Genomic DNA, 288,358 nt, shown 5'->3' with positions numbered 1-288,358 from the left:
CAGCAAGGGAACGCGAAATTTAAGGTTTGGGTTCGTGTGATAGGTAAAAAAGAACTTTGTAAACAAATCGAGGTAACCAGCGTACAAAAGTCAACTTTAACAGAATTTTGGTCATACCCGGCTATAGCTGAGCCTGAAAGCGCCTTTTCCAAAATTTGAGGAAATGCTTGGGAAAATGAGGCTAGAGGTTTTGACTATAAGGAGCGAACTGAAGCTGCTATGGAAAAGTATCGACTGGCTGTCGAATCTGGAAATTTTTGGGAAGCCCATTGCTTATATCTTTATGACGATAATTTCCGATTGCAATTGGCCTAAGAGAAGTTAGTATTTTCGCAGTTATAGCCGTGGCTATAGGCAAAAAATTCCAGCCAAGTGTTTTTTGTAGAACTTAGGAATACATATTGCGAGAAATGTTCCTATAGGGCTATAAGTGGACCTTGGAAACAGTAAAGCACAATTGCTCCAAAAACGGGGTTAGTTCGTCATGGGTGATGTGAGCCAATATCTCCGTTAAAGGTATCAATTCCGGTATGGAAATGCATAAATTGCAGTATCGAAACTTCCTCGGGTATGTGATCAGTGGCGGATTAACCAATGGCGTAGTAGGTCGGGGAAGTAGAAGGAAAGTAAGGTCGACGCTCCGATCCTAGGATCGAGGATCGAGGATTTTAGGGGTGAAATGGGGGTAAAATCGCTGAAAAGTCAATGTATTTAGGGTATTTCTCGCGACTATTTGTTTTTTCTCATATCAACATATGTTTTTCAGGACCGGCTTGTTTTACGTTATCTTTATCTCCGCTTATCTCGAGTGTTTTAAAGAGTGATGTCACGAGACGCTTATATGGTACTTGAACCTAAGTAAAGCGTATAAGTTCAGGTTCGGCTTGTTTCTCTTTATCTCGCGTTTTAAATATCACACGGAATAAGTTGAAAATGTATTGAAATAGTGTAAGTTGTAAAGATTGATATGCTTCTGATGTTGGATCAAGCGCCACTTTGGTATATAGACACTTAATGATATTTACCCCTAAAATCCCGGAGCCTCAATCCTAGGATCGGAGCGTCGACCTTACTTTCCTTCTACTCGGGGACCCAGAGACAAAGCTAAAACAAGGTCATGGGTGCCCCTAATAACGCTCAAGGTAGTTGATCCACCATTGATATAGATTCGTCGGTCATTTCAGAATTAAAAAACGAAGTGGCTGTCTATGGGGAAAAATTCAAAGGTAAAATCGTAAGAAATTATGCAAAGCACTTGTATAATTTGAAAGGAGAAAAAGATAAAAACAAATATTACTATGCTTAACGATAGAACTAAACTTACCACGCGTTGAAAAGCGGCGTACTAAACGCCCAAAAAAATTTGGGAATCACCTAATTGGCAACGATATTACGCTTTTAATCCCAATAGCCAAAGCGCAAGTAAATGGAACTCATTACCAGTTGAAATTAGAAAGGGGCTAGATTTAACGCCAATAAAGTAGCCGATGAAGCGCTTAAGCTAATTTCCCGGCAAACTAGTAATTAAGCTAAAAGTAAAAGTCCATCGTCGCCAATCATATTAGCATTAATGTATTCATTTCAGCCATGAATATCGAGCTAAATCATTACCCTTTGTACCGTCTGGGGCTAAGATGGGCGGTGCCTGTCTGCGTTTTAGGAGACAGGCGTTTGTCGTTGACTCGATCCACAAAACCTTTCCAGGATTGCGCGATTTAATCGGCGAAGAAAATTATTCGTGATTCGTAGAAAAATACCTGTATACTCTAACAAAATTAATTGATTATCATAAATAAAGGAATTTATTATTAATATTCTTATCTATTTTCGTTCAATCAAAGATATGTATTAACATTTTAGAAATTAAATTTAACCCTAAGCTTGGCACTGAAAGCTTGTCAAGTTTCAAAACGTTGCCTTTCAATACTATTTTTAAGCGGCAGCTCGTGACCAACGTCATAATAACTAAGCCCCTCCCATCCTAGCGACTGAAGCCAACTACATGTACCAAATGCAGTTCGATATTCATGGTTGAAATGAATACATTCATGATTTTAGGGATAAGCAAATAGATCATACTAATGGTTTGCCGTATGGTCGCCGGGTTTTCAGAGCGGTAATAAATAAAAAAAACGCAAACACCAAACCGTAACCAGGTAAAACCAAAACTCAAAAAACTAGCCAGAAACTCAAGTTACGGAGAAAAACGGCTAAGTGTTCAAATAGCACCTATTTCGAACGTCACAAAGCTTTTCTACCGAAAAAGAGTGCAACTCGTCAAAACGATGGAGAAGCTCATTACCCTGGTAACAGTAATTTACAATTTGCTCAGGTAAATTACGAAAATGGTAATTACCCTGGTAATTTACTGTGGTAAATTACCATGGTAATTTACCATCGTATTCGTGTTTCACTGTTTCTCAATTTTCTTTGATCTTTCGGGCTAAAATGTACCTAAAATACGTCGCACAAGATTACAAAACTCAAAACCTAACGTTATTCGCGTTTTAGTGTATTTTTGCATCGTTTAATAATGTAATTTCACTCCAGCAAACACTAGGTCATAGGCGTAACGCACTAACTCGAAGAGCTAGGCACCGCTGCGCCACCTAGATTCGTTTTGGTTGCGAATTTCCAAGAAATCGAAGGCCGTGTTAGAATAGTTTGATACGTTTAATAGGAAGAATACTTATGTCTAGCCCTGTTTAAGAAAAATCACATTCATGATTCATCTGTCGTCTGCTAAAATGTTAGTTTTATTCTCACGGCCAACTTTGATCTCTCGCGCTACAGCAGCCATCTCATTCGTTGACGTTTCTGTGTTAACCTATGAGCAAAAGATGTGTACGACGTGAACGCCCCTAGCGGATTATTATTTTTAGAATAGTTTTTACATTGAAGTCAATATAAAAACCGAGCGTGGCGCTGAACTCCTACACATTAAAGTACAGTTTATAGGGGGAAAATCCTTGCTCGCGGAATTTAGACGAATGTGTGGGCCGCTGTAGCGCGAACACCGCATGATCAAAGTTGGCCGTGGTTATTCTGAGCATCTGCGTTGGTTTAGCGTTACTTCGAAGTAGTCTAGCGAAAGAATATAGTATTCTTTCTATAATTTCATATCATTTAAATAAGTAAATAAAGTTTTATTTGGTAAAATTGTAAAAAAAAAGAAAATAGACCTAGTTTTTCAGAAATATTTTGAGCAACAAACGGTTTCTTCTTTGTATTCCTTGTTTTAATTGTAAAAAAAACCTTTTTAAAAAAAAGAAAATTAAGGTAATTTACCGTACCGCAACACGGTAAATTACGCGGTAAGTAACCGCGTAATTTACTGATTTATTAAATTACCGTAATTTAAGAACTCTATGGCTAACACAAGAAACATAAGTATGACACTTCCTTTTTACACAATTAAATTTTTTTAAATGATAGTCTGTTTCGCCAATGACATCGTAAATTTTATCGATTTTCAAAACCTAAACGCGTGTACGGTCGTATTTCTCGCCATCAAACTAACCAACTATTTTGCCATCGGAAAGAGTAGGAAGGGACGGGTTTCCTGTTCGGAAACTTCCTCCACGACAGACTATCATTAATCGAATTCGTTTTGTGCCATACTTATGCTACTTATGTTAAAATGAGATGAAACCCGACGTAACTTAAGAGACAATGCTAACTTGATCGATGTTCACAATAAGCTTCGTGCGTAGTTTAAACTTTGGTCAGAAGTATTGCCGCCTACCGACTGAGTTTCAAATCGAATGTGTGAAAGCCGTCTGCTCATTCAAAATTCTCTCGATATAAAAGCTGAACGTTTCCGTTAAAGAACATTCATATTCAAAGGTCGTCTGCTATTTCTTCACAAATTTGTTTGACATGTATTAAAGTAGATGGCGCTATCTTTTCTAAACTCGATAGACGGTTAAATATATTCCAACGGCTTTACACACAATCCAAAGGATTTGTGTGTATTAGTCTCACATACAGTGTTGCCGTTACCGATGCCGATGGCGCCGTGTCGCACACATCTCTTCAACGGTTAGGGCTAGAAGAGTCAATTCTATTTCCGTCGAAAGTACATGCATCGCCATTGATAGCCTTTCATAAAGTTTTCAAATCGGAGCCCTAGAAGTTGGGCATTGGCCCAATTTACTATTTTCGGTGGTTTCCCTTTATGTGGTAGATATTTTATTTAAAATTAAGTTCGATAACGTTAAAAAAATATTATTGGATAGGTTAGGATTCAGCGGACCTACAACTTCGGTTATGTCAGTAAATATTACATTTAAGTATAGTTTTCAGGGTAATTTATGGGACCCCAATTTTCGTGGTTTTATTTTTTCGCCTAAAAATCTACATACAGTTCCTTAATTTAAGTCCGATTTTCATGAAAGTTATATTTTTGAATAGCTGTGGTTTACATATAACCTATAGTTGTATACACTAATTGCGCCATATAAAAAGTACTCATCACTATTCTTGATTATCGTTGGTCTCGAGACTTAAAAATAAATGAATAATGTAGATGCGAGGAGAGAGTTCGTACAGTTGAAGAGACGAATTGAAGGCTTGAGACGTTGGATATACGATGAGGCTACTACTATCGTCTACGAGGTGTCGTGGTGGTGATGGGCAGAGGAAAACCATGGTCCGGCGATAACTGCTCAATTGGCTGGAAACATTCATAGATTGCGACCGGCGCGAAAACTATGTTCCTTTTATAAGGTCATCCGGAGCGGTGTGTTTAAGGTCATCCGGAGCGGTGTGTTTAAGATCATCCTTTACTTTCGGTCCGGAGATACGGTTCCTCTTCTCTCCTTTTTTACTTCTTGTCTCCCAGTTTTGTTGTATAAGCCACGTGACTTTTTGGGTACATCCTGGTTTTTTCGTTACCCAATCGAATTACTATGACGGGCTGTCACGTGGAGGGACACTATGATTTGACCAATCACCAAATTTCAACGTAGGGCTTTATTTCATGCGCCCATGTGTTTCACATGTGTTTCAATTTCTTGAGATCACAAGACGCACACACATTCGGTGACAATTACACCAAACAATAATATCGAGGCGCACTACTATAATTGTAAGCATTGGTCGAGAAAATCTGGCAAAGGTTCGAGTTCAATAATAAATACACGTGGCATGCACACTATACGCTATTCACCATCGATTCTAAAGTCGATCGTAAAACTATAAATCAGTGCCTGGGTTGACAGGAGGGCAATTTCGGGCATCTATAGAGATTCCTTTTAGCAGAGTAGTAACAATGGAAACACGTTGGATCCGTCTTTTGGCCTTTCGCTAATTACTTGATTAGCTAATGCGGCTTCTTCGTTGATTTGAAATTGAGAATTTTAAGGGCGTCTGCCCCCTTGATATACCTGCCGTTGTTGAAGAAAACAACAACAAGCGGACTTTAAAAGTAATATTTTATTTGAAAGAAATGAATATGGCTACGAAGCTAGTTATAGCTTGCGTGTAGCCTTACAGGAAACATTCTGTGACCAAAGGGTACTATAATCATGGACAGTAAATTAAGAGGACAGGTTTTCGATACCCTTCCACAGTGCAATTTATTTCTCCCCACGTATCAATCTGCTCGAGAGACTCCGAGGGAGTCTTGCAAGGTCGTTTGTACCACGTGATCTTAAAATTTCAAAATGGCAATCTAATGCGGTTGATATTGTTACGTAATTTTTTGCGCTTTATATTTTAGTAATTTTTAATTTTGGTTTTTTAATTCAGTAAAAACTATCAACTGATATTTAGTATATCATATTTAATCTATAAAAACGTGAAAAAATACCTTTTGGCGTAAAAATGTACTTCGTGTTTATCTTTTTTCTTTTTTCGAACAGTATCGTCCACTCTTAGCGATACTTGTTTTTTTTTTTCCAAATAACCTTGGACAACTCCCTTAGTGTGATTGGTTTACGGCGGCTAAAAACCAGGCTTTTTACCGATCCTCTAAAATCTACTATCCATGCTATAATGACATAACATACAAAATAATATATACATACAAAGAGTTAACCCGAAAGTAGTGACACTAAAATGGAGATAACAATGAAAAACAATAAAAACAATTTAAAATAAAAGGAGAAATTGAGAGATGGAGCTGAAATACAAGACGGTTAAATGAACACAAGTTAAGAATAAAGTTAACGTTGGTGGCGGAGGTAGTCCCGGACGTGCTTTTGGAAGCTAGAGCGCGTTACACAGTCAAGGGCAGTTGGGGGCAGCGAGTCCCACTTTTCGACAGCACGAAACGCAAGGTGCCAACGGCGTACATTAGTCTTGACACGTGGCTTGAAAATCTTAGCGCGATGGCTCCATGTCTTACGGAGAGTAGAGAACTGGAAGAGAGTAGAGGCGGTTAGCGCAGATTCACCAGACCACATGCTCCAGATATGCACAATGTCATTAGTTGCGTGGCCAAGTAGCGGGGCATCAAGGCCAAGGCGCTTATCCCGTTCGTCTGGCGGGAGAGTTTCAAATCCTTTAGTCAATTTGGTGAAACGGTTATGAGCCTTCGTTAATCGGGTTTGGTCGCCTAGCAGCGGTGGGCTCCAGACCTCGGAAGCACCAACGAGTGCGGATAAGTTTTGGGGAGCCGGTGATGTTATCATGAAAACGTAACGAGAAGATAGCTTGTTTTTTTTTGCAAAATACACCAAAAAAGAAATTCACATTTAAAATACTTATATTAATATATTTATTTATATTTAATTTAATTTATTCATGCCTTTCATTGTTAATACAGTTTTTTAATAATACATTACCCCTGTCCACATTAGCAAAAGCTTTATCGTGGTACGGGTTACATTCATGTTACATTTTTACCAATGAAGGCGAGGGTGTTATCATACAATTAATAGTTAATGTACAAAATAAATAATTAAAACCCAAAAATTCGTACAATTTGATATACCCATACGATATAAGTCATTTACAAATTGTATTCTTCAACCTATTTATATTTATACATTTTTTAATTTGAAATTCTAAAATATTATAAAGTTTTGGTCCTAAATGTAAGGCGTGTTTTTGGCCTATAGATTTGGTCGCTCTTTCCACAATTTCCTTCCAAGATAAAGACGATTAATTCCGGCAATTCACAAAATGAACAAGGACCAATACAATGCATCGTAGGTTAAGCCTTTAAGACACGTAGAATCATAAGAAGAAGAAAAGGATCAATTATTTCCAGCCTCAATTAAAATGTCACATTGGTTTCGGCAAACTGTAGCATTACACATTAGAAATGAGACCAGGACTATCAACCAGTTCCATCAGAAAACACGGGTCTTTTAGATAACACAGACCAGGACAATTACAATGCAACGTGGCTTTAATCTCTTAGACGCGAAAAATCATCAACAAAAAGGCAAGAAATAATTTTATCCACCGCCGCACCAAAGCATATGGTTCCGCCAGACCTAGGAATATGAATGACCCTTTTTCATCCTCCTAGGCCCGACAATAGGGAGATCCATCAGATAATGTACCAGAACCAATATCACGCATCACAGTACATGTAGTTTGTTCGTATATTTATAACATACCCTGAATCCTCCGCTTAATTGAACGAACAGATTTATATTCAAAATCACACCCACGGCATAATTATTTTTAAATTCATTCTCTTAAAACCACTAACTATTTACTATTGTTGCATTTAATAACTTTCACGATTAATATTTTTAAATTTTAATATAAATTTTCGATTATATAATTAGCTATCTAAATTGCGATCAATAAATGGACTATATTTTGGGCATCGGGCAAGTGGTGTTTCTCCAAGTATTTACCGCATCTAGCGGATAAAATCGGTACGAAGCATTTGCAGGGTTTAAATCTAAAAAATTCAATAAATTGCCTTTATAGCCAATTATTAGTTTATGATTTTATCCTTCATGATTTAAAATATCAGAAACACTACCATAATTACGTTGGGATCAGAATTTCCAAGTTCAGAAAAAAAATCAAAAACGTTCAGACAGCCTTTAAACGCACTCTCGAGTCTCGCAAGCTCAAAATTTGTGTTAGCGTCGAGTTCGGGACTACTTATTTTCTTTCAATTTTTTTTTCCATTAGATAGTAGCGGCAATGAGAGTAGCGGAGGTTTCTCTAACTATGCTGTTCAGCCAAAGGTAGCGGAGAGAGGATTTTCAGCCCCCTGGAGTGACTGATTTCTAACTCTTTGGGGCATATAGTTCATTCCTTGCCACATATACTTTTACTCTAAGGTTTGAATTTTACAATAAAGATTGAAGTGAGATTGGAATAGCTCGTAGCACGCGTCGCGATAGACTCCAACGCCATCTCTTTTTAATAAAACAACTAAAAGCTACCTATGTGAGATAATTCAGCTGGCGAGAGTGCGTTTAAAATAATTTAGAAAACTTCAGTAATATCGAGTTGAAATAAATTGTTCCGGAGCGCAATAGGCCTTTCTATAAAGTCATTACGCTTGCCGAACTTGTTTTAATGTATCACTTTCGTCACGGGAAACGTAGGAGTTCAGTTCAGTTTTAAACGTTAGATCTTTATAAAAAGGGTGACTCGTCGAATTTTCATAGTGAAACGTCACTTCTACGTCACGAGTGACGCGCCCGATACATCTAAACAAGAAGGCCAATGTTACTTTATAGAAAGGCCTATTGTCACTCACCGCATTCGCAAAGAGAGTAGATAATTCCCTGGCTATAGAGGCGTTGTCTTCCCCAGGGTAATTGTCTGTCTTGGTTCCTTTCTTGTTCTGTTGACTTGTCGCGTGCCATAAGATTTTTCGATCGGGCGCGTTGGACTTGGAATCTTTCCATACTTTCGTCGCGTGGGAGACGTTTCATTTTACGATGGAGATACCTTTTCCCACTAGGGAGTGGTTTTCGATTTATTCTTTAATTCTTCCTTTTTAGTTCCACATCGAGATATATATATCGAAGTGGGACTATTGCTATGGACGGAATGTCGTTAAGTGTTGTTTGTTGTTTGTTGTAGTTTGTTGTTTGTTGTTTGTTGTGTGTTGTTTGTTGTTTGTTTGGTGTGGAAACCAACAACACGGCAGATGGAGCTGCGAAAAAGAATTTATTAATATAATTTAAATTACCGCCGGCGCCGGGACTCGAACGCAGATAGCTGCTGCCCGCGTAATCTCCAAAAGCCGAAGATTTTACCCACTATGCTACGCCGTCCTATGCGTGAGAATAGCTTAAACTTTTACTATAGAACACTTTTTGTTTCGTTCCCGCCCAATAGGGGGGCGCATTACTTCCATGGGGGGGGGGGAGCGGAACGAAATTTTGCGTTTACTCAATAGCGGTACAAGTAGATTGTTAACTAGTAGTGCCCGTAAAGGCGGGAGAGATAGATCCGTTAGACATTGCAGCAGAGAGCATATAATATTATATGATCTCTGATTGCAGAGAGGTCTACCTCGTAGCTGTCGCAAAGGTCAGAAGTAAAAAATAAGTGTGCACTTTCTTATCGAAACCGTGTATGGCCAGAAGTAATAAATAAGTGTGGCACTTTCTTATCGAAACCGTGTATGGCCAGAAATAATAAATAAGTGGGGCACTTTCTTATCGAAACCGTATATGGTCAGAAGTAATTAATAAGTGTGGCACTTTCTTATTAAAGGGAGAATGACCGAAAAAAAACAGTGGGTCTCATTCGATAGAACTCTTTGACGCGCACGCAGTGCCGTTAATTTCCGCCCCCTCTGACCAACCCCCGTAAAGGGAGAGTTACCGAAAAAAAAAGTTGATTTCATGAGGGTGGGCGGTGGCCACTCTTTAACAATGGATGGTGAATTTTATATCAAACAATAGGAAATCAAATGGGCTCAACAGCTTTTTTATTAGTTTGCCCACCCGGGTCAGCTGATGGTGGGCGGCATCCACTCTTTAACTTAGGGTGGCAATTTATTTATCAAACGATAATAAGCGTTTGTATTAGTTTGCCTACCTATGTCTACTAAGGGTGTATAGGTTTGTCCACTCTAATACACTGATGTGGAACTAATATTACGGCCTGGGCCGACTTGTTTCTTTTAGGAATGGCATCGTTTCCCTTTTTAGTTCCACATCGAGATATATATATCGAAGTGGGACTATTGCTATGGACGGATTGTCGTTAAGTGTTGTTGTTTGTGTGTGTGTTTGTGTGTTTGTTGTGGAAAAGCGACGACACGGTAGATGGAGCTGCGAAAAATAATTTATTAATATAATTTATATTGCTGGCCTGGTCGGGGCTCGAACTCAGACAGCCGCTCGCCGCGTAATCTCTAAACAATCCCACGGCCTACCAACCTAGCCACGCCGTCTTCAATATACATTTGCTTGAAATTTTACCCTTGAACAGTTTTTTTCTTCCATTGGGGGCGGGACAAAATTTTGCGTTTACTCAAAAGCGGGGCAAGTAGATTGTGAACTAGTAGTGCCCGTAAAGGCAGGAGAGCGCTGACGGTGCAGTCTGCGGATCGGACTGAGGATTTGCGGACAGCCATATTCCGTTCTCTTTTCGAATCACATAGCCTTTTTCGCCCGTCAATTTTCTCCCTCGCCCCTGAATCGCGAAGCCCCGCTGACGGTGCGGTCTGCGGGTCGGACTGGGGATTTGCGGACAACCATATTCCGTTCTCTTTTCGTATCACATAGGCTTTTTCGCCCGTCAATTTTCTCCCTCGCCCCTAAATCGCGAGGCCCCGCTGACGGTGCGGTCTGCGGGTCGGACTGGGGATAATAAGTGTGGCACTTTCTTATCGAAACCGTGTTTGGTCAAAAGTAAGAAGTGTGGCACTTTCTTATCGAAACCGTGTATGGTCAGAAGTAATAAATAAGTGTGGCACTTTCTTATGGAAACCGTGTATGGTCAGAAGTAATAAATAAGTGTGGCTCTTTCTTATCGAAACCGTGTATGGTCAGAAGAAATAAATAAGTGTGGCACTTTCTTATCGAAACCGTGTATGGTCAGAAGTAATAAATAAGTGTGGCACTTTCTTATCGAAACCGTGTATGGTCAGAAGAAATAAATAAGTGTGGCACTTTCTTATCGAAACCGTGTATGGTCAGAAGTAATAAATAAGTGTGGCACTTTCTTATCGAAACCGTGTATGGTCAGAAGTAATAAATAAGTGTGGCACTTTCTTATCGAAACCGTGTATGGTCAGAAGTAATAAATAAGTGTGGCACTTTCTTATTAAAGGGAGAGTGACCGAAAAAAACCAGTTGGTCTCATTCGATAGAACTCTTTAACGCGCACGCAGTGCCGTTAATTTCCGCCGCCTCCGACCAACCCCCTTAAAGGGAGAGATACCGGAAAAAAAAGTTGATTTCATGAGGGTGGGCGGTGACCACTCTTTAACATAGGATGGTGAATTTTATTTCAAACAATAGGAAATCACATGGGCCCAACAGATTTTTTATTAGTTTGCCCACCCGGGTCAGCTGATGGTGGGCGGCATCCACTCTTTAACTTAGGGTGGCAATTTATTTATAAACAAGCCTATAGTTTTGACTGTACTAAAGTGATTACGTGATCGATTACAGATTTAGCACTAGCAAAGGCTGTAATCGGTGTACAGAATTTGAAGAAGTGGTTAGCCCCTAACCTCTATCTAGTAGGAGTAGTAGTAAACTAAAACTTAGCGCTTTTATTTCCAAGATGGCCGCCAAGATGGCCACCAAAACAACCCCACCACCCCCCCAAAATATTTTCCAAAAATTTTTGTCCTTGGAAAAATCGAAAAACATATTTTTGTTTTCAAATTTCACCTTGAAGATAATCTTTGACCTCGACGCCTGACACCTGTCAACAACCACTAAGCCTCGGTCTATCAAATCAACAAGTTTGGTCACGATCGGACAAGGTCGAACCGAGATATCGGCGGTAATATGTAACCCCACCAAATACTTACACTTATTTATTTTTGATATCGTTTTTCGTTTTTTTCGTTTTTTCGCCGTTTAAAATGCTAATTAGTTATTTGCGAGATGGGGAAACCTTCGCTTTATACCCTTGGCAACTTTTGGCCACAGCCAATCACGTGATATCCAACTTACCCCTGTTGAAAATTAAACTTTATTTACTTTTTGGAAATAAATAAATAAACAATCAATACATAGTTTGCATCCCTACGTCATCAATGACGCAGTTCCAAGTATAGATATAAGAACCAAGAATAAATATTTAATTTGAGCTAGAATGAACTATGCCTCCATTTTGCCGGTGTAGATTTCTTAGTAAAACGGGAGGGTTAACAGTTTCAATCGTCTGTTTGCGGATTTTAATTATTTTCAAATGATTAAGAAATTAGTTTCACGTTAAAAATGGTTATCTGCCTGGTTAAAAATTGTTCGAGTAGTTCAATTACCAAGGGAGAGCGAAAATTGTTTATTTTATTCGATAGCGAAGGTAATTGTAAAAAGGATGACCGCAAAGGCCTAACTTTGATAAGCTTTGTCAACTTCTTTTCGTAGATATTTCTGTCGTAATTTGATATTTTATTTAAATAACCCGGCCTTAGAATCTTATCTGACTTTGTTTAGGGCCCATTTAAAATTTTAAAGCATAAATCTAATTAGTTTTGTCGCTTTGACGAGATTACCAACAAAATGGCTACCTATTTAGTAGCTACGCGCGAAATGGTTTGAATTTTTGATCGCCCTCCCAGTTTCCTTGGAGACCATAGGCCCCTCCCTTCGGTGCAAACTATGTATACACATTTTAAAACAAATTACAATGGAGCTGGTCAATATCCGCCCGAGATATAGCCCCTTATGTATAACCCCGGTCGAAATAAAATACAATTTAGCTTACCCCTGTCGAAATAAAATACAATTTAGCTTACCCCTGTCGAAATAAAATACATATTTTAAAACACAACAAATAGGTCTGATTGGTCAATATCCGCCCAATAACTTATGTTTTACCCCTGTTGAAATGAAACTTTATTTACTTTTGGAGATAAATAAATAATACAATAACGACATAATAAACAATCAATACATATTTTAAAAACACAACAAATTACAATGAATAAAAGCGGTATTTATTTAAGTAATTGTTTGTTTTTATTTAAATAATAGGCTTATTCACTTTCAATTATTTAAACATTTTGCAATTTTTATTAAACTATTAGTTATTTAAATAAATATTGAAATATAGCCGAGCTTATTTTATTCATGGATTAATCTACTGCCGAGCACTAACTTTTGCAACTCGAAAGACTATAATTTTACACAAATGGATGGCTGGTTAATTTTTAATAGTAAAATAATATATTCTAAAGTTGGAAAAACATTTTTAAGTTACATAATCAATAAAAATTCCAAAAACCATTTATTGAAAATAAATAAAAAATAATAATAATTAAATTAAAAATAGCAACATTGTAAATAGAATTTTCTCTGACTATACACAGTGAACGAACGGGTGTTTAACGGTGGCTAAATTAAAACAACATTAAGTTTAATAATTTTAATTATTTTCAAAATTAAACATTACTTACTTTGATTTATAAGTTTATTTTTCTGATGAACAAAGTTACCAGAAACACGCAAAGCCATCGTACAAGACACGGTATATGAAATTCTGCCGGATTGCGAGCTATAACTGGTTCAACATTCTAAAACTGATTTTATAACCACACCCTAATTATCGTCATGCGTAGAATTTATCAACTCATTACAACCTTGTAAAACTAGTTTGGATTTTTCAACAATTTTCTAACAAACGATAAAATTATAAACGCAGATCACGTTTCACAAGGAAACATTCAACAGAGCCAGTGAGAAGAAAAAACTGGTTTTTACAAACAACCGCTAGATATTAATAAAATATCAATTAATAAATCCTCTAATTTGAAAAAAATTGTAAATAAAAATGAATGGTTTTAGAAACAAAGCTTATTGACAATTTACTTTTTGAAGATAATTGTTTATATTACTTAACAACTATTAATAATAATAGTAATAATAATAATAATACTTCTTTCGCAAAAGACTAAATGTATTGGCTACCAGGATATTGCAATAAATAAGATAAAAAAATTTACACCAATAAAATTATTTTTTAAACAATTGCAAATTAAATTATAAAATTAATAAGCATTTTAAAAATAAGACAATCTCAAAATATGTACAAACTAGCCTATTTAATTAAGAGATAATTAGTAATATGAAAAAAATTAAAGGTTGTAAAAATAGAACATTAAAAAAATTATAAATATTATTAGGATACAATTAAATATATTTATATTTACCTTAATCCGTAGAAGATATTTCTTTACTACGAAATTAGGTATCAGGTTTGAAATTCGGGCTAAAACTTGTAATTGTTAATTAGTATAATTAAATAAATATAATGATAAATATTAACTAACAAATTATTTGATATTATGATGTTGTAATGTGTTTACGTTGTTAAAAGAGCGGTTTTTATGCTGAATTTCCCTACACATTTGAACAACAGCATCATTGCTAATAATGGAATGGATTTGGTTTTGAATATAAAAATGTTTTTAAATTTAATTGTTTTCTTAATTTTACATTAACTGTGGAATTCAAAATAGAAATATTAATTGCAGAAGCATGTTCCTTAAAAAAGAGGATATTTAAATCTATTTTTTTAATTTTAAACCTTAATTAACGTGTCATTATTAATTCTGTTTAATTCACAATGCGCTTCTGATTTGATCTGTCTGTTTTAAAATTTAAATATTCAGTTTTTCATGTTTGCAGATTGAATTTCGTCAAATAAAATTAAAAAAATACTGGTAGAGATAAAAATATTAAATTAAAATTGATAAAAAGTAAATTAAATCTTATAAAGAATCTGGAGACTTTAGTTGATTGAAGAGTAGGTTGGTTTCTTCGTAGTACACCTCTGACAGGTGGCTCAAAAGTTCTTCCTCTTCTAGCAAAACGTATTCAATTAATATTTCACACATGTTTTCAATATTAATATAAAATTACTCTTTCGTGTTTATAATTTCAATTCTTAAATTACACAACTTAACAATAAAGAACCGATATCATATTAGTGTTCTTTTCGGAAATGTGGTACTGTAGAACTCAGGATTAAACTTTTTAAAGGCTTAGACTACACTACAGTAAAACCCAAAATTTATTAATAGGGCGTGAATCACCAGATATTATCTATCACACAGATAACACTTCTATTTTTTCGAGTTAAAAGTATAAGAAATAAAAGGTAATTGCCATGGTACATACATACGTCTTATTTTATTTATTATTTATTTATTTATGGTTATTTACTGTTTATTGCTTTGAAAAGCAAGTTTTCTAAAACCACCTCAATTTGTCAACCATTGGATAAAATATTTATTTGAACCGTGTTGTATTTAATAACATTTTTACATAATTTCACCGCTAGGTTTAATTATGGATTCATATTGTACCCGATTAATGTTTTTATTGCATTTATCAGAATTACGTTAACATAACATGAAATATTTGACTTGATTTCATATTGTCTCGGATATATTTTAGAATAAAATGTTTTAATTTTTATTAATTTTGTGTAAAACATTATGGATTCATATTTTACCCGATTAATGTTTTATTGCATTTATAACATGAAATATTTGACTTTATTCCATATTGTCTTCACGCGTACGGATATTTTTTTAGTATAACAAATTTGTATTTGTATTATTTTTGTTTAAAACATTTGCAGTTAAGGATATAAAAACAGATATAATTGGATTGAAAATATTGCAAGATAGTTGGAAGAGAGCAGAAAACTAGAAAGCGTGTTTACAAAAGGTTCTTTTAAACGTAACTTAGTACATTAATTAAGTATTTTTAAATATTTAAATATCGGAATTGTATTTTGTTGCATTAAAAGTAGAGTTTAGATGTTTTTCTAGTATTTTTCTATGTATTTGGATATCTGAAATATATTTTAACCGATTTAAAGTAGAGTTAAGACATTTTTGTAATATTTTCTATGTATTTGCGTATTGGAAAAGTATTTTAACGTATTAAACGCCAAATTTAGGTGTTTTTGTACTATTGTTCCACCTATAATTGAAATATATTCTAACGTGATGAACGTAGAGCATTTTCCGACCTTTATTTACACATTGGAAAGTTAATTTATCGTATTAAAGTTGATTAAAGAGTTTTTATAGTATCTTTCTGACTATATTTGTGTGTAAAAATTTAATTTTACCGTATTTAAAATATAGATAAGTGGTTTTTGTCTTATTTTTATAACTATATTTACATATTAAACATTTTTTTAATTTTAATTTTCCTATTTACAACACTATCTTTAATATATAAGTTTATTCCTAAATTTATAAGCTTGTTACAATTGACATATCATTTTCGACGAATCTTACAAAAATTCTTTAAGAAATAATATTTGTAATAGGAAAATCGTGGATGTTAAATTACTTGAAATACCGTAAGCCTATGTAGTATTTTTCTACCTATATTGGCATTTCGGAAATATATTTTAACGTATTGAATGTAGAGTATAGAGATTGTTGCAGTATTTTTCTTCCTACGTGACTACACCAGAAACGTCAATGTTATTCTCCTTATTAATCAAGCCGACACTGAACATATGTTTTACACTTTGTTCTACGACGTTTTAACATAAACCATTTCAATACATTCTTAACTTATTCCATACGCTATTTAAAACACATGAGATAAAGATAACGAGGAAACAAGTTGACTCTGAACAAATATGTTTTACTCTACGGGAAGGATGTTGTAAGATTAAATTCATAATGGTTAATGTGAAGTATTTTTCTACCTTTTTTGGTATTTCTTTATCTATATATGTGTATCGGAAATGTGTTTTAAAGAATCGAACGTAGAGTAAAGAGTTTTTTTTAGTATTTTCTGTCTATATTTGCGTATCGGAGTTGTGTTATGTAGAAGAAGAAGGAATTTTTATATTATTATTCTACCTATTAACATATCGGAAATTTATTTTATCAAATTTAAAAAGGGATTTATATTTTCATATTTGAAATGTATTTTAAAGTATTAAAAGCAGAATAAAGTTCCATAAGAATTAATCTTTCTCACAAGTCTTACCCATCATACATACATCATCTAATGTGGAATTTATGTTTAACAAATGGATAAATTCGTGTTTACAAAAGGTTCTTTTAAACGTAACTTAGTGCATTAATTAAGTATTTTTTTAAATTTGAATATCAGAGTTTTTTTTAGAAGGATGTAAGACAATTTTTCCGAAAAAATAATAACAATTTTGCAAGTATATTTAATTTCAGCTTCCGAGTTGAAAATTATCTTATAACTGTATTATTCATTTTGAATTTTTGTTTAAAAACAAAATTTGGAAAAAAGTTATGTTATCAATTTTATTCAAATAAGCAACACTCGTTAGTTGTAAACTAGATTAAGTGTTAAAAACTAAAACCCAAAATTTGTTAGTAAACCATGATTTCCAAAAATTTACATATCAACCTCACAGAATGCTAAGCTTATCAGACAGTAAAGTGAGTCATTAAATCGATTGATTTAAAATATATTAAAAATCAGACAAAATAAAGGTGTTTCGGGTAATTGATTTCTTACTATTTTGTATATTCGCTTAAATGTATCGACTGCATTTTTAAATTTCAATTAATTTAGTTTTGTATTGTATTTAAAAATTAAATATACAATTTTCATGATATTTATTATAAAGAAAAAATATCCAAAATAATACAATAAAACCTTTAAATTAAACCAAATTTAAAAAAATATATAAAATATTAAGAAATGAAACATCTACATTTTAAGCAAAAAAATAAAATATTGTATCTATCTTCGGGGCAAACGTTTCTAATATTACGCAAACATTTAAAAAATTTCTTGTGCTTTCGGGCTACTATTTTTTGCATTGTAACACATTTTTCGTATACAGTACCTGTTTATTTATTTGATCTGCTTTAAAATACTAATTGTCTGATTATTATAGGACAAGAAAATTAACACTTATACGAAAATATTAGTATATTTTCTACTAAATCATGTTTAGATGGATTATGAATTAACCGTTTGAATAATACGTATAAGAATTAATCGTTATCGAGATGATTAGGGTTATTTCAAAAACTTTAAATGCTTTAATTCGTAAAATATTTTAAACGTAACAAGGAAAGACTAAGTAACATTTACCCCGGAGAAAACAAAGCGCATTCTAGCCAAGGGCTGTACTATTAAGGAAACGTAATTGACTTATTGTCGTTTTTACCTGAGAGTAAGAGTGAAGGAAATGGAGCCAATCAAGCCTATGGTAATACTGTGAGGTTAGTGGGTGGCCGATTCTGTCCACCTTGGTATTAGGCGATTATTAATGTATTATTTTTATGGTCCGTTATTTAGCGTTAACATTTCACTCCTATACGCTTAAATAGGATTTATTGACCGTCGTCTTGATTGTTGGCTACTGTTATAATTACTACAATGATTACAAGAACTTTAATTTATTTATTCCGAGAGATTGATTTGACATACACTTTACAACGATAAGTTATTAATGCTTTAAATTTTATTAAAAATGGTGTCCTAGGTAAAATATTTCTAATTCAAAAACACCCTTAGATAAATGGTCAAAGTTTAAATATTTTATTTAATTTAAAAATATAAACAGATTTGACATATTATATATTACATAGAGTTGAAATCTTTGAAAGATGATATAATTATTTTTAGTGTTTTTTAATGAAAATTATAATAAAATATCGCATTAAGAAACATTTTCATAGAGTGAGTTTTTAATGGAATATGCAATTATCAATATAAAACTATCAATTTGATATTATAGGTTATGTTGTTGCAAATGTGATTATTAAATTTTATTCCACGTGAAATAATTTTTTAGTTATTACAACTACTTTAACACTAACACAACTTTGATTATTTTAAATAATGTTTGGAATATAGACTATTTTCTAAATCTTCCAGGTTTTACTTGTTTAATTAAAAATCTATTGCTTTTAGTCCCAGTTTAATAATATTTTTGTAAATAATATTTTTTCACATACAACGAGACAACCCGAGGTGGTTCTCACTGATTTTGTTCAAAGTTGGGGAATAAAGTACGAAATGTAACACGAAAACAATAAAGGGAAAATTACGCTAGGCTTCCGTTTTGTTATGGAAACCAAAAAAAATGCTTCTGACAACTTAAAAGAAAAGTTCAACGTAAAATAACATGGGAAAATAACAATGTTTAATTATCTGACCGATTAAAAAAATCCTATTTATTTGGAAAGAAATCTTGTTTCGTTTTGCAAATAAGCGCATATTAATGTATCTCTTTGTGTGATAAATTCGATATTAGCATTGTTATTAAAAATTATGTCAAATTCATATTAAACGAGTAAATTTGAATACATTTGGGCAAATTAAAATAATATTGAGTAACTTCTTATATTATTGAATTAACTTAAATATTTTTTACTTGAATTCGTATTAAATTGGGAAATTTTGAATACATTTAGGTAAATTCTTGTATCTTGGCTAAATATAAAAATATTTTGTATATTTGATTAATATTGAATAAATTCAAATAATACTTGGTCAATTCAAATATTCTAGTTAACATTTAAACAGTTTTGAGTAAATTCCAATAGTATTGTGTCAATTGATATAAAGATAAGTAAATAAATCGTTGATTATATTTATATTTTTATTAGATTCCAATTATATTTGGGTTATTTTAATTTTTATTTGTATATTCGAATAATATTGTGTGAATTCCAATAATATTAGAACAATTCAAATATTGTTTTTTATATTTTGATTAAAATCCCATAAAATTGTGTTAATCGATATAATGATAGGAAGCGTCTCCGATAAGACGTCATTTTCTAAAACTATAAACGTTCTTCAAACTACTGCCAAGGTTGAAATGTTTAGGATCACACAATTTCGGGCCATTAAAAAAAGTTGAAGACCTAAAAAGCAATTAAACGTTCTAAATTACCGCCTCACGAACAATTTGAACTAATTTTATCCTTAAACGTAACGATTCGGCTCGATTCGTGAGTTTTCTAATGCCCTTCTTTTGTTTCTGAAATTATCCTCGCTTGATAGAGTAAACAATTTAAACTACAAAATATCATTAGGTTTTGAAAGACGTACAATTATATGCCGTATTCATTTAAGTAAAATATAGACACTCGGTGCAGTTCCTGTACACAATTTGATAATTTACTGTATAAAACCCGGTTGCGAAGGTTTTGTCTTAAGCCCATTTTGGGTTTTAGAGCTGTTCACACGTTGGTCAAAATATAATATATATAAATATAATCAACGATTTATTTACTTATCTTTATATCAATTGACACAATACTATTGGAATTTACTCAAAACTGTTTAAATGTTAACTAGAATATTTGAATTGACCAAGTATTATTTGAATTTATTCAATATTAATCAAATATACAAAATATTTTTATATTTAGCCAAGATACAAGAATTTACCTAAATGTATTCAAAATTTCCCAATTTAATACGAATTCAAGTAAAAAATATTTAAGTTAATTCAATAATATAAGAAGTTACTCAATATTATTTTAATTTGCCCAAATGTATTCAAATTTACTCGTTTAATATGAATTTGACATAATTTTTAATAACAATGCTAATATCGAATTTATCACACAAAGAGATACATTAATATGCGCTTATTTGCAAAACGAAACAAGATTTCTTTCCAAATAAATAGGATTTTTTTAATCGGTCAGATAATTAAACATTGTTATTTTCCCATGTTATTTTACGTTGAACTTTTCTTTTAAGTTGTCAGAAGCATTTTTTTTGGTTTCCATAACAAAACGGAAGCCTAGCGTAATTTTCCCTTTATTGTTTTCGTGTTACATTTCGTACTTTATTCCCCAACTTTGAACAAAATCAGTGAGAACCACCTCGGGTTGTCTCGTTGTATGTGAAAAAATATTATTTACAAAAATATTATTAAACTGGGACTAAAAGCAATAGATTTTTAATTAAACAAGTAAAACCTGGAAGATTTAGAAAATAGTCTATATTCCAAACATTATTTAAAATAATCAAAGTTGTGTTAGTGTTAAAGTAGTTGTAATAACTAAAAAATTATTTCACGTGGAATAAAATTTAATAATCACATTTGCAACAACATAACCTATAATATCAAATTGATAGTTTTATATTGATAATTGCATATTCCATTAAAAACTCACTCTATGAAAATGTTTCTTAATGCGATATTTTATTATAATTTTCATTAAAAAACACTAAAAATAATTATATCATCTTTCAAAGATTTCAACTCTATGTAATATATAATATGTCAAATCTGTTTATATTTTTAAATTAAATAAAATATTTAAACTTTGACCATTTATCTAAGGGTGTTTTTGAATTAGAAATATTTTACCTAGGACACCATTTTTAATAAAATTTAAAGCATTAATAACTTATCGTTGTAAAGTGTATGTCAAATCAATCTCTCGGAATAAATAAATTAAAGTTCTTGTAATCATTGTAGTAATTATAACAGTAGCCAACAATCAAGACGACGGTCAATAAATCCTATTTAAGCGTATAGGAGTGAAATGTTAACGCTGAATAACGGACCATAAAAATAATACATTAATAATCGCCTAATACCAAGGTGGACAGAATCGGCCACCCACTAACCTCACAGTATTACCATAGGCTTGATTGGCTCCATTTCCTTCACTCTTACTCTCAGGTAAAAACGACAATAAGTCAATTACGTTTCCTTAATAGTACAGCCCTTGGCTAGAATGCGCTTTGTTTTCTCCGGGGTAAATGTTACTTAGTCTTTCCTTGTTACGTTTAAAATATTTTACGAATTAAAGCATTTAAAGTTTTTGAAATAACCCTAATCATCTCGATAACGATTAATTCTTATACGTATTATTCAAACGGTTAATTCATAATCCATCTAAACATGATTTAGTAGAAAATATACTAATATTTTCGTATAAGTGTTAATTTTCTTGTCCTATAATAATCAGACAATTAGTATTTTAAAGCAGATCAAATAAATAAACAGGTACTGTATACGAAAAATGTGTTACAATGCAAAAAATAGTAGCCCGAAAGCACAAGAAATTTTTTAAATGTTTGCGTAATATTAGAAACGTTTGCCCCGAAGATAGATACAATATTTTATTTTTTTGCTTAAAATGTAGATGTTTCATTTCTTAATATTTTATATATTTTTTTAAATTTGGTTTAATTTAAAGGTTTTATTGTATTATTTTGGATATTTTTTCTTTATAATAAATATCATGAAAATTGTATATTTAATTTTTAAATACAATACAAAACTAAATTAATTGAAATTTAAAAATGCAGTCGATACATTTAAGCGAATATACAAAATAGTAAGAAATCAATTACCCGAAACACCTTTATTTTGTCTGATTTTTAATATATTTTAAATCAATCGATTTTATGACTCACTTTACTGTCTGATAAGCTTAGCATTCTGTGAGGTTGATATGTAAATTTTTGGAAATCATGGTTTACTAACAAATTTTGGGTTTTAGTTTTTAACACTTAATCTAGTTTACAACTAACGAGTGTTGCTTATTTGAATAAAATTGATAACATAACTTTTTTCCAAATTTTGTTTTTAAACAAAAATTCAAAATGAATAATACAGTTATAAGATAATTTTCAACTCGGAAGCTGAAATTAAATATACTTGTAAAATTGTTATTATTTTTTCGGAAAAATTGTCTTACATCCTTCTAGGTATTACACTTTAAAATAAAAAAAACTCTGATATTCAAATTTAAAAAAATACTTAATTAATGCACTAAGTTACGTTTAAAAGAACCTTTTGTAAACACGAATTTATCCATTTGTTAAACATAAATTCCACATTAGATGTATGTATGATGGGTAAGACTTGTGAGAAAGATTAATTCTTATGGAACTTTATTCTGCTTTTAATACTTTAAAATACATTTCAAATATTAAAATATAAATAGAAAAATACTACTAAAATCCCTTTTTAAATTTGATAAAATAAATTTCCGATATGTTAATAGGTAGAATAATAATATAAAAATTCCTTCTTCTTCTACATAACACAACTCCGATACGCAAATATAGACAGAAAATACTAAAAAAAACTCTTTACTCTACGTTCGATTCTTTAAAACACATTTCCGATACACATATATAGATAAAGAAATACCAAAAAAGGTAGAAAAATACTTCACATTAACCATTATGAATTTAATCTTACAACATCCTTCCCGTAGAGTAAAACATATTTGTTCAGAGTCAACTTGTTTCCTCGTTATCTTTATCTCATGTGTTTTAAATAGCGTATGGAATAAGTTAAGAATGTATTGAAATGGTTTATGTTAAAACGTCGTAGAACAAAGTGTAAAACATATGTTCAGTGTCGGCTTGATTAATAAGGAGAATAACATTGACGTTTCTGGTGTAGTCACGTAGGAAGAAAAATACTGCAACAATCTCTATACTCTACATTCAATACGTTAAAATATATTTCCGAAATGCCAATATAGGTAGAAAAATACTACATAGGCTTACGGTATTTCAAGTAATTTAACATCCACGATTTTCCTATTACAAATATTATTTCTTAAAGAATTTTTGTAAGATTAGTCGAAAATGATATGTCAATTGTAACAAGCTTATAAATTTAGGAATAAACTTATATATTAAAGATAGTGTTGTAAATAGGAAAATTAAAATTAAAAAAATGTTTAATATGTAAATATAGTTATAAAAATAAGACAAAAACCACTTATCTATATTTTAAATACGGTAAAATTAAATTTTTACACACAAATATAGTCAGAAAGATACTATAAAAACTCTTTAATCAACTTTAATACGATAATTTAACTTTCCAATGTGTAAATAAAGGTCGGAAAATGCTCTACGTTCATCACGTTAGAATATATTTCAATGCGCAAATATAGGTGGAACAATAGTACAAAAACACCTAAATTTGGCGTTTAATACGTTAAAATACTTTTCCAATACGCAAATACATAGAAAATATTACAAAAATGTCTTAACTCTACTTTAAATCGGTTAAAATATATTTCAGATATCCAAATACATAGAAAAATACTAGAAAAACATCTAAACTCTACTTTTAATGCAACAAAATACAATTCCGATATTCAAATATTTAAAAATACTTAATTAATGTACTAAGTTACGTTTAAAAGAACCTTTTGTAAACACGCTTTCTAGTTTTCTGCTCTCTTCCAACTATCTTGCAATATTTTCAATCCAATTATATCTGTTTTTATATCCTTAACTGCAAATGTTTTAAACAAAAATAATACAAATACAAATTTGTTATACTAAAAAAATATCCGTACCCGTGAAGACAATATGGAATAAAGTCAAATATTTCATGTTATAAATGCAATAAAACATTAATCGGGTAAAATATGAATCCATAATGTTTTACACAAAATTAATAAAAATTAAAACATTTTATTCTAAAATATATCCGAGACAATATGAAATCAAGTCAAATATTTCATGTTATGTTAACGTAATTCTGATAAATGCAATAAAAACATTAATCGGGTACAATATGAATCCATAATTAAACCTAGCGGTGAAATTATGTAAAAATGTTATTAAATACAACACGGTTCAAATAAATATTTTATCCAATGGTTGACAAATTGAGGTGGTTTTAGAAAACTTGCTTTTCAAAGCAATAAACAGTAAATAACCATAAATAAATAAATAATAAATAAAATAAGACGTATGTATGTACCATGGCAATTACCTTTTATTTCTTATACTTTTAACTCGAAAAAATAGAAGTGTTATCTGTGTGATAGATAATATCTGGTGATTCACGCCCTATTAATAAATTTTGGGTTTTACTGTAGTGTAGTCTAAGCCTTTAAAAAGTTTAATCCTGAGTTCTACAGTACCACATTTCCGAAAAGAACACTAATATGATATCGGTTCTTTATTGTTAAGTTGTGTAATTTAAGAATTGAAATTATAAACACGAAAGAGTAATTTTATATTAATATTGAAAACATGTGTGAAATATTAATTGAATACGTTTTGCTAGAAGAGGAAGAACTTTTGAGCCACCTGTCAGAGGTGTACTACGAAGAAACCAACCTACTCTTCAATCAACTAAAGTCTCCAGATTCTTTATAAGATTTAATTTACTTTTTATCAATTTTAATTTAATATTTTTATCTCTACCAGTATTTTTTTAATTTTATTTGACGAAATTCAATCTGCAAACATGAAAAACTGAATATTTTAATTTTAAAACAGACAGATCAAATCAGAAGCGCATTGTGAATTAAACAGAATTAATAATGACACGTTAATTAAGGTTTAAAATTAAAAAAATTGATTTAAATATCCTCTTTTTTAAGGAACATGCTTCTGCAATTAATATTTCTATTTTGAATTCCACAGTTAATGTAAAATTAAGAAAACAATTAAATTTAAAAACATTTTTATATTCAAAACCAAATCCATTCCATTATTAGCAATGATGCTGTTGTTCAAATGTGTAGGGAAATTCAGCATAAAAACCGCTCTTTTAACAACGTAAACACATTACAACATCATAATATCAAATAATTTGTTAGTTAATATTTATCATTATATTTATTTAATTATACTAATTAACAATTACAAGTTTTAGCCCGAATTTCAAACCTGATACCTAATTTCGTAGTAAAGAAATATCTTCTACGGATTAAGGTAAATATAAATATATTTAATTGTATCCTTATAATATTTATAATTTTTTTAATGTTCTATTTTTACAACCTTTAATTTTTTTCATATTACTAATTATCTCTTAATTAAATAGGCTAGTTTGTACATATTTTGAGATTGTCTTATTTTTAAAATGCTTATTAATTTTATAATTTAATTTGCAATTGTTTAAAAAATAATTTTATTGGTGTAAATTTTTTTATCTTATTTATTGCAATATCCTGGTAGCCAATACATTTAGTCTTTTGCGAAAGAAGTATTATTATTATTATTACTATTATTATTAATAGTTGTTAAGTAATATAAACAATTATCTTCAAAAAGTAAATTGTCAATAAGCTTTGTTTCTAAAACCATTCATTTTTATTTACAATTTTTTTCAAATTAGAGGATTTATTAATTGATATTTTATTAATATCTAGCGGTTGTTTGTAAAAACCAGTTTTTTCTTCTCACTGGCTCTGTTGAATGTTTCCTTGTGAAACGTGATCTGCGTTTATAATTTTATCGTTTGTTAGAAAATTGTTGAAAAATCCAAACTAGTTTTACAAGGTTGTAATGAGTTGATAAATTCTACGCATGACGATAATTAGGGTGTGGTTATAAAATCAGTTTTAGAATGTTGAACCAGTTATAGCTCGCAATCCGGCAGAATTTCATATACCGTGTCTTGTACGATGGCTTTGCGTGTTTCTGGTAACTTTGTTCATCAGAAAAATAAACTTATAAATCAAAGTAAGTAATGTTTCATTTTGAAAATAATTAAAATTATTAAACTTAATGTTGTTTTAATTTAGCCACCGTTAAACACCCGTTCGTTCACTGTGTATAGTCAGAGAAAATTCTATTTACAATGTTGCTATTTTTAATTTAATTATTATTATTTTTTATTTATTTTCAATAAATGGTTTTTGGAATTTTTATTGATTATGTAACTTAAAAATGTTTTTCCAACTTTAGAATATATTATTTTACTATTAAAAATTAACCAGCCATCCATTTGTGTAAAATTATAGTCTTTTGAGTTGCAAAAGTTAGTGCTCGGCAGTAGATTAATCCATGAATAAAATAAGCTCGGCTATATTTCAATATTTATTTAAATAACTAATAGTTTAATAAAAATTGCAAAATGTTTAAATAATTGAAAGTGAATAAACCTATTATTTAAATAAAAACAAACAATTACTTAAATAAATACCGCTTTTATTCATTGTAATTTGCTGTGTTTTTAAAATATGTATTGATTGTTTATTATGTCGTTATTGTATTATTTATTTATCTCCAAAAGTAAATAAAGTTTCATTTCAACAGGGGTAAAACATAAGTTATTGGGCGGATATTGACCAATCAGACCTATTTGTTGTGTTTTAAAATATGTATTTTATTTCGACAGGGGTAAGCTAAATTGTATTTTATTTCGACCGGGGTTATACATAAGTTATTGGGCGGATATTGACCAGCCCCATTGTAATTTGTTTTAAAATGTGTATACATAGTTTGCACCGAAGGGAAGGGCCTATGGTCTCCAAGGAAACTGGGAGGGCGATCAAAAATTCAAACCATTTCGCGCGTAGCTACTAAATAGGTAGCCATTTTGTTGGTAATCTCGTCAAAGCGACAAAACTAATTAGATTTATGCTTTAAAATTTTAAATGGGCCCTAAACAAAGTCAGATAAGATTCTAAGGCCGGGTTATTTAAATAAAATATCAAATTACGACAGAAATATCTACGAAAAGAAGTTGACAAAGCTTATCAAAGTTAGGCCTTTGCGGTCATCCTTTTTACAATTACCTTCGCTATCGAATAAACAATTTTCGCTCTCCCTTGGTAATTGAACTACTCGAACAATTTTTAACCAGGCAGATAACCATTTTTAACGTGAAACTAATTTCTTAATCATTTGAAAATAATTAAAATCCGCAAACAGACGATTGAAACTGTTAACCCTCCCGTTTTACTAAGAAATCTACACCGGCAAAATGGCGGCATAGTTCATTCTAGCTCAAATTAAATATTTATTCTTGGTTCTTATATCTATACTTGGAACTGCGTCATTGATGACGTAGGGATGCAAACTATGTATTGATTGTATATTTATTTATTTCCAAAAAGTAAATAAAGTTTAATTTTCAACAGTTGGATATTACGTGATTGGCTGTGGCCAAAAGTTGCCAAGGATATAAAGCGAAGGTTTCTGCATCTCGCAAATAACTAATTAGCATTTTAAACTTTATTTATATTAGTTTAGTTGATTAAAGTATTTTGGGTGGGGCCAAAAACGCCAAGGGTATAAAGCGAAGGTCGCGAATTCGTTTCCCCATCTCGCAAATAACTAATTAGCATTTTAAACCGCTAAAAAAACGAAAAAAACGAAAAAACGATATCAAAAGTAAATTAACATAAGTATTTGGTGGGGTTACACATTACCGCCGATATCTCGGTTCGACCTTGTCCGATCGTGACCAAACTTGTTGATTTGATAGACCGAGGCTTAGTGGTTGTGGACAGTGTTCGAGCGTCGAGGTCAAAGATCATCTTCAAGGTGAAATTTGAAAACAAAAATATGTTTTTCGATTTTTCCAAGGACAAAAATTTTTTTGGAAAATATTTTGGGGGGGTGGGGGGTTGTTTTGGTGGCCATCTTGGCGGCCATCTTGGAAATAAAAGTGCTAAGTTTTAGTTTACTACTATGCTTAGTGGTTGTGGACAGGTGTCAGGCGTCGAGGTCAAAGATTATCTTCAAGGTGAAATTTGAAAACAAAAATATGTTTTTCGATTTTTCCAAGGACAAAAATTTTTGGAAAATATTTTGGGGGGGTGGTGGGGTTGTTTTGGTGGCCATCTTGGCGGCCATCTTGGAAATAAAAGTGCTAAGTTTTAGTTTACTACTATGCTTAGTGGTTGTGGACAGGTGTCAGGCGTCGAGGTCAAAGATTATCTTCAAGGTGAAATTTGAAAACAAAAATATGTTTTTCGATTTTTCCAAGGACAAAAATTTTTGGAAAATATTTTGGGGGGGGTGGTGGGGTTGTTTTGGTGGCCATCTTGGCGGCCATCTTGGAAATAAAAGCGCTAAGTTTTAGTTTACTACTACTAGTAGGGCTACGTTAAACATATAAGCGTAATTTTAGAATAAAATTTATCTAATATATAGAGTTATTAAAATAGGAAAAAAAAAACGATTTTTAAAAGTACACAAGAATGTTTATTTAAAATAATTGACTAGACTAGTTTCGGTCGCGTTAGTGCACCGTCATCAGGGGTATGACCCGTTTACATTAGTACCGTTTAATTTATAACCAATTTTTTTGATTTTTTAGGATAACAATTTTTTCCAATTATTCAACCTATCAATTCCTGGTCCGTAATCGCGATTTAAACATTTATTTTCGTTCATGGATTTTTTAATAAAGTAAGCTTCTGAAATATCTAATTCTATTGAATTTTTACAATGTTTTTTAAGTGTGGCATTCTCAAAATTAATTACATGATTGGTTTGTGATACATGGGTAGCTAAGGCGGATAGCCGGGAGTAGTGGCTCACTCCTGTAATCCCAGGCGTCCGGGAGGCAGAGTTTGTGGATGGCCGTGTGAGGACGACCACCAATTCCCCAACGGGTGGTCGGTATACTTCCGCCACGGGTGTCCCCACCCCTGTCCCCTCGTATCCGCCCGTTGGCGTGGCCGTCACACATATCTCGCCCTGATTAATCAGATGGTGTCTTCGCCGGGCTCGCGGTCTTCTCAGACTCATATCAGCCCTTTCTTCTTTGAATAAAAAAAAAGCTAAGGCGGATTTTTCAACCTTATAATCGTTTTACTCGGAAAATTCGCGAACGTGCTGAACGAAGTGTTTTGTGTTCAGTAATAAAAGAAAAAAGATCCGTCATCGCTCATCACGAAGCTGAACTCTATGAACTTCATCTAAATTTATCGAACTGTCTTACGCCGGTAGAATGGACTCACCTTGATAATTGCACGTATGCTTTCGGCCAAGAGGAACTTAAGAAGCTCTCCCTTCATTTGAATACAAAAATTCTACGACTGGTGAAAACTACTCAACAGAACAGGAAACCAACTCTACATCCCACCCCAAGACAGAGAATTGACCCAAGACAGTGTGTAAGTGAATATTCTCAAACTTTGATTTACAACAAAAAAGTGGTGAACCTTTCATCCAGTAGCGGCGCTAAGGGTGGGCTGAAGTGGGCTTTAGCCCCCCTGCATTTCTGAGAGGGGCCACATATTTATATTAAAAGGGCCACATATTTATATTTAAGAGGCCACATATTTGAAATTTCTTTATGTTTTTATTGCCAAGTAAAGTTTTTCGGGGGGAAAAATCTTTAAAAATCAATTCGTTTACACAAAAAGATAGTAGACCATAAACAGATAGATTCGGGGGGCGAACCCAGCGAGCATGCACGTCAATGTTCGGAATCCGACGCTCGGATACAAGCTCAGAAGGGGGTCCAGTAAACGCGACGATAGCCACAACAATAAAACGACCTTGCTCTTCTCGCTTCCTGGAAAATTCTGCGGTTTTTCGATTTCACCACTTTTGCGAAATATGGTCAATGCCAGGCTCGACCGCTAAGCTGCTTTTTTTTAAACATTTCTTTCCATTTCGTCTTGAGCTCCAGAACGAGTCAAGTCTATTTTGAAAGTCTTCCTCGAATTTTAAGTCTTTAGTCTTTCTGTTCTATTATTTTGGCAAGAGCGGACTTCTACCTCCTCGAGGTTTAAAGAAGCCCTAATGCGCTTATTTAAAATATAAACACTTAGCTAAATGACTAGTTGATAGTTTAATTTTATTTCAAATTATTTCAACAGCCTTTTAAAGGCTAATTAACTATTAATAATTAATTTTCCAAACAGCCTTTTTCAAGGCTAGCTAGCTATTATTAGTAGATATATATTTTCCAAACCGCCTTTGTCAAGGGAAATTACTATTATTAGTTATTTTTCTAATATCTTAGAAACTTAGTCTTATTATTTACTAAGATAAATATTCCTCGAGAATTAGAAGGATTTTACAGATACATTTTAGATAATTATATCCGGTAAATTTAACTATTTAAGTATTGACAAATTAAAAAAATTGTAGAAATGAGTGGGAGAAAATTTCCGTCCGGAAGCCAAAGTCGCAAAAAGCGAAAATCCAGTCAAGAATTTTTAAATTCTCAAAAAGGGGCTCTAAATAAGTACTTCAAAACATCAATTCCAGTCTTAGAACAAACTCAATTAAATGCAATTGCGAACAAACTTGACTTACCAACCACTACTGAATCTTTAAAAAATCAACTTTCCCACAACGAAAACAAATCGCTAGAATCCGAACCAAAACAAAATAGTACTGACAATAAAATAAGCTTATTGAAGGACGCTATAGGGGTTCATGTTGAAAGTAATCTTTCAACTAATAAATCGAACGATGTTATAAATAAACATTCTATGTTGCAAACGAGTCAAAATGTTTTCGATAAAGTTGTAGAAGGCATTGAAGAATCAGTTATTGATAATATCTTAAACGGAGCTCCTAGTGAAAGTGAATCAAACAATTCAAATGACATTGCACTTTCATTTGTCGCTTCCAGGAATTCCCGAGAACTCCATGAGAATAGCAGTATCGTGCACCATTTAACTCCTGCTCTATCTGATTTAAATGCAACTCAAATTATTCCTGACATTAGTATCGACATGGATTCTCCACTCGCTCAAATTAACCAAATAAAATATAAATCAATTAAGAATAATTTGACTGTTCAAGAACAACAAGAATTGGACAATTTGGAAAAAAATGATAGCATCTACGTAACTAAATCTGATAAAGGTGGACAAGTAGTTATATTAGACAAACAAAATTACCAAAATGAAACTCTTTAATTTATTAAAAGATGACTGTTATAAAAAACTAAAGAAAAACCCCTTAGAATCTTATCACACTAAAGTTAAAAAAGTTTTAAAATCTTGTCACACATTAGATCCCTCTACTTGTAAAAAACTTACTCCTAAAAACTATTGCCCCCCAAGACTATATGCCCTACCGAAAACGCATAAAGAAAAATTGAAGTTTAGACCCATTGTCTCGAATATCGGTTCCTCTAATCATAAAATAGCTCAATTCATTGCCAAAAACTTTTCCTACTTTATGAAATCCAACACTTACACTGTCTCCAACTCAAAAGAGTTTGTAGACATATCTAAAACACTTAATATAAATGATAATGACATGTTGTATCTTTATTTACAAAAATTCCAGTTAAAGAAGCTATAGAATGTTTTGCAAACAGACTAATTCAGGCTAAATTAACCCCTATTGAGATTAATGATATTTTAGTTTTGACCAAATTGTGTGTAGAGGAGCCCTTCTTCTTGTTCAATGGGGAATTCTATGTTTAAGCCCGCTATTGGCGGATATTTTTCTTGACAATTTTGAAAATAAAGCATTATCTGGTTACCGACTGAAACCCCGAACATGGATTCGCTATGTTGACGATATCTTCATAATTTGGCAGCATGGTTTAGACACTCTTAACAAATTTCATAATTATCTTGATAACCTTCACCCTAACATTAAATTTACTTTAGAACGTAACAGTAATAATGTTTTGCCTTATCTTGACGTCCTTCTTAAAAAAGTGGACAATTACATTGAAACTACTGTTTATAGAAAACCCTTTTCGGTCTGCACTATTCCTCACAATCGGTCTCTACACCCCACCTCTCAAAAAATGTCATCTTTTTATACATTAGTGTACAGAGCTTTAAACATTTGTTCGAATGAAACCAATTTAAGTCAAGAATTGGAATTCCTTAGAATTGTAGCCGTTGACAGAGGTTATTATCCCTCCATCGTTGATTTAGCGGTTAATAAATTTGTTAACCATAATGATTTAGCTAAGCGTACTACTTTGAAACCATTTGACAAGGAATCTCCGATCATTTGTATACCATATTACCCTGGGTTATCTTCAAAAATTGCTAATAATTTAAAAAGCAAGCTACACTGTAATATTGCTTTTAAACCTCTGAAGAAATTAAAATCACTGAAAGACCCGATAAAAACAGAAGATAAATCAGGTATATATATTATTAAATGTGACTGTAATAAAGAATATATAGGCCAGACTGAACGCAGTATAAAAAAACGTATAAAAGAACACTACGCTGACGTTAAACATAAGCGATTTGAAAAATCCGCCTTAGCTACCCATGTATCACAAACCAATCATGTAATTAATTTTGAGAATGCCACACTTAAAAACATTGTAAAAATTCAATAGAATTAGATATTTCAGAAGCTTACTTTATTAAAAAATTAATGAACGAAAATAAATGTTTAAATCGCGATTACGGACCAGGAATTGATAGGTTGAATAATTGGAAAAAATTGTTATCCTAAGAAATCAAAAAAACTAGGTTATAAATTAAACGGTACTAATGTAAACGGGTCATACCCCTGATGACGGTGCACTAACGCGACCGAAACTAGTCGGGTCAATTATTTTAAATAAACATTCTTGTGTACTTTTAAAAATCGTTGTTTTTTTCCTATTTTAATAATTGTATTTGCACAAGTAGCTAGTAAAATTTTAAATAATATATAGATATGAATGTTTCTTTGTTTGTATATATATATATATGAATCTACAGTTTTAAACTTAGGTCGGTAAAACAAGTTTAATTAATTGAAATAATTTAATAATTAGGTACATCCGCTTTATACAAGATCCTACACTTTAGTCTTCGCCAAAAGACCGAGTTTCTTAACTATTTAGGCATACACACGAAAAAAGCTTAAATTATTGCAATTTTTTTTAAAATCATTCTTCAATAGACACTAGGCCGTATAATTGGCGCTTTTTCCTTGGTTATACAAATAGCCATATTTCTCCGGGAAATACCGGAGTTTGAAGTTTCGTCACTGGCGCTTTTTCCTTGGTTATACAAATTAATTATTATTTAATTTATTGATGCTCAAATATACAGTGAAAGTGTTACACATAGTATTGCATCTTCCCGTTGCCACATAAGCAAAATTGCTTGTGCGTGGCTGGGAACATAATTATACAATTACTAATATATAATAATACCTATTAGCCCATTATTAAGGATAGTTATAGATCTCGAGATGAGCAGATAATAATGACAGTAAAAAAATCAAAGAACAATATTTCTAAAGTTACACAAGTCATCGAAATTAAAAATCTAACATATTGTATAACTGATCAATCTCCATGTTAATTAGCCAACTTATTATTTCCTTTTTAAAAAATTTTACATTTGGACAACTTTGGTCCTAAGTAGGCAGCGTGTTTTTGACCAATACTTTTAAAGCACCTATCAACAACAACATTTCCAGATTCAGTGTTACGCGTACAATGTATATTGTTATATAAAATATCACTTTTAATTTTATAAGTATATAATAAAATTTCCTTTACAGTGAAGACCTTGAAGGTATTATGTAATATGTTACGGCTTTCAAGGAAATATGCTCGTAAAGAGACTCGTATAACTTTCCTCTGCATTATTTCAAGTGGTTCGAGAATAGAATTATACGTACCACCCCATCCCAGAATACCATAGCATAGCATAACATAGATTGAACTAGCGCGAAATACACAATCCTAAGCCAAAACACTGAAAGGAAATTCCGAAGTATATAAAATTTATGCAGTATAATACGACATTTTTTGGTCAAGTAATTTATATGATTTTTCCATTTCAGGGTGCTGTCGATAATTATTCCCAAATATTTTATCTCATTTACCCTTTCTAATTTTAGACACTTATCAGAACATAGTAAACAATTATAATTTTCATGAATTTGAATTTCAAGGTTAAAGTTAAAGTTTTTAAGATCTTTTATAGAAAAGCAGATATATTTCGTCTTTTTAATGTTTAGGGTAAGTAGATTAGTATTTAATATTTTATAAAATGTAAGTATATCGCTTTGAGCTTTTTCGAAAGCTTCCGACCAAGAATAGCCTTTGCATAAAATAATTGTATCGTCGGTGAAAGATATTATTTTACCATTAATTTTTATATCACACTGATCATTCATATAAATTAAAAATAATAAGGGGCCAATAACCGTTCCTTGGGGAATACCATACGCAAGTAATTTAGGATCACTATAGGTCTGGGATATCCTTACTACTATTTCGCGGTTATTTAAATAACTCTTAAACCAATTAAGAGCAATACCCCTAACGCCAATTCTTTCTAGTTTTTTTTAACAGTATAGAGTGTGAGACTGTATCAAAAGCTTTCTTTAGATCAAGAAATATCCCTATTATTTTCTTATTCTTATCTACAGTGATACAGCTCCTTGGTAACATTAAAAATTGCGTCACCGGTACTTAAGTTCTTTCTAAATCCATATTGATTTTTAGATAAAAAATTAATATTCTCCAGAAAGGTTAACAACTGCTTTTTCATTATTTTCTCGAACAATTTAGAAATATTACTTAGTAACGCAATTGGCCTATAATTTTCAATATCACTCTTGCTGCCAGATTTAAAAATGGGGACTATAATTGTTTTTTTAAATATACCTGGGAAAATACCAGATGATAAGGAACGATTAATAATATGAGCAAGTGGTGTAGAGATGTAATTCTTTAAATATTTAATTGTTTTAACATCAATGTCATCGTGACCTTTGGAAGTTAGAGATATTAGCTTCAATGTCTTTATGCGTGACAGGACCAAAAAAATACTACGCTCGGAAGACTGTATGCTATCAATATAATTGTCGACATTTAAGTTATTAGTTTTATCGATTATAACCTGAGCAAGTGTAGGACCTACCGAAGAAAAATACTCGTTAAAAATATTGGCGACCTTTTTAGGTTCATCTTTGACTAATACTTCTTTACCATTTTTAGTTATTTTATCTAAATTATCACGTTTTTTAATTCTTTTAGTAGCACTATTTACATTCTTCCATATTAACCTTGGGTCGCCACTCTTATTTTTAATTTTTTCTTTAAAATAATTATATTTAATCGTTCTAATCAAGCTGTGTAATTTATTACGGTATTTATTATAGAATAATATGAGGGAATTATTAAAGGGCTCCCTATGGATTCTTTTTGCTAAACTGTCTAGTTTACGAAGAGATGTTAATAAGCCATTTGTTAACCATGGTTTAAGTTTGTTTTTGTGGGGAATTTTTATCTGACTTTGAGTAGTTGATAAGTTCATATTTTTACGTAGAATGTCTATAAAAATATTTGACGCTTCATTACAATCACTCTCACTTGTCACCAGCGACCAGTTTTCTTTTTCAATATTATTCACCAGAAGCTTGTAGTCAAGATATTTACTTTGAATTTTTGTTGTATTATCCCTAGGAAATTCGGTAATACGTAGATCGGGAATATTCAATATTACTGGATAATGGTCAGTAATTACAGTTTCACCAATATATGAAAAAATGTTTTCTAAATTAGCATTACGGGTCTTCAAAAATATATGGTCGATACAAGTAGTACTAACATTTTTAACTCTTGTAGGGTTATTTATACAAGAAATAAACCCATACTGATTAAGAATTGTTAAATATTCGGATACAGAGGGCTCGTTAACATTCAAAAGATCGATATTAATATCTCCCACCCAAATTACGTTAGAATAATTTGAGAAGGTAGACAGATTGACTTCGATCTCATTTAAAAAATCTAAAACATTACTATTAGGGGATCTATAGCAGCCAATTATACGATACGGTGTATTATTTGGAAATTTAACATCGATTATTTTTGTTGTTGCAGTGGCTAAGTTTATATCAATTTCGTTATACCATAAGTCACTTTTTACATAGATTATAACTCCATCGTTTCTATTTTTATAATTCTCAGAATAGACAACATTATAGCCATCTATATTAAAAGAGTCAATGTCGGTAATACTAAATGTCTCTGTTAAAACTATTATGTCCATAGAGACTTCTAGTGATTGGAGGAATAATAGCAATGCGTCAAAATTTTTGCACAGACTCCTTATATTTAAATGAAATATATTACCAGAACAAGCAGTATAGTTTTTTGAGTACAAAAAATTTGAGTCGTTTATTTCAGTAATATGGTTATTTAAAGGATCAAAAACGTCGTTAATCATGACAATAGAGAAAAAAATAAACAACTAAACAAATAACGGAGTTAGATAGCCTGAACATCATTGAGCGTTCTAATTTTTATGCCTTTTAAATTATCATCTTTTCTTGTAAATATCTTTCCGTCACGTATCCAAACATATTTATATATTTTTGCTTTGGCTGCTTGTTTGGCTTCAAATAGTATTTTTTTATTCAACGGAGTAAGATGTTCATTAGCGTAAATTTTTTATATTTCCGGTTACATTGCCAGTAGACTTGAAATACTTAAGTCAATTATCTCTTATTTTTTTGTTTGCGAAAATAATTCTGATGGTAGGAATTTGTTTTGCACCACCGGGCAAGCGATAAATATTAATAAAATCGGCAGCATTAAACGTTAAGCCTATAGCTGTGGTAATAGATTTTAATAATACACTAAGGTCTTCATTTGGAGTTTTTTCAATGCCGGTTATTTCTAGATTACAATCTAAACTATCTTGTTTAATTTCATTAATAGTTGACTCATGTATATGAACTTTAGCTTCCAAAATATCGTTTTTAGTTTTAAGGTCCAAGTTTTCTTGTTTAATGTCTTGGATGTTGTTATCTATTACTGTTAAATGTCTATTAAAATCGTCAATTTTATCAGAACAAAACTGAACGGACTTCTCAAGGTCATCTATTTTTTGTAATTTATTTTCGATAGCGGGAATTTTACTGACGTTGGCTTCAATTTCGTCTAGTTTATTTAATTTTATATTTATTTGGCTTACTTGCCGTAATAATGTTTGTAGATTTGGTGCTTCCTGTGATTCTTGTAGATTTGATGCTTCCTGCATTATTTCAATTTCTGGATCTATAGGATTTTTATTACTTGCGCTTTTGCGTGGGTTACAAATTTCACATTTCCAGGTTTCTTTGCGAGTACTTCGGAATAATTCATCGTTCTTGATTGTCGTACAGGCGAATGGAAATATTCTTTACACGACGAACATTGTATTACGTCTTTGGCATTATTTAAAGCAATCGAGCACTTTTTAAACAATGTAGGCATCTACTACACATAGGAGTTTTAACTCAAGTAAAAAGATATAATAAATAATTAGATAATGAAAAAAAGAACTATATAATTGCTGATAAGATAATGACAGAAGGAGCGATTAAGATCTGCGACCGCTCAGCTCGATATCTAGATAATATAGCCATATTTCTCCGGGAAATACCGGAGTTTGAAGTTTCGTCACTGGCGCTTTGTCCTTGGTTATACAAATAGCCATATTTTTCTCTCGAAATACCGAGTACCCCAGCTACTCGGCAAAACAACTTCAATTAATTGAATTATTTTAATAATTAGGTATATTCGCTATTTACAAGATACTACACTTTGATCTTAGCCAAAAAACCAAGTTTCGTCACTGGCGCTTTTTCCTTGGTGATACCAAAAGTGGATATGACTTCATACAAAAAGTCTCGCTTTTGTTTGATTTCGTACCTTTGGCTATGCTTGTCATGATATTTCGTAAGCATAGATAATAGCAGATAATTTTTTTTTATCCAATTAGATAAAACCACGTGATTTTTAAAGAAAAGTTAAACAGTCAGAATGTCAACCCGGTCCCGTTGTTATTAAATATTATAGCGATAATTGGAAGGTTGACGTTGTAACTGTTTGGCGTGAGTTTAGTTAAGTTTTAGTTAATTTAGATACGAATTTGAAAATTTTAAATGCCACGAAAGAAAACTGCAGCCCAGTTAAAAGTTTCTAGGCGTGCTAGCCAATTGAAAACCGGCTTCCCATTATTTTTATCTAATATAAAAAGATGAATGTTTATTTGTTTGTATATATGTTTGTCCGCTACTACAGTTTTGAACTTAGGTCGACCACATTTGGTATACTATCTCATGGTACCCTGACTGTGGTTTTCGACGGTTATGGTCGGCAAAACAACTTTAATTAATTGAATTAATTTAATAATTAGCTATATCCGCTATATACAAGATACTACACTTTGGTCTTAACCAAAAGACCGAGTTTCTTAATTCGGAGTTTCGTCACTGGCGCTTTTTCCTTAGTGATACCAAGAGTGGATCTGACTTCATACAAAAAATATCACTCTCGCTTGATCACGTATATTTGGTTATGTTTGTCATGATATTTCTTAAGCATAAATAATAGCAGATTTTTAAAGAAAACTAGTACAGTCAGAATGTCAACCCGGTCCCGGTGTTATTAAATATTATAGCGAAAATAACGAGGTTGACGTTGAAACTGTTTGGCGTGAGTTTAGTTAAGTTTTAATTAATTTAGATACGAATTTGAAAATTTAAAATGCCGCGAAAGAGAACTGCAGCCCTGATAGCAGTTGTATTAAAACCACAATCGACACAGTATTAAAACCACAATCGACACAGTATTAAAACCACAATCGACACAGTATTAAAACCACAATCGACACAGTATTAAAACCACAATCGACACAGTATTAAAACCACAATCGACACAATACTAAAACCACAATCGACACAGTACTAAAACCACAATCGACACAGTACTAAAACCACAATCGACACAATACTAAAACCACAATCGACACAATACTAAAACCACAATCGACACAGTACTAAAACCACAATCGACACAATACTAAAACCACAATCGACACAGTACTAAAACCACAATCGACACAGTACTAAAACCACAATCGACACAGTACTAAAACCACAATCGACACAGTACTAAAACCACAATCGACACAGTACTAAAACCACAATCGACACAGTACTAAAACCACAATCGACACAGTACTAAAACCACAATCGACACAGTACTAAAACCACAATCGACACAGTACTAAAACCACAATCGACACAGTACTAAAACCACAATCGACACAGTACTAAAACCACAATCGACACAGTGTAAAAAGCACAACTGAAAAGTCAGTTCAGTCAAGCCTGGACCCAATATTGCATTACGAAATCAAATTGTTATTATTAAATACAAATTGAACTAATAATTATTTACATATTAAATAAAACTTGAATTATTGAAATAACAATTCATTTTAGAAAGCAAATTTCAAAGATATCGAAATTTGACGACGGAAATTCTTGGAACTCTTTTTAATCACAACGGAGCCCCTATAAGGTCGTATGTATCTACCAAAGACTTTATAAATTCTTAATAGCTTATATAGTCTTTGGTACCTGCGAATGTCAGCTTCCACTCTGGCGGGAAACTAGTATTCATCCGCCTATGCGGGGGGAGCCTTAGACCGACGGCGTGAGCGAGACTTTTTGTTATGCAAATAGGCATATTTCCCCGGGAAATACCGGGAACCCCAGCTAGTTTCCAAAATTTTAATGGATTCTTTTCTGATTAGATATCGATGCAAAATTTATATAGAGACATAAATATTATAATTCTTAATTCTTATAACGGAGAAAGCAATTGAAATTTATTTTAAAAACATAGTGAGCTTTCGCCCCGCGGGTCTCGGTCGAAGTTTTATAAAGACGCCTGAATGCGAAAACCACGTATCATCAATTACGTGGTTTTTTTCCATAAAGATTTATCATATTTTATTGGGTATAAAATAAACATAGTCTAGAGAATAACATGGGACTTGGACCGATTCCAATGGTGCCCCCTGTGAAAAAAATTAAAAAATTGAAAAATATTTAAAATACCAAAATTATAAAAAAATTGTTAAAAATTGACGAAAAAAAATAAAAATTGATCACATTTTGATCAATTTGAACCAAATTGGTGAAAATGAACCGATATGGCTTAAGAAGAAAAAATTTCCATTTTATGTTGTCAAAAACATTTTTCGTTGCCCATTGAATAAATTCCCTTTAGGTTTTTTCAAATAACATGAAGGTCTACCAATCCCTCGAGTTTGAACGAAATCGGTGTGTAACACCTCGGGTCGTCTCCTTGTAAGTTAATTTTTATTAACATTCGGATGAATAATTAATTATTTTCGCTTATATTGTTTTGATTTCGATCACTAATAAACAAGCCTTTGTAGTGTTTAAGAAAAATTTTATGAATTTAAGGTCTAACTATAGTTTGAATAATAATATGGTGTCGACTTGAAAGGGGCGTTTTTCAAAACCGCTACAAAGCACATGACGTCGTAGAACATGAAATATTTAGCACTGAAAGAGCTTACATTTGACGTATAGAACACCCAATTCCTCTATTTAAAAAAACTACGGTTTCGCCTGGCACCGCCTAATGAGACCGATAAACCCTTTTTCTGCACTGGCTCATGGACTAATTAATGGCACATGTTAGTGAATATATATTTCCGCCTTTTTACCTCCTGGTTATTTTAATTTTTTATGTGGTCCGTTTATTAATGGAAAGAGTAATTAAGAAAACGTTCTAATTATTTTCTTTGTGGTAAAAGAAACCTCTTATTTTGTTTGTTAAGTGGGCTAATTATGATAATGGACAGTGTGATTGAAAAATTGTTCTTCGATTCTTGATTGTTATTGATTAGCTTATGGCGTTAATGATTGATAATTTTTTCGTAAATGTAACCTTAGCACGCAAGTAATACTTAACACATTAGAGGGATTGTATGTACTCAAGTGTCTGTGAAATCTTGTTCCCCTCTAAGAGACGAAACTTAAGTAAGATGTTATTAGTTAGTAAATTTTTCGATAAATATCGTTTGAGAGTGTGAGGATTAGAAACCCCTCCGAGAACTAGTTAGTCTTTGAAATGTCACCCTCGATAAATTATGACCCTAAAATTAAATGACAAACGTGAAAATAAAATACCGGCTATTATTAATTTCAAAGCGACCAGCGGCTATTCCGAGAACTATCACTAAGCTACTGGATGAAAACTATATTAGTGAAAATCTCTAGTAACCTTGGAAAACAATGTCTTCTGAAACGGCACAAAGGGTTGCGAAGCGGGAGAAACTCCCTCAGCTAAGCTTCCTGCGTTGGCCGCTAAGTCGCTGTATGGTAAAAGAAAAGGATAATTGGACGCAGCTTTGAAAAAAATTAAAAATATATAACACCTTTGAACAAAACTAAAGTTTGTGAGGAGGGAATACGTGTTACATCGACTTGCGCGAACGGCTTAAGAAGACCCAGTCATATATGGTCGTTGTTTTGAATTCGGGATTAAAATATCGTGGATCTAAGCGGCTTTCTTTAAAATTGAAGGTGCTGTTGTTTCGCTAAATTCCCAATTAGTAATAATTAAGTGAATGTACTTAGTATTCCATGGTTTAGAAAAGGTCGCTTTGAAGTTCCATTTCCTTATTAAAAACAATTTAGTCCGAGATAATTTCCAGTTAATTAACGTCGAAACCCCTGAAGTTAGGCAATTAAGAGCTATAATAATAAACAAGATATCACGCAATCTCCCCCTATGTATTAAAGCAAGTGTCGGATCGACGTGTGCTAGCTAGTTTTTCAACAGATAACGCTAGCGTCGACATAAAACAAGATGCTTAGGCTACATTTTGACCCAACAGGCTAGACATAAAAGTACCCCTCACGTTTGTAAATTTGACAATAACTTAAATTATAGTAATTTTTTACAATATATTTTATAATATATATATATATATATTATATATATATATATATATATATATATATATATATATATATATATATATATATATATATATATATATATATATATATATATATATATATATATATATATATATATATATATATATAAATTAGGTTAAAGTTCACTAACGAGGAGTGTACCCGAGGTGTAAATCACCGATTTTGATGAAACTCGGGGGGTATGTAGACCTTGGGGTAATATGAATTTTCACTAAGGGAAACGTTACGCTGGGCTTCCGTTTTGCTATAGCAACCGAAAATGTTTTTGACAACTTAAAATGAAAAAAATCTACATTTAAAAAAGCATGGGATTTTCTCGGTTTCATAGGGGGGCTACTTGATGAATTTCACCCAAAATTGTTAAAATTTAGCATTTTAAATGGAAATTTAAATTTTTAATTTTTTTGGGTTTTCAAAAATTTTCAAAGGGTACCCCCCTGTGAAACCGAGAAAATCCCATGCTTTTTTAAATGTAGATTTTTTCATTTTAAGTTGTCAAAAACATTTTCCGTTGCCATAGCAAAACGGAAGCCCAGCGTAACTTTTCCCTTGGTGAAAATTCATATTACCCCAAGGTCTACATACCCCCCGAGTTTCATCAAAATCGGTGATTTACACCTCGGGTACACTCCTCGTAAGTAGAGTATAAGTTGTCTAATTATAATACTCTACTACGATTAATCAGGGTTGAGACATGTGTAAAGGCCACGCCAACGGGGGGTTACTTGGGGACCGGGGTGGTGATGGTGGACGGGAAGATGCTGGCGAAGGTTGTATTGGTGACGGTGTGTGAGACAGGCTCATAATTTCGGAAGGGCCGGGACATTCAAGTCGTGAGTTCGTTGATGGCTCTTAAAATATTCTAATCTAGCAACAGTCTTACCACATACTTCACAGACAAACTTATGTCTATCACCGTGTATTTCTCTAACATGCCGATTTAAGGACTTGGTAGCGAAACCTTTCGCGCACGTGGGGCATATATGTTGGGCTTCAGGCATCTTGAATATAGCTACCGCAGTTAACCGTGGAATGACCTCCCACAACGCTATACAACCGCTTTTGTAGCATGTTCAAGTATCATTTGAGAACGATACGTTTCTCATACTAAAACTTGAGATATTCGTTTTAAGAAATACTCGTGATATAGGTTCAAGTGCCAAGCATATTTAAGTACTACTTACGTGCTAATGATATTAAAATGAAGTTTAAAAATATTTCCATTCTACGTCACTTTAACAACTGCTTCGAATATTCCATTACGTCACTTTTAAAACACTCAAATCCATGTTTTCATTTAAATTTAAATTAACCGCGTCCCTCGGGTAATTCGCGCACGCGCGAGGGTATCGCGAACACTATATCACACCCAGGTTATCAAGAAAATATCACTCGTTAGAGCTTACACAATTTAAATACATTCTCAACTTATTCCATACGATATTTAAAACGCGAGATAAAGAGAAACAAGCCGGACCTGAACTTATACGTTTTTTCAAGTACCATATAAGTGTCTCGTGACGTTACTCTTCAAACACTCGAGATAAGCGGAGATAAAGATTACGTAAAACAAGCCGGTCCTGAATACAATATGTTGATATGAGAAAAAACAAATTGTCGCGAGAAATATCATATATACATTGACTTTTCAACTATTTTACCCCTATTTCACCCCTTAAATCCCGGATCCCGATCTCGAACCTGAACCTGAACCCAGGTTCGGAGCGTTGACCTTACTTTCCTTCTACTGTTCAGTGTCCGGTTCGAATGAGTTTTCGCAAATATTCGATTGACAAGGTCCACAGGCCGATGAACAATTAAAGCCTCGTCTCTTGCACCCACAACTCATATTTGCGCACCCTTTGGTACATTTACAGCGCACTACTTTTAGTAAGGAATTTGGAGTGGGTGGTAAATCCATCGTGTAATTTCCATACACCTATAGCTGATATATAAACTTTTAAGCTGTGGTACTTCCACGCAGACTCGGTAGGGGGTAGTCTCTCGGGATTCACAAAGGTACTTGTTGATGCAACTTTTGAAACAAACGCTTTGTAACGGCAGTTAGTTAAAGTTGCGGTTGATTTACCACAAAACAAATATACCATAATTTTACAACCAAGTTCGGCGGCTTCAATTTGCGTTAATCCGGAAGTTGAAAATTGCGTTGCATAATTAAGGAATTCCCTGCCATCTTTTAGCTTACGGAAACATGATTGTTTGCTTACGCTAAATATCTTAGAGGCACTATCACATCCGGTAAATGCGTGAAGAAATAAAATACATTCCAAAATTTCTTCACTTAATGAGTTTTGGATTTAAATTATGTCATAGACTTTGTTTTGGTGGCCTCTGGTGCTACTATTTATATCACTACGAAAATGTATTTCGTAGTTCGATTTTTTGGTCCAATGCAACAACAAAAGCAGGAGGTTGGTGTCGTCTCCGTTTAAAATAGTTTCTGTAGTCGTCGACGATTCAACGCATTTCAAAACAATGTCGACATCGGCATCGCCTTTGGAGTGAAATGCGGAGCATTCGTTTTCTTCTAAGTGTTTAGCAATGATATATATTATTTTCTGTTTGTTTGACCTAGGAGCAACAAACACAAGGAGAACGCAGCTAGCCTTTAAACACGCTAACGAAGGGTTGTGTACGAATTTCATTGGACGAGCGTCACGAGCCTTTACGATGAACGTTTTACGGGCGGGGGGGAAGACAATTTCCGAATTTTCCCTTTCCGACTGCAGCAGGCGCTAAAGCGTCTAGCCAATGAAAAGCGTACACAAGAAAATCCACGACTTCTGACGGGTTGCGTTCTCCTTGTGTGGGGTGTTGTGTTTGTTGCTCCTAGGTTTAACGGATTAGATAAAAATACTTCCTTCTTTCCAGTGAAAGGCATGTTTGGTGTAAAATTAACCGACTGGCTAGTAATCGACGACCTCCGATTATTCGTCGTGTCTTTTATTGTCCGGCCCGACACATCGGCGTACGAGCTAGCAATTTCGTCGTAGGAACAATTTTTTTCTTCAAAAAACCCGGTGGATAAGGGAACAAACCTTTTAATGATTGTTGGTCGTCTTATTTTCCATTCAACGTGGCCTCAACGTGGCATGTTCGTATAGAGCCTTAGCAGGTTGTGGTTTATCCACTTTTCGTCACATTTTCGAATAACGAAGGTGGGTACGAACTAGAGATCGGCGTTTGAATAAGAAATTATCCAATTATGTATTTTTATTCATAACCGACAATTATCCAAAAAATATCAGAAAAAACCCATTATTTTTGCATGTTAAATCGTTATTTATTCGTATAAAATGTTCAAAAATAAACAGTCAACCGAAATTTTTATGATTAATCGAAATTTTGCCGGTTAATTTATTTGTTCCGCCGATCTCTAGTACGAACGCAATTCATACTTCATCATTTCTTTAAAGTCTATTTCGGATGATGTAGGATGTATATTCTCCATTGTTTCTTTGTCATTTTTAGTTTCACATCGAATATATTTTCGAAGTGACACTATTGCTATGGACGGAATATCGTCGTGGAAAGCGACGGCACGTTAGATGGAGCTACAAAGCTACACGCCGAGCTTTGGTGGGAAGTTTGTAATTTTGGTGGGAGTTTGAAATAACGCTTCGCGAATCGTTATATAGTCTTTGTTGGAGATCTGGTGGGAAGTTTGAAATTAATAAAAATAATTAAAAGAAATTGAATTAAAAATAATAGGATAAGTTTGGCGGGAAGTTTGAATTAGACAATTTCTTTCGATATGCTAGAATAGGATTATAATTGGCGGGCTGCGGGAAGTTTGAATTAGACAATTTCTTTCGATTTGCTAGAGTAGGATTATAATTGGCGGGTGGCGGGAAGTTTGAATTAAACAATTTCTTTCGATATGCTAGAATAGGATTATAAATGGCGGGTGGCGGGAAGTTTGAATTAGACAATTTCTTTCGATATGCTAGAGTAGGATTATAATTGGCGGGTGGCGGAAAGTTTGAATTAGACAATTTCTTTCGATATGCTAGAATAGGATTAAAATTGGCGGGTGGCGGGTATTTTGAATTAGACAATTTCTTTCGATATGCTAGAATAGGATTATAATTGGTGGGTGGCGGGAAGTTTGAATTAGACAATTTCTTTCGATGTGCTAGAGTAGGATTATAATTGGCGGGTGGCGAGAAGTTTGAATTAGACAATTTCTTTCGATATGATAGAATAGGATTATAAATGGCGGGTGGCGGGAAGTTTGAATAAGACAATTTCTTTCAATATGCTAGAGTAGGATTATAATTGGCGGGTGGCGGAAAGTTTGAATTAGACAATTTCTTTCGATATGCTAGAATAGGATTAAAATTGGCGGGTGGCGGGTATTTTGAATTAGACAATTTCTTTCGATATGCTAGAATAGGATTATAATTGGTGGGTGGCGGGAAGTCTGAATTAGACAATTTCTTTCGATATGGTAGAATAGGATTATAATTGGCGGGTGGCGGGAAGTCTGAATTAGACAATTTCTTTCGATATGGTAGAATAGGATTATAATTGGTGGGTGGCGGGAAGTCTGAATTAGACAATTTCTTTCGATATGGTAGAATAGGATTATAATTGGCGGGTGGCGGGAAGTTTGACTCAGACAATTTCTTTCGATATGCTAGAATAGGATTATAATTGGCGGGTGGCGGGAATTTTGAATTAGACAATTTCTTTCGATATGCTAGAATAGGATTATAATTGGCGGGTGGCGGGAATTTTGAATTAGACAATTTCTTTCGATATGCTAGAATAGGATTATAATTGGCGGGTGGCGGGAAGTTTGACTTAGACAATTTCTTTCGATATGTTAGAGTAGGATTATAATTGGCGGGATGTTTGAATTAGATCATTTCTTTCGATATGTTATAATAGGAATATTTTTCGACGTTGTAAATTAGTTATATTGGATTATTATTGCACGTCGTAAACATCGAAGGTAGCTTAACTATTTCACCTTTGATACTTTGCGTCGATGTGAAACTAGTATTCCGGCTGGGCCGACTTGTTAGTTTTACACTTGAAGCAGAGGTGAGGGTTCGGATTTTGTCGCTTCGTTTCTGAGTAAAAGAAAATATCTACTAGGTCTTTCTATAAAATATTTCTACGTGGTTTCACTGTTTTCTCTACGTCACTCACCACCAATTTCGGTAAGACTAAACAATAAGGTGGCTGTACTTTTTACATTTTCCGGTAAGATTTCCCCTAACATATTACACGGAGCTCGGGTTAGGCTTAGTGACATCGGAGTTCAAACTGATTTTAATTTATTTTCAATACTAATTAAATTAATTATAATTGCAATACTCATATCAACTATGTGAAAGTATTGTTAATACTTAGATATTTATTAGCTAGTATTTTATGATAAACAACAATCTTTACCTGACCTGATACACTACTGTGACTGTCAATGAAATGTCAAGCCTTTCACAAGGCTATAAACTTTTTTTGTAATATTTAAATCCTCTTCTCTTATGACTAGTTAAGTAAACGAAATATTTTATACTTTAAACATTTCACATTTGATATAGCAATATCACCATAAGCCTATGAACCCTAAGTTTGAATCGAAAGGCAGTGTTGGTTCAAGCAAACAACTGGCGAAAGTACAGCGTTAAATCCACTCGGTGGCGGAAAAGAGAAACGTAACGCGTCCCGCAATGTATGATGCCAGCTGCTTTGGTAAGAGAGAGGTGCGTAGAGAGAGAAAGGGGGAAGGAAGAAGCTTCAATTTATCTCTACCAGGTGCCGATACTATCGCCTGATTTCTTCTTTTTCGCCCGTCCAGTGGTGCACGGGCACTATGCGCTTTTCAAACTTAGAGGTTATAGGCTCAAGAGTCGAGCGAGGGTAAAAACAAGGAGTAATATATATAACTTTGATCTAAATCCTCCTTGCAAAAACAGTTTTCCTTCCCCCTCTACTGTAACGAACATTTTATGGAAAGGTATATTGCCAGTCACATTTTCTATGAGCGTTGCATCATGCTTTCGAAATGCATCAACGTTCTTTTCCTCTTCTGTCGTCACCCCAGTTGCGAGGCTCGTAATTAGGGCTTCTAACGGTGATCGGTTGCTTTCCAAGATTAACTGGATTATTTTTAATCGGATACCTTTAGCGGATAACATATTTTGTTACTCTAATGGCAGTACGCGGATACGCTTTGCGCTTGCCTGACAAACCTAAATGATTTTCACGGGTTGATCTGCTTTTTAAATTGAATCTTTAATCCGCGATAGCTGCGGATATACTATTTTAGTGTATCTTTATATTGGCTTGGTGGAACTAAGCCAATTTTTTGTTGCCATACAAAAATTTTAAAGGATAAAAAACATTTAACTAGATGTCTAAAGGTAGACAACACGAAGACCGATATCTACGCGCTTATCTGATAAAAAAAAACTTCTTACTATATCTGTGGTCTCGTCGGTTACCGAAACCAAATAAAAAAAAACCGATAGCCGCGGGTCAGATAAAAAAGGGTACAAGTAGCCAGAGAAATCAAGTTGTTTATCGGAAATATATCTGATATGAATTTGCCTTATTCAGATAATCGTTAGAAGCCCTAATCGTATTATCGCCAAATACATTTTCGAAGTGATATAAATAGTAGCACCAGAGGCCACCAAAACAAAGTCTATGACATAATCTAAATCCAAAACTCATTAAGTGAAGAAGTTTTGGAATATATCTTACTTTTTCACGCATTTAAAGGATGCGATAGCGGCTCTTAAGATATTTCGCGTAAGAAAACAGTCATGTTTCCGTAAGCTAAAAGATGACAGGGATTTCCTTAATTTTGCTAAGCAATTTTCAACTTCCGGATTAACGCAAATTGAAGCCGCCGAACTTGGTTGTAAAATTATGGTGTATTTGTTTGGTGGTAAATCAAGCGATACTTTAACGAACTGCCGTTACAAAGCTTTTGTTTCAAAAGTTGCATCAACGAGTACTTTTGATTTACCACCAAACAAATACACCATAATTTTACAACCAAGTTCGGCGGCTTCAATTTGCGTTAATCCGGAAGTTGAAAATTGCGTAGCATAATTAAGGAATTCCCTGACATCTTTGGCTAAAGGTTTACTATAAGCTAGGTGTATGGAAATTACACGATGGATTTACCACCCTCTCCAAATTCCTTACTAAAAGTAGTGCGCTGTAAATGTACCAAAGGGTGCGCAAATATGAGTTGTGGCTGCAAGAGACGAGGCTTTAATTGTTCTTCGGCCTACGGACCTTCGCAATCGAATATTTGCGAAAACTCATTGAAACCGGACACTGAACTCTCCAATTTCAAAAATATTAAATATTTTCAATTTTCGACTAAACTATTCACGTTAATTTTCATTTGCTATTATTTAAATAAACAATGTTTATATTGACGGCAACGGTTAGATAATGTAATCTCGTTTAGAATGAGTCCCAGCTTGGCATAAATCGTTCCAGTCACAATTACAATAGCCCGTATTCTAAAGTAGAACGGCCGCCATATTGAATTTTCAAAAATGGTGGGAAAATTTTAAACTCTACGCAAGCTCGAGATACACTGGAAATATGGATAATATTTATTATCAAGAGCATTTTTCTACGCTATAAGGCTTGTAATTAGATATTTCGCGATTATAATAGAACTTGCGTGCGCCATCTTGAATTCAAGACCAGTTGACCAATTTCCCATGAGGGGATTCCTGGGGATTTTTAAGCGGCGGTTCAGACCGATTTTAGGAACACATTGCAAAAGAGAAAAAATCTATATCAATTTGCTCTAGGTACACCCCTTTTTAATTTAAATCGACTGGACTATTACGCCTCCTAGACTCGTCTCGGGCGCGAATGAAAATCATTATATGTACGTTCACAATAACCCAAAATAGCGTAAATTACAGGTAAGCCACTTTTATAAACGTTTTTAAATTACTCGCCTTGAAATAAAATAAGCTTACAAAGCTTAAATCTAATTGCTTTCCCTTTCTTTTCCTGGTATTGTCTTTGGTAATTTTGTTCAGGCGAACTTTGGCATATAACATAATTAGTTTTCTAATTAAATTATTGCGATGATGGCCCATCCCCAACTCAAACTCAAACATCTGGCCTTGAAATTGAAAATGAAAAACACTTCAATTACCAAAATGGGAGTCTTACTTTAGTCGCAAATTAGTCTCAATGTAGGATTTTTAAGTATTATGTAAGCATAAAAAACTGAGACCAGAATTGTGGGTCCTAAATAAAATCTATTTTAGTCTCACTAAGGAAGACTAATTTTTGGGGACCTGAAAGAGGCTTAATTGAGAGTTGATTATGGGTTACAATATTATATAATAATAAGAGTTCTTTAAGACTTCACTTTAGTATCATATGGGGAGACTAATTTTTGGGGACCTGAAAGAGGCTTAATTGAGAGTTGATTTTGGGTTACAATATTATATTAAAATAAGAGTTATTTAAGACTTCACTTTAGTATCATATGGGCCCTGGGGAGACTAATTTATGGGGACCTGAAAGAGGCTTATTTGAGAGTTGATTATGGGTTAGAATTTTAGATTAAAATAAGAGTCATTTAAGACTTCAATTAAGTCTTATATGGTGAGATTTATTTCTGGGGACTTGAAAGATACATAATTGAGAGTTGCTTAGAGGTTACAATTTGAAGTTAAAATAAAAGTAATTGTAAACTTAACGTTAAACTTTCGACTGGATCTTCTTATCTAGCTCTTTTTGTAGTGTTCTCTAAAATGAGTTTCGCTCACGTGCGGCGCATTTTATATAAATATATGTAGATTTGTCCAAACAATACACCAAATATTTCGTATTATCTACTATACTATACTTTTAAATTATACTTTTATAATTATATTGTAGTAAAGTCCAAACAACTGAACTCATCTTCATGAGTTCAACTATAATGGCCCCTTAAGATTAATATTAAACAGGTAATGGATTGAAACTTGAATCTTGAAGCTTTGTTAGAAAATGGCCATACGGGATTGGCAGGCTATATTTGGTTAAACTAAACTTACTTACTAAACCCTCGCATACTTAGAATTAAAATTTTTGTAATAAAATAACAGTTTAAAAATTTTAAGTCTATTTACTAAATAATACACTTGTAATTTTTAAAATAGAATATTTCATTTCAAGTAAAATTAATTCTAATTATGAGTGTGTAAAACAACTGAACTGGGTCAAAAATAGCCTAGCATCTAGCGACAGCCATGAAGTCTGGAGATTTTAAAACTTGTAATCCAGCATCCCTAACGAAAATGGAGGATCATAATTTGATCCAAATTTGATTTAATTTATTGGATCCAATGTGATCAAAAATTGGACAGATCAAACGGGGATCCAATTACAGTTGAATCCAATTTTGTTTTTACTTTAAGACCTCTCGATAAAATTTAGGATCCAATTTATATCAAATTGGGATCCAAATTGGATCAAGTAAGGATAGATTTTATGAAATTTGAATGCCAATTGGATCCAATTTCGTAAATTGGGATCCAATATATATCACAATTTGATCCAATTTCCTAAGTTGGGATCCAATATATATCACAATTTTATACATATTGGAATCCAATGAGATTGGATCAAATTGGGATCCAATGAGATTTGGAACCCGACTGGATCTTATGATATTTGGATCCGGTCTTGATCCAATTAGATTTGGATTAGCTCTTAATTCAATGAAATCTGGATCCAGTTGGCATTCAGAGAGATTTGGATCCAATTGGGATCCAAAGAGATACTTTGAAAAAAGGTAATTTTGGTGGCATGAATTGTAATTAACTTACCTTAACAGCAGATACTACACTTTTCACTTAGCCGTGAGAGTCACTCACAGTGTAGCACATGTAAAAATTAACCATAGCTAAAAGGACGAGAATTGTCAAACTTTTGGGAAAAATTTGTTACATACATAACAAATCATGCCAAGAAACAATAAGAAACTATAAAGAAAAGCTAATCTTTAGGCCAAAAAGCTAGGAAACCTACAAAACCTGCCAAAAGACGTCTACTTTGGCCTAAAATGAAGAAACTGACCAGAAAATGGCACGTGCATCACGTGCTGTAAGTGCTCAAAACGCGGTAAACGAAAATAATTGAGGTAAATATAACAATAATTAACCAAATCAATGAATTATATCCCCACCCAAATCCCTTGTTTTTACACCTGGTTGCGCTTAGATGGTAGAGTAAATAAAACAAACAAATGTAATTGACCAGAACCGAGTGACGTCACTGTAACTTTGGGAAGGCTAACTATTAGAAAACCGACTAGAGTGTAGAAGGCAGAAAACAGACTTAAAATAAGACGACGCGTAAACCAAAACCACCCAAACGAGGCTACCTTTTATAGCATTTTTTACTAACCTTGGGCGTTACTGACTAATCCGCCAGTTTCAAATCGGCACGTGGTCCATTGCAAAAATCGTTCTAGTTACATTCTGATTTCTATGCTGCAGAGTTTTATCGAAATGTTTCCAGTTGTTCGATAAATTTAACTATTGAAAAAAATATATATATTTACTGAGATCGATATTGTTCTGTCAGTCTCGCCAGACATAAAAAGTAGTCATCTAATCTCCTATCGCCTTCTATAATTATGTTTATACCATTGAGTTAGGAATATTTACTCAAGATACTTGAACACTCAATTGATATCCGCTATGGTGTCTCGGTTGGGACCAATTTCTAGAAACACTTACGGCGGCTGTCATTTATCATTATACGGTGCCGTCATCTATTTTAGAAAAAATATATTTAAGCCACCGGCTTAAGTTATTCTCAGTGTTTCTAACCGCTGGCGGTACATGACGACACCGTACAATATTCCATACACGATTCCAAGAAAGTGTCCCGGCGAAATATCAATTGGATCCAAATTTGATACAATTTTATTTGAACAAATTAATTTGGATCAAACTTGGATTCAATTCTTAGTTAAAAGATTTTTTGGATCCAAATTTGATACAATTTTATTTGATCAAATTAATTTGGATCTTACTTGGATCCAATTCTTAGTTCAAATTTTTTTGGATCTAAAATTGATACAATTTTATTTGAATAAATTAATTTGATCAAATTAATTTGTATCCAAATTTTATCCAATGCTATTTGATCAAAACAATATAGATCAAACTTGGATCCAATTCTTAGTTAAAAGATTTTTTGATCCAAATTTGATATAGTTTTATTTGATCAAATATATTTGGATGAAATTTGGATCCAATTCTTAGTTAAAAGATTTTTTGATCCAAATTTGATATAGTTTTATTTGATCAAATATATTTGGATGAAATTTGTATCCAATTCTTAGTTAAAAGATTTTTTGGATATAAATTTGATACAATTTTATTTGATCAAACCTATTTGGATAAAACTTGTATCCAATTCTTACTTAAAAGATTTTTTGGATCCAAATTTGATACAATTTTATTTGATCAAATTAATTTGGATCAAACTTGGATCCAATTCTTAGTTAAGATTTTTTTGGATCTAAATTCGATACAATTTTATTTGATCAAATTAATTGGGATCTAAATTTGGATCCAATGCTATTGGATCAAACCAATTTTGATCAAATTTGGATCCAGTTCTTAGTTAAAAGATTTTTTTGATCTAAATTCAATACAATTTTATTTGATCAAATTAATTTGGATCTAAATTTGGATCCAATGCTATTGGATAAAACCAATTTTGATCAAATTTGGATCCAGTTCTTAGTTAAAAGATTTTTTTGGATCCAAATTTGATAAAGATTATTTGATCAAGAAATAGTTGATCCTTATTTGATCCCTTCAAGATATAGCTTGATACAAATTGGATCCAATGTCCAAAATTGGATCAAGTCATTTTCGTAAGGGATGGCAGCTGAACAAAGTAGTAATTTTTGATTCAGTATCTGAGTAGCCAGCTAGAGGGTCATTATAAAATTAGATATTTATAATATAATTTGGTTTTTTCAAAGGACACCCGAGCGTAAACGTTGTCTGCTGTATAGCAACCGCCATGCAATAATTGGTGAAGAATTTCACTATAGATTGCATAATGCAATCTATAGTGAAATTCTTCACCAATTATACATACAGGGCACCCTGGATGTAAATTAGTTTTACTGATATCGGCAGATTTCCATTTATAGCTAGAGTTCCTACACAGAACTGATAAGCCTCAAAAGAACGAAACGGGTCTGCTGTTGGAATCTCTGGCTGAAATTTTGACTTTTGATATAGCTCAAATGTTTTTCCTTCTAATATGTCTGACAAATTTCCAAAAATCGTATGTAGCTGATTCAAACCTCAAATGACTATAGTTTAAATCGAGTTACCTAAAAATCGCGTAAAATATACGTCTAAAAAGAGTCTCCTACAAATCGTAAAACACAGATCTAAATTGAGTCTCCTAGAAATAAAAAAATATGGGCTTAAAAGGAAACTCCAACAATTCCCAGAAATCGAATATTAATTTTCTTTTAAATCGCAAAAATTAAGTCTTAATTGGGTCTCCCACAAATTAAAAATATGGGTTTTAACCAAATATCCTAGAAATCTCAAAAATAGTGGTTAAAACAAGACTCAAACAAATGCAAAAAAAAACAGTTTTAAATAAGTCTCCTACAAATAGTAAAAGGCGGGACTAAATTGGGTCCCTACAAATAAAAAAATATGAGTTTAAATCTCCTAGAAATCACGGAAATAGGGCTTAAATCAAGTCTCAAACAAATCGCAAAAAAACCAGTCTAAATTAGGTCTTACGAAAATACATTGAGCTATCAACGAGTCTTCTTTAAAGCTAGCTTAAAGAAACCTAAATAAAACTTGATTGTATCTACTTTTAAGTATATTTTTAGTCTTGAGTTTTGGACTCTGGGAGACTTATTCGGGATTTATTAGGTGCTTTTAATAGGTCTTTTTTAAGGTTTTTTTTTCGAACCATAATTTTGGTATAGGGGTTTTCATCTGTTCCACCCAGTGGCGGCCTAAGGGGGGGAGGTCCGCCCCGGGTACCAGGGCAGCAGGGGGTGCCATCAGAGAAGCTCGAGGGGGGGGGGGGTGCAAATCAGAACGATTAAACTTGAAGAAGACGGACCCTTGAAAACTTCTGCACGGTCCTGGGGGGTGTCACAAAACACTGCCGCCGCCCCGGGGACCCAGCCTTCTTAAGCCGCCACTGGTTCCACCCAAGCACTTGTCAAATTTCCAAAGAGATGCGATGGTAGTCCAGATCGAGCAACGGCTTCTGCGCGGACTCGTACATGTAGTTTATCAATTTCCGCTTCTACTTTGCCTAAGTTTACTTTGTGAGGGTTTAGACTGCAACGTCTAATACGTCGACTCAGCTGTGATTTAAACGATTTATTACACGTTGTACACGATGTACGTTTACATTTATGGGTTTTTAATCTATAGCTACGTTTTCGTTTCTCGCAACTTGGACACTGAATATATTTGTTTCGACCCATTTGGAATATATTCAAAGGAGACAAACACGTACGTCTTATTACACGAAGCGAATCTATTCATAAACTGTTCTCGATTTTTCGGGGGATCTCCGTATATAAAGCATAAAATGGGTTCGGAGGGTAGAAATAATATCAACCCTATTTTGATTTTCTTCCAAATCAAGTGTTTCAGATAACGTTTAATTATTCCGCACCATCAATCCATTTTTTTCACATTAACTTGATATAACCTTGTATCCACTAAATTATAGAGAGGATTGGAAGATCATAGTAACAGTGAAAAAGCATTGCTTGGAACATGGAGGAATAGTAGAGGAGGGGAAAGGAAAGAAGGCGCTAAATCCGACAGCGTAGTGCCAGTTCGAGGCGGGGGGAAAAAGGGGGGAAGTCGAGGTAGACTTTTTAAAGAATTCAAACCCTAACCGGTAGATCGCGCCATGATCGCGCTTCCTGTGTTGGAATGTATGAAAACATGGAGGAATAGATAGAAGTCTACCTCGAAATACCCCCGTTTCTACATCTCCCTTTACGCGATTTCTGAAGAGGAACGTCAGTGCTTAGCCCAATAAGAACTATCAATACCACTCCAGGGCTATTCCTCTATGAATTATAGATATTGGGGTGGAGGAGTGGTATAATAGAGTGTTGTCGTCTGAAACCCTGCGACGTCACCATTGTAATTTGCCTATTGATAAAAAATGGTAACTGTCATGGCGGCCACTATTAGCACTACAGCTGTGACGTTACAAGTTTTCAAAATGGTATCAGACGACAACACTCTATTACGGCTCTTCGTTTTTCCAACTGCTTTTCTACCCAAAATGGACCAAAAGTACCCTAAAAGCGACCAAAGTCAGCATTACCGGCCCTATGTACCCTATTTCGGACCAAACGTACCCTAAACTGGACTTATTAGCTTTATTGTAATGTTAAACTCCCATATAGATTCCCCTCACTAGGAAAATAATACCGGGGAAATTAATGGTTCAAATTTAAATCTAATTTGTATATTAAAATGATGTTTATTTCTTAATTCGTAATTTACACGGTCTTTGTACTGTATAACGTGTACAATAGTATGGGAGAAACGTACGCGTTTCATTTGGGTGGTGAAAAAGCGGGGACTGTCAATCAGGATTAAAACTCTTCTTTTCTTTAGGACCTTCTATCATTAATACCGAGAAAGGCTGCTTTCATTTTATCGGGGTACACAAACACAGTCTGTACCTTTTCATACTCACCACTCTCTATGTCCTCCACCCAACGGAAAGCGGGGACTGTCAATCAGGATTATAACTATTCTTTTCCGGAGGTGGGTAAAGAGCTGACCGTCAACTATTAATACACAGAAAGGCGGCTGCCTTCTACAATTCACCACCAGTGGTGGCCTAGCATTGCTAGTTCACCACTCTACGTTCCCTTCCTTTGTACGTTCACCACCAGCGCCACCCTGCCTTTGTAAGTTCACCACGCAGTTGGCTGCTTTCCACTGTATACTCCCTGGGACCGGCAGGAAGACCCTACTGTCGAGCTTTTTCAAAGCTTTAACATTAGAATGCCTAAATTTTCAATTTTAAACATCGCCATTTTGGACGTAGAGACCACTATTCTCAATAAAGATAGTCCTGTTTATCGTACGTAAAAATATACAAAAAAGAACAAGTCCACTTCGTGTATAATACATTTATTTACCGGGTGTCCATTTTTATTCGAAAAAGTGATTTTTCTCAATAACCGTTGTAGTTAGAATTTTTAAATTTTTTGTGTGAATTGTCAGTACCGGGGGCCATTGTTGTACATAATGTTTATCGATTTTAAAAAAAATATTTTCAAATTTTGAACAAATAAATTTTGATGTATTGGAGCTCGTCAAATTTTGCCAATGAGAAAAATGTAGAGCGACGTCGAAAACAGAAGAATAACGTTTGGTCGTTGAAAACAAAATCATTTTTCTCGAAATTACACGCGTTTGAAAATTGACTTAACTGGTAAACAAAATAATTGGAAAAATCAAAAACTAGAATATTTTGGATGCAGTAGAAGTCGTAAGACAATATTATTTTTAGAGTGAACTAAATATTATTTTAGGACATAGACTTAAGCCCTGATCAAATCGCTTTATTAAAAACCCATAGATTATTAACGAATCAAACCATATATTATCCCCCGCCTAAAATAGCGTTTTAGAATTCGGCCTTAACTTTGAAATTACATCGAACACCCTTAACCAAGAAGACTTTATCATAGAAATTGAAACTAGACTAAATAAAGTGAACGGTATTAAAAGAACTAATATTTGAAATAAATGTTTTACATTTTTATAGTGTTGTAGGTAGGAAAATTATCCACGGAAAATGAGTGAGGCCTTTTTTTCCGGAAAATATTCCGTATTTTTTTTAAATAAAAAAAAGGTTTCATTCCATGATTAGTCTAATATTGTTTGCAAATTTAAATAAAGCGACATTTTCGTCTAATTTTTTCGAATCTAAACTGATTAAAAATGTAACACTATTAATGTTTGGTAGTATGTTTACTGTTATTAGACATTTTAAATCGATAAAAAGTTACAAAAATTAAAAACCCTTAAAAAGTAATTTATGTTTCAATTTTTTTATTTTTCCGATTTGTGGAAAATTTTATGGAATTTTTTTCGCATTTCATTTTTCTGGAAAATTAACAACACTACATATTAGATCATAAAAAACCGTGACTAAACATTTCAAGGGAGCAGACGCGTGCGTTAAAAGAGCTTAAAAATATATATATTTAGTTATACCGCGCGCGGACAAAGGTGGGTATATCGTAAATTTCTCAACGCAACCGATTGCATACAAGCTCATAATGAACTTCTTATTGATAAGAATACCTACAAAGAAATTAAAAAGAACTCAACGAATACCTTTTATTATAAAGTGAAAAAAAATATCAAAAATGTAAAAAATTAATTGTCTCTCATTACTCTGCCCCAACAATGTATATACTCCCCAAAGTTCCTAAACCCACTCTGAATTTCCGCCCCATCTTTGAAAATATCCGGTTTTCTTTCGAAAGAACATCAATTTTCTTTAGCTACTCTAAAGATCTAATTAACGAGCTGAAAGAAATCAAATATTGTGCAAATAACATATTCGTTTCTTTCGATATAGTATCGTTATTTACCAGTGTCCCCGTCGAAAACGCAATAGTAACATTTCGGCAACTCTTAATTGGAAAAAACTTTAACTATATAGAAATTTATTATATAATCAACGTTTACAATACTATAATGTGTTGTACTAACCCGATCGGTAATGAGTTCAAAAAATAATACATTAAACCAATTTTCAGCCCCATTAAATAAATTAATTAGTTAATCTTAGACCAATTAAAGATAAAATAGACATACTAGATAATTATGGTATTTATAAAATCCCTTGAAGTTGCTAAAAAAACATACGTAACGAAACGAAATCTAAAAAAAACGACTCAACGACCAGAAAGGTTATGTTCGTAATACTAAAACCAGAATTAGATTAGGAGAAGTTACTACAGAGCCTGAAATTCTGGAAACGCAAATGCCTTACAAAAGCGTGGGGGGTAATAATATTTCTCGTTGAAAATTTTACCCCCCTCAAGAGGAGAGAAGATTCTCGATTGACGCTGGGTAACGATACCGCCATCTAATGTGAGCTAACGAAATTAAAATATCGTCTGCTATATCGTACGTTTTACAAGGCTTAGATATTAAGTGACATAAGTTACTATATTAAATTAATATTTATTATTTCTAAAATTTGATTGGACATTTCCGAAGTGTATGTATTTCCCTAAACTCCTTTGAAGCGTCTACTGACATCGGCCATGCGCCAAAACGACTACCTCCATAAATATATTGAATACCGCAGGCCTGGTGGCGGGAACAAAATGGCTACACGAAATGTTTTGAATATAGAGTAATGGCAGTGCTACGTCACACAACGTCACCCATGCTTTTTCCTATTCATAAAAAATTCGCGCCCACAATGGCAGCCATGGCCAAAGCTACGGAGTGCTTTTACTCTATACTAAATATACTAAAATCACGTATTTTGGTTAAATTTTTATTTATTAAAACTCACACTTCAGTAAATACATTTAACTCGGAAACACTTTGAAATAATAATGGTAGTATAGTCAAAACATTTCGTATATTTTTAACGTTAATGGTCACAAATTGTTCAGCTGAGCGCTCATTTAATAGGTTGAAAAATATTAAAAATCCCAACAGAGCGAGTATGCAACAAGACGGGTTGGATGCCTTATCTCTTCTAAGTATAGAAGCAGATGTGCTACGCAAGATTAATTTTGAAGATCTGATCAAAGACTTTGCAAATAAAAAGAGCAAGAGAAAAGTTTTCAAATAAGAGAAAATTAAGTGAAATAAAATTAACTTCATTCTGATTTCAAAATTTTAAATTTTTATATAATGTATATGTGCACCAAAATTCTTAAATTGCTTAGGGCAGATATTGGGGTTAATCTGGCCCTGAAGGGTGGTACTGGGATGACAGCTATTTACCTAAGTTACTAATATATTTAAAACAAGATGTAAGTTTATTTGTTCAGTCAAGAACCGCGTTATTTAAAACATATGCTTCAATATTCTATACATTTTTTATTTATCTTTAAAATCCTAAATACAAATTTACTTACTTAATAATTTAATTCTACATGATAATTAAAATTGATCATCTTTGAAATATCATAAACTAATGTCCCAACTACCACTGATTCTGTAAGGGTGGATGAACTCTTCGTTTTGATATCAACATTGGTAAATTTGTTAGTTTTTGAATCGTTTTTCTTTGTAATTCCCGGCTTAAGAAACTGATTTAAAACTTGGCGAAGGCTTAGTATTATTTGCCGTTTTTGGTTACTATTTGCCAATTTTTTTATCGAAATTACATGCTACAGACTTATTTTTCGTTTTAGATTTGCTAATTAAATAATAACTTTATTGAGTTGATGCACCCTAGGAGGATGGAAATTCATACTCCTAGATGCATCTGTCTCACATTATAAGCTGTTAACCATAATAGATCGCAAAGACGTTTCAGCGGTTATTAACTTTTGATGGTATATCTCTCACGGTTAAGCTCATCATCTTTTTAATTTTTATTTATTTTACAATTATTTTTACAGAGTCTGTCTGTGTTTTTTCGTGTCATGTAGTTGAGGTTTACTTGAATTTAGGTATAAAAAACTAGGTCACTTAACGTACACGCTTGACTATTCAAGCCGCCGTTCCCTCTCCTAGATCTTCCTTGATCTTACTATACGCGATACGGCAGGATAAGCATTCCGAGTAGAGGTAAGAATTCCTAATACTCGGCTATAGAGAGGTACGTTCTAAAACGCCACACTTGGTGGCGTTGGATTTACAAATATTTTCGACATATTCTTTACCCTCTCTCTCGCTCTGTCTTTACACTTCGGGACAAGCTCTCAGTGAAAAATATGAAGTTCTGGCACACTTTTGGGTCTTATACAGTGCTTCCACTTTTTTAGGGTTAACGAACGCAGCCACTGTCTATTGCGTTATAATTCAGTTATACTTAATAAATTAACACAGATACGATTTAAAAACAGTTGTAATAATTTCAGTACTACAAGTTGGGCAAGTTCAAGGTAAATATAGAACGTTGACGTATATAAACGTGCGATTGGATGATTGTTTATGAGCATTATACTATAAATAAGCTATAACGAAACTTAAAATTATAATCTACTTAAAATATTTATTGATAATTTTGAAATTTACGCAATAGACATTTGTAAAATGGATGAATATAACACGCGTAGGAACTACCTTTATAAATTCAATAGAATAAAGGTGAAATTCGAAATTCCCGCATGATATTAACCGGAAATTCGTGCTAGTATCTTTCCGCCAAATGTACTAGATATTTTGCCTTTCTTAACCTGCTACTGAGTATATTACGGTTTTTCTAATATATAATCGAATGTTGGTTGAACTATTTAAACTTATCTAACACAAGAAGCTGAACACCAGTCAGAGATGTAATAGAGGCCATAAAAATCTTTCGAAAAAGTAGATTTTAATTCACAATTAACGCGTTAAGACGGTATTGGAAAATAAAATTAATAACTTCGACTGAAAACGTTGCTTAGAATTGTCAAGGCAAAAACCAAAATATAATTTTCAACAAAATTGAGATTAATTTAAGAACTTTAACGATCGGCAAAATCCCCATCGATCGGTGTTTCATTTATTCTTCTAGCTCTATCGGTTGGAGAGTTATGTAGAGTATGGCGAAAAACAAAATGGGTATTTCCCAATTTCGCCGACCCCGATCGACGAAATTAATCTTGAAATATCGAGGACATGTACTTTCCTATCGATTGGGGTATCATTGACCCTTCTAATCCCTGCTGGTTGGAGATAATTACGTACGTCCAACCAAAAGCAACATAAGACCAGTGCTTCCACTTGGACAATCTCATTTCTCTTTCTGGTGTTACTAATAAATCCCTTTTTACCCTTTCATAAAGAAAATTCAATTTTGTTTCCCCATTAGATAATTTTTTTTAAACTAAAACCATAAGATTTATAATTTTTAGGCCTTATATAAAGAAAAACGTTTTTTTTTAAATCTTTTAAAATTTATGACACACTGACACTGTAAGAATGGCGCGCTCGGAGAGTAGAGTACTAGTGCACCTCCGCCTGGGATTCCGAAATCGTAGTTACAAAATATTTCTGGCGAAATTTCGAAAAATTCCCAAAATCCTTTAAATACTTAATTTTCGAAAAATCACTTAACTTTCCCTTCCAAAATAAAATCCCTTTGAGGTCGAAAATTCCCTAAAAAGGGATAAAATCGCTTAAAGTGGAAGCATTGTATAAGACCCAAAAGTGTGCTAGAACTTTATATTTTTCACTGAGAGCTTGTCCCGAAGTGTAAAGACAGAGCGAGAGAGAGAGGATAAAGAATACGTCGAAAATATTTGTAAATCAAGCGCCACCTAGTGTGCAAGTGTGGCGTTTTAGAACGTACCTATATGGCCGAGTGTAAAGAATTCATACTTCTACTCGGAATGCTTATCCTGCCGTATCGCGTATGGTAAAATAACGCTGACGGCTTTGGTCCCGCCTACGAGAGAAAAAAATCCCCTCTGCGCGCGCTCCCCTCTCACGCTGTTGTTTGTTAAGTTAACATAGTGACGCCAAAAAAACCGTCAGCCACATCGAGACGATAATCTGCCGCCATAAGCATTCCAAGTAGAGGTATGGATTCCAGCTAGTGTAGATAAAATCGCACCAAGACCAAAACAGAACGTGTCGAGGACAATGCCATGACTTTGTAGTCTATAATAATCAGCTAGGCTAATACCCAAAGCACCACCTTAGGCCTAAGTCATCGAGCGACTTTTGAAGCCTTTAATTCAGGTGGCCGGGTTACAATGCGTAGGAGGGTGGTGGCAAGCCCTCATGCCACGCAAGCCAACAGCTCCCTACACTAACTATTACCGTTAACCTCAACAAGTCTATGCTGAGACTAGCTCATTATCAATTAAAAGCTTAAATCCGGCAGAATGACTAATAGGTTACGTCGAGAAATTCCAGTGAAATCACGTTTCGGATCTAAATTTTAAAAATACGTTCCATCAGAAAGGGAGAGAGTGTTTGCAATATTTAATTTTATATTCCGTTTCAATAATTGGTCATTATTTCGTCGAACTAATCGATAATTTATATACAGTTTGAAGTAGTCTTTATTCTCTGATTACGGTCTAGCGAACTTTAAAATTCACTATTATTCTAAGCCCCTATTGATCTCTTGAACGGCTTGGCCAGAGGAACGAAGTTTATTATTTATTTTGTTGTTAAAGAGAAGATATATAAAGTTAAAGATATATCTCCAGCTCGTTAATTTAAATATATAGATGATTTGACTTTTGACCCTTGCAAAATATTTTTTTTTGTTTTTTAAAAATTTTATTAATATTATTATTAAAGAATTAAAGAATTAGATCTGATTTGTACGTAAGAAAGGTAAACGCTGTAGGAAAAACGCAACACGCGTAGCAAAAACGTAACACACGTAGCAGAAAGTCCTGAACTACTTACAAATCGCAACTAAAGCTCCCCTTCTACGATGTCCCTTTCTTTCACACTAACTCCCCTTCTACGATGTCCCTTTCTTTCACACTAACTCCCCTTCTACGAATTTCACACTAACCCGTTAAAAAAGTTTAAAGGTCGGGACGGGCGCAAGGAACTCAAGAGAGGAAAACAAAAGAAATAACGGCGCGACCAAGCAACATTTTTCCAAAAAAAAATTGATCCGAAAAATAGATAAGGAAAGCAAAGGGGTGGAAGTCCAAAGTCGAGTAAAATAAAATGAGTAAAATAATAAAATACCATGTCAGGTATTTTGAAATAGTTTAGTTGGAAATCAGGCCCTGAACATTGAGTTAAAATTTCAAAGCTGTAGAGCTAACCGTTCTCGAGTTTTTAGGAACATGACATACATCTGCCCGGTACTTTACGGTGCATCCCTCTGCGCGATCAAGAAGAAAGACGGCGGCATTCGGCCAATCGCTGTCGGCAATACTATTCGCCGCCTGGTCGCTAAGTTAGCATGCACAAACATCGCACCAACTCTTGGTCCGCTTCTTCGTCCCACGCAGTTGCTTTTTGGCACAAACGGTGGAGCCGAAGCCGCCACCCATGCCGCTCGCCACTACGTCAACCATCCCCACGCCCACGCCAAAGTTTTGCTTAAAGTCGATTTCCTCAACGCCTTTAACATGATCCGGACCTCTATCTGTTTCTGCGCCAATGCTACAAGGAATCTTCTCACCTTTCCTACAGAGAATCTCTTTTGTCTTCGGACCGGAGTGTTCAACAAGGTGACCCGTTGGGTCCAGCGCTCTTCTGCCTTATCGCGAAAAATGTGGCCTCCCGTATGAGATCGGAATTGAACATTTGGTATCTAGACGACTCGTCGCTGGGTGATGGTCCTGATATAGTCCTCAGCGACCTCAAACTTATCCAAGAACTTTCTGCAGATATTGGTCTAGAACTAAATCCATCCAAGTGCGAACTTCTGATCCTAAACTCGGGTGGCTTCGATGACGCACATTTTCAATCTCTATTTAGCACGGTGGCCCCGGGTATTACTATTATTGATCGCCCAAATTACATCCTCATTGGCGCTTCTCTTTCCGATGAAGCTACTTCGGCGTGCCTTTCTACGAAAATGAAGTCACTACAAACAATGGCCGGGAACGTTGGCCAACTATCAGCGCATCATGGCTTCTTCCTTTTAAAGAATTCCCTGGCAATCCCCAAGCTTTCCTACCTCCTCCGCAGTGCCACTGTGTGGAAGGACAAAGAGGGTCTCCAAATGTTCGACGATACCCTCCGCTTGTCGCTTCAGGAAGTTACGAATACCTTTTTGGAGGACACTCCTTGGGTCCAATAGTCGCTTCCGGTAGCCACGGGTGGCCTCGGAATCCGACATGCCTCAACTCTAGAATTACCAGCCTTTCTGGCTTTGGCTTCCAGCGTAGCTGACCTGGTCCGTGAAATTGTCCCCTGTTCTATCAACGACTCTCCGACCACCATTTCCGCAACGCTATTACCGAGTGGGAACTTCACTCGGAAACGAGTTTACCGTCTCCCGATCTTTGGTGTCACCAACGCGCGTGGGAGCACCCACTCGTCGAAAAAACTATTGCCCTAGTGTCCATTCGAGCTTCAAGCGACAGCGACAAAGCCAGGCTGCTCTCAATGAGCTCCAAGGAGTTTGGCTGTTGGCTGAACACCCTACCATCGCCTTCCTTGGGTACCCTATTAAACGACGACTCTTTCCTCTTTCCACATTTGTGTACCACATATTTGCAACTGTGGAAGCCATGTCGACTCCTTTGGTACGCACGTCCTCAGTTGCAAGAAAAGTTTGGGTTGGATGTCGCGACATGGTGCTGTTAACGATATTTTAAAGCGCGCTCTAGTATCTGCAGGCGTTCCGTCAGTGATCGAGCCACCGGGGCTATCGCGCGATGACGGTAAACGGCCTGATGGCTTGTCGTTGGTTCCGTGGTCCGGTGGGAAGCCCTTGGTATGGGACTTCACGTGTACCAATCGATATATCATTTTTTTATATTTATCACACTTTCTTCTGATTTTCAAAACATTTCACTGCACCACCTGCAAATACGCGAAGGCTAACCTCAAATGTACCGTTAAGTGCACGTGTGAAGGAACTTTGATGTCAGGTCGCGAAAACGGAATTTCCTTTTCCGACCCTTGAAATTTCCCTTTTCGGACTAAAATTTCCCTAGTTTTCCAAAACACTAAAAACAATGATATTTGCGTAAAACAATTACTTGGGACGTTGTAAAACGAAAATATCAAATATCCTGGAATATAATACTTTTATTTTCATCTCGGAATGAATAAAAAATAGGAACAATTTTACCAGTACAAAAATCAAAGTTTGTGCTAGGGATGGAGCGGGGAAAAGTCATTTATTTAGCAGACGACTTTCCAAATTGCCATAAAAAAATTGCAGGGGTGCCAGCTAAAGCGAATCCGACAAAATACTTCTGATTGTATTAATTGCCTCTTTCATAATAAGTCCATTTAATGAAGGTTTGCCATTTTTTATGTTAGCTTTGATTACAATAATTTTGGTCCTCGAATTTTCCAACATTTAGCTAATTTTCCCTTTTCCCTTTTTACAGTTTTTAGGGGTCAAAATTTCTCTAGATGTGGGAAATTTCCCTCAATCTGGCATCACTGGAAGGAAATTGTGATAGTTCAGAACATTCACATTCTATGTCTTACCCGTTGAATTTGCAGCAAAATAATTATTTCAATATTTTCATATTTCTGTTTTATAATTATAAATTTATAAAAATTGTAATTTGTTTATTTAAAAAAATCATATTGCATTAAGTATAAACGTAGACAATTTCATTTGAATTTGAAGATTTTTTAATTTATTGGTTAGACGTAATACTCAAATATTTAAAACAACCTAGAAATTCAAGAAAAAAGTAAAGTAAAAAAATATATCGATGTGGTTCCATATTAGCTTTTAAGTAGTACTATGACACGTATCACCTTAAAAAAAATCATAACTTTACCACCTTTACCACCCAAGCTACACGCGATTTACCATTTTTTTTCGTAAAGTTGCAGAGAAACGGTGCATATTAGAAAACATTATTTAAAAAACACACTCAAACGCAGATGCGAGGGTCCTCGGCAACAAGCGGGTTTTTTGCTTATACGCGTTAGCTTTTATTATTAATCCAAGATGAAACAAGCCGTTCGAGAGATACACTGTGCGTCAGAATAGGAGTGAAGGTCAAAAATTGAGAACTCTTTTTGTTCAGGCTGGAAAACGTTTTCGCAATTATGAAAAATAATTTTATTCTATCTTTAACAGTAAAATAGTTATAATCTTTTAAATTTTCAATGTTTTTACTTTGGAAATAAAAACGTTTACGATTTTATTTCACAAGCAATAATATTTTCTTTTTATAGAACTACCAAATTTAAGAAATCACTAATATATAATTTTAATAACTTACTTCAATTGTCAAATTTCTGGTATCAGCCAAAAATTATTAGCCAGATAAAAAACACAGAAGCAGACGACGATAATTATGTCTCACTATTTTGATTTGCCCGTCGTCACGTGCCTTAAAACGTCAATATTATTGATCAGCCATCTTCGGCGCTTTAGCTGCTCGTGTTTTTTCGCACGTAAAGAAAAATGTATTAGGACAAAGCTTAAAGGCGGATCATAGAAATTATAGAGAGGAACGGAAATTTTAGCCTCGACAAGGGATTAAAATAATCTTAACGTCACAAAACTACGCGCTATGCCCATTTACTTCCGGTTGCGTTCCGGCTTTCTATTGGCTGAAATAATTTCAGTTTCTACACTCTCATTGGCTGATTAAAATTCTTACTTTTTAATCATTGAGCCGGGAATCGGGATTTTGCGGGACGTTGATGAGAGTATTTACATTAATTTAAATTAATTTTATTAGATATTTATTATTCTTTTTAAGTAAAGGTTTTCGTGAAATTTTGAATATGTGTTGTAGAAATCCAAACAGACAACACATTTATCAAATCTTAGCGTTGGGCGCAAAAAATTATTGACCTTTTCTAGTCTCTATACAGTTAATTTGTTCCAATCATCGATAAATTATTTATCGTCGATTGGAACAAATTAAAAGTATAATATTAATCGATAATTTCCATTAAAATTTAAATGGTTAGACTTTAGAATTTTTTTAACCGAGTTAGATCTACGCGAAGTTGTAGCGGACAACAGAAGAAATGACCGTTTTAAGTCGTAAACTTTAACCGGAAAAGAGCCGTAAAATCTACTTGAAGTTGGAAATGCGACCGACTTTCCGCTCCTCTCTAAATATTAGATTTGCACGTCTAGCAATTTAATGGGCCATTATGCGGGAACTGGTGTGGTTCACCATGGAGGAACGTGAAGCGAGTAGTAAGTTTGTTTCCTTGGGCCGGCTTCTTTTTACGTCAACGGAGAGGAAGTTCATCGTTTCTTGGGCGCCAGGGGGTGCCCGACTCGATCGACTAAGCTTGTGAAGCCCAGAGGGTATTACTCACATTTTGATAGAGGGGCCGAAATTCGCCGATTTTGGAAGAAGAATTGGATAAGTCGCGCGATTGCGTAGATTCATCCTAGGCTCGGATCCAGGATGTTTGGCCGATGGGATTAAGCTTGAAAAAGTCAGTCTAATCTTGTGGTTCCGTTTTCCTGACTTATCATTTTCTAGTTTTTATTTCATGCATTTTATTTGTATACAGGGTTCTTCAAATTGCGCGACAGGGCATTTTTCTAAAATACCATTGGCCATAGAAAACTGAAATTTTCAGGATTTACGTTTTACGTAGGGAAGGTGTTATTTTGAAAATTTCAGAAAAATCAGAAAAATCTTTTCACGGTTTCAAATTTTGTATTAACCGATAGGTGCTAGTTGAAAAGTTTCAATGATAAACTTGTAGAGCATACTCGAAACAAGTAACGTCGGTTCGGTTGGAAAAGGCCAATTGTTCATTATAGTATAATATCTTGGAAAAACAAGTTGGTAGTGGAAGGCAATAGCTATTTTGTAGCTACAGTGGCCATTGTCTACTTTCGCGCTATTTCAAGCTGAACTCATTTCATTTTCTATTTCAACTTATGAAATTAATATTTATGTGTAAAACAGCCTCTTGTTTAGTGATTGAAATAATTTTGACAAATTTAAATTTAAAAGTAATTAAGTTATTCCGTTATAAATCGGACCCCCCGGAGCTAAACAAGTTGGGCAATCACCCAAACTACCCATTAGTTAGGACCTTATATCTCGTTAACTATTAATATTAGAATTATCAAAATTATTTTAAGCACTAGAGGAAGGTTCAGCCTAATAAGAAAAATATAATTCAATTATGTAATTATTAAAACATAAACGTTCAGCTTGAACGAAAAAGAGGCTTTTACTGTATTCTTCCCCCTTAAGAATGATTGTGAGGAAAACATTGTTGGCTGCAATACAGATCGTTGCACGATGAATAATGTTAAATATGTTCTTTGGATCATGTTTGGAGTTAATAGACGGCACACTTCCTCAATTCGTTCTCGTAATTCTTCCTCACTTGCCCCAAAGTCAAAGGTCGAGTGGTGTTAGGTCCGGTGAACGTGAAGGCCATCTTACAAGGCCATTTCTTCCAATCCATCGATCTGGAAATTCGGAGTTTAGATAATTCACAACATTTCAATGTTGATGAGGGGGTGCACCATGCATCGTACTCGAACCATAGGCGTCTGAAATTGGCCAATGGAATGTTATATTAATAACGAAATATTGTCAAATTCCTCCGCTAGCTCGTTTTAAAGGAAGGCTAGGCTAATACCCAAGGCACCACCTAAAGCTTAAGTCATCAAGCGACTTTTAAAGCCTTTGATTCAGGTGGCCGGGTTACAATGCGTAGGAGGGTGGTGGCAAGCCCTTCACGCCACGCGAGCCAACAGCTCCCTACACTGACTATTACCTTTAACCTCAACAAGTTTTTATGGAATGGGAAACCGAATAACTTGGGGAAAACCCCTTAAACCAGCAAACTCAACGCAGAAGGAGTTGTTCCGAGTTTTCATCCAGTTCCACAAGCTAGGGTCGTACCCGGCTTCTCTTGTTGCGAGGCGAAAGTGCTAACCACTCCACCACCCGTCGTCGGACATATCCGTAATCCAGTTGAAGAATTCTAATCAGCGTTCCGTGTCCGCGTCATGTAGCTCTTCGTGAGGGGCTGCTCGGTTCGGATGAAGAGCTCTTCTTTGCTAGACCCAGGTCGATATATGCACGTCTGATGGTCGCACGGGGGCACGCAACGAAGAACGCAAGGATAGTATCTTCATTGTCGATATTGTGAGGACCTTGTCCCCTGAGCCTACGTTTAACATTTCCTCTGTTCGCGAAATCGTGAACTGCTCGAAGCACAGTCGTGTGACTAGGTCTGCTGTTTGGATATCGTCTTCTAAATAACTGGCAAACCATAGAATAACTTCATCATGAAGGTGCGCTGAACAACTTCAAGAATGAGAGAGAATATGGAAGGTATCTCTTTAAATACTTCATGAAATAATGAACTTTGTCCGTAATAAACAGTAATGTAAACGCTACTTTCGAATAGAGGTCTAAAGGAGTGTTCTATTTTTATAGCTGTCTTATAAGACGTTTAACCGAACCTTATTTATAACAATTTAATTATTTCAAAGTTAAGAAATAAATAACATTGTTTTCACCAATTTAATTTGTTCAATCATTCTTAAGAACAGACCATAGAGTAATATCGGCGTGACGTATGTCGACGTCACCCATGCTTTTTCCTATAGATAAAAAACTGCCCTCAAAATGGCGGCCATAGCCCAAAGCTACAGAGCGATACTACTCTATTATGCCTACAGTTTTCTAACAAAATAGCTATTGCAATGAATAAAATGAAAACAACGATAGTTAAAAGTGCACAAGAGAAAAAAATCGTTGTTTTCATTTTATTCAGTATTTTTGTACAAGTAGCTAAAAAATTTTAATTAGCTATTGCAATTTTTCAACCGAACCAACGTTACTAGTAGGTTTTCGAGTATGCTCTACAAGTTTATCATTGAATATAAATTTCTTAAAACCGTGAAAATGTTTACGATTTTTCTGAAATTAACAAAATAACGCCTTCCCTACGTTAAAAGTAAATCCCGAAAATTTCAGAAACAGAAAATTGTTTTTGAGAAAAATACCCTGATAACTCAATTTGAAACACCCTGTATACATTAGATTATGATTTTCTCTATTTTCTATTAGCTTAAATGAGCTGACCGTATGCGTATACACAATGTATATACAGGGTGTAAATTAAGAACCGAACCAGGGCGATAATCTCAAAATGTGCACTGTTTTAGTTACGAATTTGAAATTTCGGGATATCATAAGAGCGTTCCGGGGACAGCCGACTATGAACATTTCAATGACCTTGACTATAAGTATATTGTAACATAGTGTGACACTTCCTATTCTTCACATAGAAAAGTTTTACTGACAAGGGAAGGTCTTGGACTGTAAGTCGGGGATCCGAGAAAACGTCATGGCAACCCCTTAGACCATGCCCCAGGAAGGTATTAGCCGGGCGGATTTTTTAGTCAAAAGGTCAAGTTTGATGACCTTTTGAAATATGGTCCTTGGTCGAGCCGGAAATTCCTTCTGTGATTTCATATGTTAATTTCATGGGCAAAATTTTGAAATTTGGACTTTTGTGATGCCAATGTCAAACATGCGTAAAAGTGGTCATTCAAAGTTAAATTTGGGTAAAATGGCCAAAACTGGACAGTTGGAATCAGAAGTGGTCAATATGGCCAAAAATGGTCAGGTTGCGATGGGAGGGGTCAATATGGTCGAAAATGGTCAGTTTGCGATGTGAGTGGTCAATAAAACAAAAATTACAAAAATAAGCGTAGGCAAAGCAAAAATTAAAAATTAAACATTAAAAAGTAAAATTTTGTTAAAGATAATATCACGAGTACAATTGTTAAAATAGTTAATATGCCCAGTACATAGGAACTGCAGATTGTGAATTAAAATTAAGTATTAAAATTAAGTATTAAAATTAAGTATTAAAATTAAGTATTAAAATTAAATATTAAAATTAAGTATTAAAATTAAGTATTAAAATTAAGTATTCTTTTGACGCTCCCACTTAAGCTTTTGCCACTTAACTAAAATATTTGAAACTATGTCAGAGTCCCAGCGTTTCTCCGATAGGCCCAAAACCTCAGCTAAAGCAATTTTCAATGGTGTGAATTTTGTTATTAAAAGGGTTAATAAATACTCATTCATTTCAGCCTTGAAAGGAAATAAAGTTTGCTGTTGGTTTTGCAGTCGAGTCCTTAGAGAAAATATAATTAACTGTAAACATTTAGAAGCTATAAATAAATTTTTCAAACTCTTTTTAGTGGTGAAAAGGTTTTTTTTTTTAAGACTGAACCTTTCCTTTGAACAAATTCCCTGGGGGTCGGGAAGAAAAATTTAAAATAGAATATATACTATAAAATGTCCCCAAAGGTGTACCTACTTGTAAGTAGGACAAATAATGCATTGATTGCTACTTCGGGAGAATATCTATGTGGAAACTATTTTTCCCGTTGCTCCCAATCCTTTCATACTCGAATTGTAAGCTTCTTGCCCTAAAAAATAAAATAAGCCCAGTATCTCGTTGGTTTCTTGAAACTGATGCTTTCGCGATTGAAGAACACGACGGTCGCATCCCCCCCCCAACATAGTCATTTTGTCAATACTCAAACCCCCCTAATTATAATAGCACCATCTACCTTAAAATTATTAAATTAGTTTTAATATTATTTATTTTTATTTACCCCTAGAAAACTTATTGTAAAATATTTCCCAGAAATGAAAATTTGATTAGGGTCTAGGACCCATTGTTTTTGTATATTGATTAGGTTCTTGAACCAAATTGTTTTGTAAATATATTGTGAATTGATTCAATAATAATCTTGTAGTGTATGATTTAGTTTAGTGTGTTATAGTTTGTTAAGGATATTATTATTGGTTCAGTGTATTAATTGGTATTTAATGTGTATTGATTTATTATAAAAAAATTACTGAAAAACTAATTCTATTGTAAAAGATAATCATAGTGCGACGAGCATTTTTACGAACCTTGAAAGAAAATAACCCAAAATGAAATGCAGGTGGTCAGTTGTAAAATAGAGAGGCACGGTGGAAAATTTCCAAACTATCTACGTCACGAGAAAAACCCAAGAAGCGTAGTGTGCCTGGCCTGAGTTTTTTTGAACCCTAAAAGGGGAACTTGAAAATGTGTTGTAAGAGTTGAGAGTGTGAATTGTGAAATTAGATCTGTAAGAGAGAAGTTGGGTGGTTATCGTTGTCTCCAAAGGTAATAAGAGTTTGTAGTAGGCCTCTAAATGAGGCCAAGTTTACAAATACATTTTTAGCTTTAAATTAAAATTCGTTGTCGTTCTTTGCGTGGTTAGTTGGTTAGTCAGTCATAGTTTTTGAGAAATTAGTTTAACTATCTTTAGGGATTTTTAGTCGGCCCCACTTATGGAGTTACGTCATTTGTGAACGGCCGTAAGACGGGTTTTTCTCAAACGGATAATCGCAATTGGACATTGATATTGAATAACAATCACTTTATTACAAAAATTTACAATTTAATACATTTTATAAGTGATATATACTTATATAACAATATACTTTTGAGCGTGAAACAGTGTTATTAGTGAAATGTAGAAATAACAATCCGGTTTCAATACGGTTACATTTTACAATAGATTCGGTGTGGACCCCTTAATTAGTAAGCCACTGGAATTTGGTCTTCCGGGGTTTGGGTATTCCCCAGTGCGGTTTCATCTCATATACTTCATATTTTAATTATTCCCTTTTCTAAAGAAGTGTTACCAAAAGGCTAAATTTTTTCGAAAAAGGTCCAGGTCTTTGGCAAAAAATGGCAAATGGTAAATTTTAGAGAAGTAACCTTATAATTCATTTTGCAAATGAACAACAATTTGCCAAAACAAAAATATACCAGTTATAATGCAAAGTCTTTAATCTGAATCAAGCTCTCTGAAAATTAATTAACATATTATTTTCAGATAAAACTTTATTGTCCACTATTGGCCACATTTGCCAGTAAACTCATTATTGTTCTGGCCGCAAATTTCCGCTACTCTCCGTATTAATTGCCACCTAGATTTTTCTACCTGGGAATTGTCTAAGGGGTACTGATAATTTGGTCATGGCAACAGCCAGTTTCAGATCTGTTCCCAACTGGACAGTACTAGGAGTGTAGACAGATATTTGACGTCAACCGCGGACGTCTGATTTATATATAACATGCAAACACAATACGATTTACAGTCGATTAACTTAATTATTATTTGACCCCTTTATTTACGTGTCTCGATTGATATAGGCTTTGAGCAATGAATGACGGGATATATTTAAGATTCACATTTTTACTTTGTTTGATTTCATCAAACCGGACATAGTTTTAATATGATTCTGGAATTTTGGAACCGGTATATTTTAGAGGATAAATATTTGATCCTTCGTACAGACACTAAATGGATTAGAGCTGGCTAGAAATTTTTTAATTTGTTAGTTTCTTCTCCGCCTCGAAGGCATATGTGCCGAAGTACCGCGTTTTTTCAAATTAAAACAGTTTAACTCAACCCTTGTCCATTTACTGTAATATTTTGAACGTTGGTGGCTTTCCATTGTTAGAAATCTTTGACCCACTTTCCAAATTAGCCATGATTTTTTAGGCCTTTAATTTTAGTCGTTAAAGCCGTTTACTTCAGTGGTTCAATGTTCGAAATCTTATTTATGTAGAAATTATTTACATCTCGACCGCCATATGATTTTGTTTTTTAAAAATGTAGCTAAACTTGTTTTCTATTCTCAGTTATTTTTTAATTCCAAAACTCCTTCAATCTATTTTTCATTCCTCGAAAACTTAATTTCTATATATACCTACTGTTTTGCGTTTCATTTTAGGCTACTGCATTATTAATTTAATTAATTAATCAATTAAACAAAATTAAAAACTTTTCAAGCGTTCATAAATGGAAAGAACGTGCTTAAAATAAAGTACGTGTTACCTAGAACTCTCGAAAGGTTTTCAATGTTTAATACTGATTCAACCGAAGAAACATTTAAAAATTAAAGATGATTGGTTTTGAGCTCGTTTTAATATTCAAGATGCATTGTTGTTTTTGGTCTTCATACAAATACAATATTCAAGCAATCTTTCTGTCGAAACAATCTTAAGAAACCAATACACTTGTCACCTCTAATTTGTCTGGCCAAAATCGGTTAAATGTAGAGCCTACTAGGCCCAGGCCTATGGGCCCCCACCATAGATATAGGAAACGTATATAAATGTCTAGATAAAATATTTCAAAGGGAGTGAATACGGAGGTGACAGCTAGCAGAAACGCGTAATTTCTGCAGGCTATCCTTATAAGGCGCTATCTATCTACTAGAAAGCTCGTGCTATCGTCGCGAGAGCCATTGTCTCCTGCTTAAAAATTATACTAAAAGTCACCAACAGATGGTGTCTAAAGACTACGGCCTGCCGCCTGCGGAAAGGTCAAGCACTTTCGAGGAGACTACCCGAGGTGATAATCACCGATTTTGTTGAAACTAGGTAACATGAAATTTCACCAAGGGAAAAGTTGCAATGGGAATTAGTTTTGCCATGGCAACCGAAAATGTTTTTGACAACACAGTCTGTATATGGTCCCATTGAAAATAACAATTGATCAATTTTTACATATTTTGATCAAATTGACCAAAATTCATCAAAATATCATAAAATTCATTTCATTTGTCAATTTTGATCTATTTTTTTTTGGTTTTGAAATTTGAAATTTTTCTCCTCGTTAGTACTAAAATACTAAGAGAGCTCGTGCTCTTGGTCGCGAGCCTTCCTCGGTGTCTGCTAGGTGTAAATTCCGTATTTTATGTTAGGCTTAGACGCCCCGAAATTTATCTAGACCTTTATATACATTTCTTATATCTATGGCCCCCACCAACAGAAGGCCCCACCACCGATCAAATAAATTTAAAAACATATCAGACTTGTTGCTTTATTATTATCATGACATAAGTTCAGCTTCGGGTCACGCGAGTTTTGCGTTTTTATGCTTTCCTTACATAGACATCTACTAGCTTATGGTGCCTAGGGCCCTACCTTCAATAAATCCGGTACTGCTGAAGATTACCTTTTCAATGTCTCGCTGAACACCCTTGGGGCGGAAAACAAGAAAAAATATTTTAAGCCAATCTCCCAAGGCTTATAAGATTTCGTCGAAACAATTTTCTTTTACAAAGTATAACGTTTATTTCGTAGATTATTTCCCTAATTATTTTGTCTCGTTTAAATAGCAAATTAAAAATGTTTCAAACACTTTAAATTCAAAGTTGATGCATTTTGGGGGGATAATGTTTTCATTAAGGGGCTTATAAAAATAAACGTTAATTACAATCTTTAAAATTAATTGGTTTTCGAATGTACACTACAACGTTTTTATTTTTCCTAGCACCCAGAGGTAAATGATTTTGGAAAATTCTGATAATATTTTTTTCAAAAGAGGACAATTTCTTTAAATTCTTGTAGATTTTATTTTGAGGGTAAAGTAAACTTTGAATTTCCAGTTTCGGAAAGATGTGTAGGTGTTTAATTTCTATTTTATTTTTGTGGCCAACTGTTTATGTTCGGACTGTATTATTCGAGATTTCGACAAATATCTCGTCTGTCCCCGAATTACGTAGAATTAAGTTCGCTCTTTATTAGCATACGCGTAAAAGGGCTCCACCACTAAATAGTCTCTCGCTCGCTTAGATTAGCTAATTATGGTAAACGCACGATTCCCCAAGTTTCAAAGTGAAACCGAATTTATTCGTTACGCTTTTAACGATTTGGAAGTATGGTTTCGTCATCGTGTTGATTTTATGAAAATGACGATAAGAGTCTAGCGTTGATAATATTCTCAGCACTTAGGTTGTATTTTCCCCTTTAAACGATCAAACGAACCGACCTCCTTTGGTGCTGTTACACCTGATTTCGCGTCGATCTCTGGAGTGTTCGTTAAAAGTCACCATTTTGGTGGTGCTGTTTCCCGACGCGGAAGAGCTGGCCGTACTGGTCAGCTTGTCCAAGGGAACTCCGGCGTCGGCTGTGCTCAGAGTCTCCTTGAATTCGCTGGGAACGTCCACCCAATGCGGTTCCCGATTCCGGTTGACCACGCAGCCCCGGCAACAGTAGCAATAATAGTGGCCAAAGAGTGGACAGTCGGACTTGACTCCTGGTCGGACCGGACGTCGCTGACCACTGGCGAAATGAAAGGCCAGAAATACGAACGGGTTCGTTGAGGAGTTGGAAACGGCCAAAGCGGCCAGGATGGAATATGTCGTGGCGTCGAGAGCCTGCCAATTAAAAACAATCTACCCTGTAGTCGAAAGTATTAAATATTAAAAACACAAAAATGTTTAAAACCATAATTTCCACGGTAATTAATAATTCGATTTTTTTACACAGTGACGGATACTTCGTGGTTTAAAATTGTTTTATTTAGATAAAATAATTTTAAACCACGAATGTGTAAAAAAGAAAAAAAAACGAATAATTAAATACACGTTTAAAACGTCATTGAACTAAATGATAGTTCGAGAGCCATTCGTTCGTTCATTTTTAACTCAATCTAAATAAAATCTTTTTTATTTAAAATTTAAAAATAATTATAATAGTTGAAATATTGCCCTGGAATAGTTCAGTCAATGCCTAAGAATGAGTTCATAAGCTCTTTAGTGGGAGAGAAAACGGATCTACAGCTGAAGCGGGGAGGCAACATTTCAAGGCCAAGGTTATTTTATAAAAAGAACTATTTATATCTTAGGAGTAAAGTATCTCTCTCTCTCTCTAAACTGCTGATGGTATTCGCTTGAAGAATATTCGTTCGCTGCCTTTCACTACTTGTTTTAAATGCGTTTCAAAGAAGAAAATAGTACAAGGCAAAGTAAGTCATATAGTCATTTCCTAACACTCTTATGGTATATAAATTTCCCTAGATACTTAATGGTGGAAAATACTCAGTCGTGATGCACCGTTTATCTCTGTCGCGTCCATTGTAGACTACCTTAAGCCTGGGGAAATACATTGAACCGATATAATATATGCTTTTGTTTTCAGGTGTACCCTCTCTCCTATAGTGCTTGAAGTAGTTTTGACAATTTCAAATTATGTCATAACACAAAAACCCCATGAGATAAAGACTGAAAATTGCATTTTTTATGACCTGAAATACCTCCTGACGCGAGTCAAAGTACCAGCGGTGGCGGAAGGGGGGGGGGATGGGGCTACAATGTACCCTACTAGTTTCACGCGGGAGTACAATCAATTTATTTGCACCCCCAAAATTGCGCTTCTAAAAATGTCAGCCGTGGTCCAGCCTCAGTACTTCTCCTAGTACACCAGAGTGCTGCGGGTGGAACACTTCCACAGGCGCTGGTAGGCCAAAAATAGACCAATGGGAGAAATGGAAGCCTCAGCTTTGGTCCAGCCTCGGTACTTTTCCTAGTCTAAAAATAGACCAATGGGATAATTAGAAGCGCATCTTCCAAATGCTTTTTCGGGCGATTGGCTAAAGATGCGCTTCTAGTTATCCCGTTGGTCTATTTTGGTAATACCAGCGCCTGTAGAAGTGTTCGACCCGCAGCACTCCGGTGTACTAGAAGAAGTACCGAGGCTGGACCACGGCTGAGGCTTCCACCCTGTATGTATATTTGTTTTACTGATATCGGAAGATTTCCGAGTAAAGCCAGAGTTCCTACACAGTACTGATGAGCCCCAAAAGGGCGAAACCGGTCTACTGTTGGAATCTGTTGCTAAAATTTTGATTTATGATACCTTTAACTATAAGTCTTAAAGTTTGTCCTTTTATTTATTTATTTATTTGTATGTCATGTTCCTGGGCCTGATTTCCAACTAAACGCGCTTAATTCCAAATACCTGACATGGTTATTAATCTAATTCAATTTTATTATTTTACTCGACTTTGGACTTTCGCCTCTTTGCTTCCCTTATCTCCTTTCTTGAGTACCTTGCGCCCGTCCCGACCTTTAAACTTTTTGAACGGGTTAGTGTGAAATTTGTAGAAGGGGAGTTAGTGTGAAAGAAAGGGACATCGTAGAAGGGGAGGTTTAGTTGGGATTTTTAAGTAGTTCAGGACGTGTGTTACGTGTGTTCCAATTTTGCTACGCGTGTTACGTGTGTTACGTTTTTGCTACGCGTGTTACGTGTGTTACGTTTTTGCTACGCGTGTTACGTGTGTTACGTTTTTGCTACGCGTGTTACGTGTGTTACGTTTTTGCTACGCGTGTTAAGTGTTTTACGTTTTTGCTACGCGTGTTACGTGTGTTACGTTTTTGCTACGCGTGTTAAGTGTTTTACGTTTTTGCTACGCGTGTTACGTGTGTTACGTTTTTGCTACGCGTGTTACGTGTTTTACGTTTTTGCTACGCGTGTTACGTGTGTTACGTTTTTGCTACGCGTGTTACGTGTGTTACGTTTTTGCTACGCGTGTTACGTGTGTTACGTTTTTGCTACGCGTGTTACGTGTGTTACGTTTTTGCTACGCGTGTTAAGTGTTTTACGTTTTTGCTACGCGTGTTACGTGTGTTACGTTTTTGCTACGCGTGTTACGTGTGTTACGGTTTTGCTACGCGTGTTACGTGTGTTACGTTTTTGCTACGCGTGTTACGTGTGTTACGTTTTTGCTACGCGTGTTACGTGTGTTACGTTTTTGCTACGCGTGTTAAGTGTTTTACGTTTTTGCTACGCGTGTTAAGTGTTTTACGTTTTTGCTACGCGTGTTACGTGTGTTACGTTTTTGCTACGCGTGTTAAGTGTTTTACGTTTTTGCTACGCGTGTTAAGTGTTTTACGTTTTTGCTACGCGTGTTACGTGTGTAACGTTTTTGCTACGCGTGTTACGTGTGTTACGTTTTTGCTACGCGTGTTACGTGTGTTACGTTTTTGCTACGCGTGTTAAGTGTTTTACGTTTTTGCTACGCGTGTTACGTGTGTTACGTTTTTGCTACGCGTGTTAAGTGTTTTACGTTTTTGCTACGCGTGTTACGTGTGTTACGTTTTTGCTACGCGTGTTACGTGTTTTACGTTTTTGCTACGCGTGTTACGTGTGTTACGTTTTTGCTACGCGTGTTACGTGTGTTACGTTTTTGCTACGCGTGTTAAGTGTTTTACGTTTTTGCTACGCGTGTTACGTGTGTTACGTTTTTGCTACGCGTGTTAAGTGTTTTACGTTTTTGCTACGCGTGTTACGTGTGTTACGTTTTTGCTACGCGTGTTAAGTGTTTTACGTTTTTGCTACGCGTGTTACGTGTGTTACGTTTTTGCTACGCGTGTTAAGTGTTTTACGTTTTTGCTACGCGTGTTACGTGTGTTACGTTTTTGCTACGCGTGTTACGTGTTTTACGTTTTTGCTACGCGTGTTACGTGTGTTACGTTTTTGCTACGCGTGTTACGTGTGTTACGTTTTTGCTACGCGTGTTAAGTGTTTTACGTTTTTGCTACGCGTGTTACGTGTGTTACGTTTTTGCTACGCGTGTTAAGTGTTTTACGTTTTTGCTACGCGTGTTACGTGTGTTACGTTTTTGCTACGCGTGTTACGTGTGTTACGGTTTTGCTACGCGTGTTACGTGTGTTACGTTTTTGCTACGCGTGTTACGTGTGTTACGGTTTTGCTACGCGTGTTAAGTGTTTTACGTTTTTGCTACGCGTGTTAAGTGTTTTACGTTTTTGCTACGCGTGTTACGTGTGTTACGTTTTTGCTACGCGTGTTAAGTGTTTTACGTTTTTGCTACGCGTGTTAAGTGTTTTACGTTTTTGCTACGCGTGTTACGTGTGTTACGTTTTTGCTACGCGTGTTAAGTGTGTTACGGTTTTGCTACGCGTGTTAAGTGTTTTACGTTTTTGATACGCGTGTTAAGTGTTTTACGTTTTTGATACGCGTGTTAAGTGTTTTACGTTTTTGCTACGCGTGTTAAGTGTTTTACGTTTTTGCTACGCGTGTTACGTGTGTTACGTTTTTGCTACGCGTGTTAAGTGTTTTACGTTTTTGCTACGCGTGTTACGTGTGTTACGTTTTTGCTACGCGTGTTAAGTGTGTTACGGTTTTGCTACGCGTGTTAAGTGTTTTACGTTTTTGATACGCGTGTTAAGTGTGTTACGTTTTTGCTACGCGTGTTAAGTGTTTTACGTTTTTGCTACGCGTGTTAAGTGTTTTACGTTTTTGCTACGCGTGTTACGTGTGTTACGTTTTTGCTACGCGTGTTACGTGTGTTACGGTTTTGCTACGCGTGTTACGTGTGTTACGTTTTTGCTACGCGTGTTACGTGTGTTACGGTTTTGCTACGCGTGTTAAGTGTTTTACGTTTTTGCTACGCGTGTTAAGTGTTTTACGTTTTTGCTACGCGTGTTACGTGTGTTACGTTTTTGCTACGCGTGTTAAGTGTTTTACGTTTTTGCTACGCGTGTTAAGTGTTTTACGTTTTTGCTACGCGTGTTACGTGTGTAACGTTTTTGCTACGCGTGTTACGTGTGTTACGTTTTTGCTACGCGTGTTACGTGTGTTACGTTTTTGCTACGCGTGTTAAGTGTTTTACGTTTTTGCTACGCGTGTTACGTGTGTTACGTTTTTGCTACGCGTGTTAAGTGTTTTACGTTTTTGCTACGCGTGTTAAGTGTTTTACGTTTTTGCTACGCGTGTTACGTGTGTTACGTTTTTGCTACGCGTGTTACGTGTGTTACGTTTTTGCTACGCGTGTTAAGTGTTTTACGTTTTTGCTACGCGTGTTAAGTGTTTTACGTTTTTGCTACGCGTGTTACGTGTGTAACGTTTTTGCTACGCGTGTTACGTGTGTTACGTTTTTGCTACGCGTGTTACGTGTGTTACGTTTTTGCTACGCGTGTTAAGTGTTTTACGTTTTTGCTACGCGTGTTACGTGTGTTACGTTTTTGCTACGCGTGTTAAGTGTTTTACGTTTTTGCTACGCGTGTTACGTGTGTTACGTTTTTGCTACGCGTGTTACGTGTTTTACGTTTTTGCTACGCGTGTTACGTGTGTTACGTTTTTGCTACGCGTGTAACGTGTGTTACGTTTTTGCTACGCGTGTTAAGTGTTTTACGTTTTTGCTACGCGTGTTACGTGTGTTACGTTTTTGCTACGCGTGTTAAGTGTTTTACGTTTTTGCTACGCGTGTTACGTGTGTTACGTTTTTGCTACGCGTGTTAAGTGTTTTACGTTTTTGCTACGCGTGTTACGTGTGTTACGTTTTTGCTACGCGTGTTACGTGTTTTACGTTTTTGCTACGCGTGTTACGTGTGTTACGTTTTTGCTACGCGTGTTACGTGTGTTACGTTTTTGCTACGCGTGTTAAGTGTTTTACGTTTTTGCTACGCGTGTTACGTGTGTTACGTTTTTGCTACGCGTGTTAAGTGTTTTACGTTTTTGCTACGCGTGTTACGTGTGTTACGTTTTTGCTACGCGTGTTACGTGTGTTACGGTTTTGCTACGCGTGTTACGTGTGTTACGTTTTTGCTACGCGTGTTACGTGTGTTACGGTTTTGCTACGCGTGTTAAGTGTTTTACGTTTTTGCTACGCGTGTTAAGTGTTTTACGTTTTTGCTACGCGTGTTACGTGTGTTACGTTTTTGCTACGCGTGTTAAGTGTTTTACGTTTTTGCTACGCGTGTTAAGTGTTTTACGTTTTTGCTACGCGTGTTACGTGTGTTACGTTTTTGCTACGCGTGTTAAGTGTGTTACGGTTTTGCTACGCGTGTTAAGTGTTTTACGTTTTTGATACGCGTGTTAAGTGTTTTACGTTTTTGATACGCGTGTTAAGTGTTTTACGTTTTTGCTACGCGTGTTAAGTGTTTTACGTTTTTGCTACGCGTGTTACGTGTGTTACGTTTTTGCTACGCGTGTTAAGTGTTTTACGTTTTTGCTACGCGTGTTACGTGTGTTACGTTTTTGCTACGCGTGTTAAGTGTGTTACGGTTTTGCTACGCGTGTTAAGTGTTTTACGTTTTTGATACGCGTGTTAAGTGTGTTACGTTTTTGCTACGCGTGTTAAGTGTTTTACGTTTTTGCTACGCGTGTTAAGTGTTTTACGTTTTTGCTACGCGTGTTACGTGTGTAACGTTTTTGCTACGCGTGTTACGTGTGTTACGTTTTTGCTACGCGTGTTACGTGTGTTACGTTTTTGCTACGCGTGTTAAGTGTTTTACGTTTTTGCTACGCGTGTTACGTGTGTTACGTTTTTGCTACGCGTGTTAAGTGTTTTACGTTTTTGCTACGCGTGTTACGTGTGTTACGTTTTTGCTACGCGTGTTAAGTGTGTTACGGTTTTGCTACGCGTGTTAAGTGTTTTACGTTTTTGATACGCGTGTTAAGTGTTTTACGTTTTTGATACGCGTGTTAAGTGTTTTACGTTTTTGCTACGCGTGTTAAGTGTTTTACGTTTTTGCTACGCGTGTTAAGTGTTTTACGTTTTTGCTACGCGTGTTACGTGTGTTACGTTTTTGCTACGCGTGTTAAGTGTTTTACGTTTTTGCTACGCGTGTTACGTGTGTTACGTTTTTGCTACGCGTGTTAAGTGTGTTACGGTTTTGCTACGCGTGTTAAGTGTTTTACGTTTTTGATACGCGTGTTAAGTGTGTTACGTTTTTGCTACGCGTGTTAAGTGTTTTACGTTTTTGCTACGCGTGTTAAGTGTTTTACGTTTTTGCTACGCGTGTTACGTGTGTTACGTTTTTGCTACGCGTGTTACGTGTTTTACGTTTTTGCTACGCGTGTTAAGTGTTTTACGTTTTTGCTACGCGTGTTACGTGTGTTACGTTTTTGCTACGCGTGTTAAGTGTTTTACGTTTTTGCTACGCGTGTTAAGTGTTTTACGTTTTTGCTACGCGTGTTACGTGTGTTACGTTTTTGCTACGCGTGTTAAGTGTGTTACGGTTTTGCTACGCGTGTTAAGTGTTTTACGTTTTTGATACGCGTGTTAAGTGTTTTACGTTTTTGATACGCGTGTTAAGTGTTTTACGTTTTTGCTACGCGTGTTAAGTGTTTTACGTTTTTGCTACGCGTGTTACGTGTGTTACGTTTTTGCTACGCGTGTTAAGTGTTTTACGTTTTTGCTACGCGTGTTACGTGTGTTACGTTTTTGCTACGCGTGTTAAGTGTGTTACGGTTTTGCTACGCGTGTTAAGTGTTTTACGTTTTTGATACGCGTGTTAAGTGTGTTACGTTTTTGCTACGCGTGTTAAGTGTTTTACGTTTTTGCTACGCGTGTTAAGTGTTTTACGTTTTTGCTACGCGTGTTAAGTGTTTTACGTTTTTGCTACGCGTGTTACGTGTGTTACGTTTTTGCTACGCGTGTTACGTGTGTTACGTTTTTGCTACGCGTGTTACGTGTGTTACGTTTTTGCTACGCGTGTTAAGTGTTTTACGTTTTTGCTACGCGTGTTACGTGTGTTACGTTTTTGCTACGCGTGTTACGCGTGTTACGTGTGTTGCGTTTTTGCTACGCGTGTTCCGTGTGTTAAGCTTTACGCGCGTAAAAATGTTTGAACGTTTCAAAGCTGAATAACGCGTCGTGTTTTACGGTTTTTCTACGCGTGTATCTTTCTTACGTACAAATCAGATCTAATTCATTAAAATTAAGACCCCGGGCGAAGCCGGGTATTAAAGTTAGTAATAATATAAATAAGGAATGTGATTTAATTAAATACTGAATTAGACTATTTGCTAAACACTGCTCTATTGTTGGGAAAATCCGTAGAAAAATATTTTCCTTTTGCCGCCACTGCAAAGTACGGAATTCGGACGTATAGACTAAATATGTCATGGAAAGCGGAAAACTATATTATATCTATATACTAAAAATCATACAAAGTAGTTTTTGAGAAATCGCGTTGACAAGATAAAATCCACTTCAAAATTCTGGAGGTTGTGGACACCCGAATTATTAAACACTACATTATTAAAGGGCAGAACAGCCCTTTAATAATCTAGTGAAAATGGCAGAATCTTGAAAGAAGTCTGAAGTTCTCTTAAAATTATTGCACGGTTTTTCGAAAGGTAGGACATTCAAAAAAAGAGTGTATGAAATTTGCCAACTCAATGATTTTTTACCTGGATTTATTGGTTTTTCCTACTGAATTTTTAAAAAAAGTCAATTTATTCAAATTTTTTGGTGTGTTGGTTGATTTTTATCGAAGATTTGTAAATATTTGTAAATTATAGGTTTGTAAATGCTTATCTTGTGTTATGTGTGGTTTTTTTTAAATCAAGCTTTATTTTTAAATAATCCACCAATTTGTACTTTTTGAGAGATTTGTGGATTTTTTTAAAAAAAGTACAGCTTTACTTAAAAATAATTCACCAATTAGCCATATGCCTGATCAGCACTACCACTATGTAGTGGCGGCCTTTCGAACCTTCCGAAAAGTATAGCCAACCTTGATAGCTGTTTGAATCAATGCCAATCACGGGCGATAAAAAATTAATTATCGTCTGCAGTTAGGAGAATTTTTCCGGATTAGAGAGTTACTCGTAGTTAGCTAATTTTTAACTAGAGAATATAAAATCGGATTGAAAAGGGTTTTCCAAGTCTCTATACACGATATTCAACAGTTTTCTAAAGGTAAAAGCATGTTTTGTTTTTTAAAATTTAAACCCTTAAATTTCATTTGACTTCATAAGCCTTGGCAAATTTTACCAGATGTGGATTATAGGGGGAAGTATGAAATAGCCCAAAATCTAGGGCCGGCTTATCCATAAGGCAGACTAGGCAAGTGCCTAGGGCCTACAAAAATTATTGGTGACATTAGGGCCTACGATTCCATATAATAGGGCCCACGAAGGTCCGAAAAGTCGCTAAATAAGAGATTTTTGCCTAAGGCCTACGGAATGGTTAAAACGGCCCTGCCAAAATCATGTGATATGAAATTTTGGCCCTACGCGTAGAGTTACAGCGATTTACTGCCTGTAGTATTCATACGAGGTAAAGCGGTATCAATCGGCTGCTATAATATCTAATGTTACCTAGGCTGTCTTCTCTGGGGCACGACCAACTTTGATCACGTCGAAATTCCGCGAGCAAGGATTTTCCCCCTATAAACTGTACTATAACGTGTAGGCAGGGCTGGCGCTAGGATTTTCGGGCCCCAGGTAATTATTACTCAAAAATTTGGTTTTTTGGAAATTTTCAGATAAATTTAGTTAGGCACCCGTTCCGGCGGGCCCCTTTCGGAGGCCCGGGCCCGGCGTACTTTTGCCCCGCTTACCCCCCCTAACGCCGGCCCTGCGTGTAGGAGTTCAGCGCCATGCTTGGTTTTTATATTGGCTTCAATGTAAAAATAATAATCCGCTAGGGGCGCTCACGTCATACACATCTTTTGCTCATAGGTTAACACAGAAACGTCAACGAATGAGATGGCCGCTGTAGCGCGAGAGATGCGCGAGAGATCAAAGTTGGCCGTGTCTGGGGAGACTTTGCCTTGCTTTTACATGGAAGAGTGTAGTGTAGGGATTAATTGTGATATTATGGATTTAAACAAGATGATTCAAGTTAGAGAGGAGCAAATTAGACTTTAAAAGAAAATTATGTAATTCCGCCAATAGGATCTCGTTTCAACAATACATTTTATTTGACAGTTGTTTGTACTAGTTTTGATTTAATTCCCGGGCCAAACTGGGAAGAAAAAATCGCCGTCGTCCGTACCTCCATGTTTTCAAACAACGGCCACGGCCAACTCGCGCAATAGCGGCCAGCCCATTCGTTGACGTTTCTGTGTTAACCTACGAGCAAAAATATCTCTCGGCTTTGAGCGCCCCTAGCGGAAAATTATTTTTACAATAGTGTTTGCATTGAAGCCAATATAAAAACGAGCGTGGCGCTGAACGCCAATAGTTTATAGCATGGTTTACAGCGGGAAAATCCTTGTTCGTGGAATTTCGGCGAATGGGTTGGCCGATATTGCGCGAGTGTCAAAGTTGGCCGTGCCCCGGCTGAAGGTCAGGTGCCACTACTTTAGCGGCTGACGTCACTAGACGCTGCTAGTCCTTCACAAAGACCATAGCTCTCGAGTAAATTATGTTCTTTATAGAGAAACTTTCATGTACGCGATTTTTACCATTGACTCTACGGAGCATTTCATACTTCCCCCCATTATCCACATCTGATTTTACTATTCTAACGAAGTCATTAGGTGGTATGTATAGTATATATTTTATACTGCAAGAAGCAAACTCAACGGTTACAGACCAAGAGTTGGCCTTGAATTTGGTTTTTTGAATTAATGTACAAAAATGTCTTACATTAAACGAATTAGAGAGTTTATAAATAAAAAAGGTGATGGCTAGTTTTGCTATCCCATCTAGGAGGATGGAAATGCTGGAGGGGAAATATGGGATTCATAGGCCTGGCAATGTGGGGTATTCGGACATAAGATACTAGATAAATTTCGTCAGCGTGTTCGTTGGGACTTGGTTAGAAATGCGTGCCGGTTTTAAAATCGTGTTTAAGATTTATTTATTTGGTCTTCAAATTAAATTAACATCTCCGAAATTAGTTTCGTAGAATCCAGGTAGAATATTCGTGTTTCAACTTGTACAAAAAATCCTTGTGAATTGAATGAAAAGTAGGCAAAATTTATAGAGACAAAAAATTCCGCCTATTTCTACGATGGCGCTACGCTCGTATGTCCGAAATTGTATAGCTCTCGCGTTGCCTAAAACATCGAGTCCGTGAAGGGGGAATACAAATTTCTGTTCCAGGTACGCAGGATTATATTCCTAGATCCCATTAGGCCATATCATGAGATATTCACTTTTATTTGGTTTAGAAATCAAATTCTGATTCATTATCATTTCTAGAATTCATTAGTATCGTTAAGTATAAGAGCATATTTTTTTAAAATATATATATCACCCTGATTAAAGCAAGGGCCCCAGCCAAAGCACGGCCACCTTAGATCCGCTCGCTTCCTCGCTAGTAGTGGGGACATGATTGGAAATGCTTTCCCATGAGAATATTTTTTTTCAAATGTGAGTTGCAGTTCACGGTCTTTTTCATAATTTTAGAGATTTTCTCCAACGCTAAAATTTTAATATGGTTTGTAGTAAGTTTCAAGGTTGATTTAAATAAATAATGTAAATTTTATAGCCCACAATCTATCTTTAAAATCGACGACAATTTTCGGGGTGGGGAAATGACAGCGAAGTTTGAATTTCTAAATTCGCGAGATTTGAAAATGTAATACGGTAAACCAAAAATAAAATATCGTAAAAAAACCCAAGTTTGCGTTTATTTTTAACTTTAGTTATTATCTAATATAATAAAAGTTATTAAAATGGTTCAAGTTGGCTGTGTGTATAATAACATAATGACAATGCTTGATCAACTTCACCAAGTACCTGAAAACAGGTAAGTTTCCATTAGGCTGATCGTGGAAATCTTTGGTACCCCAGAAAAGCATTCATTTACACACTGAAAACTATCCAATAATTTGTTGAAGCTACATTACCATATTGGCCGACTTCAAGTATCCGCCAGAAACTGGAGTCTCATGCTACAAACTGTTTTTCCTACATTTGTACTTTTTTAATACGTTTTCAATTTTTAAGTACGAAAATACGTTTTAGATTTATTTAATCGTATAAATTTAGTACGTTTGTAAAATTTATGATACGAAAATAAGTTTGGATATTTTTTGGTATATATTTAGTACGTTTGAACTTTTTGGAGTTCGTTGAAAGTTTTATAAATGGTATGTGGTCTAATTTCACCACCTAAGTAGCTGGCTTTCTCCGAATTAATCTTGTATGGCCCTCTATTGAAAGCGACATTAAACCTGTTTTCAAGGGCTTTGCAATTGTTGACAATCTTTTGACATTTAAAAAAGGAAGAAAATTTGTTTCATAGATGGCGTACTAAGCGGAAAATCGAAAAGTACGTTTTATTTTAGAAAATGATTCGAAAATACGTTCTTTGATTGGATGAAGAACGTTCCAGAAATCGCTCGGAACAACACTGGTCCAGTATTAAAATGCAATTTTAACAATCAACAACACACTGATGCATAACATTTCTCAGAAGTTTGAGAAGATTAAACAACTTGAATACAAACCTATTATTCTAAAAGTTTTAAACGCACTCTCGCAAGCTCAAAATTTGTGTTAGCGTCGAGTTCGGGACTACTTATTTTCTTTTATTTTTTTTTCCATTAGATAGTAGCGGCAATGAGAGTAGCGGAGGTTTCTCTAACTATGCTGTTCAGCCAAAGGTAGCGGAGAGAGGATTTTCTGCCCCCTGGAGTGACTGATTTCTAACTCTTTGGGGCATATAGTTCATTCCTTGCCACATATACTTTTACTCTAACGTTCGAATTTTACAATAAAGATTGAAGTGAGATTGGAATAGCTCGTAGCACGCGTCGCGATAGACTCCATCGCCATCTCTTTTTAATAAAAGAACTAAGAGCTACTTATGTGAGAAAATTCATCTGGCGAGAGTGCGTTTAAGGCTTTAAAATATATTAAGTTCCACCATAAGTATAATAAATATACAACATAGTAGCTGTTAACACAAAAAAAGCAATTTTTTAAATCAAAAGATATTCAATAATAAATTTCAATACTTATGTAGTTAAACTTGTTTTAATTCAACAGTTCCAGCTTCGATTAATAATAAAGGCTTATCCAAAAGACGCCTTGATAGTCGTACGCTTCAATTATTATTAATTCAAACACTAATTACTCAATTAGTTAATTAATTACGTATGTAGTGATCCAAATCATACCGAAGCTAAAGCCAGTCGCTCACTGCTCTTCGTAACGTCTCTATCCTACCTTTCACAAGCCTTTGGTTCGTAACGGATACAATGCCCTGTGGAAGGCAAGGCAGGACAGATACGAAACGGAGAGCCAGTGGGCGCTTAGCCTTATTTCTCTAATGCAACCGACACTCCATTAATTCCCCGCCTTAAAATTATCGTAGATAATATAGATAGATTGAGGGCTATGAAATGGACATAAAATTATGATTTTAGGCTTATAATAAACATTGAAACTTACTACAAACCGTATTAAAATTTTAGCATTGAAAAAAATCGCCGTGAACTGCAACTCACTTTTGAAAAAAATTTCTCATGGGAAAGCATTACCAATCTTGTCCCTCCTACTAGCGCTCCAAGCGGCGAAAATGCAGGAAAATTGGTGGATCTTAAAATTCATTTTACCAGAAGTATATAAATGAAACAAGAAGTGTACTACTTAGAATTTCCGTGCGCCATGTAATTTCGTTTGCCTTCCCCCTTTCGCGCGGATGAAAATAGTTCGGTAACGCGGCTACAACGATCACATGACTTCATCGGCCAATTTACTAGGTACATTAGAAAAGTAGTGGCGATGGATGTTTTTTTTTAGCAGACCCCGGAATTTAGTCGTAGTAGGCCTTGGAGATATGCTAGAACTTGTAACGTTTTTTTTTCTTATTTATATTTATTTGTCAAGATATTAAAATAATAGTAATATTTGTATGTATAATATTAGGGAAATATGGTTGACCAACCCAAATTAGGCCCAACATTTCCTGTAGACTTACGTTAGTTAATTATGACGATGATTTTTTTACAACTGATGTCGATGATCTTCATCGTGGTTTAATAAATAAGTTAGATTGGTTTTTTGGAAGTAACAGAAGTTGTGTTGGATTGTTTTTACGTGGCATTTTAAATCGTCGAGTCTTAATGGCAGAATTAATTATGACTTAATTTTCATGATAACTAACAACTAGTTTCAACCGGTTATAAACTATCACGTTACCACCAAGGCTTAGAGATTAGTTCGAATTAAATACCGGGTTAAATTCAATTCAAAATAAAACACTGTGACAATAAAAACCTTCATAATATAAATCATGATTAAGTAACACGACTTAAAATTATTACAAATTTTTTAAAAACTGGGTGACGCCATTATACGTGTTTACTGACCTCGGAACACTACTTTTTCTAACCTCTATTCTCATTGGTGACCTCTATTTTTACCGTCATCTGCCTAACGTCTGCTTCCCAAATTTCATGGAATGCACGGGGAAGGCTAATAATTAAGCTAAGTAGTACACTTCTTGTTTCATTTATATACTTCTGATTTTACGCGTGAAAATACTCCACCATGTAAGGGTATAAAAGCAGGTAAATAAGCCTTCAATAACTCACAATGTAAAGGTACTGTCCCACGCAAAAACGTAATTTTGAAATCGATCAATTTCTTTTTAATTAATGCTAAAAACTATCATAAAAGACCGTTGTAAAAACTGAGACAGAACCGTCTGTATTATTTTTCAAAATTCAGAAGTGATATTGAAATCTACTAGATGGCGGTAGCTGTTTCCTTCTTGTGACTTTTTGACCCGAGTAAAATTCTGTCGGGGGGGGGGGGATAAAAAGAGGAAGAGCTTTTAACAACGGTCTTTCGGAGCTACCTATAGGTATAACATGGGAACGGAGTGTCCCTGTGATAATTAGTCCATGTTGGGACGATGCCAGATGGGCCGTTTCCCGCCAAAATTGTGCAAAAAAAAGCGTTTGGCAAAGTACGAGGACAATTAAAAAATGTTCGCTTCTATCAAAATTTCATATTTTTTAAAATTATGAAAATTTAAGGTTCATAAAACGCCATTATGTACGACGATAAATATTCTTACTGCTATAAGTTTCTTTATTATTTTTCGAATTATCGTTCAAAAGGATATATACCTTCCCTGATGCCACTACCAAAGGCTAAAGTGACTTCGTTATTCATTACTTTAATCATCAGGTAACAGCGATTTCCTTGTATTGGAATTGGGCTGTATCGAAGAGAACAATTTTTGTTTGGGCGAGATTTTGGATAGTTTCCCAATTTTGAGTGTTTTTGAGCAGTGGCGTAACTAGGAACTCCGGGGCCCCCCGCGAAAAACAAGTCGGGGCCTTTTTAAATAGCACCGATTTTAATCATACACGTTTGGGGGCCCCTAGTTCTGCGGGGTCTGCGGGGGCGCTATTTACGCCACTGTTTTTGAGTGTGCGGGGTTCTTAAAATTAATATGGCAACTCCATCGCCCCTCCCCTCCCCCTCCCCCATCCCCACCGGAATCCGCTCACCGTTCACGGGTTTGATAACTAAAACCACAAAAACTAACTCGTAACGTGACTCGTGTAGTTAGGTTGTATCATAAGTGTATCATTCTCTCAAAACGATATGCTACCTATGACTAGAGTCTTTGACGGGGTCGGTCTGGCAGCACTTTACAACCGCCCTATACTGTGTATCACCTCAACTTCACTCTGAATTGATACTGCCGAATCTAACGTTTCTTACATCTCTTATGGTACGTTTCACGTCTGAAACGTGTCTCGAGTGCCTGAGAGAGATAAATTATGGGGTTTGGCTCCTCGAATGTTTCCCCCCAAAAAACCTATACCATATTTGTTCAAGGTCAGTTTCAGATCCAAGGGTAGAGTTTAATTCAATAAAAGCCCCTGTAGTTGCCGTCTTGACCACTCAGTGGCGCCTCCGCCAAAATATTTTCAAAAATTTTATCTCTGGAGTTTGCTCTCTATACAAGCTCTGACGTCACGAAACCCAGACTAAGATACCCGACCGAGACCCGGAATTTGTATACTTAGAGAGAATGATCGACTTATGGTTGTATGTTTGAGGTGTTTGAGAGCTAAAACATAGCCACGTAACTCGTGTAGTTCGGTTGACGCGAAATCGAAGCCGTGTATGGCTAGAAGTAATAAATAAGTGTGACGAAGTAATAAATAACTGCCTGGGGGGAAGTGGGGATTATATTTCAAGTTGATTACCTATAATCCAAACTATCCTAAGTAAGTGTGACCAAGTAATAATATGTCGACTGCACAAGCCGTGTATGGCCAGAAGTATTAAATAAGTGTCCAGGTTAGCATGTACCAAAACAGAGGTTTTTACTTTTGAAAAACCCAAATTTTCTTTAGATGACCATGCTGTGTCGGACCGCCTGCTGGGTCATGGAGACAGCTTGGTGCGATAAAAGAGGGCGATCTGCTAGGAACGACAAGAGTTACTTGCAAAGAGATATCACATCGCTCTCTGTCAGTGTTTCCAGATGTAAAAATAAATAAATTATGGTTCACAAACTCCAAAATTATTGATTTCTTGGCAAAATTATTTCACTTCCATTACGAAGGCTTGTTATGAGAGATTGGAGAGCTTTTAAAAATTAGAAGTGATTTTTCATGATAAAACTACGGAACATTTCTGTTAGGAACGCGAAGATTTAATTTCAACAAAGGCAACGAATACCATTTTTGAGCAAAACATGAGTGCAAAATGTTAGTAGGTTCGAAAATTATTGGAAATATGGTAAGTCCTATCAGAATTATTCAAAATATGGTAAACCTTAGTAATATTATTGCAAAAAGGCGTACCATATAGCACACTGTTAAAATTATGGTACGACTTAAATTCCAAGCTAAATTATTGAATTGCACCATAATTATGGTTCGTCTGGCAACGCTGCTCTATGTATAGCCCTTTTTGGCGGGGCGAAATTCCACTTTCGTTTAGCGTTGCCAATAGTGTTATTATTATCGCACAGTTTAATAAACCTTTCGATTTTCTCCGAACTATAATTATAATTGCGTAATATATAGTACACTTTTTGCGATAATTGAAATATATTTCCGATATTTGGGTGATAGTTAAAGAAGTTTTAGAACGTACCTTTTTGTATAATATATAAATTTTAAATTTGCACCAAAATAAATGTGCCCCACGGCCAACTATGGCCAAACGCAGTATAGCGAGTAATCAAAGTGGCCCGTACTTTTGTACTTTAATATAATTTCATTTTTGTGGCCTGGCAACGTTGAGTTACTTTCGTTATTCAGAACGCTCATAGTCACCAAATAGTGTCATTTCGGAATAGTTTTGCTTTTGAAGCGTTTGTTACAATTAAGAATAAGTTTGTTAATATTTTCCTTTGATATGTTCTAATTAAAGAGCTTTGTGAATGAAACAGTTTCACCTTATTGGATATCTCAGGGTGATCAGTTTTATTCCTTTGGGTTTTTTTTTAAAGCTTTTGACAGCATGTTTTTGTGGATTTCCCTTAAAGATAAAAATGTTCGAGGCGTAATTAAAAATACTTTTTTTTTGATTTTTGGTTTAAGCTTTTGTGCAAGATTAAGTGCGTCAGGAGGTTTGATTTTTGGTTTAAGCTAGTGTTGTAAGTCGGAAAAAATAAAAAAAAAAGTTTTCATTCCATGATTAGTCTAATATATTGTTTGCAAATTTAAATAAAGCGGCATTTTCGCCTCATTTTTTCTAATCTAAAAGTAAAACTAAACCTCTAGACTAGTTTAAACTGATTAAAAATGTAACACTATTAATGTTTTGTAGTATGTTTACTGTTATTAGACATTTTATTTCAATTTTGGACAAAAAGGATTCAAACCAGTATTTCTATCAGTGTATTAACTTCAAATTAAGAAGGACAATTTTTGCTAATTTAAATTCGAAAAACAAAACTTTACGCGCCACAACATGTTAGCCACATTGACTAGCTCTATGTTCATTCCCCCCTTTTCTCATCCCCGTTTGACCCTAGCTTTCCGTTAGTTCTTAACAATACCGCCAGAGCGCACATTGAACAATCGCACGAAGCAAATATTCGGGAACGGGGTGTCCCTGTGTTAATTAGTCCATGGTTGGAGGGACACCCGCGACGCGCTCCTTAAAATCGATTGAAGGCCCGTTTTTTCAAAATTGGTCACTCCTTAGGAGCGCCAACGTATCTACAACTTTCAAAGCAAATCGGTTATTAGATGTGAATGTTTTGAAGAAAGCCAGAAAGATCAGGGTTATGATATAAATCTCAAAATGTCACAGCACCGTGACACTAGGCGGTGGAGCGAGAAAAAATTTCTTAATTTTTATAGAAATAGGTTGGATTCCATAATTAAAGCATTGCAGAGTATGATTGAAAACGGATAACCCAATGAAATAGTTTCAGCAATTGTGGTTTAAAATGAAGCGTAAAGTGTTACCAAGAATGTATTTATTTATACTCAGGGAGAATGAATATGTCGAGATTATCGACGGACACGTTGAGCCCCTCACCCCGTCACGCTAAGGGGGGGGGGGGAAAGGAGGCGGTCTTATTTTTTGCGTCCTCGCAGCAGCGTTAATCGCGTCGAAAAACGTAATTTTTAAGAACCAATGAGATTGCAGTATTATTTGATTTTATTAAAGCGGAGGAGCATACCGGGGGGCCCAACGGGTGGAATTGGAGAAACGCTAAAAATAATCTCGACATATTCATTCTCCCTGAGTATAAATAAATACATTCTTGGTGATACAAACTATCTAAAGTCGTATTAACGGAAACCGTTGCTATTTGTGAAGCTACAGCAGCTAGCTTAGGTGTAATAGTGTTCGAACGGTTTCACTTAATTTGGGATGAAACTGAAAGTTCAGGTACCGGCAGTGCTGTATTAACCCATGCCAGGGCCCCTAGGCTTCGAGCTTCTTTGGTCCCCTCTACCCTTCAACACCCCCCTTGTGACCCTTTGGCCCCTGCTTGGTCAGTGCTCTTGGTAGGCCCCTAGGTTTTAGCGTAGTCAGTCTTATGGAGAATGCGGCACTGGGTACCGGATCTTTAAGTTTACGCAAACGGAAGATAATACCAAACTGGAGACTAAAACATTGCGTCATAACTTCCACTAGTGAAAGCGGAGCAATAGAAGCAAATACCCTCATTGAGCGGATGAGAACCACTTACTTCGAAATAATTGATACATATACAAGTAAAGGAAACTACACTATAAGAAGAAATACTTCGTCCATTTCAAGGCCAGACTGCCGGTATATCCCGAAGGAGAAGTCTTGGAAGCAACTAGCTCAGTTACAATTTAGAATAAGTTTGCCTAGCCGGTTTGTTAATATTCTAAAGTTATAATTAAGTGTGACATGTCGAAGCCGTGTATGGCCAGAAGTTATAAATAATAGTGGCACTTACTTATCGAAGCCATGTATGGCCAGAAGAAATTAATAAGTGTGGCACTTACATATTGAAGCCGTCTATGGCCAGAAGTAATTAATAAGTGTGGCACTTACTTATCGAAGCCATGTATGGCCAGAAGTAATAAGTAAGTGTGCCACTTACTTATCGAAGCCATGTATGGCCAGAAGTAATTAATAAGTGTGGCACTTACTTATCGAAGCCGTCTATGGCCAGAAGTAATTAATAAGTGTGGCACTTACATATTGAAGCCGTCTATGGCCAGAAGTAATTAATAAGTGTGGCACTTACTTATCGAAGCCATGTATGGCCAGAAGAAATTAATAAGTGTGGCAATTACATATTAAAGCCGTCTATGACCAGAAGTAATTAATAATTGTGGCACTTACTTATCGAAGCCATGTATGGCCAGAAGAAATTAATAAGTGTGGCAATTACATTTTAAAGCCGTCTATGGCCAGAAGTAATTAATAAGTGTGGCACTTACTTATCGAAGCCATGTATGGCCAGAAGTAATTAATAAGTGTGGCACTTACTTATCGAAGCCATGTATGGCCAGAAGAAATTAATAAGTGTGGCAATTACATATTAAAGCCGTCTATGGCCAGAAGTAATTAATAAGTGTGGCACTTACTTATCGAAGCCATGTATGGCCAGAAGTAATTAATAAGTGTGGCACTTACTTATCGAAGCCATGTATGGCCAGAAGAAATTAATAAGTGTGGCAATTACATATTAAAGCCGTCTATGGCCAGAAGTAATTAATAAGTGTGGCACTTACTTATCGAAGCCATGTATGGCCAGAAGAAATTAATAAGTGTGGCAATTACATATTAAAGCCGTCTATGGCCAGAAATAATTAATAAGTGTGGCACTTACTTATCGAAGCCATGTATGGCCAGAAGAAATTAATAAGTGTGGCAATTACATATTAAAGCCGTCTATGGCCAGAAGTAATTAAAAAGTGTGGCACTTACATATTGAAGCGGTCTATGGCCAGAAGTAATTAATAAGTGTGGCACTTACATATTGAAGCCGTATAAGGCCAGAAGTAATAAATAAGTGTGGCAATTACACATTGAAGCCGTCTATGGCTAGAAGTAATTAATAAGTGTGGCAATTACATATTGAAGCCGTCTATGGACATAAGTAATTAATAAGTGTAACACTTACATATTGAAGCCGTCTATGGACATACGTAATTAATAAGTGTGGCACTTACATATTGAAGCCGTCTATGGACATAAGTAATTAATAAGTGTGGCACTTACATATTGAAGCCGTCTATGTCCAGAAGTAATAAATAAGTGTGGCACTTACTTATCGAAGCCATGTATGGCCAGAAGTAATTGCTCAAAAAACTTTATTTTTTTGTCTAACAACAGGTAATCCGGTAAAATTATCATAACTGCAGACGATAATCAATTTTTTATCGCCTGTGATTGGCTTTTCCGGAGGTTCCAAAGATCGCCACTACATAGTGGTAGCGCTGATGAGGCATATGGCTAATTTGTATTTTTTTCGGGTATTTGTGTATTTTTCTCATGGATTTTGTAAATTTATTGATGTTAAAAAATATCAGCTTTATTTTAAAGAAATCCACGTGTTTGTATCTTTTAAGTGATTTGTGGATTGGTGGTTTTTAAATGTATTTATTGATTATTCAGTGGATTTATGGATTTTTTATAAATATTTCTTTTAAATACTCGGATTATCATTTTTTATTGATTTGTTGATTTTTCTTTTTGATTTTGTGGATTTGTGGCGTTTACCTATATTTGTAGATTTCCCCTATATTTACTGATTTTTCCCAATATTTGTTGATTTTCCCAATATTTGTTGATTTCCCTAATATTTGTTGATTTTCCCTATATTTGTTGGTTTTTGCACTTAAGCCATAATGTCTTTTCATTCCATTAAAAAAATCGTCCTAAGTGCTGTTTTGACTCTACTTGACTTTCGCTCCCAGTAAGAACGGCCTACGTATCTCATTTGTGTGTTATTTTCATTGTCCATCCTGGAAGGCATATACGTAACAATAACCTTTCTTCAATGGCCAAGCGAGCGAAAAAGCGGAAGCTACCTATTAGACAATTTTTTCGTACGTTTGTGAGTTTTGTCCTGACTCGATAACCGACTCTAGAGTTATCCAAAAAGGCTGAGATTTTAGCCATACATCAATTGATATGTTAAGCGTAATTCTCTAACACACTTTTTGAAGAACTTAAACGAATTTATTTATTATTAATTATTTCGAGATTTTATAAGAAGGTTCTTCGACGTTTGTGTAAGATCAAATGTAGTATATTTCCGAATCAGGAATGAAACGTGTCTCGCCATGTACTTCGTTAGAATTGTGTCAGTCTATACGATACATCCACGCTCCAACCAATAAACAATTGTCGAGTTTTCCATAAGCCTGATAATTAAGAATCCAAGAATGTCGAAAACGAAAAATGTCTTGGGTAATAAACACGAAGAATTGTATTGATCGCGAGGAACCTCTAGGCATTCTCTTATTAATAATCATCCGTATTCATTTCTAATGGTCTTCGAAACTCCGGAAATTTAAAAGGTCCTCGAGTCCTTCATTATTAGTTTAGTTAGCGATTCCCAGGATTCTTCATTTTATTTAGGAGCGACAGGTACCGTGGAATGGTCTTCTCATTTCAGTATATTAGGGAATATCCGTATCTGTTTCTCTTAATCTTATTCTATACAAATAAAATAGCTGAAGGAAACACGTTCACACTACCCATTATCTTATCTGATAGTATAGAATGGCTGAACAATATTTGATCTGCTTATAAATTTAAACAATTTCGCGGGAAAGTCAATAGAGTATTTATAGCTTTTTTTTTAAAGAAACTGGTACTTCATGATTTTATGAAATATTTTATTGAAAACGTTCGGGAGCTTTCAGACTTGACATTATTTGTAATTAAATTTTTTTAATAAAGTTTTATATCTTAGGCTAAAGCGACTTTTTTTTTTTTAAAAAGCATCATCTCGCCTGAAGTAACCGTAAGGTGCATTCTCTGATCTAACATTGCGGAATAAATAATTCGGTTAAAAAAACGGTCGAATTTAAATTTTTTATCTTTTGATACACGTAATTGTGCTCCAGCTAGCTGTTAGCAGCTGATACTTAAAAATATGATTTTGTAAAGTAAAAGCAAATCTTCGTGTTATCAGATAAAATAACCAATAACAGTTATCACGGTTGGAAGAACAAGCACGCGTTGTTCATTTACAAGGTCACCGGTATCCAGCCCGGGGCCCCTGGTAAAACAGTAAATACGGGCCCCGAAGAATGGCGTTATTACTGGAGATAGCTATTCCGTTTCGAGAGAATCGTGGAAGAAGAGTTCAAACCCGGGCCCGCCAGGCTGCACGGGCCCTGGTATCTTCTACAGGCTTCCCCATCTCACTGTATACGGGCTTGTTCACGCCTTCCAGAGCGAATAAATGAAAATACGGCGTGTGTAGTGTAAGCCGTTTACACGGTAGGATCCAAACGTTGAGGGTACGTGTGAACTCGGCCAAAATGAGAGATGATAAAGGTAAAGGAAAACCTCGCAGATGCTTTTACGGACTTCTTTGAAGGAACTGCCAATTTCACTTGACTAAGCTTCTACGAAGCACAGACAAAGCTTAGTCTCTCCATAGAGACGAGTAATAACTAGCTAGATTATTAAAGCGCTGAACGGAGCGTTCTTGGAAGTCCACAACCTCAAGAACTTTCAAGTGGAATTTAATCTTGTCAACGCTATTTTTCAAAAATTACTTCTCCGATTTCCATAATTTTTAGTATATAGATATAATACAATGTTCCGCGTTTGATGTCACCACGAAATTATTAAGTCTTGTTCAAACTATCTACGATGTTAGAATATCTTAAATAGGCTAAAAATTGCATCGCTTGTGACCCGAAATATTTCGTAACACAGGTCCAAATACGAAATTTGGACACAGTCTTATATTTTAACATTTTAGGTTAAAGGATGATAAAAATTTTGAAATAACAAACTTAATATTTCATTATTTTTACATTATGTTTTCCGTGCGTAAGCATTTTCCCCTTTAGTTTGAAAAATAAAAACCAAATTGTTTCATTCGAAATATTTAAATATTGACTTTAGAGAGATAAATTACTTTGGATATTGTTCTGAAACAATGTTATTCTATACTAACAAAAAACCATTATTTTTTTCATAGGAGATGACGGAGTGTGTATCATTTATATATTAACAAGATGTCACGTACATTTGAGTGTATCTTGCTTATTTAAGTTAAATATGCACTTTTCACATTATCTTAATACGCGTGCTATAACTACTCAACCGTAGTATTTAAGGAAATGAGCGCTTTCTTAATCACCCTGTTTATTAAGAACAAAATCCATTATCAATCATCCTGTACAAGAGCACAAGCATCCTGTACAAGAGCACAAGCATCCTGTACTTTCACATAATAAGCGCACTAAGGTTTAACAACCGATGAGTAACTTTACAGCGGGTGGCGGAGTGGTTAGCACTTTCGCTTCGCAGCAAAAGGAGCCGGGTTCGAATCCAGCTTGTAGCATTGGTTGAAAACTCGGAACAACTGCTTCTGCGTTGAGTTTGCTAGTTCTCTCCACGCTGGTTTAAGGGTTTTTCCCCAAGCTCTTTGGTTTCCCCTTCCACAAAAACTTGTTGAGGTTAACGGTAATAGTTAGTGTAGGGATCTGTTGGCTCACGTGGCATACGGCCACTGAGTAAATGGCTTTAAAATGACTGAGGTCTAAGGTGGTGCTTTGGGTATTAGCTATAGCCTAGCTGATTATTACTACCACCCAGAAAACCTAATTTCAAAGCTTTCTGAATAAACCATTGATAAGCACACTATAATGACCTATAGGAATTTTTACCAAAAGCAGTGGTTTCTCAACCATGTTGTGCACTAAGAAGAATAAAAAATAGCTTGTCAACCATTCGGTTAAAATAAAGTTACAACGCTTTCTCAATAACCAAAAGAAAATCTTAATTAAAACTACTTATTGCTTTTTAAAACTGTTAATGCCAGCAACGCGCCATACTGATTGAATAAGACCCAAATAAATAGCCTTAAAAACATGTATAAAAAATTCATATCTCGGCCGCCAAATATGCAAAGTAAAAGTACGAGTTGTTACGAGTGGACCTAGAAGTGTTGAAACTGTAATAAATAATAATAAAAACAGAATTTAGTAGGAGCTATAAGTGACGACAACTATGTCTAAAGTGTGTCAATTTTAAATATCTTTTATAAAATAATTAAGGGTTTAATTTGGAAATTGAATTTTACGTTATTACCTATTTAGCAAAGTAAAACCAACCATATCCATTTATCTTACGCCATTCTCATGAAAAATGGATTTGAAAATTGTCAAAATGTACGGGTTTGAGTTGATTCGTCAAATAAAAGATTTTCTTAAAACTATTTATACCGTTAATTAAAATAAATTCTAAAAAAGAACTACTCTACCAGGAATGCTGATCCAAAAATGATTGAAATAGTCACATTCACAACGTTCCGCTTAAAAGTCGTGATTTTATTTAGTTCTGAAACATTTATATTTGTCGTGCGGATATCTGTTTATCAAGACAACACTTAATTATGTACATTGTGTTTCGATTAATTGTAATTAGATTGGGGTAAAGTCAGCCGATGCCACGATCAAACGTTCCTCAATGACCACAATAGGGTCCATCGGATTTCGACGATAATCCCAATAGTTACTAACTCTAATTTCGAGGGGTCGGACATTTGTACAAAATCCCGTACACTTCTCAAGAAATCTCCAACGAAATCGCGAAATCCCTGACGAAATCGCAAAATCTCCAACGAAATCGCGAAATCCCTGACGAAATCTCAAAATCTCCGACGAAATCGCGAAATCTCCGACGAAATCGCGAAATCTCCGACGAAACCGTGAAATCTCCGTCGAAATCGCGAAATCCCTGACGAAATCGCGAAATCTCCGACGAAATCGCGAAATCTCCGACGAAACCGCGAAATCTCCGTCGAAATCGCGAAATAACTGACGAAATCACAAAATCTCTGAACAATTTCAAAATCTCTGACGAAATCGCGTAATCTCCGACGAAACCGTGAAATCTCCGTTGAAATCGCGAAATCACAGAGATTTCGAAATCCCGAACGCTTTTTTTGGGAATGTCCGACCCTCGTCTAATTAAGCGTTCTGTCGTCACCCGAGACTTTCCGTCATAGTCCTACTTATCGTAACAATTTTCAAACTAGGTCTTAGCTCGTGCTTCGACACGTTCAGTCTTTGTCACCTGGCAAAGGTGTTGATTTGCAATTCTAATTTTGTTCGGCTTTGATGCGAGCTTTATGTCCCGCTGTTTACTTTTAAGAAGTTCAATAGAAACGTTTTCTTTCTTGTATTTGTGTAAAATTTGTTTCCTTTCTTTTATTGGTGTATTTGTTTTATTTGAAGAATTTTGAAGATTATATTTCCCGAACCGGAATAAATTTCGTCCTTAGAAGGGATTTCTATTTCCTGTAAAGTTCTTTAGATAATAAATACCATAAGTGTATAATATTGTTACATAAGTGTGACACTTCCTATTCTTTACATGCAAAAGTGTTACTGAGAGCTATTCACAAGACAGACTGCATTACGGGCTTCGTCACCGTTTTGCATTCGCTTGCTAACGTCTCGCTAGGGGGAGATTTTCTCCTTGCTATGACTTCACTCCGTTACTAGCTCTCAGAAAAATATTCACCAAAGTGACAAACTTATGGAACATTATTATAGACTTATGTAAATACTAATCCTTTTTAGATATTTCTAAATATCTAGGTTATACAAAGGCTATAAAAAATTGGCCATATCTATAGATTCTACATAAATGGGGCTTATTTTTATTCTGATTACAATTTTTTAGTTTTTATATACTGATGTACAAGATTTAAATTTCTGAGCTATTTTTCCACAGTTCTTAGTTTTCTGATTGAAATAACATTTCTATTCTCTTCGAATATTCAGCAAGAAAATTAAACTCTGTGTTTGTGAAGTTGACGCTATAGTTTCGCGTTTGGTCTCTTTGAAGTTTGACCCTTAAGGCACAAATTCCGAAGACGAAAGTTACGTGAATCGGTTACAAGATTTTATCCTATTAAAATTCAAGAATTTAGTGCCGGGGTCTTGTTTCCACCCAAGCTACATATTCGTGGATGTAGATCAAATTCTTTATTTGACGAAATACGGGCCCCGGTAAAATAGGAATTCCGGGCCCTAAAACAACCGGAGAAACCCGGGAAAAGTATAACAATTGAAGCACGTACAAAATTTTCTATTTTTAAAGTCTCGCGGTTTTATTTCAAGGTAAAATGTATTTGTATTAAAATTGTAAATCGATACATGGTTTTCTTAGAAGAGGGAAATTTTTCCGGTGGGTTTTAGTTTAATTAAAATGTAATTTGAAACTACTGAAAATCGCGACACATAAGACCAAAGTAAGGAAATGCTGAAAATGTAAAATATTTGGGTCACGATTATCTTGGTCTATAGTACATCAAAGGTACATCCTTCAGATTTTGTCCGTTATAAAATTTATGTCCTTTTTATTACAGGCACGAAATCATCAGTTTTGCAGCCATCTTCTACGAATTGGATCTATCTGAAAGCCGGATGCCAACGCTAAAGTCATCGAACAAATATATCCTTAAAAAAACCTATTCACCAATTCTCTAACACCACACAGAGCCTGGACGTGAAAGCCAGTCTCATATAGGGTCCTTGACGCTTACACACCAAGAGCAAAAATTCAGTGAAAGAGAACGTTGCGTTAGGCCTAACTGAGATTTTGGCGTCGATACGTTTTATAACTTGTGTGAAATGAAAACCAGCCTTAAGGCACTAATTTCTACTAAGGCAAGAACGCCAGAATAATGACCAAAAGATCTATTAGGCCTTAACTTACATTTTTCTGCTCGCGTAATCGACGCGTATAGCGGGAAAAATACCAAAAACTTTATGGCACCTAGGAGCAACAAACACAACATAAGTATATGTATTTGTATCCCGCTGCTCCGCTTTAAGCACTACAGCGGCCACCTAAAACAACCAGCCCCGGACAAAAGTGCGCTTTGCGAAACAACGTTCGGCCAGTGAGACAGCCATCTTGACTGCCTCCCATATAGCAAACAAACGCCCTCATCATGGCCCAACAAAAGGCGACACCATGGGCTGCCCGAGACCCACCCTCGCACAGCTGAGGACTAGAGTGGCTTCCTCTTCCACTGCAAACTACCCTCCTTAGTAGGTCACAGAATGACGAGTGTGGAACACCCATGAGGTTCCAGTGACCCAGCGCCCCGATCACATGACCTTGAGAGCCGGGTATGGAGCCCCCCACAGGCTCCAGTGACCCCATCACACCACTAGATAGGGACAGTGGGAACAACAAACACAACACCCCACACAAGGAGAGCGCAAGCCGTCAAAAGTCGGGGATTTTCTTGCGTACATTTTTCATTGGTTAGATGCTTTAGCGCCTGCTGCCGTCGGAAGGGAAAACTCGGAAATTGTCTTCCCCTCCGACCGTAAAACGTTCAGCGTAAAGGCTCGTGACGCTCGTCCAATGAAATTCGTACACAACCCTTCGTTAGCGTGTTTAAAGGCTAGCTGCGTTCTCCTTGTGTTTGTTGCTCCTAGCTGGCACGCTTACAATTTTCATGGACGATAGAGCGGGAAGCGCGTTGCGATGTTATTTTGTTATTAATAAATTAATTTAATATTTTCCAAGACGTAACACGACATTTTTAATTCATTGGCTCGAGTTTTGACGCGAAAAGAATGCGTCGTCATGGTAACAAATAGGCAATCTTCCCGCGCAAAAAAGCCTTATAAAACAATGTATTTAAAAACCTCAATTTGTTATCGTACTTAATATTTTAAAGTAATTATAATGTTCTTCGCGAAAGAAGTGTAGTGATACCTAATTTTGGGTATTTGTATGGTTATAAAAGAGATAATCAGGTAAGCTAGTAATATAATAACCATGAATAGGCTTAATGACGAGTTTTCGTCGAATTAGGGTAGCGAGGCGCGATGTTTTTCTCGTGAGTTTACCCACTTTAAGACACGCCCATTTCTACGAGCTTCATCACGGCCGTAAAAATCTTCCTCAGACATTCCAAGTGTATACCTATATAGTTTCCTGCCGGGATTTAATTGGTTAAATGATTAGATTCATTATTTTCTAAGCTAACGTAAACAAAAACTCTAGACTAGTGTATACTAAGTAATTAAAAATAATTTACAATGATTACGGGTACATAATAAAATTTTTAATAAACATAAAAATTTTATAGTGTACCTGTAATCGTTGTTTTCTTATTTTAATAATAAACGAATTTTATCGCATATATAAATTGTTCGTATATAATAAAAATCGTAATGAAAATGATCCAAATAACCATTTGTTCGTATATAAATAAGATCGTAATGAAAATGATCCAAATAACCATTTGTTCGTATATAAATAAGATCGTAATGAAAATGATCCAAATAACCATTTGTTCGTATATAAATAAGATCGTAATGAAAATGATCCAAATAACCATTTGTTCGTATATAAATAAGATCGTAATGAAAATGCTCCAAATAACCATTTGTTCGTATATAAATAAGATCGTGATGAAAATGATCCAAATAACCATTTGTTCGTATATAAATAAGATCGTAATGAAAATGATCCAAATAACCATTTGTTCGTATATAAATAAGATCGTAATGAAAATGATCCAAATAACCATTTATTCGTATATAAATAAGATCGTAATGAAAATGATCCAAATAACCATTTGTTCGTATATATATAAGATCGTAATGAAAATGATCCAAATAACCATTTGTTCGTATATATATAAGTTCGTAATGAAAATGATCCAAATAACCTATTCATAAAATAAATATTTAGTTGAAATGATTATTTAGTTAAATGAACGGTTGATAATAAAATAGTCATACATAAAATGATTAATTAATTAATGATAATTAAAATTATTAGATCGTAAATAAAATAACCCAATAATACTCAAAATAATATTAAAAAAAATTGGTATTGAAATGTTTGTATATAAATTAATATTAATAGCTGATTATGAAAATTAACAGTGGACAGAAAACGTCAATCGGAAATTCCATAAAATCAGCTACGCTTGCTGGACCTGGTTTTATGCAGCTCATTGGTCACGAAATACGTAGAAGTTTAGTTCAGTTTATACTTAAAAAGAGGGTTCCTCATCAAATTTACCCTTATGTCCAGGGATTTTCGTTGTGAAACGTCAGCGATACGTCACCCGTGACGCAGCAGCAACATCAAAACAAGAAAGCCTATGTTAAACCCGTTAAAATCCGCTTGAAAGCGAATGGTTGAAGTGGAAGTCAGAAAATTATCAAGTGTTTCCGACAATAGTAGAAAATTTAAATTTACCTTCCTACAGAGAGCTAGGAGCAACAAACACAAGAATAACGCAGCTGGCCTTTAAAGGCCTAGGTTTTTTTCTGCCTGTCCCCCTTTAAATTAACTTAGTGGAGTACAAATACCCTTGTGGTAGGCCAACCGCTGAACATGTTGGCCTAATTTAAAGGGGGACAGGCAGAAGAAACCTAGGCCTTTAAGCACGTTAACGCAGTGTTGTGTACAAATTTCATTGGAAGAGCCTTTACGCTGAACTTTTTCAGGAAAGGGGGAAGACAATTTCCGATTTTTCCCCTTCCGACGGCAGCAGGCACTAAAGCGTCTAACCAATGAAAAATGTATACAAGAAAATGCGCGACATTTGCCGGGTTGCGTTCTCCTTGTGTAGGGTGCTGTGTTTTTCGCTCCTAGATAGAAGTATCTTGTGAAATACTCCTATTTATATTGGGGCTATAAATTGATTGTCGTATCTGGTTCATTTGAATATAGATTGTAGTTGGCTAATTTCACTTGTTATATTTAAGTTGGCTTCTTTGGCTAATTTCACTTGTTATATTTAAGTTGGCTTCTTTGGCTAATTTCACTTGTTATATTTAAGTTAAGAATATTCTTTGGTCAAATCTTACTCTAGCTGGTTTACTAAAGAAGTAATTAAATAAAAAAATACCAATATGGGGGGAGGGCTACTGACAGAGCAAGATTAGGTGGGAAGCTAAAATGGCAGATAGGATCGAAATACGGAAATATTATTTGAATCTGATAATTATTCAATTTTTGCCAAAAATTGGAATTTTAAACACTGTGGTAAAGAAACAACGCCGCCGGTCAACAGGGCCGGCGTTAGGGGGGGTAAGCGGGGCAAAAGTACCCCGGGCCCGGGCCTCCGAAAGCAGGGTTGGCATAGAACCAGCCATACCGGTTATAGCCACCTGGTTAAATCCGGTTATAACCACTTAAAAAAAATTCAGATTTTTGTGGCTTTTTTAAAAAAAAATTACAATATGAATAATTTAGTAAATTAATAGTTTTTATTTAGAAATTTAGTTTATTTTTTGTTTCATATTTAGAAACCGGTTTACTTTTACCAGTTTTTCGCTAGGTTTAAAGTTCCAAAGTTCGCTGCCTCGCTTCTGTCATACACAAAAACTAGGGGGAATTTCCCGAGGAAATCAAAAGAATTCAGTTATTTTATATAGTTATTTCGCTTTATTTGTTTAGTTTCTTATTTACGACAATAACTGCAGACAATTTCTACTTACATAAGTAAAAGGTACCGTTATATTTTAGCCGGTTATAACCGACAAAAACCGGTTATAGCCAATTAAAACCACTGGTCTGGATTTTTTCAATAAAAGCCGGCTTTTTTCCAACCCTGTCCGAAAGGGGCCGCCGGAACGGGTGCCTAAATAAAACTATCTGACTATTTCCAAACAAAAAACAAATTTTGGAGTAAAAATTACCTGGGGCTCGAAAATCCTAGCGCCAGCCCTGCCTGTCAAACACATTATCAGCCGTCCGAAAAAGACAGCAGTGCGGTCAGATTCGTATTATTTGGTTTGAAATCCACCGGAAATGGCCAGCTTTTCCCGTAAAATGTTGATATGGGAATTTAATATTTTGCCCCGTAGTACGGAAATTTATTATGTTAAAGGCAAAGTAACGTCGAAGAAATTGTAAGTCGTAGCTGTTTATATGGTTTCATAGAATAATAGTTTATATGGGTTTACAAACTACAGCCGCACACTTTTAGTTTCGACCTTGGAAATATTCGGCTAAAATTAGATTTGTTTAGAGGCGGCGTGAAAGTTTTGGTTTTTTCCACCCTAAGAAAGTCTTTCAATTTTAAGAATGATCTTTTTACTGACTAAATAAACCCACCTTTGATAAATAACTTAAAACATCTGGTAATGGAAACCAACTTTCTTTTTCTCTTTTCAACGCATAAAAAGCGGGAATATAAGAAAATCTACTTATTTTCCGGCCGCTTCGCCGTATTTCTTCTCGAAAAAACTTATTTAAAGTTTCGTAGATTTGTTACACTCCCACAGGAGTATCCCCACTATACGCTGTTAAGAGTTTTATTATTTTGGGATAGTAAAAAGATAATGTAGGTGTTTTTTCGCATTTACTTTGTAATCTCCGTAAACCCTCCACATTTCGACGATGCAGTAGGGGGCGCTGCAGACGAAAAAAGAAGTGATGATGACAAGAGTCATTCGCAGGGTTTTAATCTTGGCTTTGGGCAACGACGTGCTGGAAGCTCGTGGCAGGATGAACTTCCTCTTTCTGGAACGCGCTCCACCTTTCGGATCTTCCACCTAAATGAAATAGATGAAATATGCTTAGAAACCCTCCAAACAAATTTCTATCAAACTAAAATTGCGCCATGCAAAAGAGAGATCGAGAACGCGAGAAATAAAATCTCATCCCGGGGGAATGCGCGCTTTTCGTGTTTAGTTAAGTTTCGCTATTCGGCCAATTCTTTGATACTTAAAATCGTACATTTTTACTCCCACTCCTTAAATTAGTAAATATATTTATTTTGTTATTTTTTACATTATGAATTTCGACTTCGTTGAAAACCGAATTTTTTATTAAAAATACAGGTAACCGATGTTATTAGTGGGTAGTTGAGAAATCGATTTTGTTTTGGGTCGGTCGGGTTGTGGATGCTCAAGTATTCATTTGGGAGCGCTGAGCATCCCCTGGTGCCCCCACCCCCCCCCCCCCTATACGGGCCTGTTGAGAGCTCAAAATCGTGAATTTGTTTACTCGTATAGCTTACAAAAAGTGCCATCTATTTTAATACCCGTAAACTAAATGTGAGAGGAAATACAAGACGACTATTGGATTAAATGTTTCCAACCTGAAACTTCATCTTTTGTACAGAGATAATTTTCAATTTAAACCAGGCGGCGATACTTTTCATCAAAATTTAAACTACGCACGAAGCCTATGAAGCCCGAGTTAAGTCAAAGTAAGGGCATTCGACTTGGAACGGCATCCAGTGGCGGCGTCATGATATTTTTAAAGTTAGGCTAGTAAATTGTGCAGGGGCCCATTTAGAGTCCCTTATATCAAAGAGTATGGAGGTAATAGAGATAAAACAACCGGGAGAGGTCTGCAACGAAACGTTCACCACCGAGGGGGTTGACAATGGGGAAAAACCTCTGGAAACCGAGCTTCAAAATAGCTACCGCAGCGCCATTTCGAGATTCTTGTCCTGCTTTTCGTTTTGAAACTTTTGGTAGATTTCACTTTGAGATATTTATGATCTAAATTCATTTTCAAATTAAAAAGGTACTCTAAGAAAAGTCCAAACGCTATCGAAGAATTCTCTTTGGCGCTATTGTTGCAAATAAATTTGTGCTTTTCGATTACGAAGAATCCCGAAATGGCGCTGCGGTAGCTATTTTGAAGCTCGGTTTCCAGATGTTTTTCCCCATTGTCCACCCCCTCGGTGGTGAACGTTTCGTTGCGGACCTCTCCCGGTTGTTTTATCTCTATTACCTCCATACTCTTTGCTTATATGATATGAAAAGTAGGTAATAGCCAGTGATACCAGATTGCGAAAATCAAATTTTCCTTATCATTCATATTTACATAAAAATTTAAGGCTTAAGTGATATAGTACAGTAACTATATGCGTTGTTCGTATGTATTATAAAAAAAGTCGTTACATTTGCATATATATATTTAAAAAATTCTTTATAATATTTACATGATCGTCTAAATATTATAAAGAAATTTTTAAATATATATAGGCAAATGTAACGACGTTTTTATTTTTAATATTACATTATAAACAAGTTGGCAAGCCAAATTTACCTATCCTCGGAAGAATTGTCCCTAGTGGTATTAATTTCTCGAGATGACCCTTAAAGATATATCTCCGCAATTCAGAGTTATTTACTAAAAACGTAATCCCGGTTCAATCTCACCCGTTATAAAATTTTAAATATAATTAAAATAATTGAGACGAAACAACCGAGTTTAATTTATTCAGAATATTATAAATCAAGTAGTTACAACAGTGAGTTAGACGTACGAAACAACAACAAAAATAACCAATAGAAAAATATAAAAGAATATTCAATCAAGGAACAAGTTAATCCAAATACTTCGAAATGAAGAATAAATAAACCTAAATACTGAAAGCTGAAAACATTATGTGAAAGGAAAAACGAAAAACACCTTACCGTTAGCAATACACGGCTTACAACGTACAATAAATGACCGTAGACGAAATAGTTAGATCTCTTTATAAATAAAAACAAACAAGCCCAATTGATGAACTGCATTTAACATCTTAATCTGTCAAGAAAACGTTTAAAATAAATTACGAAGTAATGACGACCCAGTTAAAAACCAGACCAACATAAATGTAAGATCATGATGTATACAACTCGAAATTATCTTCATAAATGAACTATTACGCTCGAAAACTAAATACGCTAAATAGATAAAAATATATATTTTTTTGACATCCACACATCGGTGTCGACCAAAGGCCTTAGACACCAGCACACAATAACTGATTAATTAGGGTGAGATATGTGTAACGGCCACGCCAACGGGGGGACACCCGCGTCTGAAGTATCCCGACCACCCGTGGGGTGATTGGTGGTCGTCCTCACACGGCCATCCACAAACTCTGCCTCCCAGACGCTTGGGATTACAGGAGTACGCCACTATTCCCGGCATAGATAAAAATATACGACTGAAAAAACCAAATAAATTACAAAAAAACTAACTTGGTGGACCACCCACGGGCTCTACCCTTTAACCATCTTATCTGCTGACTGCGCTAAAACAAGATTTGACCTTTAAATTTTCATACGTAAAACATTTTGACTTTAAAAACTATTAATATACTCTTCCGCTTAAGCTGAGCTTATAATTTTAATCGAATCGCAAAATGTATCGGTGTTTCTGTGGTAGAACACTCGCCTGTCATGCAGGAGGGCTCGGGTTCGAATCCCGCCCGAGGCGATCGCAAATTGATACTAAGGCCAGGCGCTCACTGCTCTTCGTAACGTCTCCGTCCGACCTTTCACAAGCCTTTGCTTCGTAACGGAGACAATGCCTTATGGAAGGCAAGACGAATACGAAACGGAGAGCCAGTGGGCGCCTAGCCTAAGTAGAATACCGTAAACAATTGGTGGAAACCCTGCCATTTGGACGTTCAGACGTTTATCGTAACTCTCAGCACTCGGTCCGTCCCAAAAGTCAAAAAGGAGAAGTTGGAGAGAAACCACCTATACATACAAAACGCATACACAACAAACTCATCACCCACAACCGCCATAATACAGACTCAACATTCCCACACTACACATAAACATTACAATAACCAACTTTCCAATAAAACTGAGTTGAAACCGTCCTGACGGTGAGCGTTAACAAAAAAAAAACTACAAACCCAAACCCACGCCAAATTCATCGGTTAACGCTCACCGTCACAAGGTGGTTTTGCCAACTTTACCTTCTAACTGCGAACACGGTTTTTGGACTTTGAAAAGTTTGCGCCACCACTATTTAGATCAAAATTGATTTTAACCGTCCTAATCTAAGCTTAATTTAATTACATTTTTAAGTTGATAATTAGTCATAGAACATTTTTATTTATGAAATTCTGGTTTTTGGTGTTTATAATAATAATAATAATAATCAGCTAGGCTAATACCCAAGGCACCTCCTTAGGCCCAAGTCATCTAGCGACTTATAATGCTTTTAAACAGGTGGCCGGGCGTAGGAGGGTGCTGGAAAGCCTTTATTTTCTTGGCATCCTATTTTCCAAATTACATCGGTTCAGAGCCACTTGGACATAAAATACGATTGCGCACAACTTTCTATTTGGAACTAAGTCTCTAAGCCCAACGGTTTTTAAGGTAGATTTTGAATGGCCTTGAGGACATTGCTCAAAGTCATTGAGTTTTATATCGTCGAATAACCCCCTGCGCGTGCATTGCGATTTGAAAGTATTAAATTTCAAGGAAAAATAGCTTTTAGATTATTAGCTCTGGATCGCTTATAGTGGGCACACTGTATATATTTCCAATTATATTTATAGAACCTGTGCAATTCTTTTCAAAGTGCGATATCCCGGGCTTATTTTGATGTTGTTAATATCTGTAACCTTTGCCACGACCAGCAATATTATTTTGTTTGCCTGTTTAACTTTTTCCGAGTTGGTTCACCGGTTCTATTCGCTCCACCAAGTTTCGCCTGATGATTTATTTATAGGTCTGGCCTTCTTCAAATCTGACCGTGTTTTTTTAAGCAGCTGTTGTTCCACCGTGAAAAAAAAAATAGTTATTGATTGCGCTACCCTCCCGTTTGAAATTGAAAAATATCCAACTCGCTTGTCAGATTGTTTTGTCAGCTGCTTTCAACAGAGTGTGTAATTACTACCTGGATGTTCCAATCTTTCAAAATCGAAGGTTCTCTATTAAAAGTAATTATCGATTTATATTATTGTCTGGTTTGGTTGAGAACTAGGGATACACCGTTTAAACAAGTGCACTTATTGACCAGTTTCGTTGATATCAAAATAGTTCAGTAAACTAATTCCCTTTAAGAAAAAGACGTGGGGAAAGCAGTCAGCTAAAAATATTATTATTTTAAGAGTTAATAGGCCCCTTCAATGACGTTCCTTTTGAAAAGGAGGGCGAAATAATTGATATCAACTAGTAGGCGACGTCCAATTGGAAAGATTGTTGAGCCTATTCGAATGTCCAAAAGAAAATGGAAACTTATGTTTTGATTTCGAAACAGTGTCCTTAAATGCAGGCGACATGACTGTTCGGTGTACTCGGTCTGTTCGTTGGAAGTAGGTGGGCTCTATGGCAATTTTATTTTACAGCAAGTTTATGCTGTCTTTCTAAATTATGTTCCAACTAGCTGAGCAGAGAGTTCATAGCTAGTTGAGTTGATCGACAGATAATCCTCGAGCCGAAGGTATTCCTCCCACTACCGATTTATCAACACGAAAACCTTAGAGATTTGGGGGCCTTAGGTTGTGATAGTGATCGTAAAGAGCCCGCTTGGCTTACTTTTCAGGTTGAGAGCACTTATTGAAAGTTTTAAAACTTTACTTCAAAAATGAAATATCAATAAAAAATAGAAAATACAAAAAACATTTTTCGTAAAAGCGCTCTATGAGAAAATGGCGCCTGGGGCTTCACAGGAACGAAGAATCTCAGATTGTAAAGCGAAATTTCGCTTTCGTTTACTTTAGGCGATCTTAGGCCAGCGGTACGGCCGCCTACAGCGAGACAGGCAAACAGACAAATACAATTTCAACAAGTTGGCAAGCCAAAATATACCTCTCCTCGGAAGAATGGTCCCTAGTGGAATTAATTTCTCGACACGACCCCCAAAGATATCTCCGCAATTCAGAGTTATTTACGAAAAACGTATTCTCGGTTCAAACCCTGCCCGGTATAAAATTTTTATTTTAATTTAAATAATTGAGACGAAACAATCGAGTTTAATTTATTCAGAATATTATAAATTAAGTAGTTACAACGGCGAGTTAGACTTACTAAAACCATGCACAATTGAATTTAACCCTTTTTACAGTACATGTTTATCAGTTGAATATAATACTAAGCAAATTTTAATGAAAGAAATATCCACAGATGGTATTTGTATTTTTCTCGCTTACGAAATACTTGCCGCATCTTTAACGCTCATTTTATTTCAACGTTCGTAGACTTCCAGTTGACGTTGTGACACATACCGCATGAAAAAGACCAATGCCGTCCAATTTCCAATATCATATAATGACTCGCACACCCAGGAAATCATTGACTGCGTTAGAAATCGTAGATATCCAAATATCCACACCAAATATATTTACAAGAAGCAAAAACCTTACCATCAACAAAGCACAGAGAGCCACTTGACTAACCGCCAGCTCTTAAAGCAATTAACGTTAAATTATCTCGTTTGAATTAACACAACTATATATAGGTCGTTAAGAATACCCGTAAATAAATAACAAAAAAACTAACAAAGTGGACCACCCACAGGGTCTACCCTTTAACCCTCTTATCTCGGCTGACTGCGCTAAAACAAGATTTAACCTTTAAAAAAACCAGATTAGGCCTTCATAAATTCATTAATAAAAAAAGACTTTATTACCTATTATGCTTACGATGCGTGTCTTAATTTCAGTGAACCTAAGCAGCTATCGGTGGTTTTGTGGTAGAGCGCTCGACTGCCAAGCCGAATGGTCTGGGTTCGAAACCTGGGTGGCGCATTTGTTTTTAATCAAAAGAGAAACGCTAAATTAGAATTTCTTCGATGCAATAATTTCAATTTCAATTCTATTTCAATTAAACCAAAATTTCGTACTCTATTAAATACGCTTCCGATAAAGCTGAAGGTCTAATTTTCAATAAGGCGTAACAAGTGTCGGTGGTTCTGTGGTAGAACGTCCGCCTGTCAAGCAGGAGGTCTCGGGTTCAAATCCCGCCCGATGCGATCGCAAATTGATACTAAGACGAATACCGTGTACAACTGGTGGAAACACTGCCATTGGACGTTGAGAGGTAGCATTACACTCAGCACTCGGTCCATCCAAAGTCATTAAGAAGAAGTTGGAGAGAAAACGCCCATATAAACACAACAGACTCAACATGCACAACCATCAGAACACAAACACAACAAATTCAACACTCACAACCTACCCATAAACATTACAGAAACGTAATACACCAAACCGTCACGACGGTGAGCGAAAAAACACCATCCAAACCAAACCGCAAATGAATCCGTTAACGCTCACCGTCACACGGTGGTTTTGCCAACCCTTCGACAGTGGCGGCGCTAGGGGGTAGGCCAGGTAGGCCACTGCCTACCTTAAATTTTTGAGGGGCCCCAAAATCACCCTATAAGGGGCCCCAAATTGATCTAGAAAGGGTCTCAAAATTGTCCCAAGAGATAAAATCTATATAAATAAAATCTGATGTTTGTATATATATATATTGGTTTGTTACCTTCTATGCACGCCCAAGATAATTGTCCGATTCCCACGAAATTTGGCCAGTGGTATTGTGGCCCCTGCCGTCAGGTTTTAGGGGCGTCTTGAGATTGCTAACCTTCGTAGTTTTTGACCACGGGACCAATAACCGGTGACCGCAAGACCGAAACCCCTGACCTCACGCTGTCAAGAGATGCGGGTATTAAGAGACACACTTAGCTGCTGCATGGCACGACCTTCGACCCTTTTCGCTTGCGTTCGTTCTCTTTTCTCAGCCCACCTCTCCCCTCTCTATCTAATAAAAATATTGTGTACAAAAACGTTTTATCATAATTACATCTTAAACTAATCAAAGAAATCAAATATATGTTAATATTACAAGATATGATATTCTGCACTATTAAACGTTTGCAATTAAAAAAAAATTATTTAATATGCATATTTAAAGTAAAGTGCATTTTGTTCCCGTTTTCTAAACCCTAATTTACTCAACTAGCTGAGAAGCCCGGCCGGAGCAGTAAAGTGCAATTGGTTCCCATTTTCTAAACCCGAATTTACTCAAATAACAATGAAACAATTGTCGATAATGTAATTATAAATTTTTGATATATCTCCTAGTAAATAAAGCCAGTTCTGTTGTATTTGGACTCGTTTTACTGTTGTTAGAACTTTTTTGTTCGTCATGTACATCACTACTTTATTTAATTGAAGCATTTCGTTGAGAAAAGGGGGTCCCGGATCGGGGGCCCATTTATTTGGTTTGCCTACCCTCGCGAAAATTCCTGGCGCCGCCACTGCCCTTCGAGAAACTGCGAACGCAGAGATCTCGAGAAACTGCGTACGCAGTGATTACACTTTGCACCGAAAATGCGAACGCGTTCGCAGGCCTGACAGACAGACCCACAGACAGACACGGTGGTTGTATAACCCCTCCTAGGGGACTTTGTCCCCTCCGAGAGGTAAAAACGTACAATAGACAGATACTAATAGGATAACATATTTGTATTTAATCTATGAAGTGTAAAATGGTTTGAAAAATACGCCATTAGCTTTGTAAATAAATTTAGTCGTTTTCAATTTCTGTGTTGGCGATTTTTACGTTTTCTGAACCACTTTTTTCGCTTAAGCTTCGAGATATCCGCCGCCTGAAATTCTTTGGTAACTTTTCTTTTACAGGCCAATAGGCTGGTGTGATCTCATTTCGTATAAGCCTCTTTCACTAACATCGCCGTCAAAGTCATTATAGATTTAGCGCTACCGCCACGGGGCCTACATAATACTGACAAAGATTGGATTTTTCTGTTGAAACTATGGCGGTCTGTTCGCGAGAATTACTTTATCTGGGATAATGAAAACCAAACCAAAGCAAGGTATCTTCACCTTTAGAAAACAAATCGCTAGTTTAAGTTTGTTTTACTAATTAGTACGAATTAGAATTTGCATCTCCTAAAATATTTATTTCTAAAATTCTAATAATTTGTTCGTAATCCCCTTCTCGTCTCGAATGCTATCTGAATTTATAATCAGCTACGTTCCAAGTAGCATTTTAATTTTTTTTATCGTATTTATTTATTTATTTATTTATTTATTTATTTATTTATTTATTTATGCTGAAAATAGCAACGATCGGCAAACAATTTAAATTCCCTATATAATTATTTTAAGTCACTGAAACATTTTAATGTAATGCTTTTTACATTTTATAAATTAATGAATAATTGAACAGCGAACCACTTTCACGAAGAGAGCAATCCCTCCTATTTTTCTACGTCCTATAATGTACGTATCTATACTATATTTCTCAATGTTTGTCCTTTTGTATGTATGTATGTATCTATAATATATCTATACTATCTAATATCTATACTATATTTCTCAATGTTTGTTCTTTTGTATGTATGTATGTATGTATGTATCTATACTATATCCATACTATCTAATAGCTATACTATATTTATCAATGTTTGTCCGTCCCATTAATAACTTTTAAACGACGATAGGTAGGATGGTGAAATTTGCGCCACGTGGTCGGCTATCTTTTTCTGGCTGAACTTCACTATTGGGACTTCGCTGTGACGTTCCGTGCCCGGGTTGTGACCAGTGGTGTAGTCCTAAAATAAAAAGAACCGGGGCGATACTTGGGTACGGCCAATTTCTATTTCGCGCGTAATCGAAGTTGGCTGTACCGGCCGCTATAAATGAACGTTCAACTTCGATTTTTAGCGTGATCGAAGCTGACCGTACCTAGGTAACTGTTTGAAATTGTTATGGTATATAATAAATCCACACACCCTTTATTCGAGAAAAATGATTAATGAAATAGATAGAAGTGAAGAGAAGCACATTGTGAAAAACTAAACGAAAAGAGACTAAAACGGTTTTAAAATTCACAATTTATTCCTCCTTCTTCAGGGATTTTTACCAGTCTGACAGAATAATGGTAAGACTTTGGGACGAAAAAATATTTATGCGCTTTATACATATAGAGGCTACTGTTCTTTAGCCGCGAGCGTTTTTTCTCGAACGCGAGTCGACCGTCGAAGGGTTATATGAGCAACGGGCTCGATATCTTCGTTCGCGCGCGAGGCTACTATTGTCGGAATGGGGGATTCTGCGAGAGGAGGAATTAGTTTGTTGTGTGGGAGAGGGTGAGGACCATTAAAACATTTAAAAAGTGGAGAAAACGTGGATAAGTTAAAGGGACCATTGTCACGGTTTAAACATTGCGCAATTTATTTTTTTTAAATTTCGATGGATTCGCGTACATTAAAATGGGTTTTATGTAATTTTGTTTGAGCTAGTATGTCTATTGAGTCCCACCTAGCATTATGGCCAAAACCACGAAGGTGTTCGCTAAGGGGTGAATTATTGTACGGGTTGTTTATATTTTTGTGTTATTTAAGCCTTTGATGAAATGGGCGACGGCATTGCCCAATGTAATAATCACCACATTCACAGGAGATTTTATAAATAATGGCCTTGTCGAGGAGGGCAGTTGGTTCTTTGTTATTACATAATTAAGCTGACAATTTGGGTGGTGGGAGATAAATAGGATCGAGACCTACTGATTTAAGATTTTTGGCTAGTTTTTGAGAGAAGCCAGGATAAAAGGGGATACATGCTGGGTTAAAGGGTTTTCCCCCGAGTTCTTCGGTTTCCCCTTCCCACAAAAACTTGTAGAGGTTAACGGTAATAGTGAGTGTAGGGAGCTGTTGGCTCGCGTGGCATGAAGGGCTTGCCATCCACCCTCCTACCCATTGTAACCCGGCCACCTGAATTAATGGCTTCAAAAGTCGCTTGATGACTTGGGCCTAAGGTGGTGCCTTGGGTATTAGCCTAGCTGATTATTATTATTATTATTATGAAAGATTTTTTACGTTCTGAAACTGCAGGAGCTATAGTTGTTTGGAAACAGACGGTATTAGAGAATTTTTTTATATTTTCATTATTATGTGATCTATTTGGGATTCCGAAAAAGAATGATTTAAAGCTGTGGATTTAACTAATTTTAATTCGGAGGAGAGGAAGGAAGAATTTGAGGAAATGGTGAAAGCGCGGTGAATTAATGTTGATAGTGCACTTATTTTTTGGGAAGGATGGTGGCATGATTTCGCGTGTAAATAAGATAAGGCATTGCAAGGCTTACGATTGGAGGGTGGCCTGGTTGTTATGTATAAGAATGTCAAGGAAGGGCAGTTTGATGTTTTAATCAGTTTCTATGGTAAATTGAATGGCTGGATTGATTGAGTTTAAATGATTGTGGAATTCAGAGAGACAAGCTAAGCTATGGGACCAAAGGAAAAAAGTATCGTCATAAAATCGGAAAAAACATTTAGGTTTTTTGGGGACAGAACTGAGGGCAAGTAACTCAAAATTTTCCATAAAGGAATTACATAATAATGGACTTAAAGGTGAACCCATGGCCGTGCCATCGATTTGTTTATCATACTCATTTTGAAATGAGAAACAAGTGTTATTTACACATAAACGTATTAAACTAATATAGTCTGAAATTTCACAATCGTAATATAATTTGAAAGTAATTAATTTGGACTTAAGACAATCTATGGTAGCATTTGTGGGGGTTTGGTGAGGAGATTGACAATAGTAGCCTCGCGCGCGAACGAGGATATCGAGCCCGTTGCTCATATATCCCTTCGACGGTCGACTCGCGTTCGAGAAAAAACGCTCGCGGCTAAAGAACAGTAGCCTCTATATGTATAAAGCGCATAAATATTTTTTCGTCCCAAAGTCTTACCATTATTCTGTCAGACTTGTAAAAATCCCCGAAGAAGGAGGAACAGTTCCTCCGAATCGTTGGATTTTTAAATAAATAAATTGTGAATTTTAAAACCGTTTTAAGTCTCTTTTCATTTAATGAAATAGAAGCAAGGCGCGGCCTGGCAAGTTGAAAAAAAGAGGCAGGGCGCGCCCTGGTAAAATGGAAAAACCAAGGCGGGGCGGCGCCCTGCCTTTGAAAATAGCACCGGGGCGACGCCCTGGCCCGACTACACCACTGGTTGTGACCTTTTTCTAAAGCCGCTGGCTGTTACTGCCGTGGCGGGGGGGGGGGGCAGTCTGAGAGAGCGGCTGTCCTGCTGGGGGGTCAAAAGGCTAGTAAAATATAAATATAACATCCCTTTGGTGGCCTTTCCATATTTGGTATAAACATACAAATATAATGTTTTTAAAATTTTATGAATTAGCGGATAATTGAACGCCAGACATTTACATATTAACTCTTATACTTTATAGTGTCTATAAAATTTGCTATAACAGAACGAGCCTTCGACACGCTTTCGGTATTTAGTTTTTAATAAAAAGGACATCGCACTTCTTCTATGGGATTTGGCTTTCAACAGATTTTTTTCAAATTGAAATATGTTGTTAAGCTTGATCAAAGGAGCAAAATTGTCCATTGCCATTTTTATCTAGCTCCTATAGTTTGTTGAGTATCAGCGATCAAAAGTGGACAAAACTTATTGTAGTCTATTTGATAAAAGAACTCAAGACCCATCGGTTAGCGTTCTACGGTCTCGCGTCTCTGGTCCGGGCTCACTATTAATAGAGTTTTCTTGCCAAGATTTTTACACCTCTACTTCATTATTATTTCTTTTTTCGCAACGATGAATTTCCGTAAGTGGAATTATTTATTATTCAATATTTTCTGAGCAATAATAAAATAATATAATATAATATAACATAAAAGAAATCAGAACATATATGATTAACCGTTTCGTTTAATCCCACATTCAACACTCGCTGCTAGAGATAGGAAAGAACACTTTTTTATCGATTTTAGTCACACAGTCGACTAAAGTCGAGGTCACACGACAGTTAAAACTCAATATTTAACTATTTATTTACTGAGTTCGTACACCGTGCGATCAGAACGCTCTGGGAAGCACCCCGAATTTCAGGCAAGTAAACTATATTGATAGTTGGCCCGGACCAGCGACGCGCGAACGTAGAACGCTAACCGATGGGCCGTGATTTCTTTTAAGAAATAGACTACACTAACGTAAGTTTTGTCCACTTTTGATCGCTGATACTGAACAAACTATAGGAGCAAGGGAAAAATTACAATGAACAATTTTGCTCCTTTGAGCAAGCTTAACAACATATTTCAATTTGAAAAAACTCTGTCGAAAGCCAAATCCGATAGAAGAAGTGCGATGTCCTTTAAGAGTAATATTTATAAATTTAGAATTTGTATATAGCTTTATTCTATGTATAATTAAGATTTTGAATCATTAGTTGTTTGTAATATCATAACCATTAAATTGCGAAAGTGAATTTATGCATTAAAGTTTAGTAGAATGATATTATCACGGCTCCCTAGCCTAGTTTTGTTAGTACGCTTAAGATAAAGTGTACTTTGCTTACACGCCAAATTTGCTCTAATTTTGTAATGCCTTTTTTAGAATAATGCTCAAACATTTGCCTTTTACGTATAAAGGCCTTATTCAAGTTTTATGATATAAAATGTCTTCAGACATATTTAATGGAAAAAGTCTATTAAGGCAATATTTTCGTAAAGTATTCAGTGGTTATTTGATATGCTGTTCCGTTGGGGTATTGTTTATCTATTTATCGAAAGAATATTTTTCCAAAGTCGCACTCGCGAATGATCTAAAATGTTAAATACAGCGCCCACCACAAGGAGAACGCAGCCCGTCAAAAGTCTTCTATTTTTCTTGTGTACAAATTTCATTGGTTAGACGCTTTATCGTCTGCCACCGTCGGAAGGGGAAAATTCGGAAATTGTCTTCACCCTTTCCGTAAAACGTTCAGCGTAAAGGCTCGTCCAATGAGATTTGTTCACAACACTGCATTAGCGTTTTTAATGGCTAGCCGCGTTCTCCTGGTGTTTGTTGCTACGATGTTAAACTAACTTCGCTCTAACTGCTTATAAATTTCGAAGCTTTCCTCAACACCAGCTAAATGACTACACACTTTTAGATTTTTAAAATTGAATATTAACAATAATCGAGTTTTAAGTGAATACCTGTTCTTCGCTGTGGTTGGAAGAACCGTCGCATCCTTCCCGAGCTTTCTCGGCAATTTTCCTGAAAATCTGCAAGTAGCAGATGCTGATGGCCACCAACGGTGCTATGAAGACTAGAAAGACGACAGTGGTTAGGTAGATCCGCATGATGACTTGAGGGGCGTCGTAAAGACTGTTACGACAGACGGTTTGTCCGTTATGCTCGGTTTGTTTGAAGAGGATCAGTATCGGACTGTTGACGACTGCCGCCATCAGCCAACTTCCTCCTCCCAAAATATTCACCTAAAAGGACATCAGTAAAAAAAAAGAATATTAAGGGATAAACTCCGTGTTGGTAAAACTGGACGAAAAATTGTATTAAGCTGGTTTTCACTAGGGCCCAGGGCCGTCTTAAGGCATGGGCTAAATGGGCTACAGCCCAGGGCCCCCAGCCAATTTTGGGGCCCCGGAAAGGCCAGCCATACAGTCTCTACTCTAGGGAAAATGGTTTAGTTGGTTAAATATTATTTATGCTTATTTAGAATTATGTATCTTTTAGTTACGTCTAAAGTAATTTGACTCATCGCCACATCGCGTATCACAGATACCAATAATTTCTAAAAATCTTATTTTCAGTAATCCTATGTTATACTTTTGAAATTAAAAGTTTTGGTTTGATTATTGTGTAGTTGAATTTAGACAACGGACATACAAAGGCTGACCGTTGGGGATCGCAAAGGTCTTAAAAATTAATTTAGCCCAGGGCCCCAAAAGGTCTTAAGACGGGCCTGCTAGGGCCAAAACCACGTGACGGTGAGCAAAAACACCCCATTAGGCCTAAAACAATATATTTGGGTCGGCGATATAAAAATCTACAATAGGCCTTAAACCGGATTTCACGCTCGCTAGTAGCGGGTAAAAATAATTAAAATCCGCTCCCGCTGAAAGAATTTCCATTTTCCGCTTCGATCTGTTCGAAACAGATATTTTCCGCTTACGCTTGGAAAAACCGTTAAATTTGTAATTGTCTGCTATTTAGCCTAACTTTAAAATTTCACGATAGCTAGTACCTGAAGCGTATTTATAGTATTTTTACCCGCTACTAGAGAGCGTGAAAAAGCGGCTTAAGTGCTGGTTTTAACATAAACAAACAAAAAATTATCCAGGACAGCTATTGTTTTCAAAACGCGTCTTTTCAAAAGTAACCCTCGAGGGCCTCGACTACTACCGCCACCTTTTGAAAAATGTTGCAAACCCAGAATTACCTTACTTTCAGTACATCTTACGTCACAGAAGTTTTAGGGAATTTTTAAACTGACGAATACCGAACGGAAAAACAAGCCGGCTTTTGCATCCAATTCCGGTTCATCTCCATAAAACGTAACATGTCAGATAAAGAACAAAAATTTTTTTAAACCAATTTTTATACCAAAAAAGTGCCCGAATTACGTTTTTTAATTATTTCTAACGACTCTCTAACGTTAAGTTTTAAATAATTATCAGTTTTAAATAAAAAGGTAATTTTTTCAAAATCAGGCTTGTGGCCAGTGTCAGAAACATATTCGGCTAGGGCTGTTTCGTTAATTTTTAAGTTACGGACGGCCAACTTGCGCTCATTAGTTTTAAATATAAAGTTACGTTTAGTTTGTCCAATGTCGACAGAGTCGCAGCTACAAGGGATTTGATAAATTAAGTAATTTTCGGAAAGTTTAGTTTTGTCTTTGGTGGAAGTAACAAGTAATTTATTTATTGATAGGCTTATAAACCGGTTTTATATTGATTTTGCCAAATTCATTGCCGATAGTACTCGAGACATTAGTGTACGGTAGAACTATAATATGTTGGGTTTTCCAGTCCTTTTTTAGGAGAGTATTTTTTTCGATGCCTTGTCTATGGGTTATACGGTCTATTCCTCTATTTAAAATGGAGTTGTCGAAGCCTCTACTTGAGGCAATTGACTTAACAAATGTAATTCCTTTTTTAAAGGCAATATTTTTGGAGCATACTTTAGTCATACGATCAATAAAATAATAAAAAGAAGTGAGTTTCTGGTTAATGGGGTGATTGGACCGAGCTTGTGGCGGCATGCATACAGAAAACGGTTTACGGTATACTTCAGTTTGAACGGACTTGGCGGACTTAGTAATTAGGACGTCATGAAAGGGGATGCAATTGTTAATTTCGAGTTCGATAGTAAATTGTATGGCAGGGTCTAAGGTGTTTAAAAAATTTAGGAATACGTCGACGTTGGTCAGCCCATGTCACCGACATATCTTTTCCAAAAGTCAATTTTGAAAGGCGAGTTAAGTAGGGCTATGGTTTCTAACTTATTAACGTAGATATCGCATAGAAGTGGGCTAAGAGACGAACCCATTGCTAAACCATACATTATATTATTTGCTTTGAAAAACGGGTCTTTTACACAAAATTCAATTAGGCTTAGAGTGTCAATAATTTCTATGGGGTTAATTTTTTCGTCTACTAGCCTTTCTCCAAAGACCTCAAGAACCGCTGTTGAGTCTTTAGAGAAAGGCTAGTAGTACTTTGTTTTAAAAAAATTTTGTTCTTTATCTGACATGTTACGTTTCATGTAAATCAACTTCTGTATTGTGAATTTTGTATATATTGGCTAACCGCGCGATGTTAGAGTTAGAAGACCTTTTGGGGCCCTGGGCTAAATTATTTCTTAAGACCTTTGCGATCCCCAACGGTCAGCCTTTGTATGTCCGTTACCTAAATTCAACTATTTTATAATCAAACCAAAACTTTTAATTTCAAAAGTATAACATAGGCCTACTGAAAATAAGATTTTTACTGACAGACTCGCTTTTGGGTTTTATAAATTGCTGGTACCGTATGATACGCTATGAGTCAAATTAATTTAGACGTAACTAAAAGATACATAAGATTAAATGAGCATAAATAATATATAACTAACTAAACCCTAATCCCTAGATTAAAGGTTGTATGGCTGACCTTTCCGGGGCCCCAAAACTGACTGGGGGCCCTGGGCTGTAGCCCATTTAGTCCATGCCTTAAGACGGCCCTCGTTAGACCTGATGATGTTTCCGAAGGGGTAACGAAACTAGTCGTCGTTTTTATAAATAAAAACTTTTATTGTACAAGAAGTGGAGGTTGTTGTTTCACTGTTTGAAACTGTTTTTAAATCAAACCGTACGTAGAACAATAACCTAGCTTAAAACGTGTTTTAAAATTTCGTGTTAATTTGCTTTGCTTAAAAATTGAATTTGAATTGAAAATTAATACAAAAACTTCCTTTATAATAAATAAATAATTTTGCTATAAAGCATGTTTGACACTGCTTAAAACTATTTATAGAGTTTTAAACAAATTGAATTTTTTTTAACGTGGTTGCTTAAAACATGTTTTAAAAAGTAGGTTTAAAGCTTGTCAACCCTGTAAAATAATGGCTTAAGTAAAAATTTAAGTCGTGCTCTTCACTCCAAATGTTCAGATTGCAAAGTTCTTTTTTTGGAAAAGTAAAAAATTTTACAGCGAATTCTTCAACCCAGATTTTGGGCTTTTCGTTTCTGAAATAGTACATAAACGGACACGCGCTGAATTAAATGAAAAAGCTCAGCCACAAACGATAAAAGTTGACGTCTTGAAGGCTTAGGCGCTTTTCTGCGTTCTTCGCGATACAAAGCGTTTTTTTGTCGTCGTTCCTTTTACGTCTTGTCGTCTTAAGGAGAGATTCCCGTCCAGCCATCTAATCAACTCAACGAACTGCTCGTGGCTTCTCCATTACCCCTATATTCAGGGCCGTTTTAACCTTTCCGTAGGCCTTAGGCAAAATCTCTCAATTACTGACTTTTCGGACATTCGTAGGCCCTATTATATGGAATCGTAGGCCCTTACGTCTCCTAAAATTATCTGCCTTATGGATAAGGCGGCCCTGCCTATATTCGCGCTCCAAGGGAGTTAAATAAATCACACCTATATTAACGTAGCTCCAAGATAGCTTTAGTAAATTTTAGCGCGGCAATGAATAACCGATGGGTCTATCTCCTTGGAAATAGCTGTTTCGCGTGTTTACACTTTCCAATAGAGGTGGAACTAATGGCCCGAAACACTGTAAGTTAACTTCTCCTTGAGCAGCAGCAGACTCCCACTCGCACAATCCGTACACAGTAACTCGTACCTTGTGGAAAGCCGTTGCTGTTCCTAGCCTAACATATGCAAATGATGTCCTCTGTCTGTCCGAACCCACTATTCGCCAGCTGGAGCAATCCCAGTTTTCTGTGGGTAAGGCGGCTGTTGGCGGAAATTTCCTGACAGCGAAAGCGACCGTTAAGGGAGAGTTAGCGTGGTCCACCTTCGCCGAATGGGAAGCGCGTAACAAGCTGGCGTATCTTGGTCGCCTAACATTCCTACCACCAGACCGCCCAGCCACTCGTATCTATCGATATCTACGCGCCATGGGGCACGCTACTCGTTGGGCGAAGAGGGTGGAGGCTTTGGATCGGGCCTACGGCTACGGTCACTCCCGAGCGGGTGTAACGTCCTACCGTGAATGGAATAAGATCACTGACAAGGCGGTCAACGACAACGGAATGGAAAAATGGCGACAGGAAATGGCTAAACACCCGAGCCTTGCCCTCTACGCGAAGAAAGACAAGTTGGCGATGGAGGCTCGCTACACAAATGACAAGGCGAGCCATTCGCTGTTCCTCGCGCGTTCCGGGGCCCTTCCGACTGCGGCCAGGCTCGCGACCATCTTTGGTGAAAACCCGGAGTGTCCGTTGTGCGGCGCGCCGGTTGAAGATATCCCTCACATTCTCGTCGATTGTCCGAGATTCGATCCAGTGAGACGCGATTATGATGAACTGGTCAAATCAGAAGATTGCGTGGCTTTTCTGCTTGGCTTAGGTGATGGTTGTGCGTGTCCCCAGGATCTTACGATGAGGAAACGAATTCTCGGCCGATGGGGTGGCTTACGTTTAAAAAAGAAAAACTAATGTAGTGCTGGGATGTGTGTAGAGCCTTAACTCTTTTTGTAAATAATTTTGTAAATATGTTATTGTATTATATATATACTGCTTCTGGTTACCTTATGAATTTAAGTGATGAACTATTATGTTTTTATTACTTCGCTTTAAAAATTGTAAATTCCCGCGAATCCATTGTGTAATGGTTTCCTCCGTGATATAAAATGGATTTGTACCCCAAAAGGAAAATAAATATAGATAGATAGATAGATAGTTGCGTAAGGAACACTTCTACAGGCGCTGGTAGGTAAAATTTTCATTTTCACCAAATTGAAATATTTTGTTTAATCTAATGCAAATTTCTTTCTTTGTAACGCATGACCATACATTTCTAAATAATAAACAAATAAGTGTGCCGGTTTTGTTGTCTTCCTTACGTTATATTCGGATATTTCTGGAATGACCAGAAATGTTTCTTGGTCTTTAGACTAACAAGGAGAGTAACCGAGGTGTTTATTGCCGATTTTGTTCAAAGTCGGGCGTAATGTAGACCTATACGAGGTATGAAATTTCCCAAAAGGAGACGTTGCACTACCCAATCGTTTTGTCATGGCAACCGAAAATGTTTTTGATCACTTAAAACAATAAAATCTCCATTTAAAAAAGCATGGGATTTTCTCGGTTTCACGAAAATTTGGAATAATTTTGAAAATCACGAAATGTGTAATTTGGACCACATTTAGGTAAATTTCATCAAGTTTGGGTAAATTGAAACATTTTTAGGGTAAATTTGTAACAAATTTTCGGTAAAATAAGGGAAAAATCTTATTGTGGTGGTAAGTGGTCAAAACATTTTCGGTTGCCATGGCAAATAGAATGGGTAGTGCAACGTCTCCTTTTGGGAAATTTCATATCTCATATAGGTCTACATTACGCCCGACTTTGAACTAAATCGGAAATAAACACCTCGGGTACTCTCCTTGTAAGTCGTTCACTCTTTACCTCATCGTCCCAGCATGGATAGTAGATTTTAGAGGATCGGTAAAAAGCCTGGTTTTTATGCCCCGTAAACCAATCGCACTAAGGGAGTCGGCCAAGGTTATTTGAAAAAAAAAAAAAAACAAGTAAGAGTGGACGATACTGTTCGAAAAAAGAAAAAAGATAAACACGAAGTACATTTTTACGCCAAAAGGTATTTGTTCACGTTTTAATAGATTAAATATGATATACTAAATATCAGTTGATAGTTTTTATAGAATTAAAAAACAAAATTAAAAATTACTTAAATATAAAGCGCAAAAAATTACGTAACAATATCAACCGCATTAGATTGCCATTTTGAAATTTTAAGATCACGTGATACAAACGACCTTGCAAGACTCCCTCGGAGTCTCTCGAGCTGATTGATACGCGGGGAGAAATAAAATGCACTGTGGAAGGGTATCGAAAACCTGTCCCCTTAATTTACTGTCCATGGTCACAGCTTTCGAGGCGTTGGACAGTTTATAAGTTGCGTATTTTTATCGCTACTTCTACGTTTATGACCTGAATTCTACGTTACATTACGCATAGCTATCAGTAATTATTTGACTAACTGTTACACTTAAAGAAAATAATTAAAGACTTATGGTACGACAAAACGAAGTATTTTGGCTCTGTCATAAAGACTTTTTCCTTCGAGCACTTATCATCTGGAAGAGTAAATTGAGATAATATACCCCGTTTAAAAATTTTAATTTCGAAAAACGTTTTTTAGTCAAGTGTCGATACGGACGTTTCCTTTTCAAAAATACATTCTTAATTGGAAATTACGGCGAGCCACTTACCCCATTCATTTTCATTTGAGAGGATTTATTTAATGCTCCATTCTACCGATAAAAAATAAGCGTCAGTCCATTTACGAATGACTGCTCCCCTTAATTTAGTGTCACCGAAATAAGTACATTCAAATCTGGAGAAAACGAAATAAAAAAGCAGATCTTTTAAAAGGCCGTACGTCGTTAAATACAGACAAAAGCTTAAGTGATTTTTGCACTCCTGAAAACTCTCCAGAGCAAAAGTTATTTGGGACGCAATTTTTATCGCAATTTTTCCTAATTTTAATATACTTTTCACGATTAATTGTTTGCGCAATTAAGAAAGATACAAGTGACTTTATAACCCGCATTGCAACAGGGCCTTTTCACAGCGATACGGAACTGGGAGTAGCGCTTATTTCGATATCTGCTTTTAAAAATCGTAAACAGTTAGGTAAATCTGATAAGAAATTAGTTCTGATCTGATACGGTAACTTTTAAATATCCGATAGACCAAGGACAGGGACGAGAAAGCAGGAAAAAAAAAACAAAGCGCGGCCATTGTTAAGACGTGGTTCACCATGGACAGTATTATTGTAGTTAGTTTTTACCATTTTGAAAATGCCCATTTGTTTTGAACACTTAAAGGGGAACGGCCAAGCTTTTCCAAATATGGCCTTATTTCCGTATCAAAAGATTAACAAGACGTTCAATATACTAACACGTACCTTTTTTTGTCTTGAAAAAATAGCTTTTGGCCCAAAAAGTTGAAACGAAAAATAACGCCAGGTGTTTGGGTTTGAATTTTCGCCGCCATCTTAGGGGCTGCCGCCAGCGCCCTAACCCTGTATGAGCGATTTGCGAACTATCCTAACTTTTAAAATCGCGCAATTTAGGCTTAGGTCTCTTATAACTGGAACGCGCCGCGAGTGCAAAACATATTTTTTGCGTCTTCAGCAGCTCGCTTTTACGTTGTTTTTCTGTCTCACCGACTTCTCAACAGGTGTCGCGGCGGACGCGCGCTTTTCGATTTCCCGAAATTTCTTTATTTTATTAAAAATTAACAACTCAATATTTTTTTATGCGGTTTTCGCCATAAATTTTAGTTTTTAATGGGCTATAGGGCTATCTAACTGGTTAAAGCTTCCCTTTAAGCCTCGTCAAGAAGCGCTAAAATTAGGTGACCACCATTTGTTTTGTTTACAACTAACTCTCCTTGCGTTTAGGTCGTTTTAGGTGATATATTCCAACAGAGGCCACCAATACACTTTCTCGTCCCTGTATCTACTGTCCTTGGATAGACATTCTTAGCTGTTATCTGTGAATTAAAAAGATATTTGAACGGACCACTGTTTTTTATATATTTTATATAACAGCGTTTTTTGAACTACGGCCGGTATAGATAAAATAAAACAAGATTTCTTTCAAAAAAATAAGTTGTCCATGAATTGCCGAAAAATCTTGAGGTCAGGGGCAATTGACTGAATCTTATAACAAGCATATTCTAGATCTAATCCGATAGAGCAACATATACACAGATAGCCGATCTGATAAATAAAATAAAAACATTTATCACGGATAGATTTTGATCCGATTTCGAAATTTAAAAGGAAATGTGATCTGCGAGTTTCTTTGGGAAAGGGAAACCGTGGTACTTTAACACGAGGACACATTCTAGGCAGTACCCGTACAAAAATCGTCTATAGAAAATCTATAGAAATATATAGTGGTTTATATAAACCTCTATATATTTCTATAGACGTTTTTTGTACGGGTAGGATGGCTTTTCAAATTTATTTTTGTCAGGACTCGGACCTGATGATGCACCCGAAGGGGAATGCGAAACTAGTAGGGGTGTGCGAGTACTCGATCATCATCGAGTACCCGACGTTTTTTGAGGTCGAGTACTCGAAACTCGAACTCGAATAAGAAAATTTAAATACTCGTCGATTATCGAGTAGTAAAAATTGGCCTTATTCGAGTACTCGACTACTCGAATAAGCCGCCTGCTAAACTCGTCGAGTTATTTCCCCGTCGATAATATTCAGCCCGTCGTGTAATCGTCTAAAAAACGCCACACTCCTCCTCTAAAAGAGTCTCTTTCTCTTCGTCTAGCCCTTTTCTCCACCGATGAAGCGTTTTATTTTATTTTCAACGCGTGGCTGCGCAGTACACAGCTATGATATAAATAAATGCCACCGTTACCTGGTACTCTTAGGCATGCATACGGTACGACGGCTAGCTTTTAATTGTCAGTAGTAACAAGTAAGGCGGACTTCCTGTACTTCTAGAACTTTCTAGTGTTTTAAACTTCACTTTTCAAAATCAAATGTGAGAACTTGTCAGGTAACTTCGGCAAAATTACCGGTTGTTTGGTTTGCTTTTCCTGTTTTTTGGATTTTTAACTTAATTGTTATAGTTTTAAATTTAACATGAACTACCTCTGTGATAATTTTTCACAAGACTGGAATTATAAATACCTGTGATAAATAAACTAGGTCATTTTATTGTAACTCTTCAGATTTTAAAGTTATTAAAATTAATTAAAATTTTTAATTAGCTACTGTTTTTTCTTTAATCGACAACCCCGGGCGATTTTTCAAACTACTCGAGTACCCGAACGATTTTTCCTAAATACTCGATACTCGAATAAGGAAAAATTTTAGCTTCATCGAGTACTCGAGTACCCGACTCGACCAAAATATTACCCGACTCGACTACTCGACGAAAGCTTGTCAAGTACTCGATACCCGACTCGATCACCAAAAACCACTACTCGCACATCCCTAGAAACAAGTCGTTGTTATTATTTGTCTTTAAAAATAAAACTACTTTTCATTATACACAGTGGACTATCTTTTTTTCATTTCTTAATTAGAATGCCTCAGCTACTGCAATGTCCGATTTTGCTTGTTTAATAAAAGACTGATCGTTGCAACAATAAAGAATATTGTCATCAACAATTTCGTCATTTATTATTGAAAATGATATTTTTCGTTTCCTCTGATTAAAGCCGCCATCTTTAAAAGCAGCGCCGACTAGAAATAACACTGTTCAGTAACTTCCTACGTCACTATGACGAAAGCTCTCATCAAGCAAACATCAAGTTAAAACCGATTTTTCTCAGATTTGCGTTACTGAACGTACCATAGATTTCTATTTCTAATGACCTAGTTTCAATATCGCCCCGCCATCTATGGACTTTAAATATAAATATTAGGAATTTTTTTCAAAATGATCGGAAGTAAAAGGTGATATCATAAAAAACAGAGGGCATGATATAATATGACGGCAAAGTACTATTCTAGTCTGTTTTTTTTTGGCGTGCGTCATACGTTATTGAAACTCGCTTATTGAGATAACGTGAAAATATTTTTTCAAGATATAAAGGAATAAACTTAGAACTAATATTCCGTCTTTGCTTAGAGATAATGAATGTGATTTTCACGACGTCATACACTCGTTTTATCCGCCCTTTGTAAATTGAAACCATGGAAACTTACTATCGTCAATTTATTCATTATACTGATGGTTGATTAGCTGTTTAGACGAACACGAGGTTCGACTTTGTCTATTTGTTAAATATCAGAAAAAGCGTTGATTTAAGGTTATCATGTAACGAAAGTTAAATGAATAATTTATAATTATTTAATAATTGAATTGCAAATTTCAAATTCTTCAATACCACAGACCAAGAGATATAAAATGAGGTGTTAATTGTTTGTAATACGAGCCATCTGTTGCCGAGAAACCTAATTCTGTTTATTTGAAATAAGAAGTGCGTTTCTAGCCTGTGGGTTTAAATTTTTTTTCAGTTGCAATTGTTAAAATAATATTCTTAACTATAACAAATTTTCTTCTCGCTTTATCGTTGTTCTAGCACATGGGACAACAACTGTTCACACGGACAAAATTTGCCGGATTTTACGCCGCCAGCGCTGACGGTAATCGTGAAAACGGAGCAAAAAATACGGGAGCAGGATGTGCCTATTGACGTCACACCTCTAGTGCCATAGGCTCAGGAGACAAAGATATATTGTGGGGGAAGGGGGGAAGAGAGGGGGAAGAGAGAGGTTTGTTTCCCTCCGAGAGAGGGCTGGGTTGACAATTAGGCTGAGGTGATCACGGAGGTGCCAGTTGCGAGATTTAGCGCGATTGGGCTCCGTTTGAAAAAACAATGCAGCTAATATAAAATTTATAAAAAATTACAATTACATCCTTTTGATCCTAATTTGATCAAATCTTGCAGTTCAGATTCGATCAAATTTGGATAAAGAAATATTTGATAAATTTTTGATAAAAAATATTTGATAAAATTTTGATAAAACAATATTTGATAAATTTTTGATAAAAAATATTTGATAAAATTTTGATAAAAATATTTGATAAAATTTTGATAAAACAATATGTGATCAAATTCTGATAAAAAATATTAGATCAAATTTTGATTAAACAATATGTGATCAAATTTTGATTAAACAATATGTGATCAAATTTAGATAAAAATATTAGATACAATTTTTATAAAACAATATGTGATAAAATTTTTATAAAACAATGTGATAAAATTTTGATAAAAGAATGTGATCGAATTTAGATGTAAAATATTTGATCAAATTTTTAAGAAAATATTTGATCAAATGTTTATGAAAAATATTTGATAGTTTATTATAAAACAATGTGATCAAATTTTGATAAAACAATATGTGATCCAATTTTGATAAAACAATATGTGATCAAATTTTGATTAAACAATATGTGATCAAATTTTGATAAAACAATGTGATCAAATTTAAATGTAAAATATTTGATCAAATTTTTATGAAAAATATTTGATAGTTTATTATAAAACAATGTGATCAAATTTTGATAAAACAATATGTGATAAAATTTTGATAAAACAATGTGATCAAATTTTGATAAAACAATGTGATCAAATTTTGATAAAACAATATGTGATCAAATTTTGATTAAATAATATGTGATCAAATTTTGATAAAACAATGTGATCAAATTTAGATGTAAAATATTTTATCAAATTTTTATGAAAAATATTTGATAGTTTATTATAAAACAATGTGATCAAATTTTGATAAAACAATATGTGATCAAATTTTGATAAAACAATTTGTGATCAAATTTTTATGAAAAATATTTGATAAATTTTTTATAAAACACTGATCAAATTTTGATAAAAATAATATGTGATCAAATTTTGATAAAACAATGTGATCAAATTTAAATGTAAAATATTTGATCAAATTTTTATGAAAAATATTTGATACAATTTTGATAAAACAATATGTGATAAAATTTTGATAAAAAATATTTGATACAATTTTGATAAAACAATATGTGATAAAATTTTGATAAAACAATGTGATAAAATTTTGATTTAACAATATGTGATCAAATTTTGATAAAACAATATATGATAAAATTTTGATTAAACAATATATTATCAAATTTTTATAAAACAATATGTGATAAAAATTTTATAAAACAATATGTGATCATATTTTTATTAAAAAAAATATTCATAAAATATTTATTAGCATTTGATCGGTCCAATTTTTGATAAAGTCATTTAAAAAAATTATCAACCATATTCGTAAGGGAAAGTCGTCTAAGGTCACTTCTAGTATCGTAGTACCCAGAAAGAATCCTTAGAACGCCAGAAATAAAACCTTAATGTAGAAAACCTTTCCTGAAGCCTCCCTCGCCTGGATCAAAACTAGCCGTAGCCAAAATATACGAAATTCATTTTTAGTCCCTCCCCTTATGTAATGTTAAAGGGAATATAACGTATGGTATTTCTGTCACCCTCCGAGGGTTCCAATATTGTCCGCTGCCTCCCATGGCTTTTCAAAACTGCGGCGCTGATAATCGCTGATTGTGAAGGGAATAAAGGAAATTGATGGGGTCTTCCATAAAGAACGCGTTGGAGGTTCTATTCCCTTTAAGAACCCTAAAAAGATGATAAACCTAAACGTTATATTTTATATTTTGCGCCAATCATTACCAATCTTGATATCAAAATAAGTGTTGCTAGTTTATTATATATTCTAATGTATTATATTTTTGAGTCAATAAAGAGTTGTTACATATCTTATTTCCATTTCATTGTAAATCAAACCTCTTCCTTTCCCCCTTATTGCCAAACGCATCTAGTCAACCCCGAGGTTATCGAGTGCTAATCAAATTTTACTTAGTGGATTCTGAGAACCAAAAATTAATTTTATAAATCAGAAATTGACTGAGATTTCCACGTTGATTTCTGGTTTTATAGACTGCTTTCGAGATTTTTGAAATCGGAAATTGACTGAGAATTCCACGTTGATTTCTGGTTCTATTAGTCCAAGAGCCCATGACAAAATAAGCATGTGATAAGTTACACAATGGGTCAAGATATTTTTTAATTAGGTAAGTGATTTGTAATAAAGAACTGTATGTGTTACGGGTCAAAGTGGGGGCTTTCCGGAAATACGAACCGCGTAACGTCACTTCCGGTGACCTTGAAAATTGATATGACCTGATATTGGTATCATTCGATTGGTCTCAACGTGCTCTTACCAAATATCGCTAAATTAACCTTCAAATCTGAACCAAACGGCGTATAAGACTAAAAAAGTTATTTTGTCATATACATGTAAATTTGGGAGGGGCTCAAAATTAGTTTTTTAGTCTTATACGCCTCTTGGTTTAGATTTAATCGTTAAATTAGCGATATTTGGTAAGAGCACGTTGAGACCAATCGAATGATACCAATATCAGGTAGTAGAAGGAAAGTGAGGGTGTGGCATCGATCCCGGGGTCGGGATCAGGTTCGGGATCGGGGTCCGGGATTTAAGGGGTGAAATGAAGGTAAAATCGTCGAAAAGTCAATGTATTTATGATATTTCTCGCGACGATTTGTTTTCTCATATATCAACATATTATGTCCAGGCCAACTTGTTTATTTATCTACGCTTATCTCGAAAGACACTTGAACGTATATCTTATCACGTTTTATCGTACGGAATAAGTTAAAATGATGTAAAAAGTGATAACCTAGGCGGCGCGCGCGCGGATTACCCGGGGGACGCGGTTAATTTGAATTTAAGAGTGTTTTGACGTCATGGAATATTCGTTGTTAAAGTAGAATGTAAAATTTTTTTAACTTCATTTTAATATCATTGTAGCACGCTTGGCACTTGAACCTACCTCACGAGTATTTCACTGGGTGAGAGATAACGCACGCGTGCGTGGATTACCCGGGAGGCGCGGAGCACGCGTGCGCGGTTAATTTGAATTTAAAACACGGATTTGAGTGTTTTGACGTCATGGAATATTCGTTGTTAAAATGACGTAGAATGGAAATATTTTTAAACTTCATTTTAATATTATTAGCACGTAAGTTTTAAATTTGATTATCATATTTCTATACCTATATTTACATATTGAAATTGTTACGCATACATGGTTCCCATTTAATATTGGGATATTTATAGTAATAAATACATAGAAAAATACTATAAAAGTTCAAAACGTATAAAGAGTCCTTCAAAGTACTTTAAAAGGATTTTATTTACGAGCTAAATCCATATTTTAGAAGTTAGTTTGTATGAAATACTTACTAATACCTGAAAAATGGACTTTAGAGTTGATAAGATTTGTAAATATCATTTGAAACTAATAATTTTCACGCTTTGTTTAAGTCAAGCAATTACATTTTTAAAAATGAAAGAAGTTAAACAATATAAAAATTTGTAAATATTGTAAATATTTTTAGGTAATAAAGAAATTAAGAAATGTTTTAATTAAAATATCTTTCATTTTCTACTACATTTTTAAAAATGAAAGACGTTAAACAATATAATTATTCTAATATAATTTCAAATTCAGGTATTATTTAAAATACAAATGCATAATTTAGTAAAGCAATTCTTATTTAAATACTTTTATTTAATTAATTTGTGTATCTGAAATGTATTTATTGAAAAATAAGTGGGTTTTACTATTTATCACGGTTATTTTTATATATATATATATATATATATATATTGGAATTGTTACAAAAGGTTCTTTTAAACGTAACTTAGTACATAAATTTATTTTAGAAGTTTAAAACGTTCAAAACGTATAAAGAGTCCTTCAAAGTACTTTAAAAGGATTTTTTATTCACTATATATTCCATTTTTTTAATAATAATAATAATAATAATAATAATAATAATAATTATTATTATTATTATTATTATTATTATTATTATTGATTTATTTTGGAAGTTCAAAACGTATTAAGAGCCCTTCAGAGTACTATAAAAGGATTTCATTTACAAACTAAATTAATATTTTCTTCAAACTTTCAATTCGTTATAATTTGAATTTAAATGAAAACATCATGGATTATAGGTGCGTAATCTACTATTAGACCGAACGGATTAAAAAAAATACTTAAAGTAAGTGGTTTTACTGATAAACTCTAAAGGAATTTTGGAATTTTCTAGAATAGCAAAGTAAAACTAAAACGTAAACCAAGTTTAAAACGAAACTAATAACTGGGAGAAAGGTTCCCTATATTATAATAAACTAAATTAATTATAATTTTTGAAAATTTGTGATAAAAGATCTGCTCCTTCATGTTTTACATATATTTAAAAACTCGAGATTTTAATGAATTGTTTTCAAAGCATGAAAAATATAGCAGATCCTTTGATTTTAATTGTAGTTAGTAGTTACAATTTCAATATGTAAATATAGGTATAAAAATATGATAATCAAATTTAAAACTTACGTGCTAATAATATTAAAATGAAGTTTAAAAATATTTCCATTCTACGTCATTTTAACAACGAATATTCCATGACGTCAAAACACTCAAATCCGTGTTTTAAATTCAAATTAACCGCGCACGCGTGCTCCGCGCCTCCCGGGTAATCCACGCACGCGTGCGTTATCTCTCACCCAGTGAAATACTCGTGAGGTAGGTTCAAGTGCCAAGCGTACTACAATGATATTAAAATGAAGATAAAAAATTTTACATTCTACTTTAACAACGAATATTCCATGACGTCAAAACACTCTTAAATTCAAATTAACCGCGTCCCCCGGGTAATCACTTTTTACATCATTTTAACTTATTCCGTACGATAAAACGTGATAAGATATACGTTCAAGTGTCTTTCGAGATAAGCGTAGATAAATAAACAAGTTGGCCTGGACATAATATGTTGATATATGAGAAAACAAATCGTCGCGAGAAATATCATAAATACATTGACTTTTCGACGATTTTACCCTCATTTCACCCCTTAAATCCCGGACCCCGATCCCGAACCTGATCCCGACCCCGGGATCGATGCCACACCCTCACTTTCCTTCTACTTCAGGTCCTATCAATTTTCAAGGTCACCGGAAGTGACGTCACTTGGTTCGTATTTCCGGAAAGCCCCCACTTTGACCCGTAACACATACAGTTCTTTATTACTAATCACTAACCTAATTAAAAAATATCTTGACCCATCGTGTACCTTATCACATGCTTATTTTGTCATGGGCTCTTGGACTATATAGACTGCTTTCGAGATTTTGGAACTGATTTTCACCCAGATTTCGCGATTTTAAAGTTGATTTTTATATTTCTCAAATAATTCTTCTCGAGTCTACGGGATTTTTACTAATGTTGAACCCTTCGGTTGAATTAAAAATTTGAAGAAGTGAATTTGGTAGTTAATAACCTCCGAACTTAAAAAAATTTATAGCACCAATAAAAACTTAACGTAATAGGTGACTGAGAACCTAGGAGTTTACTAGGTTCTATATATATATTAGTACTATCATAAGTAACATTAATCGCGTAAGTATGAAACTAAAAGATTTTTCTTAATGATAGTCTGTCGCGGAGGGACAGCTTAATCGAAAGTTCCGGAAGAGGAAACAAAGTAAATAGGTTGTTAGCTTAAATTCCTTAAGCACCGTTACCTGACCCTTCTATGGACCAGTAACAACTGATAGAGCCACTCAATGATTTATACTGACATTGGCGAAACAGACTATTAATAAAAAATATAATTAGCTCCTTTTACTACCACCAGCAACGAATCTTTTATTTATAATAGTCAATTTTATGTTTCGATTAAATAATTCAGCATAATTTTGTGTAAAAGGAAGGATGCTCATTATGTTACTTTTGGTAATAAGTTTAGTTGACATTCAATAATAAAAGAGACAAGATATTATTAAGTATCTAGTTTCTTTTTTTAACTCATTTCTTTGCAAGTTTAATTTCAACAAAAAATAGAAAACCTTCTTGATGGGAGAGGAAATTTCCACTTGAATTGGAATATTTCTACAAGGCCCGGAATTTTTTCACTCAGATCAAAGCGAAAACTTAATTTGCATAAAGCTATCGTTATGGAAACGACGAGCTGCAGCTGAACTTTTCCAGTATGTAAGTTTAAAAAGCTATCTTACGAGTCCACTTTTAAGCTCTACGTTTTTGTAATGCAATATGGAGATTATACTTTGAACTGGTACGTGGATTTCGGCAATAGGCTGGCGATCCTAGAATAAACGCGATAGTAAGCAGCGTTCAGACTTTGTGAAAATATTACGTCGATCATGTCGGTTCTTTCGATTTCTTACACCGTTCAGACTTCTCAACAGATACTTTAAATTTTCGCGCGTGTCGTTTACATTTTTGCATTTCGTTGCCCTCAAATAGACAATTAGCCTTATGCCTCATCAGCGCTGACTCTAGGTAGTGGCGACCTTTAGAACCATCGAAATACTATAAGCAATCAGAGGTGGATAAAAAATTATTTCAATTTTTATGCCGTTATTACTGAGTTCTGATTGGATGAACAATCACTTTTTATGTTAATCTATGTGCAAGGTTGGTTCCTTTCTGAACAGTGAAATGAACAAACCGACGCGACCAACATAACCGAAACGACACCGCCGATGCTAACGTAATATTTTCACATAGTCTGAACTCAGCTTTATTCGAAATATCTTAGCGATGTTCCTCTATATATATGCAATTGATTGGACAGCGAACCTAAAACACCGCCGCGCGCTTCAATCGCGAGGGAAGACGAAAGTTTTAGGGAAGCAATGAGAGTCAGAATTTATTTTCTTTCATGGGAAGGAGCTTACTTTTCACGCATGAGGGCGATTGTGAGCAATGATAAAAATGGTCTCAAGTCAGTCCTCCGAAGTATAAATACGTTCTTGGTATGATACTTCATTTTCTTGTGATACCAATTTTCTCAGCGATTTTTCCAACTCCGATTAGGACTCGCATCCGAAGTAGTATATTTCGCCTGGAGTTTATTTAGACACTAATGGGCTTAGTGTTGTAAGTCGGACTATTTTCCGGAAAATGACCGAGGCTTTTTTTCCGGAAAATTTTCCGTATTTTTCCGAAAAAAAAAAACAGTTTTCATTCCATGATTAGTCTAATACATGGTGTTTTGAATTGCTCTGACTGGTCATTTTTTTCAGAAACTGCAAGAGATAGTTGTGAAATTTTCAAGGTTTTATTTCTAGTGTGGGATCGTTTTAAATCCTAAATTTCAGAAAAATCGGAAATAATTTCGGGTTTTTGTAAAAAATATTTTTTAGGGTCCAATAGCCTTCGCTTTTTGTACGTAAATGAAAGAAATGGCTGATAGATTTAATTGAACATTTTATTCGAATAAACATAAGAATTTTACAAGTGAGGTTCTATGGTACCTCCGTTTGCCGCGATACATGTTTGGGCACGATGTTTTGAAACGAGCGTCTGATCATATCAGGAGTGACAAATTTGAAGGCTGCAATGATTCGGTGACGCAAATCTTAGATGTTATCAACGGCCGCCACGTAACCTTGTGCTTTGATGAGGCCCCACAAGAAAAAGTGCTTGTCCTGAAGTCGAGCTAAATATCTTTACAAATATTATGGAAGTATTTGAGGTAGCAATAGTAGATGGAATGGCCGAAGTTCAATCATTAACTTCCAAAAATCTAAACACTCGCGTTGACCTAGCTAGAGAGTTCTGCCATCGTATCTTTACTAAATATGGAACATTCTCAGAGATTCAAGTAGTATTCGACACACACTTAGATAACTCGTTAAAAACGTTACACGTTTGAGGAGACACAAAGAAACAACTCCTGTGCAATATAAAATTGAAAACAACACCCAAATTCGAAATATTTCTTTAAAGAAACTTTTGTCTCACGTTAAAACCAAAGACGAACTTCCAGTTTTCATTGGAAATGCCTTAATACAAGAAGGTAAAATCTTAAACAAAAACGTAAGAGTGTCGCACAAAGAAGAAGCCAAATCTACAAACATTGACGTCTCCGATTTAAAAAGCTCTCACGAAGAGGCAGACACTAAATTCATACTCCACGCTATATATTCTTCGACGAGAGGTGCTACTAGATTGTCCATATTCTCTCCGGATACCGATGTTCTAATTTTGGCTATACGTCGCTACCCTTTACTTTGTCCTCAAAGCACATTTGTTCGAACCGGTGTAAAAAAAATTGTAATAAGTTTGAAAGACTATTACAATGCACTAGGGCCACTGAGGTCGTCAGCTCTTCCAGGATTTCACGCCGTATCCGGTTCTGATGTGACTGGCTGGTTCGCGGGAAAAGCTAAGACCTCATTTTGGAAAGCATTTTTAGACGCGATCGAGGACATTCTGCATGCTTTAGCGTCAGTTGGAGAAGGCAAACACATTACAGAAGAAATATTCAGTTTATTGGAGAAGTTTGTTTGCTTCGTATATCTAAAACCAACGAAGAATGTATCGAAAACAACACTGGACGAACTTCGTTGGTGGCTTTTTTCAAAAAAAGGTTTGCAAGGAGAAATGCTACCACCTAAATCCGCAGCATTGAGACCTGCAATACGTAGGGACCATTATCAAAGCATGGAATGGGCAAGAGATATAACACTGCATCCCCGATTACCAATACCAGATAATTACGGGTGGTTCGTTCAAGATGGTACCTATCAACCATTTCTGCGCGACCTTCTTTGCGCAATTGTGGACGTGGCCGTTGCAAACCCCCCTGTAAATGTGCTTCCCACGCTCCTCGAATTAAATGTACTGAAATGTGTGAGTGTGGGGAAGACCCAGAAATCTATGACAATTCGTACATAGAAAATGCAAATGTCGAAGACCTTGAAGGCTCTAGTGAAGATGATGACAGTGAAACGGAACTTTCTTTTTAAAAATGTGCATTTCTTTAAAAATGTGCATTTCTTTAAAAATGTGCATTTCTTTAAAAATGTGCATTTCCTTAAAAATGTGCATTTCTTTAAAAATGTGATATAAAATATATTTAACCATTATTGTTGTATTAAAATAGCGTAATAAATATTTATCTTTCAGTAATAGAAAACCCTTTTATAACCTGAAAAATTGCCTTAACTAACGCGCTTTTAGCCTACTCTCTATATATTATAATTTTTGACGTTATAAGCTTTCATTTGATGCCCTACACCGTGCGGTTATATTCCAAACGGCGACATCAAAGTATCTGGGGTTATGGTTTGACGCGCCCCCTATCTTTAATACTTCGCATAAATACACCCAGGGTTATTATAGTTTACATAGTGTTAGTCTCGAGGCTATAAGCTTTAATTTGATACCCTACATCACGTGGTGCCATTCAAAAACTGAGTTAACTTCAAATGTGCGAAGGGGGCGGAGTATATAGCGCCCCCTATCTAAAATACCTAACATATATTAGGTTTTGCTTAACCAGGGTGGTAGTTAGTGTATAGATGTAAGTTCTAAAGCATTTCAATAATAATTAATTAATTAGTTAATTAATTACTAATTATTAATCCCTGAAAAGCTATTGGGTGGGCTACCGCCCCCCCCCCCCAGACACGGCCCCTAAAGTTGTACCATCGATATTCGGATTCTCCTCATTTTCCCGAAAATTTGGGTACCACCCACCATACTCTATCATTTACGTGCACACGAGAAACATAACGCCACGCACTAATTGAAAAATTTTAACAAATTTAAAAATTTAAAAATTTCAAAAATAGAAGAAAATAGATAAAAAAAGTGACGAAAAACATCAAAATTGATCATTTTTGATCAATTTGAACAAAATGGATGAAAATGAACCAAAATGGCTAAAATTGAAAAATTGTGAGAGAAAATTTAAAATAGTACAAACATTGAAAACATATTTCAAAATTGTTTGAAATAAATAATTTTTTCAAAGTTGAAAAAAATAATAAATTAAAAAAAAATTGATCAAGAGCAGTAAATTTGATCAAAAACGATTATAATTGATTGAAATAGATTATTTATGGAATATCGGAATAATATATAGACAAATTGGTGTATTTGAAAAAAAGAAAATAATTCTGGTCTATTTGGTTAAGAATGATCAAAATTCGAATTAATAGATCAAAAAAGGCAAAATTAAAAAAAAATTCTTTTGCTAATTTTGATTTATTTTTTCCAATTTTGGTCAACTTTGACCAAATTGATCAAAATAAATCAATTTTTCAAAAAACACAAATTATCTGTATATTAATCTAATTTTACACAACTTTTAAATTTATATTAATTTTTTCTATTTTGAATCGAAACTACTGCTTTTGATCAAACTGGTACAAATTTATTAAATTTTATCAATTTTGAAAAAAAAATTATTTTATTTCAAACTATTTTGAGATTTTTTGTAAAATTTATTAATTTTTATATATTTTTTTATTTAAAATTTTAGCTATTTTGATCATTATTGACCAAATTGACCAAAATAATTATTTTTTCAACCAATTTATCTATATATTATTCCGATATTTCACAAATAATCTATTTCAATCAATTCCTATCAATAACAATTGTTTTTGATCAAATTTACTGCTTTTGATCAATTTTTCTAAAATTTATTTATTTTCAATTTTAAAAAAACATTTATTTTAAACAATTTCGAAATATTTTTTCAATGTTTGTACTTCTTTAAATTTCTCGCACATTTTACCGATTATAGCCATTTGGCTTCATTTTCACCCATTTTGTTCAAATTGATCAAAAGTGGATCAATTTTGATGTTTTTCGTAACTTTTTTATCTTTTTTTCTATTTTTGGCATTTTTAAAATTTAGGAATTTGTTAAAATTTTTCACATGGGGGGGCCCTAGGAATCGGTCAGAATCCCATGTTATTTGCAATGGGAAAATTTCAATTTTTGTTTTCAAAAACATTTTTCGTTGCCATGGCAAAACGGTTGTACATTGAATAAATTATCTTCAGGATTTTTCAAGTTACATAAAGGTCTATCAATCCCCCGAGTTTGAACAAAATCGGTGGGTTACATTTTGGGATGTCTTCTTGTAAGTGGGCTCTATGCTGAGAACTAAACCTGTATTGCGCAATCCCTCTGAAAATTAGTTTCCTGATCATTTTCCTATATATCATACTTATTCGTATTATCAAAAGTGTATAATACATCTCTTACGAGAGAAGTGTCCATCTTCCTATCTTCTTATTCACTTGAAACACGATCCATCGCAGGCTCCAGCTGAAATACTTTTTGTGAAGAAAACATAGTGCCTGGCAAAATTCATCACATAGTGATTTTCTAAAACTATCAAATCAGGAAAATTGTTTATTAATTAATATATATTCCTACGCAGTGTAAATTTAACATTTTACATGGTTACGAAAAATAATAATGTTCACTGCCTCGAGCGTGCCAACGTACACGATTTAATTTTACGCTATAGATGGGTTTTTCTCTTGTAAGAGATATATTAGACACTTTTGATAATACGAATAAGTATGATATATAGGAAACTAATTTTAAGAGGGATTGTGCAATACAGGTTTATTATACATTATGTATTTAACTTAAAATTACTTTTATATTCATTTTTAAAATACGTTTATGAAGGTTGTCTTTATTTTTAATTTTCACCATTCCTGATAATTACTTATTTAACTATTTAGTTAATTTCTGAGCAAATATTTATTGCTACCCGGAATAACGCCTAGGCCTTAATCATTTAAAGAATAAAATTACTTCATCTCATTTGCATACGCAAACTTTTATATAAACCCATCATCGTTATTAGTTATTCAACAATAGCCTTAAGAATTCCCGCCGCGACTATATGCGTAACCTTTTTCCATTACCCGAGGTTCCCAATTAAATAAATAGTAGTAAACGGAGAATTACGTAATCTTTTTCCATCACCCAATTAAATAAATAATGGACGGAGAATCTTTTAGGCTATTTACTTAGCTCCCCAATAAGGAAAAGTTAACGAAATAAAAGCAGAGTAAATAAAGCTGACCTTCCAAGAAATGGCCAAGGGTCTTCGAATGGCCCGATGACGGTCGAGGGCGATGGCCACGATAAGGTAATTGGACGCGCAGATGGAGAAAGTTTGGGAGAACTTGAAAAGACGACAAGCCAAATCACCGGCTCTCCACTCGCGTCCGGCGTACTCCCAGGCCAACTGCGGGCTAGTTGCCAGAATCACCACCAACGCGTCCGAAATGGCCAAGTTCAGGAACAGTCGCAGTACTTTGGAACGACGTTTCCGGTGCCACCACAACCAAAACAGAACCGACGAGTTTCCAACCACTCCGAACAAGGCCAAAATCCAGAGCACACTCACGCGGACTTCGCGCAGGATAGGCTGCTCGTACAAATCAAACGCGTTCCGAGAATTATTCGAATGTTCGTCACCAATTATTCCACCGTCACTTTGATTGAAATTGTGGAACTCGATCACGGTGTAGTTCTCGTTAACGTTACTTTCGTTCGCCATTTATTTTTTAAAAATCGTCCCCGAAATTCAGTTCGGACTTAATCCGAGAATATTCCGAACCAATGTCTTAATCAAGGAGAGAATGAGACCAATTCGCTATTCGACTAGTCGTCCACTAAGTGTATCCCGGACTATTAAGTTAGTAAATACGTGTCTGTTTAATACGGATCAAAGGCGAGAGAGAGCGGTTTCGAAGTTACGTACCTCTTCTAGCGATGGATAACTTGTGTTTGAGAGATGAAGAGGGTTAAACGCGGAGGCAACGTTGGAGGGAGCCAGCTTCCCTCTCCTCTCTCTCCTCTCTCTATCGCTCTCTTGCTCTCCTCTCTTCCTCTCTCTCTCACCCCTCTCTCTCTCTCTCTCTCTCTCTCTCTCTCTCTCTCTCTCACTCTCTCTCTCTCTCTCTCTCTCTCTCTGTCTCTCTCTCTCTCTCTCTGTCTCTCTCTCTCTCTCTCTCTCTCTCTCTCTCTCTCTCTCTGTCTCTCTCTCTCTCTCTCTCTCTCTCTCTCTCTCTCTCTCTCTCTCTCTCTCTCTCTAACTCTGGCTCCTCTCTCTCTCCGGAGAAAATGCGCTTATAAATGAAACGACACGGCGAATCAAGATCCACCCCTGAATTTCTTCTAGTGTCAGGACACTGGCCGTTAATGTAGGGGAAGAGCGGCAGTTTGCTAGCCCTTGTCCTTGTCTGAAATGCACAGTTGACTTCTTTTGGGTTTCAAAACTTCGACTTCCAGATTCGCCATCGATCGCGATAAACACGGATAGGAAGATGTTGTATAACATTAGGCATTAGTTAACTTATTTCTTAATCTTTTCAACCGTGACTGATATAAAATCAAACGTGATATACACTACAAAATTTAATTTTTCCGTTTTCAATATTAGTAGAAATTCTGCTACGTAAGTAATTTTAGTTCCAAGCCTTTAATACTAACTAATTTTCAAATAAGATAAATATACCACTGTATATTAAGGGATAACCATTTTTTTAAGTTTTGGATTGCTGAAAATTTTCAATTAGGAATTGAGATTTGACGACCGGAAATCCTAGGTGTAATTGGAAAAGCTTTTTCCTATTTCTTTAGATCTAAAACATTTACCATTTATAAAACCTTTACAGTTCTTAGTGGATTAAATCCCAAATTTTGATAATCGGGCAGATTGACTTTGGACTACGTTGGAGTAGTCATCCTACTCTGTTATTTACTCTCGAGAACTTCGGAGAAAAATCACTCCGCGGAAATGGTGTTTTTCGATTTCATCGGGATTTGGCCTCTCCTTCGGGAATTCGTCGCGTATCGCTAAAGTGACTACTCCGGGGACTTGATCCGGATGACGCTGTTCTCCACCGCGACGGGGTCTTCGGACGAATGAAGGCGAAATTTTTCTTATCCGCCTCATCGTAAATACCTCGAAGGTCTTTGGAGAATTCAAACTACATAATTTGTTATCTCACTTTCTGAAGGGTAAGTTGGGTGAACCTGTGCAATGAAAATGTACCGCGAGGTTGGGTCATGATGTATATTGCCGAAGTACCGCGATTTTACCAAAATCTCATTTTCAACTAAAAAGGCATACCCAACGCCATCTCCTGGGTACTTTAAAATTTTCGGAAAATTTAGTTTAACAGCTCAACTAATTTAATATTTTAAGCACTTCAAGCTTCGAAGCTCTATCAAATGAATTAACAATGGGTTCCCTACCTAGATTTGTCTTTAAGTTCTATTCGAACTACGCACACATTTCTAAATAATTTATACCAAATTAACTATTAAGTTAAAAATTATGGAAATATTTTCTAAGCACTAGAGGACAGTTTGATCAATACAGAAAAATTAATTTTGAAAGAATTCCTATAAATCCTTAGAAGTTTGACTCGAATTAGAAAGCCTAATTTTTCAATTGCTCACAATACTCTTCCCCTTAAAGGCCTTGTATTTCTTCTGCCTGTTTTCCTTTAAGTTTTCTTCCCGCCAAGCAAATATCCTGGTGGTAGGCCAGCTTGTTCCGCGGTTGGCCTACCACCAGGATATTTGCGCGGCAGTAAGAAAACTTAAAGGAAAACAGGCAGAAGAAATACTAGGCCTTTAAGGTCTTTTCTATTATCAACTTTTATATTACCTAGGTACTGGTAAACCATTACGAATTAGAGGTCGGGGATGGTTAATTTTTATTCAATAGATAAAGCTCTCAAAATTATTCGTAAAACGTTTTGATCAAGTAATTAATATTTCTGTATTATCTGATTAATTTTTCAATTTGTAAAAATAATCGGAAAAACGACGTTTTTTTCGATAAAAAGCTCAAATTTTACGAATAATACATATTTTTAATCATTTTCCGAAATATTAACCGGTAAATTTCTTTGTTTACATTTGTTTCCCAAAAAAAATCAATTTAATCATGGATAATGATTAACCGTTACCGACCTCTATTACGAATAAACAAGTTTATACTTTTATCAATAAAGTTTTTAATTAGAATATAAATATAACAATAAATAAAAAGATAATTAATTAAATGACGTTGTTTTTATTTATATATTAATTAAGGTAATACAACTTGGCATGTGCTATTTTAATAAGGGTTATTTCTACAGCTTTTCATAGTGTTCTCAACATTATTTTTAACGTCCCTTCAAAATATATGCAATAAACATGTATATAGTGTTATGTGTGTCAAACAAAGTACAGTTTTTGATGGAAAATCTTTTCCATTTTAGATTCATCACGGGTTTATGGCGGTAATGAAAATGATTCCAGACCAGGGAGGTTAATTTTAACGGTTTTGTAATAATAAAGGTAATAAAAAATACGTATTGTTATCATATATAAATATATCATATATAAATTTCAATACTGAATTAAAATAAAATGAAATATCAGACAATATATCGAAAATTTTAATAATAATAATAATCAGCTAGGCTAATACCCAAGGCACCACCTTAGGCCTAAGTCATCAATCGACTTCTAAAGCCATTAATTCAGGTGGCCGAGTTACAATGCGTAAATTGGGCGGTATTTTGATAATCTGAAATTTGAGATAGGCGGGAATTTGGGTGTTTTTTTTAAAAAAGCTGATTTTTGAGATTGGCGGAAATTGGGTGGTTTTTTAATAAGCATAATTTTGAGATTGGCGGAAATTGAGTGTTTTTTTATAAGCATAATTTTGAGATTGGCGGAAATTGAGTGGTTTTTTTATAAGCATAATTTTGAGATTGCTAGAATTTGGGTGGTTTTTAAAATAGCTGCTTTTGTTCAAATTGGCGGTAAATAGGGGGTGAATTTTGAAGAAACATTTTTCGTAAAAATTTCAATTTTTTTTTAGGCAAAATATTTTCCTGATAATTTGATTGAGTGGTGACATAAGATATGGTGATTTATATTACAAAGGTGTTCAATTTCCAGGGATATTAAAAATCGCAATTTCGTAAAACGTTTTTGGGACGGAACACACTTTAAAAACAAAAACGTGGTCGATTAGTTGAATATCAAAGTTGTGGAGCGTAAGCACACACACATACAGCCAGCGATGGGCAATTTCTTTAAGAACGATTCAGCTAACGAACCGGTCGCGCTCGCTAGCTTGATATCCCCTGACGCTCGTGCTTATTTAAGAGGCGAATTCAGCACTCCTCAGTTTTCGCACTCATTAAAAGGTTAATTCAATTCTCCGGTTTCAATGCTTAATTGAGATTTGAGAGGTCTATTCAGTGTTCCTGTTTCCACAATAAATTGAGAGGTGAATTCGGCACTCCTCTCTTATGAAGCTCACTTGAGAAGTTCCCTTTACTTTCCTTTATTATGAAACTCATTTGAGAGGTGAATTCGGCACTCCTCTCTTATGAAGCTCACTTGAGAAGTTCCCTTTACTTTCCTTTATTATGAAACTCATTTGAGAGGTGAATTCGGCACTCCTCTCTTATGAAGCTCACTTGAGAAGTTCCCTTTACTTTCCTTTATTATGAAACTCATTTGAGAGGTGAATTCGGCACTCCTCTCTTATGAAGCTCACTTGAGAAGTTCCCTTTACTTTCCTTTATTATGAAACTCATTTGAGAGGTGAATTCGGCACTCCTCTCTTATGAAGCTCACTTGAGAAGTTCCCTTTACTTTCCTTTATTATGAAACTCATTTGAGAGGTGAATTCGGCACTCCTCTCTTATGAAGCTCACTTGAGAAGTTCCCTTTACTTTCCTTTATTATGAAACTCATTTGAGAGGCGAATTTGGCACTCGTCTCCCCGATTTGCCCTTTTTTTTGGGCTTAACGGTAATAGTTAGTGTAGGGAGCTGTTGGCTCGCGTGGCATGAAGGGCTTGCCACCTGAATTAAAGGCTTTAAGCTCGATGACTTAGGCCTAAGGTGGTGCCTTGGGTATTAGCCTAGCTGGTTATTATTATTATTAATATGGTACCAGGGCTGTTGTTGTTTTTTTATTAATAAATTGGAAAATCGATTTATTTTATTTATATCGGATTTTTAATGATTTTAATTGATTTTTTAAAGGGGAACGGTCAAGCTTTAACCAGTTAGAATAAAAATTTATGGCGAAAACCACATCAAAAAATACTAAGAGGTTAACAAGAATGTATTTATTTATCCTCAGGGAGAATGAATATGTCGAGACTTTCGACGGACACGTTGAGGCCCTAACCCCGTCACGCTAAGGGGGGGGAGGAAAAAAGGAGGCGGTCTTATTTTTTGCGTCCTCGCAGCAGCGTTAATCGCGTCGAAAAACGTAATTTTTAAGAACCAATGAGATTGCAGTATTATTTGAGCGGACGAGCATACCGGGGGCCCCAACGGGTGGGATTGGAGAAACGCTAAAAATAATCTCGACATATTCATTCTCCCTGAGTATAAATAAATACATTCTTGAGGTTAATTTTTAATAAAATATAGAAATTTCGGGAAATTGAAAAGCGCGTGACCGCCGCGACACCTGGTGAGAAATCGGTGAGACAGAAAAACAACATAAAAGCGCGCGCTGCTGAAGACGCGAAAGATTGGTTTTGCGCGATTTTAAAAGTTAGGATAGTTCGCAAATCGCTCACTAAGGTGCTACTGGCGCTGGCGATACACCTTAAGATGGCGGCGAAAATTCAAACCCAAATACTTGGCGTTATTTTGCGTTTCAACGTTGTAGGCCACAAACTATTTTTTCAAGACAAAATAAAGTACGTGTAAGTATATTGAACGTCTTGTTGATCTTTTGATATGCAAATAAGGCGATATTTGGAAAAGCTTGGCCGTTCCCCTTTAAGGTTTTATGCCTGTTGTTCTTGGAAAATTGATAAATAACTTGGCTGCCACAATAACGTTATCTATTAAAATATAATTGAAATTTCAAAACAACGTACTTTCGTACATTTCATAAATACATTAAAAGTATACTACGTGATTTAAGTCACTGATTTAAATCAAATGGATTTAAATCGTTTTACCTTAAAATTTAAAAAAAATCCAAATTGAGCTGCACGTGCAGGTGGCCATCACCCTCCTACGCATTGTAACCCAGCCACCTGAATTAATGGCTTCAAAAGTCGCTTGCTGACTTAGGCCTAAGGTGGTGTCTTGATTTGATTTTGATTTGATTTGATACAAAATAGTGGGATCCTGTATTCCAAGAAAACGTTCATTGAACAAAATTAAAAATGTTTATATCAGCGGTCTCTATTCTCAGGTTTCTACGCACGAAAGTAAATGAGTACATTCAGTCAAATAAGCGGACAACACTTATCTCATTTGAGTCAATATTTTTTAAATGGCAGTCAACGTTATTAGTCAGGTTAAGCAGGATGCTCTAGAAAATTGAACTACAACGTTGCGAGTATCTACACGTTCATGAAATTTATTTTTTTAAATCAGTCAAGCGTGCTTTCACTTTGACTGCTAAAGAAAAAATTCTATTCTATCTGTAAATGTTAACTCATTTTATAAATATTTACTAAACCCGGGTACACGACGAAATAACAAAATGTTTAACCAATACTAAAACGCGCCTTATATATGCGTTTGAATATTGTCTAAAGTTAATAATTTGTTTTCTTATACCCTGCTTTACATTAAATATGTCTCCGATTTCACCTTTAATAAATAAGGCTAAGAAGAATTTCATTTTAAACCAATATTTAGAAAAGGAACAACCACCCATTTCTCGATTTGTTGAGCAGGAAAATTGTAATTTTCTGTATTTTTATTTAAACGCTTTATATAATATACTAAGTTGTCACCTTAGCTCGACAGAAATACGCTGTCATCTTCAAGTTATAAAAGGTTCTGACTCCCAAGTATAAACGCGAAAAGAAAACCGTGGAGAATGATCACGTGACTCTCGACGTTGACGTTCAAACTTCTGATATGCTTAGCCTCTTAATTACCCCGAATATTACCTTATTTCCAAAACCAGGTAGCTCGAAAAATTCGGTTGGTATAAAAATTAATTTAAATTACCGTTCTCCCCGTTTCGCTACCTTATTTCCAAAACCAGGCAACTCGAAAAATTCGATTTGTCTAAATATTAATTTAAATTAACGTTTTCACCGTTTCGCTAACTTATTTCCAAAACCAGGTAACTCGAAAAATTCGATTTGTCTAAAAATTAATTTAAATTAACGTTTTCGCCGTTTCGCTACCTTATTTCCAAAACCAGGCAACTCGAAAAATTCGATTTGTCTAAAAATTAATTTAAATTAACGTTTTCGCCGTTTCGCTACCTTATTTCCAAAACCAGGTAACTCGAAAAATTCGGTTTGTATAAAAATTAATTTAAATTACCGTTTTCGCCGTTTCGCTACCTTATTTCCAGAACCTGGTAACCCGAAAAATTCGGTTTGTATAAAAATTAATTTAAATTAACGTTTTCGCCGTTTCGCTACCTTATTTCCAAAACCAGGTAATTCGATAAATTCATTTTCCATAGGGTTTATTAAGTTGATGTACAAAATGATTGGAAATTTGTTCAAATTTAAATTTAATATTTAAAATATATTTAATACATCGGGGGGATTGTGTGTACTTAAATGCCCGTGACATCTTGTTGTTTCCATTCAAACGTAAAAACATTTGGAAAGCTTTAGGAATATAAAACCTTTCTCCTTCAGCTTTATGTTCGCAGTATTTGGTTTGTCCTTAAAGAATTTAATTCACCGAAAACTGTATAGCGCGTGTCATCAAATAACTGATATTTAAGCTATCCGATAGAGAACACTTCAAGGCAAATTAATCGTTACTTTTACCGAAAGCCACCCACTAGTAAGCTTTTAATTTCATGTCAATTTAAATTTTAGTGAAGCGTATACATATACTACGTAAACAGAAATTTCATTTTAGAAGTTCGTAGTTTGATTAAGTGCTCGAATTAAAGGCTAACATCCCTGGAAATTATAGACCCGATTGTGACAGAAAAACACATTTTAGGTTAAATACACTCTTCGCGAGATATCTTTTTGAAAGTAGTGGTTATTCGCAAAATGCGTTTCACGAAAATCGCCCATATTAGTGACCTTTCAATTAACAAACGGTATTAATTATTAATAATTAATTAATTAATTAATTAATTAATTAATTATTAATTAATACCATACCGTTGATTATTATGTAACAACAATATATATATATATATATATATATGGTTATATAATTAGCGAATAAGTAGATTAGACAATTATGAAAAGGGATAATAAAGCTAACCCTAAAAAAATTTTAAGAAATTTAAAAACTTACTAGTAGCTCGTATCGATAGGTTTTCTCGGACTAAATAGATCTTCGAGTGAAAAACTAAATTAAATTAAATTAAATAGCCAAAAATTCCAACGGTAGACCGGTTTCGTCCTATTTGGGACTCGTCAGTACCGTGCGGGAAATCAGGCTCGCGACTATAACACCGAATAGAGAAACTAAGCCTAAACATTAAAAATTTCAAAACGAGTTGCGTAGCAACGGAAAGCCGAATAGGGGGAGAGTAGTGGAGATAAGTATATACGCAACGTTAAGTTAAAAGGAACCACCTATCGACTGCATTGTAAAGGATGATAAAATTAGCGAATAAGTAGATTAGTCCATAATGAAAAAGGGATAATAAAGCTAAGCCCTAAACAAATTTGAAGAAATTTAAAAACTTACTAATAGCTCGTACCGATAGGTCTTCGAGCGAACAAAAAGACGCGAAACTCGGACCAAATAGATCTTTTGAAAAGGGTTTTAGAGGCGATCCGAGTAATTATCGACTTATCACGGTCCGAAACGCTGGCGCTGGTGTTTGATTTTATCACCTAAAAACATTTTTATAACTGGTTCAAAAAACAATATTCCCGAAACGCAACATGGGTTCATGAAAGGTCATGCCGTTAACACTAATCGTGTCTCATTTGTCAACTATATTGAGCCGGTGGTAAACAACCGTGGTCAAGTGGACACCGTTTACGTAGATTTAGCGAAAGCTTTTGATAGGGTGTCCCATCCTAGATTAATAAATAAATTAGTAAATCGTGGCCTTTCTGCTTCACTAATAGATTGGTTTTGCGACTACTTAAGTAACTATCTTTAAGTCAACGGTGAAACTACGGATGTATCTTATGTCCTTTATTGTTTAATATATATATTATTATACCACCTCTTATAAAAACGTCTACGGTTTTTCGATTGGCTGACGACCATAAGTTAGCCAACGTAATTAAATATCCTTCTGATTGCCTCGCTTTACAGAGCGATCTTATAAACTGAAATACTTGGTGTACCGAAAATAAGATACCTATAAATGGAGAGAATACCGTTGTAGCTACGTACATCCAAAAAACCAACCCCTTATTTTCCCCTATACTCTAAATGGTATAATACTGAATAAAGACTCTTATGTTAAAGATCTTGGCACGCACTTTGACAGCAAATTACTATTCAGTAATCTAAAATTAACCAATTACTGTTCGCTTCTTATCGAATCTCTAAGCAACTAAATTACCCTTTTAATATTTAACTCTATATAAACGTTTAGTAGTGCTGACAATTTTATATTGTTCTGAAATTTATCTCAGTGCATGTCCCTCTACCTTTACTATTCTAGAATCGCTGGGAAAGAAATTAATTTTTTTATGAAACCCTAAGCCCAAGCTGTGTTAAAGGGAACGGGCAAGCTTTAACCAGTTAGATAGCCCTGTAGCCCATTAAAAACTAAAATTTATGGCGAAAACCGCATCGAAAAATATTGAGTGGTTAGTTTTTAATCAAATAAAGAAATTTCGGGAAATCGAAAAGCGTCCACCGCGACACCTGGTGAGAAGTCGGTGAGACCTAAGCCTAAATTGCGCGATTTTAAAAGTTAGGATAGTTCGCAAATCGCTCATACGGGGTTAGGGGCGCTGGCGGCAGCCCCTAAGATGGCGGCGAAAATTCAACTTTTTGGGCCAAAAGCTATTTTTTCAAGACAAAAAAGGTACGTGTTAGTATATTGAACGTCTTGTTAATTTTTTGATACGGAAATAAGGCCATATTTGGAAAAGCTTGGCCGTTCCCCTTTAACTTTGCCCACGACAAAATTTTAAATGTCTTAAAACTTGATACGGTATTTTCGCTGCAATTGAAAACGGACATAAAGTTTCTACGCCGAATTCTTAATCAAAGGATAGATTGCTCCGAATTGTGAAATAAGTTATAAATTTTAATCCCAATATTTAAATATTTTCGTGCTTTTATTACAGCGAACATGTTTATAATTATATAACTTTTTTGTAATTTCTTATTCTATTGACAAAATTGAATGGTTAGTAAATCTTTCTTTTCCCAGTACTGTGAGTAAATAATCTTTAATTAGCTTCATTTTACTGAAGGTTTTTTCACAAGAAGCAGAAAATGTCTAATGGAAATGGTTCTATTGGCATATAGATTTGTCAATGAAGGCTGTATTATTCTTTTTAATAGCTCTAAATGGTCGCTGATTCAAAATTTTCAATTAGCGAACTAATTTTAAACTTGAATCTTTTAATTCCTGCTGAGATTTCCTGTGGATCAATATCAGAGGAATATTTTAGTGATCAATTTAAAGTGTGTGTATTAAAATTTTCAACTGGAAATTCGAATAATGAAGAGCCTATAGAAATTCGAAATCATTATTGATCTCAGTCATTGCTCGAAGCAGCGATGTTAGTTGAGTAAAAAAAAGTATCAAATGTAATTTATTATCTCCAGGCAGGAGTTGGCTTTCATTTTCCGCGATTTGAAACGAAAATCGCTTAGCTTTTGGTCTTCGCTTACTATTTGGATCTTTCAAGACTCATTTTCTGCACTAATTTGGACGGCGATATATTCCTGTTTCTTCCATGGTTTATTTTTATTACTTTTATTATCTGGCTTCATACGTGATTTCCAAATAAATTGATAAATTCGTTTTCGATCTGTGTAGTAAGTAAGTAAATAATTTGGCCCAACTCTATGAAATTCTTCAACGAAGGCGAATAAGGGCTTTATGTTTCTAACACTTTTACAAGTATTCGGGGGTCGCCAATCTTATTACTTAATCCTCTTAAAGGCACACTATCAAGGTACTTGGCCCCGAAACCAGCTTTTTTTAAGAGAAAATATTTTTACAAAAAGCTAGTTCCAGGGAGTAAATATTTTACAACTTTAGAGTGGCGCCACCGCAGAAAAATCCAATCCCCCATGCACTCTTGCACCCCTCCAGAGTTATTCCCAAATACTACGATCTGACCAGGGTTCGGTCTGTAGTAAGAACGGCATCCCCACTCCGCTAATCCTCATATCATCCCCTGCGTCTTCATGGAGGTAAGTAATTCCCTTAGAAGAACTCGAGTTTTTTTGGAGGACTCTAGTCTGTGATGTTTCATTTACGTATCTCCAGACAAAATCAATTGCAAACATTCGATATTATAGTTTTAATAAATCCATTGAAAATGAAAAGGAGCACTTTCTAAAATGAATATATAATATAAACATACACGTAAAATATATTATTTATTTTTGATACTTATAGTTGTGCAATAAATTAAATATACAACAGAAGTTACTTACGGATCTATTTCAAAGAAATTTCAGATCCTGCAATATTATTATTTAAATTTACTTTATATTATTATGATACTACTTTTTTGTTACTAATAGAAGTACGAAGGAAGTATATCAATGTAATTATAATTTACAATTATTTAATCATTTTTAATTTCGTTTCATTTGTATTACACAATTTAATTAAAACGGCCTGTGTGAGATGTTTAGTAATTATTTCTGTAAACTTTACTTGGCGCGTTGAACATTAACTATATTGAGACAGGGTTACACGGAAAAACGCGCAACAAACAGACCCTGTATTTCACCACAAATTCGCCACCTACACCTGGCGGTGCTATGTAGATAACGTGATAGTTAGCACTCTTTCCAAAAGTAATTAGTTCATCCCTTTATAAAATTATAGCATTGTAATACGTGTACGTAACTAATGTTAGATTACACGGTATATAATTTCAGTGGAAAACAAGGAAAGTCTTAGGACTTGGCAGCATGACGTCACGCCGTACCTTTCACCATGGCCGCCATGCTGGTATACTTTTTTTGCCAGTTGGAAAAAGCATGGGTGACGTATTATCTACGTTATGCTGCCAAGTCCCTATATTGCAAATTTTTCATTAGGAATTTCTAATTGATCTCTTTCATTAGTCCATCTAAAATTTTTCTGAATTGAATTGATTATACGCTTCTAGCCCCAAATTAACTGTATATTCCTTCCGCTGCATTTTTTGAGTCGTGCAGTTCGCGACTACGCGAATGTAACAGTGAGACCAACTAACCAAGAGTGAGACAGACCATTTCGAAGAAGGGTTCTGAAGTAAATAGGAGGCAGAGATCCAGTTCGAATGAAAAGGTTTTGCAGTTGGCATTATTCAGTGTAAAAGAATGCACGACCCTAACGTAGGAAAGTTTTCGTCTCCGCAGGGAGTAAAAAGCATACACCTTCTTTGCACGTGCTGCTTTGGAATTCATGGAAAAACTAATATTTCTATATTGAGTGCGAAAAAACATTATTTATATTTTCGCGGTTACTTCTAAGCTCTAACATTACGTACTATATTCAAGTATCCATAGATTATTTTTAAATTAATATTTATTAAAATATTATTTATTTCATACATTTACGGTGTACCACTTACTCTTATTACGAACATTTAACAGTTAATTAATTCAATTCAAATTTGTATGTTTATACAGCTACTGTTTTAACACGCAGTGTAACAATTAAAAAAATTCCCAGCCCCTAAATTTTGTAACAAAACACTCGTACCCCATCAATTATCATTAACCTTAATTTTTCTTCCCAATTTTATTAAGGTTTCACCACTAGAATTGAAAAGTATTTATTCAATGACATAAAATTAATAATACTATTATAAATGAGAAACAAGTACTAAATCGGGACTGAAGTTTAAATATTTAATAATTTAGGTTCCGATAGAAAAAAGCCCCCCTACCGTTATCTGTGAACGGCCTAAAACTTATTTTCCGCTTTATATTTGCCAAAAATCGGAGCTTGGGGGAATAGAAGAGTAGACAGGCGAACCCTTTTTAGGGAGCCATATTGTTGTCTAGCGAGCTTTGTGAACAGACGGGATTAAAATGAGGGGTTGGAATTAACTTTTTCCCAAAGAAAAGCAAGAATAGGTATATCTTAAAGATTTGTACAGGCTTACACTGCAAGTCAAAAATCCCGCTTAGGAGAAAGTTTAGTTAGTTCTAGTGCGTCGTATCGCGACGGTGGTGCCAACTGGATTCAAAAAAGGAAGCTCAACATCAACTTTTAAAAAAATGCCCTTGACAGTGTGCTCATGGACTAATTAATTAGTTAGTTAGTCCATGGTGTGCTTAAGGCCAGATTTTGCCGGGAGTAGTGGCTCACTCCTGTACTCCCAGGCGTCCGGGAGGCAGAGTTTGTGGAAGGCCGTGTGAGGACGACCACTAATCCCCCAACGGGTGGTTGTCATACTTCCGCCAACCCCAAGTATCCCCCCGTTGGCGTGGCCGTAACACATATATCGCACCTGATTAATCAAGTGGACGAGCGGACTGTATTGTCCCACCCGTCACAATATTAAAAAAAGGCCAGATTTTTCAGCGCGCAAAATAAAATTGCCCCAAAGCACTATTTTGAGAAGTGAACGGCACTTTTCATTTTTAGATAAGTATGATGTTTGAAACTGATCAAGTGTTAACCGTGTTTTTAGTTCCATACACCGTATATGAATGTTAATTTTAGATTTGAGTTTATAATCTCGCGTTCAGCTATTCTTGGATTTAAATTATTCACTGAATCCTATATATTTTTTATTTAAATTATTTTTAGAGTTGTGTGCGTCGAACAAAATATTGCCTTTTCTGTTTTTTTTTTTATATTTTCGTTCGGTTTTCTCGTTGTTTGGCAATACTTTGTTAAACGAATCTTCCCCCGTCTTTGGTTTAAGATAGATAACCAAATATTGGCATTTTGCGTGTGTTCCGGCCCATGTTTGATGAAGAACAATTTGGTTTTCTCATTTATAATCCAGGTCTTTGCATTGTTAAAATTAATCCAGGTACAACAATTTCATTATAATCGCCTTCCGTATTCCTGTTCGGCAAATTAAATGTATTTTCGCTGATTTCGCTATTTATGTGATATCCATAAATACAAGGACTCGTATCTTGAAAACTACTCGACTGATCAGTTTCCAGTTCAAGGTTTTCATTTGGATGATAAATTTTTGAGTTTCCAAATGGCTCGGCCGTAGCTTGTCTACGTTGGAACGGCTGTTTTGGGGAAAGCTTGGAACTAGCTATCATGGCAGACTCAAACCCCTTAAACGCGTGGTAAGACCTGGTTCGTGGGGACTGGGGTACGTGGTAAATAATTAACTGGAGACTTAATTTAACAAAAAACCACAACTAGATTATTTTAGCAAACAAACCTTAGCTTGACTACCCTTAGCACGAGGAGCTGATATTTGAAAAATCTTATACGAGCTTTTTGAACATTAACTGCCATGCCCACATTCTCGCTTGGGTTTTTTCTGACTTTCCAAAATATCACCACGATACGAAACTTGGTCTAGCCGGCGACTAAGAGAGTCTCCCATTGTGGAAATTATATCTTTTAGAAGGTTCTAAATACATTATTTGGAAAAATACTGAAGACCACTTACCAAATATTGTGAAATACAAACTGAGAAAATTCCAACTATTACGAAGAGAAATACAATACAAACTTAAAATATTAACAAATAAAAGTTAAATTAACAAAATACACTAAATTATTTTAGCTTTCGGGTACGTGACCCCTTCTAAATTTAGATTTAGCGCTTGTCAAGGGGTCACGTACCCGAAAGCTAGCAGAATTTTAACGTTTTGTAACATTAAAGTAATGTTTTTAAAACCATGAGGTATCCGTCGTGTTATTTAAATATTATTATCATTTTAACCATGGGCATGAAATTCAATTTATACAACTTTATTATTATTTAGTTTATCGAAAACATAAGCTCTACCAACCAGTCCCACTAGCATATAGTAGCATACTTAAACGGAGTTCCCCTCCATTTTCCGAATTGTAGGTATATTATCATCAAGATAAAACATTGTAATTCCAGTCCCCGCTAGATGGCGTACTAGTTAATTTGTGAACGGCCTAAGAGCAGGATTTCAACTGATTGACCTTTTTGGATAGAAATGGACGCAACGTCAAAGAAGCAAATTCGTGGAATATGACAAATTAAAAAATCTCGAAACTTTGCAACAATACCTGAATTATATCAAAAGTCAAAATTTCAGCTAGCGGTTCCAACAGTAGCTCGGTTTCGCCCTGGTTTCGCACCCTGAATGTGTATTAATAACTTCATTAATTACGCTCCGAGCTGTTCATTTATTGTAAGATTTTTGAAATCCTAATCTGGGATATCAAGTGAGCAACATTTTTCAAACCGAAATTGGGCAACCGCGCGTGAAAACTTTCAGTCGCGGGAAATTGGACGTCAAAAGTTTCCGTATTTTCGGAGTTCAGGCACGAACGAGACACCTAGTTCGAAAGTTTCGAAGCACGACGTAACAGGCGGCATCGTTTCTCTGAAATTGCAGGTCATAGAGAAAGACCCGCAGGCGTATTTTGCTTCTCACTCCGAGCTATTCGCAACAAACGGCCAAATTGGAAAAACGGAACTTGGTATAGAAAGGGAGATTCGTATTTCAACGGAATTTTCACCGTAAAATAGTTTCGGGTCTCGCTGGCTATATGGTCCCACGCAAACATCAAAGGAAGAGATCTACTCTTATCTTCCTATAGGCAAAATATTTAGCTTGCGTAAAACCAGTGATGGGCACGCTCCTCTCATTTGGAGCGAAATTGAGCGGTAAAGTATCGTTTTAAAGAGTACGAAACGAAAATAAGAGGAATTCACTGCTCAAAAAAAGAACGAAAATGAAAGGAGTGTCAATATCTCCACTCGAAAAAGGTACAAAAATTAGAGGAGCACCAATTTATCCGTTCACAATAGGGACGAAAATAAACGGAGCACCAATCTCTCTTCTCAAAAATGGGATGAAAATGAAAGGGGTGTCAATTTATCCGTTCATAATAGGGACGAAAATAAACGGAGCGCCAATCTCTCTTCTCAAAATTGGGACGAAAATGAAAGGAGTGCCAATTTATTCGCTCAAAAAAGAACGAAAATGAAATGAGTGCCAATTTCACCACTAAAAAACCGCGAGGAGTACCGACTTCACTGCTCAAAAAACTATTGGAGAGGAGTGCCAATTTCAGTACTTAAAAAAGAGCGAAAAAGAGAGGTGCACCAGTTTCAAGTCTCATAAATAGATTAATTAGCGCAAATTTCACAGCTCTCAAAAAGAGCGATTGGAGAAGAGAGGAGCGCCTATTTCGGCTCTCAGAAATTCGCGAGTGGATATCAAGTTTGCGAACGCGAGCTCTTTAACAAAAATTCCAGTCACTGCGTAAAACTAAAATTGATTAATAAATATCTTGCGAGAGAAATATCTAATTAGGCTATTAATGTGTAAAATGTTCCTTCGTGAGGTCCAGGCTTTTTACAATGGACGTTAATTGTATGTAATAGCCGAAACGCATTTGGAAAAATAAAAACTTAAAATAAAGGTAGCCTGCGAGGGAACAGGTTTCAAGCAAATAGCAGTTGCTAGAAGCTATGAAGGAACTGATGAAATATTCATAAGCCGTCAGTATTTCCAAGTTCCTTTTCTATTAGTAATGGTGGCCCACGGCCTTTTGCGTCATTGTCCGGAATTTCAATTTTAGCTCGAGATCACGTTTTTTCATCAGAATTTGTGAATATGCTTTTAATTTTTAAAATGAGGTTGAGGTTTTTTGACAACGGAACGTCATAAACTTATCAGAGCCCTTATGTGTTAGCGTTATACCCAAATTCAATATTATATTACCAATAATTAATTCGGGTACCAACAACATGGGAAGACTGTGATAATTATACTCAGCTTAGCTAATACTTTAGGCTCAAGTCATATAGCATCTTTTAATGCCTTTTAAACAGGTAGCCGGGTTACAATGCGTAGGAGGGTGGTGGAAAGCCCTTCATGACACGCGAGCGAACAGCTCCCTATATTCACTATTACCGTTCACCTCTACAAATTTTTATGGAAAGGGGAAACCGAAGAACTCGGGCTGAAACCCCATTAACAAGTGGGGTTGCAAACTCAACGGGGAAGGAGTGGTTTCGAGCTTTCACCAAGTGCCACAAGCAGGAATAGAACCCGGTTCCTCTTTCTGTGATACAAAAGGCTAATATTATATGCAAATATTCTTAGGCACTCGCTTGTATTCTTTGCATCAGTACTTATGTACTTTAACTGTTTTTTCAACTGCTACGCAATAAAAAATATACCTTGGGCCGGAAGCATTGTAATAACCACTTCCAATAAAAAGGCTTAATGAAGAAAGAAATCACCCTAGACGAGAAAAATTCAAACTTCCGGTAATTTGAACATCTCCGTTACGTCTTGAGATAGGAATAAATATTGCTTTAAATCTAAATAAAATACACTTGACATTTACCAAAAGTTTCTTTTTACAATAAATTGTCACTTTAACTGCATCTAAATATTTCCATACATTTTTTGACATTTTTTAAATAACAGGGACTTTCGAATACTATTACATCACTATTGCAGTAGGTAAATTTTAGACCTGGATGCGGTTTGATGGGAAATTGGCCTCCCATAAGAAAATGTCTGTAACCGCGAAAGTGCGTGTTCCGTGTTGACGGTCAAAATAGATACCCAGAGCGCAAAGAAGAATATTTTGTATATTTTCAGTTAGAAATATGTTCTGAAGGAAATTATATTTTCAAGTCTCTCTTTTTATTCGTATAATTTTTGAATATTTTCGGTTTCCACGAGTAGAACCTTAATTAAGGCGACCTACATTTCGGCGAATACGCTCGAGCATTATCTCAATTTGTTGAAGCATAATACGAGTAGCGAAGTTTTGCTTTACTGGCGTTTTCCCACATTTCTGTCGAAGCATTGTGAAATTTCCTTTAACAATTACAAGGCTTTCTTTAACTTCTAAATTAATTACGAACGTGGGAATGTAATTTTATATTTAATTTAATTTAGTAAAGTTGAACGATGCGGAGCTCTCAGCAATGTTAGGAACATATTTTTGGAAAAACACTTTTCGTGATGAAAAGAGGGAAAAATAGGAACCACATTTTTAAAAATAATTGAGCTAAATAGGGACCAATGCAAAGAGCTTTTTGATCTTTGATCTAAATTATCCCCAAAACTGACTTACTTTTCAATAATTGTATTCTAAAAGCTGAGTTGGTTTTTAATGTTCCGAAAAACTGTTTTAGTTTTTAAATATCCACAAAATCTAATAAAGGTTTTTAACTATTACCATTTGGTAAAGTACCTTTCACTAGAAGTATTAAAATAACTTAAATTCAATAAAGAAAGTGTCTCATGGATATTAAAAACTTTTATTTAAAAGCCGTCGCGAGCTTTTTTATTTATTTAGAGATTAGGGTGTGTTAATAATAATAATAATCAGCTAGGTTAATACCCAAGGCACCACCTTACACCCAAGCCATCTAGCGACTTACAATGTCTTTAAACAGATGGCCGGGTTACAATGCGTAGGAGGGTGGGGGCAAGCCCTTCATGCCACGTGAGCCAACAGCTCCCTACACTAACTTTTACTGTTAACCTCTACAAGTGGGACAATTCAGTCCGCTCGGTCAACTGATTAATCAGGGTGAGATCTGTGTCAAGGCCACCCCAACGGGGGCATACTTAGGGGGCACCCGCGGCGAAAGTATAACAACCACCCGTCGGGGAATTGGTGGTCGTCCTCACAAGGCCCGCCTCATTATCTGCCTCTCAGACGCATGGTATTACAGCACTACGCAACTAGCCCCAGCCGCCGTCGCAAGCTTTCGACTGACCAGCAGGTTTTGGTCAGCCGTACTAAACAATTGGTTTGTCTTTTACAAACAGCATCATAATTTTTAAAGGGGAATGGTCAAGCTTTAACCAGTTAGATAGCCCTATAGCCCGTTATAAACTAAAATTTATGGCGAAAACCGCATCAAAAAATATTAAGTGGTTAATTTTTAATAAAATAAAGAAATTTCGGGAAATTGAAAAGCGCGCGTCCGCCGCGACACCTGGTGAGAAATCGGTGAGAGAAAAAACATTGTAAAAGCGCGCGCTGCTGAAGACGCAAAAAAATTGTTTTGCAAGCGCGGCGCGTTCCAGTTATACGAGACCTAAGCCTAAATGGCGCGATTTTAAAAGTTAGGATAGTTCGCAAATCGCTCACTAAGGTGCTGTTGGCGCTGGCGATACACCTTAAGATGGCGGCAAAAATTCAAACCCAAATACTTGGCGTTATTTTGCGTTTCAACTTTTTAGGCCAAAAACAATTTTTTCAAGACAAAATAAGGTGGTAGTAAGTATATTGAACGTCTTGTTGATCTTTTGATGTGCAAATAAGGTGATATTTGGAAAAGCTTGGCCGTTCCCCTTTAAACATTTATTTTATATTTATATTTTTAACATTTATTTAACTGGTTCTTTTTTAAAAGTCATCAGCCCCAAAGTTTAGTTTATCTTTTTCCTTCTTCATAATTAATCCGCCTTCCCCCTTGATAATAACCTCCTCGAAAAATTATATTTTCAGGTAATCAGTTCCGCAATTTTATTTAATTAATTAATACCATTGAGTTCATTCTCTTTTATGCAATAATATTGATGTTCTTTAATTCTAATATTGGCTGACCTTGAGTTTCACTAATGTAAGAGTCGTTACACGTTTTACAGTTCCCCTTTTTATCTAGAATCTTTTTATCTAGAATAATTCGTTCTTTAATTTTTTATTAATTTTACCATATGTAACATAATTACTCATAAGTATGCCTCTGTATAGCATTTCCATTGAAAAAAATTCAATTTCACGCGGAACATACATTAAGCGGACCCAAAAATGCAAAAATGCTTATAATCCTTGCGCTATTGAAAAGGTTACCATGGAAACGAAATCTCGTGATCGCGAGGCACGAGCTAAACTTGACACGGGCAAAGCCAGAAACGCGCGAGGAATTCTCACTAATTTCCGTTTCCAATCAGTAAAGTTGATGACGCGTATTTCGTCACGGAATTGAAAGTGACGTAATTTACGTCATTTCCCGTGAACAAGGTTTCATTAACGAAAATACTTTTATGGCATACTTATGAGTGATTATGTTACATATGATTTTACTAATTAGTCTGATGCCAAATTTAATATTAATAACCTATTTGAAATCTGATTTATTCTTACTGTATATTATGCTTCAATTTGTCTGCATGCTTACTGTTATTTTGCTAGCGGTCTACAATATTGCTGTAATATGTATGCAGTTTTCTGCAAACCAAAAAACTAAACTAAATCTAGAAATTATAGCCTAAATTCAGTTCTGCGTGGAACTGAATATAAGTGGTTTATAAAAGCAGCGTTTTGCAGAATAATTCTTCTAATGTCTCTAAAATGACTACAAAAACGGAAGGTAAGCAACAGCTACCAAATATCTGTAATTCGATTGCGTTATTAGACATTTTAAAGCACGTTAACGTGTCTGTAATATATCTACAATTACAGGTGATAAAAGTAAACTTTTCTAAACTGAATGTAACGTTAAAAGGAACCACCTATGGACTGCATTGCAAAGGATGAAAAAATTAGTGAATAAGTAGATAAGTCCATTAAGAAAAGGGATAAAATAGCTAAACCCTAAAAAAATTTGAAGAAGTTTAAAAACTTACAAATAGCTCGTACCGATAGGTCTTCGAGCAAACTCAAAGACGCGAAAATCGGACCAAATAGATCTTCGAGTAAAATTAAGTTAAATTAAATAGCCAGAAATTACAACGGTAGACCGGTTTCGTCCTATTTGGGACTCGTCAGTACCGTGCGGGAAATCTGGTTTGTGAAAATCGAAAAGAGAAACTAAGCCTAAACATTAAAAATTTCAAAACGAGTTGCGTAGCAATGGAAAGCCGAATAGGGGGAGGGTGGTGGAGAATAGTATATACGAAATGTAACGTTAAAAGGAACCACCTATGGACTGCATTGCAAAGGATGAAAAAATTAGCGAATAAGTAGATAAGTCCATTAAGAAAAGGGATAAAAAAGCTAAACCCTAAACAAATGTGGTCCGAGTTTCACGTCTTTTGGTTTGCTCGAAGACCTATCGGTACGAGCTATTTGTAAGTTTTTAAATTTCTTCAAATTTGTTTAGGGTTTAGCTTTTTATCCCTTTTCTTAATGGACTTATCTACTTATTCGCTAATTTTTTCATCCTTTCTAAACTGAAATTTGGTTTATCATTTCTATATTTACTTAATATACTATATAGATTGACAAATTTAATTTTCCAGATTTAATTACCTACATTTTTTCACCATTATTATGGCTATACAGGGTGTTTCAAATAGGGTGGTATGCGCGAAGACCTACGGGTTCTACAGATTATTTTAAGACGAAAATGTTCTATGACATTTTTTCGATTTGGCCCGCCGTTTAGAAGTTACTAAACACTTGATGTATGGATGACCCCTAATAGTTGACTTTATAAAATAAAAGTGGTCTTGCCCAGCTTGTTAAAATGTTGCTCTTACGTCAAAAGACGCAGCTTTATTAGTATATTTTGTGCACGAGCGATTTGCACGCGCGCTAGGAAAAGCTATATTCCTCGCTACTGTAGCGCGCGCTATTAGGCTTGTGAAAGTAAGAGACTGTGACGTAAGAGCCACATTTAAACAAGAAGGCCACGTTACTTTATAAAATAACTATTTCAACACTATAGTTTTAATAAAATAATCAACGTAAATAAATAGTTTCATTCAAGGCTCTCTGCACGCGCCCAAAATAATATTTCTCTGTGAGTAGCTGCTCAAAACAATTTTCGAAATAAAAGATACAGTATTTTCTAGGTGTTTTCTCCGTACTTTCATAAGTAAATTTAAATTTATTTCTATTTAAATTCATTTGAAATAATTTTTTCATATTTTCATATTTTATCTTTCAATATTATAATCATTCGCTTTGGATTGAAGATTATTTGGCATTCGAATTGAAAAGCAAGGTGGAATAAAGCTTTGGATTATTATTATTAACCTATATGTTAGCTGTTTTCCGACTAAAAAGTAGCTGTATCGATCCTACAAACTAACTGTTTTGTTGGATGAAATGTATAGCTGTGATATGTCTACAAGGTAGCAGTGTTAAACCTACGAAATTGCAGTTTTCCGACTAAAAGGTAGCTGTATCGATCCTACAAACTAACTGCTTTCTGGCTGAAATGTAGCTGTGATATGTCTACAAGGTAGCAGTATTAAACCTACGAAATTGCAGTTTTCCGACTAAAAGGTAGCTGTATCGATCCTACAAACTAACTGCTTTCTGGCTGAAATGTAGCTGTGATATGTCTACAAGGTAGCAGTATTAAACCTACGAAATTGCAGTTTTCCGACTAAAAGGTAGCTGTATCGATCCTACAAACTAACTGCTTTCTGGCTGAAATGTAGCTGTGATATGTCTACAAGTTAGCAGTATTAAACCTACGAAATTGCAGTTTTCCGACTAAAAGGTAACTGTATCGATCCTACAAACTAACTGCTTTCTGGCTGAAATGTAGCTCTAATATGTCTACAAGGTGGCAGTATTAAACTTACGAAATTGCAGTTTTCCGACTAAAAGGTAGCTGTATCGATCCTACAAACTAACTGCTTTCTGGCTGAAATGTAGCTGTGATATGTCTACAAGGTAGCAGTATTAAACTTACGAAATTGCAGTTTTCCGACTAAAAGGTAGCTGTATCGATCCTACAAACTAACTGCTTTCTGGCTGAAATGTAGCTCTAATATGTCTACAAGGTAGCAGTATTAAACCTATGAAATTGCTGTATCCCGTCTGAATTTTATCTGAAAACCCTTTTGGACAGAGCTGCTATAAAATTTCGTTTTATACACTTAAAGGGAATAGAACCTCCAACGCGTTCTTTATGGAAAACCCCATCAATTTCCTTTATTCCCTTCACAATCAGCGATTATCAGCGCCGCAGGTGTGAAAAGCAATGGAAGGCAGCGGACAATATTGGAACCCTCGGAGGGCGATGGAAATACCAGAGGTTATATTCCCTTTAAACTGCAGTACAAACTGATAAATAACAAATATTGACGAAATTTTTAAAGATCACTTGGAGCATAAAATTTTCGTAAGGGTGGCAAACAAAATTTTCCTCTATTAAATCCTGGTTATTTTCTTTCTTGGACCTAACAATATTGCTATTAAAAATTTCTTCAATCATTTTTTCCGGATAAGCTGAGTTCAAAAATTGTACCTTCACTTTATTTTTAACTAAATCTGGTTGATCGGAAAAAATTTCTATTTTGGATTTTAAACCTTTTAAATGTTTACGAAGACCAAGCTCGCGAAGGCTTTTAAATAAAAGTTTTTAATATCCATGAGACAATTTCTTTACAAAATTTAAGTTATTACTATCACCATATGTAACATAATTACTCATAAGTGTGCCTCTGTTTAACATCTCTGTTTTAAAAATTTAAATGAGACCTTGTTTCACAGCCACCAAAGAAAGTACGGACTAACGTCGCGTAAAACTGGTTTTAACTTCCTTCCCTCCCCGCCAGAACTAGTTTTGACGACGATAATACCGTCATCGACTGGGAAGTGACGTCAATTACGTCATATCCTCGCAACAAGGTCTCATTGAGAAAAAGTTCTTTCTGGCACACTTATGAGTAATTATGTATTAAATTATTTTTAAGCCAATTATACTTTTCCCTTTAGAGACCGAATTTCAAAATTGATGTGATTTAGGAACTTTTAATAAAATTAAGGACGGGATATTCTAGGAATTCGGTGGAAACCCTGAATAATGGCATGAGTTGTTAATTTTTCGGAAAAATAAAATGCGTAAAAATTTCCAGATAATTTTCGGAATTGCGGGAAAAAGGCCTCGGTCATTTTCCGGAAAATTTTCCGGCTTACTTCGTAAAACTTTAACTAACGGAATAATGATTTGACTAATTTCGCCCTCGATGGAAAATCCTAGCTTCTCCGTCGAGTGTGAATTGGTGGCAAATAGGCCTTCCCATAAATTCGCTACGACTGCCCAGCTTGTTCTTGAGATAGTGAAGTCAAGCCTATAGACGACTTTACTAGCTCTCTTTAGTGGGATAGCTGGGGAAGCATTGCCGAAGTGGGAAAAAATAGTAAACAAGAAGGTCACGTTATTTTATTAATTAGTCACCATAATGGGTTTTTATAAAAAAAAATTGCGGGTCGCGATAGTACGTCAATTTGATTATTCGTATTCTTTATTGTCGTTTTTTATACTGTTTCGTATATGAAATTTAGAAATTAGCTTTATCCTGGCAAAATTATTAATGTCTGCTATTAAACACAAACAATATTAGATATTGAGAAGATGACAGGTCAAAGGTTTCAAAGTTACCACGTCGGTGATGTCACGGAATACCCGGATTTTATTGGTTGAATTTTTAAAAAAAAGCGTCTCTCTGTCGGTCAAAGGTTTCAAAGTTACCGCGTTCGGTGATGTCACGGAATACCTGGATTTCATTGGTTGAATTTTTAAAAAAATGCGTCTCTCTGTCGGTCAAAGGTTTCAAGGTTACCGCGTTCGGTGATGTCACGGAATACCTGGATTTCATTGGTTGAATTTTTTAAAAAATGCGTTTCTCTGTCGGTTAAAGGTTTAAAGGTACCGCGTTCGGTGATGTCACGGAATACCTGGATTTCATTGGTTGAATTTTTAAAAAAATGCGTCTCTCTGTCGGTCAAAAGTTTCAAAGTTACCGCGTTCGGTGATGTCACGGAATACCTGGATTTCATTGGTTGAATTTTTAAAAAATGCGTCTCTCTGTTTCAAAGCTACGGAATAACTTGATATCATTGGTTAAATATAATTGCATATCTCAGTCTAAAAATCGGTCACTTAAAAATCGGTTGATTGTTGGTTTTCCAAAAAGTGTACCAACGTTTTCTGTTAACGTTGCTTAATTCACCGCCAATTAATTGAACCAATTAGATGGCCATACTAATTGACCTTTAAAATTTGTATAGTCCGAACGACCCTTTCGTCAAGGTAACATCTGGACTTCAATGGCCCACTTTGCTTTGTGTTAACTTGTTTATTTAAGTTTCCTGGAAGTTTTAAAACTCTGAAGCTATAATGAGACCACAAACGACAAAATCGTAACGAAGCGACACTGGCTTTAATTAAAATCGATAACGGTGTAGCCGAAATGTTCGTCCTTCAAACTGTAAAGCCACGAACATTAATTAACAGGAATGCGTATACATTTTAAAAGGTTTCTGAGAATTTAAACTAAAATCATCCTTCATTTGAGTTTCGCCGATTGGGAAAATTCAATTCGCGCACGAACAGAGCGTAATCGTATTAAAGTACTCTGGATTTGAATCTATTTTCATTATTCTACTTGAGTGGTCTTAATGAGATCATCTAAGTCTATTCTCAAATTCTGCAATGTATACATAGTTTGCACCTATGGAAAACGGGAGTAAATAGTTCCAAAATTCAAACCATTTCGGGCGTAGCTACTAAATAGGTTTCCATTTTGTTGGTAATCTCATCAAAGGAACAATAAGTATGAAAATTTTATTGATGCTTTAAATTTTTTAAATTAATATCGATATGGACCTTCAACCTAACAGCAACAAACAAAGGAGAACGCAGCTAGCCTTTAAACACGCTAACGAAGGGTTGTGTACGAATTTCATTGGACGAGCGTCACGAGCCTTTACGCTGAACGTTTTACGGGCGGGGGGGGGGGAGACAATTTCCGAATTTTCCCCTTCCGACGGCAGCAGGCGCTAAAGCGTCTAGCCAATGAAAAATCTACACAAGAAAATCCACGACTTTTGACGGGTTGCGTTCTCCTTGTGTGGGGTGTTGTGTTTGTTGCTCCTAGCTTAAACACACCCAGATAAGATTTTAAACCCGGGTTATTTAAAGTAAATAGCAAATGACGACAGGAATTTCTACGAAAAGAAGTTGGCAAAATTTATCAAATTAGGCCTTTGTGGTGATCCCTTTTAGAATGACCTTCGGTATCGAATAAAATGACAATTTTTTCTCTCCCTTTCTAATTGAACGAACATTTTTTAATAAGGCAGGTAACCAATTGTAACGTTAAACTAAATTCTTAATCATTTGAAAATAATTAAAATCCGCAAACAGACGATTGAAACACTGTTAACCCTAGAGTTTTACTAAGAAATCTACACCAGCAAAAAGGCAGCATTGAACGGTTCACTCTCGCTAAAAATAACATATTTATTCTTGGTGCATATATCTATACTTGGAACGACGTCATTGATGACGTAGGGATGAAAACTATTACTATTGAATAATCCGATACTTCCGATTGCTTACGTAAATGGTTATTGAAGCATGGATAGTAGATTTTAGAGGATCGGTAAAAAGCCTGGTTTTCAGCCCCCGTAAACCAATCACACTAAGGGAGTCGTCCAAGGTTATTTTAAAAAAACCAGAGTGGACGATACTGTTCGAAAAAAGAAAAAAGATAAACACGAAGTACATTTTTACGCCAAAAGGTATTTTTTCACGTTTTTATAGATTAAATATGATATACTAAATATCAGTTGATAGTTTTTATTGAATTAAAAAACCGAAATTAAAAATTACTAAAATATAAAGCGCAAAAAATTACGTAACAATATCAACCGCATTAGATTGCCATTTTGAAATTTTAAGATCACGTGGTACAAACGACCTTGCAAGACTCCCTCGGAGTCTCTCGAGCTGATTGATACGCGGGGAGAAATAAATTGCACTGTGGAAGGGTATCGAAAACCTGTCCTCTTAATTTACTGTCCATGGTCACAGCTTTCGAGGCGTTGGACAGTTTATAAGTTGCGTATTTTTATCGCTACTTCTACATTTATGACCTGAATTCTACGTTACATTACGCATAGCTATCAGTAATTATTTGACTAACTGTTACACTTAAAGAAAATAATTAAAGACTTATGGTACGACAAAACGAAGTATTTTGGCTCTGTCATAAAGATTTTTAGTCTTAATCAACCGCATGAGATTGACATTTTAAAATTTGAAGATCACGTGGTACAAACGACCTTGTAAGACTCCCTCGGAGTCTCTCGAGCTGATTGATACGAGGGGAGAAATAAAATGCACTGTGGAAGGGTATCGAAAACCTGTCCTCTTAATTTACTGTTCATGGTTGAACACCATAACTGTCAAAATCCGTTTAAAATCAATCAATCAAAATGGCGGCAAGCAGAAATCTTCTACGTGCGCGTCACATTAACGATACATATCAGAAAAACATGCTCGTAGAACCGGTTAATTTGATAGCTTTCCGATACCTATAGTGACGTAAAAAATCGTTCAACAATTGTTACGGCTTTTACATAATCGGGAATGAATCCGAAGGTTGTTGAACGCAGCCAATGCATTATCAATCGATTTAATCTCTAATAGATCCTTTAAGAAAAAATATTTGAAAAACTTTAACGGTTACGTTGCATAAATACTTAATAGGCGCGCGCTGGTTCGGAAGGTATAATCTTATTGGCTAAGACAAATGCAGAAAAACATTTCTAAGCCTGCGAGATTCGATTTTTTATTTGAATGAATAATAGATGTTTCTATAAAATACGGGAGGTCACTAGCTTTAACTATTATACTGCCGTGCAAAGCACAAAAGCATTAACGACCAAAACCAAAATATGGAGAAAACCCGCGAAATTCAAACTTTCTTTGCCTTAAGATACCCCAACTTACTTCTTCCAAGTTTATATAGTAGACTTAGATTTTTCAACTCAAATTATATTCTGGTACTAAACAATTTACAGGCCAAACGATATTTCAGAAATATCATTAAAAAATGCTTTTTACCACGGATATGTTGGAATATTTATGTCTTAAAACGCGAAAAAAATGCGTCTTGATTTGACTTTTAAAGAAAATAAACACATTAATGCGTTTTTGGTTTGAAAATAATGCAAAAACCTAAAATAATGCGTTTTGAAACAAGTCATTTCTCTAAGAACAAAAATTTTAAATTCGAAAATTAGTTCAAAATTGAATTAAACGTATAAAATAAAGTGAAATAAAACCAAAATCTGTAAATCGAAAATTCGGTCGTTAATGCTTTTGCGCTTTTCACGGCAATAATTGAAGAGAGAGAGCACGCGCCGGAGTCGATAAAGTATTTGGAATATGAAACGCGCAAGAAAATAAAGTACTACAAACCTTAAGCTCGTGACGCGGATAAAAACCTTTTACACTTTTATTTTTTTTGTATTATTTTATGGAAACACCTATGCGACGAAAAAATGCGCGTTATTATCGAGATTCACGCGTTTTGAATTAAAAAATTTTCCTTTTGACAATTTTTATTTCCAAAATAAATTGTTTTAGCGTCATCGAAATGGTGTTGGTCCATTTGATCGAAAAATATGTGATCGACAGTCGATCATTATACGTTGCAATTGATCGAAATTCCATTTGATCGAATCCCATTTGTCATTTGTTTCTAAAGATCGAACCTTCCAATGATCGAATACTATTTGATCGAATTCAAAAGTATTTATAGTACCAGTTGGTATGTTTTTATTTTACCGAATGTCAATATGAAGTGCAGAAGGAATAATGATGGAATATTTCATTGCTTAAGTGCAGAAGGAATAATGATGGAATAATTCATTGCTTTAACTGTATTAAGCCACAAAGATGAAGATATTTTTACTTTATACACTATATGATGGAATTTTTTATGACATCGACGATAACGGCCCGTTGTTTTTGATATATAAAAATAGGGTCAGGTTAGGTTAGGTTGATGTACGCGCGCCGCGCCGTAGGCGCGTATTCACCGTTGTATACGAGGGGTCTGACCACGTTCACGACCCTTCTATTGCTAAAAATTAGGTACAGAGTTCGTTTTTTTAATAGGTCTTTCTATTAATTATGTCCGAGATAATATTTTGTTTTCTACGTCACTGCGCTCAGGTTTTTTTCTGTATATTATTTTTCTTTAGTACAGTTTAAAGAAATAATTATTATTCATAGAGTCTACTGTATCTCATTCTGACTAGATGTTGCCTTTTCGATTTACTCCCAAAAACTAGTAGTTTTACCCTACAGTAGCTTTCGATCAAATTTCGTTCGATCAAATGCCATTCGATCAAATGCAATTCGATCAAATGGAAATTCGATCAAACCGTTGAAATTACTTCTTGCGCGCAAAGTTTCGAGTATTTACATTAATTAGAATGTTACAAAAAAGTTTATTTGTTGACATTTGTAATCAATTTAAAAACAATTTATTTTTACCATTTACCGCGTCTTTAGAGTACTGGGTCTGTACCATTTTGTTTATTTGGGGTACGTTCAGTAACGTAAATCTGGGAAAAATCGGTTTTAACGTTTGATGTTTGTGAAATAATGAACTAAAAGTCTAGAAGTAAAAGATTGTTTAAAATTTGTATAATTCGCGTAAATATAATTTGTATAAAATTGCTCAATGTTCTATATATCAAAAACAACGGGCCGTTATCGTCGATGTCATAAAAAATTCCATCATATAGTGTATAAAGTAAAAATATCTTCATCTTTGAGCAATTTTATACAAATTATATTTACGCGAATTATACAAATTTTAAACCATCTTTTAATTCTAGACTTATATACATATATATATATATATATATATATATATATATATATATATATATATATATATATATATATATATATATATATATATCTGTATAACGTAAAATATAATTTTGTAAACTTGTAAAATACAAAAGGGCTCGTAAACCCACTTGTAAAATAAAATTCATAGAATTTTCCGAAAGGGAAAAGTGCATTGTTAGTCGGAGAGCTGCGGCCTCAAAACTTTCCACAAGGTAAAATTTGTAGGCGGCCAGCTAGGGCAGCTCTCTCTCTAACACATCTTGTAAAATTCCCAGAAAAAAAGGGGATTTCTCGAGGTGTGTTACACCTCGTTTTGAAATCGGAGTCCTCCGCGATTTTTGTATATTTAATACTAAATTATCTCTGAAACGACAGTTCGAACTGAGATCCCAACCCAAAAGGCTCTCTTCTCGAGTTCTCTCCAACTCTAAAAATAAAACTTAAACTCTTTTTATTTAGTTAAAAACCGTTCTAGTTATTTTAAACCGACTAATAACTAATCCCAACTAACTAAACTAGGACGTCACAAAACCCCAAAGGGTATTTTTGACACAGACTTGAGCGGAGCGAGCGAGACGTGAAATAAGTACAAGTTTACAAAATTATATTTTACGTTATACAGATATATATATATATATATATATATTGAATTGAATTGAATTGAATTGAATAACGGTTTATTGTGCCACAAAACAGTATAGAAAATACCAACAAGTTGTAACACATGTAAACTTAAGATAACCTAATACACAGAAAAAAATAAAATAAAAATGGTGATACAGAGTAAAAGGTGCCTATGTAGGCCAGAGTCTTAAAAATTATATTACATATGTCTGAGACAATGAGAACTAAAAACGTTTACAATTTTACGTTTTTGTTTTGGATTATCTTTGAATCAAATATATCGTTGAGGGCTCCATAGCTATTATAATTTTTGATAATACGACTGGTGGATTTGCTACATAGTTTAGTTACATAAAAAATACTATTCTTTCTAGTTGTACGACTCGAACAGTTTAGAGAGAATTTTTCTAAAATTTCGGGACAGTCTAGTTTATTTTGAATGATCCGATTTAACAATTTTATGTCATTTTTTATGAAACACGTGGTAACAAGGTCAAGATTGTTTTTAATTAAAAAATCATTATAATTAAAGTTTAGCCCAGATAATGAGATGTAAAGGTAATAAAACTTCTTTTGAATATTTTCTAATGTTTTCACAGTACTGTCACAAGCATTAGTATAAAGAACACAACCATACAACATCGTCGACTTAACTAGGGACTTATATAAAGTCATAAGACATTTGGAGGAATTGAGTAAGCGAGATATTTTATACGAACATCCTAAAATTTTATGACACCTTACAAGAACCCTTTCAATATGGTCGTTATAGAGTAGTTTATAATCAAAATTAAAACCCAAGTCCTTTATTTTACAATCGCGCTTTAAAATTACGTCATTTAATTCATACGGAAATAAAATAGGATTCGTTTTTCTCGAAAATGACAAGACAATGGTTTTCTTATCGTTAATTGGGATGTTGTTTACACTGCACCATTTATTTAAATTTTCCAGGTCTTTTTGAAGGTTTAAACAGTCGGTTGTCGTTTTAATATTTTTAAAAAGTTTGTGATCGTCTGCGAATTGTAGTAAATTCGACTTTTCTATAATAGAAGGAATGTCGAATGTATAAATGTTAAAAAACAACGGTCCCAAGGAGGACCCCTGAGGAATACCACACGAAGCTTTATAATTTACGTTAGTTATTTCACCGTTACATTTTAAATAATTAGTACGACAGGAAAGATAGCTCCTGCACCAATCTAGTAAATATCCTGATATGCCGTGATAATGCAATTTCTGTAACAATCGTGGGTGCGACACTCGGTCAAAAGCCTTAGAAAGATCCACAAAAATAGTGTCAACTTGACCTCGGGACGATACTATTGGTTCGATGTAGTTGGTGAAAGATAATAGGTTAGTATCCACAGACCTCCCCTTTACGAATCCGTGTTGGCAGACCGGCATAAAAATTTTAAACCAATTATAAATGTGGAATTGTGCTGTATAATCAAAGACCATACTCAGAGAGTTTAATACAGTTATTGGTCGAAAATTATTTAAGTCACCGCTAAACCCACTTTTAAATATTGGGGAAATTACCCCGTTTTTCCATTTATCGGGAAATATACCGCTACACAACGATAAGTTAAATATGTAAAGTAATGGTGTTATTAAGATGTCTCTGCAACCTTTAATTATGAAGTTTGGGATTCCATCTAGACCTGATGTTATGGTTGGTTTTAGTTTGTTGATTGAATTTTTAATGTCGTCGTCTGTTATTTTTAGTTTAAAAAAATTATTTGGGGTGAGGTCGTTTGCGACCTCTGGAATAAATGGAGAAGAGTTATCGGTAGCAATCCCAGAAAAAGTCTTGGCGAAAGCCATAGCTATTTCCGAGTTGTCGGTAATAAATGAACCATCGTTTGTTAGTGTTATAGACTTCTTAGTATTAGTTTTAGTATTATTAACAAAATTCCAAAATTTCTTTGGGTCTCTGTTAATAGATTCACCAATTGTTGTCAAGTAATCTGATTTGTCACGTTTTATTAAGCGCTTAGTAAGTGAACGTTGTAAATTATAGCGAGTGGTATTGTATTCGGAGGGTAAGCGTTTCATTTTCCTATGGAAATATTTTTTATTTTTTAGGGCTTTTTTTAATTCCATGGAAAACCAAGTAGGGAAGGTCTGTTTAGGTTTGGTAAAACTTCGATAAGTAGCAATATTTAATGGCTTAGGAATGTTCCGGTCTATAGCTGATATCAAGGCACTAGTTAGAAGATCGACGGCCTGGTTGACCTCGTTCGTACTAAGTACGGGCGTCCAATCAGTAGAGGAAACCTCTTTATAAAGTTCAAGATAGTTGCCTTTTTTAAACAAGTAAGGGAGTTTAGTTTTTGTTGAGTTATAATTTATTTCTAAACTTTTAAAAAGTGTAATACGGATAGATGGATGATATTTATGTTCTTTTACCATGTAAGCAGACGATTGGAGCATACTTAGATTATTGTTTGTAAAGCAAAGATCTAAATAATTGCCCTCGAAGTTTTTGATCTTGTTAATTTGTCGAAGGTTACAAAATTGAGATAATTCAAGAATTATTTCAGATTTCTTTTTAATATAGAAAGAACAATTAGAATTGTCTAGTCTTTCCCAGTCTACTCCACGCAAATTGAAGTCACCGAGAAATATTATGTCTCCATTAAATGTTGCTAATTTTAATTTTATAAGATCGCTTAGTTCTTGGTAACGATCAACAGAGGTTGTTGGCGATAAATAAATATTTCCCAGTAACAGCTTCGATTTAGGGTGAAGGCCAATCTCAACCCAAACTGCGTCAAAGTCGGCCTCCATATCACATCGGCGAGTACAGTAAATGCCTTCGTTAACTGCGATTAAAGCGCCACCACCATAGTTGTCGCGATCATGCCTAAATACATTATAGCTATCTGGAAAGTAGTTTGAATTAAAATGACGTTCATTATTAAAATTCGTTTCTGTGATGCAATATATTGGCCTTTGTACAAAGACCTCGTACATTTTGGTATATATATATATATCTGTATAACGTAAAATATAATTTTGTAAACTTGTAAAATACAAAAGGGCTCGTAAACCCACTTGTAAAATAAAATTCATAGAATTTTCCGAAAGGGAAAATTTGTAGGCGGCCAGCTAGGGCAGCTCTCTCTCTAACACATCTTGTAAAATTCCCAGAAAAAAAGGGGATTTCTCGAGGTGTGTTACACCTCGTTTTGAAATCGGAGTCCTCCGCGATTTTTGTATATTTAATACTAAATTATCTCTGAAACGACAGTTCGAACTGAGATCCCAACCCAAAAGGCTCTCTTCTCGAGTTCTCTCCAACTCTAAAAATAAAACTTAAACTCTTTTTATTTAGTTAAAAACCGTTCTAGTTATTTTAAACCGACTAATAACTAATCCCAACTAACTAAACTAGGACGTCACAAAACCCCAAAGGATATTTTTGACACAGACTTGAGCGGAGCGAGCGAGACGTGAAATAAGAGCATACAAGAAATAGTTATTAAATTGAGCAAACATATTTTATACATCGCCAAATAATAATAATAATTCATTATTTCCAAAGGATAAACCTTTTGGAGGACCCAGCGTTCGACAGCGACGATGAATTCAACGAAATGGCCAATTCATTCCAGTTACTTTAATGTCTGGGGAAATAGTTGTAAAATTAAGCAGTAGAGTCATTGAAATTGAAGTTGTGGAAACCATGAATTTCATTTTTAACAGAATTAAATAAAAAAATGCATAAAAAACCGCCTTTCATTCTTCTCATCTCCCTCTCTCCCGCAATGCATAAAAAAGCCTTTCAATCCCCTCCCCTCTTACACACACTTTACGTGCACTGCCAGGTTCTCTATCGAAAGTCGCCTTACACACATGCTATCTAGCGATACCATAAGTTAATGATACCTCATTAACTTATGGCGATACTATTAGACCCAGGCTTCGGACGGTTTCTACTCTCTCGCCTTTTACGCGCGCTGCGCTGCCAGGTTCCCTCTATACGCGCGCTATCTGGCTTCTCTCTCTCTCCCTACTCTCTCCCTTTATACACGCGGTCCCCTTTTGCGCGCGCTTCGCATAGGTTATTTTGACGGCTTCGGACAATCACAGGACCAGCATTTTTTCCCCATAGCAGTCGTTGCTAAGGGAGCTACGCTCAATAATCAAGTTAAAGTAGGATAGCTTTTTCAGTCGGGCAACTCCTACGAGCCATTTAGCCCTCCCAAATATTTAAATCAAACTAATATCAACTCCCGAGCACTGTTTCGCGACAATATTTGCTTGTCGTCATAATGACGTATGAAGTTACTGAACGGTGTTATTTCTAGTCGGCGCTGCTTTTCAAGATGGCGGCTATAAATTTTTGTAGTTGGAACCTTGGATTAATTTTTATTAATCCAAGTTGGAACAATGATTATCGAGGTTTTTTAACAAAACATTGCATAATGAAGACAGAAATTTTATATACTAGGGTAACACTTCGGTTTTGGACAATAGTCTCTATTTAGAATATCTGTGAGATTATGTTATATTTTTTTCATTATTTCTAGAGATATTAAAATATTATCAATTTTACATATAATTTTAGTTTTTTTTTCAAATAAAGGGTAATGCGCGGTTGCGGTAGTATGTTCAGCTAAACCTGATTTATGAGCTCATTTGTTTTTAACGTCGCCTATACGTTCTTCAAGTCTTTTGTTAAGGCTTCTCTTTGTTTGCCCGATATAAATTTTGTCACAACTGCCGGTTATTTCGTAGATACCATAATTATCTAGTTTCTCAAGGTGGTCTCATAGAGGGGGAAGGTTATTTAATAGTTTATTTATCGGCTTAAATATAGGTTTGATCATGGATAGTAGATTTTAGAGGTTATCTGAAAAAAAAAACAAGTATCGCTAAGAGTGGACGATACTGTTCGAAAAAAGAAAAAAGATAAACACGTAGTACATTTTTACGCCAAAAGGTATTTTTTCACGTTTTTATAGATTAAATATGATATACTAAATATCAGTTGATAGTTTTTATTGAATTAAAAAACCAAAATTAAAAATTAATTAAATATAAAGCGCAAAAAATTACGTAACAATATCAACCGCATAAAGCCTGATTCCCACTTAGCGCGAAATTTAGTTTTCGTGAGACGAATTGACGGTCGCGAATAAAATTTACTAAAGAGCAAAGCTACGGCGAAAATTAAATTCGTCGCGAAAAATATCGAAAAGTCGTTAAATGGGAACTAGGCTTTAGATTGCCATTTTGAAATTTAAAGATCACGTGGTACAAACGACCTTGCAAGACTCCCTCGGAGTCTCTCGAACTGATTGATACGCGGGGAGAAATAAAATGCACTGTAGAAAGCTTAACATATTACCGATGGCGGAGGCGATGTTATTTACATAAGATAAAACTACAAAACTATTTTTAAGGGATAATTTTTTAGAGCGGTGTTTATTTATTTTTTTAAAATTATTGCTTGCTTTTTTCTGATTAAGTGGACTGCGAGGTTATATAAGCACTCACCAACTACGCGAAGGAATCGGACCTGATGATGCACCCGAAGGGGAATACGAAACTAGTCGTTGTTTTTATTTGTCTTTAAAAATAAAACTACTTTTAACCTCTCCGAGGGAATTGAACCCGGGACTGCCTTGTGCAAGAGATTTACTCTAACCACTCAGCCACCAACGCTTGTTAAATTACGATGTTTTTCTACAAAACAGCTTTGGCGAATGTCATTTACAAAGTTATAACGTTAGGTACTATAATTTATTCTACATCATTTTAAATATTTATAAATTATATAAATCTTATATTTAATGAAATATTTATAAATTATATTAATCTTATATTTAATGAAATATTTATAAATTATACTAATCTTATATTTAATTAAATATTAATAAATTATATTAATCTTATATTCAATTAAATATTTATTAATTATATTAATATTATATTTATAAATTATATTAATATTATATTTATAAATTATATTCATATTATATTTATAAATTATATTAATATTATATTTATAAATTATATTAATATTATATTTATAAATTATATTAATATTATATTTATAAATTATATTAATATTATATTTATAAATTATATTAATATTATATTTATAAATTATATTAATATTATATTTATAAATTATATTAATATTATATTTATAAATTATATTAATATTATCTTTATAAATTATATTAATATTATATTTATAAATTATATTAATATTATCTTTATAAATTATATTAATATTATATTTCTAAATTATATTAATATTATATTTCTAAATTATATTAATATTATCTTTATAAATTATATTAATATTATCTTTATAAATTATATTAATATTATCTTTATAAATTATATTAATATTATACTTATAAATTATATTAATATTATACTTATAAATTATATTAATATTATACTTATAAATTATATTAATATTATATTTATAAATTATATTAATATTATATTTATAAATTATATTAATATTATATTTATAAATTATATTAATATTATATTTATAAATTATATTAATATTATATTTATAAATTATATTAATATTATATTTATAAATTATATTAATATTATATTTATTATATTATTTATATATAATAATAGCACTCTATACGGTGGAGGCACGTCGTTTTCTGCTCCGTGTTTTTTCATGCTTTTAACCGTAAGCGCACGGAATTGTTTTTCAATTCTCGCGCTGCCGACGTTTTTATTCTCCAGTTTGCATTTTCCATTTCTAAGTGATACTGGATAGGTAACGACGTATATCGCTACTCTGAACTGTAATTGGCTTTTTGACGAATTATACGCCCGCAAATTTGGATTGACGGTTCAGTAAAATCGGCGCGACGATTGGCGACGCTCGTGCCTTCTCCATGGCCCCATCCTCGGACAGTTGCCTGAAGTGTAAACAACGGTTTTTTGGAAAGCAGCGTCGTGTTCCCTGTGGTCACTGCGGAAGACGCATTCACCGAGGTTGCGCTTCGCACTTCACACACAAGGAATTCGATAACCTTCGGGACGGATCTGATCCCAAACTGAGCAAATATATTTGTCCACGGTGTCACACTAAACTTAAAAAGGAACGCCAGAAGCTGTTAAACGCGAGTGTCTCTTCTTCAAACTCTAACACTACTTCTGGTACTTTGGGGGAGGGGGACTCCTCGCATGCCACAGACTGTAGTACCTCGAAAATGAATGGTTCAAACAATTCAAGATCTACTCTTCCTAAAGGAGTTTCTAGGGAGCGAGACTTTAGCGACTTCGACGATATTCTTAACGAGGTTTTCAAAATCGACAGTCTTTCACGTGACAAGCAGTCGATTCTTGACTCTTCTCATTACAACATCATCTTACTCGTTGACCTGGTCAGAGACCTTCAAGTGACTGTCTCTTCACTCGCCTCTGACAATGCCAGCTCCAAAGCAACCATCTTGGCTTTAACTTCTGAAATAAGTGGTCTTCGTTCTGAAATCGCTACTCTAAAAAACATACCTACCGTACAACAATCAACCTGCCCCAATGTTTCAACACTCGCGGTGCCGACTCCGGGAAATCTTTCTCCCGACTGCTATCCTCCCATCTTTAATACCCATCAATCGTTTTCTTCTATGGTCAAATCTGCCACGCTCACTGCAAGTCAATCTTCACCACTTTCCGCAATCACATCAAATAGTGATCGTGTCATCTCTGCTTCGTGTGGTGTTCCCGTTTCTAAACCCACACGCGACAGCTTCAAAGGGACAAAAACTGAGTCAAAACTAAAGTCTGCTACCACGCACCTGAGACCTCCCAGGAAAGCTTTGTTTGTGACTAGACTATCTCCCGAAACATCGGAAAAGGACATTCTGGAAATCCTTCAAGATGAAACTGGCCTAAAATCTATCAAATGCACTAAACTCAAAACTAAATTTGACTCTTACTCTTCTTTTCATATTAGCGTAGATTTACCCTAATTTTCAAAATTGCAGGAACCAGGTAACTGGCCAACTAATTGTTTGTTTAAAGAGTTTCGTGGTAGACTGCGTAATGAGCACATAGACGCTCAAAATCAAAATACCCGGTAATGGCAAAATCTATCAATATTGGTTATCAAAATGTTCGCGGTCTTCGCACTAAATCGGAAAATTTCTTCCAAAACGTAAATTTAACTTCCCTTGACATCATTTGTATAACTGAAACCTGGTGTAACTCTACCCATTTCAATTCGGACTATTTCCCCAGTAACTTTAACATTTTTCGCTCCGACAGAGACAACTCTAATAATCCTGATATTCGAGGTGGAGGTGCTTTAATAGCAATCAATAACAAATTTACGGTTTTACGTCGCACAGATCTAGAGGCTATTCCGGAATGTGTTTTTATAGAGGTCAAAATTAACTCGGTAACTTCTCTCATTATTGGCAACGTTTATTTCTCCCCACGTGACAGTGACACACTCTACGAAACCTTTAGCTCCCATTGGCAACTCCACACTAATAACTTAAATTTAGGCACCGATATAATTATTCTCGGGGATTTTAATTTACTGAGGGTTGATTGGTCGTATAACAGCGCTAAGAAAAAAGCGGCCCATATTTTTGACGTTTGCTATTCAAACAACCTTCGCCAAATCTCTAATTTCAAAAACACGTGCGGGAATACTCTGGATCTGTGCTTAACTAATGTCAATAATTTGAAAATCTCGCGCATGGCGACCCCCTTTGTTGATATCGATAAAGCCCACCCACCTTTTTCCTTGGAATATTCTTCTGACCTTGACAAGGCTATTCCTGTTACCTCCAAATCGTACAATTTTGCCAAAGGCGACTACCTTAAGCTATATACCTACATCCGTGACTATGATTGGTCCCCATTCTATAGTGAAACCGATGTAGATATATGTGTTGACACGCTGACCAGCGTTGTGATCACCGCCATGGACACCTCAATCCCTAAATTTGTACACAAAGGCTGTAAAAAATTCCCCAATTGGTATTCCGCGGAATTATTAGCGGCTCTAAGGCGCAAAAAATATTATCATCAAAAATACAAACGGACTAGAAATCCCCGCGACTTTGATCTTTTTCGACACTTTCGTTCGTGTTCCAAAAATTTGTTACAGAGAGACAGCGAGGAAAATACGGAAACCATCTGCAATATGGCTCTTCAACACCCAAAAATGGTTTGGAGCTATATAAATAATAACATTAAGGGGAAACCCATGGACATTCGGCTCAAAAAAGACTCTAATTTGATGACCAACCCTACCGATCTCGCGAATGAGTTTCTTAGTGTTTTCTCTAAAATCTCTGTTGACAACATTCCGGCCAACCAAATTTTCGACTACGATACAACTGTTTTACATTCAGATGCCTTTAATCACGTTCAAATTTCGTCATTGGATATTAAAGAGGCCATATTGGGCCTTAAATTAACTTTCTCGACTGGCATTGATAATATTCCAGCATTTATAATTAAAGGTTGCGGGGACCTATTTCTACCGCTTTTAGAATACTTATTTAACCTCTCCATTAAATTTAACAAATTCCCCACTTTATGGAAGACGTCTATCGTTAGCCCAATTTTCAAAGGTGGTTTTGCCGGAAATCCAATAAACTACAGGCCTATTTCACTCCTCCGCGTATTCGCGAAACTTTTTGACCGAATTATGCGCAAATATATATCTAACTGGTTTAATAATTTTCCAAATTCTACCCAACACGGTTTCTTAAAGGGCAAAAGCGTGGAGACAAACCACGTAAATTTCTTAAATCAAGTATCTGACGCTGTTGAAAATCAAAAACAAATTGACGTAATCTTTCTAGACCTAGCAAAAGCTTTTGATCGCGTGTCCCATCCACTTCTCTTGAATAAAATAGAATGTCTCGGTGTCCACGGTAATCTACTACGCTGGTTAAGCGACTATCTATCTACTCGTGCAAATCTCTTAAAATGTAACGGTGTTGTCACTGATGTAAGTTACGATACGAACTGCGGGGTACCCCATTGTAGTTCCCTGGGACCCCTTTTATTTAACATTTACATCTACGACCTACAATTTTTAATTCAAAATTCCACTCTCTATCAATTTGCAGACGATAACAAGCTATGCAAAACTATTAACAACGTGACCGACTCTTTAAATTTACAAGATGATCTCAACAAAATTTCTATATGGTGTTCTAAACAATTTACCCGTTAACCCCTCCAAATCCACTGTAATATCTTTCAGTAGAAAAACTGAATTAATTCGATCCGTCTTCAAAATTAACGGTGATACAGTCCCGCGCAAAGACTCGACCAAAGACCTCGGAATATATCTTATACTTCCGAGATCACGTCCATCATATTGTTAATAGCTGCAGAAGGCTATTAGGTGTTATCTTAAAACTTGCCAAAAAAATCAATTCCAAATTTCACTTTATTCTTCTGTATAAAAGCTTAATTCGGTCTAAACTCATGTACGGTTCGTTGGCGTGGGGAGGCTGTAGCGCTTATCTACTTTTAATTATTGAATCAGTACAAAAGAAATTTATCGAATATTTACATACTAACTTTATAAAAAGTCATAGATATAATTATATTACATTACTAGGAGATTTGCAAATTGATAAATTATCTGTAACCCGGGAAAAATTCGTACTAATATTTTTATATAAATTGTTAAAAAATCAGATTCCTAGCGAGGACTTACTTTCCAATATAAACTTTGTTGTCCCTAACTATTATACAAGGCACCCCCAATTGTTCAAAATTTCTAAAAGTCTTTTAAACCCCATTAACCGAATTTTAAGAACTGCAAACAAATATACTGAAGTAGTCGATTTATTTAGCTGTAAATTATCTGAACTTAAAACTTTACCGGCTCTTAATACGTAGGAGCCATGAAAACTGTTGTCAATTAAAATTATATTATGCTTTTAACTTTTCGGTCATTTTTAAACACTTTGTACATATAATTTTTTATGCAATGTGTGTCAACTAGCTGACGCTGTAATTAATATTATATTTATAAATTAAATTAATATTATATTTATAAATTAAATTAATATTATATTTATAAATTAAATTAATATTATATTTATAAATTAAATTAATATTATATTTATAAATTAAATTAATATTATATTTATAAATTAAATTAATATTATATTTATAAATTAAATTAATATTATATTTATAAATTATATTAATATTATATTTATAAATTATATTAATATTATATTTATAAATTATATTAATATTATATTTATAAATTATATTAATATTATATTTATAAATTATATTAATATTATATTTAAAATTATATTAATATTATATTTATAAATTATATTAATATTATATTTATAAATTATATTAATATTATATTTATAAATTATATTAATATTATATTTATAAATTATATTAATATTATATTTATAAATTATATTAATATTATATTTATAAATTATATTAATATTATATTTATAAATTATATTAATATTATATTTATAAATTATATTAATATTATATTTATAAATTATATTAATATTATATTTATAAATTATATTAATATTATATTTATAAATTATATTAATATTATATTTATAAATTATATTAATATTATATTTATAAATTATATTAATATTATATTTATAAATTATATTAATATTATATTTATAAATTATATTAATATTATATTTATAAATTATATTAATATTATATTTATAAATTATATTAATATTATATTTATAAATTATATTAATATTATATTTATAAATTATATTAATATTATATTTATAAATTATATTAATATTATATTTATAAATTATATTAATATTATATTTATAAATTATATTAATATTATATTTATAAATTATATTAATATTATATTTATAAATTATATTAATATTATATTTATAAATTATATTAATATTATATTTATAAATTATATTAATATTATATTTATAAATTATATTAATATTATATTTATAAATTATATTAATATTATATTTATAAATTATATTAATATTATATTTATAAATTATATTAATATTATATTTCATGAAATATCTTAGTATTTTACTTTAATTGATCGTGTTCAGGAATTGAACACGGGTCGCATCGTTACAATGCAGATAGTTTACCGCCGAGCCATTGACTTCCTTTAGGAATATAAAAAGTAAAGAAACCATTATGATAAGGCGGGTTTTTTACCTTTTAATAACGCTTAGAAAAAGGATAATTATTCAAAACTCCCGCGGAAATTATATAAAAGTAATAATATAGCGCCACCGTGTGGAGAACTATCAATCAAACCAGGTAAAAAATATAATCTCTTCAATTTTTCGAACTTTAGTCAAATCTTGACGGGACTAAAAAACATCAAATAAACGTATATAAAGCCGTTGCCGTCAATATGGAAGATTAGTCTTTCTTAGTTCTTGACGGTCAGACGAACTACTACAGGACGGGGTCCTGGTGTCGGTCAAAAGTTATGAGGTAACTTTGCGGTTTTAATTAGTATGTTCGGTCTTCGGTCAAGCAAAGAGTTAAATTGTGTTTCGCGTTTGGAACGTGAGCGAATGGACTTAAGTGTATGAACAGTGCGTGTTTAAGACTGAAAGTGTTAAAGTAATTGTGCACTAACTCAAGTCAGCTGTAAGATAAAATTGATTGTTTTTTTTGAATTGGAATAACCTAATTATACCCTTGAAATTATCAACTCAACCTGTGAGGCTAATTAAGTAGATTGGAAGATATTAGTAGCGAACAGCTCTCAGCTGTTAATTAAGACAAGAGTTTATAGTAAGGTAGTTTGAGTTTAGTTAAAATTACTCAGTATAATTTATGATATTTACGTAAGTGTAAGTGTGTTTTGGTTTATTTTTCAATCACGATGAACTAAGACAAATTTAGTCTTGGACACTTGAGTACCAGTTCTGCACAATTACGTAGAAGGGATATATATTGTTGGGTTATTGATGAAAGTTAAATCTAGAACGTTCCATAGACTGTTCTGAATAAAAATAAACATTTATAATTTCGCATAATTCTGGTTGCCATTTTATTTTCTAATCACTCGCCCACAACATTTTAAGTTCTGGCAATCCCGAATCAACTAAATTTGCGATATAACGGCGACGGGAAATTATTCTCGTAAATATATCGCGCGGCCTTAGGGAATATTCTTTTAACAAAATTTCGATAAACTATCGTTTAATTAAAATCGGCCCTATTCCGTTAAAATTATAAACCAAAAAGCGAACGGTCGTTATAATACCCTCTGTAGCTATTTCTTTCATTAAAATTTGCTTTGTATTATATTCAACTGACAAACTTGTACTGTAAAAAAGGGTGTAATTCAATTGTGCATTGTTATAGTACGTCTAACTCACTGTTGTAACTACTTAACTTATGATATTCTGAATAAATTAAAATTGGTCGTTTCGTCTCAATTATTCTAATTATAATTAAATTGTATACCGGGCGGGATAGAACTGGGATAACATTTTTAACAAATAACTCTAAATTGCGGAGATATATCTTTAAGGGTTATCTCGAGACTAGGGACAATTCTTCCGAGGAGAGGTAAAATTTGGCTTGCCAACTTCTTATTATACACAGTGGACTATCTTATTTTCATTACTATATGAATAAGTGCAGAAATGTCTTAAGATATTTCTATTAAATGATAGGCCTTTATGAAAACCAGTAGAATTTTTGATTAAAACTACAGTTGTATAATTTTAACTCTTCCGCCAGTTAAACTGTCAAAACATAAAATGGTTTTTTTATGAGTATCGGATGCAAAATAGGAAACGCGACAAATCGTACAGTAACGAAATGTTGGCATCGTTTATTTATCGATATTTTTGATGAGCGTCACTGAACGTACCCTTAATTTTAGTTAATTTGTCTTGACGGAATCTAATTACGCATTGCGAAGTTCGAACTTTGACTTTGTAGTGGATGGCTTTCTGGAACCTTGGGCTAATTGGGTTATCTTATTACCGCTCAAAGTCGAGAAGGAGCAATAATTAGAGACGAATGCGTGGGAAAGAATAAACGGCGTATATTGACAGTTATATTGGCTTAAGCGATCGACATAAGACTAGAGCCTCATTTACTCTATTTTCGGAGTTTTCTCTCATCCCTTACCAATCAGAGAAGGCACACAGTAATTCCGCGCTTGTTAGCCAAGCTTAATCGTAATCTTATTATCATATTCTGATATTTAATCCGGATATGTCCCGCTAATTAAGCTTATTAGTTAGCTTTTCATGGGATATCTTTCCGGATTCTATAATAACGATTATAAAAGCTATTCTGATGAAATGAAGAATGTCTAATTGCATACTATTTTTGTTCGTGCACTTGCTTTAAACGAATAGCATAATTAGCAATATTGGATCAATGCTTTTCTCGTACATCACTACATAATGCACGTATCCGAGCACTCTACTGATTTTTGTTTTTACACACAATTCTGCCCAAAAACCTTACTTAGAATTAAAATTAAAGAACGTATTTAATTTAAGCAACTGTATGTAGATTTTAAGGCGAAAATATAAAACCACGAAAATTGGGGACCCAGAAAACTATACTTAAATTTAATATTTACTGATATAACCGAAGTTATAGGTCCGCTGAATCCTAACCTATACAATAATATTTTTTTAACGTTATCGAACTTAATTTTAAATAAAATATCTACCACATAAAGCGAAACCACCGAAAATAGTAAATTGGGCAAATGCCCAACTTCTAGGGCTCCGATTTGATAACTTTATGAAAGGCTATCAATGGCTATGTATGTACATTCGAACAAGATATCATTGACTCTTCTAGCCCTAACCGTTGCGCGACACGGCGGCATCGGCATCGGCGGCAACGGCTACACTGTACGTGAGACTAATACACACAAATCCTTAGGATTGTGTGTAAAAAGCGGACGGCGGTGACGCCTTTTTTTGGCCCCATCTCGTGTGTCGGCGTGAAATTCCACAGTGATGTCCACGGATTATCTCAACATAGCTATTCTCCCCCAATTTACATTCTTGGCTTTTCACTTGGACGTCATTCTATTAGCAGTTCTATATGTGCATTTAAAAGACATTAAAGACTAGCTAAGTCTAGTTTAAAATACAAGTTTAAATATACGAAAATTTAACAATGGTTTCGCTCGTGATGCAAATATCACGGGTAATTCCTGAAAATTCAAGTATAATTAAAATTATCAGAAAATAGCATTATTAAAATTTCCGCATATTGTTGATGTACAATGTTTGTTTCACTAAACAATAAATTTTGCTATTTTTCTAAGGGTTGAAATATTCTTAAATAAGGGGTTTTCGTTCAACAAAAGATGTCGACGTCAATTCCAAATTTTCCGTAAAATATGGCCTACGGGAAAACCTTTCATAAGAATGCACTTTTTTCGTCACGAAATCCATTAAGATTAAGGAGGACTTTTCACCCAGTGCCACAAGCTGAGATCAAACCCGGCTACTTTCGCTGAAAGTGCTAACCACCTATTTCCCCGGGGTTCTGCGGCTAGTATACTCAGCAGACTATAAATTATTCTTTGGAGTCTCAGAAACTAACGTAACATTCAGACTATGTAACAGACCGATTTATAGGGAAATAAACATTTAGAGCGAAGCCATTAGAAGTGTGATTACGGTGCTAGATGGCACCAACTGGAACCTTTTGTCGAGAATGGACAAAATATTTACTGACTTATTTCATTTATTATCGCATTATTTTTGGGTCGGTCGGGTTGGTGATCCCCCCCATTTACGGGTCAGTCATTCTGCTTATGTTGGACACATTAGGTGGACAAAATAATTGTATAGTGAGAACTGCCCTTTAGTGGATAGTCAAACCCATTTCTCATATCACTTAAGAGTTGCAGGGGTGATTTCAGTTTCTTGACTCCCAATAAGCCGCTGTCTTTACAGGCTCATTTCGATCCTTTGGGGGGTTTGTGCTCTTTCTATAGCGTGTGGTAGAACCTTGATTGGAAAACTAAAATGTGTCTAGATGGCGAAAGGTCCATGTTTGGGAGTGTCTACTCTTAATGAATACATTGGCCTGAAGATCTTCTAAAACGAGGTAAGGTTAAGCGTAAGGGGTTTTTTCCAGTTTTTTTTATAGAGCTAATACCCAAGGCACCACCTTCGACCACATAAGCAATGCTGCTTGTGCGTGATCAAGTAACAGGTGGCCGGGTTACAATGCGTAGGAGGGTGGTGGCAAGCCCTTCATGCCACGCGAGCCAACAGCTCCCTACACTAACTATTACCGTTAACCTCAGCAAGTTTTTATGGGAAGTCGAAACCGAAGATCTCGGTAGATAACTTAGGGTCTTGGCACTTCCAATCGCGTAAAATATCAAATTCGATCAATACATTTCTTAAGCCTGACGAAAATATACCTCTTCTGCCGTTAGGCTTAAGTATGAGCTTGCTAAGGCTAACATTTTATATTTTTTTTCTATACGTGTTTTGAAGTGCTAAGAATCCATACTAAAGAGTTTGGGATAGATATTTCCCGCCTGCAGTGTGGGAGTAAACGGGAGACATTCCTTTGGAAAATTTCTAAGTTTCTTCCACGCGACGAAATTCTATTTTAGCATGCGGACCGGCGCATTTGCCTCTTCTTTCGACGGGTTTATGCTAGCATAAACATAAAATGTCCAAAATAAATGGTCAAATCGAGAAAATATCATTAAAATCAAAACTAAGTACGATTTAATCATACTAATCACGATATAATTTTTTAATCAGGATTTAATCATTTTAATTTAGATTTAATCATTTAATCATGATATTTCATTTGGGAGCATGTTTCTGGTATAAGCAAAAGATTGAATGATGCGATGGATTCTCTATTTGGAGGCTGCGACTTGTTTCATTTATGGTCATTGCTTTCTTCTTTGTTATCGTCGCGTTGTGTGAACGAAATTCTGGTGCGACCGCGTTCTGAATCGCGTACGACAAAGAGTCGCGTACGATAAAATCGCATCTTGTGAGCCAAGCTTAACGTTCCTAAGCCCTTGCATTACCATGACTTTAAAATACTATTACATCAGGATAAAGTTGGTTTATATTACATCGTCATGGCGTAGGTAAACTTTCGGTCATGATGAGGTTTGGTGGGAAATAAGCCTTTCTATAAAGTCATTACGCTTGCCGAACTTGTTTTAATGTGTCGCTTTCGTCACTAGATACGTAGGAGTTCAGTTCAGTTTTGAAGGTTACATCTTTATAAAAAGGGCGACTCGTCGAATTTTAATTCGTGTCTTGTTCAACTTGTTAAAATGTTCCACGCGCTCTTTAATATTTAAGCGTAAAAGGCTCGCGCATTTTTTTTATTTCAGGGAGCACGCGCAAAATCGCTCGAGCCCATGTACGCTAAAATATCAAGACGCGCGTGGAACGTTTTAAAAAGTTCAATAAGACATAGAGTTTATGCCAGCTAGGAGCAACAAACACAAGGAGAACGCAGCTAGCCTTTAAACGCGCTAACGAAGGGTTGTGTACGAATTTCATTGGACGAGCGTCACGAGCCTTTACGCTGAACGTTTTACGGGCGGGGGAGAAGACAATTTCCGAATTTTCCCCTTCCGACGGCAGCAGGCGCTAAAGCGTCTAACCAATGACAAACGTACACAAGAAAACCCACGACTTTTGACGGGTTGCGTTCTCCTTGTGTGGGGTGTTGTGCTTGTTGCTCCTAGATGCTAGCGTCTACTGGCTATCGAAGTGAAACGTCACTTCTACGTCACGAGTGACGCGCCCGATACATCTAAACAAGAAGGCCAATATTACTTTATAGAAAGGCCTATTGACAGCCCATTAGAAAATGTCTGGAACTGCAAAAGTGCGTGTTCCATTTTTACGGTCAAAATAGATACTTAAAGCGCAAGAGATAAAATTGTATTTATGTCCGGTTAGAAATATGTTTTACAACTCGCAGCTTTCAAACACCACTACCAACTTTTTACCTTGAGGCCGCACATGCGGGCCGACCAGAAGTATTCGCCTATTGACTGTGAAAACCTTATGAAACATGTTTATTATAAGTGTCGGTTTTCGTTCGTTAGTCGTTCATTCGTTCTGGGAAAGAAACGACGTTTCCCGCGATTTTTAATTATTCGCGCCCGGCGTTTGTTGTTTTAATTAAGTCGTTATTATTTTTTGTCTAAGCCATAGCAACCTAGATTAATTAAGGCCCGTGCATGCTTTTTCGTTAGGGGTGTATTTTATGGTATAAGGTTGCACATTCGTTCCGCTAGGTGGCGCTAGTTTTCAAAGATTTTTGAGAAGCCCGTTCGCATTCACATAAGACCTTAACTACATGGCGAAGTTGGCTACCATTGTTAATAAGCTAGATTACTAGAAAATTGTAGATCATACTGTTGTGGTTTGTTCTTTATGATTAATCAAGCTACGTAAATACGAAGGAACTTTATTGTCTGGCTACATAATACACAATGAGTCGTGCGCGTCTTTTCCCATTTAGTTCTCTCACTTCCGATGAGTGATAGCGCCACCTATGGGCACGTGTTATTATGTTTATTCTAAACGGGTTAGTATTACACCAACTTTTTTTTTTTTACGATTGTCCATAGCGAATAGGAGGCTTCACGACTCTGTCCCGAGTAGAGCGAATGGACGGTATCGCTTGGCTTGGTTGTGAAGGTTTCAACTGGCTGGTTTGCGAAGGTTTCGACCGGCTGAGTTGCGAAGGTTTCGACTGGCTGAGTTGCGAAGGTTTCGACTGGCTGAGTTGCGAAGGTTTCGACTGGCTGAGTTGCGAAGGTTTCGACTGGCTGAGTTGCGAAGGTTTCGACTGGCTGAGTTGCGAAGGTTTCGACTGGCTGAGTTGCGAAGGTTTCGACTGGCTGAGTTGCGAAGGTTTCGACTGGCTGAGTTGCGAAGGTTTCGACTGGCTGAGTTGCGAAGGTTTCGACTGGCTGAGTTGCGAAGGTTTCGACTGGCTGAGTTGCGAAGGTTTTGATTGGCTGGGTTGTGGTCCGAATGATGCACATGATGGGAATGGTGATCGGAGTATTGGAGAAAATGGTGGCCCATAGCGCTGTGAATTCCCGGATACCATAGGATCCGGCTGTGGTTGTCGTTTGAGAAGATTGGAGTAGGGGGAATTCCCTGGCATGTAGTCCGAGAGGGTAATGTAGCCGGTTGTCGAGGTAATTGTAGCGGTAATGTTATTGATGGTGGTGGCCTTTTGATAGTATGAGTGTGCGATTTCGAGACTTCCTGGGGGCTTTGGTTGATTGGGTTGGTGTTTGGTATTATTTGATGGGGGACTATGTCTTGTCTCGGTACTGCGTATTGTACGGTTTGCCTGTTATGTTGATAGGGCCTTGGATGTGATTCTGTGGTGCATGTGGGTGATAGTAGTTGTTCTGTCGATGGCTCTGGTTGAGTTACATCTAGAGGTTGTGGTCGCAGGTGGTATCGGGTGCGGCGTAATATTTTACCTACGGCGGTTTTGATGAGGTAGGAATGCGGTGGCTCTGCCAGTGCGATAATGGTTGCTAGTATCCAGGTTCAGTGTCCTGCATAGTACAGAACTTGTTGACCGATTTGTAAGGTTTCTGGCGTGAGGTAACGACGATCTTGATTGTTACGGACCATCTGGTCCTTGCGAGCTTTTAATGTGCGGTCGATGTGACCCGTTGGAAAATGTGGGCGGAGTGACGCATCATTTGTTGTTAGCGGAGTCCTGATTCTGCGACCCATCAGCATTTCCGATGGAGATGGGAGATGGCCAATGGGTGTAGCACGGTACTCCATGAGTACGCATTGTAAATCCTTACCCTCTTGTTTTGCTTTAATCAACATATTCTTTATTGTTTGTACCGTACGTTCGGTCATTCCATTTGAACGTGGGTAATGGGGGCTCGACGTGACATGTGTGACGCCCCACTGCTGAAGGAATTGTTGGAATTGATGCGAAGAAAAGGGTGGGCCGTTGTCAGAAACCAATCTTTGCGGTGCTCCATGGCGAGAAAAATGAGGGTTTAGAAATTTAATTACGGATGAAGCATCGGTGGTAGGCAACTCTGCCGCCTCAACGTATTTGGAGTAGTAGTCCACTATCAGTATGAGATTCTGTCGTTGCACATGGAATAGGTCCGTCCCGACAGTTTCCCACGGTAACGTTGGTGTGGTGTGTGGAAGCATCGGAAGCGGCAAATTGGCAGGATCTCGGGAACGACAGATGGAGCAGCGGCGGACCAATTCGGTGATGTCGGAGGTTATAGATGGCCAATATACGTTAATTTTCGCTTTAGCCAGGCAAGCATTCACTCCCTGGTGCGCCACATGGATTTGGGTCATTGTGTCGTGACGAAGACAGTCTGGTACATACAAGCGATCACCTCTGTAGAGGAGTCCTTCGGACTCGTGTAGTTCTTCTTTTAGAGCCCAGAAAGGGCGAAGTGAAGGAGGAAGCTTGTTTAGACTATTTGGCCATCCGTTGCGGGTATATTGAAGAAGAGTTTGCGAGGTGTTGTCTTCTGCGATTGCTTGCCGAAAAGCAGATCGTTTGGAAGTAGAGAGTACCGTGAGCGAGTGAACAGCGGCACATGGTCCTTCTAGCTCATGTCTATCAATCATCATATGCGTTTGAGGGGCCCTTGAGAGTGTGTCCGCCACTGGAAGATGAGTTCCCGGAACGTACACCATCGTGAAGCTGTAGCCCATGAGACGGAGTACCAATCGTTGTAGGCGTGGAGACAAGAGACTGAGCGGTTTGTGGATTATGGCCGTCAAGGTCTTTTGGTCCGTCTGTATTGTAAAGTTTGTACCCGCAACATAATAATGAAAATGTTCGCAAGCGTGGACGATGCCTACCAACTCTTTTTCAATTTGTGCGTACCGCTGTTGAGTACTGTTAAAGGTGGTGGAAGTGTACTCAATCGGCTTGTTGTTTTGCAGTAAAACTGCTCCAACGCCGATAGGGCTGGCGTCCACAGAAATAGTGGTGTGGGATTTGGGGTCATATAGCGCCAGAACTGGTGCGTTGGTGAGTAACATCTTGACTCGTTGAAAGGCTACTTCGGCGTTGCTGTCCCAGTGGAATGTAGTGTCCTTTTTGAGGAGAGAGCGGAGGGGGGCAGTCTCTTGAGAGTGACCTGGTAAAAACTTGATTAGGAAATTTACCATTCCCAGAAATCGTTGCAGGGCCTGTTTATCAATTGGAGATGGTAAGGCATCTATCGCCTTGGTCTTGTTGGGGTCAGCATGTATCCCAGTGGACGTGATGATATGTCCAAGGTATCTAACCGTGGACACCGCCAACTGCATTTTCGATGAGCTGAACGTTAAGCCTGAGTGACGGGCTTGATTAAGAACACGACGCAAAAGTGGTGAGTGGTCTTGATGTCTGGAAAGAGGTGTGGTGGGTAGATGTCCTGCATCGCTTTCTGAAAGATTTCCGTAGCGGTGCAAATGCCGTACGGTAGCCGTAGAAAACGGTAGCAACTGAATGGTGTGGCGAACGTACATAAGTACGAGCTTAGTTCATCGAGCTTTATTTGCCAAAAAGCGCTCTTGGCATCTAACACCGTGAACAAAGCAGATCCATGCACAGAAGAAAAAATTTCCTGTGCCGTTGGAGAAGGATGGGTTTGTCTTTTTATAGCTTTGTTCAACTCACGGGGATCCAGACATAGGCGAAGTGAATCATCTGGTTTTGTGACTATTACTAGGCCATGAACCCAGTCAGTGGGTTCGGAGACTGGGGTGATGACGCCGTTTGATTCCATTCGTCGTAGTTCCTGAAGGACCCTGTCGTGATAGGCTTGAGGTACTTTCCGGGCTGCGGTGGCATAGGGAATGGCGTTGGGCTTCAGGTGAATGTGGTGGACACCAGGAAGTTTTCGAATCGTGTCAAAGCAATCCTGGTATTCCGCTATGATTTCCCGTGCTGTCAATTCCGTGGTCGCTGTTGTGTTGTTCACCCGTACGGTTGTTTTCACAGAAGTTGGGTGATGTACCAGTACCGGTGCCGTCACTGCGAGGGATGCATAGTGATTCCGGATAATGAAGCCAAGTGCCACGGTGGCAGCGGCACCGAGAATGGGAGATGTGGGCTCTGGTGTTACGTAGAAACTACAGATGGAGGATTGTAGTGTTGAGGCACAGTGTATCGTCAAAACTCCTAGAATTGGTACACTGTGTCCGGAGTAGGAGTCAGTGCTGGTTGGAATGGTAACAAGTCGTAAACAGTTTTGGGTATAATGTTTACTTGTGATCCCGTGTCCAGCTTGAAAGATACTGGTAAGTTTCCCAGAAATACCGTATCATACCATTCTTCACCATGGGTTTCTATGCCGGCAGGTGGGATTTCCACTGTGGTGTCGCAAAACAGAGTCATCGTGAGAGAGTGTAGGTAGAGGGTATGCATGTCAGGTGGTGTCGTGGAATCTTGAAAATCAGCTAGGTTGGTGGATGTAAGGCGATCACTAGAAATGGTAAGAGAGTCAGTTTGATAGTTGAGCTCTGGAAGATCGGAACAGTAGGAGGAGCTCTGGTCGTCTTGTGGGTCCCATGATGTATAGGAAACAGTATGATCGGTTTGAGCAAAATATTGCGTATGGTATGGAGCGACAGTTAGTTCATACGCCGACCGAGTAGAGCGGCATGAACTCGCCCAGTGGCCCCGGCGTTGACAAGAGTAACAGGTAGAATTCGCAGCCGGGCAGTGACCCTGTAGGTGAGAAATTCCGCAGTTGCGACAAGACGGGGTAGCAGTGTTCGATGGAGGTGGACGACCTCGTGGTAGTCCACCCGGGCGTGTGGAATGTGCAGAAGTAGGGCGCGGAAATCGTGCCGACGGTGGGAGACGTGGTGCCGACGAAGAGTGATGAGGTGGACGGTAAGTCTGGGTAACCGTGTGAGCGCGACCCCGAAAAGCGTGACCACCATGATGAGCAGATGTATACCGCAGAGCATCCAACGAGACAGCGGTGGAGGGAATGCTGTGTGGAAATGACTTGGGTGGTGCAAGAGTCTTAGCATGGCGGGAGGAGGCCTCTTCCGATTGACATAACTCAACCACTTGGTGTAGTGTAATCGTACGTTTAGTTAGAATTTTCTTACGAAGATCGTCATTGAGAATTCCCATTGCGATGATAGTACAGAGAAGAGTGGGTTCGGCCGGTCCTAGCTCACAGCGACGTGCTTTGGTTTTAATTGCGGTGAGAAAGTCCGCAAAAGATTGATGTGGCTGTTGTCGAGTGGTCAGGAGGTCAAATTGAGCGGCAATCAAATTTTTATAAGGTGCGTAGTAATTGTCGAATTCAGTAAAAACTTGTTCCAAAGTGAGTTGTCCTCCATCGGGTACAGGTATAGTGAAAGTTTGATACAGGTCGTTGATATGGTCACCAGCAAAGTAAAGGAAGTTCGCAATTTGAATGTCATCGGTAGAGGTTGATAATTTTGTTGCCGTGGCATAAATTTTAAATTTGTGTTTATAATCTGCCCATGATTGCGCGGGATTATTGATGTCGGGTACAAAGGGTTCCGGCCCGGTAAACGCAGTAGTAGCGGCCATTAAGATGGTTAGGCTTAGAGTGCAGGATTAGGGTTAGCGATTATAAATAAGCTCAAAATAAAACTAAGATAAAATCAATTAAAAGCCGCAAATTGCGATTAAACTTTAAAAAGAAAGAGTTATCTAATCGAAAAACATATCTCACTTCTGATACCATGTTGTGGTTTGTTCTTTATGATTAATCAAGCTACGTAAATACGAAGGAACTTTATTGTCTGGCTACATAATACACAATGAGTCGTGCGCGTCTTTTCCCATTTAGTTCTCTCACTTCCGATGAGTGATAGCGCCACCTATGGGCACGTGTTATTATGTTTATTCTAAACGGGTTAGTATTACATCACATACAATATTATTTTATCACCATGGTTTTTTTTCTAAATTATTTTATTTCCCCAGGGGGTTTTCAAATTTATTTTATTACCACAGGGGGTATGTTCCCATTTATTCCAATTTTACCTTATCCCAAAGTTATCAGTTCTCCCAAAAAGCATGGTGTCCCATTTGTCCCAATTCCAATTCTCCGAACCGGAGTTCATTTAACCCAAAAATAAGTATTCCCATTTTTCCCAACGATCAAGTTTCCCAAAAAAATTGATTCCCATTTCTCCCAACGATCAATATTCCCAAAAATATGGATTCCCCTTTCTCCCAATCATTATTTTCCAAATATATGGTAATTGCGCGGTTTTAGATCTCATCGGTACGAGTCGATATGTCAAAAAATTACAGCGTAACATTTTGACGGCATTATATTTTTTGACGACATTGTCTAATAAAATAGGAAAGGGCCCAAAACGAGAAATTTACGGGGGTGTTTACTCCAGACTTTTTATATTCCCGTTTGCTACTCAAAGCGTTTTTTATATATTCTTATCGTATTTTATTATTACAATTTTTGTTTAAATTGTATATAACCCCAAACGCCTTTGATTGTTTGTTCATTTGCAAAATGGAGGTCGATTGGATTGAAACTTCTAAAGCGAAAATGGTGCCGTTGGACCGCGGACAAGGAATGTCGATTAAAAGCGTGGTTAATAATAAAAAGTACTGGCATTGTGCTATTGCGGATTGTAAGGTTACAATGGCAACCGAAGGAAAAACTGTTTTATATAAAAGAAAATAATCACGATCATGCCATAGATCATTTACGAGTAATCAAAAAACGTGCAGTGATTGAGATGAAGACGCCAGTTGAGTCCAGCCCTTTGGAATCGGTAAACAAAGTAAGTTTACCGTTTTGTGAATATGTGAATTGACTTGGCGTTAGGTTAGGTTAGGTTAGGTTAGATTAGGTTAGTAGGCATATCCTAATTGTAGTAATATAAAGAATTACTTGGACTTATTTCATGTAATATATATTTTTATGGTAGGTTCATAATAAAGTTCTTTCAGAGATATATAATGTTTATACCAAGTGTAATTTTGGGACAAATGGGATTTGGGATAACTATTTTGGGACAATTGGAATTGGGAGAAATTGGAATTGGAATTGGGAGAAATGGGAATTGGGAGAACTATTTTGGGCGAAATGGGGGTAAACCCCACAGGGTTTTTCAAAATATATTTTTTTCAAAGGACAAATAAACTTTTTGCACCTTACGAGAAAGTAGCTTAGAATTTAATTTCTTATATTTTTCGGTTTGAGTTCTCAAAGTCGGTGGTGTCCGTTTTCGGATTAACCAGTTGGTTATTTTATTAAAAATGGTTAACTTGGTTCTTTGTAGGGAACATTTGTGCTTTGATAGAATTGGCATTAGAAACTACGAAATCAGTTCTCGGACATTGTCTCTGATTTCGAATTAAACCTTTGGATATTCAATACAAAATCCTAAACATTTAGGAAATAATAACTTTTGCAAATAGTGATAAATCAAAGCACCTGTAATGATCTCTACCTATATTCTGTAATATTTTATTTAAATTTACCGCTTTTGTTCTCGCGTTTTGGAACTTACGTGACATCTAGAGAGTATATTGTTTTTAGTTTTAGTTCCAAGAGGATCATGAGATATGTCGATGTGGGTAATACAGCATTGTTTGTAGAAATCCTACTAAATAACCTTCGTACTAAATAACCTTCGTACTAAATAACCAAATACGACGCTCTGTTTTGGGAAGCACCGCGAATCTTGGCAAGAAAACTCTATTCATAGTGAGCCCGGACTAGCGAAGGTAGAACGCTAACCGATCGGCCGTGACTTCTTTTAACAAATAGACTATACTAAGTTTTGTCCACTTTTGACCGCTGATACTGGACAAACTATAGGAGCTACGCAAAATTGGCAATGAACAATTTTTGCTCCTTTGATCAAGCTTAACAACATGTTTCAATTTCAGAAAAATCTGTCGAAAGCCAAATCCCATAGAAGAAGTGCGATGTCCTTTTCCGCAGAAATTTCCGCTCGGAAAATTTTCCGTATTTTTCCGAAAAAATAAAAAAAGTTTTCATTTCATGGTTAGTCTAAAAGCGATTTCCATTAGGAACCTCCGAGCACTCCCGGAGTGCTCCAAAATCAAAATCGTATTCCATTGGGGAAAAAAGGGGCAACTCCGAGAGGGAGGATCGTCTTCCATTGACCAAGGTACTCCCTCCCGGAGTGCTCCCGGAGTGCTCCAAATTCAAAATCGTATTCCATTGGGGAAAAAAGGGGCAACTCCGAGAGGGAGGATCGTCTTCCATTGACCAAGGTACTCCCTCCCGGAGTGCTCCCGGAGTGCTCCAAATTCAAAATCGTATTCCATTGGGGAAAAAAGGGGCAACTCCGAGAGGGAGGATCGTCTTCCATTGACCAAGGTACTCCCTCCCGGAGTGCTCCCGGAGTGCTCCAAATTCAAAATCGTATTCCATTGGGGAAAAAAGGGGCAACTCCGAGAGGGAGGATCGTCTTCCATTGACCAAGGTACTCCCTCCCGGAGTGCTCCCGGAGTGCTCCAAATTCAAAATCGTATTCCATTGGGGAAAAAAGGGGCAACTCCGAGAGGGAGGATCGTCTTCCATTGACCAAGGTACTCCCTCCCGGAGTGCTCCCGGAGTGCTCCAAATTCAAAATCGTATTCCATTGGGGAAAAAAGGGGCAACTCCGAGAGGGAGGATCGTCTTCCATTGACCAAGGTACTCCCTCCCGGAGTGCTCCCGGAGTGCTCCAAATTCAAAATCGTATTCCATTGGGGAAAAAAGGGGCAACTCCGAGAGGGAGGATCGTCTTCCATTGACCAAGGTACTCCCTCCCGGAGCACTCCCGGAGTGCTCCAAATTCAAAATCGTATTCCATTGGGGAAAAAAGGGGCAACTCCGAGAGGGAGGATCGTCTTCCATTGACCAAGGTACTCCCTCCCGGAGTGCTCCCGGAGTGCTCCAAATTCAAAATCGTATTCCATTGGGGAAAAAAGGGGCAACTCCGAGAGGGAGGATCGTCTTCCATTGACCAAGGTACTCCCTCCCGGAGTGCTCCCGGAGTGCTCCAAATTCAAAATCGTATTCCATTGGGGAAAAAAGGGGCAACTCCGAGAGGGAGGATCGTCTTCCATTGACCAAGGTACTCCCTCCCGGAGTGCTCCCGGAGTGCTCCCAGCTGCCCCAACTCAAGAGTCGGAGGGAAACAAAAGAGTGCTCCGAAAACGTTTCGTATTTCATTGGGAGTTACCAGGGCGAACCCTCCGAGCGCCTCCTACAGAGAGCAGTGACGTCATTCAACAAATCCGGATCACACTCGGAAGTTTCCAATGAAAAACGCTATTATTTATTGATTGCAAATTTAAAAAAAGCGGCATTTTCGCCTCATTTTTCAAATCTAAAAGTAAAACTAAACCTGTAGACTAGTTTAACCTGATTAGCAATTTATTAATGTTTTGTAGTATGATTACTGTTATTCGACATTTTATATCGATAAAAAGATAAAAACATTAAAAACCCTTAAAAAGTAATTTATGTTTCAATTTTTTATTTTTCCAATTAGCGGAAAATGTTTCAGAATTTTATTTTCCGTAAAATTATCAACTCAAATTTGGCCGCTTTTTTGAAGTTTTCTCACTACTGCGGGCTATCTCTTTATTATCCTGACTATGGCATTATCGATACCTGCCCTTCGATATACACGGATGCCGCTAACCTCAATGCTGCATGGGAAAAGTGGACCATCACTCAAGTTCGACAATTATTTGCTCGCGTCCGGTCCTTGGGATGATTCGAGGTATTGTGTGGGAGGACATTTTCTACGCTCTACCTGCGAATGAGACCACGACCACCTAAGCTGCGTTTAAAGCAAGTATCCGTGCCCAGTGAAAGGGAAGGCGACTAGGCGAGTCAAAATTGTGGAAAGCTAAACCATTTTAGAAGGGTCTGCTGCTCTGCGGCAGCGCCAAAAACACTCTTTCAAAGAAAAGCGACCAACATATTAAACGTCTATCACACCGGTAGCGCTAACACATCGCCGTATCCTTTTTCACTTGCGAGAAGCTCTGGATGACGAAAATTATCCGAATAAAAACTTATTTTTGGCATATTAATTCGATTTCACCAAATTAGATCTCAATAAAGGCTATCACCAGTTGGTACTTGATGAATCATCAAGATATATCACCACTTTCAGCACACACCGGGGATTATAAGTTTTGGGATCAGTTCTGAAGCAAAAGTTTTTCATCATACTATAAACTGCATAACTCAGGATATTAATGGTACTCTAAACATTACGGATGACATGCTGGTTTTCGGAAAAGACTTACCAGACCATAGCAAGAACCTTGATCAACTCTTACCTAGGCTTGATGATAAAAACATCACGCTCAATCTAGCAAAATGTGATTTCTGAAAAACTGAGCTCGAATTTTATGGACATATTTTTGGAACATCTGGTGTCTCTGTTCATCTCTCCAAATTAAAATCGCTGCAACACCTCGCTGTACACAAGACACCAGATGAAGTACAAAGTGACAGTCTCATGGGTTTAGTAACCTATTGTTCACACTGCATACCTAATTTTTCCGACGTCACTCTTCCATTAAGGGTGTTAACTAAAAAAGATTCGGCATGGATTTGAACTAAAGAACAAGACTTCTCGTTACACACCCTACGAAACTATCTCGCCAATAACACGATCTTGTCATATTTTGATCCATCTAAACGAACGATGATTTACGTGGACGACACTACTACTGGACTTGGAGCTATATTGACCCAGACAAATCATACTAACCAGTTTTGTATCATCTCCTTTGCTAGCAAAGGGCTAACAGAGGTAGAGACGCGCTGTTATTTGGAGCTGTGCACACTTACATCTCTACATTTGATGATAAACTTGTACAGGATGTCATCCAACTTTTTCGCACAGATAACTGGACAGTACCATCTTCAACGAACAATCAGGCGATTTGAACGACATCCTCTTAAAAGATCACCGCATACATTCACATTGATTTGAAATGATGAAAGTATCTGAGCTTTAGTGCAAAATTCTTCAAAGCCTCGCTTCGTTTCATTAGAAAGTTAATCCGGTTTGCTATAAGCCGGATTTAAAGGGGCAGAGGGGCGATGAAGTGGTATTTAGAAAGTTCACTACACGTTGCGAAATCGTAAACATGACGAAAACTGCGTTTTGCAAATAATAAAATGTTTTCTGCCAGTTTGATTTTTTTGCCATGGGATTTCAGTTTGTTATAGAATCATTTTCATTTCTTATCGGAAACTATATTATGGGCTATATATCCGGTAGCTTAGTCAGTTGGAAATTACACTTTCTATCTCTATTTCTTGAAGGAATTAATCTTTCCTAACAATGTAAGCTCAAACCGACTCTCGCTACCCACGTTCGAAATTTAAGGGTCAGGATCGTTAGGCCTTGGTCGAAAAACGGAGTGAAATTGTTTGAGAAACTCTGCGGCAGGTTTCAGCCCGAATTTCACTACATGTACTCTCTACTTGGAAGCTCGAGTTTTTTGGTTTCGTACACGACAGAAGTTAATGAGGCTCTAGCGTTTAACCAGAAGTAAATGAGCTTCTTTTACCGACTTTGGTCCGTATAAGTTAACTATTGGTATATAGGTTATTTTACCAGAAGTAAATGACCTTATTTTGCCAAAAGTAAATGACATTTTTTGACAAAAGCAAATGACATTTTTTGACAAAAGTAAATGACATTTTTTGACAAAAGCAAATTACATTTTTTGACAAAAGTAAATGACATTTTTTGACAAAAGTAAATTACAGTTTTTGCCAAAAGTAAATGACCTTATATCAATCGATTGAAAATATCATACTTTCGCGTTTGAGCTATATATTTGGGCACTGAATTCAGTCCCACAGGTATTATACAAACGGGGTTTTCTGGCAAAAAATAGAAATGTTATTGGGTTATGAGACATCAATCGATTGGAATTATATCATCCTCTCATGTTTGAACAAAATCAGGCATTCGATATCTCTGGAACCGCTACGGCCACAAATGATTATCATACACCATGCGATTTGATACAAGGTCATTGAAATTGTTAAACTCAAGACCCTCAATCCTGATGAGGATGTGTAGCAAATTGCAGTACTCTAACACGTATATCTTTAGAGTTATCAGCTCCCGAACCTCGCTTTCGACACGTTATCAACTTAACGACCTCTTTGTTTTTAATCTAGCATTTCTCGGCTTCCTATTGATCAAATCCGATCGGGTCAAAGCTATTTTTACTTATAAGGTCACGTGGAACACTTGTCTAATTGGAACCAAACTTTCTAACACTTACGGTTCTCGAGTTAGTTTTTGGATGACCTTGAAGGCTTGATTCAAGGTCATCGACATTTACGCAGTAGGTTTCCACCTACATCTTGTATAGGACTTGAAAATTTCCAAATCGTACCTAAAACAGATTTTGAGATATTCACCCTGGTTCATTTTTTAGTGGACACCCTGCATAGCGTACTCTCGCGTTTTCAATGTTAAATTGGGCTGTGAGGCGTAGAATTAATGTCATTCCCAAAAAATAAGCACCTCTATCGAGAAAAATACGCAACTTAAAGAAGGCGCTGCTCTAAAACACACTGTTAAATATAAAGGTTTCTCTATGGAATTAAAAAAGACTATTCGCTTATCTTAAACCTTTCAGCACTAAAAAGATTCTGAAAAACGGTTTCATACCCTTTTTACTCCTTTATGTTTGAAAAAAAAAAATTATTTTCGTGTATTGAAACGAAGTTTGTCTAAAATTAATTCCTTTTTCAGTCCTTAAGGGAAAGGTATACAAATATTATTTTCTCACAACTAGTACTTTTGTAAAACTTTTATTAATAGCGTGGCATGAAGGGCTTGCCACCACCCTCCTACGCATTGTAACCCGGCCACCTGTTTAAAGGCATCATAAGTCTTATGACTTGGGCCTAGGGTGGTGTCTTGGGTATTAGCCTAGCTTATTATTATTATTATTATTATTATTATTATTATTATTATTATTATTATTATTATTATTATTATTATTATTATTATTATTATTATTATTATTATTATTATTATTATTATTATTATTATTATTATTATTATTATTATAAACAAATGCATGAACTCTGGTACCAATATTGTGTTGAAATTATTTTATGCCTAAGTTTCCTAACTTGTTGAGGTTAACGGTAATAGTTAGTGTAGGGAGCTGTTGGCTCGCGTGGCCTGCAGGGCTTGCCACCACCCTCCTACGCATTGTAACCCGGCCACCTGAATTAAAGGCTTTAAAAGTCGGTCGATGACTTAGGCCTAGGGTGGTGCCTTGGGTATTAGCCTAGCTGATTATTATTATTATTATTATTATTATTGCAAAAGGGCGAAATTTCATTACCTTGAATATTTAAATATAGTTAAATTGTAAAAACTTTGATTTTGGTTTCAACATACGTGTATATTGAATATTGATTTACGTGTCAATATTTGTATATCTGAAGTCTATATTCTAATGCTAAAAAACAGCCGTGTATCTGATAGAAAATAAATGTTTTAAGTACCTTATTTTCGGTTTAAAAGTGTGGAAACTGGTAAAATAATTAAGAAATGTATCTTCATTATACAAATATAATAATGATTAGGAATTACAGTTATGAACTGAAATTGGTTGATAATATATAGATAACTAAAAAAATTTAGAAATTAATTTGAATAACTAATCAACAGCTATTTTCCCTTTTTATTCATAATCAAGAGTACAATTAGCAAAATTAATTAATGAGATTTAACTCTAGAGTTAACGATTATAAAGATAGAAGTACTACCTGAATTTGAATTTTAAACTTGTGGTACTATATATGGTTTGTATTAGTACTTATTTGGAAGTAAACGAAGAGATGAAAAAGGATTAAGGCGAAGCTTAAAAAGGGGTATGGTCTCACTTTCAAAGGAATTAAAAAGGAATAGGAAAGTAATAAAAACGACGTAGAATGAGCGCTTTAATATTCCCGACAAGGACTGAAATATTGGAAAAGGTCAAATGCACCTAAAAGCGAATTAAATTAAGAGCACGTATTACGAAACTCTTGACTCAATCTCTAGTCCCACAGAAATGTCTGGTCATTCTAAAGATATGGAACTGGCACCTTTATGTGAATTATAATTATGAACTTATGCTACTTGTATGAACAGCCGAACGGGAACTTTCTTCCATCGGCAGTGTTTGCAAATGATTATTCTACTCTAGTTAGCGTTGGCACTTCTATTGCGCTTTGCATAGCCTCTAATCTCCTATTTATCCCAAACTTATCAATAACCAGTATTTACGGGTTAATGTATTCAAGTATTTCTTCTCAGAAACGTAATTCCAAAGGAGTAGTATGCTTAAATTTAAGAAAGTTAAAAGGAACCACCTATGGACTGCATTCCACCACTCTCACCCTATTCGGCTTTCCGTTGCTACGCAACTCGTTTTGAAATTTTTAATATTTAGACTTAGTTTCTCTATTCGGTGTTATAGTCGCGAGCCAGATTTCCCGCACGGTACTGACGAGTCCCAAATAGGACGAAGCCGGTCTACCGTTGGAATTTCTGGCTATTTAATTTAATATAATTTAGTTTTTCACTCGAAGATCTATTTGGTCCGAGTTTCGCGTCTTTTTGTTCGCTCGAAGACCTATCGGTACGAGCTATTAGTATGTTTTTAAATTTCTTCAAATTTGTTTAGGGTTTAGCTTTATTATCTCTTTTCATAATGGACTAATCTACTTATAAATTTAAGAAAACGAACTATACTTATATTTCCTAAAGTTTGCTTCAATATTTATCTCGAGCGCTCTTCAGTTTCGACTTATTAGTAGCCCATCTCTAATTAAGGCTGCCCATTTCCGCAGACTCCCCAGAGAAAATATTCTTAATTATCAATGGATGAACTGCTATATCATAAACAAAGCTTAAGATTCGTTGGAAACTGTCAACATTTGCTTCGGTCAAAGGTTATTTAATCGGTATTCCCAAATGTGAACGTTTGCCTACTCCAAAGGCCCGTGGTTAGTTTCGATCTTCGTGTAATCTTTTCATCATTATAGTACTGACGATATAACTAACGACCGGAATCCACACCTCTACTTGGAATGCTTATCCTGCCGTATCGCGTATGGTAAAATCACTCTGACGGCTTTTGCCCCGCTTACGAGAGAAAAATCCCCTTTGCACGCGCTCCCCTCTCACGTTGTTGTTTGTTAAGTTGAAGTTTGTTAAGTTAACATAGTGACGTCAAAAAACCGTCAGCCACATCGAGACGAAAATCTGCCGCGATAAGCATTCCAAGTAGAGGTATGGATTCCTGCTAACGATTAATTTATCCGAAAAGATTTTATAATGAAATAAATAACTTTCTTTGCTGTATAGTTTTGGTGTAATTCTGTATCATGCTTTTTGAAAACTAAAATAAAACCTTGTGCATGGCCGAAACCGTAGCAAAGCTGGAGTAGGTTGGCATTTGGAATGTTTTAATTAGAAATTTTCCTGCCCAAACCCTCATTTCAATGTAGGCAATCTGAAATATTTGATTTGTTTATTTTGTTAAGTATGGATTTTTTTCGAAGTTAATAATAAGCTTCTTCCTCGTTTGGTTAATATTAAAATGTAGTGACTGTCTACTAATTAAAATCGATCTATACGATATATCCTTTCAAGTAAATCCTAGTAATAATACATTTGGCAATATATCCATTTCCCATTTATCTCGTGGATAAACAATGTGTCCATTAAAGGTCGATGAGGCTTCTGAATTCAAGACACGATTGATAGCGTGTTTCTTACAATCTATAATTTAACAAGTCGGCCTAGCCGGAATATTAGTTTCACATCGACGCAAAGAATCAAAGGTGAAATAGTTAAGCTACCTTCGATGTCTTACAACGTGCAATAATAATCCAATATAATTAATTTACAACGTCGAAAAATATTCCTATTATAACATTTTAGAAATTATCTAATTCAAACATCATGCCAATTATAATCCTATTCTAGCATATCGAAAGAAATTGTCTAATTCAAACTTCCCGCCAATTATAATCCTATTCTAGCATATTGTGACGTCGGATTTAGTTTACAAGTTATTTATTTACAATTCATTATGTACATGGAAATAGTTAGGCGCGACTCTACGGCGGTTCATGTAACAGCTCCGTCGGCGGCGGCTTCTCGGCTGCTTGGTCGGCGGGCGGCAGGACTTCTTGATCGGCAGGCGGCAGGACTGCTTGATCAGCAGGCGGCAGGACTGCTTGATCGGCGGGTGGCAGGACTGCTTGATCGGCGGGTGGCAGGACTGCTTGATCGGTGGGCGGCAGGACTGCTTGATCGGCGGGCGGCAGGACAGCTTGGTCGGCGGGCGGCAGGACAGCTTGGTCGGCGGGCGGCAGGACAGCTTGGTCGGCGGGCGGCAGGACAGCTTGGTCGGCGGGCGGCAGGTTCTGGGCGTGGACGTAGGGCGGCTCCGTGAGCGACGCGTCTACGTCTGAGACTGGTTTTAGTCTGACCTCTCTTGGCCACAGCTCTTCTATTTCTATCCAGAGAACGGAACTCGTAGAGAGGAGTGTCGCACAATATCGAAAGAAATTGTCTAATTCAAATTTCCCGCCACCCGCCAATTATAATCCTTTTCTAGCATATTGAAAGAAATTGTCTAATTCAAACATCCCGCCAACTATAATCCTATTCTAGCATAACGAAAGAAATTGTTTAATTCAAACTTCCCGCCAAACTAACTGCTCGATGTGTAGCTCCATCTGCCTTGTCATCGCTTTCCACGACGCCGACGACAAACAAACAACACTTGACATTCCGTTCATAGCAATCAGTAGTGCATGCACAATTTTTAAAAACCTTGCATAGCAATAGTGTCACTTCGAATATATAGTCGATGTGAAACTAAAAACCAATTCGTCCTCGTCCAAGCTTTCTGGAATGTTGGCTTAGTCTGTCAGGAAGCCAAAGGCGGGGCGGCGAAGAGAAAGCGGTCCGCGGAACAGAGGGAAACCGTGACTGCCTTTCACTACGTTACTGAGGTGGTTCGACTATAAACAGCGCGGGACAGAGGGGAATCGGGGCTCAGGGACGAGCGTATTTGTTTCTGTTCGTCATGAGGGGGGAGCAAATCTGTCATTGGGTACAGGGGGTTTACAGGGGTACAGGGGGGTTTGCGACGAGAGAGAAAGTCGAGTTTTTTGTTATTTTTCCGGGGGAAAAGGGTACTCCGGTAATTCTGGCATTGGGAAAAGGGGGAGGGGTGGATTATTGGGGGGTTTGGAAGAGATAGAAAGATGAGTACCACGGTAATTATCGCATGGGAAAAAGGGGGAGGGGGGTGCTTCACTGGGGGGGGGGGGGTTTGGGAGGAGAGAGACAGACGAGTTTTTATGTTATTTTTGCGGGGAGAAAAGGGTACTCCGGTAATTCTGGCATGGGGAAAAGGGGGGTACTTTACTGGGGTGGAGTACCTCGAAACACACAACTAGCTTTAAAATCAAAAAAAAAATCCCTTTAAAAAAATCTGTTATCCCAGACCCTGGCCATTCAAGTTCTGCGCCCTCCTAAAAATCGTCAAAGGACGGCCCTGAGTACCAGAAAGCTTTCTTGTTATTTGTATTGTCTTTGTCATGATCAGTGTTGGCCATTTGTTTTATAAATTACCTCTCCCAAATTCGGTACCAAACCAAAAGCTCTCATTAACGACCTCCGGATAGTTAAGTAATGGAAACCTACTAGAACGTTCGTGCTTCATCAAATGTCTTTTCTTTTTTTAGATGACCGCCATCTGTCGTGGAAAAGTCTGGAGAGCATTAAGTGAGAAGAATTATTTTCAGCTCAAGCCTTTACCCGCTGTTATTTGTGAGTTAAGGTGATACGGTGCATAATGGCTATCAAAATCGACTATAATTGGATTGGTTTATAGTGAATATGCGAGCTCGGCAACCCTCAAATTGGCAGGAGTTACACCGCCTCCACGAAGCGTATTTCGAAATTGGGTGGGGCAGACGGAAATAATTTACCTGACATAAGGTCAGTAAAAGCCACCTTCAAGGCGGGGCCTAAACCCACACCACCTTTATATTGATCGAAAGATCAAAAGAGATGGAATGGATGGCTTAATGAAAGACATAAATAAATCTTCACCTTCTTTGGACTTTCCGGTAAAATCTACTTGGTGTCGAGCGTAGGTTCAAAGCTCGAACTCCGAACATTGACCCTTATATCAATCTCAGGGTGTGGGCGATAATTATATTTTTGTCAAAAAAGGTGAAAGCTTTTTAATTAAATATTGTGTTTCTTCAAAAACAAACCTAAACATAGTTTTTGGTCTAAGCACTTCTTTATAACCATTTTTAAATCAAATTAAAAACAATGATAATAGTAAAAATTATAATAACCCACCCAGTGGCGTAGCCAGAAATTCGCCAAGGGGGATCAAAGTACGTGAATGTTAAGAGGGGGGTGTAGAGAAGGGAGTGGAAATTTAGTACAGTCAAAGGTAGGCCCAAGGAGGGGTATCTGGACCCGGAACCCCCCCCCCCTTGTCTACGCCACTGAACCCACCGCCTTCCAAGTCCGGCAGCGACTTTTAATGACTTTAATTCAGGTGGCCGGGTAAAATTGCGTAGGAGGGTGGTGGCCAGCCCTTCATAGCACACGAGCCAACAGCTCCATACGCTTACTATAACCGCTAACCTCAACAAGTGTTTATGGATGGGGAAACCGAATAACTAGATGGAAAACCCCTAAACTATTTGTCATACTTTCCTTGCCGTAAAAATATAATTTTTTACAAAAACATTCTTGAAATAAATATTCTTACAAATAAAATAAAATTAAAATTATAATCCAAATACAGTTTATTATAAAAGTGGCAGAGGGGTTAGCACTTTCGCTTCGCAGACAGAACCCCAAAAGGAGAAAAATTGAGCGCCAACGGGATTGTAATTGAACCCATATTGTTCTATTTTCCTATCTTTGGGGTCTTTTTTGGGTTGTTCTAAATTCGGTATTTGCCGTAGAATTCAATTACCGTGCAAGAATTTTGAAAGTTTTGTATATTTTCTGAATTTTGTAGTAGTTTAAACTAAAGACGGGAACTATAGAATTCAATTAAATACGGTGTTCTTCTGATATTCGAATCCTATTGAAGTGTTTTCAAAACCATGTTAAGAGTTGGTATTTAATTACAAATTTGGCAAGATTCGTCCATCACAAAATGCCCATAAATCGGTTGATAACATCCCGTTTGTTGCTCCTTTAGAATTGACGCGCATAATTAATTATTCCCCGGTGACTGGGCTCGGGAATTTCGAGGCTAGGTTCAAATCGATTTTATCACAGCCCATTATTAATGAGGCTCAGAGGTGATTTGCATAACTATAGCTATAATTAAAATTTCTACACTGCGTCTCAAATTTAGCGGCAGTCAAATGTAACCAGGGTTTCGTAATGCAATAGATGAATCTTGAAACTGCAGCTTGAGCAACTGGTGTTTACGTTGACTCATATATTAACCACGACCAAAGTTAGGTGACAGCTTGAAATCATCTTCGAAAACGCATTTTGTAACACCACCTATATACATGTATACAAATAGCCAATGAAAATTTAAACTATATGTATATAGCTAATGATAATTGAAGCTACGTGTATATAGCTAATAAGGATTGAAGCTACATGTATATAGCTAATAAGGTTTGAAGCGTCTTGTATACGGGGTTGCCACGTAAAACGATCCAGAACTAATAATCGGAAAGTTATTTTTCTTAGGAAATTGATATTTTCAGATCGCATAGCACGCACAGGGGTCAATAGATGATACTAAACTGAATACCCTGGAACCATGTCCTCAAAGTCATTAAAAATATCTCGAGAACCGTGGGGCTTAGAGACTCGGCTCCAATTAGAAAGGTGTGCGCCATCATATTTTATGTCCAAGTGGCTCTGAACCGATGTAAATTGGCCAATAGGAAGCCAACAAAGTAAACGTCAAAAACCAAAATGTCATAAATTGCTAAATATATATTACGAATTGCGTGCCTGTATTTCGTAAAAAGTACATTAAAAATGAATATGATACCGTCACGAGGAAAGTGTATAGTCTCCGTGGATTCCATATTTTATATTGAAGATTCCTAAGAGAATAGATCCAATTAATTTTCCATTCCTATATTAAAACTATCAAGATTTTGCTAATTAGATTGATTATCGTGCCAGTCGATTTTGTAAATAAATCTCCTGGGAAATTTCGTGGTAGTCCCTATTTACTTTTATACTTGTTGAATTTTGTAATGGTGAAGAGAGTGCGCTTTTCAGATATTCTCAATAGAAGGTTTTCGAAATAAAATATTTCCCAGTGGCTTTAAAGACTTATCGACGATACTCTTTCAAGTCTCTAGTAAACTTTCTTATTTTTTAGTGTACATTACAACGACTCGTGTGAATTGGTGCGTTTCATCGAAAGCGTTGCAGTGTAGCATATAAATTGAAAGTTGTGATCTAAAATCATCCTTTGAAATATAGTGAGTGGAAACGTATGATTTACGTAAGGTATACATTTTGGAATAGTTCAAATGGAGACGGTAGATTATTTAACAACCATTTAGTTTGATATTAAATGGGTGAGCGTGGATACAAAACAAACAAGAGTAATTTTGGAGATTTAAAATTTATTACGTTATAAGCTTATAGTAAATCCCAACGGATGACACTGACAAGGAGACTACCCGAGGTGTTACACACCGATTTTGTTCAAACTCGGGGGATTGGTAGACCTTCATGTAACTTGAAAAATCCTAAACGGATTTTATTAAATGGGCAACGGGTTTGCCATGGCAACGAAAAATGTTTTTGACAACATAAAATAACATGGGTTTTTGACCGATTTCCCTGTGAAAAAAATTTAAAAAATTGATAGAAATGTGACCAATTTGGATTTTTTTCGTCAATTTTTATAATTTTTTTTTATAATTTTGGTATTTTTAATTTTTTTTCAATTTTGTAAAATGTTTCACAGGAGGGGGGGGCTTGGAATCCTTCAAAATCCCATGTTATTTTCAATGGGAAAATTTCCATTTTAAGTTGTCAAAAAAAATTTTCGTTGCCATGGCAAAACCGTTGCCCATTGAATAAAATCCCATTAGGATTTTTCAAGTTACATGAAGGTCTAGCAATGCCCCGAGTTTGAACAAAATCGGTGTGTAACACCTCGGGTAGTCTCCTTGTGAGAGAAAAATGTTTTGTAAAAATTACAAAAATTTATAGAAAAATCTGTCTGTCGGTACTCCAGAACCTTTCTGTAAAATTTACATATTTATAAACTTTCCAAAAAACAGACCCATTCCTGTGAATTCTACAGTTGTCCTCTGTGTTTCTAATGTGTGGTTTTTACATAAATAATTATAAATTTTACAGTTTCGTCCGGAATTGAAAACCAGTCATTTTTACAGAAACATCTGTACATTTTACTGTTTTTCACTCAGAGACAAAAACTATCGAAATTACAGAGATTTTCTGGCAGCGCATGACGGCTGAATATTTCAGTAAGATTTACAGGTAATACTGCTCGTACAGTTGAGATATTCACTGTAAAATGAACCGGTATATCGTTATCCACATTTATTTTATTTTATTTATTTTTATTTAATAATTTATTGATGTTGTTTTTACAAATATACTTATACTTATACAACTAATCACCCCAAGCACATAAGAAAAAACTCGTGCGTGGTGCGGAATAGCAATTATTGAAATCAAGGCTTTAAAGGTGAGAGACAATCGCTATACAGTATTTTTACGAAAAAAAAAGAAAGAAAAGACAAAAAATGTTAGTTAGTTAGTTAGTTCATCAAATATTAGATATCAATTAAGAAAATTATTCAGTCTTTCGTAACCATAATTATTAATCCATTGACATATTTTGTTTTTGAATATTTTTATATTAGTACAACGCTAACATTCTTTTAATTTTATTGTGTGTTTCAGTGTTTCAACTAAATGTTCACTTTACTGTTTTACCTGGTTTTAGAATTTTTGTATTTTAATGAATTTATTTTTACTTGTATTCTTTGTTTTCACAATACAACCTATAATTTTCCTGATTTTACTGGTTGAAATTCGATGTTCGGTCCCAAAGTAAATTTTTTTAAAGGAACGCAAATATAGGGAAACATTGTTGTATTTTAGTTCTATTGATACCTGCAGTTCCTACACAGTACAAGTTACTGTTGGAATATCGGACTGAAATTCTGACTTTTTTATATTTATTCAAACGTTGGATTTCGACGAATGCCAGAACATATGTTTGTTGAATATCGAAACCCCACGCAATCAGTTTGAAGAATTTCACTATAAATTGCAACGGATCGCTCATATATAGGGCAACATAGTTATATATTGGATGAAAATATTTCCAACTATACCAAAATTCTAATGCATATATGACAGTAAAATAATATTTGATTTCTGCAGGGCATTTCTAATGCGCAGCGAGGATTGTAAAGTAGTTATCGTAGAAATATTTCAAGGAGTGTACCAATTAGAATGTAACTGAAAATAACTAAGAAATTTCATTGAAAAACAATAATAGTTCTGTAATATTTACTGCCGTGTTTTGTATTATATAATATATATATAAATATAAATATAGAGCTATATATAGATATATATATATATATATATATATATATATATATTATTATATATATATATAGGAATAGGACTATATTTTATGAAGACACTCTCGAATTAACTTTAATGAACCGCATTATGTGCAATTTCAATAAAAACGGAAGCTGTAATGATATTTTTAATAAGAGCATTGAGACGCGAAGTATAAAAATCACACCTTGATTGTTTTAACTCGTAATATTTTTAACGTTTGGTCCATTTGTAGTTTTTTTATGGTTTTAATTTTACTTTATTTATTATATGCTTGTTTTTAATATAACTATTGTATTACGACGTTGCTTTGTTAAAGCATATTACCTTGTTTAAAAAAATTTGGCGATAGAACAAAATGTGTTATAACTTGCTGGATGTAATCAGTTTTATATCACAATGAACTCAATTCAATTCAATTCAATATATATATATTCATTATATATATATATATATATATATATATATATATATACTTGCTGGATGTAATCTGTTTTATATCACAATAAACTCAATTCAATTCAATATATATATATATATATATATATATATATATATATATATATATTGAATTGAATTGAGTTTATTGTGATATAAAACAGATTACATCCAGCAAGTATATATATATAGATATAGATATATACTCTATTTTACGTATTATTACAGCAATATAATTACTGTAAAACTTTCTGTATATATAACAGAATAACCCCGTGTCACGGATTTCAGAGGTTGGATCTGTCATTTTTGCAGTGTGTTATAAAAACTACAGTTCACAAGTCTTACAGAAAATAGTAAGAAGTACAGTCCCACTGATATAAGTTACAGACGTACACTGTGTACTGTGTATAGTTAAGGCGACTTCACTGTTTTTCTTTCTTACAGAAAAACACTGTAAAAGGTTCCTACATTTGAATACCAATAATAATAATAATAATCAGCTAGGCTAATTCCCAAGGCACCACTTTAGGCCTAGGTGATCAAGTGACTTTTAAAGCCATTAATTCAGGTGGCCGGGTTACAACGCTTAGGTGGGTGGTGGCAAGCCCTTCACGCCACGCGAGCCAACAGCTCCCTACACTAACTATTACCTTTAACCTCAACAAGTTTACATATCTGTAAGAAATACATATATTTCTCTCTGTGTAGTCTAAGCAATCAATACTGGATACTCAATTGATTAGTCAGTCCTTATTTCCGCGTTCAATATGTCATACGAGCACGTGCTACAGTTGCGAGGAATATAGGTGGATGCAAATCGCGCGTGAGAAGAATATATTAATAAAGGCGTGTTTTGTGATGTAAGAGCAACATATTATTACTTTTTATTCATTTAATTTTATAAAAACATCTATTGAAGTATACACTCTTTTACGAAGTCGGCCATTTCATTACAGGCATAATTTAAAATAATACAGGCAAGGCCGCCTGCACGTGCTCATCAGCTCGAGACGTCGCGTGCACTTGACCGCGTGAAGCGGCCTCGCATGCACTATTTGAAATCAGACCTGTAATAAAATGGCAGCTCTCACAAGTAAGGATATAAAAGAGTGTATATCCTCTCTCGTAATTCGATCTTTTCGAACGTACGCGCGGAGTAGCTGAAATAAGCTCTCCCGTCAGCGTTACTAGGAGCTTCTACATACCTTCCAGTCTCTGAGCTCCATCGGCTTCCGAATGGCCCGGTATCGATCTATGGCTATGGCGACTGTCAAGTAATGGGAGGCGCAGATCGGAAAGGTTTGAATGAACTTGAACAGGCGACAGAGGATATCACCCGCCAGCCACTCTCTGGAAGTGTAGTCCCAGACCATCTGCGGAGTCGTGGCAAATAGCACCACCATCATGTCCGAGAGGGTCAAGTTGAGGAACATGACGTGGAATCTGCTCGAGGACCTGTGGCGCTTGTGGAAGATCATCCAGACGAAGACCAGAGAGTTACCCACGATGCCCAGACTGGCCAACAAGGCCAGGACGGTCACCCTGATTGGTTTGGACACAGGCTGCTCGTACATTCCGTAATTGGCTAACGTCGTGTCGTTCTCCGCGGTGGAATTATCCAAAGACATTTCCTCCATTTAAAACCAGGTCTCGGCTGTCAAGAAAACAAAATCTTAATCAGTTGCGCTCTCTAACATATCTTTTAAAACGTTCTATTCGTGATACCGTTCATTACCTCTATTAGATTATGGCGTCACGTAAAATCTACCTTTAAATAGACATCACCACGAACGCGTCTTTTTATTTTAAAAAATTATTGAATTCAGACAAAACTTTGGCCACTGAATTATTAATCCACGGTGGATTTCTATAAAACCATGGATAAAGTAAATTTTTCCATCGCTTAATAATTGAGGTTTGGAGAAGAGAAATGGATTAACCTGATTTTGGAATTTTTGGGAATTTTAGGAGGGGACCACACTTCAATGCTTTTGGAATTTCCTGTATTTCAAAAATAGACGTAATCTTCCTTCTTATTCCCTACATACGCTTAAAGGGGAACAGCCAAGCTTTTCCAAATATGGCCTTATATCCGTATCAAAAGATTAACAAGACGTTCAATATACTAACACGTACCTTTTTTTGTCTTGAAAAAATAGCTTTGGCCCAAAAAGTTGAAACGCAAAATAACGCCAGGTGTTTGGGTTTGAATTTTCGCCGCCATCTTAGGGGCTGCCGCCGGCGCCCCTAACCCCGTATGAGCGATTTGCGAACTATCCTAACTTTTAAAATCGCGCAATTTAGGCTTAGGTCTCTTATAACTGGAACGCGCCTCGCGCGCAAATTAAAATAAAAACTAAAATCTTTCGCATCTACAGCAGCGCGAGCTTTTTTTTTAATCAATTTTAATCGAGTCGGGAGTGTCTCACCGACTTCTCACCAGGTGTCGCGGCGGACGCGCGGTTTTCGATCTCCCGAAATTTATTTATTTTATTAAAAATTAACCACTCAATATTTTTTGATGCGGTTTTCGCCATAAATTTAAGTTTTAATGGACTATAGGGCTATCTAACTGGTTAAAGCTTGACCGTTCCCCTTTAAGCCGGTTATCGCGTATGGATGCCCTCCACGTATAATATTGCAACAAGAGCTACCGCAAATATAACAAGTCAACTACACTTAAAGTGTTGGTTGCACGAAATTTTAGCTATGACTAATAAATGATTCATTAGAAAGAGCAAACATTTTATTGCAAGTCCAGAAAATTTCATCAAAATCGGTTAAGTGGTCTTTGAATTATTATAAAAAGAAGTCGAAATGGTGGAAATCGAGTTTTTCAGCGAATTTCCAGACTTCTAAAATTCTTCTCGGCACCCATGACGTCAGAAAATGCGAAGCATATCATTGGCTAATTGTCTGTAATACATTTCTTTATATCTGGGATTAAAAGCGGGTTGATTTAACACCCAGGAAAAAGTCCTACGCAGTAGTAATTGAAATAGGCATACAAAAGCCTACGTAGTAGAAAAACGATATGAAACCGAAGGCTCCTTGTAAATTCTTCTTAAAACACCGCGTAGCGCGCGCGTAAAATAAAATATTTTTTATTTCGATAATAAGCCTAATATTATGATTAAAAACCTCTGGTTTGAAAACTTCTACAAGTAAACAGAGTCCCTCCACTTCAGTTCCTTCTATTTTAGGAATAAAACTACAGCTTTGATTTGCCCCAAATTGCTCGTGCTACGGCTGAGAGAAATTCGCCGAAAAATTCAGGATTTTGGGGAGCGAAAAAGGTCAGTTTCGGACTCAAAGTTAATACACTTAGGCTTGGAAATTGGTTTCGACAATGACATTTTTGGAAAGAGAAGGTCCTGGGCTTCAAAACAAGCCCGCTTTCATCCGTTTTTATTACTATCGATTTTAAGTACATACAATCCCCCGTTGTATTAATATATTTTAAATATTAAATTTAAATTTGAACAAATTTCCAATCATCTTGTTAATTAACTTAATAAACCCAAGAGGAATATTATTGGAAAATTAATTTTTAAAGTTACCTGTTTTTGGAAATAAGGTAGCGAAACGCAACCCCTTAATTTAAATTAATTTTATCGAAAAATGCATTTTTCGAGTTACCTGGTTTTGGAAATAATGTAGCGAAACGCAAATGGTTTAGGAGTTATATGGCACGTGTATCCATTGGTACGAAATTCAAAAAGTGCGTACGCGAGTTGTGGAGTTCCGCGAATTGGCGATAAATCTCACTTAAAATTAAACGTAGTTCAGAAATGATCAGTACTAACTAAAAATATAATTTTCAACCCAGTCAGTCTTTATTTAAGAAGGCATGCCAATTTAAAGTCAGATATCGCCCAAAAGCACTAAAATGGGAAATAAACAATTTCGATTAAGATATCCCAGGCCCTTCTAAAACTAAATTCTTGGAGAGTTATGTGGAATACGGAGGCATCGGCGGCTACACTGTACGGGGACCCAGTAGAAGCGATGATATCGATAGAAAAACATGGCACTAGGAATTTCCTTTATGCACAGCATGGACATGCTTTTAGCAATTTATTTCTTATTTCTCACTTACCTGATCGCTTTTCCCACTACTCCGTTACCATTAGTGTACGCATGATTTACATTAAGTGACAAACCCTACGAATGTTAGCATTTATGTCATTTTCCCCCCACAAAAAGTGACTAAGCATTTACGGGATTTCCCCTTAAGAGATAAAATATATTCCATTTGTTTTGTTGCGTGCGAATGAAGAGTTCAACGTCCCTTTATATTAGATGGATGACTTCTATATTGCTTAGCAACTTCCTTAATCGACTTAGTACTAAGTGTGTACATTTTCGCATAATCATATTCCCTATATAGTGAACTACTTTGATTAATATTGTTTGCCATAATAAATGTTTACATAGAAGCGTCCTCTTCAAGAAGACTAAATGATCCTGAGATAGAGGTTTACCTTGTCCGAGTTTATCTCTTAAATAATCTAACTCGCTCAAGCACTCCGATTTAAAAAAATGTAAATGCCCTTCTATTAAACTAATAGTTAATTTTACATAAATACAACATTACGCTTCTTTTTAGATATAAAGTTAACTTTTGAAACTCCGTTTATTAACTTAATAATTCCCTAGTTGGTATAGTCTTGATGAAATTAAAAGTCGTTTCTAGACTGGAAACGAAGACACTGTAAAGGTCTCAGAGAAACGCCTAAGCTGATCATTTTATTTTTACTTACACAAACTTTTAGAATCATAACGGAATTGAGTATAATCTCGAGATACACATTTTCATGGGTTGAGATCGCCGTGTTTGTTTTATTGTGAGATTTTAGAATATTTTCCAGATAAAGCCTAGTTCCCACTTAGCGGAAATACCAATTTTCGCGCTGAAAATTGACGCTCGCGAATAAAATTTGCAATTTCTTTCAAATTCGCCGCTAAAATCGCGTCTCCGCGGTATCTAGCGAATGTTCTATATTTTGACATCCCCACCTTGACGATAAAAAGCTTCAGCCAATCAGAAAACGCGTTCCCTCGATCTATTCCGCTCCCGTCCGTCACTTATTAAGCCTAGGTCTTTAGAAAAGCGGCTCAGCCAACTTGACAAAGATACTGAAGTAAAGGTAATTATCTCACGAATAGAATCGTTTATTTATTGAAATTATCAACAGGAACATCCATTTGGTTCATTTTGAACTGATGTTTTATGTTAGGCCTAAAACATGACTAAAAACCCGCACGAGTTGTTTTCAACGTTTTTAAATTTTCGCGCTAAAGTGAGAACCGCTTCCCCAGCGACCGAAAAACCACAATTAGTTTTGTCAGTGTCGAACTCATTGGTTGTAGACTGTAGAAGTTCCGTACCATGGACTTAGGTTCTCGCGTATTGTTTTGCGGCCGTACTTGCTCTGCCATTGGCAAACGGATTCCCATAGAAGAGCTGACTTGAACTCGAAGTTGAAGAGGAAATTGTGACTTCCAAGTTCATGGACCTCAGATTTTTACCATACGGTCACGTGACTTGTTTCATCCGGGACTGAGGAGTTTTCAAAATGAGTTAACCAATAAGTTCTTAGTGTCAATAATTGACCCAGACGATTGGCTGTTATTAGAAGAACAGGGTACACCAGCTTCAGTGAACCCCCCCCCCCGGCGGGTCAGAGGTCATAAGCACGTGCACGTAAGCCTTACAATACCGGTACACCCGCGCAACACATGCAGTGGGGTAATTAGAAAAATTGGGCTCCAATGCAAAATGGGCCCCACTATATTTACGCCAGTGACAGTCCACCCGTCGTGGTGAATAGCTAAGCTTGCAAGCCCCTATAAATTAGACGGGCCCCTATGCGTAGCATTGGGTGCATTGCCTTAGTTACGCCACTGCACACATGGTTATAACCAACAAATAGAAATAACTTTCATTAGAAACAGTTGTTTCTAAGATAGTACGGCAGGGTTCGCACTTTTTTGATTTTTTGTTTAAATCGGACTTTTTTATTTTATTTTATTGAATTTATTGATTTTCATACAAATTACGGCTCTTGCATTGTATTATTAATGGTATATTTTACTTTTATCAGTTAATTAAATTTAATTACTATTTAATATTTTAGTTTGCATTTACATTTTTAAAGAACCTATTTTAGCCAATTTTTTATTCCCCCATTGAAATACATTGTGTGATTTAAATCAAAATATTTTTAAAAAAAATCACTTGATTTAAATCTTGATTTTAATCACGATTTAAATCAACTTAATTTAAATCAGCCAACCCTGTAGTACGGTAACTTAAAAGTATACATTCAAAGAGAGAAAAACATCGATTTAATCTTAAAATTCGCCGTAATGGCTTTCGGGCAAACTTCGATTCTTTTAAGTTTAAAGAAGTCTTAAGATGGTCATAAATAGAACACATGAAAGAAACGGGAACGGACTCTCACAAAGTCCCAAAAGTGAAGCCACGTGCGAGGCTTGTGAGAACAAAATCAAAAGCGAGAACGGGGAATATAAGGACCAAGGCCATTAGTCCTCTAAACCATTTCGGAGAAGGCCCAGGCGAAGCGCCGGAAGGCCTGGCCGCTGAACTTTGATTGTAACAGTGCCAAGAGTCAAAGGGACGACCAGCGTTCACCTATGACAATTGGCAGACCTGTTCAAAAAAGGGAAAATGAAAAGAAAAACTTGAAGAATGACTTGTAAGTAATTGTATAGATTCTGGGAAATATACCTAAACAGTAATAATATTCAAAGATATGATAATATTCAAAGGGTATTTATAGAAAATGGAAAATTTATTTGATTTTAATCGGGTTTTTATTGATTTTAATACGCGCTAGCATAAATGTTTATATCTAGTCCAACTTGTTAAAAAGTTCCAAGCGCTCTTTAATATTTTAGCGTAAAATAGTATAGGCGGAATTGTAATTTTGCTTTGGTCAGGCGCCCCTGGGCTAATTATATTAGGCACCCTTTTATATATTATTGAATACTTTAGAATTAAAATATAAAAAAATTAAGGGCCAGACGGCGCCCTAGGGCTTAGCCCTACCTAGCCCAATAGTAGAGAGGGGCCTGGCTTTGGTGCTCTGTAACAAGCGATTTAACTCGGTTAGTACATGACTAGTCTCGCTCACGTTCCTCTCAATTAAGACGAAAACAGAGCTAACACGATACTTTGTTGATCATTTATCCTTATATTTCTTTCCCGTTATTAACTAAGCGCATATTTTTCATTAAAAAGGGTGACATCAAAGTAAACGTCGCTTCCATATACAGAGGATGATAAAATTGGCGAATAAGTAGATAAGTCCATAATGAAAAGGGATAATAAAGCTAAACCCTATTCCATATACAGAGCCCTAGGAGAAGATCGGGCACGGGCAATACTTGGTAACCATGTATTTACAGGATCAGATATAACGGGAAAATTTTGTGGACATTCCAAAGAAAAGTCTTTCAAACTGTTTCTGATGAGCAACAATCCAATCTTGAATGCCTTTGCTTCTTTGGGAGAGCCGGCAACGCTACTGAACCAATCAATCGAGGACAATATTTTAAAATATGTATGCTCACTGTACAGCCCGAATGCTACGTTGGTAGCTTTATTCATCGCGTAGTTTTCACAGTGAAAACCTTCCCCCTACCAGGGGTGCAATGAGACCCCACATATTAAGAGCAGATTAACTGCGCTGCGCGAGGGGTCGGACATTCATTAAAAAACGTACGGAATTTGCAAATCCAGTGGATTTTGTATTGTATTTGTGGATTTTTGAAAAATCCTACGGTATTTGTATTTTTTTGCTGGATTTGTGGATTTTTCTCTTGAATTTTATGGATTTTTTCTTGGATTTTGGAGATATTTTGGTTTTCCCGTGGATTTTGTGGATTTTTTGGATTTTCCCGTGGATTTTGTGGATTTGTGAAAAATCCAGGATTTTTGAATGAAATATTAGAATAGGAGGGAAGGAATTAATGACGCAACCCACCTAAACGACGCCACTGAACGATTCCAAAAAATCACATAAATTCGAAACAACTTAAGTAATCAAATACAATTTAGATTAAATTTGTTAGTTAATTAGTTACTTTAAAATAACCCATTTTCCAAAAACATCATCCCCCATTTTTACCCCCTTAAGGGGAAAGACTATAGTAAAAACCTCTTTTTCGTTCAAGCTGAACGTTTTAGTCTTAACAATTACACCATCGAATTATATTTTTATTAATAGGCTGAACCTTCCTCTAGTGCTTAAAATAATTTTGATAATTCTAATATTAATAGTTAACGAGATATAAGGCTATAACTAAAGGGTAGTTTGGGCGCTTGCCCAACTTCTTTAGCTCTGGGGGTCCGAATTAAAACGTGATAATTAAATTACTTTGAAATTTAAAATTGTCAAAATTATTTTAAGCACTAAACAAGAGGCTGTTCTACACATCAATATTAATTTTATAAGTTAAAGCACAAAAATAAAACAGTTCAGCTTGAAACTAGACAATGGCCACTGAAGTCTTCCCCCTTAAACCTAAACATTGGTTTTATTTTTTTTAATGGCCCTCAAACGATAATCTAGAATTAAATCGCTTTTTACAGAGCATCAAAGTTAAACCCTTTTTTGACTAAAACACCTGTCCTAAAAGGCTCGCGCATTTTTATGAATCGTGTAGCTAGCTACGTTCTCCTTTTGGGGCGTGCTGGGTTTCGTGCTCCTAGATGCTAGCGTCTATGGATTTTTTTAGGGTTTTATGCCGGTTTTTCTTGACAAATTAATAAATAATTTGACTGCAGCGATAGCGTAAACTATAGTTTAAATTAATCTTTATTAAATTGAATTATTAATTATTAATTAAATTTAATTTCATTTTCCTTGAAATGAAAAATTTAAAGAAACTACTTTCGTACATTTTCATAAATACATTGAAGTATAAATCGCGATTTCAATCACTGATTTATTGTTATCATACATTACATGTTTGTGCAAATGGATTAAAATGGTCATTTTTGATTCTCAGTGGACTTTTGTTAGTTGTGTTTAATTCGAGGGACGGGACATAATTGAAAAAAATAAAATATACCCTCTGTCCCCCCCTCAGGCTACGCGACTGGTTTCCGTTATAAATGGGTTTGATATATTTGCATACTAAATGAAGCATACCAGATTATAAACAGTATATCAAGTTTATAGACTATTATTTCATGAATTCGTGAATATAAAATTCAAATGTTTCGTTTCCAAAAAGACATAAAAATTAAAACTAAGTGTTAGCTTCCATTCATGCAACTACAGTTGATTTCATGGGTTGTTTTTAACCTGCCAAATTTCCATCTCATCTCTCGCTAAAGGGAAAAATTCAAAAAAATTCCTCTAGTGGTTTTATTTAATCAATAAACGTCAGACCATGAATTAAATAACCTATTTCCATGGTCAGAACGCTCCGACGGCAATTTTCAACGCGATATTTAGTCTGTTTTTTTTTGCGTCGCTTATTTTTGGGTATTTAAAACTTTGTTTAAATATTCGCGTGATAAATTACCCGATAATGATACTGGAAAACATTTCCCGATATCAAATTTCACTGTAATTAATAATGATATAGCCTTACATGTATATAATAATTAATAAATTTTGCAGAAAACTGACTGAAAATCACTTATGGTTTTGACTAGACGATTTATATACTAAACACCATTTATCTACAAAGTCGTAAAGCTATATTTCTGGAGTGCTTAAAACTTTATAGTGCAGCTCTAATGATGATGCGCTCATCTCGCCTTATGGATATTATCAAAAGTAAATATTGAGATAAAGTCTAATACTATCGCCTCGACCTGCGACATCATATTTGAGGGGTAAAACATTCTTGGCTTTGGTGATGCCTTCCCCCTCGCCACTTTTCAGGAACATTAAGTGTATCGATGTACTCCGCCGCGGTAAAAATAGTTCGCTTTAAAATACGCGGATATTAAACTTTCGCTCGCGATGATTTGATAATTTATTTTCCAAAATAAAGTATATAAAGTCGATCTATGGTTGAGCCTAAAATACGACTTTTTAAAATAGATACACATGTAACTTAGATCAGTGCTTTTAGTAAGCCTAATATGACAAATTTATGTCATGTGGAGTAGGCCTATATTACGAGAAAACGAATATTTAAACGGATTTAAAACTTAAAAAGGTAAGAATTTTAAATGACATTAAAATTAGAATTAGCCAGAAAAGGAACATAATAATTGGTTTCATAAAAAATGACTGGGCAAGGGTTAAGTATTGAAGCATTGTTGAAGAATTATGAAAATGATTTTTTCGACCTGGATGTAACCTATAAAGCTATTTGCGAGTGGTTATTGATGGATGGAAGTCTTTAGCAAATACTAGATAAACTATGCTTAAAATACAACAGAGTATGGAAACATAACACCTAATATTTCGGTTTGGGTTTGTTTACTGACTGAAGCTTTTGCTCTCCTTTCAAATTCATCCCTCAAATAAAAATTACACTGTGTAAGATTGAACTTTCGGAACGTTTAAAACTGCAATCGGCGGCAAAGGTTGCTTATGTGGCATTTTTATTCACTGTATTAAACTAATCACTTAATTAAAATCTTTAAACGAGGTCCAAACAAAACCGAGTGCGATGTAAAATACTAGGCTAGCGTTTCTGTAACAGAAGCGGACGATTCGAGACGTCGAAAGCGAGGACCGAAACAATGTATCCCAAAATTCCCGGAATGCACTACTTTTCGCGGGAAAATATGTGCTTTTCTATTGGCGGAAAAAGACACGTGATCGATAGCTCTTTAAAAAGGATGTCAAGCATGGTGTAAAGTAAAATCTGAAGGCACTATTAGACTTTATATCAATATTTACTTTTGATATTATCAGCAGTCAGAATCAGAATAAGCTTATTGATCTCAAATTTCGTGGTACATAAGGAATTGGGGCTATGTCAAAAATAACTTGTAAGCCCTTAGCTTTTATCATCAAATTAGAGTAAACAGAATTGGAAAAATATTAAACAAAAACCATATGGTATTAAATCAAAACAAATTTAAATAAAATCTATATCATGTGTACCTTTTTTTAAGAGGTATGGAGATCGAACCTAATAGCCAGTAAAACAAGTTAAATTCTTAAAACAAATTGTTTAGGCTTTCTTTTAAAAAAAAGCTTTAATTTATATCGATATGTTTTTTTAATACAGAGTTAATTAATTTTATGATGATTTTTAAAATTTTTGCATTGATTTATTTGAAAAAAATTAGATCGCGTAGCTTTTGGTTTTCTAGTTATTTGTTCAATTTGTTTGATACCGTGATAATCTTTAAACAGGAATAGGGAGAGAGAAAACTAAATAGCTGGTTTATATTTCAAATTTTGTTTGAACGAAAAAGGTTTTGAGTATGAGCGAGATATGAATTATAGAACGAATTATGCTTTCAGTACAAGTCGTTTATTTTCCTATATTGCTAAATATTATGTAGATGGTTTTACCAAGGGTTAATTGAAGATTATTTTTTAACCAACATTTAATTTTTCTAATCGTATATTAGCTTCTTTTATGACATCATTTATAATTTGGCTACCAACCACTAGAAAAATTTCATTAGCAAAAAGAGTTAATCCTGTGTTAATAACTTATGTTATATTATTTATAAACAAGAGCGATGAAATCACCGAGCCTTGGGGAACCCCATTTCCTAATTAGTTTGGATCTGAAAGATGGGCTATAGCACACTCTCCAACCAGTCACTGTAGCAAAATAGAGAATACCATTGTAAGACAGTTTTTACCTCTCTGAGTGAATTTTGTTCCCTACGAGAGGTATTACAATCACCGTGTCTGTCTCTGTGTCTGTGTGTCTGTCTGGGCTGCGAACGCAGTTTCAGGGCAAAGTTTAATCACTGCGTTCGCAGTTTCTTGATATTGGGGAAAAGGTTTTGCCAAAAATCGATCTTTTTCTCATTGGGTGTAGTATGTTTTAGTTTTTGCGTATTGTGATTGACGTAAAGTGAGTGTTTGTGTGTTGATTAGAAGGTTTACCCCCATTTCGCCCAAAATAGTTCTCCCAATTCCAATTTCTCCCAATCCCATTTCTCCCAATTCCCATTTCTCCCAATCCCATTTCCCCCAATCCTATTCGTCCGAAAATAGTTATCCCAAATCCCATTTGTCCCAAAATTACACTTGGTATAAACATGAATCTAAGTTTTATTTTAATATGCAAGTACATCAAATTTTTCCAATATGAATATGGTAAACCTAACCTAACCTAACCTAACCTAACCTAACGCCAAGTCAATTCACATATGGGCCCCTTCCTATTTTATTAGACAATGTCGTCAAAATGTTACGCTGTATTTTTTTCGACATATCGACTCGTACCGATGAGATCTAAAACCGCGCAATTACCATATATTTGGAAAATAATGATTGGGAGAAAGGGGAATCCATATTTTTGGGAATATTGATCGTTGGGAGAAATGGGAATCAATTTTTTTGGGAAACTTGATCGTTGAGAAAAATGGGAATACATATTTTTGGGTTAAATGAACTCCGGTTCGGAGAAATGGAATTGGGACAAATGGGACACCATGTTTTTGGGAGAACTGATAACTTTGGGAGAAGGTAAAATTGGGGTAAATGGGAACATACCGATTAGAATGATCCTGCGAGTTTAGGCATGTGTTGTTGTGTTTCGAACGTACTCTCTTCTAATCATTAACTTTTCGGACGGACCGAGCGTTAAACGTCTTAGCATCTAATTGGCAGGGTTTCTACCAAATGTTCACGTTATAAGTCTTAGTATCAGCTTGTGATATCATCGGGCGGGATTTAAACCAGGGCACTCCTGAGTGGCAGACGAGTGTTCAACCAAAGATCCATCGACCCTTATTACGCCTCACTGAAAATTAGAAATTCAGTTTAAGCGTATGTTAATAGTGTTTTTTGTTTAGGTTCTTATTCAAATATAACGAGAGTTGGTGCTCGCGTAGAAGAAATTCAAATGTTGAGGCTTGTCTATTTGAACCCGCGCCCTCCTGCTTAGCAAACAGTGCTCTACCACAGAACCACCGACGATATTTAGAAAAACAGCTTTGGCGAAAGTCCGTTTTCCTTTCAGCTTTTATAAACGTATTAAAGTCGATTTATTCTGTAACATTTTTAATATTTATAAATTAAATCAAATTAAAATTAATTAATTTAAAATACGGTCGTGGCCCGGAATCAAACCCAGATCATATTATCAACAGGTGGATTGTTTTCCGCTGAGCCATTGCCTTTCATAAATCCTGTCACAAGAAAATTAGCCATTATGAAAAGGGATAAGAAAGCTAAACCCTAAACAAATTTGAAGAAATTTAAAAACTTACAAATAGCTCGTACCGATAGTCTTCGAGCAAACAAAAAGACGCGAAACTCGGATTAAATAGATCTTCGAGTGAAAAATTTAATGCAGTCCTTTTAACTTAACAAGAAAACTTTTACAAGGAAAGGTATATTTTGGCTTGCCAACTTGTTTGATAAGACCTTTGTGGTATACCAAATCAAAGGCCTTTATAAAATATAAAAAAAAAATACAAATTTGACTTTTGTCAAGATAGAGAATTTGTGTATAGACTTCGGCTATAGCGTAATTGTGCTCGTTCCCTCACGAAAACCATATTGGTGATTTGAAGATAAGAATCTATTATAATACTCTTTTTCAAATAATTTGGAAATAAAGGAGAGGATAGAAATAATTACTACATTTTGATAGCTAGAGCACCCTTTTTACAGATTGGGACAATTATGGCATTTTTTAGTTGATTAGGATACGTACCATTGCAAAATGAAAGATTAAGAACGTGATAAGAAGTAGAAGATACGGTAGTACAAACAAACATGGGTTTAATATAAAGATCATCGCGACCTGCGGCGAAATGATTGAAAATCGTTTTTCTAATCGCGAAGTAAATGACATATTTCTTAGGGATAAGTATCCATCTCCTTGAACTGCTTAGTGTTTGGGGGCTCAAATAGCTACGAAATGGATCAAAGGTATTTGCCAAATGTAAAACTATTTCAAATCTCATAGGGAGTGCAAAATCCAACCGGAAATAAAATAATAATATTAATAATAATCAGCCCCACCCTAGGCCCAAGTCATCTAGCGACTTCTAATGCCATTAATTCGGGTGGCCGGGTTAAATTGCGTAGGAGGGTGGTGGTGAACCCTTCGTGTCACGCGAGCCAACAGCGCCCTAAGCTCACTATTATACCGTTATTCTCAACAAGTTTTTATATGGAGAGGGGAAACCGAAGAACTCGGGGAAAAACCCCTTTAACCAGTGATGAGAGTGTTTGCAAACTCAACGTGGAAGCAGTTGTTCCGAGTTTTCACTAAGTGCCACAAGCTGGGATCACTAACCACATACTGATAACCAGCGAGATTATTAATAAAAGGGGAGAAGGGCTAAAGACATGCCCATTAGCGCACTTGAACCAGTGGTCCATTGTGCAACTACCGCGCCGATTAGATGTCGTTCACTGCGGCCAAGAAGGGACCGAGGTTTAAGAGGATTCTTAGTGAGATGCAAGAGATAATATTCTGGATCCATATATTTTTTATCATAACTTTGTTTTACAAAAATGTTATTTATAAAAGTGTCCTTGTTATCTTTCTAAGCTCTTTCTGAAAGTATGATTTAAAAGTTAGAAAATATGCCTATTCCGATTTTATGTATGATATTCTTCTGGTATTATACACCATCATAATTATGGAAAAAGGATCCTATGTAGAAATGGAAAAATGATCCGGTTGTTCGAGCAAGCATTTCTATCAGAGTGGTTAAGCAAAGCCATTTCGAAAATTACTCGAAATAGTTCGACAAAGCAGTGTGGAAACCTAGACGTTCCCGTTCACAACGCGAAGTGCTTCACCTCTCAATTATCCCCACTCGCGATGTCAACTCGGCTCTTTTCAAATTTATCTTATTAGCATTTCGTAAAACATGGCCCATAAATGCGAGGTCTTTAATGGTTTTGAAACTGGTTCCCAATAACCATTAATTCTTTCGGGAAGTTCGGCGCATTATCTTTGGCATTGTACAATGTTCATTGCTTTTCTTCGCTAAATGGGTGTCTTAACACGAGCTCGCTTCTCATATTTTCGATGTCAAGGGAGTTGCCATTACATTTCAATTTATTTTAAGATATTCATAGTAGCAAAAGTAGCGTAAGACCTAAAAGTGTGTCAGCTGTACCTTTGCACCTATTAAAATTTCTAGTGAGACATAGTCACACTATAGACTACCTAACCTACTAGTTGGAATAGTACTAGCAACATTATATTTAGTCTTTAGTATGGCGCGATTTTCAGTCTTCGATTTACTCGCCGGTAGACATACGTTCTAACGCCTCACACGGCGGCGCTGGAGTACCTCGATTTTGATGACGTATTTTCCGACCCCCCTTCATTTACCTGTTTTACTTTGCGACAAACTCTCATTAAAGGGAATATAACCTCAGGTTTTAGGTGTGGAACACCAAACTTCGACCATTTCCCGCTCCCTCCTATGACTGTAGATATTTTTGGCGCTGTTTAGTGACTTCCCGCCAAAATTGCTTACATAAAAAAGCATAAAAAACCTAAAAAACGAATTGAGGTTATATTCTCTTTAACTACTTTAGCGTTCTAACACACTTTTGGGTCTTATGCTACTTTTGATAGTAGCATATGTAACATAATTACTCACAAGTATGCCACTAGCCCTATTTCTTCACTAACGGTTTGTTTCACAGATATTGTGTCATCCATACCCTACATAATATTTGACGTCATCGAATCTCAAATGCCGATTATGCCGTCGCACAATTAGTCTACGTCTGATAAAAACCCACGGCCATTATTTTAGTAAACAAACCGCTTTGAACAACCAAAGCTTAGTAGCTAAAATGAACTACAATATACTGTCAAGTGCTTTTAATACAATTAATATGCAAATTAATGAAGTTTTCGGAGACTTAGGTTGTAAAGTAATTTTGCGTTGCCAGTAAAAATTGAAGAAAATTCGTTACGAACAGTTCACCACAGTTTGTGGTTAGTGAGTAAGTAATGACGAATCGCCTTTAAATGTAAAGACATTAAAATGATACTCAATGAAGTTGTCCGCCTGAGGTGATGCTCGCAGGATCACGTCATCGCGAACCGCACATAGTGAGTATTGGTAACGAGGAACCGTTAACGAAAAAACCGGGGACTTCTTAGATTTTAACACCCGAGCTGTACACTCTTAAAAATATTGGGTTGTTTTCGACCCAAAATGGGTTGTTTTTTTACCCATTGTTGGGTCAGTATTTAACCAAACAAAATATTGGGTTGTTTTAGTTTTCACCCAAAAAGGGTTATTTTCAAAACGCTATTTTGGGTTAAATTTATAAACTACACAAATATGGGTTGAACATTAGCCCAAAATATGGTTAATATATGACTAAATTTTGGGTTATAATTTAACAATTAATTGGGTTGTTTTTTTGACCCATTGTTGGGTCAGTATTTAACCAAACAAAATATTGGGTGGTTTTCATTTTCACCCAAAATGGGTTGTTTTAATAACGATATTTTGGGTTAAATTTATAAGTTACCCAAAATATGGTTAATATTTGACTCAATTTTGGGTAATAAATTAACAATTAATTTGGTTTATAAATTTTATCACACTGGAAAGAAATCGTAGGGCCTTGGCAATTGGCAATAAATTTAAACAATGGAGCTCATTACGTTCTTCCGCTGAAATATCAACACAACATACAAAAATAAATTTAAAATATTGGAAAAATTTAAATAATAAATAGCAAATTAAATTAAAAATATTCTATACCTTTAGAATCAAAAATTAAGAATCCTTTCAAGGACTCATGGAAACGATGCCAGAATGGCGCCGAATTTTTAATTTCCCGTCTTCCAAAGACTACAAGTTCGATGGACACATTTTAGATGCTCATATCGTCTTTGCCGCGTGGAAACTTTAAATATGATAGTATGACTCAATTTTGCGTTTCAAGATTTTAAACTACATTTGGGTTATTTTTGACTTAAAAAGTAGTTAAAAATGAAATAACCAAAATCATTTAACCCAACGTTTTTAAGAGTGTAAGACCAGTCTCTCTAGGGCTGAGACCTCTGGGAAATGATCTCCCAAAACAACTGTCTTCTGGTTTGAATCACAGGGTCACGTGACCTATTTCATCCGGGTCGGATAAAGAGTCACTTGGAACCAATTACCTTTTGGCTTCCATATTTAAATTGCCCAATAGACCCAGGTGGGATGTACCAAGTTTTAATGATCAAGGAGAGTACCCGAGGTGTTTATTGCCGATTTTGTTCAAAGCTGGGCGTAATGTAGACCTATATGAGATATGAAATTTCTCAAAAGGAAACGTTGGACTACCCATTCGATTTGCTATGGCAACCGAAAATGTTTTTTATCACTTAAAACAAAAAAAATATCCATTCAAAAAAGCATGGGAATTTCTCGGTTTAACAGGGTCCTAGCTACGAAATTTAAAAAAAAAATAAAATCGCGAACTGGGTATTCGGATCACATTTAATTAAATTTCACCAAGTTTGGGTAAATTTTAACATTTTTAAAAGCAATATAACAAAAATACTTTCTAACATGATACGGAAAGCCGAAACGGGGGAGAGTGGTGGATAATGGTGATTTTTTAAAACTGCCACAGCGAGGGGCTGATCACTCCGCGTAATCGGAGTACAGAGCCGTACCTTTGACTGTACTAATGGGATTACGCGTAATCTTTGAAGTCCCTGCCTTTGGCAGTGCTAATCTAAGTGTAATCCGGTGTACAGACTTTTTAAGAGTGGTTAGCCCCGCGTGCCACAGTTCCATATTCATTCTTATTTCAAACTTAATTTTGACCATTATTAAGTCTTACTTACAGCTGTTGAACCAGATTTAAGCATGCACCAACAAAATGAACTGAAATATGTTTTTTTAAACTGTTTCAATCCCATATTCATCCTTATAACAGATCTAATTAAAGCACGCGATAGCCTGATTTAAGAGTCAAAATTGAATATTAATGAAGTAATTGATTTCCCTTACCAAAATCGAATCCGATTTTCTTAAAACTCCATATTTAAGCTACCTCAGTTCCATGTTCATTCTTTTTTCAACCTTAATTCATGCTTAATTTCAACCTTAAAGAAGGCTTATTTACAATTATAGAATGTAGATATGAACAAGATTTAAACACACGCCAACAAAATAAACTCAAATAAGTCTTTTTTATTTAAAGTACTAATAGTTTACTAGGCCACTTACGTATATGATTAACAACTTTGAAAAAAGGTCAAATTTATTTACGCAGCATAAAAGAAGGATAAAAACATTTACCGACGATTAGCTCAGGCGCATCTTCAGGCCTGAATTCCAGAGGGAAGCAGGCCTCCTATTTCACCTCCGTCACGTGCGATTCATTGAAAAGTTGTTTATCCCAAAGTTCAGCGATAAAGTTACCTGTACCGTCATCTCTATTTAAAACATGATTAAATTTTCTTTTGAGAATTTCCAAGGATTCGCATATATTCAATTTTATACAGGGTGTTTCAAGAAGGGTGGTATGAGCGAAGACCTACGGGTTCTTCAGATTAGTTTAAGACGAAAATGTTCTATGACATTTTTTCGATTTGGGCCGCCGTTTAGAAGTTACGAAACACTTGATGTATGGATGACCCCTAATTTTGACGCTAGTTTTAGTAAAATAATTAACGTAAATAAATAGTTTCATTCGTGGCTCTCCTCACGCGCCCAAAATAATATTTCGCTGTGAGTAGCGCGCTAACGTAAAGTTTTGAAAATGAATGGAAAATTCACACGCTTCGAAAACGCGTGAATTTTCCATTCATTTTCAAAAATTTACGTTTGCGCGCTACTCACAGCGAAATATTATTTTGGGTGCGTCAATTGTTTTATTAAAACTAGCGCTAAAATGAGGGGCATCCATACATCAAGTGTTTCGTAACTTCTAAACGGCGGCCCAAATCGAAAAAAATGTCATAGAACATTTTCGTCTTAAAATAATCTGTAGAACCCGTAGGTCTTCGCGCATACCACCCTTTTTGAAACACCCTGTATAGTTAGCTATCATTGAGATATTTTTAACATTTTTAAAGTCTATTAAGTGGCCAGGGTTTTTCCACGTGTTCAGCCAAAGCCGAGTAGTAGGTTTTCTTGATTTTTACGTTCATTCATACGACATTTGAAATTTGATTTCAATGGGGATTTTTTGCTCACGGAAACCAAGAAATTTTGAACTTTTTTGATAAGTTTAAACAATGGTTTAATACTACTTTGGCTCGGCCACTTACGTATAAACGAAATAACTACAATATTTTTAGATTTAAAATCTCTAATCAATCGGCCGCTATCGCCTTTATCATCCGCAGATCCTGATTTAAACTGGTTTCAAGGGAACTTACCGTCGTCACACGATTTACATAAGAGTGAAACGCGGTTAATTTTTATGATAGCGGGTGTCAAGAGTTCATATGTGGGGGTACAGCAACCGAAAAAGGTTTTCTATATACACTTGTAAGGATTTTATTATTCGATTTCGACTTTATTATGTCTAAAAAGGGGACTGACAAGGAGACATACCCAAGTGTAACCCACCGATTTTGTTCAAACTCGGGGCATTGGTAGACCTTCATGTAACTTGAAAAATCCTAAAGGGAATTTATTCAATGGGCAACCGTTTTGCCATGGCAAAGAAAATGTTTTTGACAACAACAAATTTAAATTTTCCCATTGAAAATAACATATTCGACAATGCATGTCGCCAGAGCGCTAACACGTCATCTACATAACGTTTCCAAAAGTCAATGTATTGGTTTCCTTCGATTTAGTCTCAATGTTTACGAATATACCAATAGAAGGGACTGTCAATACACTTAACGATTGAATTTTAAATGATAATGTCAATATGATAGAAATTGTTGATCTTATTGTTGTGGTCGAAACTTGTATCATGAATCCATTCTTTACTGTTAACAAAATGTTTTATAATAAAAAAAAAACCTTTTTGACTATGAGTAGTTCACTTTCTCCGTTATTATGAGATAAACATGGGGTTTCAAAAGGTTATATAAAAATTTTAAGGAGTTGTAGGGGGTGAGTTGAGAAGTATGCCTTTTTTTTCATTTTCCTACGATGAGTTAAAAGAACGCCAGAGAGCTTCAAAGTGTGGCCAAGCAGCAGGGACTTAAAATACTATTTAAGTTTAATTTTTTACGCTGGTTACCTTGATTTGTTTACAAAGACCTTTTTTACCTATCACACGAACCCAAACCTTAATGTTCGCATTTACCTGCTGATTGGTTTTGCGCTTGTTGCAGCCTACTTCCAGGGGTTAGCTCTCTGGTACTCTTTTAACTCATCGTAGGAAAATGGGAAAAAACAGGCATACTTCTCAGCTCACCCCTACACAACTCCTTAAAATTTTTGCATAACCTTTTGAAACACCCTGTATACATTAATAAATTAAAAACAATGGCTCTCTTCAACTCCCCTTTTGTGATTGACTTTTAGAAACGTTATGTAGATGACGTGTTAGCACTCTGGCGACATGCATTGTGGAATATCTTTAGAGATACACGGTCCGTGCATAAACGTAAATCTCCGCAAATGAGTCACACATTTTATACGGATACCGTCTTGTACGCTGTTACTCGTGGAAATAGGCCTTAGACGAATGAGTAGATGAGAAGGGAGTGATAACTATAGAAGAAAGAAGAGGATGGCTATTTCGGAAATTTATCCCTCCCCTCAGTCTCCGCAACAAGTAACCCAAGTTAGACGATTCGCAGATTTCAAGTTTTTGTTCATACACCTGTCTCTTTGGTGAAAGATATCGCTATCACACGAGGGGCATTTCACTTCGATAATTAAGTTTGCACCATTGTCCGATTAAATCCGATTAAATCATGATTAAGATAATTTAATGAATTAAATCATGATTAAGATGATTTAATGAATTAAATCATGGTTTAATGAATTAAATCATGGTTTAATGAATTAAATCATGGTTTAATGAATTAAATCATGATTTAATTACGATTAAATCGAGTTAGTGATTTAGATGATTAAATCAGGATTAAATTGAGTTAGTGATTTAGATGATTAAATCACGATTAAATCGAGTTAGTGATTTAGATGATTAAATCAGGATTAAATCGAGTTAGTGATTTAGATGATTAAATCAAGATTAAATTGAGTTAGTGATTTAGATAATTAAATCACGATTAAATCGAGTTACTGATTTAGATGATTAAATCACGGAATGAATAATTCTCAGTTTAATATTTCCCAAACAGACATACAAATGAAACATTATTATAGACTTATGATTCCACATATTATACTTTCGATGGATTCAAAGTGTGTTTCTAAAGTCACCGTTAGCTACGCCAAGAAAAATAAAGTCTGTATCCTAAAATACAACGTTTGGATTATTAAGGTCACATTCGACTCACTTTCAAGCGGTATTTACTTAAATTCCGTAGTTCTGGAATTTTCAATGCATTTGCGGCACGCAATCTATAACGACCAAATGATTTTACAGCTACCAAATAAAAACACGAGTTTTGCTGAATATGGAAATTTCTGCTTGTGGATGCCTAGGAGCAAGAAACACAGTACCCTGCACAAAGCGAACGCAACCCGTCAAAAGTCGTACATTTTCTTGCGTACATATTTCATTGGCTAGACGCTTTAGCGCCTGCTGCCGTCGGAGGGGGAAAATTCGGAAATTTTCTTCCCCCCGCCCGTAAACCGTTCAGCTTAAAGGCTCGTCCAATGAAAATTGTACACAACTCTGCGTTAGCGTGTTTAAAGCCTAGCTGCGTTCTCCTTGTGTTTGTTGCTCCTAGGTCAGAAACATATTTCCATCTAATGAAACAGCTAATGGGCACTCCAGTTTTATCTAGCTGGGAAGAACTTACAGCTTATTTCAAAATTGTTTAAAATATTTATTTTTTAAAATAAGAAAAATTCATTTTTATTACTTTTTTAACACCAATAAATTTTTACTGTATGTCAGTAAAAATATATTTTAATTACAGCACTTAAACAAAGTTACATAGAATTTTATGGTGAACCAAAATAAAAGAAAAGAAATTAGCACAAGGTTGCCAGATAATCGGCAAGCGAAGCACCCGGGGGGAGCGAGTTATGAACTGATGCTGCGTTCCCTCTTTGAACCGCAATAGCAATTCTTTGCGTGAGAAATTCCACCGATCGTGGCACTCCGATAACCTAAGGAATTTGACGCCCGATGGCATGTATCAACGCCAAACCGTCCCGACCGAAGGAGCCGAGGGTTTCGATGGCAACGGCCTTAAACATGTATCGACTCTCGAGGCCCTCGTATTTGACTTTCTTTTTTTGTTCAGCCTGGGTAGCCGCCCAGAGAGGGGCTGAGGAAGAAGAGGCCAATAAGAGGACGCTAGAGGGTCGGTACGGGTGAAGTCCCAGACCAGGGATTTCCCGCCCGACCCAGGGACCAGGGTTAATCCGTCCGGGCGTTTTCCGTCATCACGCGAAAGACCCAGCGGCTCTAGGATGCACGGAACTACAGCGGAGACGAGGGCGCGTTTTAAAATGTCGTTCACGGCACCGTGACGGGAAAGCCGACCCGCGTTACGCTTACAGCTAAGACCATTACTGCTTATTTTGATAGCCATTATTCTTTACTAACCAAAAGAGTAAAGGTCCTATATTGGTCTTCAAAAAGCTAGCTAGGTGTATTTCGGTATATGACTACCATTCCCTCCTAGTCCCTTTGAAGCCGTAGTCCATTCATATTGCAATTTCTGTTCGTTAACCCCTGCATTCAATTAGGGAATGCGATGGGTTTGAATCCAGTAATATAGGTTTATAGTTGGCTTCCGTATTTATTTGCTATTTTGTATGGCCAGTAATCAAAGGAATGGGACGACAGATATGCGCAACGACATTCATAATTTAAGAGGAAACCCTAATAATGCGATGATTTATGAAATTTTTGGAGCCATTTCCCGGTCATTTGGGCTATGGTAGGAAAGTTTTTTTTTAACTACGAATTTGATATGCATTCTCGAATCTGTTCATAGTAATTTATTTAAATAACAATCTATTTATTTAAAAAAAATTGAAAACTGCAAACGAGATTTATACGGACTTTAAGGAGAGTTACGTGCATAAATATAAAATAAACAGATAGCGATATAATTAACAGCGTGATTACTATAGCTTGGACGAGTAGTAAGTGTATTGATAACATCACAAATACTTAAACCTACCGTCAAATATCATAGCACCATAAACCTTAGAATTAGAAAATGTATTTTAATAATAAAGCAGATCTTCCTTCATTTTACTTACGCAAAAGGCATGAAACAAAACCGTATCAGGAATGAGATCTCCAGGGAGTGGGTCAGTAAGTGCAATGTAATTAAGTGCAATAGGTAAAAATAAACTAAGGCTGTGTTATGATGCACGATGTCACTACTAAGCGTTGTCCCGAGAAAGTTATGCCCTTGTTACGAACGTCCCTTGTTAATAATAATAATACTAATAATACTAATACTAATAATCAGGGTTGGCACAATTTTGACAAGGGTGGAAAAACCGTGGTTTTTTCTAGGAAAAAACTAGATTTTTCCGCGGTTTTTTCCACCTATTGTTTTCCTGTTAAAAACCGTGTGGAAAATCGTACTTCCATGGTTTTTTCCACCTCTAGTGGCAAAATTCAATAAAAAATAAATAATAAAAGCAGTATATTCTTCTATTCTATTCACTCTTCTTCTGGCCTTTTTTCATCTCTCCTATTTGCAATGACCAAATTAGTCACTTAATAGATATATCAATGATTAATTTAGCACGAAAAGAGTTTTTCCACTTTTTCCCCTGCTAATAATACTAATAATACTAATATTAATAATAATAATAATAATGATAATCAACCAGCTTAGGCCTAAGTCATCAAGATGATAGATCATTCTGCGACAGGTCGAAAACTAGGACGCATTCCATTGGTTCTTAAAAATAAAATGGCGTCTTTAGACCAAGCTGGAGGCCACAATTAAAAAGAGAATTGATTTGCTGTTTTCCTTATAAATTAAATTTACAAGGTAGTGTAATGTAATTTTTACGTTAAAGGTTGTTTAACTATATCACTGCAAATTTGAGGTACATTTAGAGAACATGTCGAGAACACTTATGTGCTCCCATGTGGTCTTGTAATGTGTCTATGTGAACTCAAAATGTTCTTAAAAATCATTACGTGTTCTTCTTGTAAACCATGGTGTTATTAAAGTGTTCAAGTGTTCTAAAATTGTAGAATTAAAATTTTCAGAACACTTTACATTTCAAGAACGTTTGGTTCGCATATCAAGAACACTATTCTTTCAAAGTGATCTTGAGATGTCTCTAGTTTTTCATATTACACAGGCATAACGTGTTAAGGTTTTGAACACATTTTAATGTTCAAAACGTTTTGATTCAGAATATTAGATTTTTCATTTTAAATACTTTAAATTTAAACCACTGGCAGCTCTATTTCATTATTTGGGTGTTTTGATCAAAAATTAGTTGAGAAATAGCATCTAGTTTACAGTACTTGACCATTCGTAATGGGTGCTATTTCTTAACTACTCAGTGTGAGGCTGAGAGTGACCAAAATAATCTAATATTGCTTGCAGTTGATAACAAAAAGTATAGGAAAAAACAATTTAGTTTGTAATGGTCAAGTACTGCCACCAGGTTGTATTTCTCAACTATTGAAAGTGTGAAACACCAAAATAATCTAATACTGCTGCCGGTGGATAACAAAAGTATGAGAAATAAACACAAATCTGGTTTGTAATGGTCAAGTACTGCCACCAGGTACTATTTCTATTGCAGTACCAGACTTTCTAGACTTTTATGTAATCCACTGGCAGCTGTATTAGATTATTTTGGTGGGTCGTTTTGGGTTAATTTGCTGTACCTTGGGTAACTTCTGTTTGACCCTGGGGGGTGGGGGGTTATTATTTGAACCGAGTCGACTGTATCTTAGAATTATTGGTGAAGTTTTATGACTACTAAAATTACTTACTGAATCAAATTAAAATAGGTTTTTTTTTATTTAAACAAATAAAATTAAAATTTCATTAAATTCATTTTCATTTTTATTGGTAATTAAATGTAAATAAAATTGCTTTAAATTAATTTTTATTTATTTGTAATTAAATGTAAATAAAATTCCATTAAATTGATTTTTATTTTTCCAGGAACATTTTAAGTACACTTCCAAAAACAACATCTGTAGAACACTTTAGGTGCTCTTAAATTGGGAATTTAAGAGCACCATACACTTTTAGAACATATTAAGTTCACTTTAATAGCACACTTTTAGATCATAAGAACATTTTTAGTTCATATAATGTGAACGTTTTAAGAACGTTGAAAAGTGCTAAGAACATGATTAGAGCACTTTTAGGACACTTTGTATGTGTTCTTCAAACATTCCGGAAGTGTATGTGATCTTAAATCGATACCGTTTTAGGTGATCTTAATGTGTTTTTATTGTGTTCTTTAAATGTACCTCAAATTTGCAGTGTAATTAAGTTAAAAAATAAATATGGAACAATGACAGGGGTCTTTGTCCGAAATGAAATTCGAGTCTGCAGTCTTGAGGATAAAATATGTATTTTTTAGCTTTATCTTGCTAAAAGGCAGCCTGCATGTATTATATTATTATTAATTTTAATTGGTTTTCATTAAAGAATGCAATTTATTTATTGTTTGGGAAATAAATGTTATTGTTGAAGACTGTTTCGAAAAATAACCATTTGAATCAACTGAAGGAAAAGAAATGAACAATGCGCAGCGTGAGACAAACTCTTATTTGGAAACAACCAGACCTGTTTCTGTTTTGTATCCAGAACTAAACACTTAATTATTGTTAAAATGTTTTCCAAAAGTCACGTATCGCCCTCTCAGGTAGCGATTAGTTGGAGTGTTATTTTGTTGGAAAAATGTTGCGCGCATAAATGGTAAGATAATTGTATAATATTTGTGAAAGCTTTAAATATTTTTTTTATAAAATATTCTATTATCATATAATCATGACAGAGCTGTTTTTGGCTATGAAAATTTTAGTCATTACGGACGCAACTTTTAAAGAACAAATAGACATTATTACGTTCACGCTGAAGCTCAAGCCAATTAAAAATAAATAATATATACTTCAAATTTATTTCCTATTCAAGTTTATTTTACTTAAAATACAATTATATTTTAAAATAATTTTTTTGTTTTAATTAAAAAAAGTTTATAAGAAAACCGGCTAACGTAATTACATAATAACATAAACACAATTATAATCAGTAAGGTATGAAATCCTATGTTTAAATTCATCTGGGCATTTTTTCAATGTTTTTATTTAACGTAAATTTAATTAAATAAATAGATAATAATAAATAATAATAAATTAATACACCAATAAATTTGAGGTTTATCTCTTTATCACAGTTGTTCTAGTAGGATAAGAAACATTTGTACAAACTAACGAGGAGACTACCCGAGGTGATAATCACCGATTTTGTTGAAACTAGGTGGGTACGTAGACCTTATGGTAACATGAAATTTTACCAAGGGAAAAGTCGCAATGGGCATTAGTTTTGCGATGGCAACCGGAAATGTTTTTGACAAGACAGTACGTATATTTTCTCATTGAAAATAACATGGGAATCTGAACCCTTCTAAGGGTCCCCCCCCCCCCCTGTGAAAATTTTAAAAACCAAAACAATAGATCAAAATTGTCAAATGAAATTAATTTTATGATATTTTGATTAATTTTGGTCAATTTGATCAAATTCGATCAGAATCGGTAAAAATGGAGAAAAGCGAAATATAAAAATAAAAAGTTGTATTTACCAACTAATCGCCAAATCGACGGCAATAAATGAATTTTATCAAAATTAATAAAATAGAATTTAGTTGTTGGAATTTGATCAAAATTAATAATTTTAATTAGAATTATTATTATTATTATTTTTTAGAAGTGCTCAGATTCCCATGTCAATTTCAATGGGAAAATATACATTGTGTGTTGTTAAAAACATTATCGGTTGCCATGGCAAAACTAATGCCCATTGCGATTTTTCCCTTGGTGAAATTTTTTGTTACCATAAGGTCTACGTACCCACCTAGTTTCAACCAAATCGGTGATTATCACCTCGGCTAGTCACCTTGTAAGTCTTCTCAGCTGCATTTTCAATCCTGGATGTTACGTATTCACATAAAAAATCTGGAATTATTTACCCCTGTAATATGCCTATAAATTGTATTTTTAGAAAAACAAACAAATTATTTCCCCACCATATTTTGAAATACATTTTCCATTAACACTCTTTCCTATTTTAAAAGGTATTAAATATTTAATTTACTAAAATATTTTAACTTATTAAAAAGTATACCTTTCATAATTTTATCGGCAATGTTAAACGCCATCCAAGACTCGTCATTTTAAAGATCTTTACGTATGGCAACCGCGGACGACGGGCGGCGAACACGCGTTTGTTGAAGGATTATCGCAATCCGCGAGTAGAACTCGTTTGTATTTCGCCGCAATTAAGTAGAGCCCGTGAGTGCCGCGGAAGGATCTATCACGAATAAACCGAAGTGGAATATTTCCCCGAAGGACTTTATTTAAACTTCTGATTATACTTATGCAGAATGACTATGAGAGTCTAAAGATAAGCTCCTCCCCTTACGCGACAATCCATTGATTACCGATATGTGGGGTGGCAGAGTGGTTAGCACTTTCACCTCGCAGCAAGAGGAGCCGGGTTCGATCGCAGCTTGTGGCAAAGGGTGAAAGTTCGGAGCAATTCCTGAGTTTGGGAGGGGTTTTCCACCGAAATCGTCGGTTTTCCATTAAAATTTGCAGAGGTTAACGGTATTGTAAGTTAACCACTACTTTCCTAAGCAATATTAATTGTAGATCTCACTCACCTAGCCAATATCTCAGATATGTAGACTCAATTAAATTTGGAATTTTAATTAGAACTAGATTTATACTACTAGTACATATCGATTAATTTTATTTAAATATAGACTAAAATAAGTCTCTTCGATGCAGGTTAAAAATCATGCTGATAATTATAGTTAAACCCTCTTCCAGGGTTAAAATAAGATTTTTTTTAAACTGCAGATGTTATTATTGTCAAACAGAAAATTGGAATTTAAAACCATATTTTCCTTTATTTCAAAAAATGCTAATTTGGGACTAAAAATAAATCGAAAAGTTAAAGAGGCATTTCAGATGAAATATATATATTTAGTTTGCGAATATGCACCCGTGAGGTTTGGATTACTCGCATTAATTTCGGAAATATCGGTTTCTTTTAATCTAATCTAAGACTTCACCCTTAACTATTCTCGTTCCATACTAAAATAGGAATCATTTTTCGGTGAGGGTTAGGTTGCATTTTTAAACGGAATTCAATACTCATTTAATATTAATTTCAATGAATTATTTTTTCCTAAAATGTTTCTTAAAATATTCTTATTACAGTCTTAAATTAATATTTTTACACTGGATCTAAACGTAATTGTATCTGAAAATAATAGCCATATTTAAGTGTTAATTAAGTCTTATTCGGTCGTCAAATTTGGTTCTAAAAAGCCAATTTTATTTTTAGACTATATTGAAGTTAAAATGAGATTATTTTACACTGCATTTGTTTATTTCATCCACGTTACTTTTCGATCTATACTTTAAAGATATATTTTATCCTGAAGTCTTTCTATTATATACTTATACCAGGAGACCTCGTTTATAATGAAGATATAATTAAGTCTTATAGAGTGTCAAATTTAGTGCTGAAAAATATGACAAATTTAAACTAATTCAAGTTACATTTAAATGTGACCAAAACTTTAGCTTACAGACTACTACATTCTAGAATTAGTCTGCTGTTTTGGTATTGGTGGCTAAATCGTATCCTGCAACTATATTTATAAACTGTATAAATAAAGTGAAAATGTTTCAAAATTACTAATCCATAATTGGCACTTATTAGGTATTTAAAATACATAATCGAATATAGTAATAATAATAATCACCACCCGAGGCCCAAGTCATCAAGCGACCTTTAAAGGGATAATGAAATCGGAAAATACAGTACCTTCAAAATATTCAGCTTTCAAAACTACATATTTTTACAATTTACAGTCATTAGAAAAAATGTAAACTCAAATTTTAAGAAAATAAAAACTACGCCGAAAAAAGCAGACGCCGCCAACGCGAAATCGCCGTGTGTTTTGAAAATCCCGGAATCTGTACGGACGACCAATGAGAGGCGACTTTTGAAGTTAAAACGTCGCTTCTCATTGGTCGTCCGTACAGATTCCGGGATTTTCAAAACAATGTGGGTAGACCACTCCAGCGTGTCCGTGATGGTGACTTCGAGATATTTCTGGGAAGTGACGACCTTCAGAGCGACACCGTCAACGCGATAGAATAGAAAAGGTGGAGGAGTATAGCTTCTACTACAAAAAATCACTAAATATATTCCCTATCGATTATTTAGCTTTATTTCATATGGACATAGAAGCTTATGCAATCAAGTTACCGGATATAAATTACTCAGTCGCTGTTATCTACCGTCCTCATCGTGCCAATATCGATTCGTTTATTAAATATTGTAACTTTATTGCTTATAACTTAGGTCCCCCTAAATCCCACAAAATTATCTTGGGTGATTTTAATATAAATTGTTTAGCGAACTATGTGAGATCTATGTTTTTAAGCTATAATTTAAGTCAAAGGGTATTCGAGATAACCAGGATTCAGGGCGTTCAGGAATCTGGTATTGATAACGTCTTTTCTAACACTGGCGACTCGACACAAGTTCTTTCCTCTATTCACATATCTGATCATTACCCAATCTTACAAGTTAGAAGATGAAGGTTAATACCCCCTCTCCCTCACAAATTAAAATTAGAAGTCTTAGTAAAAAAAAATCTCAATATTTTTGCCAATGGTCTTTCTAAAATTCCATGGTCTGAACTTTATAACTATCAAGACATAAATAATGATTTCGAATACTTTGAAAACTCGATCAAGAAGGAATATAATAAAGCTTTCAATTATATAAAAATCAATCCATCTTCGAATAAGTGGCTATCAATGGAACTTAGGAATTATACCAAAGAGAAAATAGATTATTAAAACTACATAAAAAACATCCTTCTGCTGAAAACCTGGATAACTTTCACATCTCTATAGAAACCTTTGTAACAAAAAAATAAGAAACGTTAGAAACTCTTATTTTTTTAATAAACTACGACAGTCAAACGATAAGAAAAAAAATTGGCAGACTATAGTCAGTTGCAGGCTAAGAAAGACAAAATATATAGTACAGTCGGCGCAAGAATACCCCAGGCCATTTCCGGCCAGTCGACCGCGTGAAATTTGAATTTGACCACTTTACGGTCAATTTGAAATTTCGTGATTTTCATCGTATTTTCGCGCCATCTACGAACCGAAATTGGAATCTATTTTTTAATTTCAAGTTGTCATGAGTTTAATTACTGAATACGGCAGGGAGTAGTGGCTCACTCCTGTAATCCCAGGCGTCTGGGAGGCAGAGTTTGTGGATGGCCGTGTGAGGACGACCACCAATCCCCCAACGGGTGGTCGGAATACTTCCGCCACGGGTGTCCCCACCCCTGTCCCCAGGTATCCCCCCGTTGGCGTGGCTGTTCCACATATCTCGCCCTGATTAATCAGTTGGTGTCTTCGCCGGGCTCGCGGTCTTCTCAGACTCAATCAGCCCTTTCTTCTTTGAATAAAAAAAATTACTGAATACAGCCGAAATATTTTGCTAAAGAAGGTTCGATAATGGAAGCTCCAAATATTTTAAATAGCCCAAGAGGTTACTATAAAAAGCATGATAAAGGGTTATTGTTAACAAGTAAAGAGAAAAACATAATTTTAAACGTTACCCCCAATTAAGACAACGTTACCCCCAAGAAAGCATGGTAACTATTTTAAAAGAAACTGCCGATTTAACTGATAAGACGTAGAAATAAATTTACAAAATTAAATAATTATACATACTATTTTAAATTTAAGAATGATAGGAATGCCTTATCTTTTAAATTTGCTCGCCACCACAATTATGATATTAAAAAATGAAGATTCCAATATTATAAATAAATTACCTAATACGGGACCGAGTCTAGACGAAATCAGCACCAAAGCTCTTAAGTTCACTGCCAACATCCTATTAGCTCCCCTCGTATTCTTGATAAATCTATCTTCAATTCGGGAATCTATCCTGAACGGTTAACAAGAACGTTGATAATTCCGATCTATCAAAAAGGCGATAAAACCGATCCCAAAAATTATAGGCCTATCTCGTTACTCTCCTGCCTAGCTAAAATATTTGATAAAGCCTTCCATATTAGACTCCAAGATTTTTGCAATAAAAATAACTTAATTTCCGATTATCAATTTGGATTTAGAAAATCGCTACGTACAATCAATTCCTTGACAAAAAATTACAACAAAATTTTAACAGCCAAGTATCTCTATCAGTTTTTCTGGACTTACGCAAAGCCTTTGATACGGTTCCCCATAAGAGACTTCTTAAAAAACTTAACCACCTTGGAATTAGATGACCGGCTAATAACTGGATAAAGTCTTATCACTCGAACCGCCCCTGTGTTACAAAAGTCAACAACCAATTATCTAAAATTTCTAGCAGCGGGAACACCCACTGATATTCAAATTATACCTAAATGTCATTATCTATTCTCTTCCAAGAGATCTTCTATATGACGCCATTCTAATAACTTGTAGCAAATGCCTTAAGCTCCCTAGTCTCTCAAACCAATTTTATGTTGAATTCCCTACATCAATTGATTACCTCGAATGCCCTCTCTCAATCTAGATAAAACTGAATACATCATTTTCCGCAACCACGGTAAGAAAATTAACCCAGTTAAAATAATTATAATAATAATAATCAGCAAGGCTAATACCCAAGGCACCACCTTAGGCCTAAGTCATCAAGCGACTTTTGAAGCCTTTAATTCAGGTGGCCGGGTTACAATGCGTAGGAGGGTGGTGGTAGTCATTAATAACTCTGAACTAAAAAGAGTATCATCATATAAATATTTAGGGCACATTCAATGAACACGTTAACCATGTTTGTAATTCCCTCGCTTAAGTTTGTGGTGCGTTATACTTCAGTAAATACTCAATTCCTAGAAATATGCTAAAAGAAATATATTACACCAACTTTAACTGTTCTCTCTCATATGGTATTACTATATGGGGAAACACAACAGACAGCAATTTATCTCGTATACTCAAACTTAAAAAAAGCAATCCGCTCTATTTTTAAACTACAGTTTCTTGCATATACAAAGGAATGTTTTCGTAAGGGGAGAACTATGACGGTCTATCAAATGTCTATCAAATTTATTTATTTAATATCTTATTAAAGTATAACGGATTATTGTTGTTAGTGATTTGTTGGTTTTTTCTAATGAAAAATACAATCATGTAGTCCAAAACAGAAATATTTCTTTAAATTGGGTCACTTCTTGAAATTTGTTTTCTGTTTTTGTACAAAAATATCGTTTTAAACCGTTTACAAACTAGTATTATAGCTCTTTATTATTATTTTTGTTTTTTTTTGTGTTTTGTTGAAATTTTTTAATCTAAATTATACATTCCAAAAAATTAATTTTTGATAAAAGTGTATTTAATTTTTTGTTTTTTCTAAAGTTTTAAATTATATAAAAGTTTTTTTTTAAAACTATACAAATAAGGCTATAAGTCACTGCTGACTTGGCCCTTGCAACCCTTAACAATGTAAAACCACATGATTAACAATAAACAAACTTGAACTTGAACTTGTTTAATTGTTATCTTTTAAGGTCAATAATTGTACAGGCTCCTGCCTTAACTTTTTTTAAATGTTATAATTTCAATCACGCGGTACCAATACTTTTTAAATGTACCATTCTGTAAAACATAAAACGTTATCTTAAATTTTTTACCATGGTGTAAAACTATTCAACTCCTTAGATTACTCTCCGCAAACATCGACCAATTTTTCACAATTTAAAAATAATCTAAATAACTTTAAGGATACGCGAAATTAATTTTACATTATAAAGTTGTTTATGTTCGATTTCTTTTGGCGTTTTTTTATTTTTATTTTTTCGTTCCCAAGTGTCATTTACTAGTTTGTATAACTTAACTTCAACTTCTTCAAGGGCACAAATTAGTCCCTTACATCTATGTAAAAAAAACCTTTTGTTTAAAATAAAAAATGAATTGAACATTGAATATGAATATAATAATATAACATAACAACGACACTGCCTTTTCTCTTTAGGCCATTTTTATATGATAATCTGATTTTCCAATGACCATATTAATCAGTATGCGACTAAGTACTGAGAACTCTCCGAGAGCGTTTACTAGTCTATGGCGACATTCAAAAACTACGTAACGCATTCAGGGTGGAGGGGTTTGTATAAGTATTACTAAAGTTACTGAGGGGAAGGGGGAGGAGTCGCTCAAATATTAGGGGTGGGGTATCGAAAAAGTATATTTTATTGCGTTAGATAATTTGTGGACAGCCCCTATTGAAGTATCAAGTAACGGTACCCCAAAAATCTTCGCTGACAAACAATTTGAACATTTATGGAAAGCCCCTATTAAAGTATCAAGTAACGGTACCCCAAAAATCTTCGCTGACAAACAATTTGAACATTTATGGAAAGCCCCTATTAAAGTATCAAGTAACGGTACCCCAAAAATCTTCGCTGACAAACAATTTGAACATCGTAACATGAAATTTACTATTGTAAATATTACCTTCGTTTGCGAATTTGTGAACTAAACGCGTTTTCACTTTTTGGCCATCATTCTAGCCTAGCACTGAAATCATTAAGTGCCATACTTATAGTGAATAATGTTACTTCTGATATTACCAACAACACGCTTAATTTATAGCGCAATCAGATGAGCTTAACTACCTATCAATTAAGGAAGAGCGAGGCTCTTAATCATATTAAAATCCTTATATTAATATTATTAGGCCTTACAGTCAGCGCTGGAGAATCAATTAAGATTAGAGATGGTAGATGCTTAATCAATAATTTGTCATCAATATCCCAAATTTTCGGCACACAAGCACTGAATAAAACTGAATTAATATAATCCTAAATAATAATTTGTAAATTACTCTTAACAATGTAATTATTCCTCTTCCGATTACGCAATCACTCGGCAACGGACTGTTATTCTTTGAAACCGTTCAGTGTCACACTTAAAATAATAATCAGCTAGGCTAATACCCAAGGCACCACCTTAGGCCTAAGTCATCATGCGACTTTTGAAGCCCTTAATTCCGGTGGCCGGGTTACAATGCGTAGGAGGGTGGTGGCAAGCCCTGCGTGCCACGAGATCGAGCCAACAGCTCCCTACACTAACTATTACCGTTTGTAAATTGTCTTTTATTACTTATGATGGTAGTCATTTTCTAATTGGAAACTTAAGAGAAGGGAGGGACGCAATTGCTTTACGACAAACCAGTAGCGTAGCCAGGATTTTCGTTCGGGGGGAATTAAAAATATGGTTTCGTCTAAAAGTGATCGCGATTTCGAAGCCCCATTTTATTGGCTACCCCTTTTCATTCTAGGAATTTTCGACACTTTGTATCGCTGCGAGGTGGCCAAAACAGTCCCATACCGATTGGCGACAGTGTTGAAATTCCAATTGCTGAGAAGTAAATTTCCCATGTATTCCCACAACCTTATTTATCCCAGCCCCGAAAGAAAACCAACAGAAAACATTATTTAAAAAAAATTTAAATTGAACTTTTTAAAATAAAATTTAATTGAAATTACAATTTTTACACATTTTGGTTATTAGGCCTATACATTGTTTGATTGAAGTATTAGGAGTGACCTCTTTTATATTGTTTCTAAAATTCTAAAATTCACGAAAATACACCGCTCTAGATAATTTTGAGCTTTCTATTGATAGCCAAATTTAAAAACCTAGGATAAATACCCGCAGACACGAAAATTTCCACAAAATCAACGTTTTTCAAAAAAAATAAATTTTGCCCACAGAGCCAAAATGAACCCCAAAAATTCAAACAATATGGGAAAGGACATGGGCGGAGTAACATAGGGAAATCCCCCCGGGCACCTGTTTAAGGCATTATAAGTCTCTAGATGACTTGAGCCTTCAGGTGGTGCCTTGGGTATTAGCCTAGCTTATTATTAATATTATACATAGTTTGCACCTAACGGGAGTGGCTTATGGTCTCCATAGAAACCGGGGGGGGGGGTCAAAAATGCATACCATTTCGTGCGTAGCTACTAAATAGGTAGCCATTTTGTTGGTAATCTCACTGAACCGACAAGACTCTTAACCCTTGTGTTTTACTAAGAAATCTATGCCGGCAAAATGGCGGCATTGTATGGTTCATTCTTGCTCAAATTACATATTTATTCTTGGTGCATATATATTCTTGGAACTGCGTCATTGATGACGTAGGGATGCAAACTATGTATTATTATTTTGATGAAATTTTGCACAGATGCTTCATATATCAATGTAAGAATTCACGCAAAGTTTTTTTCAATGGGAAATGGGAACAATCAGGAAAACGACCTTAAAGATTTTGACTAAATTACAAACACTGCCTCCAAATATCATGAGCAACGTCCTTGAGTAGTTTTATATTCAGGAGATGAGCGGTCTTAGATATAAATAATTAAATCCACTGCCAATGCCAATTACATGTATTATCTATGGAACGATGGGAAAATTAAAAATTAAAAATTATTCGAACCTGTATCTCTTTAAAAAAAATTTGTCAGATCTAAAACTTTGCATGAATTCTTACATGGATGTATACAGCATCTGTGCAATATTTTATCAAAATCGTTAAGAGGGGTGGGGGGATGTTACCAGGCTAATCCGCCCATGTCCTTTCCCACAAACTGACAACACTGATTGGGGTTTGTCCATTATGCCGAAATACCAAACCTCTCTAGGTTTCATATTCAGAATCCCTTTTTCGCCGCGAAAATAAGACCTGACCCAGTTTCGTCTCATCATTTTTAGTTAGTGATTTGTCGGTCTTGCCGAGCGAACGGCTAGGATTTCCCCAAGTTGAGATTGATTTGGGACCGAGTTATTTTGTAACCTATTTGCGTTGTCTATTAATTAAAATTCAGTTCGTTATAGCTAGGAGCAACAAACACAACACCCCTAGGTTATAGTAAGGAAATGTGTCGTTTCTAATCCCACAACACACTCCTAGATAAGTTTATTCGTCGCTGTTTCATGATAGTAAAAATTTAGTTATTCTTTAAATTCCAACGTTATCCAGTCGGCGTTTTCAGAGAGAATTTAGATACGTTTTAGATGTGTGATTTTATCTCCCCCTTAGGATTTTAACAGGGGGTACACAATTGAAAAATAAATAAATAAATAAATAAAAATACAACGATATCTTTCGGGGGGGGGCACACATGCCCATTGTGCCGTCCCCTCTGGCTACCATTGAGTTGAGAATAATAGAGAGCCCCATTCCGGATTTTCTCCAAGGAACTTTATCATTTACCTTCCACAATGCATTCCCGTCTCGCGCCAGACTGCGCGCGCGTGCAACTCCACGAGACATTAATGCTCTGTCAAAGGCTGTTTAATATTGTCAACAGAAGGCGCCAGGCGTACTTTGATAAAGTTCCTTGATTTTCAGTCCCGTGGCCACTAATGGTAAGCTTAAAGCCTATGGTGAAATTCCGGTCTGGGGCTCTATATTATTCTCAACTCAATGCTAGCTACGCCTCTGCGACAAACTTCCTAACAGATATGAGTTGTTGTAATTCATCACGTCACTTCCCGCTATACCTTGGACCCATGCCCGTGACTACAAGACATAAATTAGACGAACTGCGAGTCTTTTATTTAAAAAAGTTTGGTTGACTACGTTCGCTAGTTAGTCTGATTTGACCTTTCTAAGACATTGAACAACCACGCTAAGCCATATACCTACGGATACTACAACTCGCGTATCTTACCATATCTTTTAAAACCACAAAATACAACATTAAGTTTGACGAAACAAAAAAGAAATTAACAAACAGCCTAACTTACTTTAAGCGTCCTGCAGATTCAGTCGAACACCCTAATTAGCGCAATTTTTGATAATTTTAACAATCACGAATTGTTCGTAAATTAATCTAAAAGCATATTAAGAATCGTTTTGACGGGGCTGTTTTTCGGAATCTCGGCTCGTGGAGACGTCGAGCTCGCATCTCACACAGTGGCATCCGCGCTTCGTCTTCGGTCGCTCTTTCCTGCAGGCCGGACTCCAATACGCATCCGCCAAGCGGCTCTCTTCATCCTTCCACCAACTCTCCCTTTCGCAGCTCCCCCGCCGCTATTTCCTTCAAACGCACTTTCTCTGTCATTTCTCGTTCTTTCGAGGAGCTACTAACAAAGGGATGTCTTAGGGCTAAAGCAAATAGATAAAAAAACTAATAACGTTTGAGGAAACTAATATATATTTCTTTATTAATTAAAAAAATTATTAATTAATTAATAAATAAATATATATATTTTAGTTTCCCCAAACGTTGTTGGTCTTTTTTACCTTTTCGGCGTTGTTTAATGTTATCTTTAGACCAACGGTGGTTCTCGTTTTTCTTGCTTTAGCTTATAGTTTTTCTAACAGTTGATGATTGAGTGCCCATTGTGTCTTCGGTCCAGGTTTGGCAAAAAAACGACTTTTTATAAAAAAGATAAAGCCAAACGCAAATACAAAATAGGGATCGTAAAAAAATAATAGGGATCTTAAAAAAAATGATAAGATCGCGAAAAAATGATAGGATCGCGAAAAAATGATAAGATCGTGAAAAAATGATAAGATCGCGAAAAAATGATAGGATCGCGAAAAAATGATAAGATCGCGAAAAAATGATAAGATCGCGAAAAAATGATAAGATCGCGAAAAAATGATAAGATCGTGAAAAAATGATAGGATCGTGAAAAAATGATAAGATCGCGAAAAAATGATAGGATCGCGAAAAAATGATAGGATCTCGAAAAAATGATAGGATCGCGAAAAAATGATAAGATCGTGAAAAAATGATAAGATCGTGAAAAAATGATAAGATCGTGAAAAAATGATAAGATCGCGAAAAAATGATAAGATCGTGAAAAAATGATAAGATCGTGAAAAAATGATAGGATCGTGAAAAAATGATAAGATCGTGAAAAAATGATAAGATCGCGAAAAAATGATAGGATCGCGAAAAAATGATAAGATCGTGAAAAAATGATAAGATCGTGAAAAAATGATAAGATCGTGAAAAAATGATAAGATCGCGAAAAAATGATAAGATCGTGAAAAAATGATAAGATCGTGAAAAAATGATAGGATCGTGAAAAAATGATAAGATCGTGAAAAAATGATAAGATCGCGAAAAAATGATAAGATCGCGAAAAAATGATAAGATCGCGAAAAAATGATAAGATCGTGAAAAAATGATAGGATCGCGAAAAAATGATAAGATCGCGAAAAAATGATAAGATCGTGAAAAAATGATAGGATCGCGAAAAAATGATAAGATCGCGAAAAAATGATAAGATCGTGAAAAAATGATAGGATCGCGAAAAAATGATAAGATCGCGAAAAAATGATAAGATCGCGAAAAAATGATAAGATCGCGAAAAAATGATAAGATCGTGAAAAAATGATAGGATCGTGAAAAAATGATAAGATCGCGAAAAAATGATAGGATCGCGAAAAAATGATAGGATCTCGAAAAAATGATAAGATCGCGAAAAAATGATAAGATCGTGAAAAAATGATAAGATCGTGAAAAAATGATAAGATCGTGAAAAAATGATAAGATCGTGAAAAAATGATAAGATCGCGAAAAAATGATAAGATCGCGAAAAAATGATAAGATCGCGAAAAAATGATAAGATCGTGAAAAAATGATAGGATCGCGAAAAAATGATAAGATCGCGAAAAAATGATAAGATCGCGAAAAAATGATAAGATCGCGAAAAAATGATAAGATCGTGAAAAAATGATAGGATCGTGAAAAAATGATAAGATCGCGAAAAAATGATAGGATCGCGAAAAAATGATAGGATCTCGAAAAAATGATAGGATCGCGAAAAAATGATAAGATCGTGAAAAAATGATAAGATCGTGAAAAAATGATAAGATCGTGAAAAAATGATAAGATCGCGAAAAAATGATAAGATCGTGAAAAAATGATAAGATCGTGAAAAAATGATAGGATCGTGAAAAAATGATAAGATCGTGAAAAAATGATAAGATCGCGAAAAAATGATAGGATCGCGAAAAAATGATAAGATCGTGAAAAAATGATAGGATCGTGAAAAAATGATAAGATCGCGAAAAAATGATAGGATCGCGAAAAAATTATAAGATCGTGAAAAAATGATAAGATCGCGAAAAAATGATAAGATGGCGAAAAAATGATAAGATCGCGAAAAAATGATAAGATCGTAAAAAAATAATAGGGATCTTAAAAAAAATGATAAGATCGCGAAAAAATGATAAGATCGTGAAAAAATGATAGGATCGTGAAAAAATGATAAGATCGCGAAAAAATGATAGGATCGCGAAAAAATGATAGGATCGCGAAAAAATGATAGGATCGCGAAAAAATGATAAGATCGTGAAAAAATGATAAGATCGCGAAAAAATGATAGGATCGCGAAAAAATGATAGGATCGCGAAAAAATGATAAGATCGTGAAAAAATGATAGGATCGTGAAAAAATGATAAGATCGCGAAAAAATGATAGGATCGCGAAAAAATGATAGGATCGCGAAAAAATGATAGGATCGCGAAAAAATGATAAGATCGTGAAAAAATGATAGGATCGTGAAAAAATGATAGGATCGCGAAAAAATGATAGGATCGCGAAAAAATGATTTGATCGTGAAAAAATGATAGGATCGCGAAAAAATGATAAGATCGTGAAAAAATGATAGGATCGCGAAAAAATGATAAGATCGCGAAAAAATGATAGGATCGCGAAAAAATGATAAGATCGTGAAAAAATGATAGGATCGCGAAAAAATGATAAGATCGTGAAAAAATGATAGGATCGTGAAAAAATGATAAGATCGCGAAAAAATGATAGGATCGCGAAAAAATTATAAGATCGTGAAAAAATTATAAGATCGCGAAAAAATGATAAGATGGCGAAAAAATGATAAGATCGCGAAAAAATGATAAGATCGTAAAAAAATAATAGGGATCTTAAAAAAATGATAAGATCGCGAAAAAATGATAAGATCGTGAAAAAATGATAGGATCGTGAAAAAATGATAAGATCGCGAAAAAATGATAGGATCGCGAAAAAATGATAGGATCGCGAAAAAATGATAGGATCGCGAAAAAATGATAAGATCGTGAAAAAATGATAAGATCGCGAAAAAATGATAAGATCGCGAAAAAATGATAGGATCGCGAAAAAATGATAAGATCGTGAAAAAATGATAGGATCGTGAAAAAATGATAAGATCGCGAAAAAATGATAGGATCGCGAAAAAATGATAGGATCGCGAAAAAATGATAGGATCGCGAAAAAATGATAAGATCGTGAAAAAATGATAGGATCGTGAAAAAATGATAAGATCGCGAAAAAATGATAGGATCGCGAAAAAATGATAGGATCGCGAAAAAATGATAGGATCGCGAAAAAATGATAAGATCGTGAAAAAATGATAAGATCGCGAAAAAATGATAAGATCGCGAAAAAATGATAGGATCGCGAAAAAATGATAAGATCGTGAAAAAATGATAGTATCGTGAAAAAATGATAAGATCGCGAAAAAATGATAAGATGGCGAAAAAATGATAAGATCGCGAAAAAATGATAAGATCGTGAAAAAATGATAAGATCGTGAAAAAATGATAAGATCGCGAAAAAATGATAAGATCGTGAAAAAATGATAGAATCGTGAAAAAATGATAAGATCGCGAAAAAATTATAGGATCTCGAAAAAATGATAGGATCGCGAAAAAATGATAAGATCGTGAAAAAATGATAAGATCGCGAAAAAATGATAAGATCGTGAAAAAATGATAGAATCGTGAAAAAATGATAAGATCGCGAAAAAATTATAGGATCTCGAAAAAATGATAGGATCGCGAAAAAATGATAAGATCGTGAAAAAATGATAAGATCGTGAAAAAATGATAAGATCGTGAAAAAATGATAAGATCGCGAAAAAATGATAAGATCGTGAAAAAATGATAAGATCGTGAAAAAATGATAGGATCGTGAAAAAATGATAAGATCGTGAAAAAATGATAAGATCGCGAAAAAATGATAGGATCGCGAAAAAATGATAAGATCGTGAAAAAATGATAGGATCGTGAAAAAATGATAAGATCGCGAAAAAATGATAGGATCGCGAAAAAATTATAAGATCGTGAAAAAATGATAAGATCGCGAAAAAATGATAAGATGGCGAAAAAATGATAAGATCGCGAAAAAATGATAAGATCGTGAAAAAATGATAAGATCGTGAAAAAATGATAAGATCGCGAAAAAATGATAAGATCGTGAAAAAATGATAGAATCGTGAAAAAATGATAAGATCGCGAAAAAATTATAGGATCGCGAAAAAATGATAGGATCGCGAAAAAATGATAGGATCGCGAAAAAATGATAGGATCGCGAAAAAATGATAAGATCGCGAAAAAATGATAGGATCGCGAAAAAATGATAAGACCGCATATACAAGCTAAGAACCAGACACCCTAGGAGACGATCTTTTATTTTTTAGAACCTGTATTAGCAGATGGCGTCAGTGTCGCTAACCGACATATTAGCAGGGTCAAGGAGCATAGGCAGGCAGGAAGATGAAACCGAGGGGCTGATCACTCCGCGTAATCGGTGTACAGAGCCGTATCTTTGACTGTACTAATGGGATTACGCGTAATCTTTGAAGTCCCTGCCTTTGGCAGTGGTAATCTAAGCGTAATCCGGTGTACAGATTTTCTAAGAGTGGTTAGCCCCTCGGACGAAACAAAAGGACTGAAGGCACCAGCATCCTCGAGAGGTTACTAAAATCTTCCACCGTGCTTCGACCAAGCATTTAGAAAAAATGGCGGCCATTACGAAAGATGCAGCGGTGCCATTTTTCCTCAACGAGCGTGCGCTAAACTTGTCGTAAGGATACTGGAGCGTTCAGTCCTTTGTTTCGTCTTTTTGCCTGCCTATGCTCCTTGACCCTGCTAATATGTCGGTTAGCGACACTGACGCCATCTGCTAATACAGGTTCTAAAAAATAAAAGATCATCTCCTAGGGCGTCTGGTTCTTAGCTTTTATATGCGGTCTTATCATTTTTTCGCGGTCTTATCATTTTTATGCGGTCTTACCATTTTTTCGCAAACTTACCATTTTTTCGCGGTCTTATCAATTTGTCGCGAACTTATCAATTTTTCGCGGTCTTATCATTTTTTTACGATCCCTGTTATTTATTTGCGATTATATTCCTTTTCTGCCGGTTTGGCGCTCCATAATTCATATTTCATTCGAAATAAAATATTAATTGCGCTTTAATTTATACTTTTAAAAAAATCCGATTAAACCATGGATTTTTCTAAGGGGTTAAATCCGGTTAAACCCAGCTGGTGAAAATGGTCTGGCTGGTGCTTTCCAACCCTGCTTCGCCCTCTGTTAGGAAACTCATTACGGCTTTTAGGAAACGTTTTCTCGAGTTAGTGTTTTCTTTACCGAAAATTCGTCGACAAATTGCTTTATATCTTTATGTTTAGCGCTCCCGAAATATAATTGGACATTTATATTAATTTTATCATCAATATTTTAATTCTAAAATTATATACAGGGTGTTCACTTTAAATTGATCCAGAGCTAATAATCGAACGGCTATTTTTCCTAGGAATATTATAAGCACATACCTTGTTAAACAAGCTGCGTCCAAAAAAATGACGAGAGATAGAAAACCAAACACAAGGGTGTCGCGTGTTTAGTTGGCCTGGCAGATTGGCCAATAAGTATCCTGAGTGAACTACAACTCTACGCAAAGTCTGCTCTTGGAAAAAGTAGCGGGGGCAAGTCCATTCTTTTCTATCACCTGATATCCAATCTAGCGCGATAGTTGAGTCTGTTCAATAAATTGTGTCAGTTACTCTATCGCTAAAGGCATCTTTTACATAGTGTGTTAATCTAGCGCCTAACAAACAGCCCGTGAGTTCTAATTTTGGTAGTGTGAATCCCAGTTTTAATTGTTTAAGGAGAGTTACCCTTGATTTTGAGGCAATCAATTCTACCACTAAATTTCACTCGATTCAGTTTGATAAATTACGTAGACTGTCGTAGCGTAGGCTGCTTTTGTAAAGTAGTAACGCGGTTGACTCTGACGTTGTTTATGTCTGTCAGTTCTAACACCCAATTTTCAAATTGTATACCTAATTCAGACGGGAGTTCCGTATCTCATACTACCTGGGGCTCTAAATTCCTTAAACTTTGAAAATGCCCCTCGGATTCTAATTGGGTCGGAAATTTGAGAAACTACTCCTAAAATGTTACCTTTTGTTTTCTTTAAATTTTTGCGATTTTTGCTAATTTTGATAAGTCAAAGGAGAAAGTTGGATCCCATTTCAATCCTATAATTTTGTTAGAGCTATTCTCAACTGATTTTTCAAACATTTCTGTTTCTCTGGGCTCAGAATGGTTTTTCCAAAGATCATTTAACTCCGCGGAGTTCGTTTCATCGACATAAATGTCATTTTCTATAGTTTTCCTTTTACAGCAGGGTCTACATTTTTGGTCCGTTGCAAATGAAATTTATTTGTGCAAGCTAACAGGAAGGGGGAGGCTGAAACTCCAAATGGTACTCTAGCCATTCGTAATGCTACCAGTTGTTGTTGATCTATTTTCCCGTCTTCATCTTGGACCCACAGAAACCTAACCGCGTCCCAATCTACCTTTTCCAAATTGACTTGTAGAAAGGCATTTTCAATAAATAGGGCGACAACGGCTACTTTATTGGTTCTAAATTTTAAGATTAGTAAAAGGAAGTCAGCGTTTAAATTGGGTTCGGGGGCGATGCAATCGTTTAGAGGGAGTGGTTACCTTCTCAGGAACAACTCCTTAGTGGGGGAGGTAATAAGAAACCGGTTTGTGGGATTCTATTTCATTTATCGGGACTGGTTCAGCAATGCCAGATTCTAATTTTGGGACTCGCTTTAATATATGGGGTCCCTTTGAAATTTTCTGATCAATATCCCTTGTTACGGTTGCGATAATGTAACAATCTCTATATGGTTTGGTGGTTGGAAGAGTCTTTTTATTTGGCGAATCGCGGCAGACTGAAAAACCGCGTTTCCTATTTTAATTAATAATTGTCACCTTGCACTATAACTCTCACTATAACTCGGTTTAATCTCGTTTAAATAACTCAACTCTCAATATATTAAAAAACTCAATTTGATCGACCGTCTCGCTCCTTTCAAAACAAAATTATCAACTGCCAAAATATAATTTTCAAATCTTCTTTGTGCGCGTGGAGTGAAAACGTTTCACGCACAAACGTAAACAATTATTCCGCGCAATTTCTTCAAATACATTATTACTAATCAAAAATATACGATACATAACAATAAATATTAGCACGTGATACATTGACACAACTATTCAATACAGTTCAAATATATAGTAATTCTTTTACAATGTTTCACATCTTAAATTTTTATATATATATTAACGTTTCAATTATTTTTATTTTGGGTATATTTATTATAGCGAAATTCGCGACACCCCTATTATTTTGCGAGTTAAGCCGAGTTCCCACTTGACGAATTTTCGAGACTTTCGCGACGAATTTAATTTTCGTCGTAACTTTGAGCTTCACTAAATTTCACTCGCTTGCGTCAATTCGCTTCGCGAAAACTGCATTTTTCGCTAAGTGGGAACTAGCCTTTACGAAGCAATTATCCGGGAGTGTTTCTTTGTCTACGCGCCAGGGGAATTTGATGGTATACCTGTCTCCATCAAACTTGGTTTCCTTAAAAAAGTATTGGCAATCGCATAGAGATACGAATCTTTAATTTACTCTGGTAATTTACGCGGTAAATTACCCTGGTAACAGTAATTTACAATTTTCTCAGGTAAATTACGAAAATGGTAATTACCCTGGTAATTACCATGGTAATTTACCATCGTATTTGTGTTACACTGTTTCTCAATTTTCTTTGATCTTTCGGGCTAAAATGTACCTAAAATACGTCGCGCAAGATTACAAAAATCAAAACCTAACGTTATTCGCGTTTTAGTGTATTTTTACATCGTTTAATAATGTAATTTCACTCCAGCAAACACTAGGTCATAGGCGTAACGCACTAACTCGAAGAGCTAGGCACCGCTGCGCCACCTAGATTCGTTTTGGTTGCGAATTTCGAAGGCCGTGTTAGAATAGTTTGATACGTTTAATAGGAAGAATACTTATGTCTAGCCCTGTTTATACCGGTTCAATTAACTATCGATGAATCTGACGAGGATGAAAACGATAGTGAGTACCCTGAGGAATATGATGATACTGATAATGCATCTCAAAATGAAGATAATTGAACATTTTTGGGCATTTATAACCTATTGTGGTAATTTATAAAATGTATAATACCGAACAAAAGCGTTTGTTCTTCGTATTCCTTGTTTTAATCGTTAAAAAAACCTTTTAAAAAAAAGAAAATTATGGTAATTTACCGCAATACGGTAAATTACGCGATAAATGACCGCGTAATTTACTGATTTCCTAAATTACGGTAATTTAAGAACTCTACAATCGCATCACCTAATTTTTCTTGTTGATCCCGAAATTTTCTAGATCCCAAAACGACTTGAGAATATCATTGACCAATTTGTGACCCAATGAAATCAATATGGTGGATATCGATACAACCTGGCTTTCAGAAATGTTATCTCCTATTACTCCCTGAATAGTCCAACCTTATTAGGTTTCTACCACGACTATGTTTTCCTCAAACCTGTCATTGTGGCCGGATGCTAATTTCCGGTAGAAATCGCTTCCTACGGGTATGTCTAAAGCGTCTCTTGAGAGTCCATTTCCGTCCGCGATCGGAAGCCTTCTCGTTTGCATCCACGTTTTTACCTCCACGCAATCCTTTCTTTCGAATGCGCGACAGATATAGAGTGCTAGCAGTTGATGCGTTTTTAAAAGTTAGTGACGTCACAGCCGTAGCTTCCGTAGTGGTTGTCATGAAAACTCGCGTTTTTTCTCAATAGACGTTTAACATTGGTGACGTCGCAGGGTTTCAAGCTGCTGGCACTCTATAGGGAACTTCAACGGCTTTAAAAGCTCTTTCTATAAAATAATATATACGCATACATGTATAACAAGTTGGCAAGCCAAAATATACCTCTCCTCGGAAGAGTTTTTAATTTTCAGTGAAGCGTAACTGTATCCGTGGTCCTGCGGTAGAACGCTCACCAGTCGTGCAAGAGGGCTCGGGTTCGAATCCCGGCCGATTAAAAAATTATACTACACCCAATGACAAAAAGAGGGCGCTTTTGGACAAGCCTTTTCCCTGATTCTAAGAAACTGGGTACGCAGTGATTACCCTTTGCCCCGAAAATGCTACCGCTTTCGCAGGCCTGACAGACAGACCCACCCACAGACCGACACGGTGGTTTTATAGCCCCTCCTAGGGTACAAAGTCCCCTCGGAGAGGTAAAAAGTGTTATTTTTTGGAGCGCGCGCTTCCTAATATTTCCGTGTAGAGGGTCTCACGCGTTTTCGCGCGAGCTCAACAAAACAAAAATATGCGCGTGCTCTCTAAGTTTAACTGCACGCTGAATCTAACGTAATCACGTGACCTCTCGTATTTTATATAAAGAGCTATTTCGACATTGGGGTCTGGGCTTTCACGTTTTTCTAGTTTTAATCGGACTATTTTGGGGGTTTTAATACCAAATGGGTAAACGTTTAAAACGCACGATGCTATAGTTCGGGGAGATCCAATATTTTCGAAACGCTTTCGGTGACGAATGTGCCCTAACACCCCCGACGCAGCGTTGCCTGGTCCCAAAAATTAAATTATCGTACTTGGACGATGAAATTAAGGATTAGCCATAAAATATATCGCATATTTGTAACCCGGCCACCTGAATTAAAGGCTTTAAAAGTCCCTCGATGACTTAGACCTAAGGTGGTGCCTTGGGTATTAGCCTAGCTGATTATTATTATTAGCCTAGCAACGAGAATTGGCGGTAAATTTGAATTTTTTACTGATTAATAGCGAGTAGTCTTGTTGAGTTTTGTTTATACGAGATACCTAGAGTTTTAGTTCGACCTATTGAAATATACAAGCTTGCAAGAAACAAGAAATTAATAAAGAAAAATTTATATTATTTTTTAATTTGGAACTGTGTGAACCAAAAATCTCACTTTTAAAAATATCACTTGTTACTTTCCTTGATCATTGTTCTCTTTTGATCAAATTTATAATTCGCACAATTAATTATCTTGTGCGTTTCGTTTTTGCAAAATAAACAATATTGATTTCTTTACCCAGGTAGCGAGTGCTAAAACGGAAGGGATTGGGTTTTGGTTTTTATGCTTATAATGGTCGTGAGTGTGATTTTCTACTCTAGGTTGTTCTTTAAATTGGCCCTTTCTACCCCTGATGCAGTTTGGGAGAGCTATGTGTCTTTGAGAAAATGTATATATATCTCCACCGGACTGAAACAGTGGGTATATATAGGTAGATGTTGCGGTCTTGAAGTGAAGGAAACGGTCTTGAAGTTAGGTGATGGTAATTGGTGATTGGTAACGTGTTAGTAGGTTAAATAATGCGTTGGAATTAGAAAATATGAAAACTGCATTTATTTACACGAAAAAATCAAAGTTTAAATTTTGGTTAGCGGGCTCAAGAGATCTGCCCAGTGTACAGCGTTGCCAACCTTTTAAGAAATGTTTATCGTACCAGGGGTTCGAAATTATCGTATTTTCGCTAAAATTATCGTACGCTTTAAAAGGCGAACTATTTCCAGATTTCTAAGTGTTTTCTGAGCATGCATCCATCCGAGCGGCGAGTGGGAATTTTAAAAGATCAAAAAAATGTAGTTTGACCTTGACAGTAGTGAGGTTAGAGGAAAAGTAGGGGAAAATCTAGCGTATAATTTTTATTTATAATTAGAAAGCTGATTTATACGGTATAAATCCGTTTTCTAATTGGTTTAGATTTCAATAGTATCAGGTTTTTTAACGAATAAATTATTTTATTTGAAAATTTCAAACTATCGTACGTTTTGCGCACGATTATTTGAAAATTTCATATTATCGTAGGTTTTGCGTACGATAGTCGACCACTATTATACATCGTATTTGAGCCCTAAATAACGTACAAATACGATAGTTATCGTACGGTTGGCAACGCTGCCAGTGTAGGACCCTGGGAACCGTCGAAAGCTTTGTTCCGCCCCCCCTTCTTACATCCCAGGTAGATCCCAGTTATAGCCATCCTTTGGCACGCGGCATCCCAAAGAAGTCAAATTGCTTGAGAAGTGATTTTTTACGACTCTCGGCGATGGCGGCGAAGGGACAATCAGAGAAACTACCCCTTTTCGCAAATTGGCGAGTTTCTTGGAAATTCGACCGTTCTCCCTGCCCTACACTTTATTGGCAATGGATCATCGGTAAAGGCTCCCAAAGGTTGACAGTTTATTGCAGGAGGAAAGTTGGGAGAAAATACCTTTAAAAGCTTGGAATACAATAATACAATGAAATAGGAAGTACACTGGTTATTTTTGCCTCGAAAACAGGTAGTTATATTTTTTAGAGTTAAGCTATACATTATTTAAGGTACAAAATGAAAATTACAAGAAGTTTAAATTTATGTTTAATATTAAATAGATTTTAAAGGAAAGCGCTTTATTTGGAATACTGTGACGTCTGATTTAGTTTATAAGTTATTTATTTACACTTCATTATGTACATGGAAATAGTTAGGCGCGACTCTACGGTGGTTCAAGTAACAGCTCCGTCGGCGGCGGCTTCTCGGCTGCTTGGTCGGTGGGGGCCGGACTGCTTGGTCGGTGGACGGCAGGACTGCTTGGTCGGTGGACTGCTTGGTCGGTGGACGGCAGGACTGCTTGGTCGGTGGACGGCAGGACTGCTTGGTCGGTGGACGGCAGGTTCTGGACGTGGACGTAGGGCGGCTCCGTGAGCGACGCGTCTACGTCTGAGACTGGTCTTAGTCTGACCGCTTTCGGCTGCAGCCCCTCTATATATATTCGGAGCGCGGACCTCGTAGAGAGGAGTGTCGCACAATCCTCTCTCCGTTTGTGGATCTGGATGGCTGAGCTGATTGGGCGACGTTACAATACGCTTTCGCAGTATTAACAAGGTACAAATTACGCGCTTTCGTTAAGTTCTCGGTTTTCACTACACACCATCTTTTCTTTTTATCGCGACTAATCTTCACTTGCTGTACCAATCCGAGGTTCCACATGTGTCGCGTTAGATTGTCGTCGTGGAACATCTCCGACTTTATATTCGGTTTCATTTTTAACAAGTTTAGATTGGTGGGCGGAACGAAGTTGCTTTAAATATTTATTTCTCCACCTTTTAAAAATTTTATTTAGAATAGACTCGCGATATTTTAATCTCTTCGTCATTTCTTTTCGCGACATTGGTATTCTTTGGTTAATTTTGATCGCTAGGGTGGCAGCGAATTAATTCTGCGCCCCACTAGAAATTCAGCCGGCGTGAGGGGAATCGGTTCATTTATGTCGTTGTAACTGTAGGTAATTGGTCGGCTATTTATTAAAGCTTCCGCTTCTATCAGGGTGGTTTCTAATTCCGTGTAGGACAATAAGGCTCTACCAATACATTTTTTTAAGACACGTCTTGGTGGACCTCACTAACAAAAGGAGGCGACCCGAGGTGTTACACACCGATTTTGTTCAAACTCGGGGGATTGGTAGAACTTCATGTAACTTAAAAAAATCCTAAAGGGAATTTATTCAATGGGCAACGGTTTTACCATGGCAACGAAAAATGTTTTTGACAACATAAAATGGAAAATTTCCCATTGAAAATAACATGGGATTTAGACCGATTCCTAGGGTCCCCCCTGTGAAACATTTTACAAAATTGAAAAAATTTTAAAATACCAAAATTATAAAACAAATTGTTAAAAATTGACGAAGAAAATCAAAATTGACCACATTTTGATCAATTTGAACCAAATGGGTGAAAATTAACCGATATGACTTAAATAGGAAAAATTTCCATTTTATGTTGTCAAAAACATTTTTCGTTGCCATGGCAAAACCGTTGCCCATTGAATAAATTCCCTTTAGGATTTTTCAAGTTACATGAAGGTCTAACAATCCCCCGAGTTTGAACGAAATCGGTGTGTAACACCTCGGGTCGTCTCCTTGTAAGCGTTCCCACTAGGGATTGGGTTGTTTTTTTACCCATTGTTGGGTCAGTATTTAACCAAACAAAATATTGGGTGGTTTTCGTTTTCACCCAAAATGGGTTGTTTTAATAACGATATTTTGGGTTAAATTTATAAGTTACCCAAAATATGGTTAATATATGACTCAATTTTAGGTTATAAATTAACAATTAATTTGGTTTATATATTTGATCACACTGGAAAGAATATCGTAGGGCCTTGGCAATTTGCAATAAATTTAAACAAGGGAGCTCATTACGTTCTTCCGCTGAAATATCAACACAACATACAAAAATAAATTTAAAATATTGGAAAAATTTAAATTATAAATAGTAAATTAAATTAAAAATATTGTATACCTTTAGAATCAAAAATTAAGAATCCTTTCAAGCACTCATGGAAACGATGCAAGAATGGCGCCAAATTTGTAATTTCCCGTCTTCCAAAGACTACAAGTTCAATGGACACATTTTAGATGCTCATATCGTCTTTGGCGCATGGAAACTTTAAATTTGATAGTATGACTTAATTTTGGGTTGCTATTATATTATCTTAAGAACAACCTAATTTTGTTTAACCCAAATATTGCGTTTCAAGATTTTCAACTACATTTGGGTTATTTTTGACTCAAAAAGTAGTTAAAAACGAAATAACCAAAATCATTTAACCCAACGTTTTTCAGAGTGTAAACGCCAAAAGGAAATCGTCGGTGTTTAGAGAGGGGACAAGTTCCAAGTGGATGGCACGAGTTACCGCGCAAGTGGCCAGGCATATATACGTTTTTTGCTCTTGGTTGTTAATTTCGGCAATTAAGGGGCCGGCAAAATCAATACCAATAATTGAAAATGGCGGGGATTGGTCCACTCTAGCTTTAGGTAATGGTGCGGTTGAATCCTCTCCTAACTTCACCTTCAATCTCTTGCATAATATACAGTCTTTGACGACTGTGCGTGCTAACTGTCTTGCTGAAGGGACCTCTCCCTCAATTGAGAGGCTATGTTTGATTTGGGGTGAACACTTTCCATATTTTTTAATTGTCTAATTTTTGATTCGTACTCTTAGATTGTACAGATTTTATCCAAAGAATTTCAGCCCTTTGCATTTCCTCCGCACTAATTGGACCGGTCATTTTTTCCAAATCCTTACTATTGTTGATGAACCTAAGCAACTGGGCTGTGATTCTTAATACCTTATTCAGTTGGTAATGTTTGGAGAGATCAATTATATTTTGGATGCCGAATTTCTCGGTCATGGTAATGGCTAGGATTATTTTTCTTCGCTCATTGGCTACAGGTTCTAAATCTATTTCGGACGGCTTATGTGTATTTGGCCATTGGGTTTTAGATTCCCTTAACCAAGCGGGGCCCTCCAGTAATTTACTATTGTTTTGAAATTCCCTCGCTTGTATACCTCGAGTTGGCAAGTCTGCCGGGTTATCCCTCCTGGGGCAATGGAACCATTCTTCCTTTTGCGACAAATTCTGTATTTCAGATACTCTATTTGATACAAACGGTTTCCAAAGACTCGAATTTAACGTCGCCCACGCCACGGCTATCATAGAGTCGGTCCAATGATAGGTTCCTATTTCAAAGCTATACGGAATAGTTGTCTGGTAAATTATTTTTGCTAAATTTCCATGAAATTTGACAACGTAACATCTCTGGTCTTTATCGAATCTAATATCCTCGAAAAAGGTAGTGAGGGCTTGGTCATTGGGATTCTCTTTGACCTCGGCGCTATCAATTCCTAAACTTTCTAAGTCGAAAAACGATTTTAAAGTTTGGTTAACGCGTTTTTCTCCCAAACTAATTAGCATTGATGTTACGGAATTATTTGGGTTCATTAAGTTTGGACTCATTTCTGGCCCACTCAAACACCAGCCCATTTTGGTCTGTATAGCGACGGTGCGGGGTCCCAATCTTTCAAGATTCCCGTCAACAATTTCCCAATAATAATCGGCTCCTATTAGGATTTCTATTTCTGGGTTCTTCAAATCACTATCAATGGCAGACTCGCGAGATAATTTTATTCCTCTTTTAATTAGAATTTCTTGAAGTTTGGTATCGGTAGATTCGGAAAAATCATAGGTGATAAATTTTTGTACAATGGAAGTTATTTCTACTGTTTCTGCCGGATTTCTTTATTTTCTAATGTGAGTCTAACCATTTTATTCTTTTGTTGGTGGGGGGTTTTTATTCCCGAAACTAAATACATCTATCTCGTGGTCCCCTACAATAGGTGCATTCAATCTTAGGGCAAGTTTCTCATTTATGAAGCTTCCCTGACTTCCCCCATCTAAGAAGCATTTTGCAATAAGGGAGTTTTTGGGTTGGTTTGGATTTTTTGCCACGACTACGGCTCTTTGAAGTAATACGTTGGTGTGCGTGGTTTTCATTGGCGCAATTGCCATTGTAATATTTTCGGTAGGGCTTTGGACTTGATTATTATTTTGGTTATGGACTCGCGTTACTAATTGCGTTTGGACTTGATTGGTAGGGTTTTTATGCGCGGGGTTTATTCTCTAACTGGATTCTTCAATCTTAAGATAATTATTATTAATTTCTGATATAGTGTATTATTGGTAATGTCTGGTAAGCAGGCCCATCTCTACCATGATGGGCTAGTTATAGGGCTAAGCCCTAGGGTCCCATCTGGCACTATATTTTTTGATAGTTGAATTGTGAAGTATTAAATAAAGACCCTAGCATATGTAAAAGGACGCTTGATATTATTAGCCCAGGGCGCCTGAAAGGTAAAGACGGTTCTTCCGTTAAGTTTGTTTTCTCGCTATACACAGTCTTAGGAGTGGGATTATCAGGCTTGGATTCCTCCCGTAATAAGATTTTGGATGACGTCACGTCCCGTTTTAGCTTTTCTTCTATTAGCGCCGATAGTTGGTCGAGGTATCGATCCGATTTCAGGTATATTTACCACTTATCGCTTAGTTTTATGTCGACTCTTCGAAAAACGTGTTCACGTTCCGGAATAAAAGATGGCACCGATTAGAGTTGTTAATTTTCCGGAAAAATAAAATGCGGAAAAATTTTAAAGAACATTTTCCGCAAATCGGAAAAATAAAAAATTGAAACATAAGGGTGTTTATTGTTTTTATCGATTTAAAATGTCTAATAACAGTAAACATACTACAAAACTTTAATAGTGTTACATTGTTAATCAGTTTATACTAATCTAGAGGTTTAGTTTTACTTTTAGGTTTGAAAAATGAGATGAAAATGCCACATTATTTAAATTTGCAAACAATATATTAGACTAATCATGGAATGAAAACATTTTTTAATTTTTTCGGAAACATACTGAAAATTTTCCGGAAAAAAGGCCTCGGTTATTTTCCGCGGAATATTTTCCGACTTACAACTCTAGTACTTTCATTTAGACCAAAATATATTATATAATATTATAATTGGCGGATAAGGATACTGAATGTTTGGATGTAGCATTAAGTTTTCAAAAGGTAAAAATATTCCTTTGAAGTATCCAAAACACAAACATTTACCTCCAGAGTTCAGATGGATTTAAGCTTTTCCGAGAAACAAGAAAGTATTTATTTCAACTTAGGGCTAATGACTTCGTAGAAACAACCCGCGAGCACCATGGTCTAGGCACGAAGAGACGGTAAAACCTCAACGAAGTCTGTTTCTATAGCGACGGAAAATGTCAATTTTAACGGTCAGTGGTGGCTAAAGGGGGGGGGGGGGGGGGCGACGGGTACCATGGCAGCCAATGGTGCCATCGGAGAAGCTCGAGGGGGGTGGTGCAAATCAGAACGATTAAACTTAAAGAAGACGGACCCGTGAAAACTTCTGGGGCTGTCACAATACACTGCCGCCGCCCCGGGGACCCAGCCTTCTTAAGCCGCCACTTTAACCATGGTTAGAGATACAGTGTCCATGCTTTAACCAGTTAGATAGCCCTATAGCCCGTTAAAAACTAAAATTTATGGCGAAAACCGCAATAAAATATATTAAGTGGTTAACTTTTAATAAAATAAAGAATTTTCGGGAAATTGAAAAGCGCGCGACCGCCGCGGCACCTGGTGAGAAATCGGTGAGATAGAATAACAACGTAAAAGCGAAAGATTTGTTTTGCAAGCGCGGCGCGTTCGAGATATACGAGACCTAAGCCTAAATTGCGCGATTTTAAAAATTAGCAAATCGCTGCCTAAGGTGCTGCTGGCGCTGGCGATACACCTTAAGATGGCCGCGAAAATTCAAACCCAAATACTTGGCGTTATTTTGCGTTTCAACTTTTTAGGCCAAAAACTATTTTTTTCAAGACAAAATAAGGCACGTGTAAGTATATTGAACGTCTAGTTGATCTTTTGATATGCAAATAAGGCGATATTTGGAAAAGCTTGGCCGTTCCCCTTTAAGGAACGAATGATATATCGGGTTTATCTGACTGGTTTTAGGGGGTGGAGCTCACTCTTCTTGGTATAAGTAAATACATTCTTTAGCTAAGCTTTTACGAGATGGGTACCTCTCAATTAAAATGTTGCCAGACTTAGCTTATTAATTACCAGTGCGTAATGTTTTCGACCAGATACTCGTTTCAAATTAGAACACACGATCCGTCTCGACTGACGGAATGTAACGTAAACATAAAGCAGATTCTGAGCTGTCCCAGATAATATCATATACACTCTTTTCTTAATGAGAAATGTCAAGGATAATTTATTTGACCACTTCTTCCGTTGCGGAATTTCCTAAACGTTTTAAACACAACGAAAGATATACTTTGCTTCGAGGTTAGCTATGGTTGTTTATAGATAGCCAGTTTATTTTCTTTAAATCTAGTAACAGTGATAAAAGCAATATTTAATTTTAATGTATCTACGTTAATAAACATCAGAGTGCCCTATGCTGTTGGAATATCTGGCCTAAATTTTGACTTTTGGCATCTACGTTAATTGACTAGTTTTTCAAAGTGTATAACACCGAATTTATTTATCAAAACTTCTTGACACAATCCACGGTCAACTAGAGGGGGAACGTCAATGGTATTTAAAATCTGGCCAAACCTTTGACCCTAATTCATATTCGAAAGGGAGAAAGCAGAAGCCTGTATGATGATACGCGAGATAAATTGTCTAAAATAGCAATACGTACAAAAGCTTCAATCAATGCAAATTACATTCCCAATTGGAACTTGGTGTATTCTAGTTAAGGAGTCGGCCACTTGAACCCTAGCCACCGACTGAACAAATGACTGGGTTCGAAAATTTTAGTAAATGCGTGCAACGTTATAGGTAAATTAAGACAAGATTTTCTATACTAAAAAACTTAAACTTTATTCGGAGAATTTGCTAATTTATGGGTGGAGCCGGATTGGAACGAAACGGCGTTCGTTCCCTGAAATTCCTTGGTTGAATCTGGCGAAAATTTGGGAAGAAGCTACTTTGAATCAATAGCTTCTTTGGTACAATAGGGGGGTTTTCTTAATGGTGTTTCCAAAAGCGCGCGAAAACTCTCAAAACATCGTTTCAGTTGAATTGTAGAGCAGTTTTGAGCGGAGGAAACGAAACTTTCGCTTCTTTTGGGCACCATGTGTGATAGATGCTGGGACCCTACTCTTCGCCCTCGGGCTACTTATACGCCAAGAGGACAATTGACGAAGTATTTATGGTCCCAGAAATTGGCGAGAGTTTCGTTGTATACACTTTTAAAGAGGCTTACATTTTACAACTTGGGTCTAAGGGTATCTGGTTTTCATTACGATTTATCTCATAAAAACTATGTTAGTTGGGCAATTTGAATTTAAATTTAAGGGAAATATAGACGTTTTTTATACAATGTAAATGGATTATAAGTATTTTAAGAAATGATTAAGGATTGTAATATAAACAAATGGTTACAACAAAAAATACAAAAAATGGTAAACAACAGTTATTTTGTGTGCAGTCATTGGTTATTTTGCGTGCATTAATTATTTAGTTTTTGTGCCATAGTTGGCTATTTTGTGTGCATTAATTGTCTCTTTTGGGTTCATTAATTGTTTATTTTGGATGCATTTATTGGTTATTTTGCGTGCATTAATTGTTTATTTTTCAATTATGTCATTACACGATGTGTATTCGTCTAATACTAGATATAATAAAGTTTTTGGGTTAGTGCGTATCTTAACTTTCATTCTCTTTAGGACTAGAATGCATAAGTCGTTAAAAGTTGGTATAGTGAATATCATAACCTTATGAAACCACTTTTATCTCTTCAAGGCAGTATTTCGTATATAGATCTCCATTCTCTATAATTCTGCCTAATTATCTTACAAAATGTATGTGAATGACATACGCCACGAAATTGTATATTAAAATTAAAGATATACTTAAAGCTCATTTAATTAAATTAATAAATAGACCTCAGAAAAGAAGTTTTCAAAAATATATTTAAAAATCGCTTTTGAAATCTTGAAATGCAGACCTTTTCAGCGCTTGAAAGTCAAACAATCCTTCGGAAAACAGTACGCCATAAATAAAAAGAACGGTTTATACACGAAAAAAGGTTAATACATGCAAAATAATATATTAATGTATTCGAAATATTAACTTTGTGCAAGCAAAAGAAGAGCTTATTACTCGAAAAATAACCTTTTATTGTTTGCCAAATATCCGCTTAATACACGAAAACTAACAGCATAATATACGACAAATAACCTATAAATACACGGAAAATATCGCTTAATACAATAAGTTCGCTCAAAATAACGAATTAATGCACGACAGTAACTTATTAATGCACGGCAATTATCCCTAACTACATAAAAAAAAGAATAATTAATGCACGCAAAAGAAGCGTTTGACACACGAAAAATAAGAAATTAATGTACTCGCAATAATCTCTTAATGCGTGAAATTTAATCGCTAAATGCACGACAAATAACTCCTTACTACACGCCAAATACCAGATTAATACCGTATGATTTAATGTAATTTAAAATTAATAAGCGCATTGTATAATTGGTAAGTACGCGTAATTTAACATTTAAAAATACCTGGTGAAAGTTAAGAGAGGGTAAGGAAGGTGATAAATATTTTTTTTGAAACCTCAATTACCTATCTACTGATATATTTTGCGAATATATCCATTATAGCAGGAGGCATATATCTACGTGAGCACAAGGTAAAGCTTAACACTCTTCCAACCTAGTTATTTATCTACGAAAAAACTACCTGACTGCCAATCACGTGATGTTATCATCATATCTATACGTAGGAAACACATGACTGAATAAGTGTTTTATATACTAACTTAACACGTTGAAACGACGTATATATTTTACTCAACACGTAATATAAACGATGAATATTAAATATCACCCTTATATATAAACGTGCTCGTACTACCTGGGAAGTTTCTCGAAATGTAAAATAGGTTTAGATTGTTCCTACACGGCTTTAGTCACAAGGCTTTCTTTATAATATTTCAAGGACATTTCGTTTTGTTCGTGGAATAGCGGATCTTTCTTCCCGAATGACGTTTTACTCCTCCACCTAATATTTAGAACATTAAAATTTAACACTTTAAAACGAGACAAGTTGAAATTTGAAAATATGATTAATTTTAAATAGGTCTTAAAAGTCAAGGAAACTGGCGATTTGATATAGAAATATTAAAAAATGGTATGAACTTTTTTTTTAATTTTAAAAAGGTCTGAGAATTATTTCACAAAAAAGGCAAATTTTTCCCAGGGAAGACGAAAAATTGTTCTCTAAAAAGTTGTCGAAACCCTGATATTTTTAGTACGCTTTTACCTTTAGCGGGATTAGATTTCCTTTTTTGGGGTACTACCGACTTTTCCACTTTTTTTCACATTGACCTTCATCGTCAACAGGTACGTCAGCGTCCAATACGAATCCGGAATCAACGTTTACTCAACGGTGAGTCCGTTGCGGATTTCTGAACACAGTCTATTTTTCAAGCGTATAGCATTAGATGAATAGGGAGACTAGGAGAAATATACGTAAGAGTTCTTTTATATACTTCTGCTGTAGATAAAATCTGCTACGAATATGAGTTCTTTCCGAAACTTTAAATGAATATTTGTTTAAGGGCTGAAGACTTGAATTAATTTCTATATTAGATTTTATATAAAATATTAGGAAGACTGGCTGTAAATTCAACTAGTACCCAATTCAAAAGTTTTTATAAAATCTGACCCACCCGAGAAAAACATTTTGGGAGCCCCTTCTTATTATGCATGCTTTTTCTTACAGAATCATATCGGGGCCCCGGACTCTCCAGTGGCCCGTAATTTTTGCCACTGACCAGAGGCAAAGTGGTCACACCCCCCCCCCCCCCCAAATGTAAGGTTGTATGTACAGATTTAAAATTATTCTTTCTTTTTTAAATGGCACTCTCCTCCCTTGAACTAAAATTCTGAGTTAGAGAGTTAGGCCTAGTAAATGAACTTAATCAAATCGTGTTGGCGTCATCTATCGTGTTATATAATATATGTTGCAAAAGTGTCTGCTTATAGAAACAGATGGCGCCAACACGATTGGACAAAGTTGAAACTTAAGCCTAATTCTCCTACTCAAAACTTGTCCCGCGAATCCCAGATTTGTTGGGATCTCTATATATTCTACCTCATTGAATTAGGGTAGCGAGGCGCGAGAATTTTCCTTGTGAGTTTTCCCGCTTTAAGACACGCCCATTTCTACGAGCTTCATCACGGCCGTAAAAATCTTCCTTAGACATTCCAAGTGTAGTATATAGTTTCCTGTGTTATAGGAGATATAAAATTTCCCAAAAGGAGACGATCCACTACCCATTTGATTTGCCATCCACAGATATTGTATTCATCCGTTTAGTAAAAAAACCCGCCTTATCATAATGGTTCCTTTACTTTAAAATTTTCTCTAAGGAAGTCAATGGCTCGGCGGTGAACTATCCGAATAGTAACAATACGACCCGAGTTCAATTCCTGAACACGATCAAATTTTACATTAAAATACTTAAATATTTAATTAAATATAAGATTAATATTATTTATAAATATTTAATTAAATATAAGACTAATATTATTTATAAATATTTAATTAAATATAAGATTAATATAATTTTTCAATATTTAATTAAATATAAGATTAATATAATTTTTCAATATTTAATTAAATATAAGATTAATATAATTTTTCAATATTTAATTAAATATAAGATTAATATAATTTATAAATATTTAATTAAATATAAGATTAATATAATTTATAAATATTTAATTAAATATAAGATTAATATAATTTATAAATATTTAATTAAATATAAGATTAATATAATTTATAAATATTTAATTAAATATAAGATTAATATAATTTATAAATATTTAATTAAATATAAGATTAATATAATTTATAAATATTTAATTAAATATAAGATTAATATAATTTATAAATATTTAATTAAATATAAGATTAATATAATTTATAAATATTTAAAATGATGTAGAATAAATTATAGTACCTAACGTTATAACTTTGTAAATGACATTCGCCAAAGCTGTTTTTTAAAAAACACCGTAACTTAACAAGCGTTGGTGGCTGAGTGGTTTGAATTAATTAATATTTAATTAAATATAAGATTAATATAATTTATAAATATTTAATTAAATATAAGATTAATATAATTTATAAATATTTAATCAAATATAAGATTAATATAATTTATAAATATTTAATCAAATATAAGATTAATATAATTTATAAATATTTAATTAAATATAAGATTAATATAATTTATAAATATTTAATTAAATATAAGATTAATATAATTTATAAATATTTAATTAAATATAAGATTAATATAATTTATAAATATTTAATTAAATATAAGATTAATATAATTTATAAATATTTAATTAAATATAAGATTAATATAATTTATAAATATTTAATTAAATATAAGATTAATATAATTTATAAATATTTAATTAAATATAAGATTAATATAATTTATAAATATTTAATTAAATATAAGATTAATATAATTTATAAATATTTAATTAAATATTAGATTAATATAATTTATAAATATTTAATTAAATATAAGATTAATATAATTTATAAATATTTAATTAAATATAAGATTAATATAATTTATAAATATTTAATTAAATATAAGATTAATATAATTTATAAATATTTAATTAAATATAAGATTAATATAATTTATAAATATTTAATTAAATATAAGATTAATATAATTTATAAATATTTAATTAAATATAAGATTAATATAATTTATAAATATTTAATTAAATATAAGATTAATATAATTTATAAATATTTAATTAAATATAAGATTAATATAATTTAACCTTTGCACGGAAAATGCGAACGCGTTCGCAGGACAGACAGACAGACAAACCCACAGACAGACACGGTGATTGTAATACCCCTCCAGGGTACAAAGTCCCCTCGGAGAGGGAAAAATGCTCTCCCCGAGGTTTAAATTTGGTGAGAGGGTAGAGTTTGGGTCTTTATGAGACAAGTCCGAGTGATGGACCAAGAGAGTAATGAGTTCTGCTCCGAAGTAAAATGTCATTTGTATAATGTTTTTTATTACTCCATAAAAACACTTACATGTACAAGGAGAGTACCCGAGGTCTTTATTGCCGATTTTGTTCAAAGTCGGGCGTAACGTAGATATGAAATTTTTCAAAAGGAGACGTTGCACTACCCATTCGATTTGGCATGGCAACCGAAAATGGTTTTGACCACTTAAACCAAAAATAAGATTGTTTCCTTATTTTACCCAAAAATGGTTACAATTTTACCCAAAAATGGTTACAATTTTACCCCAAAAATGTTCCAATTTACCCAAACTTGATGAAATTTACCTAAATATGGTCCAAATTACTCGAAATTACCCATTTCGTGATTTTAAAATTTAAAAAAAACCGAGAAAAACCCATGATTTTTTAAATGGTGATTTTTTAGTTTTAAGTGATAAAAAACATTTTCGGTAGCCATAGCCTAATAAATTTCAGCCTGAACTGTTTCGCGTATCGCAATCGCACATTCTAATAGCCTTTAGAACGGGCTTTTGTTTCTCTTTGGCGCCATTGAGATATAATAAAAACGTATAATGTTATAAAATGAATTGTTTTGGATTTATTATTGGAATACTTAGTTTAAGAGCTCTCCAAAAATCGGTGTTCTCGGTCCAACAGTAGTTGGGCAACGTGTTTCAACGTGATATTACCTCGCCGATATCGAAGAATGGCTCCTAGCTGCTACAGAAAAACGTCTTTCGACATCGGCCGAAGGAGCTAGGATCGAAAGCACGTGTCTCGCCCATTTAGCTAGAGCGGGGAATCGTTTTTCGTTCGTGCGCCAGAAGTCCAATACGGTGACGTCTTCCTGCTCGAATATTTTTTCATTTAAATAGCGGCTAACTCTCTCTCGTATCTCGTAGATCTTCTCTGCTTTTCCGGGCGATTACCCGGCGCCATCAGAAGCGGAAAACGAGCTAGCTGGTAGTCTTTTAGTGGCGCCAGCAACAGGCCGGGGTAGGCCTGGGCCTACTTGAAATTTTAGTAGGAGCCTCCAAAAGTCTTCTTAGGGGGCCTCCAACTTATTTAATATCAGAAAATTCTGTAATTTGTTTGGGAAATAATTTATTTATTTACTAATTTTTCAATATTCAACGCGAGTGATTCGCTTAACGACACTGCTGTTTTTATTCCTTTCAAAGGTACGAGAAACTTTTCTTTCTTTGACAGTAGTTTGTATTTTAGTTTTCATTTTCGACGAGCGCTACTTTATCCTAATTGTATCTTTCATTTTATCTTCACAAATAAATGGTTCTTAAACTTACTTTACTTAGTGTACCTACGTACATTAATTTTCGTAAAGTTGTAAGCTCTTATGTAAGGGATGTACATGCGAAGTACCGAAGGAGTGAATGTAAATTGATAGACTTGAATTCAGTCGTAGAAATAAGTAAATAACCACTCATGTGTTAAGTGTTATTAGTTCTAATTTTTTCGTCGTGTACCTATTTTATCCCAAAATTAAATAATCCACGGGGACGGATTTGAAAAAACTGTGGTGTGGGGGGGGCCTCCAAATGGTTGGCCTAACCCCCCAAAAAAAATCCTGGCGCCACTACTGGCTGGTGGGCTTTTAGTGGCGCTTTCTGGTTGTTCCTCGTCACTGTCTTCGGAAAAGGAAGAAAAATTCTAAAACAGAGTGGTAGCGGTTTTCAAATCGGGCGTTTTTAATTCAGGTTTGGCATCCAAATCATGAAGTTTGTCTAAATCCCCGCTTTGGACTAAGGTGCAAAATTTTATCCAATGGCTTACTAGATCAATCATTTCCGTTACAATGTCGCGGTTTTCCCTAACTGTAAACAATGCGCTAAATATCACTTCCTTATCCAGGATGGAAGCGCGTCTAAAACATCATCCACCAGTTCGTCGTCATCGAAGGTGGTCCCTTCGAATAATTCTTCCAAATCGTATTGATCGTGGTCGGGACACTGTGCCTAATACTTTTCCGGGTAAAAAATTTGGTTTAGCGAGTTCCAGTCTATAACCAGCAAAACTACGAGATATTATTGCGAATTAAACTTGAATTCGTTGTTTCGAGTTTTGTGAAAGTGGATCCTTATCCGATTTTAATTATGATTTCGTCTTCATTAGAATTTTAGCTAGTTTAAAGTTGTACAAACTTTCTTTCTATTCACATTCACTGCCTCCCAGACGCTTGGGTTTACAGGACTACGCCACTAGTCCCGGCTTTGAAAATCTTTCCAAAGCGTTTTGAAATGAACAAATTTCGCCTCGTACTATATCGCGCGATTCCAATATTATTTATCCGAAGTCGCTACAAAGAAAATGCAATAGCGAGCCGATTCCCAGAAATACTTTTATTTGAAAAACTTCATTTTAGAATAACACCTAAACTTATAGAGGAAAGCATTCTACATCATATTGTTCTTTGGCAGTGACGGACTGGGTCTAAAAAAATGTGGGCTGCCAGGAGTCACTGGTGGACCACCCAAAACCAGGGGCGGCACAAGTTTCAAAGCTGACGCCTTCAAAATCAATAACTTACAACCATACGTGAACCAAAAATTTAAAAAAGATTTAGTCGCTCGACTAAATACAGAATATATAAATTTGGTTATGATGGAAATTTTATTGTAAAATGCAAACGAGCTTTACGATGCTTATTCTCTCGATGTTTGTACTGTTTGAATTGATCGCGTGTTTATTTCCCACACGCCTATGGCATTTAAAACCGGGATCATAAATCTATGCTTATTTAGAGCTAATTATTTCGGTTTGAACTTCCAAGAAGTAAAAAAATAAATTAGTTGTGGACTTAACGTAATGCGTGTGTCGTTGCAACAAAAAAGGAACCTCTATACGAAAAAAAAAAATCGTTCGCCAAGTTTGTAAGGGGACGCGCTGTTCACCGTTTTTGGTACGGTAGAAGTTGGGAATATTAATCTAGAGATCCAATCAAATCTGCTCCCCGCGAAACAAGTTTTTGAAAATTACGAATGTGCCGTCTCTTCTAAAATGACGAGAAAATGACCCGTGGCGCCATCCATTATTATTGAAAAAAAAATCTTTTTGCCGGAAAACGCGTCTTATTTGAACGAACCATTGAGAAATAGACGGCGCCACGGGTAGAATGATAAAGTTTTATCGTCCTTTGGGAGCAGACGGCAGTATTCTTATTTGTTAAAATCTTATTTCACGAAATACTGAAATCCGACGATTTGATTGGACCTCTAGATTAATATTCCCAGCTCAATGGTTTCGCCTTACCAAAAGCAGCGTAACAACCAAAAGTGTGTCAGTACGGTGTAATGTTTAAACAGGGTTGGTCGCGAAGTAAAAAGAGGGATTGGGTGAAGGAATTAAAATGACGTCATCAAAATTAGAAATTTTCTACACTTCAGCGCCGACGAGGTAGTCGTCTTAGAACGTATGTTGTTGCTAATACTATTCTAACTAGTAGCTACTAGTTAGAATAGTATTAGCAACTAGGCTATGTAGTCTATTGTGAGACTAAGCTCTCAGTAAATATTTTAAAGGGCGCAAAGGTAGAGCTGATGACCTTTTGGGTCTTATGTCGCTTTTGGCCGTACCTTAGCCATTTCAAGACCAATCAAGAATAGGTGAAAAGGGGATCTCAGAATGAAATATTTAAAGGGGAACGGCCAAGCTTTGCCAAATATGGCCTTATTTCCGTATCAAAAGATTAACAAGACGTTCAATATACTAACACGTACCTTTTTTGTCTTGAAAAAATAGCTTTTGGCCCAAAAAGTTGAAACGAAAAATAACGCTAGGTGTTTCGGTTTGAATTTTCGCCGCCATCTTAGGGGCTGCCGCCAGCGCCCCTAGCCCCGTATGAGCGATTTGTGAACTATCCTAACTTTTAAAATCGCGCAATTTATGCTTAGGTCTTCCCACCAGGTGTCGCGGCGGACGCGCGCTTTTCGATTTCCCGAAATTTCTTTCAATATTTTTTGACGCGGTTTTCGCCATAAATTTCAGTTTTTAATGGGCTATAGGCCTATCTAACTGTTCCCCTTTAAGGTAGGTCGTCTACCACATTCGCCAAGCTAGCCAAAAAGAAAATTGTTCCTTAATGCTGATTAATTTTTCAAAATGCTAAAACGGTGTGATCATAGACCAAAAAAATCTTGGTTAGGCCTAACACAATTGACAGATTTCTATATTAACTTTTGCGCGCGACACTACATCCATACAATGAGGTCTAGTAGGTTTAGTTACCTGCTTTTATGTCCTAACATGGCACGTACTTTCAGGCGCGTCTAATGGATAATCCGCCACTGCTCCGTTAAGCCTAACACAAATTTACCCCGACGACTCTCTCACCAGCGCGGCGTTTTGTCGTTTTGAAAACCAACACTTACAAGGATTATATAAAGAGTTAGGAGTAGAAGGAAAGTAAGGTCGACACTCCGAACCCGGGTTCGGGTTCAGGTTCGAGTACGGGTTTAGGGATTTAAGGGGTGAAATAGGGGTAAAACCACTGAAAAGTCAATGTATTTATGATATTTCTCGCGACGATTTGTTTTTTTCTCATATCAACATTTGTTTTTCAGGACCGGCTTGTTTTTACGTTATCTTTATCTCCGCTTATTTCGAAGAGTACACTTATATGGTACTTGAACGTACGGCTTGTTTATCTCGCGTTTTATCGTACGGAATAAGTGGGAGATAGCGCGCGTGCACGGATTTTGTTTAAAAGTGACGTCATGGAATATTCGCTGTTAAAGAAACGTAGAATGAAATTAATTTTAAACTCCATTTAATGTCATTAAGTATCTATTTTAATCAATAAGATAGAATCGTTAAGTACTTTGCGGGTATAAAAAGAGGGAACTCGTTCAATGTTTAAACCACATTCCAAGAGTTTTTCACTGAAATAGAAGCAATCCCTAGAAAACCTTAAAAAATGTAAGTATAAAATCTGTTCATAATAAAATTATTTGTCTCTTAACATATATGTATATTTATTTGATTTGAACTATAAACCTGCTATATTATTTAGGAATGGACTGAAAGTGTTTCCCATATCCCAAGTTAAAGGTATCGCAGTTAAACCGGATTGTGAAATCTTTTTTGGAACAATAGATGGGAAAAAGGGGATTAAGCTAACAGAAGAAGAATTACATCAATTATGGATGAAACGGGAAGAGATTTCATCGTTCTTTCAGGGCGAGTCCTCCCAATGCTCTACGTCATTTTTCGATGGATCAACGACCAGAGAAATAGATCTGTGTATTTTTCAAAACGTAAAAATTCTCAATATACGAAAAATGTGTCACGGGACTGAACCGCTTTACGAAACGCTATTCCCCACCAGAGAGGGCTTTGCGATCACTTATTTGCCGTGGAGGAAATTTACCGAAATTTATGATGAACTATTAGTATATTTTAATGAGGTTAAACGAGTTCACAATCTTATTAGTGATAATATCGAAAATCAACTACGTAAATTTATTCGAAACAAGTGTTACGGGTGTGAAATATCGCACGAGTCCCAATTACAACATGACTGTTTAATGATGGAGTGGTATCAAAGAGTTGATTTACTCTTTTTAGAAAAATACTAAAAAAATTTAGATGCTGTTAGTAACTTAAACTATTCAGAAATCAATATGATGCATTCTGGTAAATCATTTCTGGAAAATAATTTCTGCGAACTTATCGTAAGTAAAATTGTTTGTAAGACGAAGCAAATGTTATTATAGACAAATAAAATTATTTCAATGTAATTTGTTAAAAATAAATAGTTTATATCTAGATGGAATCATATATTACCTACTTCATCAAGTTCAGTCTTTAACGTATTAAAAGTAGAATAAAAGATGCATACGTAAATTCATATTTTCTTCAAACTTTCAATTCGTTATAATTTGAATTTAAATGAAAACATCATGGATTATAGATGCGTAAATACTACAGAAATACCTAAACTCGGCGTTCAATACGTTAAAATACTTTTCCGATACGCAAATATAGGTAGAAAGATACTATTAAAACATCTTAACTCTACTTTAAATCGGGTAAAATATATTTCAGATATGCAAATACATAGAAAAATACTACAAAAATATCTAAACTCTACTTTTAATACAACAAAATACAATTCCGATATTCAAATATTTAAAAAATAGTTTAAGTTACTAACAGCATCTAAATTTTTGTAGTATTTTTCTATGTTTCTCTCTCGTCCCAAACCCCCCAGCCAGGTACCCCTCCCCCTTTTCCCCATGCCAGAATTACCGGGGTAGAATTTTCCCCTCGCAAATATAACAAAAAACTTGCCTTTCTCTTTCGTCCCAAATCCCCTAGTAAGGCACCCTTCCCCCTTTTCCCCATACCAGAATTACCGGGGTACCCTTTTTACCTCTCAAAAATAACTTGAAAACTCGCCTTTCTCTCTCTTCCAAACCCCCCAGCCAGGTACCCCTCCCCCTTTTCCCCATGCCAGAATTACCGGGGTAGAATTTTCCCCTCGCAAATATAACAAAAAACTCGCCTTTCTCTCTCGTCCCAAACCCCCCAGTAAGGCACCCTTCCCCCTTTTCCCCATACCAGAATTACCGGGGTACCCTTTTCCCCCACAAATATAACAAAAATCTCGCCTTTCTCTCTCGTCCCAAACCCCCAGTAAGGAACCTTCCCCCTTTTGCCCATACCAGAATTACCGGGGTACCCTTTTCCCGCACAAATATAACAAAAATCACGCCTTTCTCTCTCGTATTAAACCCTTCAGCAAGGTACCCCTCCCCCTTTTACCCATGCCAGAATTACCGGGGTACAATTTTCCCCTCGCAAAAATAACTTTAAAACTCGACTTTCTCTCTCAGGCAGTCCCTGTTTCTCTATGTCTCGTGCGCCTTTGTCTTCGCCCGATTCGCCGCTCCGCCTTTGGTACCCTTACTGACTAAGCAGAAACACAAAAAAGGCTATAGTTGAGCCACTAACAAAGCGAAAGAAATCAGCTTCTCTCTCCGTCCCGCGCTGGCTTTCTCTTCGCCGCCCCGCCTTTGGCTTCATGACAGACTAAGCAAACATTCCAGAAAGCTCGGACGAACGACAGACGTACCAAGCGCTCCTTATAATATAGCTTAGGCTTTCCTTGTTTATAACATTTATTTGCAAGAGGGCTATAAGTTGCATGATGACTTGGCCCTCTAATGCCATTGTAAAAAACCAAATTTATAATAAAATATTTGAATATGAATTTAGGTAATTCTAACATATTTTGTTTTGTACAAATTATATGACTCCGTATAAAATATTCTTTTAAACTCAATAATAAGCTTGACTAAAATCCCTTTGTGGTATTTTGGCATCAGAGAATAAACAAATATCACCATGTTAATTATTAAAATTTGATCGATCTGTACAATAGTTTTATAATAAATTTTTTATCAGCTGAAAAGAAATGAATTTCAGCAACGAGCATAATTAAAATATTCTTAGCTTTTATTTGACGTTTTTAGACAAAGCAAAATGATGTTAACTTAAGAATACAATAGAGAGGCTAAACTTAGATTGTAGATATTGTACTTACAACCTTGCCAAGTTAACCCGACGATAAAGCTGCAAAGCGATGTGGAAGTCTAGAATCGTTCATACCCCGAGGGACTAACCTTTTTATCGAAACGCAACTTCCAACTTTAATTGAAAATCTTACTTGGTTAATAAATTGATTGTAAGATTAAAAAAAATCCAACTTTAATTTCAAATTAAAAGTGACATCAAGAATATATCTATTTCGAATTTTCCCCAGGCGGGGGTGGGAATAGAGGAAAGACTTCAATGAAGTTGGATGACGTAAAATTTATGTAACCAAGGAGATGGGGAATGAGCTTAAATAGGATTGGGAGTAACGCTAAACATCATTTCAACCAAGTAATTTAAAAACTAATATTTAAACAGAAAACAACGGATTTTCTCTCTTTGTAAAAGAATTTTACTTACGAGGAGTATACCCGAGGTGTTAATCACCGATTTTGATGAAACTCTTGGTAACATGAATTTTCACCGAGGGAAAAGTTACGCTGGGCTTCCGTTATGCTATGGTAACCGAAAATATTTTTGACAACTTAAAATGAAAAAATCTGCATGGGATTTTCTCGGTTTACTGTGACAATTTCTCAAAAAATAAAAAATAAAAATTTCAAATCTCAACTAAAATGCTAAATTTGAACTATTTTGGGTGAAATTCATAAAGTTTGGGTAAAATTGAAAAAATTTCAATGGATTTGATAAATAAAGGAATATTTGCAAAATTTTGCCTAAATTTGTTTTGTCAAATAATTTTTTTTGAAATCGGCCAAAATTGGATAAATTGACCAAAATTGGGTAAAATGATAAAATTTGGGTTAATTATTCAAAATTGGTCCAAATGACAAAAATTGGGTGAAATTGTGTTAAAACAACTAATATCTGCTACAATTGGGTAAAATGATAAAATTTTGGGTAAAAAGATAAATTTGGGTAAAATAGAGGAAATTTAAGTGAATTTGATAAATAAAGGAATATTTGCAAAATTTTATCTAAATAGGGTATTGATGATTAATTTTTTTTTGAAATCGTCAAAAATTGAATAAATTGACCAAAATTGGGTAAAATGATAAAATTTGGGTAAAATAATCAAAATTAGTCCAAATGACAAAAATTGGGTATAATTGTGTTAAAACAACTAATATCGGCTACAATTGGGTAAAATGATAAAATTTTGGGTAAAAGACAAAATTTGGGTAAAACAGCCAAAAAGTGGTTAAAAATATTTAAAATTGAATAAAATGAAAGAAATTTGGTTAAACAACCGGAATTTGGGTTAAATAAATGAAATTGACTAGAATCGTGTTGAACTAATGGTATTGACTAAAATGAACGAGATGGGATAAAAAGAGCATTATTTACTTAAAATAAATAAGCTTCGACTACAATCGTCTTAAATCAATGGAAATTGACTAAAATAAATCTGTCAAACTACCAAAAGTGATGAAGGACCAAAGGTAGATAAACTGAAGAAAACCTATAAAATAAGGTAAAGTAAAAACTAAAAAGTTAAATTGTCCCTCCCTAGCGAGTCAAATGTCTGTATGTCCGTAACGCTGTTTCTCAGAAACTACCCCACCTATTGAAATTAAATTTCACACACCTAAAGATCTAGGCGGCTTTGACAAAGCGTCATTTTCATGGATTTTGGCGGTAAAACGAGGATAAATACATTGTTTAAAAGTACAAATTTCCTACATCGATGATTGTTATTAGATCCATGAAATCATGAATAGAATGATTTAATTATAATTACTACTTGAAAATGGCCGCCTTTAGTTAACCACCAATAACTCTAAAACTATTAGCCAAAATGTCATAAAGGGGTCATTCTTTTTCGATTTGCAAAATCCACGGTATAATCCTAAAATCAAAACGAAGATATTGTTAAAAAGGCAAACGCCATTGAGTAAATAAGCTAATAGTTTTTATCAAGCATTATAATGGCATTTTCCACCATTTAGATGGAGAAATTAGTTTATTTACTCATCGGTCTTTGACCTTTTTACAATATCTATAGTTTGTAGCATGGGTGACTCGTAGACCTACGTCATACTTACTGGAATTACTCTATACCAAACCGTGAATTTGTCGTGGAAGAAATCGCTGAATACATTAGTTCTATGGGAGAGTCTAACTTATTACAATTATTAGCTAATTATATTAATGAAAACGAATTAAATTGGATAAAGCGACCAAATTCAATAGTCAGGAATATTCAAATTAGTACTCGGAATTTGGTGAAAATTAGTATAACCACGCATTTCGTGGAATAAAAGTGACATTTACTATTCGTTATTTAAATATCGCCGAGTTTATTTTAGTAATGACTAAAAAATAATATAAATCAGAGCACTATATTTAATCAAGTCGACGGTAAATGCTATTTTTAAAGTATAATTTTGAAAATATACTTAAAATAAAGCTTTTTCATAAAGAACTCAATTTAAAAAAAACCAAGATATAAAAATAAAATATTTAGTATAGTCGTTATTTTGGTAGATTGAATAAATTAAATCAAATATTTACAGATTTGCTAATTTATCTCGAGTCAGAATGAAGCCGTTTTTACCCCCTCGTATCTCAAAAACTATAGGTTGTATCAAAACAAGTGTTGTATCGTTTGAAAGGTTACAGGAACGCAACAAACATATACGAATTCCATCGAACAGGGTTGAGGCGACGTTTCGTAGTAATGGGGCAAAGTAAGGCTTAATTTTTCTTCTTCCATCTTCTCCTCGCAGACCGCTCTACAGCCAAAACTACTGAACCGATTTAAATGAAATTTGGTATACAGTTTCAAATGAAGCTCTTATTGTGTCCTTCAAAAGTAGAAGTTCATATCT

At 35.3% G+C, this 288,358-nt stretch overlaps 1 protein-coding gene across 1 annotated transcript; it reads right to left on the bottom strand.

Annotated features, from left to right (window-relative positions):
- Positions 1–77,157: 77,157 nt before the first annotated feature.
- On the bottom strand, positions 77,158–218,439 carry LOC149922425 (oxytocin receptor-like). The gene is made up of 4 exons (XM_090162295.1): positions 218,017–218,439; positions 122,236–122,517; positions 108,868–109,056; positions 77,158–77,559 (listed from the first exon to the last, which is right to left on the bottom strand). Exons 1-4 carry the CDS (start codon positions 218,437–218,439, stop codon positions 77,158–77,160), a joined length of 1,296 nt encoding a protein of 431 aa, XP_090018421.1.
- Positions 218,440–288,358: the final 69,919 nt, after the last annotated feature.

This window comes from Leiobunum rupestre, chromosome 11 (genome assembly GCF_980474605.1).
Source record: "Leiobunum rupestre chromosome 11, qqLeiRupe1.1.hap1, whole genome shotgun sequence".
NCBI classification, from domain to species: Eukaryota; Metazoa; Arthropoda; class Arachnida; order Opiliones; family Sclerosomatidae; genus Leiobunum; species Leiobunum rupestre.
Note: the sequence above shows the minus strand (reverse complement) of the source record. Positions and strands in the feature narration are given on the sequence as shown.

Bases quoted from the DNA above. Each gene is read 5' to 3' on its own strand.
- LOC149922425 (XM_090162295.1), bottom strand. From the start codon at position 218,439: ATGTCTTTGGATAATTCCACCGCGGAGAACGACACGACGTTAGCCAAT. The intron at 122,518-218,016 runs GTATGTAGAAGC...ATGTCCTTTTAG, and splicing joins TGGAGCTCAGAGACTGGAAG to GTGAATATTTTGGGAGGAGG. The intron at 77,560-108,867 runs GTAAATGCGAAA...TTTAATTGGCAG, and splicing joins GGGTTTACGGAGATTACAAA to GCTCTCGACGCCACGACATA.